Source organism: Triturus cristatus, chromosome 4_1, assembly GCF_964204655.1.
Source record: "Triturus cristatus chromosome 4_1, aTriCri1.1, whole genome shotgun sequence".
NCBI classification, from domain to species: Eukaryota; Metazoa; Chordata; class Amphibia; order Caudata; family Salamandridae; genus Triturus; species Triturus cristatus.
In genome coordinates this window covers 46880013-47168370 of record NC_140585.1, presented here as the reverse complement: position 1 = coordinate 47168370, position 288358 = coordinate 46880013, and the positions used below count along the sequence as shown (strand labels likewise).

The window sequence follows — 288358 nt, the reverse complement described above, 5'->3', positions numbered from 1 at the left end:
AAGGCTGCTCTCCATAGCTACCACTAGGATAGCTTTCAATAAAGGTTGTCTTTAACCAATTCACCATAAGGGGTTGTTTGGACTGATACAAGGTGCCCACTAGAACTAGTGGGCAGCATATATCAGGCCACCTTCTCACATTGGTGTGCAGCGTGTGGGATTCCAGCTTGCTATTGTTTTGCCAGATAATCTCAATTGAATTGATCAACTGAAAACCACTAAAGGTACCTAAGGTGCATATAATATCAAGTTTAGGTACAGTAAGTTGTACTGAACTTAGAGTTGTGTGTTAAGGGATAGCACACAATTTCTACAACTCAAGAGAGTTTAGTAGGCCACACTAGTGTAGTTAGGGCAATACACCACACCACATTAGTAATGTCTAACCAGCCAGGAACCAGTGGGTCCCTAACAGGAACCAGTGATCTCCTTCCCTATAAATATGAGGATCTTTCCTTTGCTCAGCTTAGGGCCTTTTGTTCCATTAGGAAGCTGAAGACAGGCAAAAGCCCATCCACCCAGCATCTCATAAAGATACTGAAGCTGGATGATATCACAGGGCCTCGTGAGCCTGATGGGGTAGACAGTGTGGGTGGGGCAGCAGGTGAAGGTGGCCCTAGGGGTAGCAATTCCCCTGACTCTACCTCTAATGCTGACCAGACTGATGACAATGATCAGGATCTGGTGAACACAGCTCTCCTGGATGAGGATGAGGAGGATGACAACAATGCTCCTGACTTTATTCCTCCAGGTAGAGTTGGAAGTAGGGCTAGAAGGGATAGATCTCTGTCAACGGGATCTGTCCAGACTAACCTCTCTATAGGGACCTCTGTCTCTTCTCATAGAGGGAGGGAAACCTCCCAGGAGAGGAGAGAGAGACTGCTGAAGTATGAGAAAGACAAGTTCAACCTCAGAAAGCGGCAGATGGCCTTAGATAGGGAAGCCCTAGAGCTCTACAGAGCTAGTAAAAAGGAGGGACTAGAGTCCCTTGGTGGCAGCAATTTCCCTAGAGATAGGGAGAGGTCTTATGACCATAGAAACCTAAGTAAGAGTGTCCCTCCCTACCAGAGTGGGGCTGACTTCCACAAATGGATAACTGCCTTGGAGAGGGCCTGTAAAGTACAGAAGGTCCCTCAAGGTCAGTGGGCAGCAATCTTATGGCTCTCCTTTGCAGACAAAGATAAAGACAAGCTCCTCACTGTAAGAGAAGAGGATGCTGATGACTACAAAGTCTTGAAAAGTGCACTGATAGATGGGTTTGGCCTAACCACTGAACAATACAGGTTAAAGTTCAGAGACACCCTTAAAAGCACAAAATCAAGACTGGGTTGACTTTGTTGACTGTGCGGCTAAGGCTCTGGAAGGTTGGCTATTGGGCAGTAAAGTGTGTGACTTCAAAGGATTGTACAATCTGATAATGAGGGGGCAGATTCTTAATAACTGTCAAATTCAGCTGTTGCACCAGTACCTGGTAGACTCTGATCTGACCTCTCCCTAAGAATTGGGAAAGAAGGCAGACAAATGGGTCAGAACCAGGGTGAGGCAGAAAGAACCAAGGTGGTGACCCAAAGAAGCAAGATTCCAAGAACTCTGACAAGGGTGAGGACAAGGGCAAAGACCAGAAGTCTTCTCAAGGGCCCCAAAAATCTTCTTCTAATCGGGAGTCCCAGTCAAGTAAGGGTAAAGGCCAAAATAAACCTTGGTGCAAAATCTGTAAGCAGAAAACTCACTGGACCAGTGACTGCACTAAGGCCAAAGAAAATACTCGAGCCGCCACCAGTGCCCCTAAGGCACCGGCTCCCCCTAGTGCAGTTACAATTGGTGGTGGGAATAAACAGAATAAGGGTGTAGTAGGGTTGACCATGGGTTCTGAGATGGACTCTGGCCTAGTCAGAGTACCAACTCAGGCTGTGCTTGTCAGTGATGGGGGCATGGATATGCCCCCCTTTGTGAGTCCTAATAACTTGGGCAAATACAGACAGCAGCCTTTAATAAATGGAGTAGAAGCTTGGGCATTCAGGGACACAGGAGCAAGTGTCACAATGGTGACAGAAGAATTTGTGGATCCTGGGCAGATTATACTTGGTGAAATGTACCAAGTGACCAATGCTAGCAATGTCAGAACAGACCATTCTCTGGCAGTTGTTAACTTCTCCTGTGGAGGGGTAACTGGCCTTAAGAAGGTTGTGGTAAGTGCAGACCTAACAGTACAGCGCTTACTTGGCAATGATCTAGAGACTTCAGCTTGGGCTGAAGTGGAGCTCAGGACACATGCTGAAATGTTAGGGATCCCTGCACATGTCTTTGCTGTGACTAGGTCACAGGCTAAAATGTCTAACACTGGACAGGCCCTGGATTCTGGAATAATGGACCAGGTGCCTCACAAGAGGAGGAGCAGTAGGGTTAAGGCAGAGCCTTCCCACCTGACTCAGAATGCTGATCAGTCTCCTCAGGGAGATGATCTTGAGCCTGAAGAAGGAACTGTCCCAGAGGATCTTGAACCTGACCAGGTTGAGTTATTGGGGGCAGGGGGCCCTTCCAGGTCTGATCTGAGCCAGGAGCAAAAAACCTGCCCCTCTCTTGAACCCCCCAGAAAGCAAGCTGCTGATGAGGCTGCTGGGAATGCTTGTGGCACCCTTAAAGTTTATTGGGATGATGAACTCCTATACTCAGAGAGTAGAGACCCCAAGCCTGGTGCATCCAGGAGGTTGGTTATACCTCTGAAGTTTAGGGGCTTCCTATTGACACTAGCCCAAGATATTTCCCTAGGAGGACACCTGGGCCAGAACAAGATTTGGGACAGAATTGTTCCTCACTTTCACTGGCCCCACATGTCTGAAGACACAAAGGAGTTTTGTCGCTCCTGTGTAACCTGCCAAGCCAGTGGCAAAGCAGGTGGCACTACAAAGGTCCCCTGATACCACTACCTGTGGTGGGGGTGCCCTTTGAAAGGGTAGGGATTGACATTGTTGGTCCCATGGATCCACAAACAGCATCTGGGCACAGATTTATACTGGTGGTGGTGGATCATGCCACCAGGTACCTAGAGGCAATTCCCCTAAGGACCACTACAGCACCTGTAGTGGCAAGAGCTCTCTTGAGTGTGTTCTCAAGAGTAGGCTTTCCTTAGGAGGTAGTATCTGACAGAGATGCCAACTTCATGTCTAGTTACTTGACTGCTATGTGGAAGGACTGTGGAGTGAACTACAAGTTCACCACACCCTATCACCCACAATGCAATGGTTTAGTTGAGAGATTGATTGAAAGTGGGCTGGCTTTGCAAGTCACTATCAATAATGCAATATTGATTGGGTTGGACTTTAAGTCCCTGCGGGTTCATGCCTTAGGGGTTTGCTTTGATTGTTGGCTCTCACAGGCTTTTCAATCAGTCTGTTGTGTTTTGTCCCTTTGTGGGCTGGCAGCTGAGTGGTCAGTGGTAGCCCCCAAGGTTGCCTGGGAACATGTATGAGCAGGAGATATTTTTGTGATCATATGACCCAGTTGTGGGGGGTCGAGAAATTGTGCGTTCATATAAAATATGGGAAAAGTGGTGTATTCGGGGCACTATTCCTTACATGGGAGTTTGATGTGGTAGTTTCTTGTTGCCTGCCCTATGACTTGAATTGATCCAAGTGTTTTTTGTTAAATGCTTTTGTTGTTTCTTAAGACGTCTCTTCTCTCTCTGTGTCATTGGTGGTAGTGTTTGGGGAGCGCCTTGCGTCCCAGTGACCCCCAAGTGGTTGGCCTCAGGGTCCTCTATTTGATTGCTATGCCCTACAGTTGAAACAGAATGTGGTGGCAGGATTGCGTTGGATTTCGTCTGTGGGGAGGTTTGACTGGTTGAGAGGTCTGCATCCCGGTTTAGTTAGATGGTCTCCTTTGTACCATGGACCGGGGTCTGGAGGCCTGGGCGGGTTTTTATTGCGAGTTTTAACTCTTCCACCAGTGACCTAAGTACCGTTGGAAGTGATGCCAGTTTGTCGATTTCTCCGGGCACAGGCACCCCGGGTGGAGGTCACGCTGCTGCTGACCTCAGCCATCTCATCTACTTTCCTGGCTATGTCAGCCATCGTGAGTTCCATTACTTGAAGAGTTTCCATCGGCATTTCGAGTTTCTCTGATTGCCATGTTAGGGCATTTATGGCTGCCGTTGGGGAGCTACTGACCGACCTTTACAGATTATCTGGCGCATGTGAGAGTTCAAACAGTGACAGCGAGGTTGACCTCTGCAGCGAGAAACTTAGTTCCGGCTCGAAGGGGGGATCTAAGATGACACATGACCCCTCATTGCACCTATATGTGTTTTGAGTCTTGGTTCGGCACTGCTTGCTGCTTTTCTTTGCGTGGCCAAAGTATCGGAGGTGGTTTTTGATATGTCGAGTGGGCTCTTACTGCCTTCCGGTGTCACTTGGGGGATGGCTGAGTCTGGTGGTGCTATAGAAGACTCGATGATTGGGGCACTAAGATCTATCTCCCAAATTAATGCAGGAATGGATCCTGTTCTTTGCCCGGAAGTGGCTCGCTTCCTTAGAATGGCTGGGTGCTGATCGTGTGATGGTTGGGTTGAGTGTTTCTGTTGCCAACAATCCGGGAGCTGGGCCTGTCCCAGATCCTACGCCCGTGCCTGCGCCTCAATGTGGGCTTTTCTGTCTTTAATTTGCAAAGGGCTTTTCCCTGTGCTTTGGAAGCCCTGGTTGTGCTGGCTTGTGTATTCAGGCTCTGCACTGCTCTCAGTAGGGGTGGGCTTCCGGGTCCGTTCCTTACTCCGCAGGTCATACATCATGGGCCTGTTTGTTTGGGTTTCTGCTGTCCCTCATTACATCTGTGTGTACAGGTGTGTCCTCAAGTATGGATTTTGATTTATGCTGTGGCCTTTTCTTCTGCCTGCCATGTTCCTTTCTTTGTCATTGCAGCAGTAGCGCTATTTGCCAAGGGCCTACGTGCGTACAGGCTGTTGAGGGGCTTCTAAGTCCCAAGCAGTGGGCCTTGGCTGTTATGGCAAGTCCGGTTGCAGATTTGATAGTTGTGGCCAATCTTAGTCTCCTTTCTGGTAGGTCCCGGCCTGACGTAGCCTTGGGATGGGCAGGCCAGAGGGACCAGCAGTAGACCATGGGTTGTAGGGTGGAGTGGGGTAGGCATCTGGCGCTGGTGAAAGTATTCTTGCGCTGTTGCTGGTTGGTGTTGTTGATTCTACTATATAATGCCCAAGATGCTGCGAGTGGGATGTAAAGGGGGGCCGCCACGCATGGTGATTATAGCGCACTGCGGCGGCCGCAATGAGGACGCAACACAAGTGATTATGTTGCTTGCGTGGTCCCGACTAACTCTCTTGGGCCACGCCTCTTTATTTTGTACTGGCACATGGCGTCATACGCCAGCGCCGATGCGTAACCTTCCGGTGTGGATAAGCTACACCGCTACCACGCTGGAGGACATTACATTCCTTCCAACCTTTATTAAACATAAACAAAACATCAACATGTTGATCTGTTACCAGTTCTGGTTGTGCCGTCTGCTATCAGCTCCTACACAGTCACAGGTCACAGTCCGCTGTGAGTCTTTGGTTCTTCACACCATGAATCCCGCCAGACGGGAAGAGGGAGCCGGATTGCTCTTCAGGCAGTATCTGGAATGCTCTTCCCATGATGACGATAGGGACGGGGCCACTTCCTGCAAGACTCTGCCATCAGGAGAACTCATTTGGGAGCTGTCCAGTCCTCCGTCCGGAACTCCGAGCGGTGATGATGGTCCTCAGTCCTATCTGTCCGGATCCTCCATGGGGATAGTTCCTGGGCTGTCTTCTTCCTCTTCCGCTACTCTCTGACTGGGGCAAGCCTCCATACTGTCCCATATTGGAAAGGTGGGAGTTCCAGCATGGACCTTTTTGAAGAAATATACATTCTGTGTGAGTTCTTCTGTTCCCCTACTGGCTGTTACCATCGTGCCTGTCCGGCGAGTTACTGTCAATTGACACTGCTCAAACGGGAAACGGAATTTGCTCCCTGGGTGCCTGTCTTTGACATAGACCATGTCCCTCTCTCGGATCGTCGACACCTTCGCTCCTCGGTTGACACTGGCATGGTTGTTGGTACTGTTCCTTTTGGCAAGGACCCTGGTAGTGTCAATCTGGGAAGGGGCCCAATTCGGGGGATGGGGAATAGTGTCTCGCACCACCCGGCCCATGCTTGCTGGTCCCGGTGCCCTTTCGGTCGTGAGATGAGGCGTCAATCTGTATTCCCTCAGGAAGCTATAGATGGCTCTTTCCAGGGGTGCTTCCTTGGCATGCGCGATGCGAATGACTGTTGAGAGTGCGCATGAACCTCTCTAGTTTTCCGTTTGCTTGGGGCCAGCGCAGTGTTACTTTCCGATGGCGGATGCCCCAAGACTTGAGATAGTCGGCAAACTCTTGTCCCTGAAAGGGCGGGCCATTGTGTGTCTTCACCACCTCAAAGATCCCGTGTGTTGCAATGATCTTCTCCACTTTGGTGATCACTTTCGTGGCTGTTTGGCCTCTGACGATTTCTACCTCGGGGTATTTCGTGTAGTCATCGATGACCACGAGGGCATAGCGCCCATCCAGAAGATGCCCAAAGTCTATACTGACGCACTCTCACGGTCGTTTGGGGTTGTCTTCAGTGATTTTTTTTTTTAACACACTTTATTGGTGACCGCTGTATGCCATGTACTTCCAAAATATAAGCATTCCAATACAGTCTTTTGTTTTTCTCCCACCATATACATCCCATGCATTTGTACATAGCAATCTTGTTTCTCACATCCTGCGTTAGAGGGGAGTCTTACAAAGGGCATTTATAGTCTGTTCCCTTTTCCTAACCACTAATGTACAGGCAGTGTTGCATCCATAATTCAAAATAGTGCATTTGTTAAGTTCAACTAATGACAATAGAAAAAAAAAAACTATTCCCCCTCCCGCTCTCCTATCCCACCCTAACCCTCTCCTGGTCAGTCGAACTGCCACTTTGCGTCCTCTATAGGGTACCGTGTACAGGGCAGAATCACAGCATCTCTGTTCCACGGGCCGTACAGGCACGGATGAACAAACACTCTTCGCTTTACAGTGACGTGGTATCTTGTGCATGGGCCAGGTCCAGTGTTTCCAGCGCAAGCTGCGTGGCCTCCCAGTCTAGTGAGATGCGTTGCTTCCTCAGCCCTCTCTCCTCCTCCCTCCGGAGAGCAGCACCCTCCGCCCTTCCCCATTGGAGCACGTCAGCCTGCCACACCGTGACCGCCGGGCATCTGGGGGACTTCCACCTCATAGTAATCACCCTAATTGCTAAGATGAGAGCAAGATCCACAAACCTTAGCCGCACCTTCTGCATTTTGGAGTGCCTGCGAAGGCCCACCAGGCAAGTCAGGGCGTCGTCTGGGACCGGTAGTTGTGTCACTGTGGCTAGGGAGTGTCGCACCCCCTCCCAGTAGCCCTGCAGTCGAGGACAGGACCATAGCATGTGAATGAATCCCGGGTTGTCTTCAGTGATGACAGGGTGAGGACGATCAGGTTCGCCTGACACCTGACACCATTGGCATGTTCTGACTGTCTGCTCGACCATCAGGTACATCCCCGGGAACCACACTTTCGCTCTCAGCTGACCTTTTGTCTTCACCACACCCTGCTGTCCTCGATGTGCAAGATCCACCACCTGTTGAGCACGGCTTGACGGGATCACTAGCCGCGGGGCTCTAAGCAGGCACCCACTGCCGTCGACAGAGAGTTCGTCCTTGATTCTCATGATTGACTAGCGTGCTCTTCACTTGGGCTGTTTGTCGGGTCATCGTGGTCTGAATGGGGCGCCAGTCATTAGTCCGAACTGCGGTGATGGCTAGTTGCAGACACTCATCATTCTGAGTGGCTTCCACTATTGCTTCAAGGCTTATTGGAAGCGGTCGGGACCTTTCCGCTATGAAACGGATGTATTCTTCGGTGTCCTCGGCATCCTCTTCCTCTGCTCTGGTTGTGGCCCTCGGATGCCTCGAGAGATCGTCTGCTGGGTTGAACGAGCCTGGTTTGTACTCTACCCGGTAGTCATATCCTTGTAGTTGAAGGATCAATTTTTCTATCCTCGGGGGGGCTTTGATGTGGATCCTTTAAACAGGGGTATTAGGGGCTTGTGGTCAGTGGAATCTGTAAATTGGTGTCCAAATACGTAAATATGGAAATGCCGACAGGCCCAGTGGATGGCAATTGCCTCCCTCTGTATCTGAGAGTAGCGCTGCTCAGGTTCTGTCAGAGAGCCCATTCCTCATTGCGTTGTTGTTGTGTGAGCACTGCCCCTATCCCATAGGGGCTGGCAACAACAGCAATGTTGGTGGGCCGGGCCGGGTCAAAGTACGACAGCGTGGTGTCTGCCGAGAGGGCTGCTTTAGTGTCTTTGAAAGCCTGTTCTTGGTCGGGGCTCCACTGTCACGTGGTGGTGGACTTCATCAGCTCCCTGAGGTAAATAAATGTAAATGTTGTAGACTTGTAAAGCGCACAGCTGCCCCAGCAACAGGGCGTCCCGGCGCTGTAGACCGCTGGGGAACCCGTCCTGGCTATCCCTGTGAGATGGTCCCTTTCTGGGTATCTCCAAGGTGAAACCAGGCATCCCCGGCGTCTGTGGGGGGCCGTTGTAGAGATGAGGCAAGCTTAATGCCCAGAGTTGCCGAGTGTGTTCCTGGTTAGAGTAGGTACCGAGGCGAGAATTATCAAGTCCGTTTTGACCCTGGTCCACGACCCTGCCGCGTCAGGAATTGAACCCTGGTCCCTGGCCGATTCTCTGCTTACGGGCCTGCCGCCTCTAACTAGTGAGCCACACCTCTCTACTGGTGCTTCGTGATGTTGCTTAGATCAGCGATGAAACGCTGTGAGAAGTTGGCCTGGTATATGCTGTTAAAGTGGACACGTTGCACCAGTCCAATTCGACTCTTATGGTAGATAGGTTTAAGACAAACTTTAAAGAAAGCTATCCTAGTGGATGCTGTGGAGAGCAGCCTTCAGGCTAAGTCTTGGAGGGATGCAAAGCAGCTTGTTTTACCACATAATCTCTTGAATCACCAAATGAAAGGACACCACACAGGTATATATATCAAATATATATGTATTTATTACTAAACATCTCTCTACTAATCTCTTTATGAGATTAGAAGTTAGGAACATATGCACAAATCAATGTTTCACAATAAATTAAGCACAAATATGGCTGGGGCCCAAGGGGCGTACCAGACCATATACTAAAAAAGAGACTTAAGAACAACGACTTGCAAAGGTACAAGGCCTAGGGCCTTTAGAAGTGTTGGGGCCTCACGAAACCACCCAAGGCAGGTAAGTAAAGGACCCACGGGGGACGCGTGCAGTGTGTGAACACAGGCGCGAATCACCGTAGACTTCAATGGGGCAAATCGCGGTTAGAAATTAAGAGTTTAAGGGCACTTCGAGAGAGTCTACAAGCAAGTCACTTACAGGGTAAGTAGTTCTAGGGCCAACACCCACAGGAGCACTGTAGTGCAGGAGTTACCTCACCCAGAGAAGCCGGGTGCATAGGTGGTTTGAGGTGTCGGGTTGCGGTGTCGTTTTCAATGGAGACCAGTAAAGAGTTGCTGCTTGCGAAGAAGGAAGAAGTGTCCAGTGGAATCCAAGCCTGGATTCGGAAGAAGGAAGACCTGAAAACAGAGGGGACAGTGTTCAAAGTCACTTGGCAGTGACCCGGGGCAAGGAAGATGAATGCCCACAGTCGTCGAAAGACTCAGGTAGTTCACGGGTGTCTTGACTCTTCAGCCACGAGGTCCAGGAGGCGTCGACGACGACCAGAAGCTGGATTCAGTGTGTCCCACGAAGTCTGCAGCTTACTGCGGTGTCGGCGACCAGATTGGAGCCAACAAGCCGTGGCAACAGCAAGTCTCGTGGATTAGAGAAAAAGTCAGCGGTGCAGACCAGCGAGGTCTGGGGGACTCACACAGCGAGGGTAGGTCAGGGCAGGCCTGGTTTTGTAGAAAAGTCTTCAGGGGACCCACAAGCCAGCCAGCAAGGGATCGCGAAGACGCCTTGGGAGGATCCACTCAACAGGGGCCCACAATCACTTGGGACAGTGTAGGCCGCTGATCTTCGGAGTGATCTCTGCTAGAGTCTTGGACCACACGTGGCCCAAAGCACAGGTTCGTAGAACGTTGTGAAGGGTTGCACTCGACAATAGTGCACGGTACCAAGGGATTGCGGTTCCTCGTCGCTCGTGGGGTCCACTTGCCTCAGCTTCGCTGGGGACTCACGATGGCCTTGGAGAAGTCAAGAAATCCTCTTCCTGGGCTGCAGGGACTTCGGGCTCCAGCGGGAGCGGTGGAGTTTTTGACCGTTGTTGCAGTTTTTGGTGCCTGCCAAGCAGGGGAGTCACTCCTTGACTCCAAGGGAGATTCTTCAGTCTTCCAGAGGTAGTGGAACGTCGAAGGTCCGGGATTCTTCTTCAGAGCGTCAGCCAGGGATATCTAGTTTGCAATGGCAAGGGTTCCCCAACTTATACTAGAAGGAAGGGAGGGTGGGACTAGCTCTCTGACCCCACCTATGGGAGGGTCAGGTGAGTGGGTGGCTACACCCACTTCCCTTTGTCCAGTTTTTCGCCAGAGCAGGGGCAGGTAGCCCCTGAGCCGGTTTGAACTGGTGTATGTGCTGGAGTGGGTTTTTCCTTAAAAATTATATATCCCCTCCATTCTATAAGTTTTGAATGAAAAAGAATAATGATTAATAATAATAGTATTAATGGTTTGCTGTGTTTGAATAATCAACATTACTAATATGAAAATACACGTGGGAATTGCATTTGCATGGCCTAATTAATACGTAAACTAAATTTCGTACGCACACTAATGATAGACATTTAGAATTTGCATGTTATATGTTGCTTTCGTAATGTATTTTGGTGATTTGTGCTTTTAAATGTGAGTATAAACCGCAATGAGTGTTGCTTTTGCTAAATAAATGCACACACATAAGGGGTTTAGTGAGGGAATAACATTTTAATAGTCATTTCCATGTATTAATTACGTTTTTGTGTTTCTTTGCTTAAGTTGACCTTTCCGGAGTGGCCACAAAATGGCTGCCATCCCTATTTTGACGGACTGATGTAATGCTAAAGTTTCTGGGTGAAGTGCGCCTGCGCTAAAAGATGAGCAACAATAACCTCGTCCGGACCCCAGGCAGACTGTACCCGCGAAGGTCGCGCCGGGATGGGTGCCAATCCTCAGACAATGGACTTCCTTAAACTAAAAACTGTTATAATTGATGACACCATGGACACAAAACCGTATGAGAACCAAAATGCCCTGAATGGACAAGTAACTGTTGCAAATTATTAGTAAAACATGAACTACATCTAAAGAAACATCTAGCGCTTGGGAATCAGGAAAGATGATCCTGGTTCCACCAATCAAATTTGTTTAAAGACATATGTTGTAACATTCTGGTTGTCGATTTTACTATAAAGAAGTAGACTAGAGAGGGTCAATAAACTCCATCATTTGATTGAAGACTCGATTTCCTGACGTTATGCTGACGGAGAGGACGGTGACACTGCTGGACAGCTGCTTACCAGAGACTCTGACGGACTGATCAGATGCCCAATTACTTTACGAACTGATTAATCGCTTTATGGGCATAGAGACAAAAGATCTGAATTTGACATAGAGGACGACATTTTAGCCAGATTAGGTAAATATGCTAACCAAATATTGAATGCTTTATGATTTTCTCATGCTTTATTTTAGATAAATATTTCAATTCATTATAAGAACTGTGTTGGGTTATTATTTTAGTGTATTGATGTATATTATTTAGAGAATTAAGCGTCGCTCTACTCAGCAACTCAGCTGATCCATGGCCTAGCCATGGGAGGAATTATTAGAATTAATGATTAGATCCTGGTGAGGTAGGAAAGAATAGGTGAACTTATTGCTCATTAGGGATTTGTGTATTTCCTCCCATTGCAGCGTATGGAGTAAAAGATCACCTCTCAAGTACCATAGGTCTGTAGTGAATGAATGTTGGTGTTATGGGCCCCACCAGTGAATGAGTGAATGAATGTGGTTGTAGAGATCTGTGGTCTGTGACGTAGAGAGGGATTTGGTATTCCGCGCTGCATCATATGCACAGAGGAGCCTTTCGCTCCCCCAGGTCAGGACTTCAAAGCACTCTAAGAGTGCACCCACCCAGCCCCAATACACTAAATACTGTCTGGGAGGTGGTCACAACTCCCTGTGACAGGATACCTATTGTTGGGCCTCCTCCACTGCGAGTTTCGGTCATCAGCAGGAGGGCAGCCCAGTGTCTGTGACTGGTGACATCCATTTTGTGATGCCCGGGCTCTTTAGGATTCTACCGCGTTTCCACAGTGGGTACATGTCTATCCCTCTAGAAGGGTGGAATCATACCCCCACATCAGTTACTGGTGTGGGTGTATGATTCCAAAGCGTTTGACACCAAACATGACATGTTTTGATGCAGCCATTCCAAAGTTATCATTTACTGCAAGGTTATAATGCCCCAGAGAATGGACTCTGAGAGCTGCAGAGAGGCCCTGCTCAGGCCGAGGCACCCCTCACATGGAAACCAAGCACCCTACCCTCAGGATTGATAGGGCTTGCCTTAGGGGTCACTGATAGGTTTAAATGTGTGTGCGGGAGGGATATAGGGAACCTATAGCTCAGTGAGGAGTGCTAGCACCACTTCACCCAGGCTGCAGTAGCAGGCCTGTGGTGTCAGATTTAGTCTGCTTCCCAGGGGTGGCAAAATACATGCTTCAGCCCCTGGTAGGCCTGTGAAGTACCTATGCCCTTGGTACCTAAGGTACCATATACTAGGGACTCATAAGGCACCACAGTATCCAATCACTAGTGCACCTAATATGCACTCCATGTCGTTTAGAGAGAACAGAGAGGCTGGGGCTCTGATTAGCAGGGTCTCAGCCAGACTAGAGCCAGAAACCAGTGTAAACATCAGAAAAAAAGAGGGGGCAACATAAGAGGCAGATCCTACTCTCCTACAAACGCCCAAAGAAGTTTACCATCCCCAGGAAACTCCGCACTTCTGAGATGTTGGAGGGCGCCGGGGCTTCCTGAATGTCTCGCAGCTTGTTGGGGTCTGGGGCCACTCCTTTGTCCGAGAACGTGTAGCCAAAGAAGCTGATTTTGTTTTTCAAGAACTGGCACTTTTCTTTGTGCAAGGTGAGGCCGGACTCTTTGATCCGCTGGAGAACGCTGCGGAGTCTTCGGTGGTGATCCTCCACTGACGAGGCGTATACCAACAGGTCATCACTCACATTCAAAACACCTGGGAGTCCTCTGATGATGTCTCTAATGGTGTTCTGGAACACCTCCGCGGCACTCGAGATCTGAAAGTTGAGGCGCTTGTATCGCCTGAGGCCGATGTGGGTAGAGAAGGTGGTAATATATCAGGAGTCCGGATGTAGGGGCAGTTGGTGATACCCTGACCACAGGTCCGTCTTTGAAAACCACACTGCGCCGTTTAGTTTGCCCAGAATGTCATCGATGGTGGGGGTTATGTGACGTTCTCTTTTTATGGCTGCATTTGGGAGGCGCATGTCGACACAGATGCGGACCTGCCCTGGCTGTTTTGGTTTATATCGCCACCACGATCGGGGACACCCATGGAGTAGGCCCACTGACCTTCTCTATGATCCCTTGCCGCTCCAGCTCTTCCAGCTCGTCTTCGACATGTTGTCGTAAGTGGAATGCTATGCGCCTGTGCCTCAGCGCCACCGGTTGAACTGACTGGTCAATGTGGAGAGAGACATCTTTCCCTTTAAGGCATCCAATTCCTTTGAAGATGTCATCGAATTCCTCCATGATGGCCGCTCATTCCTCTTCTTGGACAGCGAGAGCAAAAGAGATCAGCCTCAGCTCTTCTGCCGTCTGGATCTTATCAGCATTCCTCTTCCTTCTTTGGTCACATACACTGTGGTGGGGATCTTGAGTTCCTGATGCCTAAGTTCGGTTTTGAAGCATTCCGAGAGTGGGCTAGGTGTCTTCTGTCTGTGGGCAAAAACCCTAATCCTTGCTTCGTGCAAGGGTGGACGTGGACTCAATTGGTTGTATACGTTGGCGGCCATCAGTTCAATTGAGGCCCCTGTGTCTATGGTGGCCTGCATGTCTTGGTGGTGAATCTGGATTCGGCATTTTGGGAGCCGGCGTCTTTTCCATGGCGGTTGATCCACTGCGAACACATAATGGACGGTGTAATCACCAGTAGTGTCGTCCATGTCTTCGCTGTCTTGCGTTTCGGCTACGGTCTGGGCCGTTTCTTTCTGAACCTTCGACCTGCACACCGCCGCGAAATGGTTCATCCATCCACAGGCCATTCACCTCTTCCTTTTCGCTGGGCAGTCCTGCATGCGGTGGGGCATGCCCCCGCAATAGCCGCATTCCTTCTTCTTGTCTTGCGGGCGCCTCCCTGGGTTTTGGCTTTTACCACATTCACCTGCTCCGTCTTGATGGGACGGTGGAGGGCGGCCTCCATGTGGGATGCTCTGGCCTTCGCTAGTTCTTTCGACCTCCCCATGATGAGGATATCCGCCAAGAGGATGTTTTCCCTGAGCTTCGAGGAGTAACAGCCTTGTATTATCTGGGCCCTGATTTCCTCTCGTTCGTCTTGAAAACCGCACGTGCTGGCCAGCTCTTTCAAACGCCCATGGAACGCGTCCAACAACTCTTCCGCTTCTTGTTTGGCCTAGCGAAAGATAAGTCTCTCGTAGTCTCTGTCAGCCATAGGCTCGAAGTGCGCATTTAGAGCGTTTAACAGTGTCACATACGTCTTGGGGGTGACCTCTACCAGCAATTTGTAGATGCGATGTATGTCTTTACCTCGGAGGTGGAGGAGCAGCGCTCTGCGCCTGTCGTGGGCTACTCCTGCCCCTTCAAAATAGAATTGGAGACGTTCAGTCCAGTCCCTCCATTTTGGGGGAAGGGAGGAGGGGGCACCGTCCACCACAAAGGGCTTGATGGCCGGGATCATCGCCATTGTGACGCAACTGTGGGAGCGCCCCACGGCACGTGCACTGCCTCTCTACCTGACTGGCGTGGCTGCCGCCTGGCCGGGGTTGGCTGTGTCGCAGTTGGGCCGTAGCACAGTGTATCGTGGGTGTACTGCCAGCCTCCGTCGTTAGCGTCCACTAGGGGTGCTGGGAGCCTGAAACGTGCTTGCCACCTAGGACGTTGAGGTTAAGCACAGGCCCGAGCACTGGCTCTCACTTGGGCTGCAGGGACTCTCTTGGTGTTAGCAGGCCAGCTTCATCTGGGGCTGCAGGGCCTCTATAACCGGCAGCAGGGTCAGGCCGGCTTCATCTGGGTCTGCAGGGCTTCTATAACTGGCAGCAGGGTAGTACAGGCATGTGGCTTCAGGGCCTACCTGAGTAGCAACAGGCTGTGTGCTTCAGGGACAGCAAGGCCTGCACACGTGATGCCAGCCACTCACTGCGGTGGAGTGCTGGAGATGGGCTGAAAATGGGTCGTGAGCCCGTCACCGCCGTCGTGCCAGTATAAAGTGGGGCCGCATGCTCATGGTGATTATAGTGCACTGCGGCGGCCGCAATGAGGATGCAACACAAGTGATTATGTTGCTCGCGTGGTCCCGACTAACTCTCTCGGGCCACGCCTCTTTATTTTGTACTGACGCATGGCCTCATATGCCAGCGCCGATGCGTAACCTCCGGGCTTTGGGTAAGCTACACCGCTACCCCGCCAGCGGACATTACACGGGACTCACCAGACACCCCCCACAAGGGATCTGGGGTTCGCCACTGTGCACCTGCTCCTGCCCAGGGGCGCTCAGATGCTCAGTCTCCGCTCTGCTCAATCGCCAGAGGACAGCTGAGAGCTGTGTGAGCCACCCTCCGAATGCCTCGTTTTAGCCTACGGGCTGCAATGCCGCAGCCGCCCCGGGCCCTAGTGCTGCACTCGGGATTGCTGGGTGGTTGCTCGGCCGGAGATTCCTAATTCCGGAGGCTCAGCTTGATGCACAACCTCACCCCGCCCCACACAATGCGGCCAGAGGAAGAGCCGGTGGGGCCAGTGGGAGGCAGCACAACAGGGGAGTGCGACCGGTGGAGGCTGCCAGCTCAAGATTAGGGAGGCACAGGTCTTACCAGTCTTGGGGGCCTTGCTGGAGGCGAGGTGGAGTGAGGTGGAGACAAAGCCTCCACTTACTGACGGTCGCTGCCGCCGTCTCAGATATCTTCGCTCCGTGTCCCTCCCATCTCTGTTCACTGTCCTCCACCTCTGCCCTGCCGCAGACTTGGCAACGAGTGGGGCTCGCCAGGCGGGCCGCAGGCTGCACCCTGATCTGGTTAGGCCGCCTCCGCAGAACACCTGAGGCTCACTTTCAGCGGGAGCCGACTACGGCTCCTGCACTCGTAGCTGCGAGGGGAGGCTGGAGGCTGGCGGGAGCTTGATACCTGTGGGGAAGGCTGTCACAACAGAATAGGACCTCAGGAACTTAGCGTGTCCAGCCCCCTTGGCAGCTGGGTCGGTGGATGCGGCGGCTCAGGGCCTCTGCTCTCTCGCCTCTTCCTCCTCTGTCTCGGTGTCGGCTCAGTGTTGACTCAGTCAAAACACTTCTGAAGAAGCGGGCCCACCTGACCTCAAGAACTACCCCATATCTCGCTCCTCCTCTTCCCGGCCAAGGTACTGGAGGAAGCCGTCAACTGCCGTCTCACAGACTACCTGGAATCCAATCACCTGCTTGACCCCTCCCAATCCAATTTCCACTCGAACCACAGTGCCATTATAGCCACCACGGATGACATAAGAGCCATCCTCGACCGTGGTGAGTCAGAAGCCCTGATCTTCCTTGATCTGTCAGCGGCCTTCGACACAGCCTCATCCAAAGACTTCACCACATCGGCATCGACGGCAACGCCCTCAAACTACTAATCTATTTTCTCACCAGATGCACTCAAAGAATACGCCTCCCACCATATATCTCTGACCCCAAGAGCATCATCTTTGGTGTACCCAAGGGCTTCTCACTCAGCCCCAGACAGTTCAATGTGTACATGACTCCACTGGCACCCATCACTTGCAGCCACGGTCTCAACATCATCTCTAGGCTTTCCTGTTTTCAGTTTCTATTTTTGGTAAATTCGGGTGGTGTTTTTTCAGTGGTTTCAAGTGATTTCAATACCTTTAAAAACTGTGGTTTTCAGGGGTTATACATTTGTGCGCCATTAAAAACAACAGAAACAGTGTTTTTCCAGTGTTTATGGAACTTTTTGCTTTTATTATTGCTTGCTTTCTGCACTGACAGTGCATTTTACATAGACCGTGTACGTACACTGCATATGAGTTCCAAATAAATTTTTACAAAATCAACCTTATCGTGGAACACCATACAATACTTCTTCAGTGAGTCTTTGGTCATGCATGCTCGCTCTTTCCTTCCCATGTAAACTTTGATCTGTGAAAAAGCCCTCCGAACATTGGCACTTGAGACAGGCAACGCCAACATAGCCAGTACACAATTTGCTAACGCTGGCTACTGACATAGCTTTCTATGCCAATACTGGTGCACCTGAAGATAGTGATTCTCTGTGACAGGTTCTGCAACATATGCGTTGAACTGGACGCATATGTCCACAGAGTTATTGAAGCGGTCAAAAATGAGACAGCACTTTTGAAATTCCATAGAAAAGTTCCCTTTATGAAAGGTATAAATAACTTGTAGCACAGTGAAGCTTCATTGACTTCAAATGCCATGGTTGGTGGAGGGCTACTTCTCATACATTGTAAAATAAATGTTCTGGAATTGCTCCTCAACATTTCTTTGCTTACCAAGTGGTAAGCACTCTAATATAGAACATGTTGCAGTGCCAAAGTCACTAAAAGTGTCACCCAGCGTACTCCCAAGGATATGTTTCACATCTACACCAGTTATGCTGAACACTTGGTAGAAAAGGATGCTTTCAGACTCTAGTTTTTTTATTAGGTCCACTGCAGCAGTCATGCTTTTCTGTAAAAATCTAAGAATGCAGTAGAGTGTAATTGTTTTCAAATCACTATCAATATGTGACCAAAGATCCTCACATTTCTTGCCTTTGGCATCATCACTCAGCAAAAGTTCTGTAAACGGTTGCCACATGAATAATATACCATTCATGGCCTCTAGGACTGAGAACCACTAGCTAAGTGACACAGTTGGGATGACTCGTTCTTTGATGCCACACAAAGCACAAAATTAGAAATATTTGCGTTTTAGTTTCCGCGCATAACTAAACAGTGCATCAGAATGGACGAAAAAGTCGATAGCATTCTTCATGAACTCTGAAGATTGTAAAGATGTCTTCAGCATACCATCTAACAAGTGACAAGGATCTCTTACAGGGAAGCACTTCAGCTCAGGTATCGATTTTGACAGGTCATCACACAACTTTTTCATATATGTAGCTGAATCACTGCAAATACAAAGAATATCAGTCTAATCAGTTAAACTTGGTAAGAACTTTTTGCAGCAGCATTGCAAGTGACACTGCATTCCATGTTTTCCAAAAGTCTGGTGTCATGTTTTCACCAGTATTCCAGATGCTTTGTAACTGCACTCTTTTCACATATGCCTGTCACTATACCTTGCATTGAATATTTAAAGCCGGGGGTGTTTGGCAAATCACCTACTATCAATACTGACTCACTATAAAAGGGGGCTAATGTATCAAGGTTTTTTATCCATTCTCTGTGGGTAAATGTGATGATACATATTAGAAAGATTCTTATGAAACCTAAATTTTTTTGATCAGTGAAAGACTCAAATGTAGCCCAAAAAATCAAATATGATTTTGAAATTTCCCGATTCTCTACAGTTTATAAAATAAACAACTAAAACGTGCTTCTAACCCCTGTATCTTTAGACCAAAGACCACAAAACTGAAAAAAGGTAGAATAAACGATATTTTAGTGACATCCCTAGACAACAAAACTCAAGCAGAATATTGCGAGCCCAATCTTCCTTACTGTTACCTTATATAAGAAAGTTAGATTGTATTGGCCCCTTCAGGAAGAAAAAAAAATGACTTTTTCACTCTCTTTTTCCTTTCTTTGAATGGCATTTAGTTTGTGGTTGTGCAGGGGTTTTTCCAGTGTTTATATGTTTACACTGGTGAGGGCTATTTCCCTTCCGGTGGGGTTTTATCAGTCATTATAGGTTTAAACCTAAAACCGGACAGCCTAATCATCTCCTATGCTGATGACACCCAACTCATTCACTCCCTCACCGAAGACACAGACACCACTAGAGCAAATTTACAGAACGCCATAACCGATGTCACGGACTGCATTAGAGCCAACTGCCTCAAACTCAACACAGACAAAACCGAAGTTCTCTTCAGAAGACCCCCTCCCTGTGGGGCGACTCCTGGTGGCCTGCCACATTCAGACGAGCTCCCATCTCCACCACCCACGCCTGCAACCTTGGTATCATCCTCGACAGCGAGCTCTCCATGAGATGACAGGTCAACTCGGTTGCTTCCACCTGCTCCAACACCCTCAGAATGCTCTTTAAAGTCGTCAGATGGATACCAACCAACACCAGAAGAACGGTCACACAAGCCCTCATCACAAGTCGTCTTGAGTACGGGAACACCCTGTACGCCAAAACCACCACCCTCCTCCTCAAGCGCCTCCAGAACGCAGCAGCAAGAATCATTCTGGACCTTCCCACATGATCCCCCCACCTCCGTAGCCTGCACTGGCTTCCTATCGAGAAGAGATGCTGCTTCAAGCATGCCTACAAAGCCCTCCACAACACAGAACCTGAATACCTGAACAACCGTCTAACCTTCCACCAGCCCACCACAAACCTGCGGTCGCTGGCCCTCACCACCATCACCCGCATCCATCGTTCTCAAGCCAGAGGATGCTCCTTCTGCCACCTTGCTACGAAGGCCTGAAACTACCTCCCCATCCACCTCTGAAACTCTAACTCCCTCGCCGAATTCAGAAGTGGTGTCAAGACATGGCTGTTTGAGTAGCCCGACCCCACGCAATGCCTGGATACCCCTTGGGGTGATTAGTGCGCTCTACAAATATTGATTGATATTAATTGATTGACTTTTAAAATGAGCAAATTCAGAGTGTCGCTGGTGGTGTAAGGTGCTCTATACAGGAGCAGCTGTCCACCTAAACTTCGGAACTACCCAGAGTTCTCTGCTTCTTTGTTGCATAATTTATGTGGCACTCTTTGCCTTAAAGGAGATATATATATATAATGTGTGTGTGTGTGTGCCAAATCAGCAAAACAGTAGGATGCTAACTCAGGGCAAAACTGCGTTAAAAAAAGTTTCATTGAACAAGCAACTCAGATGCATTTCAGCCGACAAACGGCCGTGATCACATGACCGCACCAGACAACCATTGACATTTTGTAATCCAAAACCATATTAAGTGGACTGGGTGAAAAGCCAGCATCCTAGGAACAGACGCCATTTAAGCCCCAAACAAGGACGATTCGGTTTTCTGGGAAGATTTTAGTAAACAAATTAAAACAAATCCAGACGCTGCCATGCACATACTTGCGGGAGACTTTAATCTTCCCTTGGACCCAGCCTTAGATAGGAAATCAAGCTGTCCCTTTCGTACCAATAAGTCACACAAAGCTCTTAACAATTTATGTAAGTTTTTTAATATGATTGACACTTGGAGATTACAGAATCCCACAGGTAGGGAGTACACCTTTTATTCAACTACCCATAATTCTTATTCACGCATTGATTATCTGCTTACTTCTGGCAGCGCTGTAAACAGAATAGATCAAACTTCCATTGAGCCAAGAGTGATCAAGGACCAGTCTTGTATCAGTTTATCTATTACTGACCCGAAACCTTTTAAAAAACAGGCCCTTTGGAGATTCAACGATGAGGTATTAGATATAGATTCAAACAGGCAAAGCATTGAAAGTGTGGTCCATAACTACCTCATTGTAAATAAAATTGGAGACACCTCGGACCTCACGAGATGGAAAGCACTAACAAGCATCGAAAATGCAATAGATCTCGGCCTCGTTTAAGTTAAAGCAATTCTGTTTGTAATTAGGTGTTTTTTTAGCTTTGCTTTTATTAGTGTTTTTCAAACTTTCATGTACATAACATGCATATGTATGCATTTATGTATTTGTATGCATGCATTTATATTTGTATTTATATTGATATGCAGCTGTATATATATGTTTAACCCCTTCGACGCGCTTGACGGAACGGTTCCGTCATGCACGTCGGTTGGGCTGTGCTTATGACGGAACCGTTCCGTCATGGCCCCGCCCGCGCACGGAATCTTCAGCGTGGCGCGGAAATCCGTGCCGCGCTGAAGGGGTTAAATATGTCCAAACGAAGAGAACGCCTCTGGAGATCGTAGCCCGTTGGGGGGTGGCACGACGCTGGTGGAGTAAACCGGTATATTCTATAAATCACGAAACGGAGTTCCAGTCGTGCACTCGAATCTTCAAAGAAATCACCACAATCCAAGGGTCATTCAAAAGGGGTTTATTTAACTCATAAACCCTAACGTTACGCGTTTCACCCGCAAGGGGCTTGATCACACAACAAGACTTACAATTGTTATGGCTTACATACTCTTCCGGTAATCGGCATTTGAAATGGAAAGAGGACTAATTGTTATGTAAGGCTGCGGGGGGGGGGGGGGGGTTGCGTAGCGGCCCGCGCCTTAGGCACAGGGGTGGGAGACCCCAGCAAATAGCTGCTTCCGGCGAGGGCGGGGAGGAGACAGGGGTACATATACTGTCTCCGCCCCCTCCTCGTCCTCTTGTCCGCTCGTTGTTATTGTCATTGTTATGTTAGTAAGCGCCATTTTACATTGGTTACGGATCACTGACATAATATCGACTACAAAAATATAGACTTACAAAAATATCGATGCCAAAATATAGAATGCCAAAATATCGAAGTCCTATCTCCAAACAGGAAATTACAAAAATATCGAATCCAAAATATCGTTGTAAGTAATATAGTTAGTCAAAATATCGAATTTTTTAAATGTTTTAAAAGTAATGTTAAATAAATGAAATAATACATATAATTAACTGACACATACTTAAAAATACTTAAATAACAGTAAACTTAATGAATAATTAAAGTAAGTTAAAAAAAAAATTAATACATATATCTTAACGTGATATTAATTAAAAATATTCAATATTTTCTGTGTAGGATAGCGGGCGCGTAAAATTTACTATTACCACTCCAGTAAGTGCAATAGTAGGGAAAGCGTTGGATAGCGGGAGGGTAAAAATTACTATTCCCACTCCAAAGAATGCAACAGTAGGGAAAGCGTTGGATAGCGGGAGGGTAACATTTACTATTCCCACTCCAGTGAGTGCAACAGTAGGGAAAGCGTTGGATAGCGGGAGGGTAACATTTACTATTCCCACTCCAGTAAGTGCAACAGTAGGGAAAGCGTTGGATAGCGTAGGGGTAAAAATTACTATTCCCACTCCAGAGAGTGCAACAGTAGGGAAAGCGTTGGATAGCGGGAGGGTAACATTTACTATTCCCACTCCAGTGAGTGCAACAGTAGGGAAAGCGTTGGATAGCGGGAGGGTAACATTTACTATTCCCACTCCAGTGAGTGCAACAGTAGGGAAAGCGTTGGATAGCGTAGGGGTAAAAATTACTATTCCCACTCCAGAGAGTGCAACAGTAGGGAAAGCGTTGGATAGCGGGAGGGTAACATTTACTATTCCCACTCCAGTGAGTGCAACAGTAGGGAAAGCGTTGGATAGCGTAGGGGTTAAAATGACTATTCCCACTCCAGAGAGTGCAACAGTAGGGAAAGCGTTGGATAGCGGGAGGGTAAAAATTACTATTCCCACTCCAGAGAGTGCAATAATAGGGAAAACATTGGATAGCGTAGGGGTAAAAATTACTATTCCCACTCCAGAGAGTGCAACAGTAGGGAAAGCGTTGGATAGCGGGAGGGTAACATTTACTATTCCCACTCCAGTGAGTGCAACAGTAGGGAAAGCGTTGGATAGCGTAGGGGTAAAAATTACTATTCACACTCCAGAGAGTGCAACAGTAGGGAAAACGTTGGATAGCGGGAGGGTAACATTTACTATTCCCACTCCAGTGAGTGCAACAGTAGGGAAAGCGTTGGATAGCGTAGGAGTAAAAATTACTATTCCCACTCCAGAGAGTGCAACAGTAGGGAAAGCGTTGGATAGCGGGAGGGTAAAAATTACTATTCCCACTCCAGTCAGTGCAACAGTAGGGAAAGCGTTGGATAGCGGGAGGGTAAAAATTACTATTCCCACTCCAGTGAGTGCAACAGTAGGGAAAGCGTTGGATAGCGGGAGGGTAAAAATTACTATTCACACTCCAGAGAGTGCAATAATAGGGAAAGCATTGGATAGCGTAGGGGTAAAAATTCCTATTCCCACTCAAGTAACTGCAATAGTAGAGAAAATAATAAATGTATTTTTATTTTTAAATTAATTAATTATTAATACAAAAACAAGTATTACCATTAATTACCAATCACACAAGAATTGATCATTTTTAAATACCAATACATTTTTGTTTAATTAATTAACAATTAATAATTAATTAACAAACAATTGTTTTTCAATAACAAACATTAATAAATGCAAATAATACCAATTAATAATTAATTTATAATATATTAATTAAGGATATACACAAATTATTTAAATAATTTTTTTTCCCAATTATATTACTTCCCACCATATTCCCGTATAAACACAATACCCGCTACAAATATTAATTGAATACAATTAACATAATTATCAATTTACCTATTAATACTAATTAATTACCAATTAATACTAATTATTTACAAATTAATAATTAATCAACAAACAATTAATTTGCAATACCAATTAATAATTAACAGTTAACAATTAAATTACTTCCCACCCTATTCCCCTATAAACCCACAACCCGCTACAGAAGTAAAATGCAAAATTAAATTAAAGATATATTAATTAACAATATACACAAATAAATTACATAATTATTTATTTACAATTATATTACTTGCCACCATATTCCCCTATAAACACACTGCCCGCTACAAATATTAAATGAATACAATTAACATAATTATCAATTAAACAATTAATACAAATTAATTACCAGTTAATACTAATTATTTACCAATTAATAATTAATCAACAACCAATTAATTTGCAATACCAATTAATAATTAACTAATAACAATTTAATTACTTCCCACCCTATTCCCCTATAAACCCACAACCCGTTACAGAAATAAAACGCAAAATTAAATTAAAAATAATTAATAATTCCTATAAATTATTATTTAATAATATATAATTAAATTACTTCCCACCCTATTCCCCTATAAACCCACAACCCGCTACAGAAGTAAAACGCAAAATTAAATTAAAAATAATTAATAATTCCTATAAATTATTATTTAATGTACTATAATTAAATTACTTCCCACCCTACTCCCCTATAAACCCACAACCCGCTACGGAATTAAATTACAAAAAAATAAAAAAACATAAAATTTAATAATTTAAAAATATTCTAACATACATTCCAATATTAATACATACTTTTAACACATATACTAACACTTAAAACACTATAAAAAAATAGATATTTTTAACAACTATATTATTGCAATCGATATTTCTTACCTGTTTTTCGATATTCTTCACCACTATATTTTTGCAAGTCGATATTCTGTCCATTCGATATTAAAAACTCGATATTCTTGCTACTCGATATTTTTTTTTCGATATTATGTCTATTTACCGTTCATGTTGAGTTAATGCACAAACTATGCAACCTGTTATTAAAGTGAGTGATATAATCCCTTCACTGCCGTTAAAACCATGTGGTAATTCAAGGGAGTGGATTTACCTATAGTCAAAATCCAGCGTGCCGTGTGAATCGCGCAATGTGTTCTGGATTATGTAGTATATGTGTACAACTCATCTCTGTTTTTTGTGTAATATCAAATGCATCCCGTTAACACTACATCATTTTTATTTTTATTTGGTTTGCCGGGACATATTTAACTTAAATAGATCAATGTTTTATCTTACGCATTTCGCGCAACAGGCTCTGTGCTCTGCATAGCTCGGGAAGTCTTCCCTCGCTTGTTGCTAGGATCATTTCATACTTGCTAAGTTCTTTACTATCACCATATCAGGTATAGCGAGAGTGAGCTATAGTACACTGTCTATATGATGTATAACGTATACCACATTGCGTCATATTCTGTAATGTGCTTGAGTATCAAGTTGGCATTAAGCATGTTATTGTAAGTAACACACTACGATTAGACTGCTCCAATAGTGAGCTCCTCTACCCTACTTAGTGGGTAGAATGTAACTTCAAATGCCATATTCTATATGTAGTCACATTGTAACCTTGAACCTGTTTCCTCCCTCTGTCATAGACACTCTTATACATTTAGTCTCGTGTAGGCCTGTCGCTTTGAAGTCTGTTATAGTGATTCACCCCTTTACAAAAAAAACTCAAACTAAAGTGCTCAAAATTAACTTTACATCTGATATATTAAATTTGAGTGAAATCTTATCTGTTCCCTGGGATGCAGCTGAAGAAAAGGGTAGGGATCCTTTGTCGCGAGGCCGAGACATGGTCCCTTTCTTTCCTCCTGTGAAAATAAATAAACATTTCAAAATTATGATATGAATCGCACAGACAAAAGTTCTAGTTCAATCACCTAAAACTTAGAGCAATTAGATAAATTATACACATAACATGTTAATCACACAAACATTGATGTCGGGTCTAGCCCCTGCACCTAATACATTAAAAGATTCATGATATTCGTCAACATCTGACACACCTACTCAATATGTATGCATGTAAATATATACACATACATATATATAAATGCATATGCATATATATATACATATATATATGTGCATATGTGTGCGCGTAGAGAGAGGTAGAGAGTGGTAGAGTGGTAGAGAGGTAGAGAGTGGTAGAGAGTAGAGAGTAGTAGAGAGAGAGGTACAGAGAGAGGCAGAGAGAGAGGTAGAGAGAGGTAGAGAGTAGAAGTGAGTAGTAGAGAGTAGAGAGTGAGTAGTAGAGAGTAGTAGAGAGTGAGTAGTAGAGAGTGAGTAGTAGAGAGTGAGTAGTAGAAGGTGAGTAGTAGAGAGTGAGTAGTAGAGAGTAGTAAAGAGTAGAGAATAGTAGAGAGTGAGTGGTAGAGAGTGAGTAGTAGAGAGAGAGTAGTAGAGAGTGAGTAGTAGAGAGTAGTAGAGAGTGAGTAGTAGAGAGCAGTAGAGAGTGAGCAGTAGAGGGTGAGTAGTAGAGAGTGAGTAGTAGAGAGAGTAGTAGAGAGTGAGTAGTAGAGAGTAGAGAGTAGTAGGGAGTAGAGAGTAGTAGAGGGTGAGTAGTAGAGATTAGTAGAGTGAGTAGTAGAACGTGAGTAGTAGAGAGTGAGTAGTAGAGAGTGAGTAGTAGAGAATGAGCAGTAGAGAGTGAGTAGTAGAGAGAGTAGTAGAGAGAGAGTAGTAGCGAGTGAGTAGTAGAGAGAAGTAGAGAGTGAGTAGTAGAGAGTAGTAGAGAGTGAGTAGTAAAAAGAGTAGTAGAGAGTAGTAGAGCGTGAGTAGTAGAGAGTAGTAGAGAGAGAGTAGTAAGGAGTGAGTAGTATAGTGAGTAGTAGAAAGAGTAGTAGAGAGTGAGTAGTAGAGAGTGAGTAGTAGAGAGTAGTAGAGAGTGAGTAGTAGAGAGAGAGTAGTAGAGAGTGAGTAGAGAGTGAGTAGTAGAGAGAGAGTAGTAGAGAGGGAGTAGAGAGTGAGTAGAGAGTTGTAGAGAGTGAGTAGTAGAGAGAGAATAGTAGAGAGTAGTAGAGAGTGAGTAGTAGAGAGTAGTAGATAGTGAGTAGAGAGTGAGTAGTAGAGAGTGAGTTGTAGAGAGTAGTAGAGAGAGAGTAGTAGAGAGTGAGTAGTAGAGAGTGAGTAGTAGAGAGTAGTAGAGAGTAGTAGAGAGTGAGTAGTAGAGAGTAGTAGAGAGTGAGTAGTAGAGAGTGAGTAGTAGAGAGTGAGTAGTAGAGAGTGAGTAGAAATGCTAATTGCGGACTGCTCCGGTTTTATTACTGCAGTTGCAGAGTGAAGTTCAAAGCACCAACGCAATATGGCTTACATACTCTTGGTAGACATTGTGACACCAGCAATGCGGATAAATCGAAAAAGATTGCTTTACATAAAGAACCAACACTAACATAGCTTCCTATGAAGGACACGGGTATAGATAGATGGGGTCCCATTTAAAATGCACATTGCACATAAAAAGAGTAATTTAAAACGTAATATATTTTCCATAATAATTCCGGTCTCAAATTGCGCCAGGGTTCGAAAGCAGAGAGGCATTTCGGTTAAGAAAGACGGTACACTCGTAGTAACGCTGAGGGCAATCCCTACTTCTGTACCTCGCTTGAAACCCTCCTCCGGCAGACCTGCTCACGCGAGTCCGAGGATCCGGAGCTTCGTACAGGCCTCATGTAGGCCGCGTTTCTCAGGCGACGTCGGCGCAGCGTTGACAAAATAGTGACCGTGTGGAGGTCACGGGGATGTCAAAAATACATATTTCCATTTACGGGGGGGTGAGCCTGCTGGTCTACCGACAATAATATTTTTCTACAACTGTAAATGTCTAGTAACCAAAATGGAGACTACAAACACGCTCCTCAAACCGGACAGACCAGATAAAAACTCCGAGAGGCGGAACATTGCCGCCATCGTCAAAAAAGGTTTAAAACGGCATTGAATATCTCATAACGAAACACGTACATGTCCAACTGCCACACGTCTAAGGAGAAGAAAATTAAATCCCACTACGACGGTTCCTTTAAAATCACCACAAAATCAAGTACTACCGTTGAGGGTTTTCTTGATATGGGGAAATGTGTGAGACTGAGGTGTTTACTACTTTACTACTACTAAATTCGGTACTGCCAATCACCAAAGCGCAATATGTCAATTCAAAAAGATTTTTTAAAACGCTCATTTTGAGTGATTTAAGCATAATTAATAACGAGCCTCGGTAACCAACTTCACACGGAAGAGCACTGCGAGGTCGTTTAACATGGTGACAAAAACACACACATGCACGTTATTTTTTGAGGGAGAACTGCCGGGAACACGTCTTGTTCTGGTTTTTAGCCTGCGGAGGGTTAAGAAAACAAGCGGGGGGGGGGGCAGAAACAGCCACACCGGTGCAAATACTTACTCGATAGGGTGCTCCGGGTCATAGTAGTCCCCCATGTTCATCGGCCGCAGGGAGGGCGAGGAGATGCTGCTTCCGGGGGCCTGGACACATCCAGCATGGGAGAGAGGAAGAGGGAGGTATGAAAGCAGAGCAGCTAAACACAGGAGAGGAGCCACTTAACCACACGCACGCGAGGGGGTCACTATTAACGGCTGCGCACACAGTGCCACCACTAAGAGCTGAACACAGGGGGCTGGACTGGTTTTACTTACACCTGAACACAAGAGCTTCCTAACATAAATATTGTTTTTTAATTATTTATTTTAATCCCAACGCGCGTGTTTGGGGCTGCCCTGTTTATTGTGGTCCTGAAAGGCCTGTCAGACTCAGAGATAAAAGGGGGCGGGGAGGTGGGGGCTGCTTCTGTGGATGGAAACAGTGATAACTCACTGAAAGAGGCCAGGGTGGGATTTGCAAAGCAGGCCCCTGTAACAGAATTCTCCATAATCTATTATCGCGACAGGACACCCTGAGACCTATTTCAAGAGATGATGCCTCCTTCTGCTGCCCTTTCGGTTACCCTAATGCGTTATTAACCGAGAAGAAAGTCCAAATGCGCAATCGCAATCTTACACTTCTGGGGCCACGTATTTCTATTTTTTTGTCGCATGCACGTGCTGCTATTTACGTTCTATTTCACCTTAAAGAAAGTACTTTGTGGGGTGCATTCACTGCAGTCAAGAACGTAAACCGAGCACCGACCAGCGACAGACTATATATACCCCAGCGCTGGGAATGAGAGGGAATTTGGGCTCGACCCCAGCACCCCATGGCTATTCCCTCCCATACTTAAAATTATAGTTCCTCGAATCGATTGTTAGCAGCACTTGAGGTGTTCCCTCTGACTCAACGCTGGTCGACTTTTGAAACAGTTTAAAGAGAACAACAGAAGTTTTGCGACGCAGAAACACAGTTTACATAAAATGAAATTAGGGTGATATAATGGGCCGTGGTATCACTCCGCAACAGACTGAGACCGATGATGGCGCCTGTGTAGAATGCCAGATCAGAGGGGGAACGAAACGTCTTCAATTGGAACATGGTAAGGGAGCATTAGCGGTGCGTTACCCGGCGCTGGAGGTAACAATGTGGAAAAAAAAAGACAAATCAACACCCCGAAAGGAGAAATCACCATGAACTAATGAAGGCAGATAGGCAACACAAACACACTGCTGCAACCGGTGACTGAACCCATTTCAGGAAACACCTATATACAAAATATAAAACACACTCCCAGATTACGACGGTCCCTTAAAACCGCACTGGGGCATCACAACAATAATGTTAGAGGCCGAAACAGCAGCAGAGCAGGGCCAACAGTTTACTCCGCCCTCTGAAGATTAGACTTTCAGTTTCGCTGCGGGAGAAAAACGGATTGCGCAAGTGTGTGAGCAAGACACCCTACGAAACACACACCCCCTGAAAGCATCGTGAGTGAAGGAGATAGAACACCAACATAGTACGTAAGGTAGTGAAAAGTCTCTGACAGGAATACACGAAGGACTGGTGCCACCCGAAGGACCCATGGTAGTCTACAAGCCACACGCCCTCGGGACTGGGGAACGGGTTAGTGAGAGGAGCCTCACGGGACTGGGAACTGCTGAGACCTCGGCAGCCGTGCGGCCCCAGGCTGAATGCCGATCAGCGCGGCTCCAGACAGCTTGCATGCCTACTCCAGACCGGGCAAAACAGTGTATTATTAAACAGACAGCCCAATCTGGGCTTAACTCTGATCAGATGCAAGGATCACTCCCAGAGACGCGTGGATTGAAACTGCGCCCCGGAGTGCAGCACAGCGTGCACTTAAAAAGAGCTTAAATATTTTCTACAGCAGAGACCGATAGCCGGGATTGGAAAATCGAACTGGAGGTTGTACTACGTACGAGGACGCCTCGTGTCGAAGGCTCGGCGCACTGCGAAGTTTTCAGATGGAGGAAGCAACGGAGGCACAACTAACTCCACGTTGTAGCCGTGTAGGTTGTGTCTAACAATGTCCCGAAGGTCTTCATGTCGCCCAGTACCTGGAGGGTCGGGAGAGGCACCGGTAGTGGGTTAGTTGCGAGAAGGAAGTAGGGTCTATTGTCGGTCGGCCAAGGTAGCATCCAGGCAACGTCCAAAATTAACCACCGCCTTTCTCCGAGGCGAAGCAGAAATGCCTCCGAGAAAGGCAGCGGCGTTTCCTGATTCGGGGGCTTGTTTTTCTTTTCTCTCCTCTTGCCATTGGCTGGAGGAGATAATCAGAAAAGTTGCAAAAAACACGCCCCCGAATCCGAAAAGGACGGGGCCTGTTCGGAGAGACAAAGCCTCTTCTCCAATGGCTGGCCAGCATTCAAGAGGCCAGCCAATGGAGAAGAGGGGAGAAGAGGGGCGGGTTCAAGCCCCTCTTCTCCAAAACATTAAATCTCCGACTTCCGGTTCTGCCTTCGGCAGACCGGACGGTCCTCGACCTAAAAAGGGGTATCAAAAAGGCCCTCTTCTGGGGTATCCTCAAATATTGTGAAGATTACCCAATCCTTTCCCCGCTTGACAGTAAACTGAATTTTGACCGACATGTAAAGGCCATCATCAACCAATAATGCTCAAATATTAAATAATTCACCCTGTAGACCGATCTAAGAACAGTGGTCGAGCAGTCACTGGTCCTTTAAAGGATCAACTATGAAAATGTGCTCATCTGGTGCACCCCAAATAAATAACTAAATCAGGCAACCATGGTTAAAGATGTTACTGCAGTGCACACTGCTGCTTATCTACACTCCATCCCATGCAGCTATGACCATGCCTACGAGCTCTCAATTAGCTGCCCCTGGAAACCAGGTGCCCGGTAAGACTGCATGTCCATCTCACAACAGAGTGCACAAAGTCACCCTCAAAGTCACCCTACACATTTCTGGAGGTTAACTTTCCTGAGAAGCATGGGATGCCCCTGTGCGTATCCTCCTAAGACTAGGGGTAATCAGGAAATAGCATTAGGACAGAGATGAAGACCCCACTTGGCAGAGGCAAGACGAGATCAACAAAATCTCAAGCTAATAGCTGAAAGCGGGCAACCCAAAACAAACTCGCCATATATAGTCAGCCACAAGTCAGTTTGACAGCTGTCTTGTCATATCGAATCTAAAAAAAGCAAGATCCTAAGTAAGAAACTACTGTTACTGTCTGATGGTGTTAAGTGCGAGTAACTAAGTTCTGAATAAACTATTATAACATCAGATAAAATGCACTTGGATCTACGTGCAATATAAATAACAATGGATTTGATTGAGATTCCAAGGTTAAAACAGTACGAATAGCTGGACTCGGCAACTCAGCACTCTGAAATTGTAACTTTCTAAAAGATCTTTAAACAGATGCATCGGAGTACTGCATAAATAGAACAGACTTAAATAGGAGTGCCGAAAAATAATTAAGCAGTGACAAAGTCATTAGTCCTGGCATTAGCTGCCAGCCTTTTGGCTTTGTCAATACTTGCTTGGTTATATTTTTTACAAAACTTTATTGATCGAGGAGCTACTGAGCTCTCAATCAATCTAAACAATTTTTGGCCTCAAAAACAAACCAGCACCTGCGATTAAGGGTACATTGTATTGTATTGTAATTGCACTTATATAGCGCTTACTACCCCTGACGAGGCGTTGTAGCGCTTTTTCGCCGTGCAGCACGCTAGTCTGGAACCCATAAAGGATTAGTCTAAAGCAAGTTAAGTGCACATTTCATCAAATATGTGATGCGGGTCATTCTTCGCAGGGAGCCCTCGCCCTTGCATCTCACAAGTACCATCCACGCGCCCCATTCCATTATTTAATTAATGATAATCGCGCATTGCGCGCGCTGCAGGTACTTCTCAAGATATAGTCCTTATCGAACAGTGCAATATTAGCACCTGTAACTGTTTTGCGTTATACTCATTTTTATTTCCGTCGAAAGATGAAAGGTGGAGTCTGTCTGCTCCTGGTGCGCGGCATTCTGCAGCAAGCACGCAAATTCTGTGAATGGTGAGTAAATATACAACGCTTTGTGAAAGTGCATGCATGATTTGTAACTATGCACTATATTTTCCATTCGCCGACACTGGATTCATAACGGATAAAAGTGAGAGCCGACGGCCCGACGCCGTTCGCACACTCTTCTCCGGTCCCTTGAACCTGCCGAGTTATTCTGTCAACTATCTCAAATATATATTTTGAACCGTAGATCCGCTAGGACAGGACACAACGACTGCCCGAAATGCGGAACATGCCAGACTGGGTGTCAGTGCAGAGACAATTTAACACCTAACGGCAGTTTTTTTTGGGGTCTGGGTAAAATGAGTTTTAAAAGCCGTGGTGACCTGTTAAAAAGCGGTGAAGTGTTGGCATCAGCCATGAGTCTGCGTTCGTAAGCCTGGTCTCGTAGTGCACAGTGGCGAGGGCAGAGAGGCGCCGGTGTGTGCACACAACGTGTAGGACGACACGTTATTATAAGGCAGCGTGCAGCACCGCAAGTCTTCATTAACCACCCCTTTTCCAGATGCTCGAATAATAATAAAAACAAATCTTTCTCAGACACTTTTCTTTTCACACCACAAGCACAACCAATGAACCCATTCATTGCCGGGGAAGTACACGTTTGCCGTATGCGATCTCTTTGTGTTTTGTGTTTACTTGGCATCTCGTAGTAGCCAAACATTTATTTTATCTGCAGCTTCGAATGGTGATCCCGGACCTACAACTGTGACCTCCTTCGTACCACTCTGCGGTCCCTTCCATTCACGTTCCTGTGACCACAGCATCGCTTCGAAGATTCCGGCTGGGAGTTCAAGCGCTGTAAAGAATGTGAGCCCTAAAAACATTTATACAGTAGAAAGTCACTCTTAAAGTGAGCTCTGTAAGCTCACAGTGTATCCAGAACAGGAGGCGCCCAATCAACTATATAGAAACCAGACGCATTAAGCGGTAGGTACAACAAAGGCTTACAGTGGCATTATGGGCAACCAAATTTAGGTATATTTGAGATATGTAACATTATCACAACAGTAGAACTGATTCAAAGTTTTTGCCATCAATTACCTAGAAAAAATATAATTATTTTTTTTCTTCAGAAACAGATCAAAATGAGGCACCGGAAGACACCACCGCCTTTCTCCGAGGCAAAACAGAAATGCCTCGGAGAAAGGCAGCGTCGTTTTCGGATTCGGGGGCGTGTGTTGCTGTTATCTCCTCCAGCCATTGGCTGGAGGAGATAATTAGACTTTCTACAAAAAACACGCCCCCCTATCCGAAAAGGACGGGGCCTGATCGGAGTGACGGGACCTCTTCTCCAATGGCTGGCCAGCATTGAAGAGGCCAGCCAATGGAGAACAGGGGAGAAGAGGGGCGGGTTCAAACCCCTCTTCTACAAGTCATTAAATCTCCGACTTCCGGTTCTGCCTTCGGCAGACCGGCGGTCCTCGACCTAAAAAACTGTTAGTGAAGAACTGTTGAGATTCCGGAACTGAGGACTGTCAGTCCCTTATGTGCGCAAAACATATAGGGGCAGATTTACAAGCCCCTTGCGCCACTTTTGCGTCACTTTTAACATGGGAAAAGTGATGCAAAAGTGGCGCAAGGGGCTTGTAGATAAGCCCCATAGTGTGTTTTTTGTTGTTTTTTTTGGTTGGAGGAGGGTCGTTTGAGCTGTATAACCAAACCATGGGATCTGTGACACGTTGTTTATTAGCTTGAAGATGCACCCTGCTCTGCGGAGATTACATCCGATTTCACTATAAGGTGCGGGTTTAAGAGTCATGGCGTGTGTCCTCCCACAAATCTGTGCAAGTTCGTAGCCTTCTCTAGGCAGCCGATGATGGTAGGAGCTGAACAGTGCACATATCAGTCGTGCCTCTTCAGACATGCACACTTCATTCCTTCATCTTTGAAATACCACTGGAATTCAATAGCACACAAACATGACTCTGCCGGCCCCCAGCCACCAACCCCCCACCCCCCCACAGTAAATCACAGTGCTTTCAAAATAACGTATCTTGTGATTAAATGAACGCGCTGAGAGCTGCTCTAGAGTTAGTGGGAGTTCACGTCTTAGGCTGGCGCTGATCTGCGCTACCTGTTGCATTGCAAATGCTTGTTTGTTCTTCTTGGTAGTCACAGCTGTGGTCGCAGCTGTTGTCCTTGTCTTGTTGTCAGTTCTTATTGTGTTTGTGTTCTTGCTGTTGTAGGGGCTGCTGTGGTTGCAATGGTGGCACCCCCTGCTGTCCCTGCCTTGCTGGAGCTGCTGTTGGCTTTGCGGTGGTTGCAGCTCTTCCCCCTGCTGTGGTGACTGCACTTGAGGTCTCAGCTGATGCGAAACCCACTGCTGCCGTCACTCTGTGGTGGGAGCAGAATCAGATGTGGTTGTTGCTGTGGGCTGTGCTGTGGTGGCAGCCGATGTTGTGCTGTTGCCCATTGTATGGTGGATACAGGCTGGTGGTGGCACAGAAAAAAGGACGCAGGTGGTGGCATTGGGAGACAGATGCTTCCAGATGTGGCACTGGGACAGAGATGCAGAAGGCTGAGGCACAGGGAGAGATTCAGGCAGCCGATGGCACAGGGAGAGATGGGAGGCTGAGGCAGGTTGTGGCACAGGGAGAGATGCAGGAAGGCTGAGGCACAGGGAGAGATGCAGGCAGCCGATGGCACAGGGAGAGATGCGGGAAGGCTGAGGCACAGGGAGAGATGCAGGCAGCGGATGACACAGGGAGAGATGGAAGGCTGAGGCAGGTTGTGGCACAAGGAGAGATGCAGGAAGGCACAGGGAGAGATGCAGGCAGCCGATGGCACAGGGAGAGATGCGGGAAGGCTGAGGCACAGGGAGAGATGCAGGCAGCCGATGGCAAAGGGAGAGATGGAAGGCTGAGGCAGGTTGTGGCACAAGGAGAGATGCAGGAAGGCACAGGGAGAGATGCAGGCAGCCGATGGCACAGGGAGAGATGCGGGAAGGCTGAGGCACAGGGAGAGATGCAGGCAGCCGATGGCACAGGGAGAGATGCGGGAAGGCTGAGGCACAGGGAGAGATGCAGGCAGCCGATGGCACAGGGAGAGATGCGGGAAGGCTGAGGCACAGGGAGAGATGCAGGCAGCCGATGGCACAGGGAGAGATGCGGGAAGGCTGAGGCACAGGGAGAGATGCAGGCAGCCGATGGCACAGGGAGAGATGGAAGGCTGAGGCAGGTTGTGGCACAGGGAGAGATGCGGGAAGGCTGAGGCAAAGGAAGAGATGCAGGAAGGCTGAGGCACAGCGAGAGGTACAGGAAGGCTGAGGCACAGGGAGAGATGCAGCCAGCCGATGGCACAGGGAGAGATGGAAGGCTGAGGCAGGTTGTGGCACAGGGAGAGATGCGGGAAGGCTGAGGCAAAGGAAGAGATGCGGGAAGGCTGAGGCACAGGGAGAGATGGAAGGCTGAGGCACAGGGAGAGCTACAGGAAGGCTGAGGCACAGGGAGAGATGCAGGTAGCCAATGGCACAGGGAGAGGTGCAAGAAGGCTGAGGCACAGGGAGAAATGCAGGAAGGCTGAAGCACAGGGTGAGATACAAGCAGCCAATGGCACAGGGAGAAATGGAAGGCTGAGGTGCCGTCTTACACGCATACCGTGAGGGGAATGGTAGTAGCAGTAGCAGTCACAGAGTCTCGAGCGCCGTGAGGGGAACGGCTAGAACTACGTTGCCCAGCAGTCCCGGGGCCGGCGCACACCAGCCTCGCCACGCCACGAACGTGCCCGGAGGCGCTTTAAGAGCTTGGAGCGCCTCCCGCACCGCGGGACGCGCGCGGGCAGCGCCGGGCTGAGCCCGGGCAGAGGGCGGGCCGTCTGAGGCCGTCCGAGGACGGCGGAGGCCGGGCTGGACCACGTTATATGGATCCGTTGATCAACGCTACTCATACCCACAGGTGACCGTTACGCATATGGGCGGCTGCAAATCCGGTCATTTGCTGACATTAGGGTGTGTTTAGCATTATATAAGTATGTCTCGACGTAAGGGAACGGTGGGAACACTGGACGCATTTATGATTAGGGCAGAGAGCTTACTCACACACGAGATTGAGCTGACTGAGCGGCGACTGTCCTTAGACTTACTTACGGCCCAAAGACGCTCTTCATTGGAAGCCCTAACCCAGGGGGACATACTATATCCTCGGCTCTCCGCATCACCTACCCTTTCTCCTACGCTTGAGGCACTTATCCCTCAACCCCCCCACCAGCAATCTTGGTCCCTCCGTCCCCTACCATCCCAAATAAACAAAAAGCTCGGACCCGGCCCCGCAATGCCAAAATGTTTATTGAGCCTAAATCCAAGGAACCACCAGCTAAACGCAAAAGGGGCTCCAACCTCACATCCAAATGTATCAACTGCGTTGGAGCTCTTAGCGTTGGCCTTCTACAAACCCCAGCGGCTCCCACCACTGCGTTTGTTGGCACTCAAACCGACGACATAACTTGCCCCCCAAACAAAGATGACATTATGGCAGCCCTGGAGTCGGGCTTGAGAGCACTAGCTAGCCATTCCAAGGCACTATTCGATAAACACTTTCCTCCTTTACAGGAAAGACTTGCACGCATGGAGCAGATGCTAACCCGGGAGCCGGCTTCTGATCTCCCGCCTGTTAACTGCAATCCCCCAATTACAATTACTCATATGCAGGGGGATCTTACAATTCCCGACTTCAGGCCGACTGATGCCAATAACAGGACTCAGCGCCCTCTTAGTAGCTCACTGCAACAGCTCCCCGTGGCTGCTCCCCTTCGATCACCGGTTCATAAAGACAGACAACCCATCACTGGTTCAATGCTGCCAAAGACTTGTCCTAAATCTGATGTTTTGAACCTTCCTCCCGCCTCCTATCCTTATGTGATAGTTTTGGCAGGAGTCCCTTGCTTGTCAGGTTCTGGGAAGGAGTCATGGGTGGAGCTTCGTAATAAATGTGTGGACTGGTTGAGGAAACACAAAGGGTTTGACCCGGCCAGACTGCACGAAATTTTAATGGTGCGAAGAGTGGGCTGGGTGGGTGAATCCGCCAAAAACATCACCGGCGATTGTATTGTTGTTAATTTTTGTAGTCCCCATACTGTCCGATCCCTAATGCAATCCTGTGAGTTATTGCCGGGCCTACAGTCTAATATATGTATGTTTAACTTGGGTTATTTTTATAAACCTACCACCAATGCACACGTGCCCATGTTTAAAACCCCTTCTTTGGCTAATCGCTTCTTTGCCTTGTCAGACTTAGATGTTCCCGACTGACCATTACGAGTGAGCGGCGAATCCCCTACCCTGGCACAGTCTGAGGCTATCTCTGTTTCTCCCCCACCTTTAGTACCCGCTACTCAAACTAGCTCAGATAGCTACTCAGGAAGTGTTGTGTTAAAAGCGGGTACTCTTAATATTTTAAGTTGGAATGTAGCAGGCCTCCAACAGAGGTTATGTGACTCCGGGTGGTTTAGCTTAATCCAAAGTTACGACATAGTTATGTTTCAGGAGACATGGGCTACTTCGAATCTGTACGTTAATGGGTTCCATTGTTATAACATCTTGGCAATTAAACCTAGCATGGGCCGCCCCTCCGGAGGTTTATCTATTTGGGTCAATATCACCATCGGAGGCATCACCAGGGTTATACCTACACATAACCAGAACTTCCAGGCTATATTATTTACTCAGAAAATTAGTTTTTTCTGGTTAATTTTTATAATAATGATTTTAGTTCATCACCGAACTTAAATTTTATAAATCTTTTTAACTTTATTACCACCTTAGAATCCAGGCACGACTTTGATGACACTAGAGGGCTTGTGTTAGGAGGTGATTTTAACGCCAAACTTGTTGCGGTTTGTCCACCCATGTGGGAAGGTAGTCCTGGATCAGGGTGCCAAAGGGGAGCAGAATTAATTTCTTTCCTGAATTCTCATAATTTGGAGAATGTAATGGATATAATGGCCAATGGTCAGGCAACAGTTCCCCCAGTACCTACATTCAGAGGCAGAGGTTGTTTCTCAACCATTGATTACATTTTTATTTCCCCCAGGTTGGCTGACCGCATCAGTGAGGCCATAGTAATCCCCACGTCTCAAGGGGACCACAACCCCATTAAGCTTACCTTAAAATCAATTCACCGCCCGGTGTATAACAAGGAATGCGGAGCAAGGAACCTCTCCATATGTTCAAATAACCTTAGACTAAAGTGGAGAGGCATTGACATCATGGGGACCCTCCAGACACTGGTTGGTGAAAACTTACCCCTTTTCCTCTCATGTTTGTCAGACCTCAATCTGAACCCCGCGGTTGTTGAGGATTTTGTTAAAATATGCTCAGCTTGTCGGGCCCAACTTATGACCCCGCGGCGCATAGTTCCGGCTAGCCCAAGATGGTTTGACCACGAGTGTTCCTTAGCCAACCGTGACTTGCGGCGTGTTTTATCTTCCCGCCCAAGGAATCTGACCGACGTAAAAAATGCCAGGATCCGATATAAATCGGTCACTAGGAGCAGGAAGGAGGAGATCTTAGAAGAACGCTGGGAGGTGCTAGCACGTACTGCCGAGCGGGGAAGGGGGGACATTTTTTGGGCCGCGGTCAAAGACCTGCGCTGTTCAGGCCAGTTTTTGACTCCAATAGACTGCACCATTTCTGGCGCAGCCTGGATGGACCATTTCTCCAAGATTTATGCTGCCCCGCATTCAGTAATAGCTATTCCCGTATTTAGTCACCCCCGTGGGCTGAAATATCATTGTTAGAGGTAGAAGAAGCCATCACTCAGTGTGCAGGGAATAAGGCCCCGGGTCCGGACGGCCTTCCCATTGATATTATTAAATCTCATCCCGACCTGTGGGGCCCCCTCTTGCTGAATGTTTTTAACAATTTAACATTTACTTCACCTCCATCTACTTGGTCATCGAGTATAATAGAGCCAATTTTTAAGAAGGGTGACCGGTCACAACCATCTTGTTATAGGCCAATCTCCCTTATTGATAATACCTTAAAAATACTAGGCAGAGTACTTTACAATAACATTTTGACCTGGACTGAGGACAACCACATTTTAGAGAGTTGCCAACTGGGTTTTCGAAATAGGGTTGGTACGGCAGAACAATGTCTTAACCTCAACCTTATTCTGGGCAAATATACCGTAGCTCGCAAAACCCCCATCTACCTCGCCTTCATGGATTTATCCACCGCCTTCGACCTCGTTAACAGGTCGCTGCTCTGGAAGGCATTATTGCAATATGGCCTGGATGAATCTTTGGTTCATTTCTTGGCCTATTTGCATAGAGACCTGAAGGCCCGTATTAGGATCAGCCAAGGGGGCGAGGTGACTGACATGGTAAGAGTACACAGAGGGGTTAGACAGGGCTGTGTTTTAGCCCCCCTTTTATTTATTATCTATATTAATGGGCTACATAAGTCCCTGGTCTCCCTAACCCGTGACGTCCCTAAAATTAAGGGCAATTATCTTCCTGCTCTGCTATATGCAGACGATGCGGCCCTTATGGGCCGCACCCCTAACGCGTTACGAACTCTAGTGAATGGTTTCGTCGACCATATGGACTCTCTGGATTTAAAGACCAATTTTAAGAAATCTTTCATCATGTCCTGTGGCCCTAAGAAACGACACATTGGAAGTATTGCTGTGGGGAATGAGACTAGGGTCTATTAGTAGCTTCCCGTACTTGGGGGTGGTCTTTGCTGCGAACAACTCCTGGAGTGGGCATATCGCCCACTCAAGGGGTAAGTTCTCAAAGGCCATTAACTCCATTTTAAGTCTCCCCCGCCCCAAAAGGACGGGCGCATTGACCGCTACTTTAAAAATATATAAGGCCCAATGCGTTCCGGTAGCCACATACGGAGCTGAGGTCTGGGGAATATCTAGATGCTCACCCATCCTCGAAGAGGAAAATAGATTTTGCAGGAAGCTCCTTCATGTCCCTGTCTCTTCCCCTCATTATATTTGCCATAAAGAACTGGGGTTGCAATTTATCGAGGACTTTATTCGTGCACGGCCGGCTCTTTTCTGGTTGGCCATTTGGAAAAACCCTGCCGCTAAACTGACCCAGGATATTATAGAGGATTGTCTATGTTGCGACAGAGGCATGTCTATTCCTTGGCTCTCTGGAGTGCAGAGTGTTCTTGGTAGTGCGAACTTTCAAAATGTTTTTTCTGACCCTACCACCACTCAGCTCCCACCCAAGTGTGTACTTAGACAAGCTCTCTATACATTGTTTAGCGACGAAAGGGCTGTGAGAGAGTCTGCGAAATCCAGTGTCACTAGATACCTTGCCCGTAATTTTTTAACACACCCCATGCCCTGTTATTTAACTCTTCCAATGAGTTCTTGGGAGCGAGGCCTTTTATTTCGTCTTAGGGCTGGCACTATTAAATATGCTCTGAGCTTCCCATTATGGAATTTTAACGATCAAATTGCAGTGCCCTGCCCATGTGATTGTAGGAGTGACCAAACCATCTTACACTTCTTATTCTTTTGTAAATTTTATTCCAAATATATTAAATGGTTTTTAATTCTGTATTTTAAAAAATTAAAACTGATTAGCCTGGATCTTTCACTACTTATGATATTAACCCTGTTTGAGCCCGAACTAGTTTTTCGCGTGGGTTCTTTTTTAAAAACTGCGGTTCGTGCCCGTTTGACCATGTCTTAACATTTGAATGAACTGTCGTTTTTCTTTTGTGAATATTTGTTCATCGTACATTTGTTCATGTTATTTGTTCCTTGTGCTTTTATGGATTTTTCTTGTAATCCGAATAAAGTCTTTTTGAACTTGAACTTGGAAGGCTGAGGCAGAGGGAGAGATGGAGCCTGTCTGTGGCACAGGGAGAGATGTATGAAGGCTGAGGCACAGGGAGAGATACAGGCAGCCAATGGCACAGCGAGAGATGGAAGGCTGAAGCAGAGGGAGAGATGGAGGCAGGCTGTGGCACAGGGAGAGATGCAGGAAGGCTGAGGCACAGGGAGAGGTGAAGGAAGGCTGAGGCACAGAGAAAGATGCAGGAAGGCTGTGTCAAGAATTCCTGTCATGCGAGGGGAGGAAAACGGTAACCAGCGAAAACGGACTACATCTCCCAGGATGCTTAGCGGTTGAGAGGTTATGTAAACAGGAGAGCTGTTACATAACTCAAGGAAAACACGCCCTTATGTAAACAGGAGAGCTGTTACATAACTCAAGGAAAACACGCCCTTATGTAAACAGGTGAGCTGTTACATAACTCAAGGAAAACACGCCCTATAAAGGGAGGAACCGGGAGGTACAACGCTGTCGGATATTGTGTTTACACCGACGTACCTGCTTAGTGAAGAGCAGTGTTCCGGAGTGGTGCTCCAGTAAGGCAAGAACGGAGGTAGGTCGAGTCGTTACTCCCTGGGCCGTGTCTTGCCCCATCGTCACCTGTGAAGGACCCGGAAGCTCTACCGGATAACCATTGAGCTTCGCTTTTTGACTCGGCTGAGTCAAAGCGCAGTGGCGCTTTTGCTGGTTGGAGTCGTAACTCCCAGCCCGACCAGAGATACAGGGACTGCCAGCTGTAACGCACACCAGGAGGTGTTTGCCGCGTTACAGACTCGGAAGTCCACAGGATCGATCGAGCGGCTGCTCTCGGTTCAGTCTTCTTTGCTTGTGATTGGGGTATCGGTGACGCATCACCAGGAGGTGACTCCGCGTCCCGGTGCAGTCTGAGGAAGAGGTTGAGCGGCTGCTCCCTTCAGGTAGAGACCCCGGCTGGGTGTTTCCCTGACTCCTCGATTCTTCCCAACACTCTTCGTGCCCCTCACAGCCTACCGATTGGCATTGTCGGCCATTTCATTTCTGCCCTCTGTTGGCATACGCCGGGATCGGCGTATATGCAGAGGACGGCTAGGACCATCCGTGCTGTGGGCTGGTAACGTACTTAGCCTGGAGGATTCCAGTGACTATAACCTTTGTTTATTCCTTGTATTATTTTTGCCTTCATTAAAATAACTAAACCTTCACAAGTGGTTGCGTTCTCATTATCGTGTCTGTTAAACGATCCTGAGACATTCAGGGCGTTACAAAATATCCGACCTTAATAACACTAACTGTCTCCCGGTCGATAACAGACATGGCAACACTTGATGATGTGCTGGCTGCTTTAGCGACCGTGCAAATTGAATTGGCTGCCTCCAGGCAAGAAACAGCCGATGTAAAAGCCAGACTGGATGCTATCCAATTGGACCCGCTCACGCCCAGCACCTCCCTCACGAACCAGACCCCTGCGGTAGTAGTGGAAATGCCGGTAGCCGTCCCCTTGGCAACACCAGAGAGGTACAGTGGGGATCCTAACACAGTGCAGGTATTCCTCACACAAGTGGCGCTACATTTATCGTGCAAACCAAGGGCGTTCCCCACGAGTCAGGCTCGTGTGGCTTTCCTTATATCCTATTTGGCTGGAAACGCGGCACAATGGGCCGTACCTCTGGTGAGCAGGGACGACCCCATCTTATGTGATTGGGGTGCTTTTCGCGAGGAATTCCTGAAAGTCTTCGACAGAAGGGCTGACTCGTACACGGCGGACCGTGAAATGCTTGAGTTGAGACAGGGATCCAACGACCTGGTGCAGTATCTCAACGCGTTCCGAAGGCTGGTTGCGGAAACCAAGTGGCCTGTTGCTAAACAGACGGCGCTCTTCCATCACGGGCTGTGCGATGAGCTCAAGGACGCCGTGGCTCATATTGACCCACAACCCAAGACATGTGAGGGCCTTATCAACCTGGTATTACGGCTGGAACATAGGCTAAGTGAAAGAAAGGGGGATCATGGGAGAAAAGGAAACTCCCTTCCATCCTATGTGACAGTGGGAAGTCCTGAAACTTCCACCGCATCCAAGGGAGAACCCATGGACATCGGCGCAATACGAGCGAGCCTCTTGTGGCAAAAAAGGCCACTACGTACGTGAATGCCCTGCCAAACCGAAGACGTCACGTTATCGGGCCAACCGGTCGGTAACAGCCGTAGTGGACGTACCGGCGGAAAACTAGAGGACTCCCAGACCAAAGAAGGGGCATCTCGGAGTCACTCATCCATCCCTTCACTTTCCAACTCGGTCACTAAGGGACAACGACACCTGTTTCTCACGGTGCACGTGGGAGTGCATGACCAGTGGATACCCGTTGTGGCCATGGTGGATTCAGGGGCCACTGGCATGTTTATGGACCACAACGAGGCATGCAGGCTAGGGCTAGTGCTTCTTCCCAAAGCTGTACCCGAAGACGTCTATGCTGTAGACGGAAGGCGATTGGTGACGGGGCCCATCGGGCAGCACACGGGGGTCCTTCCGATGAGATGTGGGAGGAACCATTTGGAACAAATCGATTTTAACATCATCCGAGCGCCCCAATATGGCGTCATATTGGGATTGCCGTGGCTACAGAAACACAACCCCTCTGTGGATTGGCCAACACATCGCATCGAACTGACGTCACCGTATTGCATCCTGCATTGTGGAATAAGAACGGAATCCCTTGACGCAGATGAGAGCGGGAGTCAGACGGTGGCTACAGCGGCAGAAAAAGATGTGGCTCTCCCCCAGGCTTATCACAGTTTTGAGGATGTATTTGATGAGGTGAAGGCAGAAGTGCTACCACCACATAGACAGTTTGACTGCCAGATCGACCTGGTGCCAGGGGCCAGCGTTCCCAGCGGCAGGCTGTATGCCCTGACGGAGCCTGAAAACGTGCATCTCCGGGGGTACCTGGATAAACTCCTCAAGCTAGGATTCATCCGCCCGTCCAAGTCTCCGGCCGCCTCGCCACTCTTCTTCATCCCGAAGGCTAATGGGGAGCTGAGAGCCTGTGTGGACTTTAGGGCATTGAATGCGATAACCGTAAAGAATCGGTACCCCTTGCCTCTCATCAGTGTACTTCTGGAACAGGTCAAGAAAGCTCGTATCTACACCAAGTTGGATTTTGAAAGGGGCATACCATCTGGTGCGCATGAGGGACAGAGACGAGTGGAAGACCGCCTTTAAGACCAGGTTCGGCCTTTTTGAGTACCTCGTCATGCCGTTCGGTCTGTGCAACGCCCCGGCAGCCTTTCAGTACTTTTTGAATGAGGTGTTCAGAGAGGAGTTGGATATCTACGTGGTCGTATATATCGACGACATCCTCATCTATTCGTCCAGTGTGGAGGAGCACGTACACCACGTCAAAGCTGTGCTCCAAAAGCTGAGGGAAAACATGCTGTTTTGTAAACTCAGCAAGTGTGACTTCCACGTCACATCCGTGGAATTCCTCGGAGTGATGCTGAGTCCAGAGGGACAGGAGATGGCAGAACGAAAGATCAAGGCGGTGAAAGAATGGCCGGTGCCCCAAAGCGTGAAGGACGTCCAAAGTTTCATTGGCTTCGCCAACTTTTACAGGCGGTTTATAGATGGATTTTCAGGATTGGTGGCCCCAATCACACAGCTACTGAGGAAGTCCAAGGAGTTTGTCTGTTCCCCTGAAGCGAACAAAGCCTTTGAGGCCCTGAAAAGCGCCTTTGGTAAGGCGCCGGTGTTGGCTCACCCCGATCCGGATCTCCCCTATGTGGTGGAAGCGGACGCATCGGATGTGGCGCTGGGGGCTATCTTGTCCCAACGCAACCACGACACAGGGGTGCTTCATCCCGTTGCGTACATATCCCGCAAACTCAACGACGCCGAACGCAACTACCATATTGCGGAGAAGGAGCTTCTCGCAATCAAGGACGCCTTCACCGAATGGAGGCATTGGTTGATGGGGGCAAGACATGTGGTATCGGTGTACACGGACCATCGGAACCTACAGTTCATGACGGCCACAAGACACCTTTCTCCCAGACAGCTGCGGTGGATGATCTTCTTTGCGGGGTTCAACTTCCGCATCACATATCGGCCGGGGACGGAAAACCGGAAGGCGGACGCCCTGTCCCGTCAATCTGCAGTTAAGGAACCATTGCCTGCGACCGAGCATTCCATCATTTCCCCGAGGATGGTATTGGGGGTTATCCAACCGGATACTTTCCTGAGGGGAATAAAGAGAGGGATCAGGTCATTCGCATGGCGGAGGTGGCTCCTCAGTCACAGAGAATGGCAGCTGAAGGACGGGATACCCCTGAAGGGTAGGTGCCTATTGATACCCACGCCTAGGCTAAGGAAACAAGCATTCATCTGGTGCCATGACTCTCCATGCGCAGGTCATTTGGGCTTTGAAAAAACGGTGGCTAGCATGGGACGGCATTTCTGGTGGCCAACCATGAGAGTGGATGTCAGGAGGTGGGGACAGGAGTGTCCTACGTGTGCTACCATGAAGGCCGACCATGGCCGAACCCAAGGGCTCTTACATCCACTTCCGACCCCGGATAGACCATGGGATAGCATATCACTGGACTTCGTGGTGGGCCTACCGGTAGACCAGGGGATGACGGCAATACTGGTGGTGGTGGATTACTTGACGAAAATGGGGCACTTCATCCCCTGCAAGAGAGTCCCTACGGCCGGGGAATTGGCGTCACTACTCCTAAAGAATGTGGTACGACTGCATGGATTACCTGGGGTGATCGTGTCGGACCGGGGGTCGCAGTTTACTGCGCAATTCTGGAAGACTTGGTGCACTGCGCTGCATGTTAAGACCGCCCTGTCCACCAGCTACCACCCTCAAACGGACGGCCAAACCGAGCGCCTGAACCAAACGCTCAAACAGTATCTGCGATGTTTTGTGGACCAGGGCAGGGAAGAATGGGTCGACTTGCTATGGGTTGCAGAGATAGCCTATAACAACACCACTCACAGCTCCACGCAGGCATCTCCGTTCTATAGCAACTATGGCCAACATCCCAGGTTCTTGCCATTTCTACATCCGTTCAGAGAGGACAGGATTCCCGCCACAGCGGACAGGGTGGCACACATAAAAGACACGTTGATGCGCTCAAGGGCTGTCCTAATAGAGGCCAAGAGAAGATACAAGGCTGCGGCAGACAGGAAGAGAAGGCCCGGGCCACTGTACCGCACTGGAGACTACGTCTGGATATCCACAAGAAACATGAGGTTTCGAAAGAACAGTGTGTTCCATCCCAAATACATGGGCCCCTATCGAATTACCAAGTGTATGAAGGTGTGCTTGCCCCAGTCATTGCGGATACACCCTGTCTTTCATGTATCATTGCTCAAACCAGCGCCCTCCAAGCCGTCTGGGACACCTAGGCCGGTATGCGTGGAGTCGGAGGTGGAGTATGAAGTGTCGGGCATACGGGCGTCCAAATGGCGCAGGGGGAAGCTGTGGTACCTGGTTGCATGGAAAGGCTATGGCCCGGAGGAGCAGTCATGGGAACCGGCTGAAGGGGTTCATGCTCCGCGCTTGGTCTCCTTGTTCCATCGGCGTTTTCCTGCCAGCGCTGGACCCGTGGGGAGCCGCTGAGAGGGAGGATGTACTGTCAAGAATTCCTGTCATGCGAGGGGAGGAAAACGGTAACCAGCGAAAACGGACTACATCTCCCAGGATGCTTAGCGGTTGAGAGGTTATGTAAACAGGAGAGCTGTTACATAACTCAAGGAAAACACGCCCTTATGTAAACAGGAGAGCTGTTACATAACTCAAGGAAAACACGCCCTTATGTAAACAGGTGAGCTGTTACATAACTCAAGGAAAACACGCCCTATAAAGGGAGGAACCGGGAGGTACAACGCTGTCGGATATTGTGTTTACACCGACGTACCTGCTTAGTGAAGAGCAGTGTTCCGGAGTGGTGCTCCAGTAAGGCAAGAACGGAGGTAGGTCGAGTCGTTACTCCCTGGGCCGTGTCTTGCCCCATCGTCACCTCTGAAGGACCCGGAAGCTCTACCGGATAACCATTGAGCTTCGCTTTTTGACTCGGCTGAGTCAAAGCGCAGTGGCGCTTTTGCTGGTTGGAGTCGTAACTCCCAGCCCGACCAGAGATACAGGGACTGCCAGCTGTAACGCACACCAGGAGGTGTTTGCCGCGTTACAGACTCGGAAGTCCACAGGATCGATCGAGCGGCTGCTCTCGGTTCAGTCTTCTTTGCTTGTGATTGGGGTATCGGTGACGCATCACCAGGAGGTGACTCCGCGTCCCGGTGCAGTCTGAGGAAGAGGTTGAGCGGCTGCTCCCTTCAGGTAGAGACCCCGGCTGGGTGTTTCCCTGACTCCTCGATTCTTCCCAACACTCTTCGTGCCCCTCACAGCCTACCGATTGGCATTGTCGGCCATTTCATTTCTGCCCTCTGTTGGCATACGCCGGGATCGGCGTATATGCAGAGGACGGCTAGGACCATCCGTGCTGTGGGCTGGTAACGTACTTAGCCTGGAGGATTCCAGTGACTATAACCTTTGTTTATTCCTTGTATTATTTTTGCCTTCATTAAAATAACTAAACCTTCACAAGTGGTTGCGTTCTCATTATCGTGTCTGTTAAACGATCCTGAAACGTTCAGGGCGTTACAGGCTGAAGCAGAGGGAGAGATGGAGGCAGGCTGTGGCACAGGGAGAGATGCAGGAAGGTACAGGGAGAGATGCAGGAAGGCTGAGGCACAGAGAGAGATGCAGGAAGGCTGAGGCACAGGAGAGATGCAAGAAGGCTGATGCAAAGTTAGAGATGAAGGAAGGCTGAGGCACAGGGAGAGATGCAGGAAGGCTGAGGCACAGGGAGAGGTGAAGGAAGGCTGAGGCACAGAGAAAGATGCAGGAAGGCTGGGGCACAGAGAGAGATGCAGGAAGGCTGAGGCATAGGGAGTTATGTGGGAATGCTGAGGCACAGAGAGGAAGGCTGAGACACTGGGAGAGATGGGAGGCAGCCAGAGGCACTGAGAGAGACGGAGGCAGGGTGAGGCACAGGGAGAGATGCAAGAAACTGAGGCACAGGGAGAGATGGAGGCAGTCTGAGGCACAGGGAGTGATGCAGGAAGGCTGTGGCACAGGGAAAGATGCAGCAAGGCTGAGGCACAGCGAGAGATGCAGGAAGGCTGAGGCATAGCGAGAGATGCAGGAAGGCTGAGGCATAGCGAGAGATGCGGGAAGGCAGGCAGTGGGACAGGGGAGAGATGCAGGAAGGCTGAGGCACAGGGAGAGATGCAAGAAGGCAGACTGAGGCACAGGAAGAGATGCAGGAAGGCCTAGGCACAGGGAGAGATGCTGGAAGGCTGAGGCACAGGGAGTTATGTGGGAATGCTGAGGCACAGAGAGGAAGGCTGAGACACTGGGAGAGATGGAGGCAGCCAGAGGCACTGGGAGAGACGGAGGCAGGCTGAGGCACAGGGAGAGATGCAGGAAGGATGAGGCACAGGGAGAGGTGAAGGAAGGCTGAGGCACAGAGAGAGATGCAGGAAGGCTGAGGCACAGGGAGTTATGCAGGAAAGCTGAGGCACAGGGAGAGATGGAGGCAGTCTGAGGCACAGAAAAAGATGCAGGAAGGCTGGGGCACAGAGAGAGATGGAGGAATGCAGGCGGTGGCATTATTGAGAGAGAGCAAGAGGAAGGTTTGAGGTAGATGGACTTGCGAAAAGTGGGCAGGGCTACTGGAATTGTGTGGTTCTGCGATTTTGGTATTTCTCACATCATTTTGGATTTCTTGCATTTGCCTCATAATCCATCACTGCTCCATAATTTATTTGCATATTTTAACATAAAAATTGTTCGTAGCTCAAACAGGTCAAAAGTTACTAAAATGCTGTGAAATGTGTCGCTGCACAGTGGAGGGCACTTCACAAATGTCGACTCTTCACCTTTCAGCTCCAAATTTCTGTATTGTTGTTATACAAATACTAATGAGGTGAAACCTTTGTCCAGACAGTGTTGAAATGTGTAAGAATGACAAAAAAACGAATACTATTGCACTTTCTCGCCCTGCTGCATGTGTTCCTCCCTTACTGCATTATTCTGTAGCCTTGAGAATGGCTGCAACTGTGGCACTAGGAAAGGGTTGCAGTCAGTGAGGCACTGGGAGGAGGCTTGCAGGCATCAATGTGGCACCGGGAGAAGGGTTGCAGGCAGTTTCGCACTGCGAGAAGGGTTGCAGGCAGTGTGGCACCGGGAGAAGGGTTGCGGGCCGCAGTGTGGCACTGGGAGAAGGGTTGCAGGCAGTGTGGCACTGGAAGAAGGGTTGCAGTCAGTGTGACACTGGGAGGAGGCTTGCAGGCATCAATGTGGCACCGGGAGAAGGGTTGCAGGCAGTTTTGCACTGCGAGAAGGGTTGCAGGCAGTGTGGCACCGGGAGAAGGGTTGCGGGCAGCAGTGTGGCACTGGGAGAAGGGTTGCAGGCAGTGTGGCACTGGAAGAAGGGTAGCAGGCAGCAGTGTGGCACTGGGAGAAGGGTTGCAGGCAGTTTGGCACTAGGAGAAGGGTTGTAGGCCGTGTGGCACTGGGAGAAGGGTTGCGGGCAGCAGTGTGGCACTGGGAGAAGGGTTGCAGGCAGTGTGACACTGGGAGAAGGGTTGCAGGCAGTGTGGCACTGGAAGAAGGGTAGCAGGCAGCAGTGTGGCACCGGGAGAGGGTTGCAGGCAGTGTGGCACTGGGAGAAGGGTTGCAGGCAGTGTGGCACTGGAAGAAGGGTAGCAGGCAGCAGTGTGGCACTGGGAGAAGGGTTGCAGGCAGTTTGGCACTAGGAGAAGGGTTGCAGGCCGTGTGGCACTGGGAGAAGGGTTGCGGGCAGCAGTGTGGCACTGGGAGAAGGGTTGCAGGCAGTGTGACACTGGGAGAAGGCTTGCAGGCATCAATGTGGCACCGGGAGAAGGGTTGCAGGCAGTTTTGCACTGCGAGAAGGGTTGCAGGCAGTGTGGCACCGGGAGAAGGGTTGCGGGCAGCAGTGTGGCAGTGGGAGAAGGGTTGCAGGTTGTGTGGCACTGGGAGAGGGTTGCAGGCAGTGTGACACCGTGATCGGGGAGCAGGCAGTGTGGCACTGGGAGAAGGGTTGCAGGCAGCAGTGTGGCACTGGGAGAAGGGTTGCAGGCAGTGTGGCACTGGAAGAAGGGTAGCAGGCAGCAGTGTGGCACTGGGAGAAGGGTTGCAGGCAGTTTGGCACTAGGAGAAGGGTTGCAGGCCGTGTGGCACTGGGAGAAGGGTTGCAGGCAGTGTGGCGGTGGGAGAGGGTTGCAGGCAGTGTGGCACTGGGAGAAGGGTTGCAGGCAGTGTGGCACCGGGAGAGAGAGGCAGGCACTAATAAAATGCCATTGTTAGGTGCCATCGATTGCCTTGGGTCTTGTTTTCAAGGTTGCGTTTGACCGCTGCACCATGGCCAATCCCGTGGGAGAGTACCACCACCCAGGATGTTTGGACATCCAGGGCTACTCTTGTTACCAATCCTCACATTTGGAGCTGTTTCTCATGTAAGGTGCTCGTGCTTCGTTACTTCATAGGCTGCTGCGCCAGATTTGTGTTGCATTACGTGCAATTGTTGTGAGCTGTTTGAGAACACAGGGCCATAATCTCGTAGTTTTTTTTGTCCAATGGCTACGACCAGTCCCCGGAGGTGGGCGCCCGTCTCTTTCTTCTGTTGGCGCGACACCTCTGGTGCCTTTCTTTGCTGGTTGTAGTCTGCACAGCTTATACAGTGCGAATGGGTGTATTGCAGTGTTCAGTATGATGGAGCTGTTGGAAGGGAGCTTTGAGCTCAGTGGCTGCTTCCAGTTCTTGATCCGTGCACTTTCAAGGTCCTGTGTTTGAAGTCCTCCAGAATCAGCGTTGGGACTGTGCGAGAGCAGGGTCCACCGGCGGAGCGGGGGTAAGTGGCGCCCCTAATAAATTGTACAAATCATCCACAGCGGGCCAGAAGGCGAGGTTCTTTTTGTGTGAGACATGCAGCAGAGGCCTGGGGGCAGGTCTTTTTAGGTCTCGCGAGCCAAAGGCTCGAAGAGACATTTTATATGTGGGATTTTCAAAGTGCTACCCACCGTTTTGGCTGGCCTAAACCTTGAGTGCACGATCACATGCACGTGCACAGCTACTCCCACTCCCCCTCCCTTCTCAATAGCTTTGGCTCCTTTGTTTTTTATTACACCCTCCCTTCTCTCCCCGCTGTTTTCACACTACCCCCTCCCTTCTAATCAGTTTACTTTCTGCTCCCTTGATCGCGTCTCCGATCACTGAGCCTGTCTCTCTCTTTTTCAGCTGTCGCTATCTGCCTCTCTGTGCTTCAGTCTGCGCCCCTCTTTCCCACTGTCATTCTCCGCTTCTGTCTTCCCCCCTGAATGTCTCTATCTTTTCCATTGTGTCTCCTTGTCTATCTCTCCACAGTCCGCATCTGCCTCGCTCTGTGTATCAGTCTCCCTGTGTCTGTGCATTGCACTGTTTCTGTCACCGCCACTCTATCGTTTCCCCTGTATTTCCCTCCCTCTCTGCTCCGCTATCTGCCTCTGCTGATTCCCTTTCTTTTCCCCTGACTGTCTCTGCTCCTCTTTCTTCCACTGTCTGCCCCAGATAGTCTCTCTGACTGCCTGTCTCTTTCTGTTCCGATGTCTCTCTTTTCTACCTTGCCAGTCTCACTCTTCCACGGTCCATCTCTGCCCCGCCCTCTCTTTTTGACTTGCTCTCTCTGCCTGTTTCATTTTTTTCTTCCGCTGAATGTCTCTTTTTCTTTCTTTGACTGCCTGTCTCTTTCTCTTCCGTTGACTTTCTGTCTGCCTGTCTTTTCTACTTGGCCTCGCTCCTCTCGCTCTCTCTCTCTCTTTATGCTTTTATCTCACCCTGCTGCCTGTCTCTGCCTCTCGAACTAACCACTGCCTGGCTTGCGTCTCTCTGTGACTGCCTCTCTCCCTCTCTTGGACTGTCTCTCTCCTCTACCCCTCCTGTGTGCTCTCTCCCCTCTACCCCTCCCGTGTGCTCTCTCTCTTCCCCCCCCCCGCACGCTTTCTCCCCTCTACAGCCCTCCTCTGCCTCGTGCTCCACGACGCAGTCTCTACCTTTATCTTCAATTTTTGTCCGAGGCGCCGCCAGCCAGAACCAAAACAAACCGCAGAAATATTTCCAAGCAGGCCTCTCTGTGCTTCAGTCTGCGCCCCTCTTTCCCACTGTCATTCTCCGCTTCTGTCTTCCCCCCTGAATGTCTCTATCTTTTCCATTGTGTCTCCTTGTCTATCTCTCCACAGTCCGCATCTGCCTCGCTCTGTGTATCAGTCTCCCTGTGTCTGTGCATTGCACTGTTTCTGTCACCGCCACTCTATCGTTTCCCCTGTATTTCCCTCCCTCTCTGCTCCGCTATCTGCCTCTGCTGATTCCCTTTCTTTTCCCCTGACTGTCTCTGCCCCTCTTTCTTCCACTGTCTGCCCCAGATAGTCTCTCTGACTGCCTGTCTCTTTCTGTTCCGATGTCTCTCTTTTCTACCTTGCCATTCTCACTCTTCCACGGTCCATCTCTGCCCCGCCCTCTCTTTTTGACTTGCTCTCTCTGCCCGTTCCATTTCTTTCTTCTGCTGAATGTCTCTTTTTCTTTCTTTGACTCCAGGGAGCAGGCCCTGGACGTCAGGCCGACGTGTTAAGAGTGGGGAGGGGCACTGAGGCAGACTGGTCATAAAGGTCCCTCTGGTTAGGGGTGAATAAAGGACATTTAAATAGTTCACACCACAAAATGTAGGTCCTTGTTGACAATGCGGATTATTACCTAACTCAGCTCTGAGCGTTGTTTTTCATCGACCTTCAAAGGATTAAGCCCTGTGTCAGCCCCGCAGCACTGCAAACTCTTAGCTGCAAAGTCTGCACATTTCCTAGCCGGGGGCTCTTTAGATGTTTATAAGCGCCATAGTTGGTACTATACCCTATTTAAAGGTACTCAATTTACCAACCTCGGAAGGATGGAGTGCTGAGTTCACCTTGCTCGCATCCAAACTTCAGCATGCATGTCACTTTGGATGGCTGCCACGAGTGTTAACTTATTGAGAAGATCTGGCAATTTGCTTACCCTTGAAAATGCAAATATCTATAGCTGCTTTGTTTATTTGTGTCCTTTTATGTAGCGCAAATGTATCCCCACCCACGGCATCAGAGCGCTTTACAAGGGAACAAGAAGAGCCGTGTGGATAACTCTCAACAGAAACAAGCATTTGCAATGCAATAGGTCTCGCATTTACGTGAGTTTGAGCCTTTGGCATTGTAAATGACAATGCCTTTTATTTATATTTTGGTTTTTAAAACATAAATAAAAGGCATTGTCATTTACAATGCCAATAGCTTAAACGTGCGTAAATGCGAGACCTATTGCATTGCAAATGCTTGTTTCTTTTTCTCTTAGGCATGGTTGCCTGAGGAGGAACCTCCTTTCAGTGGCTAGGGTGGGGCCACAGCACAGGAGGTGTAGCCAAGACTCTCGTTTATGGTCACACAGACGGCATGCCCCTCTTGTATTTTAATTTGCCAAAGCTTGGCTGAAATTAGTATTTGTGTTTTAAAGAACAAGGGTACCCCTTATGCGAACCTGGGGTGATACAATGTGGAAAAGAACAATGGTTCGAGTTGGCCTGAGAAGGTCCGGTGAAATGAAAAAGCCCTTAGGAGGGCGAAATGATTTAGTATAGGTTCAAGGACTCACATTTGGAGAGTGATACTTAATATAGAGGAACAAGGGACAGGGGAGGTCAGTGTATGACACTTATTTATTGAATAAAGATTGAATTCAAAGTGCTCACATATTTAGTGACAAGAAAGCGTGACATGCAGGTGAGGGTGGAGACTTTAAAAGAGAACATCGCATTGGCAACAATTGAGAACCATTTTAAATTAAATTAGTACAAAATAGGTTCGAGTTGCATAGGGTCGACGGCGTTTCGAACTCAGTTATTTGAGTTCATCATCAGGACAAAATGTGAGCATATGAACTCTAAATGTGAGAAAAATACAGAAAAAATAAATCAATAACCAATTACAAAACATAAATTAGTCCCTGAACTTTAACAAGCATCACAAGCAATTAATGAGCGGTACATAGTGTTCTCCAAAAAGTGATGCAATTACACAAAAATGAAAAATCGGTAACTTGGCAGAGTCAGCAAAGTGATGGAACTGAGCAGTCTAGTGCCCTGAAGGAATGCGCAATTACATGAAAAGGATGTAAGGGACTCCGAGCTCATAGTGACGAAGTAACTTATAGCGCTAGGGGCGGAGGTTGGGGCATCATTGCGTGCGCATGAAGAGGAACACTTACTGAGTATATGAGCGGTAAGGTGACCGGATAGTCGTCAGTGAAAAACGTGTTCGTCGCGGGAGTGGACGTCTTGATTTGAAACCATTAGTCTAGAAAAACGGAGTGACTATGGGTTACAACTAGACAAGGCGCGTGGTGATTGAGGCAAGAAGACCGCGTGGTGTCAGGGTAGTGAAGACACTTACTGAAGTAAAAATGGGTCCAGACTTCTCAATAAATGGAAGCGCGGAGTCAGTGCCGAAACATATTCAAGCAGGTATCAGGAGGAAGTTACCTGAAGGAAAAGGGGTTGGGTTGTTAAGGGGGTGTGTACATGTAATTGCGGGCCGGTGTCAAACTGAGAGCGCAGACACTTACTTGAGTTAGGAGTGTAATCATGCCTACTCAGCGAGTTGAGGCGAGTTTGCGGTGCCGAGGAAATTAATCTGTAGAGGAGGATGCGGGAGGTTACCTTCAGGCGGAGAACAGAGCCGCGAGCAAGTGGAGGGAGGGGGTGTAGTTAGAAAAGTACTTACTTAATCCATGCGGCACTCGGTGCAATCAATGGGGGTCACGGGGAGTGGAGCGAATCCTGTGTGCGTGTGGTTACGCGCGGCGACTGGCCGGGTGGTGGGAGGGGGGAGGGTTTTAAGGGGCAGGGTTGCCATTGGTTACTCGAGGCGTCTGCAGCTGCGCCGATCGCAGGGTGTGAAGACCCAACAAGGGTAGTAGGCTCAAGGGGTGCCTGTATGCAAATAAAAACGCTAGCATGAATGGGACTGCTGGAGATACTAGTTAATGTCGTGGAGCATGATTCCATAGCGCTGTGCAGCCAATGTTGAGAAGTCATAAGTCTGGGGTCAATACTAAAGGGCCAAGGGGGGGTGTGTGTTGGGTGGTTCAGTAGCTAAATTGCAGCATTAATATAGTAAAGGCAGCATAGGTGTTCAAATACTTGCCCGCTTAGTCTACATTCAACTATATTCAACTATATACAAATAGTACAATAGGGAACAGAAAGGTTGCTTTACATACAAGAGTACAGAAGTCTCAGGGTTGGCAAGAGGAGACTGGAGTTTACAAGAGTTAAAGGCATGTTTTAACACAGTAGGTGGTTACAGAATGGTTCTGTATTCGTCCAAAGTGTTAAGTCCTTGTTCAATGGAGCGGCATTTAAAAATCCATTTACATTCCATACGGTTAAGGATTTGCTGTTGATTTCCTCCTCTGTGGTTGTGTTGTAAGCTGTCAATCACTTGCCATGTGAAGTCAGATTCAGAGTGTCCTTTGGCCAGAAAATGTTCCACAAGTGGTGCTGTTTGTATTTTGCAGCGGATCCTGCTCCTATGTTGCGAGATCCTGGTCTTGATTTTCTGCGTGGTTTGCCCGATATAGAGTAGTTGGCAGGGACATTTTATACAGTAGATCACATTTTGTGAATTACAATTAGAGAAAAATTGTAAAGTGTGTTTGGTGCCATTATATTCAAAAGACTGGGTGTTACAGGTGGAATCACACGACAGACAGTTGTTACATTTGTAGTGGCCTTGTAGAGGAGGGAGGCCAAGGAAAGAATGAAGTGTATTGTCCTTGTGCACTGGTTTCTGGGCTCTAACTAGGTGGTCCTTAATATTACGTCCTCTCTTGAAGGCAAAAAGTGGAGTGCCTGTATTGAGTTCCAATGGGCCTAGCACTGACCAGTGTTTCTTTATCATTTTGGTTAGTTTATTGCTAACCGGACAGAAGGTAGTGACGCATGTGATTTTGTTGAGGGATGTCTTTTCTTTTGGTTGCAGCAGGAATTCACGATGTGAGTACCATGCTCGTTTCATTGACCTCTTTACTAGACGTCTAGGGTAGCCTCGATCGGTGAGTTTTTTACATAGGATTTCAGCCTCTTGGAAGAAATCCTCTTTGAACCTGCAATTTCTGCGGATGCGGAGGAATTGACCGTAGGGTAGGCCATCTCTCAGAGCCCTGGGATGACAGCTATCGTACTGTAGGAGGGTGTTGCGCTCTGTAGGTTTTCTAAAGAGGGTAGTGTAGAGTTCACCCTCGGACGTTTTGACCGTGACGTCTAGGTAGTCAATTTTGTTTTTATTGAAATTGTAGGTAAATTTTAGGTCCGGCTGGGTGTTATTGAGCCATGTACTAAATAGTTGGAGTTCAGATTCAGTGCCTGACCAAATCATGAAGACGTCATCTATGTACCTTCGCCATATGCGAATTTTGTTAAAGAAGGGGTTGTTGTTGTTGAGGATGAACTTGTTTTCAATATCGTCAACAAAAAGTATGGCAAAATTAGGAGCAAAAATGGCCCCCATTGAAGTGCCTTTACATTGCCTATAATACTGGTCTTCAAACATAAAATAGTTTCTGGTGAGGGCTATTTTCAGAAGTGAGATGATGAATTCTGTTGGGACCCGATGAGGTGCTGGGCGTAGATTGAGATGTTTAGTGATAACTTCTATGCCTTTGTCTTGGGGAATGCTGGTGTATAGTGACTCGATGTCCAGAGTGACCAGGAGTTCAGTTTGGGGGTCAAAAGGCTGGGATTCAATTAGATTGATAAAGTGAGTGGTGTCCTTAACGTAAGTGGCGGTGTCTTGTACCATATTCTTTATAAAAAAGTCAATGTAGCTCCCTAAGGGTTCTAGAATGGAACCGCAGCCAGAGAGGATGGGTCTGCCTGGTGGAGTTTCCAGATTTTTATGGATCTTGGGAAGAGTATACAGGACAGGAGTCCTAGGGTTTTTATTGTTTAGAAAGGAAAATTTGTGTTTGCTGATGTAGCCTTCTTCTAGAGCCATTTTGGTAGTTGTGAGGATGAGGTCACTGATGTCTTGAAGAGGATTGCGCATAAGGCGTTCATAATGTGACGTGTTCCTGAGTTGGCGTTGGATTTCATTGTCGTAGGCGGTTTTGTCCTGTAGGTCCTAAGTAAGTGTCTGCGCTCTCAGTTTGACACCGGCCCGCAATTACATGTACACACCCCCTTAACAACCCAACCCCTTTTCCTTCAGGTAACTTCCTCCTGATACCTGCTTGAATATGTTTCGGCACTGACTCCGCGCTTCCATTTATTGAGAAGTCTGGACCCATTTTTACTTCAGTAAGTGTCTTCACTACCCTGACACCACGCGGTCTTCTTGCCTCAATCACCACGCGCCTTGTCTAGTTGTAACCCATAGTCACTCCGTTTTTCTAGACTAATGGTTTCAAATCAAGACGTCCACTCCCGCGACGAACACGTTTTTCACTGACGACTATCCGGTCACCTTACCGCTCATATACTCAGTAAGTGTTCCTCTTCATGCGCACGCAATGATGCCCCAACCTCCGCCCCTAGCGCTATAAGTTACTTCGTCACTATGAGCTCGGAGTCCCTTACATCCTTTTCATGTAATTGCGCATTCCTTCAGGGCACTAGACTGCTCAGTTCCATCACTTTGCTGACTCTGCCAAGTTACCGATTTTTCATTTTTGTGTAATTGCATCACTTTTTGGAGAACACTATGTACCGCTCATTAATTGCTTGTGATGCTTGTTAAAGTTCAGGGACTAATTTATGTTTTGTAATTGGTTATTGATTTATTTTTTCTGTATTTTTCTCACATTTAGAGTTCATATGCTCACATTTTGTCCTGATGATGAACTCAAATAACTGAGTTCGAAACGCCGTCGACCCTATGCAACTCGAACCTATTTTGTACTAATTTAATTTAAAATGGTTCTCAATTGTTGCCAATGCGATGTTCTCTTTTAAAGTCTCCACCCTCACCTGCATGTCACGCTTTCTTGTCACTAAATATGTGAGCACTTTGAATTCAATCTTTATTCAATAAATAAGTGTCATACACTGACCTCCCCTGTCCCTTGTTCCTCTATATTAAGTATCACTCTCCAAATGTGAGTCCTTGAACCTATACTAAATCATTTCGCCCTCCTAAGGGCTTTTTTATTTCACCGGACCTTCTCAGGCCAACTCGAACCATTGTTCTTTTCCACATGAAATTAGTATTTGGCAATGCCAGCAGTCGCATGTACATGATCTCTTTTCTGTTTTTAGGGTTTAGCGAGGCGGCAAGGTAAGTCTGCGGTTTATTTACTGTGCACGAATCATTCAGCGGCGTAAGGAAGGCTGATGTTTTTAATGATGCCCGGTCTTGCTGGAATGCAGCTAGTTGAACTTGTTTGTTTATTCTAATTATCCACGTGGCGTATGAGATATGAGGGAAGGCGAGTGCTGGTTTGTTTATTTCAGTGGAAGCCAGCGCTCTCATAAGATGCGTATTCCATTGCGAGCCAGGTTTTTCAAATATGTCTCTGAGACGGCTCTCTAAGGTTTCCTCCGGCGTTTTTAAGATTCAAATGTGTTATTTTAAGTAGTTGGCCTCTAGGGTTAATGATGGTTTTACCAGCCCAAGCTCCAACCTGAGTCTCGCCCTGGAAAGGTGTTTAGGGAGTTGAAAGATTTTTTTGTAGGCCATACATTGGGCCCGCTCCAGGGTTTCTGAACAAGCGGCCAGGAAGGCATGGTGCCAATACGCAAGTGCTGGAAGAAACACAGCTTGACTAAGTTTCCTAATACTCTCCGCTGAAGGACTTTTTAGCTTGTTGTTCAGTCTTGTTAAACCATACGTTATAGCCGCCGATTTTTTAGTCAGATCTTTTTTGTGGGCGGTGTGTGTCACAGTTTCTGTGAACCAGCCCCCAGGTACTTGTATTTCTGCACTGAATTTATTTTCTTGGATCCAATGGTGCATGTGATGTGTTTTTGTGTTTTTGCCGACCTATTACTACGATCTTGGTCTTATCCGAGTTGATAATTAGATGGTTCAGTATACTGCACTCGTGTAAGCTGGTCAGGGCACGTTGGAGGCCCACTTTGGTGTGGTCTATCATGACAATATCATCTGTTTACTGCAAAATGTGTAAAGGTCGATTACTTAGTCGGGGTGGGGCCAGGCTGCTGTTGACTAGCGCTTTTCCCAGGTCCGCTGTGCACAGATTGAAAAGGAGAGGAGCAAGCACACAGCCTTGTTTCAAACCTCCAGACGTCCAGATTTGCGCTGACAGGGATGTTGAACCTATTTTTACCCGTACCCAGGTTTCCGAGTAATGTGATGTTATGGCCGTTAAGTGATGGAATGACCATCTTAATACCCAAGATTGTACAGGCAGCCATGAACAGTCCTATGGCGACGCCGAGGCGTAAATGGCATCTGCTAGCTACTAACCCCAATCTGCCCAAAATTGCCCAAGAAAATACGCCAGCACTTACTGGTGATCCAGTAGAGGATTCTCACCGTATCCACACTTGGATGACGGCTATAAGTGAGGGATCAATTCCATCCAAGTACACCACTAGAAGGGGCAAAACAAAATCACGAAGTGACCCATGGTTTACAAAAGATCTAGCGAAGCAGCATCTACACTGCAAACAACTAGAACGTAGATGGAGAAGGGGCTACGAGGTAGCCGATTTGCATATCTTTAAAACACACAGGAAACAATATCATTTAGCTATTAAATTAGCAAAAAAAAGATTATTTTTTCAACGGAATAGCTATGGCCAAGCAAAACCAAAAAGAGATATTCTCAACCCTAAAATCCTTTATTGACCCCAAAGCCTTACACTCAGAAATTCCTCCCTCTCAGACTCTCTGCAATGATATTGCAACATATTTTGAGGATAAGATTAAGAATATCCAAAAGGATTTTGGAACTTTGAGTTCACAAGATCTTGTCAACGAACATGAATTGGTTCATAGGCATAATAGGCCCGCCCTTCACACTTTTCAAATTGTCACTCTTTCGCATACACACTCAGCTATCTTAGCGTGTAAATCAGGTTCGCCACTGGATGCGTGCCCCCCTACGATATTACATCAAATCATGGATATAGTAAATCCCGTGATTAATGATACTGTGAATTCCTCTCTTAGCTCCGACATGCTGCCCGATGAGTGGAAACTTGCCATAGTGAAGCCACTAAAGAAAAAACACCCGTCCAATCTTTCCAATCTCAGGCCTATAGCCCTACTGCACATTTTGGGTAAACTAACTGTAGGAGAGTAGGATCTGCTTCACATGGGTACCCCCACTTTTTGCTGGTGTTTCACTGTTTTTCGACCTTAGTCTGGCTGTGGCCCTGCTAATCAGGACCCCAGCCTAGCTACTTCCTCTCTAAAATGATTTGCATGTACATTAGGTACATATCTCATTGGATTCTGGAGTGCCTTATAAGCCCCTAGTATATGGTATTCTATGTACCTAGGGCATAGGTACCTCAGAGGCCTACCAGAGGCTGAAGCATGTATTATGCCACCCATGGGAGGCACTCCAAAATGGCACCACAGGTCTGCTACTGCAGCCTGGGTAAGGGTGTGCTTGCACCCCTTATCATGGTATAGGCTACCTATATCCACATTTATATACAGACACATATAAACCTATAAGTCACTCCTATGGCAGGCCTTGACAATCCTGATAGCAGAGTGCTTGGTTTTGTGTGAGAGGGTCCCCAAGCATGAGCTGAGCCCCTCTGCAGCTTTTGGAAATCCTTCCTTATAGCTGTTCTGTGATACAGCCATACCATATACTCTTAAGTGCATTATAACCTCGCAGTAAATGCTAACTTTGGAATGGCTGCATCAAAACATGTCGTGTTTGGTGTCAAACGCTTTGGAATACTACCCCCCTGCCAATTCTGGCGGCGGGGGTAGTATTCCACCCTTCTAGAGTGAGAGACATGTTCACACTGGTCTAACCCGGTAGGACTTTCCTGAGCCCTGGCATAACAAAATGGATGCCTCTGCCACAGACACGGGTCTGGCCTCCAGCTGCTGACCGAAACTCTGGCAGGAGAGGCCTGGACAATAGGTTTCCTGTCGAAGGGAGGTGTAACCACCTCCCCAGACAGGCAGGTGTGTATTGGGGCTTGGAGGGAGCACTCTCTGGTGCTTTAAAGTCCTGCACTGGGGGCACACTTGGTGTCCCTGTGCATAGTCCAGTTCAAACCGGTTGCAGGGGCTTCCTGCCCCTGCTCTGGCGCGAAACTGGACAAAGGAAATGGGTGTAACCACCCCTCTTTCCAAACCCTCCCATAGGTGGGTCCCTAGAGTATGTCCAACCCCCAAACTTAGTATAAGTATGGGAACCCAGTCCTTGAGACTTTAGATTACCCTGGATGAAACTCTGCAACATATATCCTGGACCTTCGACTTTCTATCACGACTAGAAGACGGAAGAAATCTCCCTTGGGGTCAAGGAGTGACTTCCCTGCTTGGCAGGCACCAAAGAAGCAACTGACCAGTCTGCATCACTGAAGCTCCCGCCGGACGCCGAAGTCTTTGCATCACCAGACGTGGATTTCCAGACTTCCCCGAGGCTACCCTGAGTCCACAGCAAAGCTGAGGCCCGTGGCTTTTGTGGGTGACGTGGAACCCTGATCCCTGGACACCGTGATTTTTTGCAGCAACAGCATCTTCTTGGGCTTCCTCGAAGTTGTGCTTTGGGCTCCGAGTAGCCCCAGCCTTGAGCACCTCCTGCACCAAAGTTTGCTGGCCTCCACTCCACGAGTAACCCGTGGGCCAGTTTCAAGTGCGACCGCTCAAGGCTCCTTCGTGATCACTAGCCCGTTGGCTAGCAGGTCCCCACAAAGGCAACTCCTTTTCTACTTGGGCTTTCCTGGTTGCTCCAGATGTGCCCTGACTTACCTTCGCTGGGTGAGTCCCTCAGACCTTGCTGGTCTGCACCGCAGTCCTTTCTCTGAATTCCAGTGACTTGCCGTTACCAAGGCTTGTTGGGTCCATTCTGATTGCCGACACCGTAGCACTCGACAGACTTTGTGGGACAGCTCGAATCCGGCTCGTGGACTTCGTCGACGCCTCATGGGCCTCGTGGCTGAAGAGTCAAGACACCCGTCAACTCACCTGAAGCACCCGGCATCTGTGAGCAATGGTCGATCCTGCCCTGGGACACTGGCTAGTGAGCCAGACTCTGTCCCCTCTGCTTTCATGTTCCTTCCATCCTAGATCCAGGCTTGGATCTCTTCGGACACTTCTCCTCTTCACGGCAGCAGCAGTTCTTTGCAGGCTTCCATTGGAATCGGCGATGTGACCCGACACCAAAAGACACCTATGCCCCCGTCTTCCCTGGGTGAGGTAACTCGAGTACTCGGGTGCTCCCGTGGGTGCTAGCCCTAGAACTTCTTAAGTCCAAAAGGGTTTGGGCCAGACTCGATTAGAAGTGTCCCTAATCTTAAAATTTCCAACCGCGACATTGCCCATAGAAGATAACAGGAACCCGCGGTTGTGTTCTCACACTGCATACAGTCCCTGTGGGTCCCCTGTGTCACTACCTTGGGTGGTTCCTTGGGGTCCCAGCGATTCTACAGGCTCTAGGCCTTATGTCTAGTTCAGTTGTGGTTCTTATACCACTTTTTTGGTATATGGTTTGGTACGCCCCTAGGCCCCAAACGTGTATTTGTGCTATTACTGATGATTGCTATCTTGTAACTTAAGTACTTCGAACTCCAGTCTCATGAAGAGACTAGAGGGGTGTGTTTAATCTTAAATACATATATTTTAAATATATACCTGGTGTGGTTGTCTTTTCATTTGATCATTCAAGAGATTATAGACTGGTAAAACAAGCTGCTTTACATTCCTTCAAGACTTAGCCTGAAGGCTGCTCTCCATAGCTACCACTAGGATAGCTTTCAATAAAGGTTGTCTTTATCCTATCACCATAAGGGGTTGTTTGGACTGATACAAGGTGCCCACTAGAACTAGTGGACAGCATATATCAGGCCACCTTCTCACAATAACTGAAAGAATGGTCTATAAGGAGCTTTCTAATTTCCTTGAAACATCTCAGATTTTCCACCCTCGACAATCTTTCGCTCCAAACACTCTACAGAATCTGCACTACTAGAGATATCAGACACTCTGAAATTCATCACAGATAATGGCAGGAAGGCAGTGCTGATCCGTCTTGATTTGTCTGCCTCCTTTGATACCATCTCTCATGACATACTTTTGGCCAGACTAAAATGTTGCGGCATTTCCGACACTGCACTGGCCTGGATCAAGTCCTTCCTGACAAACCGGAGGCAAGCGGTATCTCTTGGCCCCTTTCTTTTTTCAGAATGCACCATTACTGCAGGAGTCCCACAGGGCTCCTCACTTAGTCCACTTTTATTCAATATATACATGGCTCCGCTTATCTCCCTTATTTCATTTGATGGGATTGAGATAACATCTTATGCTGACGATACGCAGCTGATCCTGTCCCTTGATAAAGACTCCACGGATGCAGAAGAAAACTTCAAATCTTGTCTTACGGAGGTCATCAAATGGATGGAAAATAATAACCTCCGATGTAATACGGACAAGACAGAAATCCTGCTGATAGGAAAAGACAATCCCTTTCAACCCAAGGCTTGATGGCCGGAGGATGCAGCAGCCCCCCATCCACTGTGGAGGAGGCCAAAAATCTGGGGGTGTTGTTTGACTCCTCCCTTTCCTTTAAACCCCATGCACTTAAGGTGTCGGGGACCTGCTTTGGCCTAATCAAAACCCAGAAATTTTTTTTTTGATCTGATTCCGCTTTCAGCTAGGAAAACAGTTGCGGTGGCACTGATACTATAGCGCTTAGACTACTGTAACAGCCTCCTGGTAGGGATAGATAAATCAACCCTGAAGAGGCTACAGATAGAGCAGCACGCAGCAGCCAGATTGGTTTTAAAACTTCCCCGTAGGGCTTCAGCCTCAGCGGCTCTGAAATCCCTTCACTGGCTCCCGCTACACAAGAGAATTTTATGCAAACTTCTTGTCACCACCTTTAGAGCTATCCGCCGACTGGGGCCAGTATATCTTTCCACAAAATTCACACCATACACTACAACGAGGACACTCAGATCTTCGTTTGTAAACCTACTCAAACCACCTGGTTTTAAACTTAAAACGCGGGGAGGGAAATCTGCAACTGTGCTAGGTGCAAAGGCTTGGAATCTCATGCCAAACAAATTGAGATCGATAGAACCTGAAATGCAGTTTAGGAAGGCCCTAAAGACCTGGATTTATGGAGCATCAGACGAACTCTGTCAAGCCCTCATCTAGGTCTCATTCTCCATTGCTAAGTTAGTTATCTGTACAGCGCCAGGAGGCTCCTTTCGGAGCGACAGTTTGCGCTTTATAAATATCACATTTCATTTCAATGCCCCAATTTGCGAGTTTCTTCCAGAGCGAAGGTATGTCAACCATATTGAAGGCTGCAGTTATATCCACAAAGCAGCAAAAAAGAGGAGGTTGTAGCAGCTGGGTTGCTTGATGACGGAGGGCCGATACAGCGTTTATATTGTCAGTTGTGGTGGCTCCTCCATGAAAGCCTGTTTGGAAGAAGGGGAGCAACTCATTATCTTCTAACCAGGTTTCCAGCTTCTCCAGGAGGATACATGCGTATGCTTTAGCTTCCAATTCTAAAAGGGTTATTTAGCGATAGTTACTTGGGTTTAGACGGTCTCCCTTTTTGTGAATTGGGCATAATATTGAACCTCTCCAAGAGTTCGGTGTCTTTCCAAGAGTGTAGGTGGTGTCAGAAGCCCTGCCCAGCCCTCTGAGGCAAATTGAAAGATCTCAGCAGGCAGCCCGTTTGGGCCCGGTGCCCCACTGAATTTCATAAATTTTATTAGTCTTATAATTTCCCTTGGTTGGATCGGTGTTCGGAGTTCTTCTGTGTTTGATAAGTCGGTGGCCGTGGAAGCTGTGTGTTGGTGTGCTAGAAACTGGCTTCTCATTTGCTTCTCCCATGCTGCTGCCGGAACTGCGTTTGATCTAGGAGGTCCAACCAGAATCTAGATAGGGATCCTTCTTTTAGTATGAAAAAGATCTTGCTCCATTCCTCCTCTTGTCGCGTACGTTTCAGGGCCCAAACGTTTTTTTTGTGCACATTGCTCACGTCTTTTAGTGCCAGAAGGTTCAGGTTAAAAAGCACGTTTATTTAAACATTTGTCCATAAAACATTCTAAAACAAGGAATTCTTTACAGTTAAAACATTAAAAGGGCCCCCCTCCTAGCTACCCCAACCGCCAACCCCCGACATTTCATAGTTAAAATTCTGTTTGACAGACCGTAAAAACCGAGCAATTCCAACTGCCACACAAGATAACGCATTTTGGACAATAGCCCCACAGCTTTATTCCTATGGAGAGCATCACATTTAAAAAACAAGGGTCTTAAAAACTTAATTTGATTTGCATAATAAAGGATGCAATCTATAGGAGTATGCATAAGGGTACATTTAACTTTCAAGGGGCAGGGCTTATGGTCCCCGAACCAGTCTTGTCCACCTCTGTGCATCCAGGCCTCACTGCTCACCTGCCGACACCGGCGTGTCTCCAAGAGTGCCCACCACGTGCCGGTGCAAGCTCCAAGCCTGAAGCCCGCCACCTTGGCAGCCTCCTCAGACCATCACAGCCTCCCCGAGCAAGGCCCGCAGTACTCCTTTCCCGTTGACGTACTCCACCGGCATACATAGAGAACAAGTAGGTCACACATTTGGAACTGAGTCTTGATTACACAATGGGAGAGTACAGATGTTATGGCTGAGTTTATGTCACTATACTCCCTTCGATGTGATGCCACCAACTCTGTGCATAGCATTCTGACCATACGTGTCTGTGGGCCCTTGCTGACTTTGGCCTACGCTGCGGCCCAGCAGGCCTCACATCAATCCAATCCAGTCAATACCAAGCAGGACATGGCATCGTCACAGGGTGCACACCCGCTCAGCTCTGGTGCCTCCACCTCCATCAACCATGAATCTTCTCCACATGCCATTTCAACGCCGTGTGTTAGAGATCCAGGAGGAGCTGGCTGCACAGCGGTTGACCCGCGCAGACCGCTGCCTCCGGCCTACACTGCGGTCAAGTAGGTCACACATTTTGAACCGAGTCTTGAGTTCGTCATGGCTGAGTTCATATCACAGTATGCAAGGATAGGAGTAAGAGGAAGAAACGGTTCAGTCCGAAGGACAAAAGGATCTCTGTTACAGAGGTGATCGAACACCACCTACAACTGCACTGGTGCCACTGACTCTGTGCATTGCAAGACGACGACATGTGGCTGTAGGCCACTGGTGACCGCTGCCTTCGGCACACACTGTGTCCAAGTAGGACACACAATTGGAACTGAGTCTTAATTTCTTCATGGCAGAGTTCATATCATTGTACAGGCCTCATCGCAGACTGCATCCCCTTCCAGCTCTGGTGCCACTGACTCTGTGCCACAGGAGTCATGGACACTCTCTGGTTGACCTTCGGTGGCGTCTGAGTCTATGGCCTGGGAGTTGTCTCCATCATAATGTAGCTGATACTGACATGGTTTGGAAAAAGAAGACTAGTATTCAACTCCTCCATATTGCCTGTTTCTGCTTTCTTCTGCCCTCTGCATCATGCCCTGGATGGACACCTTCCACTGTCCCCTGTAACACTCCGCGACTTTCTCCTTGGACATCAACGAGGACCCGCTCAGCTCTCGTGGCCCTACCTCAGTGCATCGCAAGTCACCGTCCCGAGGTGGTGTTCCTGGGCTGGCCGCAGTGCATCCTGGGCCACTAACTCTGTGCAGCTCCAGTCATGGACCCTTGCTGTTTGTACTTTGAACTTCGGATTGTCTGATCACTGTTGTAGTTGTTGCCAGCACCAACCAACCCCTGAGGGGTGGCTTACACTACCCAACACCCATCCAGCATAGGCGTCACTGAACATGTGACCCTGGCAATAAAAGGTGTTGGGCGCACGTGCCCGTAGCCAGTTCCACAAATTATCTCAGTGTGTCCGTGTGGTCATTATGTATGCATGAGTGCCCCAGGTCCATGCCACATTACATTGTGCTGTGTACAGCAGGCGCAACCTTGTCACCTCAGGCAGTGGGGTAAGCCTGGGACATGTAGCTGTGTCGAACCCCCCTGTGAGCGTAAGGGAGTGGACCGGCGTACGGCAGTACTGCGTAGGGGTGTGGTCATTCAACACGATGCTCTGGGCATGGTTAAGTTTAGGCCTTGCCAAGGAAGTAACTAATGCGTGTGTCTCTGGTGTAGTGTCGCGGCCACCCATCACGCAATATACAATGTTGCTATGTGGCATGCCCCCGGAGTGCGGGCTCAGCCGAGGGGTAAATGAGGGTGCGCAAGCCCGCTCGGGGTCTGGGATCAGACATGCCAACTATTGTGTGTGTGTCGCTATTTCTGCAGCATAAGCTAAAGGTCTACCCTCAGACGCATGGCGAGTTCAGCCAGGCATGAACTCTACATCTGTGTCCGCCCTGTCCTTACCATAGGCCTACACACACGTGGCTGCCCACCTTCAGCGCACAACATCACTGTGTCGTTGTCAGGTTTGTGGCCAAACGCAGACATTTATGACAATGGTGTGCCGCAGGGGTGCAAGTGATACAACCGCGCTGCGCACACTAGTGAATAGGCTTGGGGGGGAGGAGCAGCAGTGAGGCTACGTAATACACATTGATGCCGCTCATTTGCAACAAGCAGTACATGTCATACAGGAATCACAAAGTCACACATATTACACACTAATGAACCAGTGTGCCTGCCAACACACCATGCAGTACGTAGTCTTGACTCATGTCTCTCTGCACTCACAGGTGATCAACGATATGCACTCTGCACTTGGATGATGACACCCCTCCGAGCCCAGAACACACAGGCCCAGAGACAGTACAATGCGGCCCACAAACGCACACGGGGCATCGTGGAACGCACATTTGGCGTGTTGAAGTCACGTTTCAGGTGCCTAGACGTCACTGGTGGAAAGCTCCCGTACAGCCCAGACATTGTGTGCAAGATGATTGTTGCATGTTGTGTGTTGCACAACATATGTGTACGTAGCAATGCCCCATGGATACGAGTGCCAGATGCACCGGACGATGATGATGAAGATGAGGCAGGTGGCCCACACCTCACTGCAGCCGCAGCAGGAATAGCCGTAGGGACTATATGATTGACAATTTCGTCTCTGGTGGACGTCACATTGTGACGGTCCTTAGCAGTAATGGGACAGTGTGTTGAGTGACCACAGGCACAGCATGTGCTAATAAATGCATCCCAAAACGCATTCCCTGAGTGCATGTCACTCATCTGTGTTAAATGGTAGCGGCAGTTTCAGTCGGTATCCTTTCAAGTATTTGCCCGGCGGTAATCGCCTCTCATACCACTCGATAATTTACCAATAAAAGAGGCAGGCGCCGGAGACTGGAAGGCAGGAAACAAGGTTTTATTCCGTCGGAGCAGAACACATCAGATCAGACAGCAAGGTATCGTCACGAGGTGCTCTAACTGCATCTCTGAGACCTGGTCTCTTATACACTGGTTTATTGCTTTATTACACATAGTACATTCTCGAGATTCCCTTGATGTGCGGGGGAATATCCCCTGAAGCCCCGGTTCAGATCCGTTCCCACACATAGATACAGTAGAAGTTCCCACCCCATCCACAGTAGGAGATGGCTATTGCGCAGCAGGGTATTCCGCCAATTCCTGGGGGTGTGTGCGACCGGTCGGGTCTCAGGGAGTAGGGGCTTTGATCTACTGTAATCCCTTTGATGTCGGGTGTTTCCCTTACAGTAGGGGCAATAAACTGCATCCGCAGGGCTAGGTGATGGCCTGGGACCAGTTCGGACAAGGGGGCGCAGAGGAAGGGGGTTATCAAAGGAGAGGCATGACCATGTATGGGTTGTCGGTCGGAAGTGGTTCCGTAGCAGGGTCGCGCAGAAGGAGAGGGTTTATGGCCTGTATGAGAGAGCGGGGGTGGCCAGCGCGCGGGGGATGCTTGCAGCGCCAAGGGGACCGCGCTGGCGATTGACAATGAGTGGGGTGCCTAAAATGGCGGCCGTGCATTCGCTGTGCGTGGCGCTGGGGAGAGGCAAGATGGCGCAGATAATGTTCAGTTTGCAAGCTAAATTTCCACAGTCCTCCCTTTTAACATATCTCGCCAGCTTGTCCGGCCAATATTCACCTTTGTTAGCCTTTCAGTTACAGTATCGTCAATGTTTGTCACACATTTTAAAGATACAGAGTCGTTAGGGTAGGCAGGAGTAATCTGACACATTTGTACATTGTCTCATACAGTTTGATAAAGTAGGCGAGGAGGAAGTGCATTCAAAGTTGCAGTATAGTCGTGTACATGGCTGGTGTTGTATGAATGTTACTATACAAAGTTACATTTTCTTAACTTCTCAGTGTACAGTCGGAAGTGATTGATGCAACATCATGAAAACTTGATAAGAAGATAGTTAATATAATAAGGTGGTTGGGAGAGGATTTTCAACTTTGACATGGGTCCTTCTTTCCAGTGTCCTTGTTTTATAAAGAGCTATCACTGGTAAGCTCTCATTGTTGTCCTTCTTTCGTTGGCACTGTTGAGCACCGGCGGTGGAGCTAAGGTCCAGCTCAAATCCGATTTCTCACGTGGCAGGGTGTGACCACTCACTGTTCTTTGATCACAGTCCTGTTCCTTAACACAGTTCACCACAGGCACTTTGAGACAGGGTGCCGGCCTTTTGTTCCTCGGTAGTAGGTCAAAGTCATAGTCCAAATGAAAGAGGAAGAGAGAATGGGGTGGCGTGGGATCGGATCAAAAATGCGGACCAAGGAGAGCAGAATCTTTCAGCACTGGGCCCATCAATCGGGCCCGACGGGTTGAGACTTCAGGCACGCTGGTCAGTGAGCAGGGGCCTCGATGTAGCCCTTCGCGCTTATCGTTCTGATAATGGTGTCTCGTTTCACACCCTTTTTGCTTCGTCGCTTCCCCCTTGGTCGATGTCATAGATGCTTTATGATCCGCAGCCAGACTGTGCGTCACGTCCGACCCCTCTCTTCCGATGGCTGCGGGTTATCCTTGAATAGGTTATAAGAAACGAAAGTCTTAGGGATTTTGGCAGGGAAGACATTTACATACTTCATTCTCTCTCCCAACCACTGAGTAGTTGCGGAAATGCTCTTATCTGTTACTATATGATTGGTGTCTATTAACTCTGATGTTAAGGTGCGTGTTACTAATCTATTAATTACTGCTGTGGTGCAGGGCTCTGTGGGTGTCCCTGTCCATCGTCTGGCCTTCTAGGTGTCAGTTTCTGCGCCCTATAATACGAGGTTTGGTAATACCCGTAAGTGCGAGGTGCTATGGTCATGCGTTCACGAGTATCCTTTTCATACAGTAGGTGACCCTTTATCAGTTTAAAACAGGGCCATCAGCTGTTTCGTTCGGGATACTCTGAGACGGCTAGTATAGGGCTGGAGTTATCTTTGGGAGAACAGGGTGCTTTAGACATTCTATTTCGGGCTAATTGGTCAGGGGTAATTCTGGGCGGTGGAGATGGTGTCCCTTAAGAACAAAAACCACTGACATATAGTCCCCGTGTTGAGGGTCAGATTGGGAGACATCAGTCGTCTTACCTGTCCTTTCCTTCTCAGCCGATTAGGCTTAACGTTTGTAAAAAGGAGAGGTAGTAACGTGGTAAAGTATGGTCGTTTTTGTTTCTGTCAATTTGTTCGAACACCACTGTGTTCAGGCCAATTATACACTTACCAAAGAGGTGTATGTCGTTAATTTATTCAAGAAGAAAAGAGGGCAAGAAAGAGCCTTTTGCGAGGGAGGGGGAGAGAGAGTGAGAGAGAGAGAGAGAGAGAGAGAGAGAGAGGGGGAGAGAGAGAGAGAGAGAGAGAGAGAGAGAGAGAGAGAGAGTGAGAGAGAGAGAGAGACGTGTGCATCAAGTAGGCTATTTTGGCATACATACGACACAAAACGAGAGAGAGAGAGATGGGTAAGATAATAGGCCACTTGGTGCACACACAACATGGAGTAGCATGGGTCTGTTCCATGTAAGAAAACACAAGCGGGGAAAAGACATAAATTCGGTGACCACGTACACACAAATGCCGGATAGGGTGTGACAGTACATGCATCAAGACGGAGACTCAGGGCTGCGTCGAGCACGGGGACCTCTCCTTTCCTGTCCTCTATTCCTATGCATGCTGCGTACCTTTAGCATTTTGTAGTTTATCTTATGGGTTGTCTGACCCTTTATTCTCCTCCCTTTGATCGGTGGACGAGCACCTCAATCATACGATGACGCTCTCTTCAAGTGACCCGAACATGAAATGCATACACATTCATATCGTATAATCGTAGTACACACGCACAATCATATCATACAGTTTTTCATGTTCCCAATGGTGGTCTGTAATTTTACGCACTATCTCACAACGTTTGTCTACGTTTTTCCTGATATTGAACTTGGTGCGGTCCATGTCCACTCCACTCTTCAGTCGGAACTTCGTCGTGACCTATAGAGGGGAAAATAAGAGGGGAGGGGAGGGGAGGTGCAGTATTCAAAATACCCCAGCGCGCGCAGACACGAAAAGTTCTACCTACCATGTACCAGGCTAGCCGCAGGGGTGGGTAATACCACGGACCTATTATTCTTTAGTTCGAGGCAAAGATGCTCTAGTTCATTCATCTCCTAAATTCGGGTTCCCTGGTCGTGCATGTATTTCTCAATTGGTCGTGTATTATGGTGCAGGATACCATACCTTGCGTGCGACATATACCTTAAGTTATAGTTCATTATTGATTTGACAATTCTTGGAAAAAGGGGGGCAGGCGTGATGGGTACAAATTCCGTTAAACAAAAATATTTTAGGCAAATTGAGTCCGTATTATCTGTATGCTTTCGCTTAGGAGTGACAATCTTTTATTTAAAAGAGAAACCTTCAACAACCCAGATGATTAGTCATGACACTGATTCCGTAATTCCTTTTTAAGAAGCCCTTTATTTAAAACAATGTCAGTGTAGAAATACGGGCCTACAGCCGCTATAGGCCGGCCACGGTGCGAGAGGCGTCGAGCAACATGAGCAACACTAGATTAACATAAAAATCGGTTCCCCCCCCCCTCTCCCCCACCATCATGTGTGAAAGCATCGCATACATATATTTATATATCTCTTTTTAACACAAATGTCACGTGGCTGGAACGCCACAAGGAGTTGTAGGCCACTCCTACATCAGCGCCATCTTGGGGCGGGGTCGGGCCAGTGCACAGTCTAAGTCTTTCCATGAATTAGCTGTTGAACCAGAATTCCTTTTGGTAGTTCGAGAACTTTCGTTAGCGTCAACTTTGCGTCAGCATGGCGTCACTGCAACCCTGTAGCAATGCCACGGTTTGTTCTTAGGGCGGGGCAGCAGGCGGGTTCTTCCGCCGACGCTTTACTGTCTCACTGCACCAAGCGGAGGCAAGGTGGCTGCCGCCCGGGGGCAAAAAGAGCAATGGTGGTGGTTTTGTCCTTATCGGAAGTCCGCAGGAGTCGAATGTCAAATGACTCCAACCAATTCTGCAAGGCTGAGGGGAGCGTTCTGTCAAGGGTGGGGCCCATGCCCTAGCAAACAAGCTTTCGAGTCCAGAATAGTCTCACGGTGGGACAGGCCTGGAACCGGAGGGGTCAACCGCCGGAGTTCAAGGGCAGCAGTAGCAGCAGCTCTTCGGTACAGTCACCGGAGAGGATCCAGCAGCAGTAACAGCGGCAGTCCGGATGGTACTGCCACCGGGGTGATTCCAGTAGCAGTGACGACAGCAGTTTGGATGGTATCACCACCGGGGTGGGTCCCCGATTACCTTGCTGCGGGGGCCCACTCCTCACGTCGGGTGCTAGCGGCAGTCCTGGTGAACCCGGTGCTTGGGTGGTTGCCTGGCGGCCGCGTGCAGGGGTGCCGGCTCAGCCGAACGGCGAATGAAGTGGCAGGGCGCAACTCAGCTGGCTGACGTGTGAAAGATGCGGTTTGGGGTGCCCTCATCTGCTGGCGAGCCTCCACCTGGGGAGGTGGGGGAGGCCCGTCCGCGTCGCCTCCACCCGCCAGGGCACCCTCCGTTATTGAAGGAAGAAGTGACTGGGAAGATCCGCACAGCGTGCCAGGGTGAAATTCAGCAGGCCGATGAAAAAGATGGCTGGGTGCAGCTTAGCTGGTCGGCGAGTTAAAGACGGTTGGGGTGCCCGGCGAGCCTCCACCTGGGGAGGTGGGGGAGGCCCGTCCGCGTCGCCTCCCCCCGCCAGGGCACCAGCCCTCATTAAAGAAAGAAGAAGAGAAAGCGGAAAGGCCCGCACAGCGTGGCGGGCTCCGCCTTGGTGTTGCCAGAACTTCGGCGCTTCGTATAGCCTCCGGCCTATTCGCACAATCGCCCGCCACTGATGTCAAGGGATTTTTGCATGGCTTTTATAGCCCAAAGTCAACTAAGAGGGACCGCCCAAAACAGGCCAATGTTGCGATTTCGAGGAAGGAGAGGCGAGGACGGTGTCACGTGGACGTTAAGGCTTTGGGATGGAGGTTGCAGCAGACTGTCATGTAAATAGTTGTTTTAAAACGTGTTTTAACCTGTTTACCCTGTTGGTGTGTTTGTTATATCCTATAAGTTATTAAAATGTTATAACTACATTACTTCGTTGGAGTGTTTGTACATATTTGTAGTTTGATGACGAGCACAAGGAGGTTACTGTGCAATCGGAAAAATAACATAGCCCAATTGTGCGCGATCTAGCCCTAGTTTGGTGACGTCGATGGTGGGTGTCAGCAGGCTTCCGTTTGTGCGGGATTTTGTCATGCTTATTGGGCGGGGTGGGCAGTAGGGCAGACATGTTTAGGTAGCGAGAGTAATGGAGTCGGGCTACCTCGCAGTCGTCTCGACCGTGAGCTTGACTCCTTCCCTTGGTTTCATATGTCCCACACAGGGCTAACTCCTAGCGTTATTTTAGTTTTTGTAAGGTCAAAAAGGATCCTACCAGTGCCTTTACTATCTTGTCGATTCCTGTTCGTTCATCCTTAGTTAATCGATTCATTCTGGTGGACTCTTTCTTTCCTATCTCATGGTCGTCTAGCGTTGTAGTCGACGTTGGGTTCGGCACAAGAGGCTCAGCCGGCGCGGAGGCCGTGAGGGCCGAGGCCCCTGTACTGCTTTCGCTCGTGTTCGGGGGTTGTGGGTGTTGCACTATTGATTGGGAGGGTGCATACGGAGGGGGCATGTAAATGATCGGGGGACCTAACAGTAATTCGTCATTCGTTCGCTGCTTGGAGGACAACTCAGGGTAGAGCAGAGAAGGGGTCCTAACAGCGTACTGGCCTGAGGTTTCGGGCTCCTGTCTTAGTTTAGTTTCCCTTCTCTCCTTTATGTCTTCTTCTAACTTTCTAGCGGCAAGGTGAGCTGCCTTTCGTAATTCCTTTTCTGCTTTTACTTCTTCCCTCTTTTTCCGTTGCGTCGCTTCTTTGCGCCACATGCCAATACTGTCAAGCATAGTAGGCGTCGTCTTATTGCTACGCAGAGCTACTTCTAGCGCTTCTATCTTGCGGTCGTCGAAGGATCCCATCAGTGGCCACTGACTTTCGGGGTCCTTCTTGGTATATTTATGCCACAGCTTGCTATAGGCTACGGCGACTAGTCCATATTTAGTGAACATGTCCTTATTAGGGGTGCCTTCCAGTGGAGCCGGATGGTTCACCTCTAATAAGCGGTCCGGGCAGAACCAACTACCAATCAGTGGGGAGAAGATAGGCATGACGGGTTTCAACGGGGACAAAAGTCAGCACTACCTATCTTTTCACTGCTTGCAAAGACTAGACAGAATATCTCTATTCTTCGTTATTTGTAAGCAGAGAATACCTCCAAAGAACCAATATCGAACAACTAGTGTTCGGACAATCAATCAATCAATCAATGGGGAGATAAAGATAGGCACGACGGGTTTCAACGGGGACAAAAGTCTGCGTTACCTACCCTTCACTATTTGCAAAGACTAGACAGAATATTCCTATTCTACGTTATTTGCAAACAGAGAATATCTCAAAAAGCACTATTCTTCAAAACAATCAATGTTCGGACAATCAATCAATGGGGAGATAAAGATAGGCACAACGGGTTTCAACGGGGACAAAAGTCTGCGTTACCTACCCTTCACTATCTGCAAAGGGAGAGAGAGAGAGTATTTCTACTCCTCCCCGTTTGTAGACAGCGAATATCTCAAAAAAGAACAATCAATGAGCAATACTAGAATTTCCAAAGCTTCAAACAATCAATCAATTATTTCTCAATTTGTCGTGTATCACGACCTTACCCGGACCGCGTGGACAGTTTCTCGTCTTCCGCCTCCAGCGCCCGATCGTCCTCTACTCTCCGTATTTGCCGCGGCACTCCTGATGGTTCCCAGTCAGGACCGTAGATCACTCGAGAGAGGTCTGCTCGGAACCAGTGAAGTTCGGATGATCGGCTGCCAGACGAGGGTCTATTGGGCAGGAGCTCTCCCGATCGTTGCAGTCGTTCACTCTGTCGTCGGGACCTCTCCCACTGGATCCACGTGTCGCTGATGGGCCCCACGTTTGGGACGCCAATTGTTAAATGGTAGCGGCAGTTTCAGTCGGTATCCTTTCAAGTATTTGCCCGGCGGTAATCGCCTCTCATACCACTCGATAATTTACCAATAAAAGAGGCAGGCGCCGGAGACTGGAAGGCAGGAAACAAGGTTTTATTCCGTCGGAGCAGAACACATCAGATCAGACAGCAAGGTATCGTCACGAGGTGCTCTAACTGCATCTCTGAGACCTGGTCTCTTATACACTGGTTTATTGCTTTATTACACATAGTACATTCTCGAGATTCCCTTGATGTGCGGGGGAATATCCCCTGAAGCCCCGGTTCAGATCCGTTCCCACACATAGATACAGTAGAAGTTCCCACCCCATCCACAGTAGGAGATGGCTATTGCGCAGCAGGGTATTCCGCCAATTCCTGGGGGTGTGTGCGACCGGTCGGGTCTCAGGGAGTAGGGGCTTTGATCTACTGTAATCCCTTTGATGTGGGGTGTTTCCCTTACAGTAGGGGCAATAAACTGCATCCGCAGGGCTAGGTGATGGCCTGGGACCAGTTCGGACAAGGGGGCGCAGAGGAAGGGGGTTATCAAAGGAGAGGCATGACCATGTATGGGTTGTCGGTCGGAAGTGGTTCCGTAGCAGGGTCGCGCAGAAGGAGAGGGTTTATGGCCTGTATGAGAGAGCAGGGGTGGCCAGCGCGCGGGGGATGCTTGCAGCGCCAAGGGGACCGCGCTGGCGATTGACAATGAGTGGGGTGCCTAAAATGGCGGCCGTGCATTCGCTGTGCAAGATGGCGCAGATAATGTTCAGTTTGCAAGCTAAATTTCCACATCTGTACAGGCACATCACTCAGACAAGTGTGAGTGACATGTATTGCTAACGATTTTATGATTTGTTCATGGATGGTGGGTGTGTCACCTCTGCAGAGAGGCTGTTTAGGGTCTCACGTATTCGAACTGCCAGTTCTGTGTGTCACAGTTAGTAGGGTATCCCACTCTTTGGCGTTTCACATGTGTCCAAATTCATTCCATTTGGGCTGCCATTTGTGTCTTACAGGTGGCAACAGGGCTCCTTTTGGGGTCAGATTTGTACCACCATGATGCAGGGATGCCCCCTGTGACTCTAGTCCCACAACATGGGCAACATGTATGTAAGTGGGAGTCGCTGCCCCTACATTCGTCCATGCTTTCATAATTGATTGATCATGGTCATGACAAGTCTGTGTGCAGGAGGGGTTGATTGTCCCCCTGCAATGTGAAGGGGAGATGCGGTTTTGCAGTGTGTACCATGCATGTTTCAGCATTGGCGCTGTTTACATGCAGACTGCATGTCAATGTACATTGTGACTGTGAGGAGATGCCTATTTGATGCGGGACAATGGTCAGTTGTTCTACGTCACGGATGTGGGGTTGTGCTCGTACATTGTCATCTCACCGTTTTTTTTACTCTGCTTTTATGGTGCATTTTCACGCATGACGCGTGGGAATTGCCGGCCTATCGCTGGTTAGCGATGATTTTTGTATCGCGATTGGCCTCATCGCTACTATTTTCGCGTTTCACTTTTTTTGGCGTCACGTAAATTTTTACACGGTCATTTGACGTGTTATCGTGGGACTATCGCATGGTACCGCCGTGTTGAGAATACCACGTTAACACAGCATTCTTTTCCCGCGATAGACTGCGATGTGAAGAGTTGCGTTAAGCTAATTTTGCGGTAGTATCACACGTTCTTGAGAATATGCCCCTAGGTCGATCAATTCAGACGCCGTAGCAGCAGATTCCCTCAGTGCTCGTTTGCCTGGAAACGGGAGCCAAGATGTGACTGTGCCACTATTTAAATGGAGGTTCCTATGTGCAATTATTCTGGTTCTTACGGCCTTTGCCCACATCCTTCCACTGCTTTGGATCTCTTCCCAACACAATTTTGAGACTTTAACCATCTCACCATCCTCCAACAATGTGTTAAAATATCTTAGAGCCCGAGTAGAGGCCGCCATGTTCCAAGAAACCAGATTGCATTCTCTCCTTATGTCCTGAACCATGGTACCTTGGGGGAGGGATAAAAGTCTTTTAAGTACTACCCCTTCCAATCCATCCCATTCATAGGTTGGATCAAGGGATGGTTTCCAGGTGTTGCGTTAGGTTTGAACTGGTGAGTTTTCTTCCTCAGATTCCTTTGCGTAAGTGTGATGCACCGCTGCCCCAGCAGTTTGTTTGGGAAACTTGTTAGCCGTTGGAATCTCTTTGAGGGGCCACTTTGAACCTGGCAAAGCTGTCTCCCCTCTCTGGTCTTCTGGAAAGAGACTCCCAGCTCTCTGGTCATTTGGCCCCAGTTTGTTAGAAGAAGATTGCTTGGGTGATCCTGAAGACAGGATCTCAAGTCATCGAGCCATTTGGCAACCTGGGATGAATGATAAGGGTGGTACTTGATTCGTTTTACCAGGTTCATTTGTTCTTCTCCCGTTGGATGACCTTGGTCTTGACCTGTGTCAGCTATCGGCTAGTTTAATTTGAAGCTTGCAACCAGAGGATTATGATCACTTTCGGTGTGATTTACGATGTAAAAGCTCTGCAGGTAGTGGATCAAGCCACTTGACAAGAAAATGTAGTCAATAGTCGAGATTTTCTTAAACGTGGGAGAGGCTTGCAGACATATGGGTGAGGCTTGCAGGCAGTGTCGCACTGGGAGAGGGTTGCAGCCAGTGTGGCACTGGGAGAGGATTGCAGGCAGTGTGGCACTGGGAGAGGGTTGCAGGCAGTGTGGCACTGAGAGAGGCTTGCAGGCAGTGTGGCACTAGGAGAGGCTTGCAGGCAGTGTGGCACTGGGAGAGGGTTGCAGGCAGCGTGGCACCGGGAGAAGGGTGGCACCGGGAGAGGCTTGAAGGCAGTGTGCCACTAGGAGAGGCTTGCAGGCAGTGTGGCACTGGGAGAGGGTTGCAGGCAGTGTGGCACTGGGAGAGGATTGCAGGCAGTGTGGCACTGGGAGAGGATTGCAGGCAGTGTGGCACTAGGAGAGGCTTGCAGGCAGTGTGGCACCGGGAGAAGGGTGGCACTGGGAGAGGCTTGAAGGCAGTCAGGCACTGGGAGAGGCTTGCAGGAAGTGTGGCACTGGGAGAAGCGTTGCAGGCAGTGTGGCACTGGGAGAAGGGTTGCAGGCAGTGCGGCACTGGAAAAAGGGTTGCAGGCAGGGTGGCACCGGGAGAAGGGTTGCAGGCAGCAGTGTGGCACCAGGAGAAGGGTTGCAGGCACCAGTGTGGCACCGGGAGAAGGGTTGCAGGCAACAGTGTGGCACTGGGAGAAGGGTTGCAGGCAGTGTGGCACTGGGAGAAGGGTTGCAGACAGTGTGGCACTGGGAGAGGGTTGCAGGCAGTGTGGTACTGGGAGAGGGTTGCAGGCAGTGTAGCACTGGCGGAGGGTTGCAGGCAGTGTGGCACCGGGAGAAGGGTTGCAGGCAGTGTGGCACTGGGAGAAAGGTTTCAGGCAGTGTGGCACCGGGAGAAGGGTTGCAGGCAGTGTGGCACTGGGAGAAAGGTTTCAGGCAGTGTGGAAATGGGAGAAGGATTGCTGGCAGCAGTGTGGCACCTGGAGAAGGGTTGCATGCAGTGTAGTACTGGGAGAGAGTTGCAGGCAGCAGTGTGGCACCGGGAAAAGGGTTGCAGGCAGCAGTGTGGCACCTGGAGAAGGGTTGCAGGAAGTGTGGCACTTGGAGAGGGTTGCAGGCCGTGTGGCACTGGGAGAGGGTTGCAGGCAGTGTAGTACCGGGAGAGGGTTGCAGGCAGTGTGGCACCGGGAGAGGGTTGCAGGCAGTGTGGCACCGGGAGAAGGGTTGCAGGCAGCAGTGTGGCACCGGGAGAAGGGTTGCAGGCAGTGTGGCAAAGGGAGAGGCTTGCAGGCTGTGTGGCACCGGGAGAAGGGTTGCAGGCAGTGTGGAACCGGGAGAAGGTTTGCAGGCAGTGTGGCACCGGGAGAAGGGTTGCAGGCAGTGCGGCACCGGGAGAAGGGTTGCAGGCAGTGCAGCACCAGGAGAAGGCTTGCAGGCAGTGTGGCACCGGGAGTAGGGTTGCAGGCAGCACTGTGGCACCGGGAGAAAGGTTGCAGGCAGCAGTGTGGCACCAGGAGAAGGGTTGCAGGCAGCAGAGTGGCACTGGGAGACGGGTTGCAGGCAGCGTGGCACCGAGAGAAGGGTTGCAGGCAGTGTGGCACCGGGAAAAGGGTTGCAGGCAGTGATGCACTAGGAGAAGGGTTGCAGGCAGCAGTGTGGCACCAGGAGAGGGTTGCAGGCAGTGTGGCACTGGGAGAGGCTTGCAGGCAGTGTGGCACTGGGAGAGGCTTGCAGGCAGTGTGGCACTGGGAGAGGCTTGCAGGCAGTGTGGCACCGGGAGAAGGGTTGCAGGCAGTGCGGCACTGGGAGAGGGTTGCAGGCAGTGTGGCACTGGGAGAGGGTTGCAGGCAGTGTGGCACTGGGAGAGAGGAGCAGGCAGTGTGGCACCGGGAGAAGGGTTGCAGACAGTGTGGCACTGGGAGAAGGGTTGCAGGCAGTGTGGCACCGGGAAAAGGGTTGCAGGTAGTGTGGCACCGGGGGAAGGGTTGCAGGCAGTTTGGCACTGGGAGAAGGGTTGCAGGCAGTGTGGCACCAGGAGAAGGGTTGCAGGCAGAGTGGCGGTAGGAGAGGGTTGCAGGCAGTGTGGCACTGGGAGAAGGGTTGCAGGCAGTGTGGCACTGGGAGAGGGTTGCATGCAGTGTGGCACCGGGAGAAGGGTTGAAGGCAGTGTGGCACCGGGAGAATGGTTGCAGGCAGCTGGGAGAGGGTTGCAGGCACTGAGGCACTAGGAGAGCCTTGCAGGCAGCTCGGCACCGGGAGAAGGGTTGCAGGCAGCTGGGAGAGGGTTGCAGGCACTGAGGCACTAGGAGAGCCTTGCAGGAAGCTCGGCACCGGGAGAAGGGTTGCAGGCAGTGTGGCACCGGGAGAGGCTTGCAGGCAGTGTGGCACCGGGTGAAGGGTTGCAGGCAGTGTGGCGTTAGGAGAGGGTTGTAGGCAGTGTGGCACCGGGAGAACGGTTGCAGGCAGTGTGGCACCGGGAGAAGGGTTGAAGGCAGTGTGGCACCGGGAGAAGGGTTGCAGGCAGTGTGGCGTTAGGAGAGGGTTGTAGGCAGTGTGGCACTGGGAGAGGCTTGCAGGCAGTGTGGCACCGGGAGAAGGGTTGAAGGCAGTGTGGCACCGGGAGAAGGGTTGCAGGCAGCTGGGAGAGGGTTGCAGGCACTGAGGCACTGGGAGAGCCTTGCAGGCAGCTCGGCACCGGGAGAAGGGTTGCAGGCAGTGTGGCACTGGGGGAAGGTTTGCAGGCAGTGTAGCACTGGGAGAGGGTTGCAGGCAGTGTGGCACCGGGAGAAGGGGCACTGGCAGAAGGGTTGCAGGCAGTGTGGCACTGAGAGGTGAGCAGGCAGTGACCCAGTGAGGGAGATAGTGGCAGTGACTAATACATGCTGATACAGCGTCACTACCAGAGTCTGACGCAGGAGGGCGCTAGAGTCTTGATAACAGAAGGCCCCATTCCTCCTCCTCCTTCCCACAGCTCCAGGCAGCCAGACCTCGGCCAATAGCCCAGCTCTACTGGCCCAGTGCCCGGTAGAGGGCGGCCCGCCCGAAGCAGAGGTCACCCGAGGCCGCATCCAGCCCAGCGCTGGCTCTCCCAAACTCCCCTGAGAGAAGTGTGAATAACAGGTTCCCTTCGAGCCGTGCGCCTCATATGTACATTTCTTAGTACTTAAAGTAGTGGCAGCTAGCGCCCTGAAGGGAAGCGTGCGCAGCGCTCGTCTCCAGGAGAGCGCACGTGCAGAAGATCACACGTGTCCAGATCTTGAAAAGGAAGAAAGGCCCGTGATGGTGGAGACTTGAGCCGCTCTACTCACGAGGTATTTGTGAATATTGGAGAATGGTAACATTGCTGCACCTGTGACCGCGCAGGGGCGCCCACCAGGCTGGCATGGGATTCAAGGCGGCCCTGGCATGTGCTTTAGTGCCGTAGACATATAGAAGCCAGCCTGGCCTTCCAGGGAGGGTTTAGGGATTCCCGACTTAAATGCAGTATGTGGGATGACTCCCTAGCCCACCTGTGCCCACCCACCCACAGCTGCCATTCGACCCCGGGGCACCAGGCTTGGCATCGGTCAGTCCAACTTATGGCCACTTATGCTGTGAAGTGTAGGCCTTCTTATAGCGCCTAAAACAACTTTCTGTATAGATCGAGTTGAACGCTTTTCTATGTCCTCGCAGGGCTTTGCAGAGGAGGCCCTGTCCTGGGAGCACGTGCAGCCTCCTACTGCAGGAGACAGTAGTGACACTGCGCGTGCCCTGTCCTGGGAGCACGTGCAGCCAGCCTCCTACTGTAGGAGTGATAGTGCGCGTGCCCCACAGACCGCTGCCTGCAAACCCCTGCACTGCCCCCTAGAGGTCACAGGCGTGTTTGCCTCTTGCTCTCACGTTTGTTAAAGAGTGAGGGCAAGGATTAGAGAATGACCCGCAGGTTTGTTGTCGCTGAACAATTTTACCAGTCTGTTATATAGTGCCTCTGCCTTACATAGAACATTTGGATATACTGTTGTTGTCACCAAAACCAAATTGGTGATCATGTTATCAGTGTTGAAAAGATGAAAGTCTGAGTCAGTCTAGCTGGGATTTGAATGTGCTGATCACAAGCAAACCACAGCAACGTGAAATTAACTCGCTGAGCTACTTGTTATTGTTGCATTTTTATATAGCGAGAACCCGACCAGAAGGCGTCGCAGCGCTTTACTTCAGTGCACGCGGCGAGCAGCAGTCACGTCACGTTACCCAGGGCCACACCTTCGTTTCTTCTAGGAGCACGGGTTGGCCGTCTACTTGGCGCTAGTTGAGGAAGTGGCATTCCAGCTCCGAGTTCGCTGTTGCCACCTGGAAACTCACACTCCTACCTTTGTTGTTTTGGGTGAATGACACTGGATTCTAATGTTTGTGCTTGAATTTCACAAGGCCGTTCAAGTATCTCGCTTAATACCTGTTTTTGTAGAGCAAGGGGTGCTTGTCCAGAAGGCATTTTGGGGCCAGATGTACGACCCTTTTTTGCGGCCGCAAACAGAAGTACCTCCCGTTTGCGGCCGCCCAAAAAAACCAAGCATTGGCATAGCCAATGGGTCTCGCCTTTGGGACCTTATACGTTTTTAGCCATGCAACAGTTGATGTGGTTGCACCAAGGATATTGTGCTGGATAACTAAACACTTATAAGGTTCCAAAGGCGAGACCTATTGGCTATGCCAATGCTTGTTTAAAGGAGGCCTCGAAACGGGTCTCTATCGGGCTCTGTTTTGCGCCCTGGCACAGGCGGTCCGTTTTTTCCAGACTGCAGTGACAGCTGGCACATCGATGTGCACTGGCTCACGTCTTACTAGTGGCAAAGTTACGACATGACGTCATGCCGGTGACCCTTGTAGGGGAAAGAGACTCATTTTCTCTCTGGATTTCCTTCTCTTTTTGAAACTCAGGAAATTGTCGTGGTGTCACCAGGGCTTTAAGTGTAAGCTTTTTCAACATTGTATACAAGCCATAGCTGCTGCTTATTTATCTTATGCAACTAACAACCATTGACAAAGCTCCTAAACCAACTAATAGCTTCCATATACAAAAAAGTATTCCAGATTCCAAGGTCAGCTTCCCCAGCTCAGGTCCGGCTGGAATTCGGTCTCATAAATGAAGTCGTTGGCAGAAGGTATGAGACGGTGAAAACCTGGTACCGCTTTAAGCTAAATGCTGTAAAATCAAAAATCAACAAGGCCATCTGGACTGAACTTAATCAAGATACATCTTCTCCTTTTAATCAATACCTTTGTAAACCCCTTTCGGTCACATGTACGACGGAAATATGGAACAAAAACTTACCATACCAATCGTTCAAACAAGTCGTAAATAAAGCTTCAAAAACTCATTCATTGCTATTGGACAAAAATATTCTAAGATCAAGGTCGCATGCTTGGATGGTGATAAACCACTATAAGTCCCTCGCACCGGCAGCTTATTTATGTGAAACTTACTCAATTAACATAAAAAAACAACTTATGGCACTGCGTTTTGGATCATTACCATCTCAGGCTGAGCAGCCAGCTTGGCGGCACACAGGCCCTATATCGTGCCGGCTGTGCAATCATTATAAAGAAGACTTTATTCATATAATCTGCACATGTAAAAAATTGCGGGTTGAACGTGTAATCTTTCTAAAGACAAGTTTCAATGAAAGAAGAATTAGATCCTGTAGAGCCGCAATAATGGCATGCCTAAGCCCCTCAGACCCTCCATTGCATAGTAGACTGATCAAATTTCTTAAAGCCTTCAAAAAGCATTGCTAAAAAGGGTCAGAAGTTGGACAAATGATGTTTAATTTTCTGCTTGAATTTTTAAAAAATAAAACGATTTTATACTAAATTGCTGTTTTTAACTCTTCAGTGTAATTTTGTGCTTTTGCTACCTGTTTTAGATTATTATGGTTTTAATTAACTAAATAATAAACATTACTTACTTACATTGACAAAGCCAATAGTCCTAACTTGTTGTAGGTATGATGTTACTTGTTTTATCATATATCTGGATGCTATGACAGCAACAGCAAAATACAAGTCGGGCGGCACACTCTGCTAAGCACAGATTTATAGCTTACAAGTTTTTAAGCCACGCCCTTAATTACATCGGCCACGCCCCTTTGAGAGACCCCCCAGTTTTTTCACCCGACTTAAAGCCCAGATGAGCGTGATATATCCCAAGCAGCTTTAACTCTCGGATCCGACTTTCACGGGTCCTAAAGGGGAAAAACTCGTCATCTCCTCATTGCTAGTTGTCTCCTGCAGCGAGCACGTGGACGAGTGGTTATAGCTTAACTGCACCTTCAAGGGGGAAAAGTAGGTTAAAGGTTTAATCTACAAAAGACGAGCTAAAATGTTAATTCCCATTGGAGTTAGTTTAAACAGTTGCATCATTCTTACTGTTGCATGTGCTTTACTTATACATTGTGACTGTCAAGCATTGCTGAAGTGCCACTACTTCTGAGCGCCTCAACTATGCCAGAGAGACCCTCCAAGGTGTGTGTGGTGTTAAATATTGCAGACTGTTTGAAGAGGAGGAAAATCACGCGACGGTGAGAACAGAATAGGGTCACATGTAAAAAACGACGCAAAGCACCCTGGCTCAAAAAATGAGCAAGGCATGTTGGGCGAGTTTATGTATCTGAGTAAGTCTGGCAAAAAAACACATGGTCTATATTGCGCAAAGTGTGTAAGTGCCCATTTTAGGCACGGTATTTGTGTGCGTAATGAGCTCGTCTGTCAGACTAAAGCCGGTGGTAAAGGTGTGCGCTGGTTGTGCTCAGTTATTCACATTGGTAGACTGAAACGGGTACAGATTTCATTGGTCACTGTTTTCACCCTGCCTGCCACCAGGGTCTGTCACTGCAACAACGGTGCCCTTTTGTGTAAAGAGGTGGCCGCATTTAGCATTTTCAACTCCTCTTGCAACTGTGAGAACACGTACACACCACAGCAGCGGGAAGTGAACTATTCTTAGGCACTACACGTTGGATAGAAGGTGAGCTACTCCTAGAGCCAAGTGTGACTATGTGAGCGCTCAAAATAAAAAATAACAAGATCTCTTCAAGGTGCTTTACATTTGAAGAGCGAGTAGTAAAAAAAAAGACAGCAAAAGTGAAAGCAGGGGTGCGCGCGCACCGCTAACACGCGAGTGGTGCACGCACGGCACCGCCAAAAGTGAAAGTAATCACGCTCCAGTGGGCGCCTCGGGCGCTGAAAGCTGGCAGCTGTGCAAGTTCACGCTCGCGTGAACGCAAGCTTTAGGCCAACTTGAGTGCCCCTGCTGGAGGGGGGCCCGCTACGGGACCCCTGTTAGAATCGGGGGTCTCTGGTTGGCGCAGGTATGCACTTGCGACAAGCAAGGACCCTCTCCTCTAAGTCAGGGCAAAGGATTGCTCTCAGCAGACAACCCCTGCTCACCCTCTAGGTAGTGTGGCGCGAGCAGTCAGGCTAATATCTAGAGCACATATGGTTAAGCACTTGCAATGTCCCACAATAATCACCAACCCACCACACAGAGGCACCAGACTGTATTTGTAAAAATAAAGCTCTTTATATGGATTGTTTAATCAGGCTTCAGTTACAGTCTTTAGACTTTAAACACGGTTCCAGTTACTTGTTCTAATGTTCCAATTTGGTCTTAGGAGGCCACAGTTCTTAAAAATTCAAGGCTGGGTGCTGCCTGCACCTCTTTGGGGTCTGTGCGCGTCGTAGCGCTCTTCGTACGCGTCGTACCGCTCTTGGTACGCGTCGTACCGCTCTTCGGGACGATCCCCGCTATAGCTCCCGCTTCCCGCGGGAGCAAGCGTACGGGGCCGACGATCTTAAGGCAGTACGGGCCGTACGGTTGGCCTACGATGGTGCGTACAGTTCTCTGTGATGCAGCCGTACGCTGCCTGTACGCTGGGGGTCAGAACGCGCACAGTTCTCTACGCTGCAGCTGTACGCTGCAGGTATGCTTGGATCTCGGATGCGTACAGTTCGACTACGCTACAGCCGTACGCTACAGGTACGCTGGTGTTTTTGAAAGCGCACAGTACCTTGTTTCTTCTTGGGGGTTCGAGGCGACGCAGCAGTTGTAGAGGGGGGCGTCCCACGTCGCGGTGCGGTCCTGCTTCTCAGAGGGCAGCGATGCGTTGTGGGGCGCCTCTTAACTTTGACGTCCGTCGCGATGCTGAAGAAGGCGGGGGCGGTGGCTTGGGGTGAATCCAGCGGCGAGGCGCTGCCAACAGGGTGTCGTCCAGGAGAGGCGAACTCAGGTGCAGGCGGTCTTTACGGTGGGCTCTACGGCTCGGGGGCCACAGATGCTTGTTGCTTGGACCGGACGGTCCGTTCTTGCGTTGCGAGCTCCGGCTCGAGGGGGGCAGCAGTTTGCGGTGCTCCGGCCAGGCGGGGCAGGCCGTTACGGTGCTAACTGCGGCACGGTCGTCCAGAGGTCACTTTGCTCGGCGGGATGAGGACGCACAGGTTCTCAGAGTGCAGGACAGCGTCCCCGTCGCACTCAGGTCTCCGGAGTCAGCGCTGAAGGAGGGAATTCACCAGCAGCAGTTCCCTTCTTCCAGGGAGGGGTAGCGCCCACTGTTCCTGGGGCGCAGTTCAGGAGGCAAGCTCACAAGCAAGCCCTTGGAGATTGTTTCAGATGCACAAGTGAACGAAAAGTCTTTAAGTCTTTTCTTTCTCTCTCCTTCTTGCAGCAAGGCACCAACCACAGGCCAGTCTCTTAGGCTAGAGACAGTAGTCCTCCATGTAGCTTTCCCAGGTCCTTCTCTTCAGGCAGAGTTTCTTCTTGGCGTCAACAGGAAATTATTTCTTAGGAGCAGGGCTCCTTCTTTTATACTCAGTTTCTTTTGTTCTTTGTGGCCAGGGGGCCTGTGCCTGGCTCAGTCCGGTTTTGGAGCACTTTGTTGTGGTGACTCTGCTCTTTCCTCTCAGTGCACAGGGCAGAGACATCAGACACTCCACAGGGGGTGGAGCCAGCATTGTGGTGGCAGAGCACAGCCCTATTCAGAGTCAAGGTGTACTCCTCCCCAGCCAGTCTCCTGGAATTCCCCAGCCCTGCCTCTCACTGAAACTAGGCAGCACACACACACAGCAGAGGCGGACTGAAATGGTTAGGCAAGTAAATACTAACTTTCTAAAAGTAGTATTTACAAACACAGGATATTAAAATAAACTTTACTAAAAGAAGTATTTTATTATTCTGAGTTCAGGCATACTAAACTTGACTTTCTACCATGCTCTCTGAGTCCGCTGGGATTATAGAGTGTAATAATTCCATCAGCCCATTCTGGCCTATGGAGAGCAGGTATCCTTCCAATAGTGAAAAACGAAAATGGCTGTAATTCACTATTAGGACATGCCACACACATCAGGGCATGTCCTACCTTATGCTTACAATGCACCCTGTCCTTGGGCCTACCATAGGGGTGACTAATATGTAGTTAAGGGAAGGATTAGGGACTGGCAAGTAGGTGCACTTGCGCAGTCAGCATCCCAGTACCAGACCGCGCGCAGGTTCTGCAGTGGCAGACCCTAGACACATTTTACTAGGCCGTTTCTGTGGGTGGCACAACTAGTGCTGCAAGCCCACCAGCAACATTTGGATTTACAAGCCCTGGCACTCCTGGTGCACTTTACTAGGGGCTGATAGTAAACCAAATAAGCCAAACATGGAAACCAATCAATGTATACACTTTATAATAGGGAGAGCACATGCACCTTAGCGCTGGTCAGCAGTGGTAAGGTGCCCAGAGTCATAAAACAGCCAACAACAGGTCAGAAAAAATACAGGAGGAAGGCAAAAAGTTCAGGGATGACCCTGCAGGAAGGGTCAGGTCCAACACAACCCCCTTCCAGCCAAAACGCAGGGTAGACCAATCACTACCTTGATGGGCTTCCCTGCTTCGGGCGATAGAACAAGGACCTGGCCCGCAACTGCAGGGGCAGACTCCAGTCCTACACCAATCTGAACCTATTGAAATCCCTCTGTCCATACCCTCAGGGTCCACCAAGCCAATACATGGGGAACCCCTCTCCTTACCGGTGGACACCACCTGTGCAGCACCTAACCTTAACTGGCTCATAGGTGTGTCCCAACAGACAGATAGCAAAATGCCGCAGTGGCCACTGACAGTAGTCAGGGATGAGACCCAGGCCTTATGCCTCTCAGGACTCTCAAACCTCTGTGGCGCCTGGGAGCGGGGAGCAGTAGCCCCAGGTGCTTGGCAACCTTTGTCCATTCTCCCTCCTGTCAGGTCAGGTATGACATCCTGGCACTGACCCACCAGCCCCAGGCCTGTACCCGGCAGCTGGACCAAAGACTGGGGTGGCCTCTCTCACACCCGGTCCTCCTCCTTGGGGCTCTGTACCCTCCCACCTGGAATGGTACCCCCTTCCCGAATTGCCAGGGCACCTGTGGCAGGTGTCCTACGCAATTCACCCACCAGATCAGGGGTTCTATCCTGCAACTGGGCGTCCAGGTCAGGGGGGGGCACCCTGAACCTGGCCCTCCAACCTAGGGTCTAAACCCTTCAGTTGAGCTGGGGTCAGAGGCGAGGACTCCCTCCCCCTGCACCCCCTTCCAGATGGCTGTACCCTCCCAACTGGAGTGGTACCCCTAGAAGCAACATGGGTCAGGACACAGATTACAGTTGTCCCACCCTCCAGGTCAGATAACCCCTGAACCTGGCTTCCCAACCCTGGGACCAACCCATGCGGTTGAACGCTCGCCTGGCGCACCAGGACTTCCCGGGGAGCACGCATGCCCCCCCTGAGGGTGACACATAACTCATGTGTCGTGTGACAGTCTGCCTGGCGCAGATCTCCCGACCCCTGTCCATCTGACAGTGCACGAAGATCCCCCAGGACAGAAGTGGTGTCACCATGGTCATTCACTGGTGCCGCAGCCCTTCTGGCTGGCCCCTGACCCACTGGTTCTCCCACTGGGGACTCTTTCCCCCTCTCACCCCTCAATCTGGACTTCTGAACCCTCCTAACTGGAGCGGTACTGCCAGACACCAGAACTGAGGGAGGCCTGCTTACAGACACTCCCTGTTCACCAGACACTAGGGGATCCCACACAACGGGCAGCCCCTCAGGACAGACTAGGCTCCCCACCTGGTGTTCCCTTAAAGAACCATCCAAGCTCTGACACTGAGGTTGGGCACTACTGGGACATAACCCATTCTCACTCCTTCCCCTTAAAGACAGGACGTGAGGCCCTACACCCCTCTCACTACTACAGGACCTAGTTGGGCTACTCTGAGCCACTTCCACCACACTGGGTTTGAAGATGCCTGAACCACTCCTCGTGGGATCACTCCCCAATGCCTTTCCAGACCCTCTGGACTCCACCAAAAGGTCGGCCTCCAATGTGACCTCCCTGCGGTCAGAGAACTCACTCTCCCACAGGTGTTGGCATAGCTCTGGAAAACAGGGACTTACAATATGCTCTCCCACAATTGGATCACACAGCCCCCTAGCAGGGTTAACCAAACTATCCTTCACCTCACCATCCAGTGCCTCACACACGTACTCAACACCACTCTCCTGAGACTGGCAAGACAGTATCTGACTGTCTCTGTCACAAAACCCACACTCTTCTGGGCGGTCTTCACATTCACACACCAGGATCTCAACCATGGGGGAATCCCTCTCCCTCCCACCACTAGGACTATGAACCCCTGTGCCAGTTTCCCAATTTACCTCAGGAACACTGCGCACCACTGGAGCTACCTCATATCCTTGAACCTCCTGGTGTAACTTAACCCCCTCCTTCAAGTCAGGTGCCATATCTCTGGGTGTGTGTACTACTCTCTCAGCACTAGAAAATTCAATATTGCTGCCATCATCTGAGCTGGATTCCTTCTTCCCACTCAGCAAATCTCAATTTCTGAGCTACACACATTTCTTGTTGCTGGGCTGAGACACTCATGGCCTCAAGCCTCTCGAGCTCCATATCAAATTTTCTCATTATCAAGTCATGCTCCATTTGCATTTTCTTTTCTTCCAGAGCCAGCTTTTTGCTTTCTAGCTCCAATTGGCCATTTAATTTCAGCTCTGACAACTTCATTTCATGATCCCTGGTGGCTTGTCCTCTGGCGATAGGCCTCTGCCAAAGCTATGAACGCTCTCTGCTGGTTCCACTGGTACAACCTCCTCAGGTGCATCCCTTGATTCAATCCATGCTTTCAGCGCCCTGTAGAGATCTGGTTTGATCCTGCATCCTACATGTGGAACCTTAAACTTCCTGCAGAAGTACTTGAGTTCGGATTTCTTGTAGCTGTTTTGACTCATCCCATTCTAGCTCTCCTACTTCAGAGGTTTCAGATGCTGCTCTCTCTATGCTGTTTGAGCCAGGCATGACTTCAAACACAAGGGATCTTCTTTTTTTGAAAAGCAAAAATTTAAAGTCTGTGGCTCAAGCTACTGGACTGTACTCACTGTGCAATGGTCAATAATCACTGTACAGACACTACAAATGCAAATCCGTGATCCCACCGCTGCCACCAATGTTAGAATCGGGGATCTCTGGTTGGCGCAGGTATGCACTTGCGACAAGCAGGGACCCTCTCCTCTAAGTCAGGGCAAAGGATTGCTCTCAGCAGACAACCCCTGCTCACCCTCTAGGTAGTGTGGCGCGAGCAGTCAGGCTAATCCCTAGAGCACATATGGTTAAGCACTTGCAATGTCCCACAATAATCACCAACCCACCACACAGAGGCACCAGACTATATTTGTAAAAATAAAGCTCTTTATATAGATTCTTTAAGCAGGCTTCAGTTACAGTCTTTAGACTTTAAACACGGTTCCAGTTACTTGTTCTAATGTTCCAATTTGGTCTTAGGAGGCCACAGTTCTTAAAAGACCTCTTTGGGGTCTGTGCGCGTCGTAGCGCTCTTCGTACGCGTCGTACCGCTCTTGGTACGCATCGTACCGCTCTTCAGGACGATCCCCACGATAGCTCACGCTTCCCGCGGGAGCAAGCGTACGGGGCCGACGATCTTAAGGCAGTACGGGCCGTATGGTTGGCCTACGATGGCGCGTACAGTTCTCTGTGATGCAGCCGTACTCTGCCTGTACGCTGGGGGTCAGAACGCGCACAGTTCTCTACGCTGCAGCCGTACGCTGCAGGAATGCTTGGATCTCGGACGCGTACAGTTCGACTACGCTACAGCCGTACGCTACAGGTACGCTGGTGTTTTTGAAAGCGCACAGTACCTTGTTTCTTCTTGGGGGTTCGAGGCGACGCAGCAGTTGAAGAGGAGGGCGTCCCACGTCGCGGTGCGGTCCTGCTTCTCAGAGGGCAGCGATGCGTTGTGGGGCGCCTCTTGACTTTGACGTCCGTCGCGATGCTGAAGAAGGCGGGGGCGGGGGCGGGGGCTTGGGGTGAATCTAGCGGCGAGGCGCTGCCAATAGGGTGTCGTCCAGGAGAGGTGAACTCAGGTGCAGGCGGTCTTTACGGTGGGCTCTACGGCTCGGGGGCCACAGATGCTCGTTGCTTGGAGCGGACGGTCCATTCTTGCGTTGCGAGCTCCGGCTCGAGGGGGTAGCAGTTTGCGGTGCTCCGGCCAGGCGGGGCAGGCCGCTACGGTGCTAACTGCAGCACGGTCGTCCAGAGGTCACTTTGCTCGGCAGGACAAGGACGCACAGGTTCTCAGAGTGCAGGACAGCGTCCCCGTCGCACTCAGGTCTCCGGAGTCAGCGCTGAAGGGGGGAATTCACCAGCAGCAGTTCCCTTCTTCCAAGGAGGGGTAGCGCCCACTGTTCCTGGGGCGCAGTTCAGGAGGCAAGCTCACAAGCAAGCCCTTGGAGATTGTTTCAGATGCACAAGTGAACAAAAAGTATTTCAGTCTTTTCTTCCTCTATCCTTCTTGCAGCAAGGCACCCACCACAGGCCAGTCTCTTAGGCTAGAGACAGTAGTCCTCCATGTATCTTTCCCAGGTCCTTCTCTTCAGGCAGAGTTTCTTCTTGGCGTCAACAGGATCTGATTTCTTAGGAGCAGGGCTCCTTCTTTTATACACAGTTTCTTTTGTTCTTTGTGGCCAGGGGGCCTGTGCCTGGCTCAGTCCGGTTTTGGAGCACTTTGTTGTGGTGACTCTGCTCTTTCCTTTCAGTGCACAGGGCAGAGACATCAGACGCTCCACAGGTGGCGGAGCCAGCATTGTGGTGGCAGAGCACAGCCCTATTCAGAGTCAAGGTGTACTCCTCCCACCCATCCTGGTGTAATCTCTCTACCCACCACCTGGCAGCCAGCCTGTCTCCTGGAATTCCTCAGCCCTGCCCCTCACTGAAACTAGGCAGCACACACACACACAGCAGAGGCGGACTGAAATGGTTAGGCAAGTAAATACTAACTTTCTAAAAGTAGTATTTACAAACACAGGATATTAAAATAAACTTTACTAAAAGAAGTATTTTATTATTCTGAGTTCAGGCATACTAAACTTGACTTTCTACCATGCTCTCTGAGTCCGCTGGGATTATAGAGTGTAATAATTCCAGCAGCCCATTCTGGCCTATGGAGAGCAGGTAGCCTTCCAATAGTGAAAAACGATAATGGCTGTAATTCACCATTAGGACATGCCACACACATCAGGGCATGTCCTACCTTATGCTTACAATGCACCCTGCCCTTGGGCCTACCATAGGGGTGACTAATATGTAGTTATGGGAAGGTTTAGGGACTGGCAAGTAGGTGCACTTGTGCAGTCAGCATGACAGTACCAGACTGCACGCAGGTTCTGCAATGGCAGACCTTAGACACATTTTACTAGGTCGCTTCTGTGGGTGGCACAACCAGTGCTGCAAGCCCACCAGCAGCATGTTTATTTACAAGTCCTGGCACTCCTGGTGCACTTTACATGGAAACTAATCAATGTATACACTTTATAATAGGGAGAGCATATGCTCCTTAGCACTGATCAGCAGTGGTAAGGTGCCCAGAGTCATAAAACAGCCAACAACAGGTCAGAAAAAATACAGGAGGAAGGCAAAAAGTTCAGAGATGACCCTGCAGGAAGGGGATGCCTGAACTTAGCATATGCGCACTGGGGGCGGCATGAAAACGAAAATGAATAAAAGTTGAATTGCATCAATGCTCGCCGTTAGATGTGCTTTGTAATAGCCCTTGAAGAAGAGACCCAGTGTCTTTGGATGGTTGTCGAGTGCCCTCTCGCTGCGCAAAGGCACTTTTGGAATACAAAATTACACGCGGCGGTCTGGCCGCGGAGAGGAGCCCCATCATCAACCGGTGAGGACTTCAAATTACCGGTTGAAGAGGCTGAGGTCCCGAACTGTTTAGGACCGGTAGCACAGCGTCCCTTGCGTATTAAGCCTGCCTTCATGTCCGTCACCTACGAAGGTAGAAGAACAAACATTAAAATGAAAATGCACATTTGAAGTTACCCAAGGATTAGTGTTGTGCGCACTGAAGACTTCATGTTCCACAATGCCTGCACTTAGCTTACGCCCACTGGGGGCGGATTGAAAACGAAAATCAATAAAAGTTGAATTGCATCAATGCTTGCGGTCAGATGTGCTTTGTAATAGCCCTTGAAGAAGAGACCCAGTGTTTTGAAACGCGTTGGCAAAGCAAAAGATGGATGGACATGAAAAGGCAGTCTGCAAATTAAACCAGATGGTGGGATGGTTGTCGAGTGCCCTCTCGCTGCGCAAAGGCACTTTGGAATACTATATATATATATATAAACAGCCACTGTTTCTTAGCGGTCTACTCAGGATAGCTGCTTTCAATATTTTTTAGGAGACGGAGATTACAGTAGAGGAAAAACACCTACTTTAGGAGAGCAGCTCTTGAAGTTTATAAAACTATTCTTATAACAAGCATTTACAATGCATTAGGTCTCGCCATGACATTATCTTGAGCTATTGACATTGTAAATGACTGTTTTTTGTTGTTGTTGTTTTTCTTTTGTAAAACACAAATAAAAGGCATTGTAATTAAATCTTTTTTAGCTATTGGCATTTTAAATTACAATGCCTTTCATTTGTGTTTTACCAAAAAGAAAAACAAACAAAAAAAACAGTGCCATTTACAATGTCAATAGCTCCAAATAATGTCATTGCGAGACCTGTTGCATTGTAAATGCTTGTTGCCTTACCTGGCTCCCAGAGTCCACAAGCACCGTTCGCCATCTGTCGGTCGCTGTGCCTTAAAAATGTTTGCTTGAGAGCTATCACATGAGAGCAATGGGCCATGATATGTGTTGTCCTCTCTGTCGCTTGCTTGTTAACTTGGTGGCTATTATGGTAAGAGGACTCGTTGCTCATAGAGTCATTTAACTTAATGGCATTTGCAGCATCCTTCGCAAAATGACATAACGTAAGATAACAAGCCTGCTCCTCTCTCTTAGCCATTGTGTGTTGTAGGTCCCAAAGAACAGATTGACCAGCACACATGAATACGCCATGACTTGAAAAAACATGTCGGTGTGGAGGAAAGGCATTTGAAGTGGCGAAACTTGGTAGTATCTGTCCATTATGCTGGCCCCCACCATAAATAAACTTCACTTCTAAACTACCAGGGATTCACGCTTGTCTGAAATATGGACACATCCGGCATACAAATGTGTTAGTCTAAGGAGTGCTTCCATTCCAACGCATGGCTGGACAAGCATCCTCTGCTGCTCCCAACACAGCCTACATGCCACACTTTCCACACTAGCTGCTGTACAACCGGGCTTACACTTAAAAAAAAATAACAAAATATGACGCGGCTAGCATTGACCACTTTTTAGGGCTTTTTTTAATCTTCAATCCAATCTGTACAGTTGCTCGCGCTGCTGTGTAACTTGTCTAACAAAATATTGACAAAACCATCTAGCATCATTTTTGAATTTCCGGAATCCAATGCATTTCGGGGTGGTGACTGCTTCGATCGGGAAGTGAACACCGGTTCATACACACGATGAACTTTGACCATCTTAATCTTTAAAGTGATCCCTGACGAAGGGCACCAGCCTGAAATGCATTGAATTCCGGAATTTCAAAAATGATAACTATGATGGTATTATGACTATAATAATGGATTGAATTCAAGTTCATGTAATAGAACCATTTGGATTGCAAAAACTTTGATTACTACTCATTTTATAAAACTCTCACTAAAAAACCCTCTATTGATTGAGAGGCCAAGATTGTGCACCAGGGAATCCAACCCAATGTGGGCTGGACTACAGATTAAAATCTTTACTGTCCCATATAAGTACGGTTGCCCAGCTGAGGAGTGTATGTACTGTCTCGTATAAGTATGATTGCCCTGCTGAGAAGTGTCTGTATCATCCCATTTACATATGGTTGTCATGCTGAGAAGTGTCTGTACCGTCCGATATAAGTATGATTGCCCTGCTGAAGAGTGTCTGTACTGTCCCTTATAAGTATGATTGCCCTGCTGAGGAGTGTCTGTACTGTCCCGTATAAGTATGCTTGCCTTGCTGAGGAGTGTCTGTACTGTCCCATATAAGTATGATTGCCCTGCTTAGGAATGTCTTTAATGTCCTGTATAGGTATGATTGCCCTGCTGAGGAGTGTCTGTACAGTCCCTTATAAGTATGATTGCCCAGTTGAGGAGTGTCTGTACTGTCCTGTATAAGTATGCTTGCCTTGCTGAGGAGTGTCTGTACTGTCCCGTATAAGTATGCTTGCCCTGCTGAGGAGTGTCTGTACTGTCCCGTATAAGTATGCTTGCCTTGCTGAGGAGTGTCTGTACTGTCCCGTATAAGTATGCTTGCCCTGCTGAGGAGTGTCTGTACTGTCCCTTTATAAGTACAATCGCCATGCTTAGGAGCATTTGTACTGTCCCGTATAAGTATGCTTGCCATGCTGAGAAGCATGTGTACTGTCCCGTATGAATATGATTGCCCTGCTGAGAAGTGTTTCTACTGTCCTGTATAAGTATGATTGCCCTGCTGAGGAGTGTCTGTACCGTCCCTATAAATTGGATTGCCCTGCTGAGGACTGTCGGTACCGTCCCATATAAGTATGATTGCCCTGCTGAGGACTGTCTGTACCCTCCCATATAAGTATGATTGTCCTGCTGAGGAGTGCCAGTATTGTCCTGTATAAGTGTGATTGCCATGCTGAGAACTGTCTGTACCATCCCGTATAAGTATGTTTGCCCTGCTGAGAAGTATCTGTACCATCCCGCATAAATATGATTGCCCTGCCGAGGAGTGTCTGTACCGTCCTGTGTAAGTACGATTGCCCTGTTTAGGAGTGTCTGTACCGTCCCATCTAAATATGATTGCCCTGCTGAGGAGTGTCTGTACTGTCCCGTTTACATATGATTGCCCTGCTGAGGAGTGTCTGTACCGTCCCATATAAGTATGATTGCCCTACTGAGAAGTAACAGAGACTACCCCACTCCTGAGGCGAGATAGCCGGGAGAGTAAACTGCTTTTTATGATTTGTATCATCTGATTTTAAAGAATTACTTTTAAAATTTGTATGTTGATAAATTGATGCACGCTGTTTTTTAAAGACTGCACCTGTTTATAATTGCACTTTTGAAAAACGTAGCACGCAATCCCGAGCACTTCCCTCACCTCACCTGTTGTGAACTCCCCACGCTGCCGATTTCAGGGCTGCGGCGGGTCGGAGTTCTTGCCGCCAGAATCGGAGCAAGCACAAGCCACGCCCACTGACACTGGCCACGCCCCCTTGCAAAACCTTAAAAGCGAGCTGAATTCAAGCCGCTAAACAGAGACTACCCCACTCCTGAGGCGAGATAGCCGGGAGAGTAAACTGCTTTTTATGATTTGTATCATCTGATTTTAAAGAATTACTTTTAAAATTTGTATGTTGATAAATTGATGCACGCTGTTTTTTAAAGACTGCACCTGTTTATAATTGCACTTTTGAAAACCGTAGCACGCAATCCCGAGCACTTCCCTCACCTCACCTGTTGTGAACTCCCCGCGCTGCCGATTTCAGGGCTGCAGCGGGTCGGAGTTCTTGCCGCCAGAATCGGAGCGAGCACAAGCCACGCCCACTGACGCTGGCCACGCCCCCCTCCACACCACTAGAAATGTGCCCTCCACAAACGCGCAGCAAGCCCGTCTGCGCCCGTCCGCGCCAAGACCGGGCTCAGGGCCACATCCCCTGCCCAAAGCGACCCCGAGAAAAGACTACGGAAATACTCCAGTCAAGAACTTCAAGAATTGAGACCACGAGTCTCATGTGCCCGATAGAACCACACAAAGAAGGTAAAAAATGTCCAACATGCTCACAAGTCTTTGACTTTTCCCCCATTAAGAACCTGGCTAATACCAGAATACCAAAATATAGAAATTACAATCTGAAAATCGCCTTGCTCAATGTCAGGTCCTTAGTCAAACACAAAATACAAACAGCGGAATTAATAGATAATCATAATATTGATATACTATTTGTTACCGAAACATGGGCAGACGAAGCTTCCGATGCCGACCTGACCCTGGCCATTCCGGAGGGTTACTCCTTCTCAAGAGCTGACAGAAAAATAAAACGTGGGGGAGGATTGGCAATTATAGCAAAAAAAGACTATAAAATGAAAACTTCAGACAAAGGAAGTACCCCAGATTGCGAAACCTTAACTTTCCAAATAAAAATCACAGATAAATATACGTTTAATGGACTACTAATATACAGACCACCTAGTGCAAAAACGCCCTTGATTGAGCTGCTAAGCCCGTTTCTCGAATCCAGTGTGACTAGTCCAGACTACACAGTTTTAGGAGATTTTAACCTACATTTAGAAAAAATCTCCGACCCAAAGGTAGCCCCATTTATTGATGCAATGTCAATTTTTGATCTAAAACAAAAAGTACACATGGATACCCATGATGCTGGCCACACATTGGACGGTATTTTCACTTCATGTGAAAGTCTAACAAAAATAGATACTATCCCTATCCCGTGGTCAGACCATAAACTAATCAGTTTTACTTTAGAAATTAAAGAGGACACTGGGAGACCTATGGAACACATTAAACAAACAACTTACCTTGAATGGTCTAAAATGGATAACCAGGCATTTATTGAAACACTCCAATCATTATACCCTACACTTCACGAAGATTGTAATACAGCTTGCAAACAATTTAATGAGTGGTTGGAGAATGCAGTTAAGCTAACAGTCCCACGAAAGAAAGCCACTCTGAAAAGAAAAACCCCCTCACAACCATGGTTCTCGGAAGCACTAAAAATCCAGAAACAGACGTGTAGAAGAGCGGACAAAAAAGTGGAGAACTAATTATGATACTCACCTCAAACAAGAATACAAAGCTACCTTAGCATACTATAAAAAACTAATAATAACAGAAAAAAGTAAATACTTTATCCATAAAATCAACGAATCTAAAAATTCAAGTAAAACCCTTTTTGACACTGTTAAAAAATTATCAAAATTTGAGAACAACAACCCAGAAGCACTATCATCAGACTTCTGAAACGTGCTAGGTGAATTCTTTGTCAGCAAAGTTTCATCAGTATATGACTCCTTTAAAAACCATAGCACAGAAACAGCTAAAAGGGATAATTTACAGACAACAACCCCAGTGAGTAAACACCCAGATCAAACCACATTGTTCCTCTTCACCCCCCCGACAGCAGAACAGATCCAAAAAGAGATCCACACCATGAACTTAGGTAGCCCAATGGACCCCTGTCCATCCAAAATAATGCACATCTGCTCCGAACAGCTGAGCATAGTATTAGAAAAACTATTTTCCCAAATTATCAAAACCAACATCTTCCCCAATGATTGGAAAATGATATCAATCAGGCCGCTTCTAAAAAAGCCTAACTTAGACTGCGAAAGCCCGAACAACTATAGACCAATAGCCAGGATCCCTTTTGCCGCTAAAGTTTTAGAGAAACTATTAAATAAACAGTTATCTCGATACTTGCTGGATGGCAACTGGTTGGATCACTCACAGTTTGGTTTCCGTGAAGGACATGGAACAGAGACTGCTCTTATCACAGCAGTGGAGGAACTCAGGCAAGCACTGGACAACGGATCGAAGGCCGCCTTGATTCTACTTGATCTATCGGCGGCCTTCGATACAGTCAGCCATGAGATCCTCATAACACGCCTGAAAACAGCACAATTACATGACTTAGCTTGTGCCCTCATTGCTTCCTTTTTAGAGAACAGAACCTTCTCAGTAGAATCGGGAGAGGCAAAATCCAACAAATTCAACCTACCATGTGGAGTCCCGCAGGGCTCCTCGATGAGCCCCACTCTTTTTAATCTGTACGTAACTCCCCTTGCACAAATAATAAGGAACTGTGGCTTCACCCCAATATCCTACGCCGACGATACCCAAATCGTGGTCTCAATAAATAAAGACGTAGAGAACACAGCAGAAAAATTTCAAATCGGCATGGTACAAATCAGCCAATGGATGAGAACAAACTGCCTAAAACTAAACGGGGTTAAAAGTGAGGTCATGATACTAGGAGGGGACACAAAAATATGGTCCCATTCATGGTGGCCAAAAGAACTAGGAGGATGTCCCGAACCATCAGAAAAGGTGAAAAACCTGGGAATCACTCTAGATACCAATCTTTCCTTTGATGCTCAAGCCAGTAAGCTGGCATCATCACTTTGGTACATGCTAAAATTTATCAAGAAAATCCTACCTTACCTACCACATGACTCACGCAAGACAGTGGTGACAGCATTAGCCTTGTCCAGACTGGACTACGGGAACGGCCTATACGCCGGAGCCAGGAAGAAAATCCTACTCAAACTCCAACGCCTGCAGAATGCAGCAGCCAGGCTGATACTAGGGATACCAAAATTTGAAACAATCAGCCACAAACTAAAAAATCTGCACTGGCTGCCAATTGTAAAAAGGATACAATTCAAATCACTATGCCTGGCGTATAAAGCAATTAATGGAACTGGATCACAATTTCTAAAATCCCATTTAAAAATGTATGAGCCAAATAGACTTCTTAGATCCAGCCAAATGAAAATAATCAGGGTCCCAAGATTTAAGAGAGCTAACTGGGGCAGAAGAAGTTTCCTGGTGCACACGGCAAGAATTTGGAACCAACTACCGCTAGACATAAAAAACAGCCCATCTTTGAAATCCTTCAGAAAGGAAGTTAAAACGTGGCTTTTCTCCACATAGCCCTAATCAACATCTTCAAGAGCCAGCGGTATCTCACAGCGCCAAGACGCCCTTGGGCATTCGCGCGCTCTACAAATAGATAAATCAAGTCAAATCAAATCAAATCAAATCAAGTATGTATACCGTCCCTTATAACTATGATTGCCCTTCTGAGAAGTATCTGTACCGTCTCTTGTAAGTATAATTGCCCTGCTGAGGAATGTCTGTATCGTCCCATATAAGTATGATTGCCCTGCTGGGGAGTGTCTGTATCGTCTGGTATAAGTATGATTTCCCTGCTGAGAAGTATCTGTAATGTCCCTTATAAGTATGATTGCCCAGCTGAGGAGTGTCTGTGCTGTCCTGTTTAAGTATGTTTGCCCTGCTGAGGAGTGTCTGTACCGTCCCTATAAGTTTGAATTCCCTGCTGAGGATTGTTAGTACCATCCCTATACGTTTGATTGCCCTGCTGAAGAGTGTCTGTACTGTCCCGTATAAGTACGATTGCCTTGCTGCAGAGTGTTTGTATTGTCCCATATAAGTATGATTTCCCCGCTGAGGAGTGTCTTTACCGTCTCAAATAAGCATGATGTCCCTGCTAAGGAATGTCTGTACTGTCCCGTATAAGTATAATTGCCCTGGTTAGAAATATCTCCTGTCCCGTATAAGTATGATTGCACTGATGAGGAGTGTTTTTACTGCCCCTTATATGTATGATTGCCCTGCTGAGGAGTGTCTGTACTGCCCTGTATAAGTATGATTGCCCCACTGAGGAGTGGCTTTACCGTCCCTTATAAGTATGATTGCCCTGCTGGGTAGTGTATGTACTGCCCTGTATAATTATGATTGCCCTACTGAGAAATGTGTGTACCGTCCCATATAAGTATGATTGCCCTGCTGAGTAATGTCTGTATTGTCCTATATCAGTATGATTGCCCTGCTGAGAAGTATCTGTAATGTCCCTTATAAGTATGATTGCCCAGTTGAGGAGTGTCTGTGCTGTCCCGTTTAAGTATGTTTGCCCTGCTGAGAAGTGTCTGTATCATCCCATTTAAGTATGATTGCCCTGCTGAGGAGTGTCCGTACCGTCCCTTATAAGTATGATTCTCGTGCCGAGAAGTGTCTGTACCGACCCGTATAAGTATGATTGCCCAACTGAGGAGTGTCTGTACCGTCCCTTCATAAGTATGATTGCCCTGCTGAGGAGTGTCCGTACCGTCCTGTATAAGTATGACTGCCCCGCTGAGGAGTTATGTTATGTTAGTAAAACTTATATAGCGCACGGTTACCCTAAGGTGTCCTGGCGCTTGCTACAGTCCTCCTAACTAACGGTTCCGGCCAGGAAAATTTAAAACAGCCATGTTTTGAGCGCTTTCCTAAATGCAAAAAAGTCCTTAGAGTTTCTCAAACTGAAAGGAAGCTCATTCCAGGCCTTGGCTGCCCCAGCGGAAAAGCTTCTGCCTCCCCATCTGGCTCTCCTTATGGTCGGTAATACAGTTAATTTTGCTCCTAATGAGCGTAACGATCTTCCAGGCACATACCACTGAAATTGTTGTTTCAGATGAAGTGGGCCTGTGTCCCGGAGAGCTCGGAAGACTAAGCAAAGGGATTTAAAGAGGATTCAAAGATGATGTCTTTACCGTCCCATATAAGTATGATTGCCCTGCTGAAGAGTGTATACACCATCCTGTATAGTTATGATTGCCCTACTGAGAAGTGTCTATACTGTCCCGTTTAAGTATGATTGCCCTGCTGAGGAGTGTCTATACTGTCCCGTTTAAGTATGATTGCCCTGTTGTTTTCTACTCTTCATAAAATGGAAGGGAACCCTGTTTAGAAGAATTTCTACTGTCAATGAAAAGTGTCACAGTCTTATTGAGAAGTGTTGGTAATGGCCCATGAAGCCATAAAAGGAGGTATTGTTATTGTTCAAATAAACGTGTGGCTGTCTTGCTGAGAAGTGTTGGCACTGTCCTTGAAAAACATAGCAGGCATGTTATATGGTACAGTACATACGTGACACCCTTTTTGAAGGACTAGAACTTATTTTTCATTGTTTACCTAACAGAAGAAATAAAATGGTGAATGGCAGAGGAAGAGAAAGCTAGAAAAAGCACCTAAGGTATCCAGCAGGGTTGAAACAGAAGATGCAGGAGTGAGTTACAGAGACAGCAAGTGTGTATGACTGACGAAAGAGGCATAAGGTGGAATCAAGTCCACACAGCCTTGGTTTGTGGTAACCTAGCATTTAGCAGAAGCAAGCTCTTGAGAGTATCTTTTAGCCTCAGCCCTTATTTATTTATTTTGTAAATTAAGCACTGGGTGTACTGAGTTATTCAACATCTATCAAATCAACGGTATTTGTGAAGTGCTGCTTATCACCTGTGAGGCTATCGAGGCGCTGAAGTGTATGGGGTGCGGGGGGTTCAGCGGCTGTGGGATGTCAGTCAAATAGGCAGGTTTTTAGGTCTTTTCTGAATTCTTGCAGGGTTGGGGCTGTTCGGAGGTGGAGGGTAAGTCTGTTCCAAGACTCAGCGGCCAGGTATGAGAAGCCTTAGCCGCCGCTCCTGCTTCTGTGGATCGGGGTGTGTGGGCTATGGAGAGAGATTCGGAGCACAGTTGTCTCATGGGTTGGTGGAAATTCACCCTGTGGTTGATTTAGGCCGGTCCTTTGTTGTGCAGGGCCTTGTAGGCATGGGTTAGGAGCCTCAACTTGCACCCTTTGCTCATGCGGAGCCAGTATAGTGCTCTGAGGTGAGGGTGATGTGGATCCTCATAGGTAGGTCGAGGACGAGCCAGGCTGCTGCGTTCTGAATGATCTGTAATCTGCTTAGTAGGTGTGTGGTGATCCCCGCATAGAGGTAGTTGCCGTAGTCCAGGTGGCTGGTGATGAGGGCCTGGGTGACTGTGCGTTTGGTGCTGATGGGGAGCCACTTGAAGATTTTCCAAAGCATGCACAGAGTGAGGAGGCAGGAAGATGAGACATCGTTTATCTACTTGTGCGTAGTGAGGTTGCTGTCTAGTATGATGCCACGGTTCCTTCCATGCTCTGTGGGTGTGGGTGAGGGTCCAAGTTCACCAGGAGTGCTATCGTGGGGATGTGTTGCTCCCGAAGATGGGTATCTCATGTTTGTCGGTGTTGAGTTTGAGGCACCTGTTCTGGATCCAGCCGGTGATGCTGGTCATGCACCTGTGGATTTTGGATTTGGTGCTGGCGGGGGCAGAGGATAGGGAGAGGATGAGCTCAGTGTCGTTAGCATAAGGAACTATGCTCATAACATGGGATCGGACCAAGGTGGCCAGCGGGCTCATGTACGTGTTGAACAAGGTTGGGCCCAGTGAGGACTCTCTGGGAATGCCACAGATGATATTCTTTGGCCCGAGGTGCAGGGTGGGAGGCAGATTTAAGGTCATTTAAGTTCTGGGTTGAACCCAGTGTAGTAGTTGGAGTAACTGCTGTTTTGGTGGGTTTGAGGGATGCGGCTATGTTGGCGCAATCAGTGATCCATTTGTTGAAGTTTTCGATGGCCATCTCGAGGTTAGAAATTGTGTCTGGGGGTGCTAAGAGTGATGGTCTAAAGGTCAAAGCTTACTTTGCTCCAGTTCCTGTGGGAAGGTGCTGGACTGGTAGGTGATGTTGCGGGTAAATGTGAGGTAGAAGTGGGCAATTGAGTGGTCAGCGCAGGTGATTTCGGAGAAGTGGCTGTACTTAATTCTGTCGCTGGCTGAAAATATGGGTCCAGTGTGCGTGAGGCAATTTGCATGGGGTTGGTGACTAGTTACGTGGGGCCGAGGGTGCCCATGCTTTCGAGAAAGTTGGTGGTGTTGTAGTTGTTGGTGTCATGGAGGGGCAATGTAGTTGTGGATGGCCTGGTCTGTAGGTGAGAGTGCCTCTGACAGATGTTTTGCCGTCGGAGGTGTTTCATGATGGGGGTGGTACTAAAGGTGATGGCTGTGCAGCTGAGGGATTCTTTGTGGATGATGGCTATTCCACCTCCGTGTTTGTTGATGCGGTTCCAGTAAATTATCTTGTATCCATTTGTAGTGGCGATGTCGATTGCTGATGAAGGGTTAAGACAGATTTCGGGGAGGAAGACGACATCCGGTGTGAGTGATGTGATGACGTCTGAGATCTCGATGGGGTGTTTGTGGAGTGATCAGGGGTCTATCAGCAGGCAGTGGAGTTGTCCTGCAGTGGTGGCAGGGGGTGGGGTTTCTTGAGCGGGGGATTCTATTTTACATTGGAAGAGGCAGTGGTGGCAGGAAAAAGGTCCTGTGGTTGATCGTGGAGAAGTGCGGATACAGTTGTTGTTGCGAGGTCCAGAGTTGAGGGACAGGAGTTTGGTGCTGGTGTACCTGTGGGTTGGCGGGGGGCCACGGACCCTTGTGCTGGAAGTGGTCCAGGCGCCGACGGGTTTTCCTTTGGCGCTCTGGCAGTGCGGCTGCGTTGCGGCCTCTATTAACCAGGTTTCCATGAGAGGCGCTGGGGGGGGGGGGTCACCGGTAGGTGGAAGCAGGAAGGAGAGTGATTTGGCCGGGAAGGGGGCGATGCGAGGAAAAATATTACGAGGGAAAAAGCTGAAAAATGGGAAAACATGTTATGAAAATGGAAAACGAGTTTAGAAATGGAATAACTAGTTAAGAAGTGGAAAATGAGTAAAGGTAGAGGCAAAAAGAATCTGGAAATGAAGGGGCATATTATCAAGCGGCAGCGATAATTATTGCTGGATGCTCTTAGCGAGAACATGTTTATCGCCAGCTATCGCTGGCAATTATCGCCATGCTATTGCTGTATCAACAACGCATAGCGCAATGGCGATAATTTTCCAGTGATATCTGTGTTTTCCATTGCTCTAGCTACAGCGAGCTGGTACAGTTGGTTACATGGGCTGGCCGGGAGGACGTAGTCGAAGCTTTGCTTCTGCATCTTGGACTACCGACCTCTACTAATCAAAAACTTTTGTTGGCCCAGATTGAAAGTGTTTCCATAATTCTGTTTTTCACAAACATTTTCTTGAATGGCTAGCCTTATCGTCTAACTGCAGAATGAGAAACTCCTTCTGATAGTTCCCAAATCTAGGAAGCGGGCGCAACTACTATGTGTTTTTTTCCTCAGAGGTTTATATAGCGCAGACTTGACCTGAAAGTATCGGGTATCAGAGCGCTTTACATGAGCACCAGTTTCGTTACTTAAGGACACATTCATTTTTGTCAGGCACGGGGAGATCAAGTGATTTGCGCAGAATCACAGGATGTTGAGTATCGTTGCAGAGACTCGAACCCAGTTCCCCAGATTCGAGGTCGGCTGCCCTATGTGTTAGGCCTCATCCTCTCCCCTGATGGGGCTCAAAGGGATATTTTATCATCATACCCCAGTCGGTACCGACAGTTATCCACTAGGACACAGGGGAGAGAGGCGAAGAGTAGGATACAGCCGCCCACTTCCATCAAACACTCAACAAAAGGTAGCCTACAAATTGTATCGCCACAGATCGACAAAATGTTCAATAGATGATGAATGCTTGACCCTGGATCGAAACCGCAATCGCTTTTCTCATTGTTTGACCCTCTCCCGCTCTATTAGTGGCACGCTTCATCACCTGGTCTTATTCAGGCCCCTAAAGCCCAGGATGGGCTCTTCCGTGTTCCAGGGAGCTCCCACTAGGGTCTCGAGAACATTAAGAGCACCTCGGAACACCTAGGTACCCCTCTATTGATGGTGTTCCTGGCATGGTTAAAAAGTGCAATCAGGTGGTGTGCGATTGGAATTAGTGGCCTTGCACGCTCTGTAAAGTCAACATGTTTCAGCCCTAACGCATTGGCTCAGAGGTCCCTGGCTTTCATTAGGACTGCGATTTAAAAGTCCCCGAAAATGATATATTTCAAGGTCAGTCAGTTTAGCATAACTAAAGCAGCCAGAACATAGACACACATGTAACAATTAGAACTTGCAAGTACAAAAACCCTGACTCGCCTCATTTCAACGATTGATTTGTCTGGGTTCCTGGAAGGGCTAATACTAGCCGAAGTTGGGATCAAGCAGTCCACGCACACTAGCGCCTTATCACATGCAGCGCTTGTAGTGACCGCACAGCGCCCACTCTCCTGAATGTGGCTGTGCATTCGCCACCGAGATATATGAAAAACAAAAACCGACCACGGTCAGACAAGGGAGTTTCCGAGACATATGGCAAGCCGCTCTGCAAAGAGTGATAAAAACACCGCGAGGTGTCCGGCCCTCACGGGTCAAACGAGGTGGGACCTGCAAGGAAAGTGTGAGAGAGCTCAAGAAAGTGGTAGAAAGTAATTGGCGGAGGTCCACAGTAGATTTAACGCAATGTATCGTCAAGGATTGCTGTAAGTTGGACTATTATAAGAGGACTGGCTGGTTAAATTATGCAGAGGTGCCACTGAATGCATTAGGGCGGCTCGGTGCTCTATGGCAGGGCCCTGAATCTTGTAGAAGGGTTACGAAGAAAGGGATAACAGATTTATTCACACAGAGAGCAAATTATGCTCGGAGGGGAAAAAAACCCTTCAGAATTCTTCCATTGCATATGATCTGGTTCCACCAAGACCAGGGGAAGCCTTGTATTATCTCTCTTGTATTAATAATGCACAGCATAGATGTATTCTATGGCGTTTTCGAATGAACCTGATCCCACTAATGTTAGGGTATCCTTATGAGATACAAACTCCTAGATTTGTCACCTTGCCCATGTAATCAATCAATCAATCAATCATTGGCATTTATAAAGCGCGATACTCACCCGTAAGGGTCTCAAGGCGCTGCCCATGTAATAATCACTCTGTTCAGTCAGACCTTCTGTAAGATCTACACCGATGAAAGAAAAGTATTCATTCTTCCAATTTTCAGGTACTATAAATTCAAGCAATGTAGGGTGACGTTGTATTTTTTAAGGGCCCTCTTGGACCTGTTTGTATGTTTTTCTGTAGCGTCGTTTTTGTGGGCTTGTTTCAGAAAGAGGAAAAACATGGCTCGATGCCTAATTAGTAATAATTAAGATAGATTTGGTTTTACATATGCAATATGGGCCTAACCTGTTATAATGAGATTTATAGTATTTTAACGGATTTTTAAATGTTTTTTTGTGAACTGTTATTATGAACATGGCAAATTTGATATTTCGGTCTTTTTAACCGTTGTATATATGGTTACATAATCCGTCTTGCAATATTTAGGATGAACTTGTGCTTTCATGATCTGTTTTACAAGGAATAGACTAAAGTTGTACGAATGAATGAAAAGAGAAAGAAAAGTAGAAAAGGCCAGAAAGCAGCAAAGAAGGGCGAAGAGGCAGAGAAAGTTGTGAAACCGGAGAGAGGCAAAGCATGAAGCGGAACGGATGTAGCTCGAAAAGCAGAGATACTTCCATAGTCTGAATAATTAGATTTCAGTAGATTCATGTATTGGGTTTATATTCGCATGTACATCAGTAAGTTTTAAAATAATTCATCAGTTGAGTGTACATTTTTTCTTCGAGAATTACCTGAAGTTTCTGCAGCACAGAAGGTTTCTCTGACAGATGTGTGCAGATGCATTGATAGTAACCGCCGCCTGCCCTGCAGGAGGACAGGCCCGCAACGATGAGGGTCCGTGGGCTGGAGCATTGCTGCGTTGGTTAACCTCTAATACTCAAACCAGATTTACCACTAATTCACGCAGCGCTATGCAGGAGTCGCAAATGCTGCGCTGCATGAGGGGAGAGCAGGAGGGCGCCATGTTTACAGAAATATACCACGCTCCTCCCCTCTCTCTAACGCCAGCGCAGTAATGTGCTGCCGTGCATCACAAACACACCTTTGCCACATAGTGTAAGGGGGCCCGATTCACAGAACTAACTTAAGACAAAATCCTAAACTTACCACCATTTTGGTATTCACAGAAGGCACTTACTCATTTTGGTATTCACAGAAGGCACTTACTCATTTTGGTATTCACAGAAGTTAGGAGTCCTAACTTTAGGACTCCTAAATGCCTTCTGTGAAAATCAAAAGTCTTAAAGTTAGGATTTTTCTCAGTTTAGGAGTAGTAAAGTTAGGACTCCTAACTTTAGGACTCCTAAATGACTTCTGTGAATACCGAAATGAGTAAGTGCCTTCTGTGAATACCGAAGTGAGTAAGTGCCTTCTGTGAATACCAAAATGGTAGTAAGTTTAGGATTTTGTCTTAAGTTAGTTCTGTAAATCGGGCCTTTGGTATTCACAGAAGGCATTTAGGAGTCCTAAAGTTAGGAGTCCTAACTTTACTACTTCTAAACTGAGAAAAATCCTAACTTTAAGACTTTCGGTACTCACAGAAGGCATTGGAGCTTAACCTCAAGTCTAAAATAAATTGTCAAAAGCAAAAATATTTTTGGTTTCAAGAAGCACACATTGCCACAGTGGTCCCTGGCACTTAAGGGACCTACTTTGTGTGTGGACCTGCTCCCCGTGAAGGGGCAGAATGACATCACTCAGGTTCAAGGCAGCCAATACATTAAGTTAGCTGAACCACCGACCCCATATTGTATGCTGAGGAGGGTAGAAGAAAAATGTGAATTACATTAGAACAGACCAAAGAAAGAAGAGGCTGGCTCAAAGCTCCTCCCTATATGTAAGGATATATACATATAACATAGTAACAATAAAATGACTTGAATAACACCAGACCCAAAAAAAGAAGTCACTGACCAATGTAATCTGAGTAGGAGAGCATTTCATTGATAATTTACTGACTGCTCTGCCCTGCCACCCCTCCACAGTTACTTTAGATTTCACCTGGTTAAATCCACACCTGGGCCGTCCATGTTCTAGTTGGCAGTCATGTTTTTTAAATGTTTTAATTGGTCGTGGTTCGATCTCTTCACCGTGCCTCTCACCATGGTCTGAGTGCTCACCATCTGCCTTCCAGCTGTCCATTCTTAACCTTGACTGGTCAATGTTCTCCAGGTTTGACTTGTGTTGACCACCATTTGCTCATTTCTTCTTATAGGTGGACGCCATGTCTTCCAGTGTCGTCCGAGTGAATGGGGTCTCGGTGGCCACAGACGCAGCGAAGCCGACAGTACTCAACATCAACGTTAACCGTCCCTCTGGACTCACCGTCCTCCACGAGATTTTCAAGACTCAGTGGAAGGGGTGTACGACTTCCTCAAGGACGTACATAGGGGAGCAGAAGGTGTTGGGGGTATGTATTACAATAAGTGGAATAAAAAAGCATTGTTGTAAAGTTCAGCCACCCAGACTAGGTGGATGAAGGACACGTCTCAGCAGGAAAATTTAATTTGGAATTGTATTTGAAAGTTTTTGTTGTGTGGCACTCATGCGACACTTTGGACCTTCCATTGCGAAATCTATTCTGTGAAAACCTGCTTGATGCTGTGTAACAGGCTACCGGGGAGGTCGGTTTCGTCAGTAAATGAGGTGCACACTTGGTTAATCTTGATTTTGTAGAAATATCAGAGTAACCAATATGACTTCTTCTAAGTAGTAGACTCTTAGCAGTGCTGAAGCCTCTCTGATACACATTCTCCCTGCAGTGCACACGAACTATTGTGTAACATTCACCCTACTTCAGGTGATAAATGAAGTTAGAAGCTGCAGAAAATGCATCCACCTGCTTAAAAAACCATCCAGTCCTGGAAATTTACAGGGCCAAGTGCATTCCCTTAGTAATTTACGGTTGTGGAATATGGGGATATGGACTGGTAGCCCCTCTCGAAGTAGCCGAAAATACATTTTTAAGAGGCCTATTTGGGGACATCAATGTGTTTCCTCCGAAATTGCCTATGAGGAGTTAGTCTTAGGCTTTCTTACTGACCAGCTACGCATCAGCCCCTTAAAGCTCTGGAACTCAATCTAGTTAAAGGAGGAACTTAGTTTTAGCAGGTTAATTCTGCAGGATTGTCTACTATTGGAAAAGTCCTTTTTGGCCCCGTGGCTGGCTTATGTGGCATGTAATTTGCGGGCCGCGGTGTGGTCCGATTTGTATGACAATCCCGCTGTTTTAAGTCGCTCGGTCGGCATCAGAGCGCGAGGACTTTGCACTAACAAATCATATCCTAGGGGAGAGGAGTTGGCCTAACGGTTAGGGCAGTGGACCTCGAATGTGGGGAACTGGGTTCGAGTCTCGGCAATGACGCTGAACATCCTGTGATTCTGGGGACTTCAATTAATCTCCCCTTACCTAACACAAATGAATGTGGCCTCATGTAATGCAACTGGTGCTTTGTAAAGCGCTCTGATACCCGATTCGGGTCAAGATCGCGCTATATATAAAACTCTGTAAAATAAATACCATGCAACATGCAATTTTAGTGCAAACTCTCAGCCATATAAAACCATATTTAACCTGGATTAAGACATCGTCTATTGACCCATTTTAGGCTGAATCTTTTTCCCGCCTCATCCCCTCTAATCACGGTTGTTTCTCAAACTTGGACCTGCCCCTATGCGAATGCGACAATATAACGACTAACAACACTTTACATGTCACCACTATGCGTTGTCCAAAATATAATAATCTGTGGCATAAGTTCCTGTTTCCGAGTTTAAAGCCAATGAATTTGAACCAAGCCAGGCCGGCTCTCTTGTTTTTACAGCTCTTAAACTCTCCCCTGCTATTTGTTTTTACCTTGCACGTTTTCTGATGTGGGTTTTAAAACATGAAGGAGTCGGATCTTTATAACTGTATGTTCATTTTAATGATATCTTATGTCTTTTATGGTTTTATTTGTAAAATCGAATAAAGAAAAAGTTGATTGATTGATTGAAAGCCATGCAGGAAAGCCTTCCACAGCAAGGCTATACAGACACCAGGCAAAATGCACCGGAAACATAACATCAGTCCATCTGTTGAAAGGCAGGCAGGGCATTCGCTTGTTTTTAAAATATTTTATTTGAATTTTCAGGAAGCTCATCTAACACAAGACTTAAGAGCAGCAGTTTCTAGTGCTCTTGCAAATATATTGTTACAGCCCAAAAATACATTATTATTATAATACATTCATTGGTTACATTGAAGAGTAAATGTGTTCTAAAAGAATTCCCGGCGAAATTCACAATTTATGTATCTCAAGGACATTTCAATATTAAATCTATTATCCTGTGATCTTTCGAATTTAACCAACAAAGCCTGAAAAAAAGGAAGAACAGACTTCCTTCCACTTATCTCCTACCAAAAGCACTTCCTAAGGTCACCCCTAGCATTTGTTCTGGTGAATAAACCTCTGGTGAAGGCAAACAGATCTAGTCATAGAGAGGAGGGGATATTAGCCAAGGATACATGGCATAATATATCACTATATGCTGATGACATATTGCTAATGGTTGATCGAAGACCCATCTCAGCTCAGGGTGCCGGAGCCATAACCCGGTGGAAAGCCCTGAAGCTAAGTTCACAAAATGGCCCCTGAAGTCTGCTGCTCCAAGGACAAAGAGCACAAAGAAGCCCAAAGTGGGGAGTGAAATTCACTTAAAGGGGCCCCGGAAGTTGGGGAGGGGCTCAGGGCACCAAGATGGAAGGGCGGTAAAATAGTCATGGCTCACGGATTGGCTAGCTGATGAGATTGGTTCTAACAGACCAATCAGTCAATGGCACGCACCAAAAAAGTATAAAGGGGGTTGGTTGCCTCTGCCGGGAAAGCCAAAATCCTCCACTTCACTGCAACAACATTTTCCAACCACCCGTTCTAGGGCAATGGGTATAAAGGGCATGATCAAAAAGGTAATAAGCCACAGGAGGGCAACAGAAAAGGGCACTCAGACTATTCACAAAAAAGATCCCAACTCAAGAATTGGCCACAGGGAGGGCATCAGATGACATAGAGGCTTGGCATGACAAATGCTATGGCCTGGAAAAGAAAAGGATGGGTGACACCCAGAAGAACACATCTCGCTCGCAGTCCCAGACTGTTTGGCTGCTGGCGAATAGGGGCTACCTGATGGCTAGCGAGTTAAGCCTAGAATCTGCTGGAGGGATAACTAGAAGGAGAATTAAAGGCAAAGATACTCACCGCAAGTGGTTCAAACTGACGGCAATGATTATTGTGAATACATTTTAAATTCTCATTATATTTTCGTAGATATGATTACAAATGTCTAACCGCCTGCGAGTGGTCACCTTTATAGTTTTCTCTAATAAAGCTGCCGCCATTCAGTCCTACAGCTTGTCTCACCAGTTGTTGGTTGGTAAACGGGGCTGTGCATTATTCTGCTATCTATTGGTTGGGTCTGCTATTGTGTCTGTTTTCTAGATCTCTTGTTTTTTGGTTGCCATCTTCAGATTTTTTTTTCTGCCACTTGGTGAATGCAGAGGCGAGAGCTCCTGGACGAGCAGAGGAAAGAAGTCTGTTTTAGGGTCAAAACACCAGATTTCTTCACCACCGAAGAGCAAGTACCAAAGGAGGCTGAGGAAAATTGCTGATTTCCACCAAAAACCTTGGTATTTTTAACCCATAAATCTCAGTGGGATATCCGCCACGTGGAGCTGGGAATGTCGTTGGGGCATGGAGCACACCTCATTCAAGTTCTTCCCTAATTGCCACCACGAATTTGCGCAGAGAAACAGCCACCTGGTGCGTAACCTCTGCCTACCAAAGAGCCATGAAACAGAGGCTGCGGCAGCCGTGCTGAATTCCAGCTGAAAACACTCAAGGCTGTAGAAAAGCCCAGAAGCTCTATGCCATGGCACAGAAGCATACTCCGAGGAAGGAAACTGAGGCTTACAGCAATGACACTGAGATGCCCGGACGCCAACGGACCTGACGCTAGAGCATCACTCAACTCAGCGGCCAGGCTCATCACAGGCTCTAAAAGAAATAGCCACATCTCCCCTGACTTCAAAGCGCTCAATTGGCTACCCTTCTAAGCAAAAATCCAACAACAAATCGGCTGCATGGCGCATAAGGCCATCCATCACGACACACCGAGTTATGTGGCCCAGAAACTAGAGCTTTCGTGAGGAAACAGATCATCCAGGAGCGCCAGTAACCTTCTTCTGAAGCCTCAAAGGTTTGCCAAAAAGAAAACATATAACCGCGCCTTCTCTGGTATTGGTCCAAGGATCTGGAATGCACTACCGCCAGAAATCAGACTCAACCCCTCAACTGTCTATTTAAAAAAAGAAGTCAAATCTCTCCTCATGTCGAAACATACTTAAATATTGATGCGGACTCGTAGAATAACCAGCTGGAACATAAGACTTTATTCCGAAACACTATGTTACCCATATATATTGTCTCCTTTGCTAACTACTTCTCTTGTAAAGCGCTCTGATACCCGCAAGGGTCATGTTCGCGCTATATAAAACCTTCAAATAAATAAATAAATAAATAAATAGAAGGGAGAACATGCTGAGGAGATCGACGGTGCAGGACACTGATGGCCAGAAACACAAGGTAACACCTCAGGGAGCCAGAGGCAGAGTAGAGAGCATCGGACCCCCCCCAGTCCACACCAACACCAAACGCCAAGGTGGTGGAGAGCAAGCACAAGCCCACAGACCCCCTCTGATATAAAACCCAGGGATCCGCAGGTGGTAAACCCTCAGAACCGGCCTCGAGTCTGTATGGCGATCGAGAACATGGGAGGGAGGTGGAATCCATGAAGGTCTGGAGAATTCCCCTCCAGTCCTCAAAGGAGAAACCGATTCAGGAGCTGGAGCTGCCGACAACGCCAGAACCAGCGGAGGACCTGGAAGACGAAGTCTTCAAGTACAAAGAAAACTACAAGGTAACCCCTTTCAGCAAGGAACCTTGGAATCTGACACCTCAGAAGAAGGATGAAGACACCAACCCCTCGCCACTCGATTACGTCGCTGTTTTCTTACACTGTGGTAAAGAGGGCTGCTGATACCTACAGAGTCAAACTCGAGGAGGAGCATACTGAATCCTTTTTCGGGTTCGCCTGCACAGCGATGTGCTTGAGAAATCTATTGTTTTCAATATAAACTTAAAAGGGATTTACATCTCGCCTCCTCTCTTTCCAGGCTTCTTAGTGGTTCCTGAGCGTGCCACTTACCTTTCCTCCATTTCTATAAAAATATTTTCCTGCATTTACCAATGCTTGTTTCACCTCCGCTGCTCCTATCAGTTTCCCACTGCCGAAAGACTGTTAACACAACCTTTTTGGTGGAACTATATTTCCATAAAGTCTTGTCACTTCCTTTGGCAGCATATTTATTTAACAATTTATCACCCGGAGAGATTAAGTGATTTGCACAGAATCACAGACTGTTACATTGCATCACCCTGACTCAAAACGGGATCCCCAGCTCATGAGTCAGCAGCTCTGGCCGCTGCACCACATCCTCTCCACTCCCTTGTTATCTGTCTGGGAGTTCTTTCCTTCTCCTGGAGAATCATTGATGAAAACAGCTCTTTATTAATTACATAGGCGAAGCTGATGATTACCAAAGTTTGTTCTTGTTGGAAACACTGCTGCCTTCTCAGAGAAAGAGCCACTTCCTGCCCATGCTGCCTACTGTAGTGGACTAGGGGTGTGAAGAATTCAGGGAACCGTCCACAGCAAAAGCGGTTACCCCAAAGGTAGAGAACAAATGTAGACCCTCTACTTGGGACTCTGCATACATCAGGGGCCGAGTCAGTGCTGATTCGATTATAGCATCTACAGTACGGAGCAGGGCTAGCACTCCCACAGCGATGGGCCCACTGGGGGCTAGCACTCCCACAGCGATGGGCCCACTGGGGGCTAGCACTCCCACAGCGATGGGCCCACTGGGGGCTAGCACTCCCACAGCGATGGGCCCACTGGGGGCTAGCACTCCCACAGCGATGGGCCCAATGGGGGCTAGCACTCCCACAGCGATGGGCCCACTGGGGGCTAGCACACCCACAGCGATGGGCCCACTGGGGGCTAGCACTCCCACAGCGATAAGCCCACTGAGGGCTAGCACTCCCACAGCGATGGGCCCACTGGGGGCTAACACTCCCACAGCGATGGGCCCACTGAGGGCTAGCACTCCCACAGCGATAAGCCCACTGAGGGCTAGCACTCCCACAGCGATGGGCCCACTGGGGGCTAGCACTCCCACAACGATGGGCCCACTGGGGGCTAGCACTCCCACAGCGATGGGCCCACTGGGGGCTAGCACTCCCACAGCGATGGGCCCACTGGGGGCTAGCACTCCCACAGCGATGGGCCCACTGGGGGCTAGCACTCCCACAGCGATGGGCCCACTGGGGGCTAGAACTCCCACAGCGATGGGCCCACTGGGGGTAGCACTCCCACAGCGATGGGCCCACTGGGGGCTAGCACTCCCACAGCGATGGGCTCACTGGGGGCTAGCACTCCCACAGCGATGGGCCCACTGGGGGCTAGCACTCTCACAGCGATGGGCCCACTGGGGGCTAGCACTCCCACAGCGATGGGCCCACTGGGGGCTAGCACTCCCACAGCGATGGGCCCACTGGGGGTAGCACTCCCACAGCGATGGGCCCACTGGGGGTAGCACTCCCACAGCGATGGGCCCACTGGGGGCTAGCACTCCCACAGCGATGGGCCCACTGGGGGCTAGCACTCCCACAGCGATGGGCCCACTGGGGGCTAGCACTCCCACAGCGATGGGCCCACAGGGGGCTAGCACTCCCACAGAGATGTGCCCACTGGGGGCTAGCACTCTGTTATAATCTAGGAAGTAAATGGTGCATCCTCTCTGTTGCTGTCCTTGCCTTGCTGCTCAGTCTGTGTGATGTCATCGGAATGTTGAGTGTGTTTGAGTGGAAGCAGAGATCAGTTGGTGAGATGGGCTGAGCAGCAGGGAGGCTGCTCCTGGTAGGGTATTGCTGGACACTGATTAAGGCCTAGCATGAACTTGTTGAGAATCCTGCTTGAAGAATAAAGCTGAGATCTTGAACCACATCTCTGGACTACATAGCATTCATTTATTTGTAACACACTCCCACAGCGAAGGGCGCACTGGGGGCTAGTACTCCCACAGCGATGGGCCTACCATCCGACAAAGAGAAGCAGCAGGTGGAAATGGCGGGCAGGAAGAGGAAGCGATCTCTAGCGGTCCAATCGAGAAGAGACTTCTCCAGTGCTCTCCAGAAAAGGTAAGGCCACCAGCAGTGGGAGGAGACGGAGGGCCTCTTACAAATCCTCCTAGAGTAGAAAGAGCAAACAAAATCATCAGGGTGGGGAAGAACCATCAGCAACACATGCATTTAATAGCTCTGGATGGTCCGGACATGGCCAGCAGACCGCTCTGCAACGGGACCATGTGCGAGAAGCTTGCGTGTCTGCGTGTCCAGCTTTAAGCAAAAGGCACAGGGCGCTGTTGTGAACATGCTGTTCAGGGGAGTAAGATCCTGTGGATCATCTGTCAACATCTGCCTTCAAAGGATGTGTAAGGAGAATGACTGAACCAGGTCCACGGGCGCCCTTCAATTCAGGGGACAGTTCAGCAGCAGAGCCGTCCGAAGGTAGACCCTACCTGTAAGAGGAGGCTCACGACCACGTGTGCTTCATTCACACTTGACCCTACAGCCATCAAGACAAGGCGCCACAACCCAACGGCATAGCAGCAATCCGAGGCAGCGCTTTCGAGGGAGGAACAGCACTAAGAGATGCTGCACCCAAGGGATTCTACGGAGAATGGAACAAAACCTCTGAAAGTGGATACTCCGCTTCATGCAGCACTGATCCTGCTTGGAGCTCATAAAACCACCACGGAACAGCAAGGCAAAGCCAAGAAGACACAGCACATTAGATCTGCTGCACCACAGGCTAGAAGGGAAAGATTTGCTGCAGAACAAAGGCTGTAGAAATAGCTCCAAACAGGGGACAGGGACAAGTACTCTACTCCGTCTCCTTCTTGGTCCCACAACAGGACAAGCCTCTCCGACCCATCATAGAGCTCGGGCCCTAAACAGGTTCATCAAGATGCAGATGTTTCAGATGGCAACTCTGCAAGAGGTTATCTACCATCTGGAAAAAGGGGATTATATGGCAACCATAGACCTGAAAGAAGCAATCTTCCATGTGCTGATGAACACCAGAAACAAAAGAATCCTGCGATTCCCCGCAGACAAGGTGCATTACCAGTTCACTATGTTACCTTTTGGTAATCCTCACCCAGGGTGTTCACAAAATGCCTAGCTGCAGTGGTGGAAAGGGGGTGCTTGTTTTGCTGGTAAAGGCAACGTTGTTCAAACAATAAGAACCTTACACAACCTGGGTTTTTTCTTAAACAGGCAAATGTCCACGACAGCGAAAGGGAAAACACATGTCTAGGTGCCAGACAACCCCAAAGTAGTCAAACCATTCCCTTTTAAAAATAGAATCCTGGCACTGACAAAGAAAGTTTGCTTTCACCAGAAGGAGCAACCTCTGACAGCGAGGATGGTGGTAAGCTGATGGGCATGATGGCATCATGCATACCACTCATACCAAATGCCAGTTTACACACGGGACCACTGCAGGTGTGGGTACAGAGGAGAGGGTCACAGGCAACAGGGAGTTGTCACAGACGACTACACAAGGAAATTCAGGGGTGAAATACAAAGAACATCCTAATAACCAGTTCTTTCACACAAGCAACTCCCTCAATGATCATAACAACGGATGCCTCCCTCACAGGGTGGAGGGGCTCACACAGGGAGATTGAACATCAGGGGCTTATGGAGCCCAGAGGAAGCAGTAAAACACATACACTCAAGATTAACTCAGGTGTTGTTCCTATCCCTGCAAGCTTTTCAGTCGCATATCAAGCAGAAGGAAGTGCCGGTTCAGACGGACAATACAACCACCATCATGTTCTGCCTCAACAAACGTGCTGTCTCATGCTATCCACACTAGCGCAGGACAGATGGACATGGGCCAAAGAGAGACATGTAACAGTAGCAATCCTCCTACCAGGAGTCCAAAACGCAGAAGTGAACAGGCTAAGCTGACAGGTTAATGCCTCACATGAGTGAGAAGTAAAACAACAGGTAGTAGATAGGATTCCCACAGGTGGGACACTCCTCTCCCAGACCTATTTGCAACCCGAGAAAATGTACAAAAAACTATGCATCTAGAAAGCCAAGCCATCATCGTTGGGGAATGCGCTGTGAATAGACTGGTCAGGGGTATCTCCATACACTTTCTCTCAAATTCCACTCATCTGGGGGCATATCAACAAGGGCTTTATCTCTGCTTTTTTGGCTTTAAAAGCCAAAAAAGGAGAGATAAAACTAGCGCCCTATCAACAACAGGGTGCTAACGTGCAAATTTGCATGTTAGCACCCTTTAACTCTACGCTTCCCCTTGCATCTCTAATGAGATGCAAAGGGGGCGTTCCAGAGTAAAATAATAGGAGAAATGTCGCTAAGCGACATTTCTCCTATTATCAAGAATGTCGCTAACCCTGTTAGAGACGAAAAAAGCAGCGCTAACCACGGTTAACGCTGCTTTTTTACGTCTGGTATTTTTCTGACTTAGCCATGATATCCTATGGAAGGAGGATATCATGGCTAAGTTTGCCTGTCCCTATCAACAAGGTAACGTGAGATTATCGCTGGGTTTCCAGCGATAATCTCACGTTAGCCTGTTAGCGTGTATATTTTTATCGCTATTGAGATAAGCGTTGCTAATAGCACGCTATCTCAGAGATAAAAATTCACGCTAGCCGGCGATAATTATCCTAGCGCTAAGTGCGCTTAGAGATAATTATCGCCGGTTGTTGTTGATATGCCCCCTAGCTCGTGATAGAGAGGAGCAAACGAGCACCTATGATCTCAATCCTCATTGCACCCCAATAGACTCGGCAAACATGGCTCTCCAGGTAAGTGGATTAGAGTAGAGCCAGGTAAGTAAGTTAGTAGCATTTCTCTAAAGCACGCATATGCCGAGGCGTCTTAGCACTAAGCATTCCTGAAATGAATATACCTATCTACTGGGAGTGAATAGAGAAGGGACAGGTTTTTAACAATTTTCCAAAGTAGGATCTGTTGGGTAGGCAAAGAAGCAAAGAGTTCCACAGCCTACAAGCCTAACAAGGAAAGCTTCGTCCTCCCCATCTTGCTTTCTTTATTTTGGGAACTGCCACTCATTTTGCAGCGCTGGGCCTTAAATTACGTCCTGGCACATGCCAGGAAAGGACTTCCTAAAGTAAGCAGGACCTCCACTATGCAGGGACTTGTGAACACCACAGAGGGCCTGAAATTTGACCCGTTCGGTCTCCAGCAAGCAATGGAGATCACAAATGCCTGCGGTGATGGGATCAAATTTGAGATCCTCAAGAACAAATGGTCAGCCGCATTCGAAGCTTCCGCTGCAATCTTTTGTGGGTGCCCAGATATAGGTCATTGCAGGGCTCCATCCTTGCTAGGAGGAATGCAACAACGACCAACTTCTGCGTTTCCGCAGGAGCGAAAGGAAACCCAGGGCTCGTATTTCTGCCACTGAAGGCGGCATTCCTTGTGGCACCACATCCTTACACAGGGTAAGTGAGCTCCAAGCACCCACAACTCAGGAACCCCAGCTTCAAATCCACAAGGATAGAGTGATGATGAATCCAACCTGAACTTCTTACCCAAGGTGGTCGATCAGAGCAAACATCTGCCAGCACAGGCAGATTGCGCCCTCCACTCACCTGACACCAAGAGGGCGGGGATGTACTGTTTACAGTAAGGGTCTCTGAGCTTTTCTGTAACAAGAGCTACTTATGTTCAATAAAAATCACCCAGAGCTACTGACATTGGAGATGTAATACTGAGCGCCTCATCCAAGATTGTCAGCAGTGAGCACATCCGTGCATCAGACAGGGTAGATAGATAGATAGATAGATACATAGATAGATAGATAGATAGATAGATAGATAGATAGATAGATAGATAGATAGATAGATAGATAGATAGATAGATAGATAGATAGATAGATAGATAGATAGATAGATAGATAGATAGATAGATAGATAGATAGATAGATAGATAGATAGATAGATAGATAGATAGACGGACAGCGGGTGGGCAGGCAGGCAGATAGAGAGATAGATAGATAGATAGATAGATAGATAGATAGATAGATAGATAGATAGATAGATAGATAGATAGATAGATAGATAGATAGATAGATAGACAGACAGACAGACAGGTCCATAGGTGGGCACAGAGGTAGAAAGACAAGTAGGTTGGCAGACAGATCAATAAGTATGTAGGTAGACAGGTAGATGGATAAAAAGATGAGACTGGTAGATAGACAGACGTATAGATAGGTAGACAGACAGATAGGGTTGCAAATAAAGATAGATAGTTGGAATACACAGCACAGCTCCACTTAGAAATGTAATAGTTAAATGTCTGTATTAACTCACCATACAAGAGCACAGAAAGCAATCTAGGAAGCCATACAAGCAGGACATAGAATCTAAACTGATCTACAAGTATAACTGGAAGCCTCAAGCTACATACCAGCGTGACACACAGGAGTGCAGTTATGCATGCAATTCGTTGCATATATGAGAAAAAGAGGGTGACATTATAGAGAACAGTTTTAAATTAACATGATCTGGTATGATGTCAAATAGCAGTAGTCAGTTAAACATAGGACACCCCAAAAGGAATGCTTAATTTGAGCCAGTGGTTTCCGGTGCTTGGTACCCGCACTTACTTGTCAGCCCCGGCACTTATAACAGTCTGCCGCGTGGTATCGCTGCGTGTCTAATTTATTGTTTAGCACAACAGAAGCTGTTTATTAATTTATCCTGCATTTAAAATGACTAATTCCTGCCTCCCATGCTTTCCTTGAAACTTTGGGGCCCTGTAATAGTCTGAAGTGTCACTCTTGTAGGAGTGTGACGGTTAGTAGTCGTGTTGGGGCTGTCATTGGCACTGCTGGCAAGGGCAGTGGGTGTTGCAAGCTGCAGTGGCCTCCTGACAAGGGCCATGGCACTTATCTGTTTACAAATGTAGCACTATAGCAGACAAAAGCTGACAAAGCTGGAATGTGCCCAGTGCCACGTTTGGTAGAAAGAGTCCTGATATCAAATCAGAATCTAATCACAAAGGCAACACGAAGTAATGATAAAGTAAAAATAAAAGCACTGCATTAAAGGCCGCTCCCTTATGTGTTGATGTGCTTTTGTGAAAGAGCAAAATGCACTCACTCAAAGTGAACTTAGCCAGTGGCTGAAGTAGGCTGACCCATTGCCCTCTACTGTGCGCTGTCCGGATGGCTGAAGTAGGCTGGCACGTTGCCCTATACTGTGTGCTGTCGGGGTGGCTGAAGGAGGTTGGCCCGTTGCCCTATACTGTGTGCTGTCCGGGTGGCTGAAGAAGGCTGGCCCGTTGCCCTATACTGTGTGCTGTCTGGGTGGCTGAAGTAGGCTGGCCCGTTGCCCTATAGTGTGCGCTGTCTGGGTGGCTGAAGTAGGCTGGCCCATTGCCCTCTAATGTGTGCTGTCCGGGTGGCTGAAGTAGGCTAGCCCATTGCCCTCTACTGTGTGCTGTCCGGGTGGCTGAAGTAGGCTGGCTCATTGCCCTCTACTGTGTGCTGTCCGGGTGGCTGAAGTAGGCTGGCCCATTGCCCTCTACTGTGCGCTGTCCGGATGGCTGAAGTAGGTTGGCCCATTGCCCTATGACGTTTGCTGTCCGGGTGGCTGAAGGAGGTTGGCCCGTTGCCCTATACTGTGTGCTGTCCGGGTGACTGAAGGAGGCTGGCCCAATGCCCTATACTGTGTGCTGTCCGGGTGGCTGAAGTGGACTGACTCATTGCCCTATACTGTGTGCTGTCCGGGTGGCTGAAGTAGGCTGGCCCATTGCCCTATACTGTGTGCTGTCCGGGGGGCCGAAGTAGGTTAGCCCATTGCCCTATACTGTGTGCTGTCCAGGTGACTGAAGGAGGCTGGCCCATTGCCCTATACTGTGTGCTGTCGGGGTGGCTGAAGTAGGTTGGCCCGTTGCCCTATACTGTGTGCTGTCCGGGTGACTGAAGTAGGCTGGCCCATTGCCCTCTACTGTGTGCTGTCTGGGTGGCTGAAGTGGGATGACCCATTGCCCTATACTGTGTGCTGTCTGGGTGGCTGAAGTAGGTTGGCCCGTTGCCCTATACTGTGTGCTGTCTGGGTGACTGAAGGAGGCTGGCCCATTGCCCTATACTGTGTGCTGTCCGGGGGGCCGAAGTAGGTTAGCCCATTGCCCTATACCGTGTGCTGTCCGGGTGACTGAAGGAGGCTGGCCCATTGCCCTATACTGTGTGCTGTCGAGGTGGCTGAAGTAGGTTGGCCCGTTGCCCTATACTGTGTGCTGTCCGGGTGACTGAAGGAGGCTGGCCCATTGCCCTCTACTGTGTGCTGTCGGGGTGGCTGAAGTAGGCTGGCCCATTGCCCTATACTGTGTGCTGTCCGGGTGGCTGAAGTAGGCTGGCCCATTGCCCTATGCCGTGTGCTGTCCGGGTGGCTGAAGTAGGCTGGCCCATTGCCCTATAGTGTGTGCTGTCCGGGTGGCTGAAGTAGGTTGGCCTATTGCCCTATACTGTGTGCTGTCCTGGTGGTTGAAGGAGGCTGACCCATTGCCCTATACTGTGTGCTGTCCAGGTGGCTGAAGTAGGCTGGCCCATTGCCCTATACTGTGTGCTGTCCGAGTGGCTGAAGTAGGCTGGCCCATTGCCCTATACTGTGTGCTGTCCGGGTGGCTGAAGTAGGCTGGCCCATTGCCCTGTACTGTGTGCTGTCCAATGGTCTGACACTGCAGCCGACCAGTGGACAATGAGACCGCGCTAAAAGCCCCTTTAGTAAGTATATTGTGCATGTAGGACCCACCACTGGATGGCGGAATAATACACAGTATGTGAATCCAGAAAGGCTTTAAGCTGGTAAACCACTCTTACAGGCAAATACCCATGTTGATATTTGAGTAACCAAATGATTAAAGTTCCCAATGGGTAACTTGCTCAAGTGAACTGGTAGTAACTCCCAGAGTACTTTCTATTATGTAACACATGACTTTGCAAATTCCCGAAAATTCTTTCAGAGACTAGACCTATTGATGAGGTGGTTCTATAGGGAGGCAGGTGAAGCCAGAGGTGCCCTGGGACCCCGAAGACTGCCCTGGGACCGGGGGGAATGCAGGCACCGGATGAAAACGACGATACGTCGTCCCCTGGTGAAAAACTGAAGTCGCCACCCTAAAAAGTGAAATGAACCAGAGGGGGGATTTACCACTGCCAGTGACGTACGCCCCTACTCTTCTTCCAAAGAAGCTCGTAAGAGCAATGCCTGTGCAGGTGGGACCCATAGTGGAGATACACAACAGTAGCACACACCTGACACGACTAGCATTGTGACACTGTGCGCCTTTGTGAAGCGTGCTAAGGAGGGGGTGACACTGCAGTGACTGGAGGGCGAGGGCTGGGGATATCAGAGCTCTGCCCTGAGTGGGCAGCAGCAGGGCCAGCTCTGGTGCGAGAAGTGTGACAATCCTGCAAAAGAGATCGAGATACACAAGGTCAACAATTAGTCCTAGGCCTGGGGGGCCTGGGGGCTGTTGGGGGCAAGGTATTATCTAGTTTATATGAGGCAGGATACTGACAGAGTACATGCTTAGACCATATTAAGGCGGAGAAATACTGGCACAGAAGAGTACAACAGATTCGGAATATGCTGAGAAGTCACCAGAAATGCCAGATTTAATGCTATTAGTAATGAATGTGCACCTTATATGTTTATGACACCACCAATCATGCACAAAAGAAACCCTGGCATGAGTGACTGTTGACCAGGGCTTACTTAGTAAAAATAAAATAAAAAAGGAGTTTCAGGGCCCTCGCCAGGAGGCCGCCGCAGGCTGCACCACCCATTGCCGCTGCCAGCGCTGCCAACGACAGCACCAACACACAACTACTCACCTCCACACTCTTACAAGTGTGACAATTCAGACTAGTCCAGGCCCCCCGAAGCTACCAGAAGGGCTTGGGTGGCAGTAGTAGTAATTGTTAATGCATATTGATTTAGTAAAGAACTGTTGCTGTGCTCATCTCTAGATTATACAGACAGCGCCACCATGTGGCAGACTGTCACAAGTGCCGGTGTTGACAATTAAGTGCGGGTGCCAAGCACCAGAAACCACCGGCTCAAATTAAGCTCTGCAGCTGGCTCAAATGAAGAAAAAACACTGGCACAGATAGAAAAACATGATGGCGGTGTGGAAGGATTGGAAACTTCTTCCAGAAGTGACCCAAACTAAGTACACTTACTGGTATTATGAACCAACTATAGGCATATGCCTACTGGAGTTGGTCGAGGATAGCGGAAGTGGGCATAGCGCTAGTTTAAAGAAAAATGGTGAAAAAAGGAGCGTGGGAATGTCGGCTAAGGAAGCAACTGCAGTATTAAAGAGGAGATGCTCACGAAATCCTAATTTGGAAAATGTTCCTGAGTGATATAGAACATTAGAGCGAAACTGACGTTCAAGAGGGCCAGGAAGCAGGCACTGATCCAGAGTGAACCTTCTACCTGAACCCTGGTGCCCGGCGCAGATTATATAACCTGGAATGCTGCAAGTTAAAAGGAGGAGCAGTGGCGGGTGGATTAATGCGCCCACTGTAGGGGCCTGTGTTTGACCTCATGGGCACAGGTCCACTCAGCCTTTCATCCTTCTGAGGTCGATGAAAATGAGTGCCATTGAGTTGGGTAACAATAAACATCTGTTATTCAGCGCCAGGATACCCTGCGCTTTACAAGTAGACGTTATGTTATGATACCACTGGGCAAGAAGCACTTGAATGTGTGTCCGAAGTGGTGGGAACTGATCGAGGGGAGGGAGGGGTTGGGCGACAGAAGTTGTCGATGAGGTTGTGATTGTAACTCATAGAAAACAATCAAATAAACATACATCAAACGAGAACTTGATTGCAGCCAGTGACAGCCATAACAGCAGAACTCGGGGCTGAAAATGAAATCTGATTTTGCCAGAATTTGATGGCCCGATAGAGGACGCTCGTTTGGGCACAAAATCATCCACCCATGGATCAGAGCTAGTCTGGTCTTTATATAATGAAATTAAATGTCACACTTAGTGCAACACCCAACACGACTCATTCACTCCTGTTTCGAACTTTGTTAAGGAAAGGAAGGAACTTAATGGGGTCTTGGCCTCGTCTGGCCTGTAGTCTGGGCAATCTCACAGGACTGGGAAGTTCAATTAGTGGCAGTGGCACTTTTAACTCTTGTTTATAATGGAGAGACAATGTTTTATAAATACCTTTGTGGTAGTGACACGTTTTCATCAAATTTTGATTTTAGTATCTAGAATGAGATGTAACACAAACACATCAGTATTATTTAGAAGTATCTCACCAAGATGTTTCTGGACAGAGAATTTGCCTATAATGTATTCATTTAAATAACGTTATGCTATTTACATGTCATTGGTTTCCATGGTGAATCGGGTCATGTGCTTGTTATTTTTACAATGCGGTGGCACCCCGACAAAGCCAATAGGCCAGTGATAGATATTAATGTGATGACCCTTTGACCAAGCCTATAGTCCTGCCTCATATATAAAATGATAACCCCTTATGTTGTGATGCTGCATCTGGTATAGGTGGGGGAGGGGGCATTGTGATTATGTGTTCAGGACTCACTAGGGGTAAGATGTGTTATAAGGGTGGGTGTCACAAAAAGTATTTTCATCTATCTGAGGTCTATATTTATACATGAATGTATAGTATTTATTAGTGTGTGTATAATAAAGGTACATTTCCTTTTTAAAAGAAAAAGCCCTGAATGGTAGCGATTTATTGAGTGCTATTATTGACTGCCTGCGGATGCAGATTACTAGTCCACACCACCTCTCCGGGGTAGATTACTAGCCCACACCACCTCTCCAGAGTGGATTACTAGCCCACACCACCTCTCCTGAGTAGATTACTAGCCCACACTACCTCACCAGAGCAGATTACTAGCCCACACCACCTCTTCTGAGTAGATTACTAGCCCACAACACCTCTCCAGAGCAGATTACTAGCCCACACCACCTCTCCAGGGTAGATTACTAGCCCACACACCTCTCCAGAGCAGATTACTAGCCCACACCATCTCTCATAAGTAGATTACTAGCCCACAACACCTCTTCTGAGTAGATTACTAGCCCACACCACCTCTCCAGAGCAGATTACTAGCCCACACCACCTCTCCAGGGTAGATTACTAGCCCACACACCTCTCCAGAGCAGATTACTAGCCCACACCATCACTCATGAGTAGATTACTAGCCCACACTACCTCAACAGAGCAGATTACTAGCCCACACCACCTCTCCTGAGTAGATTACTAGCCCACACCACCTCTCCTGAGTAAATTACTAGCCCACACCACCTCTCCAGTGCAGATTACTAGCCCACACCACCTCTCCAGGGTAGATTACTAGCCCACACACCTCACCAGAGCAGATTACTAGCCCACACCACCTCTCCTGAGCAGATTACTAGCCCACACCACCTCTCCTGAGTAGATTACTAGCCCACAACACCTCTCCAGAGCAGATTACTAGCCCACACCACCTCTCCAGGGTAGATTACTAGCCCACACACCTCTCCAGAGCAGATTACTAGCCCACACCATCACTCATGAGTAGATTACTAGCCCACACTACCTCAACAGAGCAGATTACTAGCCCACACCACCTCTCCTGAGTAGATTACTAGCCCACACCACCTCTCCTGAGTAAATTACTAGCCCACACCACCTCTCCAGAGCAGATTATTAACCCACACCACCTCTCCAGAGCAGATTATTAACCCACACCACCTCTCCTGAGTAGATTGCTAGCCCACACAACCTCTCTTGAGTAGATTACTAGCCCACACCACGTCTCCTGTGTAGATTACTAGCCCACACCACCTCTCCAGAGCAGATTACTAGCCCACACCACCTCTCCTGAGTAGATTACTAGCCCACACCACCTCTCCTGAGTAGGCCTGGGACTGCTCTGCTTCGCTACCCTGACAGAGTCAAGCGCTACAATGGAATGCTTGGGTCCCAATAAGGAGACGATTGTGGACCTGTTACTTCTGCAGAACTGACATCCTGCAAAGCTAATCACACAGTTTCTTTCATCTACCTTCACTTGTCTTCCATCCCCACAAAGAGTCCACGCAGAACTCGGATCATGCAGTGTTTGCGCAGTCACTGGACTTGGTGTGGAGTTGGCACGAGTTAACAGTAGAGCAGTAGACCTCCTAAACATGGCTGGATGATGTAGGATTTCTTTTGTTTCGCATGACTCCCTGGGTGTTGTTCATGGCGACCCAGTCTCTGTGCACCCTTACCAGATAGGTTTTTTCTGTTGAACTGAACTCTGGAGGGAGTTTGGCTGCCTTGGACTGAATGGCTTTGGCACTAAAGTTGATGGATAACGGCTACTCCTTTTGGTCCATCCTGGGAAACTTTGCTCCGACAAACTGCCAGAGCCCCTTTGATCCTCCACTCTCAGCATACCCTGGAGCAAGGTACATTGTTCCTGTCCCTTACCATTACTCTGGTGGTGCTTGTCCCTTCTGGAACAGCACGACAAGAGCTATTTTATTTATATTTATAAAGCTTTATATAGTGCGAACAAGATCCCGAAGGATAACAGAGCGCTTTACAATATGAATGGGAGGAATAACATAAAAAAACAGTATCAACATCCGAGCAGGTGAACGTATCCCTCTTAGGGTAAGAACTTGTTCATACGGAATCGTTCAGCTTCCAATTTGAAAGTCTTTGTTGAAGAGATTCTGCGTACTTCCGGTGGAAGAGAGTTCCAAATCTTTGGTGCAGCACCGGAGAAGGCTCGGTGACAAGTTTTTTTTTTGTTCAGGATAAGTGGTTTCAGGAGGAAGGTAGTGGCTCTTCTTGAGGCTCTAGAACCACAGGATAGTTCAAGTTTTTGCGCAAGGTACCTGGGAGTATTGAAGTGAAGGGCTTTGTGAGCCAGAACAGCAATCTTTAACTGAATTTGGCCTTCGTAGGGTAGCCAAAGAAGAGATTTTAGGACTGGGGATATATGATCGTATCTTTTGGTGCCTGTAACCAGTCTAGCCGCTGCGTTCAAAGTTGACCTTAGTGGCACCAGGGCGTATTTGGGAAGGCCACTGAGAGTAGCGCAGCCATAGTCAAGCCTCAGCAAGACAAGCGCTTGGACTACCTGCTTGAAATCCTTTAGTGGTAGGAAAGGTTTGATATTTCTGAGTGACCTCAACAAATAGTTTGCTCCCTTACATACACTGCTGATATGATTTTTCATATTCAGGTGCTTGTCCATGGTGACTCCGAGGGATTTTGCTGAGTCAATGATGAGATGAGTGCAATTGAAAGCAGTGAGGTGACTCAGCCATAGGTCTATCTTGGGGATGTGGTTCGGGGGGGGGGATATGAGCAGGGATTCTGTTTTGGAAGTGTTAAGCAGGAGATGGTTCTCCGTTAACCAGTTTTCAGTAGACTTTAGAGTAGGGTTGAGGGAGATGATGTTATCCAAGGATGAGATTTTCAAATAGAGTTGCGTGTCGTCCACATACATGTGGAAGAGAATGTTCATAGAGTTTAATGAGTTAGCGAGAGGTTCCAGGAAAAGGTTGAATAGGATGGGATATAGGGCGGACCCTTGAGGGACCCCCATGAGTACAGGAGAGGGCTGGGCGAGAGAGTGCTTTGCCTTGACTCTTTGTGATCTGTGATGAAAGAAAGACGAGAACCATTGTAACACCTGATCAGCAAAACCCATTCTATATTGCAGGATGGATGGAAGGTTGTCATGATTAACCGTATGGAAGGCGGAGGAAACGTCAAGGAGAATCAGGAGGCAGGATTCATTTTTGTCAAGCATTTTTAAAATGTCATCCATAACGTGGTTGAGAGCCGATTCAGTGCTGAGTCCCTTCCTGAAACCAGATTGATGTTGTTTTAGAAGTTGATAGTTTTCTATGTGATCACAAAGTTGAAACTGAACACATTTTTCTAGAAGTTTTGCTAGGGTGGGTATGTTGGAAATGGGGGGGAAATTATTGAGATCAGATTTGTCAGCATTCGTTTTTTTTAGAATAGGTGTAACCTGAGCTGCTTTTAGGCAAGTGGGGATCGTGCCTTGTGAGAGAGAAGCGTTTACTATCCTTGTCCAGGTGGGGATGAGTGCCTTCTTGATTTCTTTGAAGATAGCCGGGGGCAACAGGTCACTGAAGTGGTTGGAGGGGTTGATATTCTGAAGAATCTTGTGGATGTAGTTTTCACTAAAAGGGGTAAAGGTGCCCCATGACGCATTGTTCTTAGTGTTCTTGGTGGTCAGTTTGTCCTTATCCAAGGGGTCAAGGGGGGAGGCAGCACCTGAGGGAGGCAGTAGCCTTCTTAGACGCGAAGTCAGCAGAGATGAGTCTTGATTTCTCAGAGAAGAAAGCGGCAAGATCATCGCATGAGGGTGGGCAGCCATCCAGTTCAGAGTGGTTTGGAACAACGACTGATTGCTGTTTGACCAATTCGAACAGTTTCTTGGGGCAGTTTGCTGTTTGATCCAGTTCGTGTCGGAAGTAGTCAGCCTTGGCACTCTTGATTTGTTAATTGTAGAAGCTCCTGACATCTCTAAGGAGTTTTAGTTGGTCCGAGGAAGGATTGGATCGCCAGGACCATTCAACTGCCCTGAGGTTGCGTGGTTCAGTGTTTAAGTTGTCATTATGCCACGGTTTGGATATTTTAGTTGAGGCATTTTTGTGTTGGATTGGAGCAATGTCATCCATGATGTTGGAGATTGTCAAATTCTAGGCGTCGGTGAGTGATTGCACCTCGACCAAATCAGCTTGGGCGGAGAGGGCAGACTTACATTCCACAGCTAGAGCTGGCATTGAACAGCTGCCTGGTACAGGATCACAGTCCTCATCTCAGTGCTTTGGGTTTGGCATGTTTTTTGTCATATCTCACTAGCATTTTTACAAGTATTTATTTTAAAATGCCTTTTGAACATTGTTGTGCAGATAAGTCTTGGCCACCAGTTGCAGTAATTCTAAGTCACCTATGATAGTTACGTGATGAAGTTGCCAAAGACTGGGAGGCTTTGTAAAAATGTAAAGTCTGACTGTTCTATCTGTAAGTTCAGTTAGTGTACTTAATCAAATAATAAATCTCCTTGATAAATGGAGCCCTCTGCACATTTTGTGTGTGTGGTAGGGGTCTGGATGAGCGGAGGTGTCAGGAAGGTTTGTGAAAGCAGATGTGATTGTTGGCATATGCTGGGCCAGTGTTTTGTAGCGCCTTGAAAGTGTGGGTGAGGAGTTTGAATTGTGCTCGTTTGTGAATGGGGAGCTGGCAGAGCTCCCCATTCACAGGAAGCTTGTTTCTGGTCCAAGGAAGGCATGGTTTGGCAGTTCGGGCTGGACTGTTCCCATGAGGCACAGGGTCAGACTGATTTGCATATGGCCATGTCTGAACTGGGGCGGCAGAGTGGGCTAAAGAACGGTGATGGATCAAACCCAGATCTGTTGACTGGGTGTGAGTGTTTGATTGGTTCTGATGCTCCGTCCATCACCACCCCCTTTTGTACCGCTTTGTTCGCCATAAGTTGGCAGGGTATGCTCAGACGTGAGTCCCTTGCTCACTTTGCCACTGGATTCAAGCAAGCCTGGCTGAAGACAGCTGAAATGCCGGAAACCGGTCCTAGGAAGCTTGTTTCCGGTCCAGGGAAGGCATGGCTTGGCAGTTCGGGCTGGACTGTTCCCATGAGGCACAGGGTCAGACTGATTTGCATATGGCCATGTCTGAACTGGGGTGGCAGAGTGGGCTAAAGAACGGTGATGGATCAAACCCAGATCTGTTGACTGGGTGTGAGTGTTTGATTGGTTCTGATGCTCCGTACATCACCACCCCCTTTTGTACCTTCTCGTCAGGAAGAAGCAGATCCATCAGAGCGCGTGTCTTTGGATTTCGAGGTTGTGTAGGCGTTGGATGGGGATAGGGTGGTAGACCATGTCAAACTCTGTGGAGGGGTCCAGGAAGATGACGGCTGCCATATCTCCTTTGTCCAGAGTCATGCAGATATGATCCCTAGAAGCGATGAGGTCAGTTTCCATGCTGTGGCTGTGTCTGAAATCAGACTGGGTGGTGTTGTAATTGGAGCAGGAAACTAAGGTTGAAGGAAACGGGGGGGGGGGTCGAATGCATTGTGGGGCCCATTTTAAAGTTATGTAGCCTGAATGAATCTTTTCTTTTCCCAACAGGCAGTACTGCTCATGATCGGCCTTGTGTGTGTGTCCATCGGTGTGCTCATCTCCTTCTTGCAAATGGGGAGGATGTACTGGAGTGGCTCCTGCTTCTGGACAGGTGTTCCGGTGAGTGTGTTCTGTCATTTCATGCGACAGTTAAGAGCTGTTTATGGAGTCCACTGAAACAACCCTTGTCCAGAGAATCTCTGGGCAGGAACAGCCAGAGCTCTTCTTCCTGCTCAGTAGACACCTTCTGACCCGGTGTGTAGGTGGTAGTGTTGTGACCTGGGTTTGTTTTGGGGAAGAACTGAACCCCAAATCAAGCTCTTGGAGCGCTGCCTCTGTGACTATGATTTGATGGACTAGTTTCCTCCTGTTTCTACTACAGTTGTGGTTCTTGCCATGGATAATGCGTGTTGGTGTTACAACCGTCCACAGATTTAGTTGATTCGTCCCTGCATAGACTGTCCGCTGAGAGCCGGAGCTAACACTTGATTTAGGATCAAGTTTGCATTTCAGCCAAAGAATATTATCTATAATATGGGAATCTAACTGCAGAGGCCAGGCTCACTCAACACTAAAATCGATTTCTTTCAGAGTATTTCTTTTAAATGAACACATCAGTAGTATACATTCATGAAGGGTATTGTTGTAATTCATTCTATAATTCTATACCTTAATGCCTTGGTTGTTCCCTGACCCCTCTGTCCTCCATGACAGTAGTATAGTCCAGTTATAGAACCTTTGTGTTGGACATCCTCTTCCTGTCCGTTGATGTACCTGAGGAGTGTCAATCAATCAATCATGGCTTTTGGAGCACACTACTCACCCGTGAGGGCCTCCAGGCGCCGGGGGAGGGGTTGTGAGCTGCTCCGTTGGGGTCATTCGAAGAGCATCCCGAGAGCAGGAGGACACCGCTGTTGGTTCTTGGTGTTGCGTTGGAATAAACTCCATGAATAACCTTCACGTTGAGTGTCCGTGAGTATGATAGGTCCATTGTTATTTTAAGTGACAATGCTCTCACCAACAGTGGTAGCGATGTTGCATCTTCAACCAACCTGAACTTTCCACACTCGTACTGTGGAAACCTAAAAAATAATGAAGACACTCCGCAGTAAGATTCACAGTGTAACTGTATCTTCGATAGCTGTGAGGAGCTAAGTACCAAATCCGGACTTGCTCCAAATACCGAAGTTAACATGGGCTGTATAGACGAATGTACATATTGCACAAAGATGCACAGCCAATGAGAGCCAGTTGCTCGGTGAAAGAACTGGGGTTTTCCACTCATGTATCCAATCATTAATCAGAATAAACCCTTTGGCTATGCATAGGCATTGATTTATAACGTCAGCCAAAGAAGCGAAGCAGCGGTTTGTCACACACCGACATGCCTGGGGATGTTCTGCGGCTCACTTATTGAGTGTCACATAGTATCGCCATTGGCACCACTCAGTCCCCCCTCCAACAAAATACATTACCCAATAATAACACACACCCAGACTGTTTGATTGGGTACAAATGCTGCAGGTTTATTACATACACCGTTATGTAATAGGTGGGTTATCTTATGGGCGATCCAAGGGCAGGCAACAAACTGGGCCGCCTGCCCGCCTGATGAGCCGGGTAGCACTGGGACGGACTCCGCCTTTGCTGCCGTCCAAGTGATTCTCTTACAGGATCACGTGACCATTGGTAACTTCTACTCACGCCCCTTCCCGGGGCGGAGCACCGCATAGCAAACCCCCGGTTGTTCAGGCCCACAACCGCCCGAAGGACTAGCGGGGTGCCGACACGGCTTCCAGGACCCTCTCATGAGGCTCCTCGGATTTGGCTCTGGCACCCCTATGGTGCCGCGCAGAGGTACCCTTGGTACCGGCATGCTTCCAGATCGCCCTGTAACTCCGCCTGCAACGAAAAAAGGAAACATTACAATATTCTCACCCCACCTGCCATCACCACGCCGGGTAAGCGGTAGAGAGGGATGTGGCATGCGAGGCGAACAAGAGGTCGCCAGCATGGTGGGGGATGGCTATATAGCCTCCCCCTCGCAAAAAGGAGCCCCGAAAGTGACGCCCCTCGTGTCACTTCCGGGCAGGAAAGAGGAGGGGGACACCGGCCGGAGTCCCTGCCCCCAGAAAGGGGAGGCGGGGAGGGTTGACTGGTGCCCAGGCGACACTAGGGTGCCGACCTCTCTAGTGGCCCCCTGTGGGGGCTGCGGTCAGCGGCATAGTATCGCCATTGGCACCCCTCAGTCCCCCCTCCAACAAAATACATTACCCAATAATAACACACACACAGACTGTTTGATTGGGTACAAATGCTGCAGGTATATTACATACACCATTATGTAATAGGTGGGTTATCTTACGGGCGATCCAAGGGTAGGCAACCAACTGGGCCGCCTGCCCGCCTTATGAGCCAGGCCGCACTGGGGCAAACCCCGCCTTTGTTGCCGTCCAAGGGATTCTCTTAGAGGATCACGTGACCGTTGGTAACTTCTACTCATGCCCCTTCCCGGGGCGGAGCGTCGCATAGCAAACCCCCGGTTGTTCAGGCCCACAACCGGCCGAATGACTAGCGGGGCACTGACACGGCTTCCAGGACCCTCCCATGAGGCTCCTCGGATTTGGCTCTGGCACCCCCTATGGTGCCGCGCAGAGGTACCCTTGGTACCGGTCTGCTTCCAGATCGCCCTGTAACTCCGCCACAGCTCTGGAGGCGGCCACCGTCGCCGCCAGAGCCCCCCACCAGAACTGCTAAAGTCGTACCTGCAATCTCTCCTGTCTAGAGCTTCCTGCAATCTAGATGAAAGAGAACCATCCCTGCTGGTTATAGATGGCCCCATCTATATCCCAATGCCCTTGACGCTATCCTGGGTCAGATAGTGTCTGCTGAAACATAAAGCCCGTTAGGCCTGAGAAGTTGTGCCAAGAACCATTCACCCCATGTGGGAAAGTTCCACTGCTTCACTTGCCACAGCCTGAGCCAACTCTGGGCGGGGTGGATGCCGAACACCCAGGCTCACAAAGCTCCATCTATTTGCTGATCTCACCTAGCTGCCGTCCTCCTAGCACCGAGTGTGCCTGAACACCTGCGTGCCCATCTATGGGACAGCAGCCCACTTGCTAGGTGACCAGTGCCCCACCCGCCTGCCTGCTTTGGCTATTATGGCGAGAGGGATTTTACTTAACCTTTGAACAGTCCCTTTGTTTGCTAAATCCTGACGCACAGGAGTGTTCATAACTGAAAGCGTGTGACCATGGGCAAGGGGCCCTCTTGCCCTTGCCATGTATCCCTTATTCCTTGTGGGAATTATGCCCGTTCAGTTCCCTTTGTGGTGAATCCCCCTAGGCATACCAGCTTAGAGAATCTGTCTGATTTAAGCAGTGCGCACCGTCTGCGGTATGGTCCAAGCATTAAGGATTGACTAAGTCCTACTTTACCCCATCCTTGCATGCTCCCAGATAGGAGGGTGGCAGGGGGGTACCCACCGCCAACCCGGAGCATCCCCAGCGGTGACAAATTACCTGCTCCGTTGAAGTTTAGTTTTAGTTACACACTGGGCGTGCCAAATGTTCTATTGACATAGTGTCCCCTTGTGTTTGACACGCTGCTACCCCAGTTATTGGGACGGCAGCACACTATGTTGGCTGACCGCATCCCCACCAAGCGAGGTAAAAGTGTCGGCATCCCAGGTTCCCAGTTTCCTGCTAGCAGCAGTACACGACCAGTGGCTCCGCTGGGAGATACCACAAACCCCAATGGTCATCCGAACATTAAGAAACGCCCCATTCTCACCTGGGCGTACCTCTGAATGATAGTGGTTTCACACAGCTGTAAGGCCAGAGGCACGCCTATTAAACCTATTTACTGGTTTTACTGTTTTGTGCTACTCTGCACCCTTATGGTTACAGCTCTGTGTTTGCGCAGCGCGCGTGCCCCCAGGGCACAATGTTGCTGAAGAGCTGGTGTCTGTTACCCATTCGCTGATACTTATCTATCGCTAACTGCCCGTACTTGGATTGAAGGAATGCTGGATGCTTCCCAAGAACTGTAGAATTCGTGGTCCCACCTAGATTGATCCCATAGCTTGGGGGAAACCCAAGTAGTAGTCAGGACCTTCATGGTACCTCCACCCTAGTGTGGACTATCAACGTATTTGGGACACCAGAGCAGGAGATGCCCCTTCACGTCTCAGGTTCTAACCCATAGAAGGATAACCCGGGGGGCAGACAATTCTGTGGGAACCATACTGGAACCTTCAGTGCAAATACCGGTCCTTTCCTGAATGTTGAGAATGCTGATGGTCAATAATGCCCTGTCGCCATAAGGCTCTAACGTAGTGTTTACCAAGCTTTTTGAACCGCCGCACACTTGTGAGATTACAACTACACCACCCACATACCGCTCTGGCTAAATCGCGGGTGGATAGGTCTTAGCTGAAGCAACCCGAAACCTGCCTTTGGTTGCAGAGGAATGCCCCCCAGTGTAAACTGGACCTGTTTCTATATGGTGCCCGCAGATGTTCCTCATCAGGGCCTAACCACTGGTGCTGCCTGCTGGTATTTTGCTGCTTCTTATATGACCTCCAAATATATACAGGACCACACTACCTTACAACACGCCAGTATCAATGGCTTAACAAAGCTCGTTAGTTGTCGAAGATGACCGAAGCCACAATTCTGGCGTCGCCGCGTAGCATTTCGAATATGCTTCCATTCTGGAATGGTGGGACTGTCACCTATCTGTGTTGCACAAGCATTAAGTGTCTCCCTTCAATGAATAGCAAGCTCGCCCATGGCTCGTGCTGCAGGCACTTCGTCGCCATGCAACTGACGTTATCCTAAATAACGTGGCATGTGGGTGGTGCCACATTACTGACACCCCACAGAGCGCTGTGGGAACAGCATACACCGTACCATGTTGTGCCTTCTAAAATTCCAGGCCGCATCCTAGACCGAGGGTATTCACGCAGTGCCCACTGCTCTTTACCGCGAGACCCCTCCTCGCACGCAGTGAAACTTGAATCCTAGGTTAATCTAGCGTTCGGTCGATTCCACTTACACTAACAAAGTGTGGGAATGGGGGCCCTCATATGATAGCGAGGCCGTAGGCAAATTTTGCCCGCGCAAAACCCGTCTGCCAGGAAACATATTCCCTAGTGATGGAGCGTCGCAGGGAAATCGTAAGGCCAATCGGGTCAGCAAAGCACGGGGAGTGCAGTGCGACCTGCTCCGGCGGTGCGGCCAATTCCACAGAAATGAACGTGGTCAGAGGGGATGGGGCAGCGACTAAGGCACCATCCAAACCACTGAAATAACGTCGGCGAGAATAGTTCCATGAAGAAAAGCATTGAATGAATCGCTCCTCAAAGTCAAAGGACAAATACCCTGTCCGGTTACCACCAAGGCAGACGTTTCGCAATGCCAACTGGAGGCAGGGTAGCACACAATCTCAGACCTAGAGCTAATCACGGCAAAACCCATATAGAGATCCCAAATTGCACAAAATGAGAATCAGCATGCGCGCGCTTCATACCCCAAGGCAGTTCTACAGAACACCTGACAATTGTGCGACTACATGCCAGGACTCATGTCAGGCGGCCACTTCCTTTTGCACCACACCTTGCTCCTGCCGTGCTGCCCCTCATAGTAACACCACAACCAACCCTGATACTCATGCAAGCGTGATATTTCCGCCTATTCCGAGCCCTCCAAAACTGTACGACTGGCTTGGTCAGCTGGCAACAGTGATATTACTGCCAATTGCATTGATCCATGCCTGTTGGATCATCTCTACCATAGACAGACAGCGCCAAGCCGTGGCAGACTGTCCCAAGCGCCAGTGTGCAATTAACTCCCGTGCGGCGCACCAGCAACCACTTGGTCACATTCCACCGGTAAACTTTGTGCCGTAATTTAGACACATGTCTCCTGGCGCACCTGACCAGGATCATGTTTCAGCCTTAAAGTTCATTATGCGAAAAGATTTGACAAACGGCGTCTCCCCCTTCCCCCAATCCAGAAACACACCAAAGAAGGAAGTATGAGCTCGAAGGGGGATGGTTATTTTGACAGCACGTCGAACGCTACCAGGTGTCCCCACCTGTCACTATATAGACAGCCTCTGGCTTGTTATTGCGGTCTGCCGCCTAGGCCTTAATAAGAGGCGTCTAAAAACCTCGGAACAGCGTCATCTGATTCCCTAAATATGAAAACTCTCTCGTATCTGTCTTAAAGCTGCGTGTTCTATCTTTCTTATGTGCCTTGGAGCCTATTGCGTGCATACTGTAATCGTGCAGCTACACTTAGGGGCCTATCAGATCACACATGGCTCTAGTCTTGGAGGCTGCAGTTTTCCCCACTTAGGTTACTGTGGGCTCCAACATGCCAAACTTTCACACCCATAAACCGAATTTAAAGCACAACAGTGGAACAGTGCCACCCGGTGTCCAGAACCCATTACACAAACTGCTGGGCCCCTTGTCTTGAGCCCAAAAAACACCAAGCACGATAAGCCAGTGCCAAGGCCACTCAGCCTCAGTTGCCGATGGGACCACATTGCACTAAACGCCCCAAAACCAACTCAGTCCCCTGCTGCAGCATGAAATACAATCAATCGACCTCCCCCAATGAGGCCCGGTAATACCATGGGTCGGGTCTGCAGATGCACTGGTCCCGCGGGACCCACCATGGCTGCGCAAACACGCCAAGAGCTTCCGTTGTGCCCTCGTAGTCAAGGGGCCCACTTGGTCACCCGAGGCAGCGACCTAATGTCCCGTGGTACTTCAGTGACATGCTTCACCCCTCTCCCCTCCCCAGGGAGACGCGGGCTCCAAGACAACTTCTAAACGGTCCGGAACAAGCACTGCGAGGCCGAGCTAAAAGCATCTCAGAACTTGCCCGAGGAAGGTTCACAAAAGCATGGCAAATTTAAACGGCCACTCAGTAAATTGCCACACGGTAGGCACACTGGCACATTTACGATTACATATACAATCCCGGCTGGCTGGCCCTCGTGGAGAACCATAGGGCCAGCAGTCGCACCGTGGCCGACGGTGCCACACTTCCCTACGACTAGGATCCGGACATTCTGATGCGCCCCACTGTTTCTTCGGCAAACGATGAACTGCAGGCATGCCCTCGCCTAATTACCGCCTGCCCCACTAAGGCATGTGGAGGTCCCCACGATGGTGCATACAATTGTCTCCACACAGCTGCAGCTTCTACACCCTCTCGTTAACATCCCCCTGGTACTAGTTTCCACCGTGTGGAGCACAGAAGCCTATGGGCCTCTAATACGGGAATACTGTATTTACCGATCCGGACCACCTGAAAGTGGTGAAGGAAAGGGGGATTATCTTGACTCCCGGAGAAATCAGCGTGAGGCATAATTGCGCCTGGAAGCCAAAGGGTTTATCAACTAATAGTGCGCAGACCCCCATGCAGCCAGCCACGTGTGAGAAATGCAATCATGGCCCCAAAATTAGCTCTATCATCCACTGCCATACGTTGGACATGCAGCGCAAAGGCCTTGCTGACGTGTAGCCACTGGTCGGTGGGATTAAAGCTGAGCTGGCTGACTCGGCCCCTTAGTAGTAGCCGCAATGTGCACAAGCTGTGGCCATAACCGCAGCAACCCGCTCCTCAAAGTGACCCACTATCCATACCGCAATCCAGCAGAAGGAGAGCAATGGGAACCTTTGGACCTCTTTGTGGAAAGGGACCGTTGCCAATTACGCCCGCAAGGGCTTGTGCCGGGAGAAAGCATGCACCGCGGGTGCGACCGCCATTTTTGCCTCGCCCGGCCAGGAACAGGAGGGCCCCCCCGCTACACTGCCGGAGGCCCTAGGTTACCCTTCAAACAAAGTTAGATCCCCGGCACAAATATCTACCAAACAACTCCTATCGATTAGCCGGTGCATATGGAGAGCAGCTTAAGGACTCAGCCCCCTGCCGCCATGCTGCCCATATAACATACCCCTGCTTACGCGGCCTTAGTACAAAAAATACCTTACCATGAAGCCGTATACACATCGACTTACGTCGCCCTTTACCAACAAGCACTGCCCAAATAAAACAATTGCGCATTGCGGCGAGAAGACCGCCATTGTAGGCAACACAACATATGCTCAGGTAAACAATGTAAAGCGCCTGCTACAGATGCGAGGGTTTTCCGCATAACATTACGCCGCAGCCCAACCTTTGAGCCCCTTCATTATCGTGTGCCAGACGACAAGTGTCGCCACCCCATGGCAGCCACAAAAGCCACGTCCTCCAACATAACACGGCAGCTGTGCAAATCGGGACTGCATTGAGCACCGCGGAATGCCCCGGGCATTCAAATAGATCCCCCTCCCTGAGCCATCCTGCACGTACTGCCCCCAGCATGACTGCAGGCTTCCAAAATGCCACATCCTCTGGCTCCGGGAGCCGATCTGGAGCAAGGCACTATGCCCGAGGCACAGGGCGGAGGGGGGGAATCCTTGCGCCGCACACACAGGTTGGGGCCTCTGTCCAACTTCAATTGGAAAGTTACAGAGGGGGCCACACGACGCGCAGCCACAAGCCACCCGGTGTCATTGCTGAGTTCGCCTGTTGAAAACAGACTCACTAATATAGGGCTTTCTTTTCATTTCATTTCCTTGCACTGGAGCCTCGCCTGCGAGTAGGCGGCTTTCTACACCCTGCCGCGTCTGGCTAGAACAGCAATAAACCATGGGATATGTAAGGCTGCCCGGGGGGGGGGGGGTTGCGCAGCGGCCCGCCCCTTTGAGGGCGGCCGCCTTAGTGCCACAGGAAGGCACAGGGGTGGGAGGTCGTGTCCCTGGGATGGACCAAGGGAGACCCCAGCAGATAGCTGCTTCCGGCGGGGAGGAGCCAGGGGGGTACATATTCTGTCTCCGCCCCCTCCTCGCCCTCTTGTCCGCTCGTTCGCCTTGATGCCGTTTCGTTCCTCCTGGTCTGACGTCGGGTTGTTTTTCGTGGTTCCGGGTACCCCGGTGAGTGCTTTGTGGGATGAGAGCGAGAGTTTGTGGATCGGCGGGGTGATGTGCTCAGGGCGCCTGGTGTTCTTGCTGGCCGGGAGGGCCCTTTGCGGTGCTTTTGGTTCATTACGTCGGGCGTCTCATGGCAAGGAGGTAGCTCAGTGGAGAGCACATGCTTAGCATACAGGAGGCCCCGGGTTCGCTCGCGGGTTTCAGAAGTTGTGTGGTGCTTTGGTATTTAGGCGAGGGGGCATTGGGAGTGCTGAGGCCGAGCCGTGGGCCGCGTGCGTTATGCCCCTGCCTTGCACCCCGGGAGGTACTCCGGTGTACGGCCTCAGTAATGATCGGGGGCATGTGAGGTCGCTTGCGTTGGCCCGCTATTGTACTGAGGGCTCCAGGGTCCGCATCGTTGTAGCAGGGGAGCGCAGGCAGTCTAGGTCGTGTGCTCTTAGCCCGTGCTCCCACCCCCCTTTTTTGAGGTTTCCCATGCCGCGGTCCCAGGTGCAATTGGAGGCATGCGGGACCGCTGGGTTGGTGCACTATTTTTAGCTACTGGCATAGCTCGGGAGGTGGCGGTTGCGGAACTGCTGCCCTTAACTCTGCTTCATGCGGCGAGAGGAGAGGCAGGCTACTTCGGTTTGGTGTTGCAGGGGGCACTTTAAACGCGTACGGTTTTTTCGCAAATAGTTTTATTGTCTTGTGGACTCTGATACGGCGAGCGGAGCATTGGGGTCATTTGAGCAGAGGGAACGGTGATCTCTGAGCATCAGTCGTGTCGCCACTTTAATTTTGGGTAATGACCCTTTGCCTTGTAAATAGGAGGTTTGTCCGCTTGCAGGATGGATGTTCAAAATCATTGTACTGAGAGTATAGAAGGGGCACTACACCGATTGCTTGTCCATGTATTTACCGTGGGTGCAGTAAGGTCTTTATGCCAGGGGGGGCACTGTTCCTCATTTACGGCTCCATACAGGCCAGAGTTTCTGTCGTTAGAATTGTAGGGGTTTCATGCAGTTCAGAGGTGCTGCGTGATCCCAGGCACCTTGACATGTTTCCCTGTGCGCCCATGGGGGACTTCACGTTTTCCAGCTCAATCAAGGCAAGGGCCAAAGTGGAATTTTGTTAGGTTGGAAACCTGCCTCAATTTGGTGCTTGTCAGATCGTTTGTGTTTTAAGAAAAAAAAAAAAAAAAAAAAAAAAATAAAAAAAAAAAATTTAAATGCGCTTGGCTGGCCTTTTAGGCGGACCTCGTGCTCCTCTTTGCCTCTGAACATGGTCATCGCACCCCTGCCGTTTTTGCCAGATTGGTGCAACGCAAATTGCCAGATATAGAAGTGCAGATTGCTGTGCCTCCCAGTTGGGCCATACATTCTGTACACCCTTCGGCTAATAGTGGTGGAGATGCCGGGGATACATCGGAGTATGCAAAGGTAATTTCTCACTAGGGAGGTCGCTGGCTCTCCCTCCTGGCCGTCAGATTCGTTAGGTTAGCGCCGGGTCTGCGGGCCATGGGAGGGCGGTTTCAGCAATGTCTCGCATGAGTCACCGTGGTCTAGGGTGCCAGGTCTTCGACTCTTGTCCCGGAGGTTTGCATTTATTTCCTGGGTCTCTATGGGTGTTTTTGGGGTGGCATTTGCAGTAGTACTGGGCCCGGCCCACTTGCTGGTCATCCGGTCGTTGGTTTACACGCTTCAACACGCGTTACATGCCTCAGCGGGACTCCAGAGGCAGGTCTCGGCCCTATTCATAAGAAGACTTCAGGGTATAAATATATAAATTACCCTTGGGGATCGACAGTGATTCTTTCCGGGGCTCTTTACGCTTATATATACCTATATAACATGATGTAAACAGCAGTGCCGCGGTCATCGAAGGGGTATTTTACTGTGTTGGATGCGGCTGCGGTGGCTCCCGCGGGACTAGTGAATCTGCAGCCCTGACTCATGGTGTTGCCGTGCCTCATTGTAGAGAGGTCGATCGGCGGTATTTGGTGGTGCAGCGGGGGACTGGAGCCGGTTTTGGCGCCTTAGTTTGCAATGTCCCATTGGCTACTGAGGCAGAGTGGCCGTGGCTCGTCCTAATTTGGGTGTTTGGAGCACCAGACATGGCGGCTCGGCATTTGGCGTCACGGGTCTTTTTGAGTGGCGGATTTTACCATGGTTTACTAGCTGGGGTTGCTACCGGTTTCAATGTACAGCAGTTCGTACAGGCAGGCTCCTTGGAGTTCGACCCCCTTGTTGTAAACTGAGAGAACAAGATTTGCGCAAGAAGTAGGCGCTTTAGTATACACAGGTTTTATATCACTCTTCCCTGGTCAGCATTGGCTTGAGTAACTGACTGGTCAAACTACCAACCAATTGGAATAGAGACAGGGGTCGGCAAATCATTGTCGAAGTCAGATGTGAAGCGCCCGAAATACGTAAAAAAAAAAAAAAAAAAAAAAAGTTTCATTTGAGCAGCCGTTTAGGGGGTGGGTACCGCATCACTTGCGGTTCAGCGTGCAACATTTGTCATGTCTTCTGGATATGTGCCCCAGCAAAGCTTGCTCGACATATTAATTATCGTCTTACCAGCCATAATAAATTAACCCATATCCTTGAGTAGCACACCTGTCCTCCGTGCTACTTCCATGCGCTCTACATCGACCCTGGCGCGTGGCTGATAGGTTAACTCGGGCCGGTCTTGCAATAGAGATATCAGGGCCAGAGTGTGTCCATTGTGAATTGCACGAGGTGTTTTCGTTTCCACACAGACGTGGTAGACGGATGCGGACTTCGAACTGCACTAGCAGCTGGCTTGTGGGCCACGTTTTGGGAACAACAAACGATGGTTATTTCTGGGAATGGGATAATAATTTTACAATGCTGCTAGTTTTCTTAGGGTAGGAGTGGTGTGTTCCCGTTATTCCTACCCCCACATTCAACTATACACAAGTCAGGAATGTTCTACATTTAGCTCACATTGTAAGGAATGTTTTAACATACATATGAGAGAAAGGACGTATTGTTATTTAAATTTGGTGTTGTCTTTCCGGGCAGCACTGCTGGACAGGGGAGTGCTGCACAGTGCTGGTCCGGCAGCAACAGCAGCCAACAATTATATCGGGAAGGCGGTGCTCCCCCCCCCCCCCAGTAGCCAAAGGCAAATGCAGCATTGCAGCTTACAATGTAACGGCAAAAAACAATGTTCATGGCAGGTATGAGGTACATGCTGCATCATAAGCAATCTCGTCTGTCAGCGCGCCCAAGTGAAATTTAGAAATATTATTTTCAAGCTCAGTTGCTGTTTACCTTATGCAACTAACAACCATTGACAAAAGCCAACAACCCTGACCGGGGACCACAGGGTTGACCTGGGGTGCAACCACAGGGGGACCCGGGGTGTAAGTACTCAGGGGGTGTCACCAGGGGCAGGTGTACACAAGGTTTTATGGTTGCAGCGACACAAGAGGGACTCCAGGTGCGTCACTCATGGTGGTCACGGTGTGCAAGCACACATGAGGTGTCTCGGCCTGCAAAGCAAGGCATGTTTCCTGGTAAGAGGACCAGCTTTCCTAGGGGAGGCTGGGTGCTTTCGGCACAGTTACCCACTGGGGGAACACTGGTCATCACTGGATGCATTTCTCTCCCCAGCTGTGGTTAACTCGATTATAATTTAGGGAGTTGAGGATATTCCTGTCTTTTGGTTGCCAATCCCAAATTAATGCGATGGGGTGTGTTTACCATATTGGGCAGGGTAGGGTGCCAGTGCTGAGATCGTCAACCGTGTCCTTTGGGCAGCACAGTGGTATTAGACTGGCTGTGCAGTCCTCAGAGATGAGGCGAGAAGTTTAATCTGCTTGGATCAGCACCCGCCTTGGGGGGAATTTTTGACATTAATGTGTCAGCTAAGATTGGACTCGCCGTTCAAAGGGTTTACTGTTCGTAATGAGCTTGGAGCAACGTGTCCGCGCTACGGAAACATTCAGGCATAATCAAGTTGTCGCGTCGCCCAGGTTCCTTTGCCCATTTCCAGCCTCCTCCGGCTGCCTGTCTTAAGATATGGAAGACTGCAGGGGGAGGGGCTGTTAACCGTTCAACCTTGTCAACAAAGCCGCCGTGTTGCGCACTGTCCAGCTGTGCGGTAACGGCCAGCGCCCCAAGACCGTGAAAGTGTAAGGTAGGTCTGTGGTTCAGGGCCTCGTAGGAAATGAGGGGGGCCCTGAGCGGCAGCCGGCTAGAAGGTGGTTGGCTTCACCGCCAGCGCAAGGAGTGTACATCCCAGTCAGGCGTCATATGGCTGTTGCATTCCAGTGGGCCCACGGCACGTGCGACCCTGTTTAATTCCGCTTCTGTTGGTTCAGCTGGTTAGCCAATAGATGGGCTTGTTGTAGGGAGTGCCTTTTTTGTAGTTAATATAGGGATGCATGACATGTGCTCAGTATCGCACGTAACATCATTCCCATTTGTCTATTGAGACGTATTCTCACTGCGCGTGCGAACGCCATGAATAGTGATCAGTCATACCTTTCAGTGCGCGGAACACCTAGTAAAGGTGCGGTGCTGTGCAGCCCTGCAGATTAGTCAACTGTTACACGTTCCTTGAACCCTGCGCAGGGCTCCCTCTGCCCGTTGGTGTCTTTATGTTAGCCGTTCACTTTGGGTGCCTGGTTATTTCATGAGTGAGGCAGTGGAACCTATACCACTAGGGCTAGCATGACGGTCTTTTGTTGGATCCGGTTGAAGGTAGGAGTACCCATTTTCACAGTAACTGTGGGCTCCCCTGTGGTAATTTTAGTTTACATTGGTTGGGTGAACACATCCTTTCACTTGCGGTCGGAGAATGTAGATTATGTGGTAGATTTAGCATTTCATGTCCTGGGACACTGAGCGGTAAGCTTGCTAGCATTAGGACTAATGCTTCGTTAGTAAAGGGAACCCCCTGGTTTAGGTGTGCACGGCTAGGATCTGAGGGTAACCAGCAAAGGCTTACTTCCAAGGTTTGTAAAGTGGATCAGATGGGCCAAGCTGTGCTGCATAGCACCATGCATTTCTATAGGTCGCAGGAATACTAGTTCCTATGCACATTCACTGTTAGGTTCTGATTCCTACACGCCTGCACTCCTTCGCGTAAATTGTACAGGAGCAAGGGATTTGCATTCTGTCCCATCAGGGTACGGGGACCGTCTAGAGCACCAGGTACTGTAATGCTGCCATCTTCACCCTGGGCTGGGGGGGCAATGCCTTCCAACTTTACAGCCAGACTCTGAGCAGGCAAAGGCATACTTGCGATGGTGCAATGGGCACTCAGCAGTCGAGTTAGATGGGTCATCATACCCCGGTATGACGCAGTGATGAAACCTAGGTTGTGGCTACACACGACCAGGCACTCGAGGGCAGCTGTGGCGGGGGTGTGCCAGTGCCAAGAGGGTGCGGGTTGCCTGAGTAGGGCTGCTGGCTTGGAGGGAGCAAAACTCGGATCGCCACAAGGGCACGTTTGTTTCATAGAAGGTTGAATTGTCACTTTTATGGCATGGTGCCAGTTGCTTTAGTTATGCGCATGTTTCCTGGCAGCGTCAGAAACATTCAGAACTCTTTGCTGGTGGTTAGCTTGTTGTCAGGCTGTTCAGAGGTATTTTAGCTCAGGCATGGGCAAGCATGGGTTATAGGCCGGTGGTCTGCCCTGGGATTCGTGTTAACAGGCAGGTGAAGCAGCAGAACTTGGAGGGGCTTGGGTTTGGCCTCGGGGTACTAGGGCGGAGCCTGGTTGCTCACTTAGTAGCACGCCCTTGAGTTAGACGAAACAGGTACCTTTGATGCGAGCATCAGTACCGGGTAAATTCTCCCGACCTCCAGCACTGGCTGGCAGCTATTCAGGTGGCTTTCCAACAGGGCCATGGTCCATATGATTAAGGGAAGCACCGGGGTAACACTTTGGGCTACAAATCTGCAGGAGAACAATTTGGCTTTCCCAGTATTCAAATAGAGAAGCATGTTACACGTTGTTCTCCTCTGTGGTCACTCTGTCCTGTCTCTCCCTGGTATAATAGCAGAATTTTGGGAGGGCAAGGCTTCACATTTGGCGGTGACTGATGGAATACGATGGGCGTACTCCAACGGAGTGAAAGAGGAAGGAAGGCAGGCTGGTCAACCCTCACCTCCTCCCGCATGGGCACTGACAGGCAGGAGTGGGCGGAGCCTTGTTGCTCACTTAGTAGCCCGTCCTTGAGTTCGACGAAACAGGTACCATGGATGCGAGTATCGGTACCGGGTAACGTATCCTGCCCTTCAGCACTGGCTGGCAGCTATGCAGGTTGTGGAAGTGGCCATCCTCGGGGGCGATATGGTCCACATGATTGAGGGAAACCCCGGGGTAATGCTTTTGGGCTACCAATTAGCAGGAGAACAACTGGCTTACCCAGTATCCAAGATAGCGAAGAATTCTACACGTTGGTCCTCCTTTGTGGTCACTCAGTCCTGTCTCTCCCTGGTATACTAGCAAAAGTTTGGGAGGGCAAGGCTTCTCATTTGGTGGTGACTGATGGAATGCGATGGACATACTCCAACTGAGTGAAGGAGGAGGTAAGGCGGGCTTGTCAACTCTTACCCCTCCCGCATTGGCACTGCCAGTCAGGAGTGTCTTGTCAAGGGGATTGTTCTTCAGCCATTCAAAGGCTACATTGGACCAACGCCTAGTTATAGGTTTACGGTCATTTCAGTCAAAATCCACGGGGGAGTTAGAAAGGATGAGGGCACCTGTCCTGAGGGGCATGCCGCCCGCCGGTTCGGTTGGGCGTAGATTGTCTTGGCTGGACCTGGGAGAAGCCCGGTATCAGTTGCTGTAGGTAAAAAGGTCTACCTGGAGCCATGCGCAGTTGCGCAGAGCAAAGAGGTTTGGGCTTCATCAGGCATGGTCTTATACACGCCAAGTCCACAGGGTGCCGGGAGGGAGATGGGGTGCACCTCTCTAGTTTAGGCACGGTTCTTTTCCTACTGGACCTAGGGGAAGCTTTGGCTGCAGCAGGTTGTAAGGAAATAGGTCTACCTTGGTGGGGGGCCCTGGTAGTGACGGTGGCCACTCCCAAGGCTGTGGAGGAGTTACAGGGCGATCCAGGGTCTGCACATACCAAGGGGTATAGCATGCAGCAGCACCGTGTGGTGCTAAGCCAGGATACCCAGGGATGTTTAGCGTGTCCACTGGAAGACCGACGGCGCCCCGCTATCCGACAGGCGGTTGTGGGTCTGAGCAACCGGGGGCTGCCATGTATGCTCCGCCCACCCATCACGGGGGGGCGTGTGTAGCAAGTGGACTGGTGGTCCACAGGTGGGAGGGGGGGACCCTCCCAACATTAGGTATACACCAATTGGCGTTGCCATGGTGACTCTAGGCTTATCAGACGGGCAGGCGGCATAGGGGCTGGCCTGTCCTGGGATCGCCCGTAAGATAAGCCACCATGTTTGCATATTGCTTATGCTAATAAACCTGCAGCAATATTTCTCCACTTACATTCAGTGTCGTGTGTTTTTATTTATGTACTTATGTGTGTTGTGATAACTGTTGCCGATATTGGCACTATGTAAGGCTGCCCGGGGGGGGGTTGCGCAGCGGCCCGCCCCTTTGAGGGCGGCCGCCTTAGTGCCACAGGAAGGCACAGGGGTGGGAGGTCGTGTCCCTGGGATGGACCAAGGGAGACCCCAGCAGATAGCTGCTTCCGGCGGGGAGGAGCCAGGGGGGTACATATTCTGTCTCCGCCCCCTCCTCGCCCTCTTGTCCGCTCGTTCGCCTTGCCCGCCCATCCGCTTACCCGGCGTCCGGAGGGACAATGGGGGGGCCAGGTTTTCTAACAATTCTCACTTTGTGTTGCAGGAGGAGTTACAGGGCGATCCAGGGTCTGCACATACCAAGGGGTATAGCATGCAGCAGCACCGTGTGGTGCTAAGCCAGGATACCCAGGGATGTTTAGCGTGTCCACTGGAAGACCGACGGCGCCCCGCTATCCGACAGGCGGTTGTGGGTCTGAGCAACCGGGGGCTGCCATGTATGCTCCGCCCACCCATCACGGGGGGGCGTGTGTAGCAAGTGGACTGGTGGTCCACAGGTGGGAGGGGGGGACCCTCCCAACATTAGGTATACACCAATTGGCGTTGCCATGGTGACTCTAGGCTTATCAGACGGGCAGGCGGCATAGGGGCTGGCCTGCCCTGGGATCGCCCGTAAGATAACCCACCATGTTTGCATATTGCTTATGCTAATAAACCTGCAGCAATATTTCTCCACTTACATTCAGTGTCGTGTGTTTTTATTTATGTACTTATGTGTGTTGTGATAACTGTTGCCGATATTGGCACTATGCCCAGGATCACAGGGGCCGCATCGAGGCCTGAACCTAAAATGGTACGCCATGACCCAGCCAGCGCAACCTGCGGGCAGCGGGGGCAGCATGCTCGTCCCGCTGCGAGGGAAACGGTAAAACCTAAACAAAGTGCTTCCTCGCTGTTTTTACCGGGGTGGAAAGCATACGAGGTGAGAGAGACCCAACGCGCCTGTTATCCCCGGCAGTCTCCCCATCATTCTTAACCAGGCCTGGGAGTAAAGTCGGGTCAAGACCGTGGCCCTCTCAGAGTAATTCCCAGGAGCCCCGGACATGTGCGGCTGACTGGTCCGCCACACCACCTCGCCATTAACGTGGGCCTCGCCTAAAAACAGATTCCCTGCACTTGTTCCCAGCATCTGCGTTTCCCCAATTGGCGAGCAAACTTATCATCTCCCTACCGGACCAAGCGCGGACCGCCCCCGAGATGCGGCTCCTCATAGGTAGCACCCAGGAGCCCGACACAGCAAGCAGAGCTGCATCCAGGGCTGATGCAAGCATGCCGGGAGGGTACCTACACAGCCCAGCACGGGTCTACACATCCCGCCCCCAAGGGTCTCTCCGGTGAGTCCGGACGCACGACGGTGGAGGGGGGTGGGCGGGACTCTCTAGAGGGCCCAGCAATGTGAAGTAACCCGGAGAGCCACTTCGACTTAGCGGCCGCCTGGTGTGCCCACAGGCCAAACCGGGACCAGGGAAGGCTGCCTCCCCCGCTTTGCAAGTGGCGGAGATTATGTGCCCCGAGTCACAGGATGCTGAGATGACCTGCCAACGGCGCTAGGGATCAACCCGTGAGCTCTGCGCTGCAGAGTCAGCTGCCCTGGCTGCTGCCCACAACCCCCCTCCAGAGGAGCCCGGGATTGGGGGTGGGAGGGATTCACGGAGCCCGGATTGACGATGACCAAACCCTCGATGCACCTACCCCCGACCACGATGCTGCCCATTCGCGCCCGATCACCGCTGACCTAGGGGGGCAGCAATTGTGCAAGTTGGGGGTATTGTCTGTGGGCAAGACACGGGGGCAGCGGCCTCTCAGGGGTGAGACCCTGAGGGGGGGGCACAGGCCAACTCACCGCCAATTGCTGTCGCGACTCCGTACCAGGACTACGACCCCGTACCCAGAAGATGCAACCCGCGATCTCCCACCGACGACCATGCGGCGTGCGAGGCGAACAAGAGGTCGCCAGCATGGTGGGGGATGGCTATATAGCCGCCCCCCTCGCACAAAGGAGCCCCGGAAGTGACGCCCCTCGTGTCACTTCCGGGCAGGAAAGAGGATGGGGACACCGGCCGGAGTCCCTGCCCCCAGGAAGGGGAGGCGGGGAGGGGTGACCGGTGCCCAGGCGACACTAGGGCGCCGACCACTCTAGTGGCGGAAAAATGGAACCTGAATCAAAATGGATTCCACACGTCTCATTCGCTCCGAGGGTCTGTAGCACGCACACCTGTATAACCTGACGAGCTCTCTCCAAATATGACCAGTCTGATGTTGCTCTGTCCATAATAGTGTGACTCTTTAATTGCATCTCTGCCCTGTCCACTACAGAATTATCATTGATTCCATACCGGTTCCATTTGTAGGTTTCTATGTACAGACCCTTCTATTTACAGACCCCTCTTCGGGACTTACTCTTATGCTGCAGTTTCTGTAATATTGGCCTCAGGTTCTCAGTTCTTCAAACAGTAGCTGTACTTTTAAGGAAGAGCATTAAACCAACATCCGGTCCCGACAGTACATTCATCCGCCAGTCTGGCCACACGTTGGCCCTGATAATGGGCCTTGTGTGAGGCGCCAGCTTCCCTCATCATGCCACCAGATCATCTGCTTTGGTTTTGCATCTCAGCTGTGCACTTCTTGGGGTGACCGAGCAATCATATGTGAAGCCCCTTTACTTCTTCACCACTAGTTGTATTTTAATCAATTGAAAAAGAAGTGTCCACTTGTCCTGCTTCCTGGTTCAAAATGGCCCTTAAATCTTTGTGGGTACTGTTTGTCCTCGATGAGCGATGGGATACTACTCCGCCGTCCTCTGGACAAGTCTTGTTAAATCGATGTACAGCAGATGAGCCGCAGAGGAGCAGCCTCGGGGTGTCTGGGTGGCTCCTGTGCCTGCTGTGCAGCAGCTTCAGGTACATCAACACCCCTCCCCACTGCACAGGTGAACTGCTGCTGCACCTTCTCCTTCTTTGAGCTCTTTGTAGTATAACAAGTCTTGCTCTTAATTTTTGTTGTTCTATCCACTTGTGTGTTTTTCTCACATGTAGTCTGTTTCCCCTTCAGTTTATTGTCACCGGAGCAGTAGCTGTACTCAGTGAGAGACATCCCAGCTGCTTATCGGTAAGTGTCTGCCTTCACTGCTTGCTCTTTTCAGCTGCCCCAGGCTTCCTCCCAAGCCCTCCGGTATTTTTCCGGTAATGCAGCCCCCACAAGGCATTCTGGCCTCAAACTGAGTGAGAGGGCAGCTCGAGCCTCGAGGGATGTAGGAACCCACCTCCTGTGTTGCTGAATCCTTCGGAGTCTGTAGGAGCTCGGGATCAGCAGACCGGTCAGCAGTGTTGCGGTGCCTGCGAATGCAGGGGAGTGATCCTTCACTCCAAGAGAGATTATCTTCAGGTGTCTTGGATGCTTCACAGGTCCTACACGGTTCCTGTATGCTGCACAGACACAGACGATGCAGCAGACTGAGAGGGAGATGAAGACAGGGCCAAACAAAGTCCTGCAAAGTCCAGAGTGCCCAGACGGTTGAAGTGCAGTGGTTTCAGTTCTGAATCTAGTCCACGACAAATCTAAGGTCCTACAGCCAGGTAAGTTCTTAAGTACCCACGGGAGAGGGTTGAAAAGATTCAGGGGAATCTCCCAGGAGAGGGGCTGGATAGAGGGGAGGTTACTCCCATGTCGTTTGTCCAGTTTTGCCAACGCCTCCCAGGACTAGTTTGAACTGGACTATGCACAGAGACACCAAATGTGCCCCTCATGCAGACTTTCAGGCACTGACAAGCACACCCACCCAGCCCTAATACACTAAATCCTGTCAGGGAGGTGGTCACACCTCCCTGTGACAGAATGCCTATTGTTCTGCCTTCCCATGCTCGAGCTTGGCTCATCAGCAGGAGGGCAGAAATGTGTCTCTGGTCGGCAGCAACCATTTTGTGCTGTTCGGGACTAGAAGGCTGGTACGGGGACCACCGAGAGCCCACGGAGGTCGCAACCTATGGGTGAAGTCATACCGGTGTGGGGGTATGATTCCAACATGTTTGACACCTAACACAATAGTGTTTGTTTCAGCCGTTTTAGAGTTGGTCATCACGCGGGCGAATAATGCCCCTCTATACTAGTATATGGCTGTTTCACTGACAACCTGGGAGAATGGACTGCGTAGGCTGCAGGGGTGTCCTGCTCATGCAGGGGCACCCTCTCACTTAGAACCAAGCACCCTGCCCTCAGGATTGCAAAGGCCTGCTATAGGGGTGACATAGGTTTTAAGTGCACTGACCCTTAGATATAATAAACCTATATCTTTAGTAAGTGGTGCATGCACCAACTTACACTGGCTGCAATGGCAGGCCTGTAGTTCCATTTTGCCTGGTCTCTCATGGGTGGCATAATACATGCTGCAGCCCATGAGAGACCTCTGGCGTACCTATGCCCTGGGTATATGGGTACCATATATTAGGGACTGACAAGGGTACCCCAGTATCCAATCTGAAGTGTACCTAAGTACATAACATAACAGTTTAGGTAGAAAGCAGATAGACTGGTCAAAAACAGCATCACATCAAGCAAAAAGTGGGGGTAACCATAAGAAGCAGATCCTACTTTCATACGTCAGCCATTTTATTTCCTGATTGTGTCTTTCACTGCCCTCTGGTGTGTTCCTGTGCCACTTTTACCCCCTCGTGTGCTTCTGTGCCACTTTTACCCTCTGGTGTGTTTCTGTGCCACTTTTAACCTCTGGGGTGTTTCTGTGCCACTTTTACCCTCTGGTGTGTTTCTGTGCCACTTTTACACTCTGGTGTGTTTCTGTGCCACTTTCACCCTCTGGTGTGCTTCTGTGCCACTTTTACCCTCTGGTGTGTTTCTGTGCCACTTTTAACCTCTGGGGTGTTTCTGTGCCACTTTTACCCTCTGGTGTGTTTCTGTGCCACTTTTACACTCTGGTGTGTTTCTGTGCCACTTTCACCCTCTGGTGTGTTTCTGTGCCCCCTTTACCCTCTGGGGTGTTTCTGTGCCACTTTTATCCTCTGGTGTGCCGCTGTGCCACTTTTACCCTCTGGTGTGTTTCTGTGCCACTTTCTCCTTGTCTGTGTGTTTCTGTGCCACTTTTACCCTCTGGTATGTTTCTGTGCCACTTTTACCCTCTGGTGTATTTTTCTGCCCCTTCCGCCCTCTGGTGTGTTTCAATGCCACTTTTGCCCTCTGGTGTGTTTCTGTGCCCCTTTCTCCTCATCGGTGTGTTTATGTGCCCCTTTTAGGTCTCGCTGAGCCAGCGCATGCGCTGCTCTGCGAGAAATTTAGTGAGTGGCTTTTGAAAGTGCTACCAGAGGCTTTTGCGGGCCTCAAGCTTGCGTTCACATGCGCGTGTACGCGCGCAGCCGCCATGTGGGTTTCTGTCAAGGCTCATTAAGCCTTGCGTGTCTCTCTCCGCCTTGCTTGGTTGCCACGCAGCCCTCACTACTCCCTCCCACGCAGCCCTCCTCCTCTGTAGCAACCCCCTTCCCTGCCTAGCCTTTCCTCACGACCAACGCATAAACACACAACCCGGCCCTCCTCCGGCACACACACACAACCCGCCCCCCCTTCCCAGCCACTCACTGCCTATCAGCCATGTAGCGCGATCAGTTTTACTTTCACAGCCGCGTTCGCCGTGAAAGTGTTCGTGTTTCACAGAGTCTGCTGACCTTCCAGCCAATTTGGGCGGCCGTGCAGATTGCTGGGGGGCATTTGGTGCCGATGCAGCCCTGAGTAGCCCCTGACCGGTGCAGGCCTGGTTTTACTGCTGGCTGAATGCCACATCAACACCCAGCAGCACCCACGGACAGCGGAACGGCACACGCCATATCGCCCCCTTCTCTTACCAGCACCGCGCAGCCCAGAGCAAGCAGGTGAGTGAAGATGGGGGCATGGATGTGTCCACGGCGGCACGGCTGCCCCGGAGTTTCTTCTTTTTCAGGCTCCTCAAGCCGAGGTCTCCACTCTGGGCCTCCTCCCAACCCAATCGCGCTACGCCTTATCAACAGTACTTTGGGCCACACCAGGGGTGTGCTACGGACTAACAGGCAGCGTACTCTCTATCCGCTCCCACTCACCACGCTGGTGGGCCCTTAGCCTGCTTCACTATCAACGCCATCCTTTTACCTACCCACGTGGGCACTTCATGTACGGGAGAGTCCTCTTGCCTCTTGCAGGAGGGTCAGCAGAGGCTGTAGGACCTTAACTTTCGGGCACCATCAGTCATGCTTCTCCCCCGCCGCACTCTCCTTTCTTTAACCTTCCTAGCCACAACGCATCTGCGCCCGGCCTTTGTGCGTGCTATCTTGCGATCCCTGCTTCCCCGCTTGTAGGCTTCACCAGGGGGCGTGTGATTCTATCACACCGAGCTTTCACTCCGACAGTGCTTCCCCCACACTCAACCAGGCATTGTATTGTGTTTTTGCCCACGCGGGCACTTTAGGTACACGTGTGTCACGCTTCATGCTGTGTGAGTTTCTTTTGTCTGCTACTGCACTCCACCCCCTCACCCCTTTCAAATACCGTCCCGGCTTTGCTCAGTTGGACCCATGGGCTCACCTTATGCCCTAAAATCTGCATGTTATCCTCCATTTTGCAAGGTTAAACTTGTAATAGGCAATCATTATTGCAGACCATATATTCTGATCTCTGGAGTATCGGATTTTATGTGCTGCGATACACCCCTTCCCTCCGCTGCCCTCGAAATCCAGGTCCAAGTGCATGTGTGGCAAAGGAAAGGGCTACTCTCCCCAGCGCCTTACTGTACCCCATATGGTAGGTGCCCTCTCCCATCAACAGTTTAACATCAAAGGTAAAAGCAGGAGGCGCCTCCAAAAAAGTCTTTCAAAATACTATTGGTTTTCAATCCAAATACATAAATGTTTTTAAACCAAAGAGTTCATTTCATTCACAATATACAAAACTCAGTTAGATAATAATTTTATTGAATTATTTTAAAGAGCTCAGTAGATTATTCGTTGTGCAGTTCTTCTAATAATAATATAGCCAACACATGTTGTTGCAAAACTTTGTTATTATATTGTGAATTAAATGAATTCTTTGATTTAAATAAATAAGTATTTTAGACTCGAAGCAGTTGCGGTTTGAAAGATTTTTTGGGGGTGCCTCGTGCATTTACCTTTGATGTCCAAGTGCATGTGTGCTGCTAACCCTATTACACTGTTGGTGGGATATTCTGAGAGCTCTTGTCTGTATTAGTTTTCAGTATATTCTTTGCTCGTATTGATTGAGGTTTCTTTCGGTGGTCATGTGTTCTAATTCTACGGGTGTTCCTCTCCCCTTGAGTAATAAACTGTAGCTGTGGGCTATCATGGCTGTGCTAGTTAATGTAAGTATACAGTGATGTGAGAGGCCTGTTGCACACCTGGTTTGTTGCTGGGTGCTGAGTGTGCATTGTGTTTTCATGTTTTTGAGGGGATTGTTAGTCATGAGTGGTGTTGATGTGCAAATGTTGTGCTTTAGTGTCTGGCATTGAGATGCATCACCTGTAATCCCCAAGGACTGTTCAAGAGATGCTCCTCCTTGCCCCCTGAATGACTCAGTTGTAGGCGTCAAAAGTGCAAGAATGCTATGTAAGCTTCTCCTTAGCACCTGGCATACTATGCAGCATTGTGGTGCATTTGGTGGTACCCTCATAGCTGCCAAGTTTCTCAGTTCCATGCGCGATGTGCTGCACCAGTCCACGTTTTTTGGCTTGGAATTCTGGGACTTGTAGTTCTGTTTTATAATGGAATAAACAATACTACAAGTCCCAGAATTCAAAGCCAAAAGTCAGCACTCATGCATGGACCTGGAAGACTTGGCAGGGGATTTACCCTACAATATTGGATAGAACCATGACTTGTTGAGTGCCACCCCTTGCTCATTTAACAGGCCCTACGGGATCTTTGAGTGCCACCCCTTGCTCATTTAACAGGCCCTATGGGATCTTTGAGTGCCACCCCTTGCTCATTTAACAGGCCCTATGGGATCTTTGAGCGGCACCCCTGCCAAATTTTGCAGCACCTTAGTGCTAGTGTCACCGTGGTGATGAGCACAACCTTGGGGTATTTAGCCACATCCTGGCACAACGCGGCAGCAATAGTTTTATTTTAGGTATTTGCGCAGATCAGACATTGCGCCTAGAAGCAGCCAAGAACTTTAAAGTGTACATTTTTATTGCAGCAGTAACAGCATCTCAGACATGAGGTCTTGTACCAACAACAGTAGCACAATAGATTGTATAAACCAGGATGTGGTGTGAGGGACATTCGGAAGCAGTCAGTGCAGTGCACTACCTAGTGCTGCGACAATTCCGTGTTATGTTAGTTTTTTACCAGGCATAGTTGTACAGTTTTCTTTATTTTGTTTTACTTTTTATGAAATTCCAGACATTAGTCCAACTTGAGGCACAGGAAGATACAGTGAGCTGCCCACAAATACATAGCTGTTGGTTCAGTGGAAAAAGGCAGGATTTGAACCCTCCAGTCAAGGTTCAAGTTAGGCCTGGAAGGAGTTTGCTGAGTCGCACTATGCAGAGCTCTGCGAAGTGTCGAAAAACTCTGTCTCGCTACGCGGAGTTCTGCGAGCAGCGGAGTGTGCTACGTCGCGCTATTTGCGCTGATTTTTGGCACCAGGAGTTTCTCCTGCGTTGTAAAACAGCATGAACAGCATCATGCGGAGCATCAGAGGCTACTGCTTCTATCTGAATCTTGAGTAGATTTTCTACACGAACTACAGCTTCCTCAACACGACCGGCAGCTTTCTCCACGCGAGCGGTAGCAACCTGCCGTGACCGCCCGCGTTTAGAAATCTCTCCGGGAGGTGGTTTAGCATGCAATTTCTGTCTTTTGCGCGAGAAAAAAATGGCAAGACTCCACTTGTGGAACAGAATTGTTTGCCCACTCCTAGTTCAAGTGCAGAATGTTACAGGAATTTCTCCCAGTGGGTGTTCACTTGCTTTGTTTATTCACTACAATATAGCACAGCTCAGAGGTGTGTGGTTGAGATGCAGGGGCCAATTTGGTCTGAGGTTGCAACAGACTAAGATAAGAGCAAGAGAAAGAACAAGCATTGGCATAGCCAATAGGTCTCGCCTTTGGGACATTATAAGTGTTTAGCCATGCAACAGTTAATGTTGTTGCAGTAAGGATATTGTGCTGCATAACTAAATACTTATAAGGTCCCAAAGGCGAGACCTATTGGCTATGCCAATGCTTGTTTTCCTTGTAAGCATTTCTGTGCCTCATTCGCCCCTCTGGCATGTTTCAGTGCCTCTTTCGCCCTCTGGTGTGTGTCTGTGCCACTTTTGCCCTCTGATGTGTTTCTGTGCCATTTCTACCCTCTGGTGTGTTTCTGTGCCAGTTGTACCCTCTGGTGTGTTTCTGTGCACCTTTTGCCCTCTGGTGTGTTTCTGTGCCCCTTCCTCCTCGGAGGTGTGTTTCTGTGCCACCTTTTTCCTAGTAAATGTTTCTGTGCCCCATTCGCCTCCTCTGGCATATTTCTGTACCACTTTTACCCTCTTGTGTGTTTCTGTGCCACTTTCCCCCTTTGGTGTGTTTCTGTGCCCCTTTTGCCCTCTGGTATGTTTCTGTGCCACTTTCTCCTCGTTGGTGTGTTTCTGTGCCACTTTTACCCTCTGGTATGTTTCTGTGCCACGTTTACCCTCTGGTGTGTTTTTCTGCCCCTTGTGCCCTCTGGTGTGTTTCTGTGCCCCTTTCTCCTCATCGGTGTGATTATGTGCCCATTTTTTCCTCGTAAGCGTTTATGTGCCTCATTCGCCCCCGCTGGCATGTTTCTGTGCCTCTTTTGCCCTCTGGTGTGTGTCTGTGTTACGTGCCACTTTTTCCCTCTGGTGTGTTTCTGGGCCCCTTTTTCTCTCGTAAGCATTTCCGTGCCCCATTCGCCCCCTCTCGCATATTTCTGTGCCACTTTTACCCTCTGGTGTGTTTCTGTGCCACTTTTGCCCTCTGGTGAGTTCCTGTGCCATTTTACCCTCTGGTGTGTTTCTGTGCCACTTTCTCCTCGTCGGTGTGTTTCTGTGCCAGTTTTACCCTTTGGTATGTTTCTGTGCCACTTTTACCCTCTGGTGTGTTTTTCTGCTCCTTTCGCCCTCTGGTGTGTTTCGGTGCCAGTTTTGCCCTCTGGTGTGTTTCTGTGCCCCTTTCTCCTCATCGGTGTGTTTGTGTGCCCCTTTTTTCCTCGTAAACGTTGCTGTGCCTCATTCGCCCCCTCTGGCATGTTTCTGTGCCTCTTTTGCTCTCTGGTGTGTGTCTGTGCCACTTTTGCCCTCTGGTCTGTTTCTGTGCCAGTTTTACCCTCTGGTGTGTTTCTGTGCCCCTTTCTCCTCATCAGTGTGTTTATGTGCCCCTTTTTTCCTCGTAAACTTTTCTGTGCCTCATTCGCCCCCTCTGGCATGTTTCTGTGCCTCTTTTGCCCTCTGGTGTGTGTCTGTGCCACTTTTGCCCTCTGGTGTGTTTCTGTGCCCCTTTTGTCCTCTGGTGTGTGTCTGTGCCATTTTTACCCTCTGGTGTGTTTCTGTGCCCCTTTTGTCCTCTGGTGTGTTTCTGTGCCCCCTTTGCCCTTTGGTGTGTTCCTGTGCCCCTTTTCCAGCTGAAGCGTTTCTGTATCCCATTCGCCCCTTCTGGCATGTTTCTGTGCCTCATTTGCCCTCTGATGTCTCTCACCTTATAATCTTACCCTATCAACTCCTCTCTTTTGTCTGCCATGTTTGGATTGGTTTCCCACACAACATCTGGATCTAGTTCAGAAGAAGATAATGAAAAAAATAACATTAAATCACTCTTTGCCTTGCAGAATTGCAGAAACCATAGACAGAGTTGTACATTTTTGCGAATTGCTGTGGTATTAGAAGAAAGCTTTTTCAAAGTTATCATAATGGGAATACATTTCCAAGGAGTAAAACTACTTTGGGACTCTGCACAGACTTGCATTCCAAACATGCAAATAATTTTCCATATCGGTGATCCGGTTTGTGCTTCATTGTTGACCTGTGTTTCCTTCCTTCCCTGTAGTGCGCGGCCGCCTCGCTCAGCCTTGTAGTTGACCTGTGTTTCCTTCCTTCCATGTAGTGCGTGGCCGCCTCGCTCAGCCTCGTTGTTGACCTGTGTTTCCTTCCTTCCCTTTAGTGCACGGCCGTCTCGCTCAGCCTCGTTGTTGACTTGTGTTTCCTTCCTTCCCTGTAGCGCACGGCCACCTCGTGCAGCCTCTTTGGTGCCCTGTGTTTCCTTCCTTCCCTGTAGTGCACGGCCGCCTTGCTCAACCACTTTGTTGACCTGTGTTTCCTTCCTTCCCTGTAGTGCACTGTCGCCTCGCTCAGCCTCATTGGTCATCTGTGTTTCCTGCCTTCCCTCAGGTGCACGGCCGCCTCGCTCAGCCTCGTTGTTGACCTGTGGTTCTTTCATTCCCTGTAGCGCACGGCCATCTCGCTCAGCCTCTTTGGTCACCTGTGTTTCCTTCCTTTCCTGTAGCGCATGACCGCCTCGCTCAGCCTCGTTGTTCACTTGTGTTTCCTTCCTTCTCTGTAGCGGACGGCTGCCTCACTCAGCCTTGTTGTTGACCTGTGTTTCCTTCCTTCCATGTAGTGTACGTCTGCCTCGCTCAGCCTCGTTGCTGACCTGTGTTTCCTTCCTTCCCTGTAGCACACAGCCGCCTCGCTCAGCCTCGGTGGTCAACTGTGATTCATTCCTTTCCTGTAGTGCACGGCTGCCTCGCTCAGCCTCGTTGCTGACCTGTGTTTCCTTCCTTCCCTGTAGCACACCGCCGCCTCGCTCAGCCTCTGTGTTGACCTGTGTTTCCTTCCTTCCCTGTAGCGTGCGGCCGCCTCACTCAGCCTCGTTGTTGACTTATGTTTCCTTCCTTCCGTGCAGCACACGGCCGCCTCGCTCAGCCTCGTTGTTGACCTGTGTTTCCTTCCTTCCCTGTAGCACACGGCTGCCTCGCTCAGCCTCGGTGGTCAACTGTGATTCCTTCCTTTCCTGTAGTGCACGGCTGCCTCGCTCAGCCTCGTTGCTGACCTGTGTTTCCTTCCTTCCCTGTAGCACACGGCCACCTCGCTCAGCCTCGGTGGTCAACTGTGATTCCTTCCTTTCCTGTAGTGCACGGCTGCCTCGCTCAGCCTCGTTGCTGACCTGTGTTTCCTTCCTTCCCTGTAGCACACCGCCGCCTCGCTCAGCCTCTGTGTTGACCTGTGTTTCCTTCCTTCCCTGTAGCGTGCGGCTTCCTCACTCAGCCTCGTTGTTGACCTATGTTTCCTTCCTTCCTTGCAGCACACGGCCGCCTCGCTCAGCTTCGTTGTTGACCTGTGTTTCCTTCCTTCCCTGTAGCACACGTTGCCTCGCTCAGCCTCGGTGGTCAACTGTGATTCCTTCCTTTCCTGTAGTGCACGGCTGCCTCGCTCAGCCTCGTTGCTGACCTGTGTTTCCTTCCTTCCCTGTAGCACACCGCCGCCTCGCTCAGCCTCTGTGTTGACCTGTGTTTCCTTCCTTCCCTGTAGCGTGCGGCCGCCTCGCTCAGCCTCGTTGTTGACCTGTGTTTCCTTCCTTCCCTGTAGCACACGGCCGCCTCGCTCAGCCTCGTTGTTGACCTGTGTTTCCTTCCTTCCCTGTAGCACATGGCCGCCTCGCTCAGCCTCGGTGGTCAACTGTGATTCCTTCCTTTCCTGTAGTGCACGGCCGCCTTGCTCAGCCTCGTTGTTGACCTGTGTTTCCTTCCTTCCCTGTAGTGCACTGCTGCCTTCCTCCTGCATCTCGTCAGCTTTGGGGTGGCCATCGCGGGCCTTGTTTTTGCGTCAAGTGATCTAAGACCAGGCGCGTGGTTCCATAGGTGGCCTTTGGCTCCAGAGTACCTGTGCAAGTCTCAGCTCGACAATTATGAAGGATACCGCGACGCCCCGTACCCAGACGAGTATAGGGTGACCCACTGCAGCAACGAAGTCAAGAGATTCCTGGTAAGCAGGTGATGTGTTCTCTCGAGCAACAGCATTTGTTTTTCTAGACCCCCCCAGCACCAAGGATGTGACGCCCCAAATCTGGAATGTTTGCGTAAGATGTGCTTCTGGTAAAGACAAGGACAATTAGTACAACACCATTTCCTCATTCATAAATTAATACGATACCCAAGGAGCAATAGAAAATAAAATATCTATTTTAAAACGCTAATCTAGTGCATTTAATATGAAATGTAACCACACAAAAGATAAACATGGTAGTGAAAATGTTTACCAATAGTGTGAACTGCAAAAAATAACATTTTAATTATATTTAAAGCACTGCTAGTGTTATTGCTACTTCCAGGCACTATGCTATTCCTAGCAGTCTTGTAAATAAAAAGCCTATTCAGAGTTGAAGGTGATGCACACTTGCAACCCTAATTTAGAACAGCCAGGCCTATAATTCAGTTTAATGCCAGTCCTGCTATTTGCAGCCCACAGGAGCAGCTGTGAGAACAACAGCCAGGAAACACCAAGGGCCTTTCATTAGCCTTTAATTGGAATGGACGCTACAATTGTGTCTGCCTTGCTGTGAGAAACTCCTCTCTGACCTAGAGAACTTGTTGAAAATTGTCAAAGTAAACAGTCAACAGAGTGGAGACATGGCTTTCAGCTATTTTCGTTCTTTTAGACGGTGTTTGTAGGAGGCTGGCTTAGTATATGGGGCTCACTTATGTAAGTGTAGCACCCTGCACTAATCCATTCAACCCTTATGGTGATTTTAGTGGTCTTAGACAAACAAGGGTAGCCTTCAGGCTTAGTCCAGAAGGGGACCCAAATAACCAGCCCAGGTAAGTACCCAGGAACCCCACGGAGCAGTGTGTGAACACAACGTGTGCTCAATACAAGTCAATAGGTAACTCGTGGTTGCAGTTTTAAAGAAGAAGGACCCTTCCCAGAGGACCCTGAAGAAAACCAGTGGAAGATGGAAAGTTGGAGAGTCACCTCACCCATGGATACCCCAGGAACCAGGATACTTACACCAGGGAAGCCGGGTGCATAGATGTGAAGAGAAGTTGGAAACCGCCGGAGACCACAATGGAGGACTTCAGAAGATATGCCGCTGGCGAAGAAGGTGAAAGAGTTTGGTGGAACCCAAAGGTGGATTCAAGATGACAAGTACCTTCAAGCAGACGGGACAGAGTCTATGCCACTCAGGAGTGACCAGGAGGCACGGGAGACAAGTACCCACCAATGTCCATAAATGCAGGATCGTTGACGGTGCCCTTGAAGTTGCAGCTGCGTGGAAAAGGAAATACTGTGGGTAAACAGGAGCCATTTACGAGCTAAACCACGTCAGACGTCAAGAGTGAGGGTGTCGGTGTCTGTCGGGAGCACCAAAATGCCTTGGCAACAGCAACAAATGTAGTATGCAAAAAAGGTGCAGTGTTGGGGCTAGCAAGGTCACAGTGACTCACCACAAGCAGGTAAGTCAGAGAAGGCCCCAAGCAAACAGGGGAGCTCCCTGCAGCCAAAGAAGACCCTTAAGAGGACCCAAAGGCCGGAGGCACAGGAGTCGCCAGAGGACCTCGAGCAGCTCAACAAAGACGAAGGCCCTCGGTCCAGAGGATTCGGTGAGGATGAAGATCTTGGTAGCAGAAGATGCTTGAGGCTGGAGCTTCTTGGAGCCCAAAGATCTCTGGAGGAGAGAGTTAGTACCATAAGGAAAGGGTTGGGATGATTCAGGGGTACCTCCCAGAGGAGGGGTTGGACACTGGAGAGGATACTCCCATGTCCTTTGTCCAGTTTCACACCAGAGCGGGAGCCAACGGCTCCCTGAACTGGTTCCAAATGGAGTATGCAAGGAGGGCACCAAATGTGCCCTTCAAATCAGTCTAGTGGCACTGGCAAGCGCCCCTGCCCTGGCCCAATACACTAAATACTGTCTGGGAGGTGGTCACACCTCCATGTGACAGGAAACCTATTGTCCTGCCTTCCCCTGCTCAAGCTTGGCTCAGCCGCAGGAGGGCAGAATCATGTATCTGGTCGGCAGCAGCCATAGCTTGCTGTCTGGGTCTCGAAGACTGGAACCGGGAGCAGTGAGGGCCTCCTGTAGGAGCTTTATAGTGCATGGAATCATACCCTAACACCGTTTACGGTGTTAGGGAATGATTATCTTGTGTTTTTGATCCCATCTCTCCTTCAGGAGGCAACTCAAGACCTGGCTTTTCGAGCAGTGACGGCCCCCCCTCCCCCTGCGCCTTGAGACCCCCCCGGGTGAGTAGTGCGCTATACAAATGTCATGATTGATTGATTGAAACACAGCAGGGTTCTTTACAGCCAGTTTAGAGATAGCCATTGCGTAATATATCGTAATGGATGATGCACTTACAACCTGGGGGAATGGACTCTGTGGATTGTAGGGGTGTCCTGCTCATGCAGGGGCATGCTTCCACTCATAACCAAGCACTCTGCATCAGGATTTAAAGGCCTACCTTAAGGGTGACTTATAGGTTTTAAGTGCAGTGACCTCAGATATAGGAAAACCTATATTTGTCGTAAGTGGTGCTAGCACCAGCTCACACAGGCTGCAAAGGCAGGCCTGTAGTCACAATTTGAGTGGTCTCCCATGGGTGGCATAATACATGCTTCAGCCCATAGGGGACCCCTTGTGTACCTGGGTACCTTAGTACCATATACTTGTGACTTATAAGGGTGCACCAGTAGCCAATCTGGGGGTACCTAAGTACTCACCATGTCCAATTTGGGGAAGAAGCACAGAGACTGAGTCCTGATTAGCAGGATCCCAGTCAGACCAGTCAGAAAAACATAATGACACCAGCAAAAAGTCGCGGTGACCATGAAAGCAGATCCTACAGTGTTCTTTTGAAAAGACAACAAAATGAAGGACGCAATTATTAGTCTTCTAGAAACTCTACTGTGTCATAATCAAGAACTAAAAATAAAAGTGTCCTCTTCAAGGATTAGAGGCCACCAATATATCCACGAAAGCTGATTCTCATATGCACTAAACAAAATAGATCATGGGAAGAACAAGAGCTTCCTTGTAGCGTACACTTTCTAATTCATTCGTCAGCACATGATATTCACAGGAACAACAATGGAATGTCCTGGGGAGGAGGAAGAAACCATTATATTTCTGAATCTGGGGCACTTTGCCTTTGCCTCGTATGGGAGGCGGTGGGCAGTGGGGTCATCTTATCACATTCATATAATAGTGCCTGGTCTTGGAATGAGGCAGTGTTCTTCCAAACCCTTTTCTCAGTCGTAATGAACCTTTGATTGGCTATGGTAAGGAGTTGAGCCTTGTGCCTTGCAGCCACCTGCGCTGCATCTTAGTATCCTGATTAGCCAATGTCTCATGGTGCCAAGTAAGAGGTGGACAGTGCCATGGAACTCTGAAATGCAACAGTGTGAGGCTGCAGGTCATAGACTAGAGTTTCCCCCCCACCCCTTTATTGATGCAATGAGAGCTGGAAGAAGTGAGAGTATGAGGGAAGAGGGAACTTGGACAGACATGAAGGAGGTCAACTAGGAAATGAGATGAGTGACATCATGATTAGGTTCCAGGGCCTGGTTTAGAATGCATCTCCAATCAGAAAGGATACAACAAGGTGCATTAGAGATCTGGAGAGAGAAGCGTGGACTATGACAGGTTAGAAGTGTCCAACCAGGAAGAATCAGGATGGGTAAGTCATTGAGAGTCGAAGACGTCTTATCAACGGAACATTCTGTAGATAGCAGAGTGGCAGGGACAGAAGAGCATTAGTCCAAGATGAAAGGTGGGGCAGTAACAACTGGAGAGCATAATGTGTGGTGAACAGAAGGACAGTGATAGCAGCGGAGAGAGAAGACAATGCGGCAGGATAATAATGAAAGGGAAGGAGAACGCTAAATCATTGGCGGGAAAGTATGCGCTGTATGAGGGGGAGAGTGAGGAGGGAAGACATATCGTTAAGAAAGAAGCAGAGAGACTGCACATAAACACGTGTCTGAAGAAGTCTGAGACAACATCAAGAGAACAGAGAGGCTGAGAAATGAAGATGGAACAGGAAGAGTTTGAGCAGGCAGAAAGAGTTTGAGCAGGCACATGCTTCGCTAAATTGTTTTAAATGTTCTAAAGTGCTTTACTGTGTGAGATTTCACTCTATGCATGGTCAAAGAAGAGCTGGTACCATCAGCAGTTCTGTTGGGGACTGTCATTTGCCTCATATTTTGGATGTCCACAGGAAGGGCCACTAATGACCCGAGGGTCAACATGCTTTGGTGGGACTGTGCGTGGCAGATCAAGATCACAAGGAGGCAGAGAGCCGTGGAGATGAAAAAGAACCCACATGTGGCTTAAGGGGCTGCAGCAGTGTATGTATAAAAATGAAGAAAGTTGAGCTCTGTAGTTATCCGGGTGCAACTGTCAATGCAATCATAACCTGAAAACCATTCATTTTATTGAGGTGACCTTTGAACACCTGGAAGCCCCTCTTAACTTACAGGGGTTAGACTACACTTACCTGGGCATCGTTCCCTGCTGTCATTTTAAAAGTCAGCTCTGCATTGCAAGCTGCTTTTAAAGTGAAATTTCATGCAAATTCGACTTTGGATTTAAAGGTACTTCCAAGGTATTAAACTATCTTATTTTTACATACAAGTCACCTCTAAAGTCTACCCTAGGTGTCCCCAGGGTCGGGAACCATGTAAAAATAAGCCGGGACTTATAAGATTATTGATGCTGAATCCAACTACTCGCCACTGTTTCATTTATCATACCTGGTACGGAAAGGACGAAAGAGAACTTTCTTTTCTGTGAGCCAAAATCAGCCTTCCAGCAGGTTCCCCTGATTGGCCGGCCTTAACAGGCTTAGCCAAGCTGCTTTGATGAGGTGATAAGTGGCCTGCACAGAGACAGGCGTTATCTGATGGTGGGAGCCCTGCAGCTGCAGAGAACAGGCCAGGTCGGGGGTTGGGCAAATCAACCTGGGCTTCAAAGAAAGCAGGACGATAAGGCATGCCAGCCAGGCCTACCCCCTCTTTCGGTACCCCCAGCATGATGGGAGCCCCATAAATGGAATTTGCAGAAGGTCTGGAAGGGAGAGTATTAAGGAAAATGAGCAGCACCAGTAAGTTGACTTAGCCAGCCCTTACTCTCAAGGAAAGAAATTCTCCATCTCACCTTGAATTTTAAAGTACAGTGCTTTGTGGGACAAGAATATGCTACACCCTGGAGGAAGCTGTCATGCTTTTGGGTGGCACTCTGTATCCCATTGGTCAGGGGTGCCCCCCTACTTGTCGCCCCGGAACATTGGATAAATATGTGAAAGCTGCACAGCAACTCAGAACTGTTGCCTGAAACTAAAAGGAGAAGAAGGACAGCCCTGCTGGAACCCTGGCCTGCACTAAGAGGACTGCACTCTGAGTGACTGCACCTACTGCACACTAAAGAACTACGGGGCATATTAACAATACAATAACGGGGGGAGGAGCCAAGATGGCGACCGGGACGGCAGCGTAGGCTCCCGGCTCCGTGACCCTCCGTATCCCGCACAGATATCCTGCGTGAGATCCTTAGCCTGCGCTATGTGCCCGTGTTGGTGAATGAGAGCGGCAACCGATCGTGTGACTCCGAAGTTTCTGGCGGCGGTATCGCCGGAGAAATATCCATTTGAAGCTTGCGGCCTGTGCAACCCTGGAACCGGGACCTCGAGTGGATAACATGGCCGGGCGGCAGTTCAACAACAGCGGCCTTTGGTGACTGGGTGGAGTCGGACTAACCGGAGCGGTGCGATTATCGGCCTACATTTCGCCGTGGTCGTTCCTACCACTAAACGTAGCGGAACGAGTGCACGCCCGAGGTGGCTAATCCAAGATTCCCCGGTGATTGCCTCAGCCTTCGCCGGTGAGCTGCCCGGCCGCCGCCCGTAACTCGCCCTGATTCTTGCGGACTGCTCCCGGATTTTCGCGGGCGCAGATCCGTGGTGGGGATGACTGTTGCCCGTGATCACACATCGGATATATTTTTTGCCTGCCCCCGAAACCCTGATTCCAGTGACATGGAACCTGAGGCGCTTGTCCCTGAGTCCTGGTCCCAATCTGGGTTGGACCTACCCGGCGGCCATCTTGACAGGACGAAGTCTACCATCCTGTACACTGGGTCGCAGCACGATTGGAAGTGTGCGACTATGAGGAGCGTCGAGAGCTGTGCTGGGGTATGGTGATCTTCTCGAGGCTCTCGGCGCCCTTCACTCCACCTTGGTTCACGGCGCCTGGGTATTGGGGAGTAAGCTTGATGGGGTGGCATCAGCGTCGGAACAGTTGCTGCCTGCCTGTCCCCAGGTACACGGGGACTTCCTACACTGCACACAGGAGGACAGTGTCGTGGCCGCCCCTGTGGATAGTGACCAGCTGGAAACTCCGGACAGTATACTAACGTGTGGGTCTGGTCTGTTCCGGAGGTCTCGGACCTGAGTGGGGGGTGGTGGCCTTGTCCCGTGCGCGGCCTCCGGCGACCCAGGCAATATTCAAGCAACGGTCGCCTGCTCTGGCTGATTTCGCCTTCTTGGACCTTGTGTGCAGTGCAGATCCTGGAGCAGCACTGGGAAAGATGACTCTCCATACTGCTGACTGTGTTGGGATTCAGAGACTTCCACCCTACCTGTGTGTGTCGCTTCATGTTCTTTTTTGGACGCTCCTCTTCTTTGTAACATTGGACATGTCACTGGGTCGATGGGTATGCATGGATAGATTCGCAAAGAGTGGCCAAGGATAAGGCTGATCCTTCAGAGGTGGTCATCTAATAAGCGGGCGGGCTCTGGGGTTGCGTGCTCTCACGGCATAACTGTTAGGGTAATAGGCGCATAATGCTCCCCATTCTTCATTGACATGGTCGATTCGGTGTTGCTTATTGTTTGCTCTGGGGGAAAACATACTGTGCGGGAGGGAGAAGCCGGGGGCATGTTTTGAAGGCCCTCCTCCAGTTTATTAATATTCTCTCTACCCCCCCGTCTGGTGGGGTTTCTTTTCTTACTCCTCTTTCTCTGTTTCTTCTAAATTTCGGGTCTGGTTCCGGGGCGACAGGCACACTGCTGGGGGGGGGGGGGGGGCCGTACTCATCTGCAGAGGTGCAGGGTGGGGGGTTGGGGGAGGGGATTCTTTAGTCTTTAACCCTTTTTTTTCCATGGCCTCCTTTTTCTTCTCTTATTCTTCTTTGTCTTTCTTTTCTGGGATCAGCATGGTAGAACTCCTTCGTTGTTAATCGCTGCGTTTTCATGTGTGCCACAATTTCCGTGGTGTTTTCCGGGTTTTAGGGCAGGGGACTGCAGGCGCAAATGGCCGTGATATCCCTCCACATCCTGAACTTCTTGTTTCAGCGCCATTGACCAGATAAATTGCTGTTTATCGTTGACGTTTATTATTCTGCCTGCCATTTCTTGCTGCTGGGAAACTGTTTGGCACCTGATCCTTCCATCCTCTTTTATTATAAAATGAAAACCTTTTGTATCCTGGTCTCCTACTTGGGCTGGTCAGTGGCCGAGAGTATACTAGCATGGAGATTCTGCTCCCCGATGTGCTGCCTGTGATAAATATTGATATTTGTTACTCTGACTGCTTAGCGGCCGGCCCCGGGGGTTGTAGGCCCATACTTGTTATTGGTTGAAATGTCAATAAAGGTTTTTCAAAAAAAAAAAAAAAAAAAAAAAAAAACAATACAATAACGGCTGAAAAGCGGCGATAATTTTATCTCCCTATCAGCAAAGACACGCTATCGCGTGTTTTGCTGATTTTGCTCCCGTTTTCAGCACGCCTAACTTCACATCGCTAATGAGATGCAAAGTAGGCGTGTCTGTGGAAACAACATGGGTAAATATCGCGAAGGCAGCTTCGCGATATTCACAATGCGGGGAAGCGATTATTTTAATCTCGCTAAGTATGCCTTAACACAGGAAATTAACGTCTGTTAAATTCCTGACTAAGGCATACCTAACATGGGAGGTGAATTCATGTGATACGACCACAGGGTCGTATCATCAAGCATATCGCCGTTTTACATGGAACATCGCTGGAAAACCAGCCATGTTTCATGGAAAAGGGCGCTATCGCTGGAATATACATGGCCATGGCGCTAAGCGTTGTTAATACAATGCTAGCCTGGCGAAATATTCCAGCGATAGAAACGAATGCGGTATACAAGGTCAGCGATAATTATCGCTGCCTGTTGCAAATATGCCCCTACAGCCCTAAGGACTTTGCCTTGTTTCAAAAAGAGAAGGAGTGAACTCCCTTAAAGCAACAAGTTAAAAGAGCTCCACCTGCATCATCTCCAGCAAGAAGAACCCAGCTGACCACCTTCAGCTGGACTTTAAAGGATTTGGCCAGGTACATTGTGGAGACTGTAGTCCCAACTTCCGAGGAGCAACTCAGAGACTCTGGAACCTTGGATTATGTTTGTGGAAACTTTGAACCACCAAAAAGAACTTCCGGAAACACCTCCTGAAGTTTGGAGAATTTTTGTGAAAAAGCTTCATAGTGGACCAACCCGACATTGAGAATCAATGCGACTATGTCTAACCCTGACCAGGCCTGGATTTCAGGTTTGTCCCGCTGAAAGCTCCAGAGCTCAAGACTTCCAGGAGATGACTGGGTCTCCTGCTGAATCCAACCGACAAAGCCGCTGCGAATCTGGCCTGTTGGAGAGGCCCACTTGACATTGAAAGAAAATCCTCCAGAAAGGTTTTAAGCGCAACCAGATGTCCCAATTTGGTGCTATATGTTTTTAAGCACTAGAAAGTGTTTATTCTTTAAAAAGTAATCTCTCCATTTCCCTGCATTGGATGTTTGTCTTTTTGGAGTCATTTTAAGGATAAAAATATTTTCTATTTTTATAAATTGGTTTGGGATATTTATTGTGTGTTGTGTCTTTATTATTCAATGTACTCTTTTTTTAAATACATTACACACCCCTCTCCCAAGTTAAGCCTACCTGCTCATTGCCAACTACCAAGGGTTGAGCAAGCGAATAATTTGTTGAGACCATGGCTGGGCCTTATATTGCATTGGTGGCCTTATTGCTAGTGGTAGGTGCATTGTAGCCCCTACCAATAATCCACCTTCCAACAATAATAGATAAGTAAGCAACCATGAATGTTATGAAAGCAAATAAAATATACATTTCAAACCTATTTTATCATGCATCCCTCATGAGTTAGTCCCTTTTGGACTTGTAGGATTGTATTATAATTCTGTGCATGGCATCTATAGCTTCTATCGTTTACATGAGCATCTAAATCTGGTAACCCCCAGCTATGACGTAGCATCAGTTGTAAACAAAACTTGCTACTCACTGTTGCTACAAGGCTTTCCAGGCCACGCTGAGTGGGTTCTCTGAGAGTGTGTTAGCACAGCGCTGCTTGTCTGCCATGACTCCGAGCGGAAAGCACAGCTGCAGCAGGAGGAAGGAAAGCAGAGAAGGCAGTGGGGTTTGTTAAGGATGGTAGGTTAGGTAGGTTTTTTCACATCTGGATCAGAGAGGAGAGGCCGTGTTATGTATGGCTCACTCTTTACTCCTCATCCCCAGCGTAGCAGTTGAAAGCATGGGCAGATGAATAAAAGGCCCATACGTGACAAATAAAGTGTATTATGTGGATGTTTTTCACCAAGGGGCATTAAGTGACATCAAATAGACAACGAAAGCCAAGCTCACGGTGTCTATGAAATCTCACACCGCACCATAATCACGAGACTCCACGACGCCAGCATCCGCGGCGAGGCCCTGGACTGGATCCACTGCTTCCTCTCTGGCCGAACTCAACGAGTCCCACTAATCCGGTTCCACTCCAAACCTACACAGATCAGCTGCGGAGTGCCCCAGGCTCCTCCTTAAGCCCCATCCTCTTCAAAGTCTACATGGCTCCCTCGCCGCCATCGTAAGAAACCACAGACTTAACATTGACTCACAAGGCTGACAACACCCAGCTGATCCTATCCCTCACCAGCAAACACTTGGCCACCAGAATCAGCTTCCACACCTGGATGAAGGCCGTTGCCTCATGGATTAAGGACAGCTGCCTCAAACTAAACTTGGACAAGACTGAAATACTCATCCTGTGACCCACCCCTTAGCCTGGGACGACTCCTGGTGGCCTGCCGCACTGGGAACCCCACCCCACAGTCCATGTATGCAACATCAGCATCATACTGGACTCTTCACTCACAAGAACCACCAGATCAATGCCATATCCTCCTCATGCTTCCACACACTACGCTTGATTCAAAAGACTTTCAGATGGATCCCCACGGAATCCAGAAATATGGTCACCTACGCGCTCATCACCAGCAAACTTGACTACTGCAACGCACTCTATACCGGTGTCACCCAGAAACAGCTCAGGATACTACAGAACAAAACGCCGCAGCCTGACTGGTTCTTGGCATCCCTCACCGCAGCCACATAACACAACACCTCCGTTAACTTCACTGGCTCCCAGTCAACAAGAGAAACCCCTTCAAGCTCCATTCTCATGCCTACAAGGCTCTCCACGATGCAGGACCAACATATCTGAACCACCGCCTCTCTTCCCACACACCCGCCTGACAACTACACTCCCCCAACTCGTCCTGGCCATTATCCCACGGATTCACAAGACCAGAACTGGGGGAAGATCCTTCTCCTACCTCGCTGCCAAGACCTGGAACACCCTGCCCCTCCACCCCAGGCAAACTCTGTCACTGACCCAATTAAGGGAAGACATCAAGACCTGTCTCTTCGACTGAAACTCCACACCCAGACGGATCAGCAGCCCACCCCTACAGCGCCTTGAGACCCTCACGGGTGAGTAGCCGTGCTATACAAGCTCCCGATTGATTGATTGATTGATACACTCTATTATACTTTACTGCACACTACATTATGCCACTCCACTCGATTACTCCACTATACAAGGCTTTATCTTGTGCTATGCTGCTGTACAACAATCCACCCTGTGCACTTTTAGTGTTTCACACACTGCTGGTCTCTGTGCAACTCTCCCACTCTCTGCTACACTGTATGACTCTCTCGGGCATTTTACTACAGTCTATACCCCCTAACACCACTACATAACACTGTACTATACTGTATGCCACTGTACAACACTCTACTCCACTTTATGCCATTCTACAGTACTCTATTCCACTATACGACACGGTACGTACATTTTTGAATGCCACTGCACCACACTTTATAGTGATGTTGTCCAGTGTAGAGCTTTTCTTGAATATGGGCTATGTTTTGCCCTCCAGAGAACCTGATTGGTCAGCGGATTCCAGCTCAAATTCGCTAATGCAGGCTTCCAGGATGTTTCGACCCCAGTCCTCCGGGCTGGTCTCATGATGACACGTATCTCGAGTGTTGAAGTCTCCCTCCTAAAGTCACTCGTTCCCCGGATGCTCATTAAGGAACTCTTTCATCAGATGAGTGATTTATGTGGCATTTGCTATGTTTACATCCATATGTGGATTTACGTAGAGATTTACCATTATAAGTGAGGTGGAGATTCCATCTTATACTATGCCATTTATGCTGAGCATCTGCACGTCATGTGAGCACCTGCTCCAATCCTTTGCTTGTACCCACAGATCTCGTTTCATGTATACGGAGAGGCCTCCCATTGGTCTTCCAGATAGATTTTTCGTTTGAGCCACACTGTGAATTTCCTTGAAACCGGGAATGGAGCTGGGCGCTGTCTCCTACATTTCCTGCAGGCATAGGATGTCTCCAGTTTGTAGAAATGCCATAGTCGTTATTAGCCAATACAGAGTTAAGGCCTGCCACATTCCAACTTATTATCCTAATTGTGTCTCTTGAGACCTTATATCTGTCACTCTATGATACTTCACTAGACGCCTTGCCACTCCACTGTATTACATTTGATTCCACTGCACGCAACGTCAATCCACTCTACTCCACTCTATTCCACGCTACATCCAACACTACGTTTTGAAGCACATTTTTATTAAAAAATAAAAACCATTGACATGCAATTTAACAAACAAAGGTTAAGGATACTATACAGTTAGAAATCCTTAATTTATTATATCTATATAAACCAAACTTAAAATACACAAACATTAAAAAGGGTAAAGTTACAGTTATAATTTCAATATATAAATTATGCACCACCTTTAAATTACTATAAATCGTGCACCTCCGAACACAGTCTTGTCATCTCACTCGTCAGCCTACATTTACTATAATTCATGCGCTAGCTATACCCTTGCATACCACATCACTTATAGCATGTGAAATCATAGCATTCATAACAAAACTTATACCTTCTCAAATGACATCATTTGTCACAACACAGTGCATGGCAGAGTGGCGAGTTATAGTTGGTGTTGTTTGGGTAGCGAGCTGAAAAGAGTATGTAATGAGGTGTGCTAAATAGAATCATTTGAGGAGTTAGTTTGAAGCCACAGAACTCAATTCTGATTCGACGCCGACCCTCCCCTATGTTACTTTGTCTTTTCCCATACTTAAACGATAGTTATTCCTGTAGATGGCAGTTTGACATTTATTAGAATGCATCAATTACATTTCATATAATGGGGTGCCAGTTAGCAGACTCACCCTTACAAGGAGCTAAACTGCTGAACTATCATCATGACCTGTCACATGTCCTCCTGGTTAGTACTCAGTTTCAATAGGTTTAATTAGTGAATTTATCATTTCTATCAATGCTTCCAAATCTTCTTCCACTTTCCTATCCTTTCCAACTTCATTCTTTGTGCTCCGGCTCCCACCCCAAACAAATATAGAAGCACCATTGCTGACCGCAGGGGCGTAACCCAGGCCTCTTCAGCCCCTGCGAGGTAGGGGGCACCCCAATCCTCCAGGGGCCCCAACCTTTTAGAAAGGCTCAAGCCCAATGTCAATAAATATCTGTGAGATATGGGAGACTCAGGGTCCACTCATCACACTCTGCAAGGAGGGCAAATGTTGTCTTATGCCACTGCCATCCAAGACGATATAACCAATGATATGCACCTTATGAACCGTTCCTGAACACAACCTGCACCCTAAGGAGGAAGGCTAAATCGCAGCATTTTTTCACATGTGAATCATATTCCTCAAAGGTGAAATAAATGATAACTTCCAGTACAAAAATCCTTCCTGCATTTTAAACCAAAAAGTTACTACAAGGGTGGTGAACCCCATTTCTTTTCAGAGTAAAATTCATTTTCTTTTACTTCAAATTATATCTTTTTTCGACGTGGTAGGGGGTACTTTGAAATATTTGACTAGATATGTATATGGAGGTTTTGCCTTAAGTGTGTAAGCCTCTGTTTTGGCAAATTCGCTCCATGAACTGTTAGTGTTGAAGCTAATAATAAAATCCAAATTACGTTTTTTTCTTGCTCTAGTATACACTCAAACCATTCCTTTCCTTTACAAATCAGCGAGACCAATTGTCATTTCCAATGCTTAAAAATACTACCGAAATAATGGATCTGGATAGTGGGAGGGACTGTGTAAAGATCAGTGTTGACTCATAACCGCGCGGCCGAGGAGAATAAGGTTTTATTAAAAACAGAATGTACTGTAGCCCACGCATCACAGTGTGGACCCCCAGAAACAGTCTTCCTGAAAGCAGAAATGGAAAAACCTGTTGATAGCATCTAAGAAAATGAATGGGAGCAGTGCTCATGGAATGGATGAAGTCACTGGGAGGCAGAGCCTGGATCCAAGCCCAGGGTGACTAGGCAGATATCAGTCAATCAGTCAGTATTCGTATGAAAACATGACTACTCACCCGTGAGGGTCCCGAGGCGCTGGTTGCGGGTGGGGGGAGGATGGCGGGTGGTCTGCGGTTCAGGTGAAGAGCCAGGTCTTGAGGTCCATCCTGAATTACAGACCTCAAGACTTGGCTCTTCGACTGATGTCAATGCCTTGGTCCACATAGAGAATGACCCGGCAGGGCTGCCTCATGTCCTGGAATCTCTTCTTACTGGCTTTAGCACCATTAGCGGAATATACGCGAACAGCTTTGTTTTTGATTGGGTTTAGCTGCAGCGGAGGGCTGGAGGAATATGATTCCAATGTCAAGCAGAAGGTATATTTATCTATTCCATTGTAAGTGGTGTGGCCAGGCCTAAGTCCTATGGATATATAGATGGTTTTCAAGGCAACAATGTGGTCTGATGGTTGTATGTGGAAGATCTGTGGTATATTCAGTGACTGGCGACAGAGAGCCCTTCGGTAGCATCATTAGGAGAATTAAAGATTCCTTTAAATTGAAAATTTCCAGAGAAAAGACATTCTCTAAAATATGACTATATAGGGATTTGTGAGGGATCTGATGAACATTATTAACCGGTGTTCTGAATAGAGGATCTTTTTGTAAAATAATTTCCACAAATAAATATTTACTTTTAATGAACAGACCGCATTTTCAGTAAAGTGGGAGCACAGTGGAGGTTTCAGGAATGAAGCTCTGGAGTACAGGCTTCAGATGAGAAGACGGGGAGGTTCTAAGATTGAAAGTTTGGTCCCTGGGAAACAGGGTCATCAGGACACCATTTATGAGAAGAACAACACTCGAGAGTGCTTTCACTGTTGAGGTACCAATAGCACGGCGACGCCATGCGGACAGAATTCAAGGGTGGAACACAACTGGGATTCCAGCTCCCTTTGTAAGAAGAGGATACGGTTAAGGACTTGGACAAACTCCGAGGGCTGAAGGGATGGCACAGAAAGGAAACTTCTTATTGGAAGATATCTGAGCCAGAACTACAACGGAGACTTTCAGCAAACACTTTCGGCAGACGTGGAGGTTTTTGCCATCGGAATCTAGATGTTTAAAATCTTTACAGCTGAATCCTGTTTTGCCCCTGATACAGGAACTAAAATTAGACCTTTCAGGTGAATCCCCAAAGCTGGTGGCCTTGTATGTCAAACAGAGATGGACTCAAATGTGATACGAAGAGCAGTTTCCAAATGTCAGCCACCAGTGGTGTTTCTGGATGGCACCGGTCAAATATCCCAATCTTATGGTTCTCTTATGCCCACTCCTGGAGTTCTGACTGCCCACAAAACGTAATCCTAATATTGTGATATGAAGAGCATATGGAGTCTCTTCAAATGCTCACATGGCCGAACTCGGCTCAAAATAGGATAGGGACATGAGTTCAAGGGGAAACAAATAAATGGACTTTCTAATGGCTGGACACTAGTTCCCTTTAAGGGCTTAGATCAGGTAAACTACATGTTTGCAAGATCCTGCAAGACATTCCAGGAGGTTTGTGGGATCTGGCATCAAACGAGGACAGAAACAACAGGTAGCTGGGCCACAGCTGATACAGACTATACTACCCAAAGCATCACTATTTCATAAGCTACTCGGAGGCAAGCGATGACGGCACTCATACATGGGGCACGTACATGCCAGCCATATCTATTTTTCCATGTATCTCTTTGAGGGAAGGTTTTTTTTTTTTTTTAATACTTGAAGGTTTGAATATTGTTTTATTTTAACAAAATCCTTCCCTGAATAACTTAGCTCGGTCAGGCTTTGAGTAAGCAGTTTAACTTATCGGTGTTGCCATTTGCAGTTGGTTATAACACTAGAATAGCATGCTTGTAAAGTTTATCCTGGGAGAGACAGTCTGAGTCCTCGTAATGCCATCCTTGTATACCGGACCATCTGCACCTGCTCTCACTACAGACCACTGAATGTGTGGAGGGGTGTGCGAAGGGGGCCAAGACAATCACCAGTGCATTCATTTGCTAATAGTATTTAGGAGTGGAGTCCATCAATAGTTAGCTATTATCCCCTAGCCTCCTCAATCACTCATGTGGCTTCGCGTACAAGTCATGCAAGAACCTGTAGCAAGCACCAGCGATCCCTCCTGAGGTCGTTGTTTCTACCTTCATATAGTTTGGTCTTCAGTCCCATAGCCTATCAACCAACTTGGCAGTCTTTATTTCATTCTGAATGATCCTGTACTTTGCTTTGTGCCAATGGAGGCTGGCAGTTTACCTTTTGATTGCACGTGCCGCGCATCAGTGGCGGTGAGACTTTCACAGTTAAGATAGGACACTTACGGAATTCATTTCCACTTTTCAGAAAAGCATCTGATGGCCACCTGGAATTCATTGAAGATATTACTCTTTAGCGTGTACAGCGTCCGAAAGACACTACATGTATGATATTTCTCTTTTGACATAAGACAACAGTAGTACGTGATTATGTTTGATGACATTTTGTCTCAGATGTCCTACGATTGATGCAGGCGTCCTTGACTATCGTAGGATTACTCACTGTGATCTTAGACTCTCCCTTTGATTTATCATAAGTGTGTTGGGATTTCCTGTGATTATCCATGGTTTATTCTCATTATGGCCTTTAAACCCTGACATTAGGTAATGGTGGATTTCAAAATGTTTGTATTGGCTCTGTGTGACCTTCAGAACCATGGATCTGGATGATAGCTATTAGAAACCCTCAGACTTGATCATGGCGCTATTGGACTCTTTCCCTGGATCCTCGTATCCTTGTAGCCATCTTCTTTGACAGCTCATGTAGGCTGGTTTTGTTGCTGTCATTACAAAGAGTGATCGGTGGCTATTCAGAGCAAATATTTACTCTTGATAATGTGTTGCCACAGTTGGACTACATTCGTTTATTTTTGATGTGGGTTTTTTGGGTCACAAGAATAATTATGAGATATGTGATGGGGTAACATACGGGTGCCATTAAAGTGATGCGTTGTATTGTAAACCTCGTATTAGTTTTAGTTCTGATGACGCCTTAATGAATAATGGCAGAGCTCATCGTTGCCATGCCTGTGATCTTGTTTTGAATGGTGGTGGGTGTTCTACTGGGTGATTGGGTTGGGCTTCTACAATACATAAGAGGGTAATATCTATATGAAGTGATCGTGTGCAAATTTGTGAAGTTTGCATATTTATTGCAGAAGATACAAAATAATGCGCAGAGTTCATGAGGTTCTATGGGAGTAGATCTTTTACTTGAAAATGTGTTTTTACCAAGCATTTTGGGCGTGTGTAGAATCAGTCTAAGCAATGTATGTACTCACATACTAAATTTCTGCACGCTACTAGCACTAATTAACTATCTTGTGAGTGCTACAAAATATTAAAAGCTATAAAAACTATTGGTAGACGATTAAGTACACAAGGCCATGCCCGCTTATAACTTTGTGCACTTCTAGCATAAACCCTCATTTTGTAAATATTTTCCCGAACTCTTGACCTGTAGACCACCAAATTTTCAACTACAAGTAAGCTATCAATCACTACTAATAATAAGAAATAGAAATATAGAAGATTACTGCTGTTGTAATTTAATATATGTGATAAAGTACCCCTTGCCGTAGATTATACGGATATTGAAGGCCACCAAGGAATTGCGTGACCATATAGAGGAACGAGGAAGAAGGTGAAGTTACTGTATAAGGCCATCAAACTCAGACACGACTTGTATTAGACTCATAAAGTATGTCGGGGTGTATTTTATTGCTTATAATACATGCCACGCCATAACCATTCCGACACACCTCTTATGCCTTGGTGTAGTGCTCTATTGTATGAAAGAGAGAAGATGTTTGTTTGAAGAATACAATTAGAGTCCCTAGTGAAAATTTGAACACACCAAAAAGCAGTTAAACATTTGTTACAGAAAGATATTACAATGAGTTTAGTACAAGTCAAGTTCTTTTTCTTAAAAAACATGGTAGCTCAAAATGGGTACAAAGATGCAGAAGTAGTCTGTCTTCCCTGTAATTACCTACATTTTGTAAAAAAATCACCATGTTGCCATAAACCTTTCCTTTCTGCTTAACGTTGTTCATCTAGAACAATAGGGCAGAGAAAGGAAAAGCTATGTTTCATTTTAGTGTTTTAAACCTCCACTATTGTTATTCTCTGTGATCTGTCTTTACCCTCTACTGTTGGCTCTGGAACCAGGCATTATGACGTCAGAACTCAACTCTAAAAACTTATCACAACTGAGAAGCTACATAATTTTAAGAGATGTCACAATTCACCTGTAATAAGGAAATTAGGGACAGGGTTTATACATGGATTGCAGGCTCTCATGCATTATGTATGGTATATATTGCCTCCTGGAGTACTTTTTTAGGCTGGTGCAAGATCCACAACCATATAGAGGATCGAGGCTCGAACTTCAATGTAACTTTCAATATCGTTTTAATGTACGCAGAGGGTATTTTATCCCCTATAATACATGGTCATATTACCACTCTTCCCACAAACCGCTTAAATACTTGGTTCCTTGCTCTTTCATGCTCATTTCAGACATGAAGATTGAAATCAAAACATGCACTGTGAAATATAAAACACCAAAAAGAATCTAGTATTTTTTTTACAAAAGTGATTAGGATTAGTTTCATGTAAACCAGATGAAATAAAATGCTGTGTTGAAACAGAGAGATTCTATCACTCCATTAATGACATATAGAATGGAAAAAATAAACATGTCAACATAAATATCTCCTTTCTAGAGAATCATTTTCATTAAAAAAATATATATCAGAAGAAAGAAAAGCAAGTTTGCGTTTTCCTTGTTTAAATTGTGGCTGAAATTGTGCGCGGGGATCTTCCTTTTACCCTGGCTGCTGGCTGTGGTAGCAATAGGCGTTGTGACCTAAGAGCTCAACTGTACTAACTTATTACAGTTGAGTGGTTATGTCATTTCATTAATACAGGTGACAAGAGGTGTCACAACTCATCTGTAGTAAGAAAATTAAAGATGGATTTTTATACAGAGATTACAGTATCCCATGTATGATAAGAAAAAAATCATTTCTGGCCTGTAATACTTTATTACTGGCCACCCATGAGATCAAAGTAGCCCTGAATCTCTACAATTTAGAAACCACACATTGTCAGGAATCAGTAACTGAAAGTGCCCTGCAAAGTTCACGTGTCCACTCTGAGGTTTGTAGCCCGGGATTCAGAGCGTCAGGCCACCAAGATAGACAGTCCAATCTGAGGTTTGTAGCCAGGGCTTCAGAGCGCCAGGGCCGCCAAGATAGACAGTCCAATCTGAGGTTTGTAGCCCGAGCTTCAGAGCGTCAGGGCCACCAAGATAGACAGTCCAATCTGAGGTGTGTGGCCAGGTCTTCAGAAGGTCAGGGCAACCGCTTCACAGGGTCATGGGCACCATTCAAGAGGTTTTAGAGGGTCAGGGATCCAAGGATCCACGCACACTGCAGATAGAAAAGTGGGCCTTGTTTCCTTAGCTGCACCCTCAGGGCTGGATTCTGAATGATGGAATGCATGCAGCTGTTTCTTTCAAACAAAGGTGAAAGTGAAGACTAAACCGCTGAGAAAAGGGTATTTCCCTAAGAAAACGATGCGTACCTCCATAGATGTGGCCATCATTTAGAGGTCCTGATCTTATATATGTTTTCAACCAAACAGAGTGATTTTCTTACTGTGACCTTGCAAACTATCCCGTCTAATGCATTGTTTTTAAAAAATTATTTTTAGTGAAAATTGAAATACAATATCAAAAAATATAACAGCTGTGCAGTAAAGTCATATATGAACAAGTATTCTAATTACAAAATACTAGAATATGGAAAAAAAAATTATATAAAAAGAAAGAGGTGATAGAAGGGATTAAAGAAGAAAAAGAAGTAAAAAGGGGGTGGGAAACAGTGAGAAGCTGAGGAGGGGAGAAGAGAGAAAGGGTCGATTAAGTTACTCATGAGTTTGAGGAAAGGAAGGTAGCGAAAGCTAACCAGTATAAATCAGATTTAATCTTCTGATGTAACATCAATGAAGAAACAGTATAAATTCTATGTTCATCAAATATAACATTCCATGTCAATGTAGATAGTTTAGAAACCTCTTTCCAGCAAGAAAGTATAACTTTAAAAGCAAGTGCAATAAAAAAAGATCAAATAACAAAGGTTTAAAAGATAAATGTTCAATACTAGGTGCTAAGGAACCTAAGAAAACATTTTGGAAAGTTAGTGGTATATTACATTTGAAAATCTTCAAACATTTAGACCAGATAGAGCCCCAAAGTTTATTAACATGAGAACAATAATATAATAAAATGTGTTAAAGAACCATTGCTGATGGAGCATGACCAACATAATGAAGGAGTAGATGGGTCGAATATAGAAATACATTCTGAGGTATTAACAGCCCTATTGTAAATAAAAAATAGCGATTGAGTAATACGAGCAGCTTTAGAGGTATTAAATGTCTTAACCCAAATATTGTCCAAGAATTGTACAGGAAACAATAAGGAGAGATGTGCTTCCCATAATAATTCAAGAGAACTGTTAGTTCTGACAAAAGGAGTTGATAACAATATTTTATATATAAGCAGCTTTGGGAATGGAGTTATGGTGGACCATATCCAGAGGTGTCGAAGGCGTGGGTGTGACTGAGGAAGAAGGGAGTTGGTGTATGAGAAAAAAGGAATGAAGAGCAAAGGAAATTATTTCATACTCCTTTAAAAAGGAGGTAGGTAGGTGATATTGTGTTTCTAAGTGAGAGAAAGGTACAATTGAAATGTCTATTACAAATTGAGGAACAAACATAATACTCTTTTCCTTCCTGTGTTTGGAATAAAAAGACTTGACGAAACTTAAGAAATGTATTATAACAAATTGATGAGGAGAAAAAACATTAGTGAAAATCAAGATAAGTAGAAAATAATGCATGTAATAAATTATGCGAATTTTTCAAAATGGGATTTTTGGGTATAAAAGTACAATTAGACATATGAATGATATCTTCAAATGAGAAACCATTCAGTAATGGGCAGTTAAATCTTGAAAGTCATAAATCAGGGCATAAAATTGTTGAATCAGAAAGAGGGAGTGGAAAAGCTTAAAATCCGCAAACGTACACCACCTTCATTTTTTGGGCACTTAAGTTTGGAAAGGGCAATATAAGGATGTTTATTGTTCCATAAGAATTGTGTACAAATGGAATCAATTTGTGCAAAATAATAATTAGGCATCTTAAAGGGTAGAATGGATATTGTATAAAGAACATGTGGTATAGTCATCATTTTAACGGTATCAAGTCTGCCCCACCGTCATTATAAATACGTAGGAGACCAAGTTGAAGGTAATGATTGTAATGTAGATATTAATAGTGCAAAATTGCGTCTAAGTGTGGTAGATAAGGGAGAGGAAAACCTGACACCAAGATATTTAATTTTGGAGTGCCACCATGTGAAATTAGTATTAGCGAACATATATTGATTACAAGAGGAGCTCAAAGGTGAAATTTCAGTTATGGAAAAATTATGTTTATATCCAGAAATTCTCGAGTATAATGTCATCTCTAGTATGAAAGGTTCCAGGGAAGTCAAGGGGGTTGAATATATAAATTAGCATATCATCTGTGCAGGCAGAAAACTTAACCTCCAACAAATTTTGTGTAAATCCTGAGATTTGTGTATTTCAACATATTTGTTCAAGAAAGAACAAACACTAAAGGGGAAAGGGGATAACCTAGGCTAGTACCTCTATGTGAAGTAAAATAAGGAGAAAAACAACCATTGACGACACTAGCTCGGGTGTCGGAATATAGTAATTTTCTAAATGGGATAATTTTTTTAAGAAAGCCAAACCAGTGAAGAGTGTGGAAACATAAATTGCCAATTTATGCGGCCAAAAGCTCTTTCAGCATCTAGTGACATGCAAAAGGAATGTTGCTTTTTCCAGGCAGCGCACACATGTTAGAGAACATCCTGTCATTGTCTGGAGCAAGCAAAAGACACACAATTGATGGATGGAATGCAGAACAAATCAAAACATTCACCCCAGTCAAGAGATCTGGGTTAAATCCATCATTCTTTTGCTCACCATGCCACCCCAGTTTAGACCTGGCCATATGCAAATCAGTCTTGACCCTGTGCCTCATGGGAACAGTCCAGCCCGAACTGCCAAACCAGGTCCTCGCTGGACCAGAAACAAGCATCCTAGGATCGGTTTCAGGGTTTCACACCTCTTCAGCCAGGATAGCTTGATTCCAGTGGCACAGTGAGCCCAGGATCCACGTCTGGGCATACCTGGCGCACTTAGGGCGAGAAAACAAAAGACACACAATTGATGGACGGAATGCAGAACAAATCAAAACATTCAACCCCAGTCAAGAGATCTGGGTTAAATCCATCATTCTTTTGCTCACCATGCCACCCCTGTTTAGACCTGGCCATATGCAAATCAGTCTTGACCCTGTGCCTCATGGGAACAGTCCAGCCTGAACTGCCAAGCCAGGTCCTCCCTGGACCGTAAACAAGCATCTTAGGACCGGTTTCAGGGTTTCACCCCTCTTCAGCCAGTATAGCTTGATTCCAGTGGCACAGTGAGCCCAGGACCCACGTTTGGGCATACCTGGCACACTTAGGGCGTGAAAGCAAAAGATACGCAATTGATGGACGGATTGCAGGACAAACCAAAACATTCACCCCAAGTTAAGAGATCTTGGTTAAATCCATCATTCTTTTGCTCACCATGCCTCCCCAGTTTAGACCTGGCCATATGCAAATCAGTCTTGACCCTGTGCCTCATGGGAACAGTCCAGCCCGAACTGCAAAGCCAGGTCCTCCCAATGTTCAACACTCTGTCCATCATCCCCTTTGGTTTTGCTTTGTTCACCCTAAGTTGGCAGGGTATGCCCAGACCTGGGTCCCTTGCTCACTTTGCCACTGGATTCAAGATAGCCTGGCTGATGAGGGTTATGAACCCGAAACCGGTCCCAGGATGCTTGTTTCCAGTCCAGGGAAGACATGGCTTGGCAGTTCGGGCTGGACTGTTCCCATGAGGCACAGGGTCAGACTGATTTGCATATGGCCATGTCGGAACTGGGTTGGCGGAGTGAGCTAAAGAATGATGATGGATTAAACCCAGATCAGTTGACTGGGGGTGAGTGCTTGCAATGTTCAGCACTCCAACCATCATCCCCGTTGGTTTTGCTTTGTTTGCCCTAAGTTGGCAGGGTATGTCCAGACGCGGGTCCCTTGCTCACTTTGCCACTGGATTCAAGATAGCCTGGCTGATGAGGGTTATGAACCCGAAACTGGTCCTAGGAAGCTTGTTTCCGGTCCAGGGAATACATGGCTTGGCAGTTCGGGCTGGACTGTTCCCATGAGGCACAGGGTCAGACTGAGTTGCATATTGCCATGTCTGAACTGGGGTGGCGGAGTGAGCTAAAGAATGATGATGATGGATTAAACCAAGATCAGTTGACTGGGGGTGAGTGCTTGCAATGTTCAACACTCCGTCCCTCATCCCCTTTGGTTTTGCTTTGTTCGCCCTAAGTTGGCAGGGTATGCCCAGACGTGGGTCCCTTGCTCACTTTGCCACTGGATTCAAGATAGCCTGGCTGATGAGGGTTATGAACCCGAAACCGGTCCCAGGATGCTTGTTTCCGGTCCAGGGAAGACATGGCTTGGCAGTTCGGGCTGGACTCTTCCCATGAGGTACAGGGTCAGACTGATTTGCATATGACCATGTCTGAACTGGGGTGGCGGAGTGAGCTAAAGAATGATGATGGATTAAACCCAGATCAGTTGACTGGGGGCGAGTGCTTGCAATGTTCAACACTCCGTCCCTCATCCCCTTTGGTTTTTCTTTGTTCGCCCTAAGTTGGCAGGGTATGCCCAGACGTGGCTCCCTTGCTCACTTTGCCACTGAATTCAAGATACCCTGGCTGATGAGGGTTATTAACCAAAAACTGGTCCCAGGATGCTTGTTTCTGGTCCAGGGAAGACATGGCTTGGCAGTTCGGGCTGGACTGTTCCCATGAGGCATAGGGTCACACTGATTTGCATATGGCCCTGTCTGAACTGGGGTGGCGGAGTGAGCTGAAGAATGATGATGGATTAAACCCAGATCAGTTGACTGAGGGTGAGTGCTTGCAATGTTCAACACTCTGTCAATCATCCCCTTTGGTTTTGCATTGTCTGCAGCAAGCCTGCCTGTAAGAAAACTGGATTGATCAGATTGGACAAGAAGTGGTACAACAGTTTGAAGGCGGGATGCTAGGATCTTGGCATACATTTTGCAATCATAATTGATTAAGGAAATGGGTCGATAATCTTTGCAAAGGGTGGGTAATTTATTAGGCTTGGGGATAATAGTAATCAAGGCATCTAAAAAGCTTGTGCCATTAGCTTTCGAGTTCAAAAGAAGTGAATAAAAAATATTCTTATAATTTGGGGGCAAAAAAATGCAGAAAGAAAGAAAATTAGCTCAATGGGGAATCCATCGGGACCAGGTGCCTTAGCTCTTTTCAGGGATTTATTTGCATCCAAAATCTCCCGGAGCATAATGTCAGCCTCTAAGTCCTCAAATAAATGTGAGAAGGAGGGAGGTTTAGGAAGGCCATTAAACAACTGGTGTATATTCGGTTCTGATGAGGTAGTATTGTCTGTTTAAAGTATTTGTTAATAGGAATGGAAGGCATTGGAGTGAAAAATCGAAGTGGTATTGTAGATTAATTTGGAATGGCACCTATATTTTTACATTCTGCCTTTATTTTTAAATAGCTAGCATTATACCATCTTTATTCTGACTGCCATGGAATTTAGATTTAACCTGTATCATTGGTAGCAAGTTTGTTGAGATTAGATTTGCCTTTGATCAAATCATGTAAAGTTGAGGAAGATTTGGAAGTTAAGTAAGTATGTTCAAGCTTTTTAATGTTTTAAAGTAAGGGGAGATATTGAGAGTTCAACTTATTTTCTTCTTAGCAGAATAAGTAATAGCAAAAGCTTGAATTGAGGGTTTGAAAGTGTACCAATTATTACAAATGGATGTATCACTAGATTGAATTGAAAAAACTCTTGAATGAAAGTATTAGCCTCAGTCATAAAATGTGTAGTCAGTATGAGATAAATCCAAGCAGACCATTACTGGTGCATGGTCTGAGATGAAAATGGAACCTATTTCAGATGATTGTATAGAGGGGAGTAAGGATTTAGGGCCAAATCGACAAGAAAGTGACTCAGCGCGGCACCGCAAGCCATTTGGCTGCACCGCACTGAGTTACATTCAAAGCACAGGGATGCGACATATTTACAATATTTACAATAACATGGCGCACATTTGGCTGCCATGCGCCAACGCGGGCACCCTTGCACTATGGTACAAGGGTGTCTGCATTTTGGGGAAGATTGCTTTTGTGCAGGAAGGAACTTCCTGCACAAAAACAATCACAAAAGGTGATTTCCTGTTCTCCTCGTTGTGCCTCCCCTGGAGAGGCGTATCATTCTGATGCATTTCCGGGTTTACAAAAGGTTGTAAATCTGGGAATGCGGCAGTAGCCAGTGGAGATACAAGGGAACACCCACAGCAACACCCATGGCACACGTATTTCACTCAAAGTGATGCATGAAAAGGGGCCGTATTTACAAGGACACGAAAAGCCACGAAGTGTAGCTTTACATATACTTGTGAATATGGGGCAGCAAAAAGTGATGCACCGGCAGCGCAGGGGGCTTGTAAATAAGCCCCTTAGGAACAAAAATATAAACAATTCTAGGCATTGTTTGATGTACATTAGAGAAAAAAGTTAATTCAAACATCAGGATTGCATGTTTTCTAAACATCAAAAATGCTCGAAAGTAATGGCCAACTGGAATGCTTTATGATATTGGTCCGGGTTAAATTTGCGTTTAGACTTCCTATCTGAAAAAGGCTCCAACCATTGGTTAAAGTCAGCCTGCACAATGATATTGGGAGTACCAATTTTAGCGAGTTTAACTTTAAAGTTACACCAAAAATCAGGGTCAGGTTTAAATGGGCCATAAATATTAAACAAGGAGACACGTTTATTATTAATGATGGCATCAACCGATATCCATCGACCAATATTGTCACATTCAGTGGATAAAACTTGGTCTTTCAATGTGTTATGACAGAGAATAGCAATACCACCCTTACGATTATTAGCTGGAGAAAGAAAAATACGGCCAAACCTTTGTGGTTTTAATTGAACACATTCCATATCATTACAGTGAGTTTCCTGTAAAAAAGTAATTTGGGAGTAAGCTTAGACAAATGAGTAGTTACTTTTGTCTTTTAACTGGATGCCCAAGTTCGCAAATGTTCCATGAGACAACATTAAACATATTGGATACTCAGGATAACGGTACAGGAACATGGGGAAGAAACTGCAAACACTGGAAGGGAATAAAATTACACCATGTATTAAAATCAACATAAGTCAAGACTGAAGAGACTGAAACATATACAATGACATAAAAACACGCATAGAAGAGAGATAAAAAGAGGAACAGGACATGAGGGAAAAAGAAGATACAGAAAAGTAGAAGAAGAGCCAGATCATGGATAACAATCCAGATCCTAAAGGAAACATATGAAAGAGTAGCATGTGATGTGTCAACACCATATCAAGCAAACAGCAGAGAAAAGAGAAATACAGTTATGAAAAAATAAGCTATGTTTTTAAGACAGTGTAAAAAAAAAACACGCACAAGCAAACAAATATTCTTAATGTTTCTGAACATTAGTGTCGATAATATGAGAAGCAACAGTTTGAAGAAACGTCTTTAATTTAAGAGGATCATCGAAAGATCGTATGGTGCCTTCATATGTAGTTTTGCAGAAGCAAGGATGGAGGATGCAGTAACGTACATTGGGCAGTCTCATTTGAGGTCTTAAAGCCAGAAAAAAATTTGTCTGACATTTGTCGCATTAAAAATGTCTTCAAAAATGAAGATGTTGTGACCAGACAAGACGATGGTTTTCCTTGGCATCTTTCAAGACGTGTAGAAGATCTGTAAATTCAAGAAATAACATAATGATTCCTCTAGGTTTAGAAGAATGAGGGTGAGGACGGCTAAGACGATAGGCTCGTTGTATGTTGAGAGGAGGCGCAGTAGGAAGTCCAAGAAGATCTGGGAGTAATCTATTCAGGAATGCAAGTAGATCAGGTTATTGTGTCGATTCCTGTTTTCAAGGTCTGCCATATGTAATTTAAGTTTTTGGATTTCATGCTCAAGATAAGGAATTTTAGTAGTCACATGTTAAAGAGAGCTAACAGGTTGCTCTATTTCAACCATTAGATTTTCCATAATGATCCGGCGCTCCTCAATTTGTTGAAGTTTTTCATTAGTGGCACGCATAAAAGATTTTAAGCCCTCACTTCATTAAGGATGGTGTCTAGGACTGGATTATGAGAGGACATAATAGCCAATGGAGGTCGCTGGCCATCTTTGCGTAGTGTGCAGTGCGCTAAGGAATATTTGTAATGAGTTTGGTTCTGCTCATATAACAATTAACGATTTTAAGAACGTAGTTTGGAGGCGGGCAATAGATGCGAGGAACCTTTAAAAGCAGACTGTAGCAATATACAGTAGCAGTCGTACAGCTAAGTTAGTAAAATGCGCAATAAGAAGGCATCACAGCTCCAGGTAATGAGAAGGTACCATAAAATGGTCCAAAAAAATCTCAACAACATCTAAAATGTTTAAAAATAGTCTTGAGGTGAAGAGAGAAACCAGGAGAAAGGAGTGTAATATGCTCATTTAGGTATATAAAAAGTGCAAACATCTTAAAAGAGCAATCATATAGGCCATGGTAACGTATTGTAGTGTTGTGTCATAAGCACAGCCAGCGTGATTGTGGGAAAAGGATTCATTACCACGCTTGGCAATTTGAACACATATATAAACAATTCCAATAACCCATCTACCAAGAGACTTCTACAGAGCTAGAGGCTATGCAACTTATCCAACTCGTTGGCACTTCTACCCATCAGAAAGGGCATATTCTCGAGCCCATCTTTTCCAATGACCCAAAGATTGAGGTGAATACACCAATTGCTGTACCGTGGTCAGACAATTATTTTATCCCTTTCTCATTGATGAAAACACCTATACGAGTGTCATCTAAATCTACCTCGTAACCAGCCTGCAGCTGGCCTAAGCTTACACCTGAGGTGTGGGCCAAGACCCAAGTGGCCTCTACTCATATCTTAGAAGACAATCCAGATGAGGCCTACACTCTTTGGGAACTTTGGATCGACCAATCATTAGACCAATGTTTTCAGAGATCCACACCAAGGTCTCAATTACACACAAAAAGAGCCCGTTGGTGTAACAGCTAGCCTCACTGAAAAAAGACTGTAAGAAACTAGAAAGGAACTGGAGGAAGTCCTATGCCCCTGCCCTTACAAACCCATTACAAGAGTGCCATCAGCCACTATCATAATGAAATCAAACAAGTTCAGGCCAAGCATTATGAGGAGAAGATCAACAGGGCAGCCAACTCCCCGAGAGAACTAATTAAGATTCTAAAATCCCTGACAACTCCCCTCACCAATCCACTAAGGAGAGATGTAACGAGTTGGCTGCACTCTTTAAAAATAAAGTAGATGACATCTATAACTCACTTTAGGGGAATATTCCTAGCAGCTACGAATCGCTGCAGTGTAATTACCCCGGTCCAGACCAGAAACAAGTAGCTGAATGCACAGTGTTGGCAGCTCCATCTGTATTAGATCACATCCCAGCCTTGAATAAGGAAAATACTAGGCTTCTTTTGGGCAAAATCAAATCAGGATCTCCCCGAGACCCAGCACACACTCATATTTTACTTAAGGGCGGGGGCTCTGTTTTGTCCACCACACTAGAGCTCCTCACATTATCCCTCGAAACCGGCAGAGTCCCAGAGATGTGGAAGTGTGAGGCCCTTGCTGAAGAAGCCCCACCTAGATCCAGCAATATTAGGGAACTTTCACCCTTTCTCGCTGCTACCCATCTTGGGAAAATTACTAGAGAAACATGGTAATTATACCCTATCAAATTTTCTGGAAGAGAATAACTATCTGCATAAGACACAGATGTGTTTTTGACCACAACACAGTACAGAATCAACTCCTCTGGTGGTCACTGAGGAGCTCAAACGGATTTTGGATCAAGGGAACTCAGCCGCAACCGTACTTCTCGGTTTAAGTGCGGCTTTTGACACCATGGACCACTCTACCCTAGCACATAGGTTGAGGGAAGTTGGCATCCAGGACAAAGCCCTCCAATGGTTCACCTCCTTTTTGAGCGATAGAACATTTCAGATCATGGAATCCACCTGTCTTTCCAATACAATGGCAGTCTCATGCGGAGTCCCACAGGGCTCGTCGCTCAGCCCCACATTGTTTAACGTATATATGCGCCCATTAGTAAATACATTCAGGAGTTTGGACTGTCGATCGTGTTCTATGCGAATGACTCACAGCTGGTGGTATTGGTAGCGGAGGGGCCGAACTCAAATCACCTCCAATTGGTACCCTGTTTGGAAGAGGTGGCTAATTGGATGGCCAACTGTTGCCTAAAATTAAATGGCGACAAAACTGACCTGATGTTCCTGGGAAATAATCACAGGCCCAGGACTCTGATTAGCTGGCCAGGGATTGGTGAATATCTCCCGCCCCCAAACCCTCAATAAAGAATATGGGTATGTGGCTGGACAACACACTTTCGATGGAAATCCAAGCTAAAAAACTAGCAGCAACCGACTTTGGTATACTCCGAATGATCCGTAAGATCACAGGACTTATCCCAGAATGGGCATGAAGAATGGTGATCCAGGCCCTCGTGGTTTCACATCTTGACTATGGAAACTCCCTGTATCTGGGTTCACCAAAATATGTTATTAACAGACTGCAGGTGGTGCAGAATGCGGCGGCCAAGCTACTCATAAAAGTTCCAAGAGAGGAATCAGTAAAGGCCTGCCTGAAACACCTTCACTGGCTGCCCATTGAAGCCAGGGTTAAATTGAAATCCCTCTGCCTGGCTCACAAAGCAATGAATGGCAGGGCCCAGCCATACTCGGGGAACTCATTTCACCATATGTACCAAAGAGGTACCTCAGGTCATCCCAAAACCGCCTCATAAAGATGCTGAGGATCAAGAGATCAAGATGGGGAGGTAGATCTTTCTCATTCTTAGCTCCAAAGTTGTGAATTCATTTCCAGGGGACCGAGATTGCTGGAAGAAGAACCCAGCTTCAGGAAAAAACTAAAGGTATGGTTGTTCCTATAATGATGGATACTTTATTCCGTGTATGTTTTTGCTGGGATGTATGATCTGAGTGTCAGCTTTTTGACCATCACGTGAGCTAAGGAAGAAAGTGCCTTACATGTGGTTCAGTATTGATGCACATAAAGGTGTTGTAGATGCTGTTGACTTGATATTGGTCATTGTATCTTTTGCAGAGCATCCTCAGTGGCGTCCAGTGGATTGTACTGGTGTCCACCTGCTTGGCTCTGTGCATTTCTCTGTACTCTCTCGTCTCTGGAATCAAGGGCCTCTGCTGCACATGCGTCCATCAGCAGGTAAATATGGGGAAAATAATCTGTTCTCATATCTGTAAAATTCATTGCTCTAGCACAGATGCTGGAAGGCTCAGGAAAAAACAAATGTTTAGTTTGGTAAATCACTGTTGGGCAACTCGGTAGTACTCTGCAAGGAGTGCAAGGTCTGTGCTTCCAGGTTGTACTGTGCTACTTGCTATGCACCTAATGCTGCCACCTCAGTCTATTGACGTCACCATGTTTCCCTTACTCCATCACTTGCCTGTCTGCTTATACCCCCTGCTGCTCTGTGGACTATTACTCCCTGCATTCTGAAAATGTGATGCCGCTACATTTTGCATCTAAGGAGTGAACCTGAGTACAGTTCCATCATGGCTGCCAGAGTTGTGCCCCCCTACAGTATGGTACCACAAGGCAACACCAGACCTTTCTTTGTGTTCCACACCTAAGTTCTCCACTGCACACATTCTATGTTCTAGCTCACTAATTCTTCAAGCACTAAGAACTGATGACATTTCTTCTCAAGATTGTGGCAATTGCTGGTCATCCATTTCTGCAAAAGCCTTTTGCCTTTTTCGCCTGAAAGTGTAAGTAGTGGCAGTTGAGGTACCTTACCCAAGGAATAGAGATAAGTTTACTTTGAACTAATTTTACTTGAAATCCCAAAATATTTTCCATGTGCCCCATCCAAGAAAAGATGATGCTGTGTAAGATATGACAACCATTGGAAAGGCAGGCTGATATCCAAAGTCTCATGTCCTGTGTCTAGACTACCAAAGTTGGGTTGGAATCTGTGCACCTAGTAGTGAAGCACTTATAATGCGGCATATTTTGCGTTGTGTCCCAACGTGCCCCAGCTACAAATATGATCCGAGGGGCATTTACCGAAGGTGAGTAAATGGCGGGAAGGACAGTGAAGTGCTGCAGTTTGTGCAGCTGCTGCTAGACATCTGTCAATATACTCCTGCTCTTGTATGTTCAGGGTGCATGTGATGTATGGAGTATCGAGGAGGTCTGGGCCTCCCCTGGTGGGATCTTCTCTCTTGCTCTCCTCAGTGAGGAGATATAAAGCACAGTTAGTGAAGGTGGATGTGGCGCCATTGAGCTGGGAACTTGGAGGAGATATCCTGATTTCACTCTTCTCCCCCAGTGTGGGGAGCATGGCTACTTTCCACGACCCTCTACCATGCCAAAGGCAGGTCTTGACCAGTTCAGACTACCTATAGTTCCTACTACACAGACCTTATAGATCCAATTCTGCAGAATCTGCATTCAACTCCAGAGCCTTGACTCTGTCGCCAGATTAACAGCCCCTTCGCTCTGGTCTATGATCTAGTCTTTTGATTCCACTAGTGGTTCCTCTTTCAGATCTTGCCTTCTGTCTCTCCTTTGTCTTCACTCCCACCTCCTGCGTGTAACTTCTGATCTAATTTTTACAGGAGGAGGAGGAAACCACCATGGGTCAGGGCAGTGAACAACTGATGGCCACAGAGACTGCACTGAATGAGGAGAAGTGCACAGAGATGTAACCTACTCAGATGCTGTCCATTGTTTAGGTTGTGAGTAAGGCAAGTGGTGACAACAAACCTTCATCAAAGAACAATGCAGAGGACATCGCTCGCTTTCATAGTAGGACCATGCAGTTGACATCGCTCGCTTTCATAGCAGGATCATGCAGAGGACATCGCTCGCTTTCATAGCAGGATCATGCAGAGGACATCGCTCGCTTTCATAGTAGGACCATGCAGAGGACATCCCTCGCTTTCATAGTAGGACCATGCAGAGGACATCCCTCGCTTTCATAGTAGGACCATGCAGAGGACATCGCTTGCTTTCATAGTAGGACCATGCAGAGGACATGTTCTGTATAGTCCAAAAGCCGCCAATGGTTTACACAAGTGTTTATTGATGTCAGAGATACACAGTAGAAAACAAGTACAGAGGGCCCAGGGGATCAGCACCAACTGACTCCATTATAGTTAATATAGGCTCCTAGGTAACTAGGACGCACAAACATTCTATGTACCACTTTATATTATAAGCTACAGTATAAATACTACATAATCACCACAGGACATTGCTCGCTTTGATGTTAAACACTCATTCTTGCTTAGCAAATGGAGATTTAGACTCCATAATTCATGACTGATGTCACATATGTGCTATATATAACCTTGTAATGTTATCGCACAGTAGTTTGTATTTCTTAAACATAAAGGTTTGAATTAAAAAGCGTTGCGGTTTCATATTTAGGCTGACGGAGCTCGTTTATTTTGTGGTTTGCATTTCTCACTTGGAGCAAAAGACCATTGTGTGTGTGTGTGTGCGCGCGCAACATGTGTGTGTGTTGTGCAAATTCTAGTCATTGAAAGCAGTGATTTATATGGGGTGAAATCAGGTGGGGGCTCTAAATGTGAACTGGTGAAGGAATCAGATATGCGTGAACTAAACAAGAGTCAAAACCTCTGTAACTAAGGGTGAGGTCTACTGGCCCGATTCACAGAAGTAACTTAAGACAAAATCCTAAATGTACTACTTTTGATATTCACAGAAGGCATTTAGTAGTAGTAAAGTTAGGATTTTGTCTTAAGCCTGTCTTAAGTCTGTCTTAAGTCTCTCCTAAGTTTGTCTTAAGTCTGAGTGAAGTCTGTCTTAAGTCTGTCCTAAGTTTGTCTTAAGACTGTCTTAAGTCTGTCTTAAGTCTGCCTTGATCCAGAAACAAGCATCCTGGGACCAGTTTCTGGATAACACCCTTCATCAGCCAGGCTAGCTTAAATCCAGTGGCAAAGTGAGCAAGGAACCCACGTCTGGGCATACCCTGCCAACTTAGGGCAAACAAAGCAAACACAAAGAGATGATGGACTTAAAGCATCTGTATTGGCAGGCTGAGCGCCATCAACTGAATGTTCCACACGTGCTGCGGACCCGCTCTCCTAGACGGGCAGAGAGAGACACGTGGCGATCCACCAGGCACGGCATGCCAGACCTCCCCTGGCACCTCGATACTCTACCAACCGCTACCAGCTACAATCCCTCTGGTCATTAAGCCACTTCTGCACACACACACAATGGGTAAAGCAGATGCCAAGCAACCCAAGCTCACATTTGCGGGCCGGGGGACAGGTAGAGGCGGCGAAATGTCCCCCGACGCCCGTGAGCAATCAACACAGAAGCCCCTACCTCACACGGCTGATGACAGCCTCCGTGCCATAATGCTTGAAATCAAATCTAGCCTGAAGTCAGTCGACTCCATGATTGACCACCTATCCTCACACCTCGACCAAGTCAAGCAGTAAGTCGACACGCATGACACCCGCATCACACAACCTGAAGCCAAGGTCTTGGTGGCCTACTACACTGTTGCTGAAAACAAGCAGCATCTCCTCAAGATGGACAAGGTCCTCGAAATCATCCACGCCAAGAATGAAGATCTTGAATGGCGGTCCCGCAGGAACAACATACGCGTTCTTGGCGTCCCGGAGTCTACAGCAATAGGGAAAATGGAGGACTACCTCAAACCCTACTCCGCAATCTCTTCAGTCCAGCTTTGTCCGAGCACTTCATCATTGAACGGGAGCACAGATCCCTTGACCCGCGACCTCCACCTGGGGCTCCTGCAAGACCTATAATAGCCCACCTGTTAAATTACCGTGAACAAGACTCCATCCTCCGTAAGGCCATAGAAATGGGTGAGGTCACGCACCAGGGAAACGTACTGTCATTCTACCCTGACTTCACTCTATCCTTTCAAGCGTCCGCAGGGACTTTCTCCCTACCAAGCGCATACTTCAGCAGCTGCACGTTACATATGCACTAATGTATCCTGCGAAGCTACGCATCGACTCGGGCTATAAGCCTACATTTTTCACTGACCTGAAAGCCGCCCTAACATTCGTCAAGCAACTGCAGGACCCCCCCTCCCGTGGGGCGCCGAGCCATGTCCGAAGAGGGCCTCACCAGCAATAACGACTGACTTTGATAGTTTTGTTCCTGGTTTTCATATGTACCATGTTCTCAATTTGTGACAATTGCTAACTTCATCTCATGCTCTCAACTCTGTTACATTGCTTCCTTATGTATTTATATCATCACTCCCCTCTGTAATCGCTAACGCTCGGCCACCCTGCCTTATAGGTCAGGGGGGTAACTGGCTGAGCCCACGCACCCCAAAGGGATGATTCCCGTGCTTGCTCCAATCTCTCCAAGTTGGGGGACCTTGGGTGGGAGGTGGCTTGAAGCTCAACCTAATTGGGGGGTTGGAGTGGGGGGAACAAGGGTTGCACTATGGGAGGTGTGCACAGGACACCTTGATTCCTGGGTTTTTGTTTACTGGCTATTTTCTCTTCTCTGTAAATAATGCATTGATGGCATTCACTGGACAGCTCACTGCATTTCCGGACATCTTGTTCCTCGACATGACTACTGACGTCAGAAACGACCTTCCTTACTTGGAATATCAGCGGCATGAACGATTATCAAAAAGCGCATCTCGTACACACACACCTTTACAGGCAAAACATAGATGTGTGTTTCCTTCAAGAAACCCACCTCATCTCCAGCAACACAACCAAATTGTGCTCAAGATACTGGGGGGAAACGTACTCCTAATTCTATTCCAACTACGTGCGAGGCGTCATCATTCTCTTTCGGAAAGACTTCCCATGGCGCGTCACACAAACCTTCAACTACACCGAGGGCAGATACGTGATACTGGCCATAACTCTTTATACCCAGACAGTATTTTGGCAGCAGTCTACGGCCCAAACACAGACAATCCAGAAGTTTACACTCACACATGGATGCTAATTTCCTCCATCGGCCCCCTCCCACTGATATGGGGTGGTGATTTCAACATCACTCCCCTGGGAACCTTAGACTGCTCGGTAGGTCGTGTACAGCACCACCAGGCAACTGCTACTCTGGGTGCCATCACAGAAGATAACATGTTATTTGATGCTTGGCGACACACCCACCCAGAAGCATGCGAGGGCACTTGCGTATCTAACACACACGGCTCCTGGTCCTGCATCGACGTATGGCTGATCACTCATGATGTTTCGCCCTGGGCCACGACTGCAGAACACCTGGCCTGTACCCTATCGGATTATGCCCCGGGACGACTGGTCCTGTGATTCCCACTTACCCTTTGTCGCATGTTTGCATGGCGCCTGCCCCCTCACGTGCTCTGCGATGCTGCAGTCCGGGAGGAAGTCCGGGGGGCCCTAACACGCTTTGCAATGCTGCATTCCAGGAGGAAGTCTGGGGAGCCATTGCTGATTTTTTTTTAACTCAATACCGGCTCCGTAGAATCGCCTTCAACCCTTTGGGAGTCCTTTAAGGCTGTGATTTGGGGGGAATGCATCGCCAGGCAATCTGGTTTGCTTAGATCCATCAGAGCAACCTTGGAGCGACTAGAGTCAGACATCAAACTGCTAGACCAGTGCCAGACCCTCGACCCTAACCCAACCATACTCTCAGACATCAGAGCTAAACTATCCGAATATCATCCAGAAGCCGAAAGGGAGGTTGCATTAAGGGAGGTTGCATTTCTAGGTTAAGAGGCCCAAACCCGCAGATACAGGGAAGGCAACCGCCCTGGAAAAACCCTTGCAAACCTATTGAGAAAACCGCATAACTCCTCATACATCACTGAGCTCTGTGATGAGACCACGGGAAGGACCATGCCCCCCAGCGAGATCATCACTAGAGTCTCCACCTTTTATTCTCAGCTGTATCCTGCAGGTGCTGTGACACCCTGCAAACTCATAGACCAATATTTCGACTCGATCGAGTTGCTTTGGCTCGGTGACGGGCACCGCGAGTACTTGGACAAGCCATTTACTCCTGAAGAGATAGGCAATGTTATCACAGGTTTCCCAGGCGATAAAGCACCAAGCTCTGACGGGCTGACACCCGCATTTTACAGAGAATATGTGCCCTTTCTAATCCCCACCTTGCCGAAATGTATAACGAATCATTCACTCTTGGCAGGTTCCCCCCTATGCTCCACGAGGCTATGATCACCCTCCTCTTTAAATCTGACAAAGCACTTGAAAGCTGCGACTCTTACCGCCCCCATCCGTGATAAATACTGACAACAAGAAATATGCCAAATTACTGGCGAACCGGCTCCAACCCATCATGCCTCTGATAGCCCGCCCAGACAAGTCAGGGTTCATACCAGGTCACGCCACATCGCACAACCTGCGCACCATCTTCTCTATAATGCATCAGATCGATCCCATCTTGACTGCAGTGGCAGCCCTACTGGATGCCACCAAAGCATTTGATACACTAGAATGGCCCTTTCTCTTTTCTCTTCTGATCCGCCTGGGCTTCCGTCAGGGCTTCATACAAAAGATTAATATACTCTATACATTACCTTCGGCACGCATTAAGGTTACGGGCAGGTTACAGACCCTATCATCATCACCAGGGGCACCAGGCAGGGCTGCCCGCTAACCCCAATGCTTTTTGCCATTGTCATGGAGCCCCTTTCCTCGCGACTACGTCAACACTACACCCAACAGGCCATCGGCTTCTCAACCCGCAGACTGGTGACCTCCATGTATGTTGATGATGTAACATTGTCTATCCGTGTGCCTCAAGAAAACCTAGACCCAATGGCAAGAGAGGTGATACGTTTTGACTCTGGGGTGCAAATACATTGGGGCAAATCTGTCCTCTTCCCTCCCACGGGCTACCCAATAATTTGGGCCACGGGTCCTACCAAATATCTTGGCATATGGCTAAGCACAGAGACTTGAACTTTGGAAAGCGAACTTCGGCAAAGCTATAGAGTGGCTTGAAACTAAGATACTATCATGGAAAAAGCTCCCACTCTCTCTGGCATTGTGATTGCCAAAATGATCGTGCTGCCCAAATTTCTGTATCTATTTTTAAACATTCCGATCCCACTCACCACACAATTTTTTAAAAGGTTGAGCTTCAACGTGATCGCCCTGATCCAGGCAGGCTGCCAACCCCACATCGCTTATGACATCCTAACGCTACCCCCCTCCTGTGGTGTAATGGGAGACCCAGACTTAAAACTCTACGCACACTGTGCTCAAGCCAGCTTCCTGGCGGTTTAGACAGACCTGGCCTCCCCATGGGCATTGCAAATGGCTTTGATCCTACCGTACAGGGCACCTCGAGTCGAAATTGACACAGTGGAATGTGTGCGCTGGGCATGGGAGGAGATCCATACACATATAGGGGGAAAGGACTTACAAGCGCCAGCAATGCAACTTGCGAACAATCCTTCCTTCCCTCCTTTACAAAGTCCTGGCATGGCGTGCTGAGCCGTGAACCTGGGCATACGTACTAACGCTGATCTCTACCCCAACGGCAGCTTCCGCCCTCTTCGAGAGCAGGCAACACCGCTTGACAATCTACTGTACTATCAAATCAGAGCGTCTTGCAAAACCGCCAGCACCACATTCCCAGGCCCTCCCCAGCCAAACGCCGCACTGGAATTCATACAGTCAGCTACACATTAGCGACTTCCCCTATTAATACTGAGTGCGCCCGATGCGCATTGTCGGCCGACCTGCCTGATGGCCCCTCACCAACACAGTGGCAATACTGCTGTAACCAAACAAAGTGCCCCTCCCAATTACCGGCTGCGACTCATTCATTTCAAATGTTTACATCAGCTTTATTGCACCACAACTGCACTACACAGAATGGGTCTGTCCGACAACACCAGATGTGTGCGCTGCACGACACCGGAAGCAACATTTACACATTTGGCCTGGGCATGCCCCAAAATAGCGGAATACTGGCAGGAGGTATGCACAATCATCAGCGACATCACTTCTGAACCCATTACCCCAGACCCACTCACTTGCTTACTAGGACACGTCAAAGACTTCACCGACACCAGCCGCTGACTGACCGCAATGGTATTAGTTTTCGCAAAGCGCCGGGTAGCGATACACTGGGGTCGCAGACCGGCGCCTCAACCCAAACACTGACTAGCGGATGCAGTATGGTGCCAGACACACTTAAGCGAATACTGGGACTTCATGCCCGTGGCACACAGACCACACAACCTTTGGGCCTCCTTCATCTCTTATCTCCACCAGACTGCTGGCTCCAAGGAGCTTCCCGACCAGCCACCTGCACCCGCGACCCAGGCTGCAAATGATGCCCCAGATAGAGTTAGCCCTGCTGCACACGATTAACCATCACCACACCGTACTCGCTAGTTAGTAACACTCCCTGCCTACAAATGGAATGTGCGCCATGATCATTGTATTGTCTTAGTGCTGCCGAAATGTCATCACTTCATACAACAAGATGCCAAACTGTATAATTAAATGCATAATTGTAACATGCCTTAAGTTCAATAAAGGTTTTGAAAATCAAAAAAAAGAAAAAGAGTATTGTTTCAGTTGAAGTTTGTGTTTTTTTATGTTCATCTTTGATCAATTGGAGCAAGTTAGAGTTATGTTTAAACTTTAGGTAGGCCGCCAGGGAGTCTCCATCTTTATGAAGGTAAAACAGTTTTTGCTTTTTAAGCATGGACCCAAAGATGCGCGGGTTCAATGACTTTGGAGTTGGATTCATATTTAAGCCGCTTTAGGAGTGTCAGGGTAGTTGAGTCATTATTCGTACGATAGCTCAGCTCTTTTGCTCTTTTGCTTTTATTTTTTTAAGACAATTTGTCTAGGGATGACTTAATAAGTTTCTATTTGCTTGACATTCGATGTATGATTTGGCTTCTACAATAGCATTTTAGGGAGTCCCTGAGAGTAACTGGATTGGCCACAGAGTTCTGATTAATTTGAATGAATTGGGTTCGTTTATCATGGGGTGCCCCTGACTGCAGGCGAGTCTTCCAAGATCTCTAGATTCATACGCCAGGCCTTTGACTTCGGTGAGGTAGGGTGTAACTGGAGATGTATCGAAATAGCTACATTGTCCGCCATAATGATTGACTCTAACGATGCGGAGTTGGTGTATGGAAGGAGAGTGGAGTCAACTAGGAGGTATTCGATTCTGGAGAAAGTATTATGTGGGGGTGAAAAAAAACTAAAATCATTACCAGAGGCATTGTGGAGCCTCCAGACATCGGCTAGTTTGTGGGCCGAGCACAAGGCATGAAGAGCTTAATGGGAGCTGAGGATTCTGTACCTGAATGCTGATTACCTGTCTAGAATGGGGTCCATTGGGCAGTTGAAATCACCCCCACGCATGATCCGTGCCTCCGGGCGGAAGAGTGCAAGTTCAGTGGAGAGGACATTCCAAAATTTAGGGTAGTCTGTGGTTTGGGCGTATATATTCACTGCTTAGATATCCAGAGATAGATTTTGTAATCTTGTAATTACCCATCTACAATCCTTATCTGGTTCAGAGGAGATGATGGACAGGCTGTAATTCTTGGAGATCAATTTGAGAACCCCATTTTTTTGGAGCTACCCGGGGAGCAAGCAAGATCAGAGACCCATCCCATACAAAGGGAGAGTGCTTCTTTATGATGGATTTTGGTTTCACACAAAAACACCAGGTCCCCCATTGAAAAGTGGCCGTAGTCAGAGAACTTTGTCTGCTTCACAGGGTGGTTGAGTCCTTTAGTGTCAAGGGAAATGTTATGTTAAAAAGGATTTGTATAGCACACGTACACCAGGATGGTTCCATGGTGCTACTCTGATAGATACCTGTGCCCTAAGAAATTACTCATAAGCCTGTTGAAACAGCCAGGTTTTAAGGAGTCTCCTGAAACCTAGGAGATCCGTGCAAAAACGGATTTCAGAAGAAAGGGAGTTCGAAAGTTTAGGAGCTAGGATAGCAAACCTCGTACCGCCTACACGTTTCAATTTAAATGAGGGAGTGGCCAAGAATTGCTTGAGGACCGAGCTCAGATTGCGTGTAGGAGCATGCGTTTTAATCAGGCTGTTCCGAAATGTAGGACTTCTTCCATTTAGAGATTTAAAAATGAGACAGCAAACCTTGAAGGTGCAACGTTGAGTAATTGGGAGCCAATGTAGTTTCCTCAGGAGCGGAGTGACATGGTGGTTCCTGGGCTGATGGAAAATCTAGCGTGCGGCTTGGTTCTGTACCAGCTGCAGACGTTTTGAGAGGTATAAGTGGATGCCAAAGTACAGTGACTTGGCATAGTCAATATGGGACATAACCATGGCAGGAGTCACCTGAATCAGAGCTTCCTGGGTGAGTAATCTTCGGATCTTTTTTATTTTCCTCAGATGGAAGAAACAGGTGGAAATTACTGACCCGAACTGGGGCTTCATGGTGAGGTCCTGGTTGATTGTTACCCCAAGGCTCTTGGCCGAGCTGAAGGGGGAGGGAGGTCGACCCAATTCCTTGGGCCAGAAATGAGGGCCCCAGGGATTTTTATGAATACCTCCTGTTAGAACCAACTCCGTCTTATCCGGGTTAGGTTTTAGGTGGTTGCTGTCCATCCATTCACTAATGAACAGCATAGTGGACTGAAAAGCATGGACCGAGTCGGGGGAGTTGCTGATGGGAAATATAAGTTGGAAATCATCAGTGTAGTTGAACGTGTAAACTTGTTGTTCCTTCAGAGCCCGGATGAGGGGGAGAAGGTAAAGATTAATCAGCAGGGGAGAAAGTGAGGAGCCTTGTGGGACGTCGCATGAGATCCTGTTGCTGGGAGCGGTAAACTGAGCGGTGCAAACTGCTTGGGAGCGGTTTTCCAGGAAGGAGCTAATCCAACCCAGTGCGGGTCCCTGCATCCCAGCGTCTCTCACACGGTCGACCAGTAAACCGTGGTCGACCGTGTCAAAGGCCGCAGAAAGATCGAGCAGGACAAGAGCCTGGGGGGAGCCGTTGTCTGCATCACTACGAAGAATGTCCAACACTGTTAATATCACTGCCTCAGTAGAATGTGCTGGGCGGAAGCCAGCTTGGTGAGGATCGAGATGTTCAGACTCCTCTAGAAACCCGGAATGGCATCTAGTTACATAGGCCTCCAAGACCTTAGCTGGGTATGAGAGGAGGGAAATAGGGCGATAATTCGTCAGCATCTGGGGGTCTGAACCTAGTTTCTTCAGGAGGGGGACAACAGTTGCCTCCTTGAAGGTTTCCGGGACAATGCCCTGGGACAATGACTCATTCAGAAGATTTAGGGCCGGTCTAGGAAAAGCAGTAAATATTTCTTTTAAAATGCTAGGGTGGCAGCAGTCCCTAGGGGAGCCAGATTTGACTTTAGATAGGAGATCAACAAAAGTCTGGTTACTGATAGTAGGAAATTTCGTGACGGTACAAGGATTTTTAGTTATACTGGAGCTCGTTTCAGAGACTAAACAGGCCGGGATGCTGGCCTTAATTTTTATAATCTTGTCGATAAAAAAAGAGCTCAGAGAGTTGCAAAATGTTTGAGAAGGGGTGGGTTTAATTGCAACTCTTTTAGGATTAGGCAGCTCGTTCGCGATTGAGAAGATCTCCTTTGATCTGTTGGTTGCAGTCAGGATTTTGGAGGAGAAGTATGCCGCTTTGGCAATCAGAATACACTTTTTATATGCTCTCATAGTGTGTAAGTAGATCTTTTTATCTTCAGATCGATAGTTGCGTCTCCACTTTCTTTCAAGATGCCGCAGAGCCAATTTTTGCTTTTTTAAGTCAGTAGAGAACCATTTCTGAGCATCATGGCGTCGGGCAGAGTGTATCTTCCTGAGAGGTGCAAACTTTTCGCTGGCTGTTGTTAGCCAAGTAGTTCAGTGTCCATCAGCCATGTTTATAGAGGGGTTAGGCGGTGGAACGGAATTGGCAAGTGTGTTAAGGAATAGAGGTTTATCAATTTTGTTCCAATTTCTTCTTATTCCCCCTTCAGGAATGGAGATTGTGGTCATGAAACTGTCATTGATAGTGAATTTAATCAAATGATGATCCGACCAAGTACAGGGTAAGATCGACATAGTAGATATGGTGAGGTTAGCTGTCCAAACGTGGTCTAGGGTGTGCCCTTTCATATGTGTAGAAGAGGACACCTGTTGTGTAAGGTTAAGCCCTGTGAGTAGCTCAGAGAGTTTAACTGATTGGGGACCACACGATGTCTCGTTGGCCTAGTAATTAAAGTCACCAATCAGCAGAATTTTTCCATAGTTGGTTACTAAATGAGCTACCTGCTCGCCCAAAGAGTGAGGGCATAGGGCATACTGTGGGGAGGCCTGTAGAGCAGAGCGCAGATTAGGGTGGCGGCATCGGATTCTAATTTAACTACCAGGTTGTCTCATAATCACATTCATTATGGCGGTAATAGGGTCAGCCATTGGGAGATGTTAGAATCAAGTAGGGTACTGTGTCGTAGGTGGCAAAGGATTGGATAGGGTCAGTAAAGGAACATTGATATCACATGACTGAGGGTGGGGGAGAGATGGAGGCGATAGCTGGTGTAGATGATAGGGCAGGGGGTCATAGGTAGAGCAACAATCTGGAATTGGGAAGGAGAGAAGTCTGAAGAGACGAAGTGTAGAGTGCGGGCAGTGGATGTCACTTGCAAGACACAGGCAGTAAAATGTAGACAACGAGGGAGAGAGAGAGAGGAGGGCACGGGCCTGTCATAACACTTACTAATTGACCTGATATAAACAGTAAGGGCCTGGTAAACAGTAAATGCAAATGGACAAAATATAGAGCCCAGTACAAATTCTCATAGTCATTTTGAAGACCAGTAGCAACAATCTAGAACAACGATAATTGCAACAGTGCATTAGACCATATATGCATCATATATATGCATTAGACCATATATGCACCTAAAATATGTATCATATATGCACCAAACTGAGGGTAACTGTGATAGAGCATTGTGAAACATCATAAACAAGATGTTGGGGCGTATGTGGAGGAGCGTATGGAGACATAGCTAGGTGTCACAGGAGTCATAATCGTTATGATGTGGAGTATGACAGTATATGACACGATGGCAGAACAAATACGTGTTGGATAGTATAACCAGGTGTTTGATGGTACAATGAAGTGTATATGTCTGGGCGGTTAATGCAGTGGGATGGGCAAACACTGTGGTCCTAACAATGCACTACATAGGATTGAGTAGTATAGAATAATGCTCTATTACTTACCGGTAATCTTCATTACTCCGGGTCCCGTTGTCCTCGTCCCCTTCATTAACAGATTGGAGATTACTATCTCCCGACAGAAAAAAAGAGCAGAAGGCATGCTGGGACCCTAATACTGCCCCTCCCACCGGGAGTACATAAGCAGTACTTACCCAGCATCCCGTCTGTACAACCAAGCCCAGACAGGAAGGCCGGTCGCCCGGGAGGGAGGGAGGGGCGTATGAAGGAGACGAGGACAACGGGACCCGGAGTAATGAAGATTACCGGTAAGTAATAGAGCATTACCCCCAGGTCCCTTATGTCCTCGTCCCCTTCATTAACAGATTGGAGAATACCAAAGCAGAAAAACCGGCCTTCCAAAACCAAAAGCACACCCAGGAAACCACACCAACGCAGCAACCCAAGGGAGCACCGAGAAGGAGGCAAGGGGAGACCGCAGGAAGCAACCGGCCAGCACCAAACCAGGACCGGAGACAACCCAGAAAACAACACAAGGCCAGGACCACAAAAATGAGGCCACCAACCAGAGAAACAGGAGACAGGACAACCAGGCCAAACGACACGGCCAAGGACGGACAAGCCGGTCCAGCCCAGAACCACCAGGAAGGCACACAGGACCCGGCAGCCGAACAGACACCGAGCAAATCCCGACCCCCCCGGAGAAGGCCAAATAAAGAAGGCCAGCCCAGGCAACGAGGCGCAGCCCCAAGCACCCAGACCAACAAAAAGGAGGAAGGCCCAGGCCAGAAACCGGCCCACCACACCAAACCGAACGACCCGGCCAGACGAAAGCACAGAGAAGAAAGCCAACGAACCCCGCAGAGGAGGCCAGGGCCGGGGATGAACCAAAGCAAGAGCCCGTGAGCAGAACAGGAACCAGACCCCAACCAGACCTAAAAGGACCGGGAAGGAGACAGAAACCCAAAAACCCCAGGAGGACAAAGCCCCCACAGGGAAGAAAAACCGCCAAGCGAACAGGGCGGCCAAAACCCAGAACAGGCGGAGCAGAAGAAGCAATCCGGAAATCGAACCGGAACCCCAAGACAGAGGGCAGAAAAAAAAAACAGCAGCCAAGAAGGAGGATGACCGCACAGGCACCCATCACCCAGGCCAAGCACACAGCAAGGGCCAGAGCCACGGAAAAAAAAGCCCTAGGGCGCTTAGCACCCAGACTGGAAAACCACCAGGTCCGACCCCACATAACACCGAAGAGGAGCCAAGAGACAGCAAAAAATGAGGGTAACAAGGGACAAGGAACCAGGAAGCCAGGACCGAAACCCAGCAACCCGCAAGGGCAGGAGGACCCACAGGCCCAACCAATCCCGGAAGAAGCCCACGTAGAGCCCAGGGCAAAGAAAAGGCAGGGAGGCCGAACGAGACCCCCAGCAACCCAACGCCGGACCAAACAGAAGGCCGGACGAAAGAACAAGCACAGGAAACCACCAAAACGGAAACCCGAGGAAGCAGAGAAGCAGAGGGCCAAGCAGCAGAAGAACCCGGACACCCATGAGTCAGGAGGAAGAGCATGACAAGGAGGCCCAGCCAGAGAACACTCAGAACAAGAAGGAAGCCCGCAGACCAGGAGCAATAGGAGGCAACCCCGGAGGAGCCAACCCAGAAGCCCCGAAAACCCGGACCCACACAGGGCCGGACAAGGGACCCTCAGTCCAGGAAAAAAGAAGAGGGCGGTCAGCCAGACAGGAGCAACGGGGAACCGAAGCTCAACAACACCCAACCCCACCCCAGGAACCAGGCAGAGACACGGACACCCAACAAGAGGTGAACCAAACCCAGGAACAAAGCGCCGGCATGAGCAGGCCCAGAAGGACCCACCAGAACACGACACGCAACCAAGAGAGCACCCCGCCAGGATCCACCGAGAGAGCACAGACAAGGATACCCATCCGAAAAAAGGCGACCACCAGACGCCCAAAACCAGCAGAAACCGGAAACCACTGCATACCAAAAGAGGGGAAACCAGAGCCAAGTCAAGGACACAGCACCAGTGAAAGAGAGCCAGGCCCCAAACAAACCAGACACGAACGCCAGAGAGCCAAAACGCGAACCGCCACTGGAAACACACCCCAGGGGGGACGCAAAAGGAAAGGGAGAGCAGGACCCAACCCAAACCGTCGGAGAAGCCGACCGTCACAGGCACCCCCAGGGAGCCACAAGCAGGAAAAAACCTGTTCCGACCCAGCTGAACCACAGAGACCAGGCGAGATTAGGAGCGCCACAGTCAATAGGAGGGGCGACCAGGACCCACCGAATGAAGCCAAAAATAAGCCCAGAAAACGAGCAGGAGCGCCGCAGCAGCAGAGGAACCCAAGGCCACACCAAGGAACCCCAGAAACCAGGAAACGTCAGTGCCAGAGCCATGAGCAACCAAAGAACAAAAGCAACCAGCACGGAAGAAGCCAGAAACAGATGCAAAAAGGAGGCAGCAACAGCAAAAGAAGCCCCCCAGCATATGGCAACACCGAACCCCAGGGAGGGCAGACCCCCGAAAGGAAGGGGACACCGTACCCCAGCAGACAGAGCGAGCAACCCCGAAGAGATGCAGAAATATCCCACGGCACAGCCAAACACGGCCCACAACCAGCTGAACCGGACGGCAGCAGAGGAACAGAGACAGCCGCACAGGCAAGGACCCCCGGGGAGGGAATCCAACCTAGAAACCCAGCCCAATACAGGCCAGACCACAGCACGGGTCCCAACAACACCCAGCATCAGGACTGCGCAGAAAGCCAAAAAACAGGCAGACCCCGGCATGACCAAGAGAGCAAGAGAGGGCAAGCCCAAGCGGACAAGAGAGGACCACGACCCCAGACACACAACCCAGGGAGGTCACGCCCCACACAGGCAAAGCGGCAGCTAGCAAGAAAGCCCACAGACACCCAGTGGAGCAACACAGAAGCCCCGGAGGGAAAAGTGGCAAGGGGACAAGGCGGCACAGACCCGCTGCAAACGACAGCGGACGCGTAGCGCCAGCCCAGCAGCCAGGGAGCAGGATGCCGCAGAGGCAGAGAGCCAAACCGGCGACCAGGCCCCCGCAAGAGAGACAAGGCCATAAAGACAGCCTACACGGTGAACCAAAACACCGGCATCACCGCACACCCCAGCACACTATCCCAGCCACCCGGAACATCCAGGAAGCCAAGGACGAGGAACAGCCCAACCAGGCAAGAACCCCAGCCCCATAGACCACACACGAGGGCCGAAGTGGGGACGCAGAGCAGCCGCAGAGAGCAAGCAGCACAAGCAGGAGGCCCTAGGTACAAACCCCGGCAACACCAGGAGCCACCGCCACCCAAACAGGCCAAGGGCAACCCGCCAAAAATGGAACAGGAGCGGGAGGACCGGCACCACCATTAAAACATGGAACGCTTCACGAATCTGCGTGTCATCCTCGCGCAGGGGCCATGCTAATCTTCTCTGAGGAAAGGAGCAACCAGCAGCGCGGGATGAGCAGGAAGCGCCCAAAGACAGAGGCGTCCAGCGGCCAACATCCCCCGAAAGAAAGGGCCACACAGCAGTCCTAGTGCACAACCAACAGAACCCACGAGAGCACCACGGGAACGGAACCCCAACACACACCGGGGACAGGACAGAGAGGGGCGGACACGGGGAAAAGAGAAGGAGCACACCAACTCTACGTCGCACCACGCAAACACTCGAAGTGCAGCAGAGAACCGCAAGTCACACAGTCACAGAACGGGAACCCTACGCAAAGGCACCGGAGCGCCCCACAAGAACACTAGGGACGGCACCCAAGGATACCTACAAGCGCGCAAGGCGCAGGGAGACCAGGCGAACAGCCCCTGTCAGGCTCCAACCCGGGACCCCAGCCACAAAAGAGGCAGCCCACGCGGTAAGGCAGCACCCACAACCGGGAGGCAACCAGCACACTCAGAGGCAGCAGCCAGAAGGAGCGTCACACTGCCGCAGGCACAAACTCCGGCAGCAGAAGAACTCGGACACAGGGCAAACGGGCAGAAAGGAGGAGCAAGGAGCCACGCACCCCAACACCCCCAAGCAGTCAAGCGACAGCGACATCAAAGAACCAGGACAGCGCCAGCCTAAAGGGAATCCATGGGCGCGCCGGTCGGGATGTAGCTCAGTGGCAGAGCGCATGCTTCGCAAGCACGAGGTCCCGGGTTCAAACCCCGGCATCCCCAAGAGCCCACGCCATCCATCACGGACCTGAAAGAAAGAAAGAGCACCAACGCACAGCGAAGAACCATAAAACCGCTATGCGGGACTCACCCAGGGCAGGGGCCGGACACCACCAGCAGCAAGGCCCCCACCCAAAGGAAAGGTAAACCATGGGCGCGAGGGTCGGGAAGGAGCTCAGCGGCAGAGCGCATTTACATCGCATGCATGACTTCCTGGGTACAAACCCCGGCATCCTGAGGAAATTAAAATATCATGAGGCCTATGTGTCCCCGTGTGTTCCCCGTCACTCATGTGCACATACATGTAACCTATGTATTTCCCCTCCATGGCCTGTCTATCATGATGCTTATGCTATAACGTGGCCTGTCATCATCCAGTCTCCCATGAGAGAAACGACAAATCTGCTCTGAGGCCTACACGTTTTGCATCATGTTTTCCCGCATTTCCATTATTGTGGCTCAGCCAGAGCCGAAAAGAGGTTTCAGGCCTCAGAACGCTCTGAAAGCTGCAGCTGCGTATCCTTGGCCTTGCACACTTGGGCCTCAGCCAAAGGGGCCCTGACCGAGGTGCCGAGACAGTATTGAGCACGGTTATCTGCTTACTCCTACCAAAACCACATTCCTGCCTGGGGAAGGAGGAATAAACACGACCCATCTGCAAAGGAGAAAGCCTAGCCTTTCTGTCTCTTTTTTCATGTGATTACAAAGCTCACGTCAGTGAAAAGCCCATAGCCCCCATGTAAGACTTTAGCAGTAAATGAAGAAATAGATGCCACATTGGCTCTTGGTGATGGGCAACCTATGTCACAAATCAGTCCCTGCTCCAGACTATAGATATCAGATAATACAAGATGTGCTGGTCGCCCTGACACTGAAGGCCTCACTTCCAGACTCCAGACTCCCCGGTTGCATAGCAACCCTTTCACACGTCAGTTACACGTCATGATCGAGTTGAGCACAAGTAAGGCAAAGTTCCAGTAAAGTTCCAGCTGATCACGCAACCCCCTCCAGGCATCCACCCACCTATGACACTTACCTATTATCATCAAGTGGACGCCCACCTTCACGCCTACTTACACACCCACATGCTCTTATCTCATTCTCTCTTGCTCCGCCTGAAGCACTCCTGCTTACGTATATTATTACAACGTATATATACTGTACTCTGTGAGAATATTTGGAGAATACTCTTAGAATTAGACCCTTCCTGATCCCTTGTGGTGATGGAACTATTCTCCCTATAACTCGAGTTATTTGAATAAAGCCCTTTTGAACCTGATACCACGGACTCAGCCTCTTGCTTCATGCATGATCATATTGATATATAGAAATTCCGAACGCGTAATATTTTATTTACCACATTAATGGCGCCCGAACAGGGACAAATCTCCTTCCCCATGCGCCGGAGATGAAGGTCCAGTTTTGCCCCCTTCCACAGCCGTGACGGACTTCGAGTGTACACGCCGCGGGTTTTCCCGCCAACTCCCTCAGGCCAACGAAGGAGACGGACTGCGACCAGGCATCCATACGAGGCGGTGAGGATTGCGGATCGTCCCGACCCAGAGCCCACCCTGCGAGAGAGCTGTGTCCGAGGTTTCTAGAGATCCACCTAAGATACGCCATTCCCTGCGCAGCGTCAAGTGTCCGAGGCCTTCAAGTTCAAGTTCAAGTTCTGCTTCCCGGTGAGTTTCTCATGGGGGTTGCAATAATGACGGGTTCATTTAATGAACACGGTAAAGACGTGTCTCACTTGTGAGACCGGTATGTTCAAGAGCATGCATTCAAGAATTAATGTTTTCAAGAATTAAAGTCCAAGTTTTCAGGTGCACCGATATATCTGTATGAATGTTATTGTCTTAGTAAGGTTCAGTTAGGTTTGAATGTGTCAGGTTTTTGTGTAAGTTTGTTTCATTGTGATTTTTTGGGTTTTTTTCATTGTGATTTTTGTTTTTGGTTACATTCCAACATGCCGTTATTTTCAAAACTGCATAAGATATGTACCAGAAAAGGTGTACTAGAGGAACCAGTTAACATTCCGCCTAGAGACACACCTGGACATTTTATGTACTGTAAGCATGGTTTAGATGCCGTGTTGTTTTTAGAACTATGGGTGGATTACACGAAGGATTTAGAGACAAAGTATAAATGGCCCATTACGGGAACGTGGGATGCGGAATGCATTATGAAGGTAGAGGAAGAGATATGGAAGAGAAAATCTAGACCTGCTCAGAAGGACGCCATTGAGTTATGGCGCAAGGAGTCACATAGAAGAACAGAGAAAGAGTTCCACAAAGCAGAGAGAAGTAGACAGGAGTCTGAAAAAGCCAAGAAAAGAAATTACAGGAGGAAGGGGAGCGGGTAAAAAGAGAGCAGGCTGAAAGAGAAAGAAATACTGCCGTTGCTGGTATTTACCCCGTCCTTTCAGAGGAACTAGCAAAAGTGGCCCCAGTAGAAAGACCAGTTAGAGTGCCACCGCAAGTACCCCGAAAAATAAAACAAACAGCATCCGAAACGTTCATTAACACCTACCTAGAGGAATCCCCACCAGCATACGTGGACGGATGTTTCCCTGCACCCCGAACGCAAGAACAGCTCCAGGAGCTCGAGGACGGCAGAGAGGGAGGATCCGGGGCAACATCAGGAAGAGGGCCGACAGTAAAAGTAGACATCTCCGAATGTATATATGACCCAGATCCAGGAAAGGGCCGAATGCTCGTGTTTTCACTACGGCTTAGACGAGCAGTCGCAGATTTGGAAAAACTACCAGATATGGATAAACATCTAAAGAAAATGTACACTTTCATAAGAACAGGGGAAGGTTCTGAGTGCATAGCAGAAGCTGTACAAAATAGAAAGGTAATTATTAAGAACTATATCCTTCGCTTCCTAATTAATTGTCTGATCAGGGAAAAAGACGAAGGCGACGGGGACGTAGACCGTTGTTATATTGGTTGGAGTGATCGCATAGATGCCGGTCAGCATGATAATTCAGGCCAGACAGACAACATGTTGACCAAAATTCGAAAGGCAATAATAGCGTCACACGAAGGAGGCCCGAACGAAAAGGCTGAGTTATCATCTGATGACGAAGCAGGGGACAAAGACAGAATAAATTATGTGGGCCATGCCCGGCGATTCGAAAGGCCCAAGGGCCTCAATCACCGTAAACAGGGAACTGCCATAAAAGAAAGATATTCCCTTGAAAGTTTGTTCCAGATCACCGAAAAAGCGGTGAATAAATGGTTAGGTAACGATCAGCCCCTCACCCCGACCGAAAATGAATTAGCACGGTCAGCCACCCTGTGGATATCCCAATATGACATATATAATAATGATATCGTAGCACAAACGTTCTTGAGCCTCCCACCAAACGAACAGCGCATAGCTGGTGTTTACATGGTCCAACATTTGATCACGTTATATGAGAGTCAATATTCTGGTCCTGGTCTATTGTATAAGTTGCTGGACGACATAATACTAGACAGGTGGATGAACATGGGTACTGAACTGATTAATGTCATTCTGGATCAGCGACACAAGTATATAGTATACGTGACTAGGTCCCTGCTTCCCGCTCCACCACAGGTTAAGGGACAGACATATGACAAGCTGAACCCCCTACGAGAGGTTCATCCTGTAAAGGACGCAAATAATGAACTACAACGGGTGTATGTCTACACCCCCTTGTCAAAATTAGAGATACTAGAAATGAAAAAAATGTTACCATCTCATGATAAAGACCCGGGGGGTTTTCACCGAGAACTAAAAGACATTCTTCGCTTAGGAGAATATACATATGCTGACATTCTAAAGTTATTAAAAGTACTATTGCCTGCTGGTATTTACGAGAAGCTGAAAGGACAAGACTGGGAGGTGGGAGAGAAAAGGCTCAGCTGGGATCTGTTGGAAAGAGAGGAAGAGGGAAAAGGCCCGGCGGTTGGTCTGGGTCCCCGAGCTAAAGACCTACCTGAACTCCTTGTACAAGTTTTGCCCAGATTATTAATTACCAAGAAAGAAGACTGGGATGCTATTTCAGCCTGTAAACAGAAACCAGACGAGGACACTAGCGATTTTTACTCTAGGTTTGAGAAGTGTTTCACTATCAACAGTGGTCTTAAACCCGGTAGCGATTCATATCCCCATCTTTTCGTGATCAAACTAGTAGAAAATTCCCTACCAGAGGTAAAGTATAGGGTACTGAAGGTTGAGAGTACTTGGCAAGCAAACAGCCCTTCCCAAATGTTACAGATGTTACAATACCACCAGAACAGAATTAGAGAAGAACACGACCAGGAAGAGAGACGCATGAAAGACACAAAGATGAAGATGCTGGTGGCCCAATCGACACCGGCAAACACAAACACGAACAAGAATAGCACGAAACAAAGTAATGGGACCTGTAATTATTGCAAAAAGCCAGGCCACTTCGTAAATGAATGTGCAGTCCTGAAACACAATATAGCTATAGGTAAAACAAAGCCACGTCCTTATCCTCCCAAAGAAAATAACACACATCAGACATCAGATACGTTTCCACCGCCGCCTGTCCATGCACCTGCACCAGCCCACGCCACAACACAAATGTATGAGCACGCTCAGACTGACTATCCAGAATACCAAGCATATTCATGAAGCAGCCCAGAGAGGGAATTCGACTTGCCCCTTATTCCAGTTCCTGTGGACCAAGCGGGTCCCTATGTGCATGCACGTTTACTAGGACAAAATAAAAAGTTTTTGATTGACACTGGGGCGAGTAGAACTACCATCAGTCATTCCGAGGTTCCAGGGGCACCCCTCTCGGGCTCAAAGAGTATATCCCTGGGCTTTTCAGGAAATCCTATTATCAATGAGGTTTCAGAACCAGTTTCTTTAGGAGTTGGTCCACTAATACATACAACAGACTTACTGCTTACTAAATCATGTCCAGAAAACTTACTTGGCATAAAAACATTAAAGGAACTGGGAGCGATTATCTGTTGCTCGCCAGAAGGAGTGCGACTGTATTTACGTGACTTCAAGGGCCATTTTGTAATGAAAGACATTGACATCAGGCTTCAAAATGTACCACAGCACCTATGGGCACAAGGCCCGACTGACGTAGGTTTCATGAACATTACACCACACCAGGTCACCCTCAAGGAAGGAGTGGTGCTGCCACGGATTAGACAATACAAAATTCCACCTGAAGCTGAAGTAGGGCTGCTGAAAATAATCAATGAACTCATCGCACAAGGGGTGGTGATAGAGACAGATTCAAACATATGCAATTCACCTGTTCTTCCTATTCTTAAAAGAACTGATCCCAATGCATCACCAGTCTATAGATTAGTTGTGGACCTGCGAGAATTAAACAAATGTGTGGTGCCACAGTACCCTGTGGTCCCGGATATTTCTTCATTATTGACTGCCATTGATGCGAAGGCTACGTTCTTTACAGTTATCGATCTGAAGAACGCCTTTTTCAGTATCCCAATACATCCAGATAGCCGATATCTTTTCGGTTTCAGTTTAAAAGGCCGTAGCTTCAGATTCACAAGAGCACCACAGGGCTTCACGGAAAGTCCTAGCATCTACTGTCAGGCACTCAAAAGACAACTAGACGGTATTCACATGCCTACCACTACAGCACTGATACAGTATGTAGATGACATTCTCATCACTGCACGATCAGAAACTGACTGTGAAAATACATCACTCACTGTTTTACACTTCCTAGCTGACAAGGGGCACAAAGTGTCCCCTTCGAAGTTACAATTCTGTGAACAGCAAGTGGCGTACCTTGGGCACTTGCTATCCGAGGAGGGTAGGCGACTGACACCAGAACGTATTCAATTGATTTCTGGCCTTTCACGGCCCAAGACACAAAAGGAGGTACGTGCATTCATTGGCCTCACTTCATATTGCAGGCAGTGGATTCCCCAGTATGCTTACATAGCCAAGCCCCTAATACAGTTGACGACACAGGAGGTAGCTTCTACTAAAGTCCTCCCTTGGACACAAGAACATACTGTGGCATTTGAAGAATTAAAAAGAGCTTTATGTCAAGCACCAGTTTTAGCGATCCCTGATTACAACAAATCTTTTATGCTTTTTGTGACAGAGCGGGATGGAACAGCACTATCTGTTCTCACACAAGATCATGCAGGAAAACACAAGCCCTGTGCTTATTTTTCTAGTACATTGGACCCAGTAGCACAGGCTTTGCCTGCGTGCCTAAAATCTGTTGCAGCAACTGCCTTAGCCATAAGACAAAGTGACTCGATAGTGCTGGGCCACCCCCTGACAGTACAAGTACCACACGCAGTAGAGGTTCTCTTGAACCGAACACAAACACAACACCTGACTGTAGCGAGACTGACAGGTTATGAGCTGACGTTATTTCAACCACACATAGAGATCAGACGATGCAACATACTGAATCCTGCTACTCTTTTGCCCTCCAGTACAGAAAACGTTTCCCCACATGACTGTGTTGAAGTAATACATACCGTGACTAAACCAAGACAAGACTTGACAGATGTTGCACTCCCAGACCCTGACCTAACACTCTATGTTGACGGTTCATGTATGAGGACGGGGGCGGGAGAATTAGTGGCAGCATATGCAGTGACCACTGCTACTGAAATCATAGAGACTAAAAGAATAGACATACTGTCAGCACAAGCAGCAGAGCTCATCGCTCTGACACAAGCGTGCATAAGAGCTAAGCACCTGAGAGTAAACATTTACACCGACTCACAATACGCATATGGGGTAGTTCATGACTTCGGAGTACTATGGAGGGAAAGAGGTTTCTTGACCTCTCACGGGGCCAAGATACAGCATGGCCCCCTTATACAAGCCCTTCTGGAAACTATACATCTACCTACAGCCATAGCTATCCTGAAATGCAAAGCACATACTAAAGCCACAGATACCATTTCCCAAGGCAATGATCTGGCAGACCGAACAGCTAAACAGACAGCTCAGACCCCACTAGACATGACAAAATCACAGGTACCATCAATGACCAAAGCCATGACAGTCAGGGATCCTTCCAAGGATGTACAAGACATACAGACACATGCTACTCTAGACGAATTAAAGAAATGGTCGGAACAAGGAGGGGTACTGACTGATCAGGGTTGGATGACTAAGGGCAAAGAAACATGGTTTCTTCCTGATTCGATGGTACAAGTGATCATAAATACCGCACATAGTCCTGCACACCTAGGAGAGAAAGCAATGCTAGACAGCTTACAGAATATATGGTTCAACAAGCACCTGCGTGCAGCAGCGAAACAAAAGGTCAGAACATGTATGATCTGTTGCCAATTCAATCCAGGTAAAGGCATTCCAATGGAACAAGGTGGATTCCATCCACCTGACCATCCTTTTGAAGTCCTCCAAATGGATTATATCCAAATGGACAGATGTAGAGGTTACAAATATGTCCTGGTAGTAGTATGTTCACTATCAAGATGGACAGAGGCCTATCCAGTCCCTGATTATACTGCTCTAACTACCGCCAAACAATTGGTGCGAGAGTTTTTCCCACGTTATGGATTACCGCGTGTCGTATATTCTGACAACGGTCAGCCTTTTTCCTCTGAACTCATGAAACAGGTGTCCCTTCTGTTAGGGTATACCTGGAAGTTCCATTGTGTACGACATCCTGAGGCAGCAGGCCTTGTAGAAAGACACAACCAGACCTTAAAGATAAAACTAGCAAAGATTTGCGCAGACAAAGGTGTAGATTGGATGGTAGCCCTGCTGGTTGCTCTCTTTTACATGCGAATGGTAGCCCATTCTAGAACAGGCTTGTCTCCCTATGAAGTGGTTTTTGGTAGACCACCGAATATGTGGGGCACTCCAATGCCTAAAAAGATCACTGATGTTGATAGTAACATGCTGACAGATTACCTGGCTTCCTTGATGTCTGCACTACTCTCTTGTCGTTCGCAGGTTGCTGCCGCCTTCCCTGACAACACCCAGGTCAAGGAACATTCCCTCGCTCCTGGGGATTACGTATTAATACGGAACTTTGATAGAACGAGCCCTCTTGAGCCGAGGTGGAAGACGCCCAAGTTGGTATTATTAACCACGAGGACCGCTGTTAAAGTCGAAGGACGGAAAGGATGGGTTCATCTTCATCATTGTAAACGCTACTTTGGAAATAACGATTCGTTTAAAAAGGACACAAACTTTTCAGACTTTGAGCCCCCTTTGCTAGAGAAGACTCCCCAGCAGGAGTACAAAGCTAAACTTAGATCTAAAAAGTCAGAACCCGTTTGATCAATTAAGTCCACTAGGTGGTGAAGCGGTTGAACATGTATTCTGGCTTGCATAAGATCTTGGACACTACTGATGAGAAAAAGAGCAAGATGAAAAGCAAATACTGTAAATTATTACGTGGTAGATGTATAGTGACGTTGATTTTTCTATTTCTTCTGTGCATCACGATGATATGTATCAGCTTAATACTACATGCTATTTTTCCTCCTATTGTCTCACTCTTACACTCTTCCACTAATGATACCATAAAGCACACATTTAGTGATCTGCCATCCCATGAGCTATCATATCGACTTGCCTTATGCAACAACACATTTATTCAGATGCTGCACCATTCACATCAGACTAGCAATGCTACAGACTGCTGGGTCTGTGGCCGACTTCCCCCGTATCAGAAGGTGAAGGGAGTGTTGCCTCTTTTCCCTTTTCCATTCTCCCATAATGGTTCTTGCGGAGCATGGTTTGCCTTAATGACATCCATCAACGGTGATGCCAAAGAATGTCAAGACAAGGAGTGTAGAGGTGACTGGGTATGGGGTAACTTGAATAAAGTCATGAATAAAGCATGTTTCCCAGATAAAGAAGGTCTTCCCCAAAGGAAAGGTACAGATCTAGAAAATGAAGAGTATCTGCAAGGAAATGCGACCCTCGACTTTATAGTGTTGAATGTCAAGCCCATACACAATTTAGGTCCATCCTCAATTACAGTCCTGCCAGTAAAAGGGAACTTGTGTGTCAGAAAAGAAGGCTCTGTACATTTGGGGTACAGCGAGTGTAATACTATACTAGTGTTTAAAGACAAAGGAAAGTCTTATTTCAGAGCATCACGACACACCTATTTTATTTGTGGCCAGACAGCCTATGTGCAACTGCCCCTAGACTGGGGTGGGACGTGCTATATATCATTTCTTCTACCACCAGTTTTCTTGGCCCCATCGAATTATCATCAAAATCTTCAACTAACACTTATCAGACACAGACGAGGGCTCGATGCCTCTGGCATTGACCAGACTGAAACAGCTTGGGAACAATATACAGATTTCAACAAAGGGTTCTTTTTCTTCATAGGTCCCGTCCAGAATAGTAAACTTATCCGCAGGCTAACAAGGATTCTAGAAACAGTTGCTAATGAGACTGCATCAGCCCTGGGGAACTTGACCCAGGAACAGTCTGCTATGAGAATGGTCGTTCTTCAGAATCGTCTTGTTCTTGACGTCATCCTGGCGGATAGGGGCGGGGCCTGTAGGGTCATCGGTTCCAGCTGTTGCGTTTTCATTCCTAATAACGCACCGTCTGTATACAAAGCAATAACAAGACTCCACAAGATTGCCCAAAGCATACACCAAGATCCAGGCACGTGGACTTGGTCCAGTTGGCTCTGGGGAGTAATATCGGCATGGGGATGGAAAGTGTTGACCGTCTGTGGACTAATACTACTGATGATATTCAGTTGTTGCCTATGTCTGCAGTGTGGCCCGGCCATTTGCGGCCTGTGTGCTACTGCATGTGTTCCACATCCCCATTTACAAAGCATTGAAAATGGTAAAATAATGCTGCAAGAACAGATTGACTGTCTCATGAGAATAGATGTGACATGAGGGTCCACTAGGGGACAAGGAGGGAATGAGGAAATTAAAATATCATGAGGCCTATGTGTCCCCGTGTGTTCCGCGTCACTCATGTGCACATACATGTAACCTATGTATTTCCCCTCCATGGCCTGTCTATCATGATGCTTATGCTATAACGTGGCCTGTCATCATCCAGTCTCCCATGAGAGAAACGACAAATCTGCTCTGAGGCCTACACGTTTTGCATCATGTTTTCCCGCATTTCCATTATTGTGGCTCAGCCAGAGCCGAAAAGAGGTTTCAGGCCTCAGAACGCTCTGAAAGCTGCAGCTGCGTATCCTTGGCCTTGCACACTTGGGCCTCAGCCAAAGGGGCCCTGACCGAGGTGCCGAGACAGTATTGAGCACGGTTATCTGCTTACTCCTACCGAAACCACATTCCTGCCTGGGGAAGGAGGAATAAACACGACCCATCTGCAAAGGAGAAAGCCTAGCCTTTCTGTCCCTTTTTTCATGTGATTACAAAGCTCACGTCAGTGAAAAGCCCATAGCCCCCATGTAAGACTTTAGCAGTAAATGAAGAAATAGATGCCACATTGGCTCTTGGTGATGGGCAACCTATGTCACAAATCAGTCCCTGCTCCAGACTTTAGATATCAGATAATACAAGATGTGCTGGTTGCCCTGACACTGAAGGCCTCACTTCCAGACTCCAGACTCCCCGGTTGCATAGCAACCCTTTCACACGTCAGTTACACGTCATGCTCGAGTTGAGCACAAGTAAGGCAAAGTTCCAGTAAAGTTCCAGCTGATCACGCAACCCCCTCCAGGCATCCACCCACCTATGACACTTACCTATTATCATCAAGTGGACGCCCACCTTCACGCCTACTTACACACCCACATGCTCTTATCTCATTCTCTCTTGCTCCACCTGAAGCACTCCTGCTTACGTATATTATTACAACGTATATATACTGTACTCTGTGAGAATATTTGGAGAATACTCTGAGAATTAGACCCTTCCTGCTCCCTTGTGGTGATGGAACTATTCTCCCTATAACTCGAGTTATTTGAATAAAGCCCTTTTGAACCTGATACCATGGACTCAGCCTCTTGCTTCATGCATGATCATATTGATATATAGAAATTCCGAACGCGTAATATTTTATTTACCACAATCCCCAGGAGCCTCCGCCGCCCACCACGGACCTGCAAGAAAGAAAAGAGCACCACATTATAGCGTGAACAAAAAACACCGCAATGCGGGACTCACCCAGGGCAGGGGCCGGACACCACCAGCAGCAAGGCCCCCACCCCAACAGCGGGAAGGTACGGCACAGAGGAAACGCGGCACGCCTCCCAAACGCCCAGCTTCAGGAAGACGTGCACGCGACCCGGAAGTACCCGGGAGCGCACCAGCCGCAAAGGACCCGCAGGATCCAGGCAGCACACCGGCCACCACCGTCACGACCCCCAGCAAGCCCGGCAGGCCAGGGGACGGACCAGGAACGCCCCCCCGCCCGCACAGCCAGGCAGCCGGGCGGGGGGAGGAAGAAAGGAACGCCACACCAGCCCAGCAGGAGTAGCAGAACAGCACACCACGTCCATTCTGTCGACAGACAGAAAAAAAGAACAGACGGGATGCTGGGTAAGTACTGCTTATGTACTCCCGGTGGGAGGGGCAGTATTAGGGTCCCAGCATGCCTTCTGCTCTTTTTTTCTGTCGGGAGATAGTAATCTCCAATCTGTTAATGAAGGGGACGAGGACATAAGGGACCTGGGGGTAATATGGGGCTTTGCACACATCCCAAATATATCAAAATATATTATGGCTAGGGCTACAGTTTCTGTGTAGGGGGCAGTTAATGGAGATGCAGGGTGAGGGGCCTCATGAGAACGTAATACGTTGAGTTTAGCGAGCGGTCAATTGTTAGATGATGCATCAAACGATATGATGAGACAAAGGATGGGCACACCAAAGGAGCTGTATCGATTCATGGAGTGTTGGACATGTTTAGAAGGCATATGTGAGGAGAGAAGAATGGAGGAATGCTGTAGATGTCAGCAGAATTGTGTAAAGCCAGGGGCAGAGTTGTAGTTGATGAGTGGGATAGAATATTTGTATTGCTTAGAGAAACACTTGATCATAGCATAGTGTCCTGGTGTATGCCGCAGCATGATATATGAGATATACGTGAAACTTGTGACGGTCAGCCGCGATGAGTACGTGGTATGTGGAAGGAGATGAGGAATAATAGCCTGCAGGGGGAGACCACAATATTTTACAAATGGAATCAGCAAAACAGTTTCCAAGGCCACAAGTCATATTGTGGATATACATTAGGGAATATTTTAGGCATTACTTAAGTCTGTAAAGCATTATCATGATCTATAAAGGATATTCAGCGAAACAATGGAGCGAGAGGAGAAAGTCTGTTGTCTGGCCCGATGAAGGAGTGTTGGATCGCTCTGTCCAGGAAAGATCATTTGAAGGCTAGGAACCCTCTCCTCCTGAAGACTGTGTCCCTGGAGTAGTCTTGTGAGATGCTGATCTTTGCGTCTTGCCAGAAGAGTTCTGCATGCATAATTAACTATTACTTCCCACCCTATCCCCCTACAGTCCCAACAACCCGCTACAACACTATACATTATTATTAACAAATTAAAAATTCTAAATCATTTAAAATTATAAACTATATTTAAAAAAATGAATAACGATTATACAAACATTACTAACACAAAATTAATATATAAACTAAAAACATTAAATTAATTAAAAAACTATATTCTTAACAACTATATTGTTGAAAACGATATTTACAACAACAGTATTTTTAACCATGATATTTCTTACCTGAAAAAACCATATCCTTGACAACGATATTCCTGCATAACAATATTTTTGCATCACTGTATATATTTTCTCGATATTTCTGTCTCCTGATATTTACAACTCAAAATGTTGTCCAGAGATCACTCCAGAACACCTAGGAGACGAAAAGTAGTGCCAGAATGCAGAAGGTTGAGATACAAACAAAGTGACGGGTTCAAAAAAGAAAAAAGAAAAAGAATAAAGTGGGACAAAGACCCCGCGCCCAACCCTCAACACCACAAATACTGAAGCCTTCAATGGGAGTGGAGAACACAGGGCATGATTCCCGCCCCCTCACACAACCACTCACCACAAATACTGAAGTCTTCAATGGGAGTGGAGAGAACACAGGACATGACTCCCGCCCCTCGCCCAGCCATCAACACCACAAATACTGAAGCCTTCAATGGGACTGGAGAACACAGGACATGACTCCCGCCCCTCGCCCAGCCATCAACACCACAAATACTGAAGCCTTCAATGGGACTGGAGAACACAGGACATGACTCCCGTCCCTCGCCCAGCCATCAACACCACAAATACTGAAGCCTTCAATGGGACTGGAGAACACAGGACATGACTCCCGCCCCTCGCCCAGCCATCAACACCACAAATACTGAAGCCTTCAATGGGACTGGAGAACACAGGGCATGATTCCCGCCCCCTCACACAACCACTCACCACAAATACTGAAGTCTTCAATGGGAGTGGAGAGAACACAGGACATGACTCCCGCCCCTCGCCCAGCCATCAACACCACAAATACTAAAGCCTTCAATGGGAGTGGGGAGAACAGGTTGTGACTTCCATCCCTTGCCCAGCCATCAACACCACAAAAAAACTGAAGTCTTCAATGGGAGTGGAGAGAACAGTTTGTGACTCCCATCCCTTGCCCAGCCATCAACACCACAAATACTGAATTCTTCAATGGGAGTGGAGAGAACACAGGGCATGATTCCCGCCCCCTCGCACAACCACACACTACAAATACTTCAATGGGAGTGGAGAGAACACAGGACCTGACTCCCGCCCCTCGCCCAGCCATCAACACCACAAATACTGAAGCCTTCAGTGAGAGTGGCGAGCACACAGGGCATGACTCCTGCCCCTCGCCCAACCTCCAGCACCACAAATACTGAAGCCTTCAGTGGGAGTGCAGAACACAGGGCGTGACTCCCACCCTTCCCGCCCTCGCCCAACCACCAACACCACATATACTGAAGCCTTCAATGGGAGTGGAGAACACAGGGCGTGACTCTCACCCTTCCCGCCCCACGCCCAACCACCAACACCACATATACTGAAGCCTTCAATGGGAGTGGAGAGAACCCAGGGCCTAACTCCCACCCCTCCCCCAAACGCCAGCCCTAAAACTACGGAAGCCTTCAATGGGAGTGGAGAGAACCCAGGGCCTGACTCCCGCCCCTCACCCAACCGCCAGCACCAAAAAAACTGAATCCTTTAATATCAATAGGAGTGGAGAGAACACAGGCCCTGACTCTCGCCTCTCGCCCAACCGCCAGCACCGCAAATACTGAACCCTTTAATGAGAGCGGAGAGAAGCCAGGTACTGCCTACTGCCCCTCCGCCAACCACCCGCGCCACAAATATGGAAGTCTTCAATGGGAGTGGAGGGAACCCAGGCTCTGACTCCTGCCCCTCCCCCAACCGTCACCACCAGAAAATAAGGAAGCCTTCAATGGGAATGGAGAGAACCTAGAGACTGACTCCTGCCCCTCCCCCAACTGCCAGCAGCACAAATAAGGAAGCCTTCAATGGGAGTGGGGAGAACCCAGGGCCTGACTCCCGCCCCTCCCCCAACCTCCGGCACCACAAATACGGAAGCCTTCAATGGGAGTGGAGAGAACCCAGGGCCTGACTCCCGCCCCTCCCCCAACCTCCGGCACCACAAATACGGAAGCCTTCAATGGGAGTGGAGAGAACCCAGGACCTGACTCCCACACTTCGCCCAACTACAATCACCACAAATACGAAAGCCTTCAATGGGAGTGGGGAGAACATAGGGCATGACTCCTGCCCCTCCCCCAACTTCCAGCACCACAAATACGCAAGCCTTCAATCGGAGTGGGGAGAAGCCAGGGCCTGACTCCTGCCCCTCGCCCAACCTCCAGCACCACAAATATGGAAGCCTTCAATGGGAGTGAAGAGAACATAGGGCATGACTCCCGCCCCTCGCTCTACCACCAACACCGCAAACACTGAAGCCTTCAATGGGAGTAGAGAGAACACAGGGCATGACTCGCCCATGGCCCAACCACCAGCACCGCAAACACTGACGCCTTCAATGCGAGTGGAGAACACAGGGCTTGACTCCCACCCCTCACCCAACCACCAGCACCGCAAATACTCAAGCCGTCAATGGGAGAGAGAACACAGGGCTTGACCCCCGCCCCTCGCCCAACCACTAACACTGTAAATACTGAAGCCTTCAATTGGAGTGGAGAACACAGGGCTTAACTCCTGCCCTTCACCCAACCACCAACCCAGCAAATACTGAATCCTTCAATGGGAGTGGAGAGAACAAACGGCATGACTCCCACCCCTCGCCTAACCACCAGCACCACAAATTCTGAAGTCTTCAATGGGAGTGGAGAACACAGGGCATGATTCCCGCCCCCTCGCACAACCACTCACTATAAATACTGAAGTCTTCAGTGGGAGGGGAGAGAAGACAGAACGTGACCGCTGCCCCTCGCCCAGCCATCAACACCACAAATACTGAAGGCTTCAATGGGAGTGGGGAATACAAGGCATGCTCCCGCCCCTCGCCCAACCTCCAGCACCACAAACCCTGAAGCCATTAATGGCAGTGGAGAACAGAGGGCATGACTCCTGCCCATCGCCCAACCACCAGCACCACAAATACTGAAGCCTTCAATGGGAGTCGAGAACACAGGACATGACTCCCACCCATCTCCCAACCACCATTACCACAAATACTGAAGCCTTCAATGGGATTGGAGAACACAGGGCATGACTTCCGCCCCTCGTCCAACCATCAACACCTCAAATACTGAAGTCTTCAATGGGAGCGGAGAACATAGGGCATGACTCCCGCACCTCACACAACCATCAAGTACTCAAATGAGAAATGTACCACAATTAACTTCTTTAAAGAGAGTATTGACTAACTCAAACCACACACTAATAAGACATTTATTACCGTAGACTAAACAAGTTATGAAGTTAGAGGTGGGGACAAAGAGAAAGAACAGGCACTCGACTCCTTGCTACTGTGGGACTGAAAATTAACAGCAGCGTATAAGGTAACCCCCAGCGATAGAGGCCAAGCTACTTACCACAAACTGTCCAGGTTTGGATAAATGTAATTGGACTACCTAAACATAAAATACAGACACCTTGTGATTGATTCCCACAGCCCCCTTATTCAGCTGATAGCAGCGATAAACTGGTAAAGTTTGACGGGTTTGCTGACCTCTTCAGCAGTGATGCCACCTAAAGATGCCATAAAGTCTTCTATATTTTCAGTTAATCCAATTAACGCTAACAAAGCCAGGAGTAGCTGGATAGTTAGACTGGATAAACACTTTAAACCTTTCTCTGCACTTATAACAAACAAGGAACCTGACCAGATGGCTTGATCCTGCACCTGCTAACATATGTACAACTGTACCACTGACTACACAGCAGACAAAAGAAAAATGCATTATTAATAATTTCCCTCCACACCATCCCACCACTGCAGAGGCCAATAACCCTATCACCCCCACAGCAGAGACCAATATCCCTGTCCATCATCCCACCACAGCATAGACTAATATCCCTGCCCATCATCTCACCACTGCAGGGGCCAATATCCCTCTCCATAAACCTACCACAGCAGAGACCAATATCCCTGTCTATCATCCCATTACACCATGGACCAATATCCCTGTCCATCATCCCACCACAGCAGAGACCTATGTCCCTGTCCATCATCCCACCACAGCAGAGAACAATATCCCTGTCCATCATCTTACCAATGCAGAGGCCAATGTCCTGGTCTATCACCTCCAGAGCAGAGACCAATATCCCTGTCCATCACCCCACCACAGCAGAGACCAATATCCCAGTCCATAAACCTACCACAGCAGAGACCAAAATCCCTCTCCATCATCCCACCACTGCAGAGACCAATATCCCTGTCCATCATCCAACCTCAGCAGAGACCAATATCCCTGTCCATCATCCAACCACAGCAGAGACCAATATCCCTGTCCATCATCTCACAACAGCAGAGACCAATAACCCTGCCCTTCATCATACCACAGCAGAGGCCAATATCCCTGTCCATAAACCTACCACAGCAAAGACCAATATCCCTGTCAATCATCCCACCAGAGCAGAGACCGATATCCCTGTTTATAAACCTAACACAGCAGAGACCAATATCCCTGTCCATCATCCCAACTCGGCAGAGACCAATATCCCTGTCACTTATCCCACTGCAGCTGGGACCAATATCCCTGTCCATCATCCCACCACAGCGGAGAACAATATCCCTGTCCATCATCTCACCACAGCAGAGGCCAATATCCTTGTATATCACCTCCACAGCAGAGACCAATATCCCTAACCACCATCCCGCCACAGCAGAGACCAATAGCCCTGTCCACAATCTCACCACAGCAGAGGCCAATATCCCTGTCTACTACCTCCACAGTAGAGGCCAATATACCTATCACCCCCACAGCAGAGACCACTATCCATGTCCATCATTCCACCACAGCAGAGACCAATATCTCTGTCCATCATCCCACCACAGCAGAGACCAATAGCCCTATCCATCATCCAACCACAGCAGAGACCAATATCCCTATCCATCATCCCACCACAGCAGAGACCAATATCCCTGTCCATCATCCAAACACAGCAGAGACCAATATCCCTGTCCATCATCATACCACAGCAGAGACCAATATCCCTGTCCATCATCTCACCACAGCAGAGGCCAATATCCCTGTCCATCATCCCACGAAAGGAGAGGCCAATATCCCTGTCCATCATGCCACCACAGCAGAGATAAATATGTCTGTCCGTCATCTCACCACATCAGAGGCCAATATCCCTGTCAATAAACCTACCACAGCAGAGACCAATGTCCCTGTCCATCCTCCCACAACAGCAGAGACAGATATCCCTGTTTATAAACCTAACACAGCAGAGACCAATATCCCAGTCCATCATCCCACCTCAGCAGAGACCGATATCCCTGTTCATCATCTCACCACAGCGGAGACCAATATCCCTGTCCATCATCTCACCACAGCAGAGACCAATATCCATGTCCATCATCCCACCACAGCAGAGACCAAAATCCCTGTCCATCATCCCACCACAGCAGAGGCCAATATCCCTGTCCATCATCCCATGAAAGCAGAGGCCAATATCCGTGTCTATCATGCCACCACAGCAGAGATAAATATCTCTGCCCATCATCTCACCACATCAGAGGCCAATATCTCTATCTATCACCCTCACAGAACAGGCCAATACCCTTGTCTATCACCCCCACAGCAGAGACCAATAACCCTGTCCATCATCCCACCACATCAGCGATAAATATCTCTGGCTATCATCCAACCACAGCGGAGACCAATATCACTGTCCATCAGAGAAGCCCAGAAGGTGTACTATCTGGCCATTAGAAAGGCCAAAAGTCTCTATTACGCTGAACGAATTGAGTCCGCTAGTAATAACTCTAGAGAGATATTCTCTATTGTCCAGAGTTTCATGGCCCCCAAGGCTATGACTACTAAATTCCCTGTCTCTGCTGCCTGGTGCGAAAAATTGTCTAACTACTTCATTGATAAGATACGGGCCATTCAGGCGACGTTTGTTGGTCAGAGCCTTCATCTGGTTGTGGCCCCAATAGTGGCCCCTACGCTGCCAGCCTTTGCCTCTGTAGATCTGTCGGAGTCGCTGAAAATTTTGAAATCTATGAAATCAGGATCCCCTACGGACCCGTGTACAGCCAGATTACTGGCCTCTACTGCTGAAGTGGTCAACAATGAGGTTAATACACTTATTAACCTCTCCCTCAAAGAGGCAGTTGTCCCTTTGGAGTGGAAACAGGCAAAAATCCTCCCATTACTAAAAAAGCCATCGCTCGACCCGGGGAACCAAGGGAATTATCGCCCTATTTCTCTGCTCCCCTGTTTTGCAAATATTTGCGAAAAGGCTGTCAACAAACAGCTCACTGACTTTGTGGAGGGGTACAGTCTATTGCATCCAGCCCAATCAGGATTCAGAGCTGCCTACAGCACTGAGTCCGCCCTGCTCGAGGTCTCGGAAGCAATTCGCAACTGTTTGGACTCGGGCGGTAGTTTAGCCCTCATAATGCTGGATCTGTTGGCAGCGTTCGACACTGTCCCTCATGTTCTGCTCCTGGCCCGACTAGCTGACATTGGTATCACTGGACGAGCCTGGAAGTGGTTGGAATCCTTTCTTACGGGACGGTCGCAACAGGTCTGGCTACCGCCTTTCTCGTCTCCCCCGCAGTTGGTCACCACGGGAGTTCCACAGGGGTCCTCTTTGAGCCCCCTGCTGTTTAATATATACGTCACCCCATTGGTCCATCTGGCGGAGGAACGAGGTGCCAAGATCGTTGCTTATGCCGACGACACCCAGCTTTTGTTCACCTGGGGCAAATCGGATTTCTCCACCGTAAGGGTGCAGGAGTGCCTGACAGCCGTTTTTCAATGGCTCTCGGCGGCTCAACTAAAATGCAACGAGGCAAAGACTGAAATCCTCCTCTATGGCAACTTTCCCCCTCGTTTTAGGGAATCACTCTGGCCATCTGACTTTCCCTTGCCTTCGTGTTCAGGCCTCCCAGTCAATAACTTGGGGGTCTGGTTTGATGAGCAGCTGTCCTTCTTAACTCATATTAAAAAACTGGCGGGGAGCTGTTTTGGGATACTAAAGTCTCTCAAGAAATTTCTTCCACTATTGCCAAGATCAGCGAAGGAAACAGTGGTTCTGGCTTTGATCCTCTCTCGGGTCGACTATGCCAATGGGCTGTATCTGGGCCTTCCTGACTATATTTTTAAAAAGCTACAGGTGGTCCAGAATGCGGCAGCCCAGTTGGTGCTGAACATTCCGGCTAGGATGAGGACTGAGCATCAGCTGCGCATGTTACACTGGCTCCCGGTGAGGAAGCGTGTTGAGTTTAAGGCCGTGGTCATAGCTCACCGCGCTCTTTACGCTGGAGGTCCACCTTATCTCAGAAAACGATTTGCTTTCGATTTGCCTACTAGGCATCTGAGATCGTCCTCTCAGCTACTTGCGCAGATTCCTCGGGTGCGCCTCCAAAGAATGGGGGGTAGATCGCTCGCTGTCAGGGCTGCGACAGCCTGGAATTCGCTGCCTGTCTCTCTGCGCGCTATCAAAGAGCTAAGTCAGTTTAAGAAACAACTCAAAACTTTCTTGTTCTAATTGCCTTTTCTCTGGAACCCTACAGGCTCGCGCCGGGACACTCCTAGGAGTAGCTGTGCGCGTTACAAAACTCCATAACATAACATAACATCATCCAACCACAGCAGAAACCAATATCCCTGCCCATCATCCCACCACAGCAGAGACCAATATCCCTGTCCATCATCCCACAGCAGAGACCAATATCCCCGTCCATCATCCCACCACAGAAGAGACCAATATCCCTGTCTATCACCCCCACAGCAGAGGCCAATATCCCTGTCCATCATCCCACCACAGCAGAGGCCAATATCCCCGTCCATCATCCCACCACAGCAGAGGCCAATATCCCCGTCCATCATCCCACCACAGCAGAGACCAATATCCCCGTCCATCATCCCACCACAGCAGAGACCAATATCCCTGTCTATCACCCCCACAGCAGAGGCCAATATCCCCGTCCATCATCCCACCACAGCAGAGACCAATATCCCTGTCTATCACCCCCACAGCAGAGGCCAATATCCCCGTCCATCATCCCACCACAGCAGAGACCAATATCCCTGTCCATCACCCCCACAGCAGAGGCCAATATCCCTGTGCTTCATCCCCAGAGCAGAGGTCAACATCCCTGCCCATCAACCTACCACAGCAGAGGCCTAGATCTCTGTTGATCACCCCCCCACTGCAGAGACCAACATCTCTGACCATCATCCCACTGCAGCGAGGTCATATCCCTGTCCCTCACTCTGCCCCAGCAGAGGCCTCTGCCGCAACATATGTGAAGCCCCTGCCCCTTAAACAACCGCAGTGCAGAAGATGACCCTGGCATAACTTGGGTGGACAGCGAGGCGTATTCTCAGCTTCACAGGTAAGCACAGGCGTAAACAAGGCTGGTGACACTGACCTAAGCTGGTCAAATCGAAAATGAAGCGAACCTTGTGGACATAATTACATGGGAGGATATATCCATGTGCTTCTAGGTTTGGGCAACGAGAGGATCACAAACATTTGTAGACTTTCCACCTTTTAATAAAAGACTACACCAACCATTGGTCAGGTCTGAGGGTCTGAGAAGCTCCCCGTCATATCCTGTGCCTCTCCTGGGCTCACTCATCGCTAGTCACCTTCGACGTCAAAACCTCTGGAGAGTCCTTCGCATCCGAATCCTTAGCTTCAAGCGCTGCAAACGTACAACACGTTCGTTCTGGAAGGTTCTTTGCTTGCCTTGTGTATAACATTATCCCTGTCCATCATGCCACCACAGCAGAGATAAATATGTCTGTCCGTCATCTCACCACATCAGAGGCCAATATCCCTGTCAATAAACCTACCACAGCAGAGACCAATGTCCCTGTCCATCCTCCCACAACAGCGGAGACAGATATCCCTGTTTATAAACCTAACACAGCAAAGACCAATATCCCAGTCAATCATCCCACCTCAGCAGAGACCGATATCCCTGTTCATCATCTCACCACAGCGGAGACCAATATCCCTGTCCATCATCTCACCACAGCAGAGACCAATATCCATGTCCATCATCCCACCACAGCAGAGGCCAATATCCCTGTCTATCACCCCCACAGCAGAGGCCAATATCCCTGTCCATCATCCCACCACAGCAGAGGCCAATATCCCCGTCCATCATCCCACCACAGCAGAGGCCAATATCCCCGTCCATCATCCCACCACAGCAGAGACCAATATCCCTGTCTATCACCCCCACAGCAGAGGCCAATATCCCCGTCCATCATCCCACCACAGCAGAGACCAATATCCCCGTCCATCATCCCACCACAGCAGCGACCAATATCCCTGTCTATCACCCCCACAGCAGAGGCCAATATCCCCGTCCATCATCCCACCACAGCAGAGACCAATATCCCTGTCCATCACCCCCACAGCAGAGGCCAATATCCCTGTGCTTCATCCCCAGAGCAGAGGTCAACATCCCTGCCCATCAACCTACCACAGCAGAGGCCTAGATCTCTGTTGATCACCCCCCCACTGCAGAGACCAACATCTCTGACCATCATCCCACTGCAGCGAGGTCATATCTCTGTCCCTCACTCTGCCCCAGCAGAGGCCTCTGCCGCAACATATGTGAAGCCCCTGTCCCTTAAACTACCGCTGTGCAGAACATGACCCTGGCATAACTTGGGTGGACAGCGAGGCGTATTCTCAGCTTCACAGGTAAGCACAGGCGTAAACAAGGCTGGTGACACTGACCTAAGCTGGTCAAATCGAAAATGAAGCGAACCTTGTGGACATAATTACATGGGAGGATATATCCAGGTGCTTCTAGGTTTGGGCAACGAGAGGATCACAAACATTTGTAGACTTTCCACCTTTTAATAAAAGACTACACCAACCATTGGTCAGGTCTGAGGGTCTGAGAAGCTCCCCGTCATATCCTGTGCCTCTCCTGGGCTCACTCATCGCTAGTCACCTTCGACGTCAAAACCTCTGGAGAGTCCTTCGCATCCGAATCCTTAGCTTCAAGCGCTGCAAACGTACAACACGTTCTGGAAGGTTCTTTGCTTGCCTTGTGTATAACATTATCCCTGTCCATCATGCCACCACAGCAGAGATAAATATGTCTGTCCGTCATCTCACCACATCAGAGGCCAATATCCCTGTCAATATACCTACCACAGCAGAGACCAATGTCCCTGTCCATCCTCCCACAACAGCAGAGACAGATATCCCTGTTTATAAACCTAACACAGCAGAGACCAATATCCCAGTCCATCATCCCACCTCAGCAGAGACCGATATCCCTGTTCATCATCTCACCACAGCGGAGACCAATATCCCTGTCCATCATCTCACCACAGCAGAGACCAATATCCATGTCCATCATCCCACCACAGCAGAGGCCAATATCCCTGTCTATCACCCCCACAGCAGAGGCCAATATCCCTGTCCATCATCCCACCACAGCAGAGGCCAATATCCCCGTCCATCATCCCACCACAGCAGAGGCCAATATCCCCGTCCATCATCCCACCACAGCAGAGACCAATATCCCCGTCCATCATCCCACCACAGCAGAGACCAATATCCCTGTCTATCACCCCCACAGCAGAGGCCAATATCCCCGTCCATCATCCCACCTCAGCAGAGACCAATATCCCCGTCCATCATCCCACCACAGCAGAGACCAATATCCCTGTCTATCACCCCCACAGCAGAGGCCAATATCCCCGTCCATCATCCCACCACAGCAGAGACCAATATCCCTGTCCATCACCCACACAGCAGAGGCCAATATCCCTGTGCTTCATCCCCAGAGCAGAGGTCAACATCCCTGCCCATCAACCTACCACAGCAGAGGCCTAGATCTCTGTTGATCACCCCCCCACTGCAGAGACCAACATCGCTGACCATCATCCCACTGCAGCGAGGTCATATCCCTGTCCCTCACTCTGCCCCAGCAGAGGCCTCTGCCGCAACATATGTGAAGCCCCTGCCCCTTAAACAACCGCAGTGCAGAAGATGACCCTGGCATAACTTGGGTGGACAGCGAGGCGTATTCTCAGCTTCACAGGTAAGCACAGGCGTAAACAAGGCTGGTGACACTGACCTAAGCTGGTCAAATCGAAAATGAAGCGAACCTTGTGGACATAATTACATGGGAGGATATATCCAGGTGTTTCTAGGTTTGGGCAACGAGAGGATCACAAACATTTGTAGACTTTCCACCTTTTAATAAAAGACTACACCAACCATTGGTCAGGTCTGAGGGTCTGAGAAGCTCCCCGTCATATCCTGTGCCTCTCCTGGGCTCACTCATCGCTAGTCACCTTCGACGTCAAAACCTCTGGAGAGTCCTTCGCATCCGAATCCTTAGCTTCAAGCGCTGCAAACGTACAACACGTTCTGGAAGGTTCTTTGCTTGCCTTGTGTATAACATTATCCCTGTCCATCATGCCACCACAGCAGAGATAAATATGTCTGTCCGTCATCTCACCACATCAGAGGCCAATATCCCTGTCAATATACCTACCACAGCAGAGACCAATGTCCCTGTCCATCCTCCCACAACAGCAGAGACAGATATCCCTGTTTATAAACCTAACACAGCAAAGACCAATATCCCAGTCCATCATCCCACCTCAGCAGAGACCGATATCCCTGTTCATCATCTTACCACAGCAGAGACCAATATCCCTGTCCATCATCTCACCACAGCAGAGACCAATATCCATGTCCATCATCCCACCACAGCAGAGGCCAATATCCCTGTCTATCACCCCCACAGCAGAGGCCAATATCCCTGTACATCATCCCACCACAGCAGAGGCCAATATCCCCGTCCATCATCCCACCACAGCAGAGGCCAATATCCCCGTCCATCATCCCACCACAGCAGAGACCAATATCCCCGTCCATCATCCCACCACAGCAGAGACCAATATCCCTATCACCCCCACAGCAGAGGCCAATATCCCCGTCCATCATCCCACCACAGCAGAGACCAATATCCCTGTCCATCATCCCACCACAGCAGAGACCAATATCCCTGTCTATCACCCCCACAGCAGAGGCCAATATCCCCGTCCATCATCCCACCACAGCAGAGACCAATATCCCCGTCCATCATCCCACCACAGCAGAGACCAATATCCCTGTCTATCACCCCCACAGCAGAGGCCAATATCCCCGTCCATCATCCCACCACAGCAGAGACCAATATCCCTGTCCATCACCCCCACAGCAGAGGCCAATATCCCTGTGCTTCATCCCCAGAGCAGAGGTCAACATCCCTGCCCATCAACCTACCACAGCAGAGGCCTAGATCTCTGTTGATCACCCCCCACTGCAGAGACCAACATCGCTGACCATCATCCCACTGCAGCGAGGTCATATCCCTGTCCCTCACTCTGCCCCAGCAGAGGCCTCTGCCGCAACATATGTGAAGCCCCTGCCCCTTAAACAACCGCAGTGCAGAAGATGACCCTGGCATAACTTGGGTGGACAGCGAGGCGTATTCTCAGCTTCACAGGTAAGCACAGGCGTAAACAAGGCTGGTGACACTGACCTAAGCTGGTCAAATCGAAAATGAAGCGAACCTTGTGGACATAATTACATGGGAGGATATATCCAGGTGCTTCTACGTTTGGGCAACGAGAGGATCACAAACATTTGTAGACTTTCCACCTTTTAATAAAAGACTACACCAACCATTGGTCAGGTCTGAGGGTCTGAGAAGCTCCCCGTCATATCCTGTGCCTCTCCTGGGCTCACTCATCGCTAGTCACCTTCGACGTCAAAACCTCTGGAGAGTCCTTCGCATCCGAATCCTTAGCTTCAAGCGCTGCAAACGTACAACACGTTCTGGAAGGTTCTTGGCTTGCCTTGTGTAGAACAATATTTTAGAAACGTGTACAAATATAGCTCTAATTGTCGATTCCCTGCTACATTTCCGTCAAACGTTATAAACACTGATAAAAACAGCCATATGGCCATCCCAATGACCGAAGAACAAGCAAGGGCTGTAGTACCGGTTCTCGGTTACAATGCTTAGAACTTTTTCAGAAAGTTTCTGGAGTTAAACTTTGGGATTATTTACTCGGCTCTGTTGCACCTGGGTCACCAGTGGGTTCTAATTGCACCCTGGTGAATGCTCGTGTGCAGACCCACTCAGCAGGGGAGCACAGAAAGTTTCAGCCACCTGAGGAAACAGATGTGGAGAAGGGGGTGGGATCCGAACTTTGGGAGGAGGAGGGGGGCTATATAGGGAGCCAGTCCGTCACCTCCACCACATCTGAGACCATCGAGGCCAAGTGACGTGCATCGCGGGAACCTATGGACCACGGCTGTATGTATGGAGGTACCGAACATGTGAAGGTTTTGTTTGCTTGCTTGGTGTCCTGGTCAGGACGCGTGTCATCGTTTGCTGGTCATACTTTCAGCAGGGCGGGAATCCGAGGCAAGTCACCTTCCTTCTTCTTGGGAAGCTCTTCCTCTCTGGGGTTTCTTTCAGTTAAAATACAATTTGCCGCCAAAAGCAAATCTTTGAATTCTTAATATCAAAACGACTTGGACTTTCATCGGAAATATATTTATTGCAAATGCTTTGAAGTTTTTTGTGTGGAGAATTGTATGAATCTGTTTAAGGGTATTCATATTTTGTAGCATTTTCGGTCACAGGGAAGAACAATATATACACGATTGCCTGGCTAATAATAAAAAGTTAAATCAAATTAAAAATAAAACATATAGAGAGAGACAAAAGAAAAGAGAAGGACAGGATTAGTGAGTGATAAGGTGAACAAAGAGCCTTATTCTTGAGTTAAAAAATGTCCATTTAATCTTCACAAAACCAACTATAAGTAAAGATAAGGAGGAATATTTTTTGGGGGAGACAGATATAGGGGTCTGTTTCACCTGCTCATTTTATAGACTGAGTGTGACAGGTGCAGCCAGGATTTCTTTTTCTTCCTCTTATCTCTGTGTGCTGCCACTGCCAGCCAGTGCAGGTTCCTCAGAACACTGGTGGCTTCTGCCTGGCTAGTCGCCCCAGCCCCCCTCTTGGCAGCCGGTGGCTCAGTCTTCTGTGTTCTTGCCATACGTTTCTCAGTAACTCGTAAACCGAGCTCATTCCAGTGCTAGCCAGGGCTATGGTGCCAACCAGTGTCAGATCGGGGATGCCTGCAGCCCCTTCAACATGCCTCAGATCACACGAGGCTATGGTGCCAACCAGTGTCAGATCAGAGATGCCTGCAGTCCCTTAAACATGCCTCAGATCACACCAGGCTATGGTGCCAACTAGTGTCAGATCGGGGATGCCTGCAGCCCCTTGAACATGCCTCAGATCACACGAGGCTATGGTGCCAACCAGTGTCAGATCAGAGATGCCTGCAGTCCCTTTAACATGCCTCAGATCACACGAGGATATGGTGCCAACCAGTGTCAGATCAGAGATGCCTGCAGTCCCTTTAACATGCCTCAGATCACACCAGGCTATGGTGCCAACTAGTGTCAGATCGGGGATGCCTGCAGCCCCTTGAACATGCCTCAGATCACACGAGGCTATGGTGCCAACCAGTGTCAGATCAGAGATGCCTGCAGTCCCTTTAACATGCCTCAGATCACACGAGGATATGGTGCCAACCAGTGTCAGATCAGAGATGCCTGCAGTCCCTTTAACATGCCTCAGATCACACGAGGATATGGTGCCAACCAGTGTCAGATCAGAGATGCCTGCAGTAGTCGCTTGAACATGCCTCAGATCACACGAGGCTATGGTGCCAACCAGTGTCAGATCAGAGATGCCTGCAGTCCCTTGAACATGCTTCAGATCACACCAGGCTATGGTGCCAACCAGTGTCAGATCAGAGATGCCTGCAGTCCCTTGAACATGCTTCAGATCACACCAGGCTATGGTGCCAACCAGTGTCAGATCGGGGATGCCTGCAGCCCCTTGAACATGCCTCAGATTACACCAGGCTATGGTGCCAACCAGTGTCAGACCGGGGATGGCTGCAGCCCCTTGAACATTTCTCAGATCACACCTGTGTCAACAAGTCACCTTGTACCCTGTGATTCCAAGCAGAGAGAGTTACATGTCAAAGGGCAGATTTATCGAAGGATTGCGTTGCCCTTATGTCATGCAAGATTTACACAATTCTTAAGTCTCTTCGCGTGGCTCTGCGTGACTGCGTCACTTGGAGCGCAGCTATTTAGCACAGGTCGCTCGCTGCCTTGCGGTACTCTGCCCTGGGAAGGCGTTAAATGGCTGGAGAGTGGGTGTTCCCATGCATCCATCCATGCTTTTTGGCGCATTCCCAGTTTTACCAAGAGTAGTAAACCTGGGAAAGTGTCAAAATTGTATGCCTTCCTGATAGAGGTGCAACAAGGAGAACTATCTTTATTTCCCCTCTTTGTTTCCTCTTTCTAAGTGCGCTGCACTCCGCAGGAGAGTCAGAAAGAGGAAAAAGCCTCCATGGATTATTTTTGTGCAGGAAGGTGTTTTTTCCTCTATTAAAACATTCCTGCCTGCAACATAGACACCCTTGCACCAGGGACAAAGGTGCCTGCGTTGGCGCCAGGCAGCGCAGAGAGCGCCAGCACAGTTACAGAGCAGGAACGCGCCATTTCTTAGTAAATACAGCGCATTCCTGCCCTCTCCATCTGGCGCAGCGCTGCAGGTTGTCTTGCCGCGTTGCACTGCATCAAATAATGATACATCATGGCCCTGAAACACTAACACCCTAGGACTTGCAGCGCGCTGACCACCGCAGCACTTTCAACTGGTAACCGAACAATTCTGTACTCACAACTGCACAGTTTAGTGCTGGAGGCTGACCATTTTGTGCTGGTGACTGGGTTATTTTCATCTGATAAACAAACATTTTGTACTCACTAGTGAGCAATTTTCTACTTGTTGGTGTGCAATGATATACTTTTGACCGAGCAGCCTCTAGTGCAAAATGACATTTGCACAAGACTGTGTTACTTGCACTGACAAGAAATCTCACTTTGCACTGGTCTCTCCGTGCAAAATTGCTTAGCAGCCAGTGCAATATTATTCCGTCCTGGTGCAATGAATGTAACTCACGGTCTGCTGTTCGAATATGTAAAACGGCATGCCAAATAAATGCAACCATTTTTCAGAAAATTGCCAGTGAATTTCTAAGGATTCCAAAATAACATAATTGTGACACGATAGAGGGGCGGGGCGGACCTTCATCAGTGACATTCGAGGGGTGTGAATCTCAAAGGTTCAGCAAAAAAGCAGTGGGGGCAGGGTGAACGCGTGAGATGACAAAGTTCAGAATGGATCAGTGCTGATCTGGTGAGCCTCGATTTAGAAATTGGCGAACAGGTCCAAAGGAGTGCCCCGTCTGTTAAAACCAAGGCCCGCTCCCCCAATTTTGAATCAGGTGGACCACAAGTTTTATGCTGACACTAAAGTTACTGCGTCAGCGTGAAACATCCTCTGACACGGCCCTAAGGTAAGCCCTCGGAGCATTTGCCGAGGTGGACGGACCGAAGGCTTTTATTTGGTGTCCGCCACTGCCGGGTATATCCTGGCAGTGAAAGAGAGTAAAAAAGGAAAAATGAGCCCTACACCATGGAAGAAAACTCCTGCTTTAGGAGATTGTTTCTGCAAGATAAAAAACGTAAGAAACGTTAAACAGGCAGTCGTCATGTTTGATAGAGCCGTCCGTGATGGTACTTCTGGCCAATGCATTGAGATGTCTGCAGAGCTGGCAGACATCTCTACATTTGGAGGTCAGAGTAAAGGCAGGGTGGCAGACGTAAAGTCCTCCGCCACCCTGTCTGCCTTTACTCCCTCAGCCCAACCGTAAATCAACCCCTCTGTCTACCGTGGCACAGTGGGTGAAAAACGCTGGATTGGAATGCAATCCTGAGCGACTGACGTGGTTGGACTATTAGTCATTTGTCCCGTCACCTTTTGGGTGTTTGATTGCCAGTCGTATGCCTGGAAGCCAGAGACCACCGCAGCTTTCCAAGCCTACAGCTGCCAATATTTGTGAATTCTAAATAGAAGCAAAAACATGGCGTCCATTCAATACTTCTGTGTGTGCAAATGTGCAACCTTTTTTGGGTAAATCAGTCTCAATATATAAATATATTTAAGTCCCTCATCCAAAAAAGGAACACGTTAAAACCTCTTAGTGATATCAGGACAATGAAAAAAACACAACACGGACATAGCAGACCCAACTCAGGGGCCCCACACTCCACTACTACTGCTCACCTGTGGCTGGCTGCTGCTACCCTGCTCACACTCAACTACCAAGCCAAGAATGCATTTATTTGGGGGGCGTCACACCCAAAACATCCCCTGAAGCTGCAGTTGTTTTGCCCTTCATGTTCCAGTGTGTGTGCAAACTTGAACAATGGGTGAAAATGTGCCATTGTGTATAGGTATAAACGTGGCTTAGCTGTGCGGTGTCTGGTTTTAAATCTCCCGTAGATGGCAGGTGGGGTGCGCTCTCAGTTGAAGGGGGCTTCGAGGGGTGCCTTTTGTTCCCTTTCATATTACAGCCCCCCAGCCCCAAATGAACACACAGTGTTGATATCAAGGAAGTATCGGCTGCATTTGTGCTGGGTTTAATAGATTTGCAGCCAGCCTACCGTAGAATCATCCTATAAAACAACAAGCATTGGCAAAGTCATTTGCTCTGACACTGGCTAAGAGCTACGACTATTCCCAATGATGATTTACTTTTAAAATCGTTTTCGTAAACCTTTATTATAAAAACATTTAAGGCTCACCCCCCATGCGATGACACACATGCATGCACACACAAGGGTGGGAATCTTGCAGTGTTTTTGGAATAAATGTGCTTTATAATGTGGCCATCAATGCCAAAGGTAAGTCTCCCATCAATCAATGCATTGACCCAAAGGGAAATGGATGGTTAATCCCATGTGCCACAGGATGTGGGGGCAGCAAAGGAGGGGGGCTGTAAAGGAGATGGGGAGGGTCATGCTGGGACCCCCTTAATAAAGTGCAAAGCAGGTTACGTATGGTTGTTACGATTGATGCGTTTTTAGTTAAGTATGGAACTGCAGGTAAGTTAGTAGCTGTGATAGTTTAATTATGATGGGTAGATATGCTACGTAGGTGAGGCAGGCATGGCCAGTTGGTATGGTAGATTAGATGTAGAAGGTAAGTTAGGTTAGGGGGGACATAACATGTTTGCTTGATGTTTATAATTTTTTTCACTAATAAAGCATTTTCTAGACTTCCTGGTTGTAAATGTATAGGCTCGCACTCATCTGTGGAAATGTGGATTTTCCTGATCAGTTATGTCCCCTATCTTGGACCCCAACGGTTCTATATGCATGTTACAAGTACATGTATGTTCCCTCCAGTTCCAGTTTCGAAGACGCAAACATATGTGTGTCTACCGTCGACATGTTCTCTGTCAGATCCGCCATCAATGGGCTGGATATTCGATTCCTAAGCATGAAAGGCCACCGACTTTATATGGCTAAGTTACTCCATTTTTACAGTTCAGGCAAGTAGGCCCGATTCTGTCCTCAAAGCCTTTCCCTGCTCTCTGTCTCTGACAGCTTCAGCTTGAGCTCGCATCTGTATCCATGAACTTTGTCCTACTCCCTGTGCAGCTAACGGTGCCTGCCTCGGCCAGTTTTCGCCTGCCTGCCAAGAAGCTGTATTTCACCTTCGAATTATCTATTTTGCTCTTCAGCCGATGCATTCCTGTCTAGTGATTTAGGTAAACATTTCCTTTAGCTCACAAGCAAAGGACTCAGCCTTTCCGTCCTCCTGCAAGTGATTCATAGCCCTGCTGCCATGGAAAGTTTTCTGCCTCTCGCTTCTCATATAGACACTTAGGCGTTTGTGCACGCACACAGTCAGTATAGACTAGATTCTGTCCGAGAGTCCTTCCTTGTGGATAACATAGTTCTTTAAACATAGGATGTTAGATATGATTTGGGATTAGGTTGACTTGACCCCTCAGACTTCTCGTCTCCACATGTAGAGCTAAATGTCAAGTCCCTTCACCCCCTAGTTGCACGTCAATTACACGTCATGCTGCTGCGCGCGCATCTATGCCAAGTATTATCTTATAGATCCACCTATGTCTGATAATCCTAACCAATCATGTTTCTTTTATTCCTTATTACGCCTAGTTTCGATTACGTACCTGTCATGTCACTTTTCTTATCAAATATTACGCCTTCTACATTCGTTTCATTGTAATGTACTTATTATAAAAATGCATGTCTGTCAATAAAGTATTGTACTTCACTTCCTGAACCCTCGTGGTGACGGAACCTGAAGGCCGCGACTCGAGTCGGCCATTTTGAATGGAATAAAGCCCATTTAGAAACTCTTATACCACGGATTCTGCCTCTTGTTATTTTGAGCTATTTTACTTTATTTTAAGATCCCGTATGAAATTCAGTCCGGTAAAGAAGATTTTATTTACCACATAATGGCGCCCGAACAGGGACACTTTCTCATCTCACGCGCCGGCGGTGCGTTGCAGGCCCGGTCTCCTGCCACAGCTGGACGGACCATAAACGCGTACCAGCAGGATTTCCTGTAAGCTCCCTCCGGTCAAGCGGGGGCGACTGAGGCTGCGATCAACCCAGACGAGGCGGTGAGAAGTGCGAAGTGTCCCGACCAGAGCCTAGCTGAGAGAGCAAGATCCGAGGTACACAGAGGCCCACCAGGTTTCTCGAAATCCCGATGTCCAGAGGGTCCGCTGTCCGCAGTCATCGAGTCCTGTCCATTCTCTGAGGCCTTTCGTTTCAAGGAGCTACTCGGTGAGTACCATCGCCGGGGAGGCGTGTTGACGCGCACATAGGTTGTGCCGGTCAAGACGGATTTGGGTACACAAATCCGGTCTGCACTGTTTAGCAGTGTATATGTACTGTTTAGCAGTATATCAAGTATTCCAAAGTATTCAGTTATTGTCAAGAATTCAGCGTGGTGATTAGTTAGGCAGACTGTCATCATTGTCGGTCGTTGTTAAAATGTTTAATGTTTAATGTTTAAAGTGTTCAAATATTGTGGTATGAATGAGTGTTCATTGTTCACTGTTCATTATTGTGTTTTTCGTATTAAGTGAGTTCAAGAGTAAGTATCAGATCAGTTGTCAATATGCCGCTCTTCTCGAAGTTAAGACAGATTACTACCAGAAAAGGGGTGCTTGAAGAAGCAGTTCCTATTCCTCCTAGGGACACTCCAGGGCATTTTATGTACCATAAGCATGGCTTAGATGCCATATTGTTTCTTGATCTATGGGTAGATTATACCAAGGGATTGCCGGAAAGTCAAAGGTGGCCCGTAGCGGGAACCTGGGATGCAGAATGCATCATGAAAGTGGAGGAAGAGTTATGGAAAAGAAAGGTCAGACAATCACAGAAAGACGCTGTTGAGTTATGGCGTAAGGAATCTCATAGACGAACAGAAAAAGCACGTAGGCAAGAAGAGAGGAGTAAAGAAAGTTCAAATAAAGTTCAAGAAAATCTATTAATTAAGGAAGGTATCCGAGTGAAATCAGAACAAGTAAATAGACAAAGAAATGCTCTTATGAATGGTATGTATCCCCTTCTAGCCGAAGGACTACCTAAGGCTGCTCCAGAGATGCCAAAAGACTTGCCACCCCCATTATTTCCAATTAAGGTACATCCAAAAGGGCATCCCAGGACCGCAGAAGATGTTTTTCTTTCCTCATATCTAGACGACGCAGCTCCCGAGTATGCTAACGCCACACCACATAGACCGTCTGGCGGAGGGGTTCAACGTCAGGATCAGGTATCTGTCCCCGTGCAACAGCAAGTCCCGATACAAGCTTCGGCAAGCACATCTGTTTCCGCATCTGTCTCCGCAGTCGATCCTACAGGGATATCGACACCCATAGTTGCTGTGTCACGTTCAACGAATCCATTCACACCCGACGCCCCAGATGGGGCCACGGGAGGTGCTAGCAGTACCTTTACACCACCCAGAATAAATAAACTTGTTTTTCAAGAGTCAGCGCATTCACGTACACCTAAATTCGTAAGTGAACGTACGCTTAAGGAACTCCTTGTAAATTGTAGATATGACCCAGTGGTTGGTAAAGAGGACGAAATGGTCCTGGCATCATTACGTATCAGGCGAGCCGCAGAGTATTTAGCAAGGTTACCAGGAATGACTACGCATCTAGATAACATATATCATTTTGTTCAAACAGGACGAGATCCAGGATGTATTAACAGAGCTATGGAATTCCAGAAAGTAGAGATACAGGGGGAACTGTTACGTTTCCTCATAAACTGTGTGATCAGAAATCAAGACCGCCCGGGGGTAGACCCGAATGCAATGCTTATTCTTACAAGATGGAGTCAGAATATATCAGAAGGGAGACACGATAAGCAAAATTGTATAATAGCCATGTGCCGAAAAATCCGTAAAGAAATAGAGCGTATTCATGACGAAAGATTGGGAACAGACGAGTTTGAGCAAGATGAAGTGTCCGAATCAGGGAATTCCGCAAGACAGTCAGAGACCATAGCCTATGTAGGCAGAGGAGGATCCTGTGATAATGCTAGATGTTTTTCTGATCCCATACACTCAGTATGCCCAAATAATAGCAGAACGTATCCGACGCCTGTAATGAATCTGAAGTCTCCTGAACATTTGTTTCAAGCCGCAGATAAAATACTACGAGAACGAAGAGGTTACCACCTCCTCGATTCCATGGATGAGCAAGAATTAGCCAGATCAGCCGTTCACTGGATTGACAGTCCTGAAAAATACGGTGATGAGACCGTAGCACACACGTTTTTTAATCTCAGTACAGATGAACAACGTTTAGCTGGAATATATATGATTCAGCAACTCCTCATATTATATAAGAGCCAACATGCTGACCCTGGTCCTTTACCTGATATATTAACGGAACTACTCACGAACAGATGGAGAGGTTCTAGTAACAAGCTAATTAAAGAGATATTAGTGTCACGTAAGCAGTATGTCCTTTTTGTAAGTCCGGATCCTCTCTCGCTGCCCCGCAGAGAAAGAGCGCCGTACTATATGGATAGACAAAATCCCCTACGAGAAGTGCACCCAATAAAAGGCGAAGACAATGAGTTTCACCGTGTATTTGTTTACACACCCATATCAAAAATGGAATTATTAGAAATGAAAAAAGTAGTACCTAGTCATGACAAAGACCCAGCGGGTTTCCACCGAGAAATTAAAGACATGTTACTGATGGGAGAGTACACCTTTCCTGATATTATGACGATATTAAAGGTGCTTTTGCCTGCTGGCATTTATGAAAAACTGAAAGAAAAAGAGTGGGAAGTGGGTGACCAAAAGATAGACTGGACAGCATTAGCAGAGGAAGAAAGGGGCCGAACTGCAGGTTCAGGGCTCGGGGATAAAGTTAAACTGTTACCAGGTTTACTAGTACAGGTACTGCCACGTTTATTAACTACAAAAAAGGAAGATTGGGGTGCAATCACAGCCTGCAAACAAAAGCAAGATGAAGACACAAGCGATTATTATGCTCGATTTGAAAAATGTTTTGGTATAAATAGTGGTATAAAAGCAAGTAGTGACTCATATCCACATTTATTTGTGACAAAATTAGTGGAAAATGCATTGCCTCCAGTAAAGAATAGAATATTGAAATTCGAGAGTACCTGGCAAAGTAACACTCCGTCGCAAATGCTACAAATGTTACAGTATCATCACAATAGAATTAGGGATGAACAAGAACACGAGCATAGACGCATGAAGGATACAAAAATGAAAATGCTAGTTTCTCAGACAGTACCAGCAGATGGTCACAAGAAGGGTGTGACACATTCTGGTGATTCTGCAGTTCCTGTAAAAGGAACCTGCAATTACTGTAAACAACTGGGCCATTATGTACACGATTGTCCAGTCCTGAAACGTAATATAGCTACAGGTATTGCAAAGGAGAGACCACGATTAGTTAGACAAGATCAGAATGAACAAGGAACTATGCAGCATGGACAGTCCATGCCAGTTCAGCAACAGTCCATGCCAGCCTCACAGCAACCCATACAGTTTGTGCCAGCTGCACCACCGTTGCCTGCTACTGCCACACAAACCACGACACGACAAATGTATCAGACTGCACAGTATGAATACCCTGAGTATCAGCGTTACGCATGAACCAGCCTAGAGAGGGAAGTTGACTTACCGCTTATCGAGATTCCTGTAGATCAAGAAGGACCTTATGTACATAGTGAATTATTAGGTCAGGATAGAAAATTCTTACTCGATACAGGGGCAAGTCGAACAACTATAAAACGTAGTGAAGTTCCAGGGGCACCCCTCTCAGGCTCTCAAAATGTTTCCCTTGGTTTTTCAGGAAAACCTATTGTTAATGAAGTATCACAGCCTCTACCACTTACGATAGGACCTTTGACACGAACTACAGATTTATTGCTTACTAAATCATGCCCAGAAAATCTGTTAGGAATTAAAACTCTGAAAGCACTAGGAGCCATAATATGTTGTTCTCCGGAAGGAGTAAGGTTGTTTTTACGTGATTTTAAAGGTCACTATGTGTCTAGAGACATGGATCCCCGACTACAGACTTTACCAGTACATCTATGGGCACAAGGCCCTACGGATGTTGGCTGCATGAACATTACACCCTATCGAGTCACACTGAAAGCAGGAGTGGTACTACCACGAATGCGACAATACAAGTTACCGCATGATGCTGTAGTGGCTTTGCTGAAAATCATTGATGAGCTGATTGCCCAGGGAGTAGTTGTAGAAACAGACTCCAATGTATGTAATTCACCGATAATTCCGATTCTTAAACAAACTGATCCTACTGCCCCACCAGTGTACCGATTGGTTATTGATTTGCGTGAACTAAACAAGTGCATTGTACCACAATTCCCTGTGGTCCCTGATATATCATCATTGTTGACAGCAATTGATTCCGAAGCAACATTCTTTACTGTAATTGATCTCAAGAATGCCTTTTTCAGCGTCCCAATAGATCCGGAAAGCCAATATTTGTTCGGATTCAGTTTAAATGGGCGCAGCTTTAAATTCTCACGCGCTCCCCAAGGATTCACAGAAAGCCCCAGCATCTACAGCCAAGCACTGAAACGAGAACTTGACAGTATCCACATGCCAGTCAATACAGCACTGCTTCAATATGTCGATGATCTGCTGATCACCGCGAGAAGCGAGCCAGAATGTGAAAAAGCTTCTCTGACAGTTTTACATTTTCTAGCCGACAAGGGGCACAAGGTGTCTCCTTCTAAGCTGCAATTCTGTGTCCAGCGAGTTATTTATCTTGGTCACTCGCTGTCCAAGGAGGGAAGGCAGCTTACACCAGATCGCATCCAGTTAATTGCTAACATGTCAATACCCCAGACACAAAAGGAGGTGCGGGCTTTCATAGGCCTCACTTCATATTGTAGGCAGTGGATCCCTCAGTACGCATTTCTAGCAAAACCACTCATTCAGTTAACCACACAGGAGGCAGCCACATCGACTGTTCTCCCTTGGACTCAGGAACATACACAAGCTTTTGAAAACCTAAAGGAAGCTTTATGTCAAGCACCTGTTTTAGCAACACCATGTTATAGCAAACATTTTACACTCTTTGTTACAGAACGCGAAGGTACTGCCTTGTCAGTACTCACTCAGGATCAAGCAGGATCACGCAAGCCATGTGCTTATTTTTCCAGTACATTAGATCCCGTAGCTCAGGCTTTGCCTGCATGCCTGAAATCAGTGGCAGCGACAGCTTTAGCAATCAGACAAAGCGATGCCATAGTATTAGGACACCCATTGACAGTACAAGTACCACATGCAGTAGAGGTTCTTGTGAACCGAACACAAACACAACACTTGACCATAGCAAGACTTACCGGTTATGAACTGACATTGTTTCAACCACACATAGAGATCCGACGGTGTAATACATTGAATCCTGCTACACTATTACCTGTAATTGGAACAGACCCACTAGCTCATGATTGTGTTGAAATCATTGAAATAAAGACGAAACCTAGACAAGACTTGACAGACGTTCCATTGTTAGATCCAGACCTGACGTTGTATGTAGACGGATCGTGCATGAGAACAAGTACAGGAGATTTAGTGGCCGCGTATGCAGTCACAACAGACACTGAAGTTATTGAGACAAATTGTATAGATACTTTGTCAGCCCAAGCAGCAGAACTTATTGCTCTAACACAAGCCTGTATTCAAGCCACAAATAAGAAAGTTAATATATACACTGACTCACGTTATGCATTCGGAGTTGTACACGACTTCGGCGTACTGTGGCGAGAGAGAGGTTATTTAACTTCCCATGGTGCCCACATTCAGCACGGACCCCTCATTCATGCTTTGTTAGATGCAATACATCTACCCACTGCTATATCGATTATGAAATGTAAAGCACACACGAAGGTTACTGATACCATTTCTCAAGGCAATGATTTAGCTGACAGAACAGCTAAACAGACTGCTCAGAATCGCACATTAGACATGACAAAGCCAATAGTTCAGACACCAACACAGTGTATGACAATTAAGGATCCCGCACTTGACGTAATTGACATACAGACACATGCCACAGCAGAAGAAATAAAGAAGTGGACTGAACTAGGAGGGATCCAGACAGATCAAGGATGGATGACGAAGGAGAAATCTGTATGGTTTCTCCCTGATTCCATGGTTCAAGCCATTATAGCTACAGTTCACAGTCCAGCACATTTAGGAGAGAAGGCTATGCTAGACAGCATTCAGCACATTTGGTTCAACAAACATTTACGAGCAGCAGCTAAACAAAAAGTTCGTACCTGTATGATATGTTGTCAGTTTAATCCAGGAAAGAGTGTTCCCGTAGAGCAGGGTGGATTTCAGCCTCCTGACCATCCTTTTGAAGTCCTCCAGATGGATTATATTCAGATGGAACGTTGTCGAGGATTCAAATATGTTCTCGTAGTTGTCTGCGCTCTCTCCCGTTGGACAGAGGCGTATCCCGTATCAGATTACACTGCCCCGACTACTGCCAAGCAGCTAGTTCGAGAATTCTTCCCACGGTACGGTTTACCACGTGTTGTATATTCAGATAACGGCCAGCCTTTCTCATCCGAAGTGATCCTGAGAGGAGAGAAAGAAAGGGTCAGTGACAGGTGGCGGAAGGGTGTGATTGAAGGGGGTGATGTTTGCACTGTGGTTCCTGCTGTGTGCGTGGCATAAACAAAAGAAATGATGCGAGTGATGTACGTGACATGGAATGTACTCTCTGAGTGGCATTAGTCGTGTGAGTGTGTTCATGGTGTGAGTGATTTGAGTGCTGTACGTTCAGTGATTGCTGAAGGATGTGTGTGTTGTATGGGTGATGGAAATAGTCTGACAGTCTATGTCCTCCAAAACAGAGATCTGACAGTCTGCTGACCCCCACTGCAGGGGACTGACAGTCTGTTGACTCCCAGTGCAGGGCTCTGACAGTCTGCTGAACCCTGCTCCAGGGGTCTGACAGTCTGCCGACTCCCACTACAGGGCTCTGACAGTCTGCTGAACCCTGCTCCAGGGGTCTGACAGTCTGTTGACTCCCACTGCAGGGCTCTGACAGTCTGCTGAACCCCCTTCAGGGGTTTAACACTCTGCCAACTCCCACTGCAGGGGTCTGACAGTCTGCTGAACGGTGCTCCAGGGGTCCAATAGTCTGCTGACTCCCACTGCAGGGCTCTGACAGTCTGCTGAATCCTGCTACAGGGGTCTGACAGTCTGCTGACTCCCACTGCAGGGCTCTGACAGTCTGCTGAACCCTGCTCCAGCGGTCTGACAGTCTGTTGACTCCCACTGCAGAGCTCTGACAGTCTGCTGAACCCTGCTCCAGGGGTCTGACAGTCTGTTGACTCCCACTGCAGGGCTCTGACAGTCTGCTGAACCCCCTTCAGGGGTTTAACACTCTGCCAACTCCGACTGCAGGGGTCTGACAGTCTGCTGAACGGTGCTCCAGGGGTCCAATAGTCTGCTGACTCCCACTGCAGGGCTCTGACAGTCTGCTGAATCCTGCTACAGGGGTCTGACAGTCTGCTGACTCCCACTGCAGGGCTCTGACAGTCTGCTGAACGGTGCTCCAGGGGTCCAATAGTTTGCTGACTCCCACTGCAGGGCTCTGACAGTCTGCTGAATCCTGCTACAGGGGTCTGACAGTCTGCTGACTCCCACTGCAGGGCTCTGACAGTCTTCTGAACGGTGTTCCAGGGGTCTGACAGTCTGCTGACTCCCACTGCAGGGCTCTGACGGTCTGCTGAACACAGCTCCAGGGGCCTGACAGTCTGCCGACTCCCACTGCAAGGCTCTGACAGTCTTCTGAACGGTGTTCCAGGGGTCTGACCTTGCTGCCTTGACTCCTGAGCTTTAGTAATTCCCTGTTCCTGAACCAGTGCTGCCTGCAGTGCTACCTTGACTCCTGAAGCTTTAGTAATTCCCGGTTCCTGAACCAGCACTGCCTGCAGTGCTACCTTGACTCCTGAAGCTTTAGTAATTTCCCTGTTCCTGAACTAGCACTGCCTGCTGTGCTACCTTGGCTTCTGAGCTTTAGTAATTCCCTGTTCCTGAACCAGTGCTGCCTGCTGTGCTACCTTGACTCCTGAAGCTTTAGTGATTCCCTGTTCCTGAAGCAGCACTGCCTGCTGTGCTACCTTGACTCCTGAAGCTTTAGTGATTCCCTGTTCCTGAAGAAGCACTGCCTGCAGTGCTACCTTGACTTCTGAGCTTTAGTAATTCCCTGTTCCTGAACCAGCACTGCCTGCAGTGCTACCTTGACTCCTGAAGTTTTAGTAATTCCCTGTTCCTGAACCAGCGCTGCCTGCAGTGCTACCTTCACTCCTGAGCTTTAGTAATTCCCTGTTCCTGAACTAGCACTGCCTGCTGTGCTACCTTGACTCCTGAAGCTTTAGTAATTCCCTGTTCCTGAACCAGCACTGTCTGTAGTGCTACCTTGGCTCCTGAAGCTTTAGTAATTCCCGGTTCCTGAACTAGCACTGCCTGCAGTGCTACCTTGACTCCTGAAGCTTTAGTAATTCCCTGTTCCTGAACCAGCGCTGCCTGCAGTGCTACCTTGACTCCTGAGCTTTAGTAATTCCCTGTTCCTGAACCAGCGCTGCCTGCAGTGCTACCTTGACTCCTGAAGCTTTAGTAATTCCCTGTTCCTGAACCAGCACTGCCTGCAGTGCTACCTTGACTCCTGAAGCTTTAGTAATTCCCTGTTCCTGAACCAGCGCTGCCTGCAGTGCTACCTTCACTCCTGAGCTTTAGTAATTCCCTGTTCCTGAACTAGCACTGCCTGCTGTGCTACCTTGACTCCTGAAGCTTTAGTAATTCCCTGTTCCTGAACCAGCACTGTCTGTAGTGCTACCTTGACTCCTGAAGCTTTAGTAATTCCCTGTTCCTGAACCAGCACTGCCTGCAGTGCTACCTTGACTCCTGAAGCTTTAGTAATTCCCGGTTCCTGAACTAGCACTGCCTGCAGTGCTACCTTGACTCCTGAAGCTTTAGTAATTCCCTGCTCCTGAACCAGCACTGCCTGCAGTGCTACCTTGACTCCTGAAGCTTTAGTAATTCCCGGTTCCTGAACCAGCACTGCCTGCAGTGCTACCTTGGCTCCTGAAGCTTTAGTAATTCCCTGTTCCTGAAGCAGCGCTGCCTGGTGTGCTACCTTGACTCCTGAGCTTTAGTAATTCCCTGTTCCTAAACCAGCACTGCCTGCAGTGCTACCTTGACTCCTGAAGCTTTAGTAATTCCCTGTTCCTGAACCAGCACTGCCTGCTGTGCTACCTTGACTCCTGAAGCTTTAGTAATTCCCGGTTCCTGAACCATCGCTGCCTGCAGCGCTACCTTGACTCATGAAGCTTTAGTAATTCCCTGTTCCTGAAGCAGCGCTGCCTGCTGTGCTACCTTGACTCCTGAAGCTTTAGTAATTCCCTGTTCCTGAACAAGCACTGCCTGCAGTGCTACCTTGACTCCTGAGCTTTAGTAATTCCCTGTTCCTGAACCAGCACTGCCTGCAGTGCTACCTTGACTCCTGAAGCTTTAGTAATTCCCTGTTCCTGAACCAGCACTGCCTGCAGTGCTACCTTGGCTCCTGGGCTTTAGTAATTCCCTGTTCCTGAACCAGCACTGCCTGCTGTGCTACCTTGACTCCTGAGCTTTAGTAATTCCCTGTTCCTGAACCAGCACTGTCTGCAGTGCTACCCTGACTCCTGAAGCTTTAGTAATTCCCGGTTCCTGAACCAGCACTGTCTGCAGTGCTGCCGAGACTCCTGAAGCTTTAGTAATTTCCTGTTCCTGAACCAGCACTGCCTGCTGTGCTACCTTGACTCCTGAGCTTTAGTAATTCCCTGTTCCTGAACCAGCACTGCCTGCAGTGCTACCTTGACTCCTGAGCTTTAGTAATTCCCTGTTCCTGAACTAGCACTGCCTGCTGTGCTACCTTGACTCCTGAAGCTTTAGTAATCCCCTGTTCCTGAACCAGCACTGCCTGCTGCGCTACCTTGACTCCTGAAGCTTTAGTAATTCCCGGTTCCTGAACCAACGCTGCCTGCAGTGCTACCTTGACTCCTGAGCTTTAGTAATCCCCTGTTCCTGAACCAGCACTGCCTGCAGTGCTACCTTGACTCCTGAAGCTTTAGTAATTCCCTGTTCCTGAACCAGCGCTGCCTGCAGTGCTACCATGACTCCTGAAGCTTTAGTAATTCCCGGTTCCTGAACCAGCACTCCCTGCAGTGCTACCTTGACTCCTGAAGCTTTAGTAATTCCCTGTTCCTGAACTAGCACTCCCTGCAGTGCTACCTTGACTCCTGAAGCTTTAGTAATTCCCGGTTCCTGAACCAGCACTGCCTGCAGTGCTACCTTGACTCCTGAAGCTTTAGTAATTCCCTGTTCCTGAACTAGCACTCCCTGCAGTGCTACCTTGACTCCTGAGCTTTAGTAATTCCCTGTTCCTGAACCATCGCTGCCTGCAGTGCTACCTTGACTCCTGAGCTTTTGTAATTCCCTGCTCCTGAACCAGCACTGCCTGCAGTGCTACCTTGACTCCTGAAGCTTTAGTAATTCCCTGTTCCTGAAGCAGCGCTGCCTGCTGTGCTACCTTGACTCCTGAAGCTTTAGTAATTCCCTGTTCCTGAACCAGCACTGCCTGCTGTGCTACCTTGACTCCTGAGATTTAGTAATTCCCTGTTCCTGAACCATCGCTGCCTGCAGTGCTACCTTGACTCCTGAAGCTTTAGTAATTCCCAGTTCCTGAAGCAGCACTGCCTGCTGTGCTACCTTGACTCCTGAGCTTTAGTAATTCCCTGTTCCTGAACTAGCACTCCCTGCAGTGCTACCTTGACTCCTGAGCTTTAGTAATTCCCTGTTCCTGAACTAGCACTCCCTGCAGTGCTACCTTGACTCCTGAAGCTTTAGTAATTCCCTGTTCCTGAACCATCGCTGCCTGCAGTGCTACCTTGACTCCTGAGCTTTAGTAATTCCCTGTTCCTGAAGCAGCACTGCCTGCTGTGCTACCTTGACTCCTGAAGCTTTAGTAATTCCCTGTTCCTGAACCAGCGCTGCCTGCAGTGCTATCTTGACTCCTGAAGCTTTAGTAATTCCCGGTTCCTGAACCAGCGCTGCCTGCAGTGCTATCTTGACTCCTGAAGCTTTAGTAATTCCCGGTTCCTGAACCAGCACTCCCTGCAGTGCTACCTTGACTCCTGAAGCTTTAGTAATTCCCTGTTCCTGAACCAGCACTGCCTGCTGTGCTACCTTGACTCCTGAAGCTTTAGTAATTCCCGGTTCCTGAACCAGCACTGCCTGCAGTGCTACCTTGACTCCTGAAGCTTTAGTAATTCCCTGTTCCTGAAGCAGCGCTGCCTGCAGTGCTACCTTGACTCCTGAGCTTTAGTAATTCCCTGTTCCTGAACCAGCGCTGCCTGCAGTGCTACCTTGACTCCTGAAGCTTTAGTAATTCCCTGTTCCTGAAGCAGCGCTGCCTGCTGTGCTACCTTGACTCCTGAGCTTTAGTAATTCCCTGTTCCTGAACCAGCACTGCCTGCTGTGCTACCTTGACTCCTGAAGCTTTAGTAATTCCCTGTTCCTGAACTAGCACTGCCTGCTGTGCTACCTTGACTCCTGAGCTTTAGTAATTCCCTGTTCCTGAACCAGCACTGCCTGCTGTGCTACCTTGACTCCTGAAGCTTTAGTAATTCCCTGTTCCTGAACCAGCGCTGCCTGCAGTGCTACCTTGACTCCTGAGCTTTAGTAATTCCCTCTTCCTGAACTAGCACTGCCTGCTGTGCTACCTTGACTCCTGAAGCTTTAGTAATCCCCTGTTCCTGAACCAGCACTGCCTGCTGCGCTACCTTGACTCCTGAAGCTTTAGTAATTCCCGGTTCCTGAACCAACGCTGCCTGCAGTGCTACCTTGACTCCTGAGCTTTAGTAATCCCCTGTTCCTGAACCAGCACTGCCTGCTGTGCTACCATGACTCCTGAAGCTTTAGTAATTCCCTGTTCCTGAAGCAGCGCTGCCTGCAGCGCTACCTTGGCTCCTGAAGCTTTAGTACTTCCCTGTTCCTGAAGCAGCGCTGCCTGCAGTGCTACCTTGACTCCTGAGCTTTAGTAATTCCCTGTTCCTGAACCAGCACTCCCTGCAGTGCTACCTTGACTCCTGAAGCTTTAGTAATTCCCTGTTCCTGAAGCAGCGCTGCCTGCAGCGCTACCTTGGCTCCTGAAGCTTTAGTAATCCCCTGTTCCTGAAGCAGCGCTGCCTGCAGTGCTACCTTGACTCCTGAGCTTTAGTAATTCCCTGTTCCTGAACCAGCACTCCCTGCAGTGCTACCTTGACTCCTGAAGCTTTAGTAATTCCCTGTTCCTGAAGCAGCGCTGCCTGCTGTGCTACCTTGACTCCTGAAGCTTTAGTAATTCCCGGTTCCTGAACCAGCACTGCCTGCAGTGCTACCTTGACTCCTGAGCTTTAGTAATTCCCGGTTCCTGAACCAGCACTGTCTGCAGTGCTGCCGAGACTCCTGAAGCTTTAGTAATTCCCTGTTCCTGAACCAGCACTGCCTGCAGTGCTGCCTTGACTCCTGAGCTTTAGTAATTCCCTGTTCCTGAACCATCGCTGCCTGCAGTGCTACCTTGACTCCTGAGCTTTTGTAATTCCCTGCTCCTGAACCAGCACTGCCTGCAGTGCTACCTTGACTCCTGAAGCTTTAGTAATTCCCTGTTCCTGAAGCAGCACTGCCTGCTGTGCTACCTTAACTCCTGAAGCTTTAGTAATTCCCTGTTCCTGAACCAGCACTGCCTGCTGTGCTGCCTTGACTCCTGAAGCTTTAGTAATTCCCTGTTCCTGAACCAGCACTGCCTGCTGTGCTACCTTGACTCCTGAGCTTTAGTAATTCCCTGTTCCTGAACCATCGCTGCCTGCAGTGCTACCTTGACTCCTGAGCTTTAGTAATTCCCTGTTCCTGAACTAGCACTCCCTGCAGTGCTACCTTGACTCCTGAGCTTTAGTAATTCCCGGTTCCTGAACCAGCGCTGCCTGCAGTGCTACCTTGACTCCTGAAGCTTTAGTAATTCCCGGTTCCTGAACCAGCGCTGCCTGCAGTGCTATCTTGACTCCTGAAGCTTTAGTAATTCCCTGTTCCTGAACCAGCACTGCCTGCAGTGCTACCTTGACTCCTGAAGCTTTAGTAATTCCCTGTTCCTGAACCAGCACTGCCTGCAGTGCTACCTTGACTCCTGAAGCTTTAGTAATTCCCGGTTCCTGAACCAGCACTGCCTGCAGTGCTACCTTGACTCCTGAAGCTTTAGTAATTCTCTGTTCCTGAAGCAGCGCTGCCTGCAGTGCTACCTTGACTCCTGAGCTTTAGTAATTCCCTGTTCCTGAACCAGCGCTGCCTGCAGTGCTACCTTGACTCCTGAAGCTTTAGTAATTCCCTGTTCCTGAACCAGCACTGCCTGCAGTGCTACCTTGGCTCCTGAAGCTTTAGTAATTCCCTGTTCCTGAAGCAGCGCTGCCTGCTGTGCTACCTTGACTCCTGAGCTTTAGTAATTCCCTGTTCCTAAACCAGCACTGCCTGCAGTGCTACCTTGACTCCTGAAGCTTTAGTAATTCCCTGTTCCTGAACCAGCACTGCCTGCAGCGCTACCTTGACTCCTGAAGCTTTAGTAATTCCCTGTTCCTGAACCAGCACTGCCTGCAGTGCTACCTTGACTCCTGAAGCTTTAGTAATTCCCTGTTCCTGAACCAGCGCTGCCTGCAGTGCTACCTTGACTCCTGAAGCTTTAGTAATTCCCTGTTCCTGAACCAGCACTGCCTGCAGTGCTACCTTGGCTCCTGAAGCTTTAGTAATTCCCTGTTCCTGAAGCAGCGCTGCCTGCAGTGCTACCTTGGCTCCTGAAGCTTTAGTAATTCCCTGTTCGTGAACCAGCACTGCCTGCAGTGCTACCTTGACTCCTGAAGCTTTAGTAATCCCCTGTTCCTGAACAAGCACTGCCTGCAGTGCTACCTTGACTCCTGAGCTTTAGTAATTCCCTGTTCCTGAACCAGCACTGCCTGCAGTGCTACCTTGACTCCTGAAGCTTTAGTAATCCCCTGTTCCTGAACAAGCACTGCCTGCAGTGCTACCTTTACTCCTGAGCTTTAGTAATTCCCTGTTCCTGAACCAGCACTGCCTGCTGTGCTACCTTGACTCCTGAAGCTTTAGTAATTCCCTGTTCCTGAACCAGCACTGTCTGCAGTGCTACCCTGACTCCTGAAGCTTTAGTAATTCCCGGTTCCTGAACCAGCACTGTCTGCAGTGCTGCCGAGACTCCTGAAGCTTTAGTAATTTCCTGTTCCTGAACCAGCACTGCCTGCTGTGCTACCTTGACTCCTGAGCTTTAGTAATTCCCGGTTCCTGAACCAGCGCTGCCTGCAGTGCTACCTTCACTCCTGAGCTTTAGTAATTCCCTGTTCCTGAACTAGCACTGCCTGCTGTGCTACCTTGACTCCTGAAGCTTTAGTAATTCCCTGTTCCTGAACCAGCACTGTCTGTAGTGCTACCTTGGCTCCTGAAGCTTTAGTAATTCCCGGTTCCTGAACTAGCACTGCCTGCAGTGCTACCTTGACTCCTGAAGCTTTAGTAATTCCCTGTTCCTGAACCAGCGCTGCCTGCAGTGCTACCTTGACTCCTGAGCTTTAGTAATTCCCTGTTCCTGAACCAGCGCTGCCTGCAGTGCTACCTTGACTCCTGAAGCTTTAGTAATTCCCTGTTCCTGAACCAGCACTGCCTGCAGTGCTACCTTGACTCCTGAAGCTTTAGTAATTCCCTGTTCCTGAACCAGCGCTGCCTGCAGTGCTACCTTCACTCCTGAGCTTTAGTAATTCCCTGTTCCTGAACTAGCACTGCCTGCTGTGCTACCTTGACTCCTGAAGCTTTAGTAATTCCCGGTTCCTGAACCAGCGCTGCCTGCAGTGCTACCTTGACTCCTGAAGCTTTAGTAATTCCCGGTTCCTGAACTAGCACTGCCTGCAGTGCTACCTTGACTCCTGAAGCTTTAGTAATTCCCTGCTCCTGAACCAGCACTGCCTGCAGTGCTACCTTGACTCCTGAAGCTTTAGTAATTCCCTGTTCCTGAACCAGCACTGCCTGCAGTGCTACCTTGGCTCCTGAAGCTTTAGTAATTCCCTGTTCCTGAAGCAGCGCTGCCTGGTGTGCTACCTTGACTCCTGAGCTTTAGTAATTCCCTGTTCCTAAACCAGCACTGCCTGCAGTGCTACCTTGACTCCTGAAGCTTTAGTAATTCCCTGTTCCTGAACCAGCACTGCCTGCTGCGCTACCTTGACTCCTGAAGCTTTAGTAATTCCCGGTTCCTGAACCATCGCTGCCTGCAGCGCTACCTTGACTCATGAAGCTTTAGTAATTCCCTGTTCCTGAAGCAGCGCTGCCTGCTGTGCTACCTTGACTCCTGAAGTGTTAGAGTCGGGGATCTCTGGTTGGCGCAAGGTTGCCCTTGAGTCAAGCAGGAACCCTCTCCTCCACGTCAGGGCGCAGGATACCCCCTCGCGAATGACCCTTGCTCACCCTCTAGGTGCGTGGCGTGAGCAGCCAAGGCGATTCCTCAGGCGTTGTTGGTTAAGCACTTACAATCATACACACAGTAAATACATCAATCCCCCCAGAAACGGACACCAGACTTGGATATATATAAAAATACGTTTCTTTATGTAAAAATAAGGTATATATCTCTCAGCAGACTTATCACAAGACCAATAACGTTTTCGCTAGGCCACCAGGTTATACAGCAGGTAAATGTTCTTGGTTCGTAGTTTCAAATGGATAGTTCGTAGTCTCTTTACTTGTAGTTCCAGTACTCACAGAGATCGGTTCCTGCGAACGGGGAAATAAGGCGTTGCGGGCCCCGAGCCCGATACTGGAACTTCTTTCGTGATGTGGAGAGTCGGCACAGGTCGGGGCGACTCTCAGCTTGGGAAGTGTTCTTGGGTCCTCAATCAGCAGGTGTGGGCACGTAGGCAGGCGCGGCCAGCGACCCTTTAGCACGGCGGTGCAGGAGGGTCTCCACAGCGGGGGCGGCGCGGCCTGAGATGTCCGGGGATAGCGAAGCGGGGTCACAGGGCACGGTCAGTGCAGCTGGATGACCCGGCGTGGATCACAGTCGTCGGACGGCTTCCGGCAGGAGGGGTGATAGCGCGTTCAGCGCACTCCAATGGCAGGCGGTGACAGGGGTGCAGGCGGCCTGGCCCGGGGACAGAGAGCGGCTCCGGACGGAGCGGGGCTCTCACGGGATTGCGGCAGGCGAGCTCCTGAGTGTCACGGCCCTAGGAGGGGCGATGAGGGGCGCAGTCTCTTTTCCAGCGGGATGCCCACACGGCTCGAAGTGGAGGATGAGCAAGAAGCACAGAGAACCCACTGTTCCTGGGGTTCAGTTCAGGGGGCAAGCTCAGATCAAGCCCTTGGAGAATGTTCAAGCACAAAGTAGCAAAGTCTTTTCAGTAAGTCTCTTCCTCTCCTTTCTCAGCAAGGCAGGCAGCAGGCCAGCTCCTCCAGCGTCTCCTTCTCCTTCTAGTCGGGCAGAGGTTCTTTGTGGTAAACAGGATTCTGATTTCTTAGGAGCCAGGCTCCTACTTTTATACCATGATTCTTTTGTTCTTTAGCGCCAGGGGGCCTGGGCCTGGCTCAGTCCAGTTCTGGAGCACTTTGTTATGGTGACTCTGCTCTTTCCTTTCAGCAGCAGGGCAGAGACATCAGCCGCCCCACAGGGGGCGGCGCCGGCTTTGTGGTGGCAGAGCACAGGGCTATTCAAGAGTCAAGGTGTACTCCTCCCACCCATCCAGGTGTCACCTCTCTACCCACCACCTGGCAGCCAACCTGTCTCTGGGGATCCCCCCACCCTGCTCCTTACTGTTGCTAGGCAGAACACACACACACAGCAGAGGCGGACTGAGATGGTCAGGTCAGTAAATACTAAAGGGCTCATTTATGAGCCCCTGCGTCACTTTTGCGCCGCCGGTGCGTCACTTTTTGTGACGCACCAGTGGCATAAAACATGCGCCATGTTGCGCCATATTTACAAAGTGACGCATCTAGGTAGATGCGTCACTTTGTAAACCCCTGCGCCACATTATACCTGCGCCAGGTATAATGTATGCAAGGGGGGCGTTTTGACGCAAAAAAGGGTCGTAGAAGTGACGCAGTGAAATCTACGAGATTTCACTGCGCCACTTCTAGTGTGCAAATGCGTCAATTTCTTGCGCCTGCCTCACAGCAGGCATAAGACTGACGCAGGCCCTTTCACATGGGGCTTGCCCCATGTGAAAGGACACATTTCTGGAGTTGCGTCACTTTTGTGACACACTCCAGCGATGCGTCACTTTTGCGCCTACAGATACGTCAGAAATACTGACGTATCTGTGACTCCTTGCGACATGATGCGTCATACTGTAAATATGACGCATCACTGGAGTCGCAGGGAGGGCGCAGTGAAAAGTGGCGCATCACTGTTTTCACGCAGTGATGCGTCACTTTTCATAAATGAGGCGCTAACTTTCTAAAAGTAGCATTTACAAACCCAGGATATTAAAATAAACTTGACTACAAGAAGTATTTTATTATTCTGAGTTCAGGCATTTTAAACTTGACACTTCTACCATGCTCTCTGAGTCCACTGGGGTCACAGCGTTGGCGTGATCCCAGCAGCCCATTCTGGCCTATGGAGAGCAGGTAGCCTTCAATAGTGAAAAACGGAAAGGGCTGTAATTCACTACTAAGACATGCCACACACATCAGGGCATGTCCTACCTTATGCCTACAATGCACCCTGCCCGTGGGCCTACCAGAGGGGTGGCTAATATGTAGATAAGGGAAGGTTTAGGGACCGGCAAGTGGGGGCACTTGCGCAGTCAGCGCGACGGTCCCAGACCGCGCACAGGGTCTGCGGTGGCAGACCCTAGGCACACTTTACAAGGCCGCTTCCGTGGGTGGCGCAACCAGCGCTGCAAGCCCACCAGCAGCATTGGCATTCACAAGCCCTGGCACCCTCGGTGCACTTTACTGGGGACTGACAGTGAATCCAATAAACCAATCATGGACATCAATTACAGGTACATTTTACTTTGGGAGCACTTGCACTGCGGCACGGATTAGCCGTGGCACAGTGCCCTGAGCGGACAACACCAGCAAAACAGTCGAGGCACACCATCAAAAAGTGGAAGGGAAACTCACGCCAAGGTGCCAGGTCTAACACGTGTCCCCTCCAGCTGAAATGTGGGGAGAACTACCCTTGCCCAGGGGGTTCCTCGTCACTAAGGCGGAAATACCTGGACAGACCGTCAGCGTTGGCGTGATCTGTACCAGGACGGTGTTCCACCGTAAAGTCCATACCCTGTAGGGAGATGGACCACCTCAACAGCTTCGGGTTCTCACCCCTCATTTGCATCAACCATCTGAGGGGCCTGTGGTCCGTCTGAACCCGGAAGTGAGACCCAAACAAGTAGGGTCTTAGCTTCTTCAGCGCCCAGACCACAGCAAATGCTTCTCGCTCAATTGCACTCCACCTACTTTCCCGTGGAAGTAACCTCCTACTGATGAAGGCTACGGGTTGGTCCCAGCCCTCCTCAGTCATCTGTGAGAGAACAGCCCCTACACCATGCTCTGAAGCGTCTGTCTGGACTAGGAATTCCCTGGAGAAGTCAGGGGCCAAGAGCACGGGCGCCGTGCACATGGCAGTCTTCAGGGTGTCGAAAGCTTTCTGACAGGTGTCAGTCCAAATCACGTTCCTGGGCTGCTTCTTCGAGGTCAGCTCTGCCAAGGGGGCAACGATCGTTCCATAGCCCTTGACAAACCTCCTGTAGTACCCAGTGAGCCCCAGGAAGGCCCTCACTGCGGTCTGCGTCTTGGGGGGTTCCCAAGCCAGGATGGTTTCAATTTTGGGTTGCAAGGGTGCCACCTTGCCGCTCCCCACTTGGTGTCCCAAGTACACCACGGAACCCTGCCCGATCTGGCACTTGCTTGCCTTGATCGTGAGGCCTGCTCGGCGCAGAGGCATCAACACCTCCCAGAGGTGGCGCAGGTGTTCGGGCCAGGTGGCACTGAACACTGCGATGTCATCCAGGTAGGCGGCACTGAACGCATCCAGCCCAACCAGTACCTGGTTGACCAACCTCTGAAAGGTGGCAGGGGCATTCTTCATTCCAAATGGCATGACTCGGAACTGGAAGTGCCCATCTGGAGTAGAGAATGCTGACCTCTCTTTGGCCCCATCGGTCAAGGCGATCTGCCAGTACCCAGACGTTAAATCAAACGTACTGAGGAACCGGGCAGCCCCCAGCCGATCAATGAGCTCATCAGCTCTGGGGATGGGGTGCGCGTCAGTCTTCGTGACTGAATTGAGTCCTCTGTAGTCCACACAGAACCGGAGTTCAGGTGTGGCTCCCGGCGCAGCAGCCTTTGGGACCAAGACCACGGGGCTGGACCAAGGACTGCTGGAGGACTCAACCACCCCTAGCGCAAGCATTTTGGAGACCTCCTCCTTGATGCAAGCTCTGACCCTGTCAGTTACCCTGTAAGCCTTGTGCTTCACAGGTAAGCTGTCTCCTGTGTCCACATCATGGACGCACCAATCTGTGACACCAGGAACCAGGGAGAATCGGTCGGAAAATTGTCCCAGCAAGTGGCGGCAGTCTTCCTGTTGTTCGGGCGTCAGGGTGGGTGAGAGGTTAACTCCATCCACTGACCCATCTTTCTCAGAGGCCACTAAGAGGTCAGGAAGAGGCTCGGTCTCCTCTTCCATTCCATCATCAGTGGCCAGCAGCATGCCCACTTCGGTCCTCTCTAAGTGGGGCTTAAGGCGGTTAACATGTAGGACCCTCAAAGGGTTCCTGGGAGTCTGCATGTCCACCAAGTAGGTGATAGGACTTTTGCGCTCCACAACCTCAAATGGACCTGTCCACTTATCCTGAAGTGCACACGGCTCCACTGGGGCCAAGACCCACACCTTTTGTCCAGGTTGAAGCTCTACCAGAGTGGCATTCCGGTCGTACCACCGCTTCATCTCTTCCTGGCTGGCTTCCAGATTTGCCTCAGCAAGTTGCCTGAAACGCCGAGTCTGGTTTCGGAAGGCCAGCATGTAACTATATACATTCTGGGGAGGTTTCCTGGGAGATTGCTCCCAGCCTTCCTTTACCAAACTCAGAGGTCCTCTTACCGGGTGACCATACAGAAGCTCAAAGGGGCTGAACCCTAGAGACTTCTGCGGCACCTCTCGGTAAGCGAAGAGCAGGCATGGCAAGAGGACGTCCCACTTACGCCTCATTGGACCGTCCAGGCCCATGATCATGCCTTTGAGGGTTCGGTTGAATCTCTCAACCAACCCATTTCCTTGGGGATGGTAAGGAGTGGTGAACTTGTAAGTTACCCCACACTCCTTCCACAGGGATTTCATATATGTGGATCTGAAATTGGTCCCCCTGTCGCTCACCACCTCTAGAGGGAATCCCACTCGGGAGAAAATTCCCATCAGTGCCCGTCCCACCACGGGGGCCGTCACTGTCCTCAGAGGGATGGCTTCAGGGTACCGGGTGGCATGGTCCACCAAGACCAGGATGAACCTGTTGCCCAGGGCTGTCTTGGGGTCCAGAGGCCCCACAATGTCAATACCCACTCGTTGGAATGGCGTACCGACCACAGGGAAAGGTTGCAGAGGAGCCTTATGCTTCCCTTCGCTCTTACCACTTGCCTGGCAAGTCTGACAGGTTCGGTAGTAGGAATCTGAATTCTTATGCATTTGGGGCCAGTAAAAGTGGGTGACAAGCCTGTCATAGGTCTTGTCCATCCCCAAATGTCCTGCTAAAGGCACATCGTGAGCCAGCCCCAGTAGGAAGGTTCTGAACTTCTGGGGTACCACCAGCACACGGGCTGACCCAGGTTCAGCAGCCTTAGGCTCGGAATACAGGAGGTCACTCTCCCAGTACACGTAGTGTGTTTTGGCCTGAACACCGTTGGCCTGGTCTGTAGCCTGTTGCCGCATACCCACGAGAGAAGGGCATTCTTTCTGCTCCCTGCAGAATTCCTCCCTGGAGGGACCTCCTTCTTGCTGCCAATGGGTCAGCTCAGGCAAGTCTCCCAGTTCGGCAATCTGTTCCCCGGTAGGCTCCAGAGCATCCCCCTCAGGGTCTACTTCCTCCTGGGCCGTGGGAACTTCGGGGGCCGGTTTCCCGCGCCTCCTGCGCCTTCTCCCTAAGGCCGGTTCCTGGACCTCTCCCTCAGGCTCCAGGACCCTCTCAACACCTCTACTGGCTGCCATGGACCGGGTGGTCACGCACGCCCAGTCGGGTAGACCCACCATCCTCAGATGCGTGGTCTTCTCCACCTTTTCCCAAGGGGAACTCTCCAGGTCGTTCCCTAGCAGACAGTCTACAGGCATGTCAGTTCTCACAGCGACTTGTAGAGTACCAGAGACCTCCCCCCACTCAAAGGGAACTTGAGCCATTGGACAACGACTCTCTACGTTGTCAGCATTGACAACCCTACAGTAGGCATTGGGTACAATTTGCTCTTGAGACACCAGGTGTTGCCTCACCGAGGTCACGCTGGCTCCTGTATCTCTAAGAGCCTCAACCTTCTTTCCATTGATGGTCACCACTTGCCCATATTTCTTAGTGTTAGAGGGCAGGTAGGTTACAGGGACCATCTCACTGTCTCCTAGCGAGACTAGGGTCATCTGCCCGGGACCCCCACCCTCCTGGACTGCTACCTCCTCCCCAAAGTTAACACTAGCTACTTGCCGGGGTGGAGCACCAGTGGGTGCGGTCTTACCAAACAGGCGACACTTAGGATCAGAGGCAATGTGACCCGGGTCACCACACCTATAACAATTGAAGGGCCCCTTTGGAACAGGTCTACCTGTCGGGGCCCCGTTCTGCTGTGGGGGTGGGGGAGGCTGAGAACCCTTCTGCTGGTTCCCTTGGGAATTACTTTGGGGGCCTTTTTGGAACCCCTTCTGTTTACCCTTGTCCCCCCCACTCTTCTGCTGGGGACCCTGCCCACCTTTGGCGGAGTCTCCCACTTGACCCTTGTGGACCCTGGTGCTGAGCCAGCGGTCCGCCTCCTCAGCAAGCTTCCTCGGGTTGGACAGCTTGCTATCTATCAGGTGCTGGCGTAGCTCAGGAAAACATTGACTGGACAAGTGCTCCCATGCAATTAAATCAAGCAGCCCTTGATAATCATTCACTTTGCTACCCTTCACCCAACCATCCAGCGCTCTGCAGAAAAAGGTCACATACTCCACATACGTACTCTCAGGGATCTTCTTGGTCTCCCTGAACCTCTGTCTATATAGCTCAGGAGTTAACCCATACCTGGTCATTAAAGCTTCCTTCATATGGGGGTATGAGGTCTGGACTTCTAAGGGCAAATCTAACAGTGTGTCCCGCCCTTCCGCAAGGAACCTTCCCCACAACCCCGCTCCCCAGTCTTTCTCAGGGACCCGGTGTGAGGACATGGCCACCTCGTAGGCTCTAAACCACTGCCCTATGTCATCCTTTCTAAAATACTCCTTTACTACATCTTTGGGGATGTACACCTTGGACTCTACCTGCGCTGGTGGAGTGCTGCCACCAGAAGGAGCGGTGTCCAAACTTTTCGCCTTCAGCTCCAACTCCTTCAATCTTATATCATGATCCATTTGGCGTTGTTGTGCCTCCAGGGCCAACTTCTGCTTTTCCATTTCCATTTGTCCGGCCAACTTTGCCATCTCCATTGCATGCGCCCTGTCGGCTGCCCTGTCTGCCAGCTCCTCTGGCGACCGGACTCTGCTGGGCTCCTGAAGGTTGTCGGGTGGAACGATGTCCCCCGCATTCCGTGGGTCTCTTGACTCATTCCAGGCTCTCAACGCCTTGGTGTACTGGGTCTTCCTCTTGAATCCAGCATGGGGGACTCTGAATTTTACACTGTAGCCTTTCAATTGCTCCATCGTGTAGCCTTCCAGTCTCTCCCAATCCACCTCATCTATTCCAGAAATCACAGAGAGTGCTCTCCCAGCGGAGAGTGAGCTAGGCATGGTTGCAGTAATGGCAGATGTCTCAACAAAGTTCAAAAATTAAAAACCTGTGGCTGCGTTATTTGGTCTGCTCTCACTATCTGGTGATTAATAATTCACTGTATGCAAATTACAAGTGCAAATCCGAAATCCCAACCGCTGCCAACAATGTTAGAGTCGGGGATCTCTGGTTGGCGCAAGGTTGCCCTTGAGTCAAGCAGGAACCCTCTCCTCCACGTCAGGGCGCAGGATACCCCCTCGCGAATGACCCTTGCTCACCCTCTAGGTGCGTGGCGTGAGCAGCCAAGGCGATTCCTCAGGCGTTGTTGGTTAAGCACTTACAATCATACACACAGTAAATACATCAATCCCCCCAGAAACGGACACCAGACTTGGATATATATAAAAATACGTTTCTTTATGTAAAAATAAGGTATATATCTCTCAGCAGACTTATCACAAGACCAATAACGTTTTCGCTAGGCCACCAGGTTATACAGCAGGTAAAGGTTCGTAGTTTCAAATGGATAGTTCGTAGTCTCTTTACTTGTAGTTCCAGTACTCACAGAGATCGGTTCCTGCGAACGGGGAAATAAGGCGTTGCGGGCCCCGAGCCCGATACTGGAACTTCTTTCGTGATGTGGAGAGTCGGCACAGGTCGGGGCGACTCTCAGCTTGGGAAGTGTTCTTGGGTCCTCAATCAGCAGGTGTGGGCACGTAGGCAGGCGCGGCCAGCGACCCTTTAGCACGGCGGTGCAGGAGGGTCTCCACAGCGGGGGTGGCGCGGCCTGAGATGTCCGGGGATAGCGAAGCGGGGTCACAGGGCACGGTCAGTGCAGCTGGATGACCCGGCGTGGATCACAGTCGTCGGACGGCTTCCGGCAGGAGGGGTGATAGCGCGTTCAGCGCACTCCAATGGCAGGCGGTGACAGGGGTGCAGGCGGCCTGGCCCGGGGACAGAGAGCGGCTCCGGACGGAGCGGGGCTCTCACGGGATTGCGGCAGGCGAGCTCCTGAGTGTCACGGCCCTAGGAGGGGCGATGAGGGGCGCAGTCTCTTTTCCAGCGGGATGCCCACACGGCTCGAAGTGGAGGATGAGCAAGAAGCACAGAGAACCCACTGTTCCTGGGGTTCAGTTCAGGGGGCAAGCTCAGATCAAGCCCTTGGAGAATGTTCAAGCACAAAGTAGCAAAGTCTTTTCAGTAAGTCTCTTCCTCTCCTTTCTCAGCAAGGCAGGCAGCAGGCCAGCTCCTCCAGCGTCTCCTTCTCCTTCTAGTCGGGCAGAGGTTCTTTGTGGTAAACAGGATTCTGATTTCTTAGGAGCGAGGCTCCTACTTTTATACCATGATTCTTTTGTTCTTTAGCGCCAGGGGGCCTGGGCCTGGCTCAGTCCAGTTCTGGAGCACTTTGTTATGGTGACTCTGCTCTTTCCTTTCAGCAGCAGGGCAGAGACATCAGCCGCCCCACAGGGGGCGGCGCCGGCTTTGTGGTGGCAGAGCACAGGGCTATTCAAGAGTCAAGGTGTACTCCTCCCACCCATCCAGGTGTCACCTCTCTACCCACCACCTGGCAGCCAACCTGTCTCTGGGGATCCCCCCACCCTGCTCCTTACTGTTGCTAGGCAGAACACACACACACAGCAGAGGCGGACTGAGATGGTCAGGTCAGTAAATACTAACTTTCTAAAAGTAGCATTTACAAACCCAGGATATTAAAATAAACTTGACTACAAGAAGTATTTTATTATTCTGAGTTCAGGCATTTTAAACTTGACACTTCTACCATGCTCTCTGAGTCCACTGGGGTCACAGCGTTGGCGTGATCCCAGCAGCCCATTCTGGCCTATGGAGAGCAGGTAGCCTTCAATAGTGAAAAACGGAAAGGGCTGTAATTCACTACTAAGACATGCCACACACATCAGGGCATGTCCTACCTTATGCCTACAATGCACCCTGCCCGTGGGCCTACCAGAGGGGTGGCTAATATGTAGATAAGGGAAGGTTTAGGGACCGGCAAGTGGGGGCACTTGCGCAGTCAGCGCGACGGTCCCAGACCGCGCACAGGGTCTGCGGTGGCAGACCCTAGGCCCACTTTACAAGGCCGCTTCCGTGGGTGGCGCAACCAGCGCTGCAAGCCCACCAGCAGCATTGGCATTCACAAGCCCTGGCACCCTCGGTGCACTTTACTGGGGACTGACAGTGAATCCAATAAACCAATCATGGACATCAATTACAGGTACATTTTACTTTGGGAGCACTTGCACTGCGGCACGGATTAGCCGTGGCGCAGTGCCCTGAGCGGACAACACCAGCAAAACAGTCGAGGCACACCATCAAAAAGTGGAAGGGAAACTCATGCCAAGGTGCCAGGTCTAACATGAAGCTTTAGTAATTCCCTGTTCCTGAACAAGCACTGCCTGCAGTGCTACCTTGACTCCTGAGCTTTAGTAATTCCCTGTTCCTGAACCAGCACTGCCTGCAGTGCTACCTTGACTCCTGAAGCTTTAGTAATTCCCTGTTCCTGAACCAGCACTGCCTGCAGTGCTACCTTGGCTCCTGGGCTTTAGTAATTCCCTGTTCCTGAACCAGCACTGCCTGCTGTGCTACCTTGACTCCTGAGCTTTAGTAATTCCCTGTTCCTGAACCAGCACTGTCTGCAGTGCTACCCTGACTCCTGAAGCTTTAGTAATTCCCGGTTCCTGAACCAGCACTGTCTGCAGTGCTGCCGAGACTCCTGAAGCTTTAGTAATTTCCTGTTCCTGAACCAGCACTGCCTGCTGTGCTACCTTGACTCCTGAGCTTTAGTAATTCCCTTTTCCTGAACCAGCACTGCCTGCAGTGTTACCTTGACTCCTGAGCTTTAGTAATTCCCTGTTCCTGAACTAGCACTGCCTGCTGTGCTACCTTGACTCCTGAAGCTTTAGTAATCCCCTGTTCCTGAACCAGCACTGCCTGCTGCGCTACCTTGACTCCTGAAGCTTTAGTAATTCCCGGTTCCTGAACCAACGCTGCCTGCAGTGCTACCTTGACTCCTGAGCTTTAGTAATCCCCTGTTCCTGAACCAGCACTGCCTGCAGTGCTACCTTGACTCCTGAAGCTTTAGTAATTCCCTGTTCCTGAACCAGCGCTGCCTGCAGTGCTACCATGACTCCTGAAGCTTTAGTAATTCCCGGTTCCTGAACCAGCACTCCCTGCAGTGCTACCTTGACTCCTGAAGCTTTAGTAATTCCCTGTTCCTGAACTAGCACTCCCTGCAGTGCTACCTTGACTCCTGAAGCTTTAGTAATTCCCGGTTCCTGAACCAGCACTGCCTGCAGTGCTACCTTGACTCCTGAAGCTTTAGTAATTCCCTGTTCCTGAACTAGCACTCCCTGCAGTGCTACCTTGACTCCTGAGCTTTAGTAATTCCCTGTTCCTGAACCATCGCTGCCTGCAGTGCTACCTTGACTCCTGAGCTTTTGTAATTCCCTGCTCCTGAACCAGCACTGCCTGCAGTGCTACCTTGACTCCTGAAGCTTTAGTAATTCCCTGTTCCTGAAGCAGCGCTGCCTGCTGTGCTACCTTGACTCCTGAAGCTTTAGTAATTCCCTGTTCCTGAACCAGCACTGCCTGCTGTGCTACCTTGACTCCTGAGCTTTAGTAATTCCCTGTTCCTGAACCATCGCTGCCTGCAGTGCTACCTTGACTCCTGAAGCTTTAGTAATTCCCAGTTCCTGAAGCAGCACTGCCTGCTGTGCTACCTTGACTCCTGAGCTTTAGTAATTCCCTGTTCCTGAACTAGCACTCCCTGCAGTGCTACCTTGACTCCTGAGCTTTAGTAATTCCCTGTTCCTGAACCATCGCTGCCTGCAGTGCTACCTTGACTCATGAGCTTTAGTAATTCCCTGTTCCTGAAGCAGCACTGCCTGCTGTGCTACCTTGACTCCTGAGCTTTAGTAATTCCCTGTTCCTGAAGCAGCACTGCCTGCAGTGCTACCTTGACTCCTGAGCTTTAGTAATTCCCGGTTCCTGAACCAGCGCTGCCTGCAGTGCTATCTTGACTCCTGAAGCTTTAGTAATTCCCGGTTCCTGAACCAGCGCTGCCTGCAGTGCTATCTTGACTCCTGAAGCTTTAGTAATTCCCGGTTCCTGAACCAGCACTCCCTGCAGTGCTACCTTGACTCCTGAAGCTTTAGTAATTCCCTGTTCCTGAACCAGCACTGCCTGCTGTGCTACCTTGACTCCTGAAGCTTTAGTAATTCCCGGTTCCTGAACCAGCACTGCCTGCAGTGCTACCTTGACTCCTGAAGCTTTAGTAATTCCCTGTTCCTGAAGCAGCGCTGCCTGCAGTGCTACCTTGACTCCTGAGCTTTAGTAATTCCCTGTTCCTGAACCAGCGCTGCCTGCAGTGCTACCTTGACTCCTGAAGCTTTAGTAATTCCCTGTTCCTGAAGCAGCGCTGCCTGCTGTGCTACCTTGACTCCTGAGCTTTAGTAATTCCCTGTTCCTGAACCAGCACTGCCTGCTGTGCTACCTTGACTCCTGAAGCTTTAGTAATTCCCTGTTCCTGAACTAGCACTGCCTGCTGTGCTACCTTGACTCCTGAGCTTTAGTAATTCCCTGTTCCTGAACCAGCACTGCCTGCTGTGCTACCTTGACTCCTGAAGCTTTAGTAATTCCCTGTTCCTGAACCAGTGCTGCCTGCAGTGCTACCTTGACTCCTGAGCTTTAGTAATTCCCTCTTCCTGAACTAGCACTGCCTGCTGTGCTACCTTGACTCCTGAAGCTTTAGTAATCCCCTGTTCCTGAACCAGCACTGCCTGCTGCGCTACCTTGACTCCTGAAGCTTTAGTAATTCCCGGTTCCTGAACCAACGCTGCCTGCAGTGCTACCTTGACTCCTGAGCTTTAGTAATCCCCTGTTCCTGAACCAGCACTGCCTGCTGTGCTACCATGACTCATGAAGCTTTAGTAATTCCCTGTTCCTGAAGCAGCGCTGCCTGCAGCGCTACCTTGGCTCCTGAAGCTTTAGTACTTCCCTGTTCCTGAAGCAGCGCTGCCTGCAGTGCTACCTTGACTCCTGAGCTTTAGTAATTCCCTGTTCCTGAACCAGCACTCCCTGCAGTGCTACCTTGACTCCTGAAGCTTTAGTAATTCCCTGTTCCTGAAGCAGCGCTGCCTGCAGCGCTACCTTGGCTCCTGAAGCTTTAGTAATCCCCTGTTCCTGAAGCAGCGCTGCCTGCAGTGCTACCTTGACTCCTGAGCTTTAGTAATTCCCTGTTCCTGAACCAGCACTCCCTGCAGTGCTACCTTGACTCCTGAAGCTTTAGTAATTCCCTGTTCCTGAAGCAGCGCTGCCTGCTGTGCTACCTTGACTCCTGAAGCTTTAGTAATTCCCGGTTCCTGAACCAGCACTGCCTGCAGTGCTACCTTGACTCCTGAGCTTTAGTAATTCCCGGTTCCTGAACCAGCACTGTCTGCAGTGCTGCCGAGACTCCTGAAGCTTTAGTAATTCCCTGTTCCTGAACCAGCACTGCCTGCAGTGCTGCCTTGACTCCTGAGCTTTAGTAATTCCCTGTTCCTGAACCATCGCTGCCTGCAGTGCTACCTTGACTCCTGAGCTTTTGTAATTCCCTGCTCCTGAACCAGCACTGCCTGCAGTGCTACCTTGACTCCTGAAGCTTTAGTAATTCCCTGTTCCTGAAGCAGCACTGCCTGCTGTGCTACCTTGACTCCTGAAGCTTTAGTAATTCCCTGTTCCTGAACCAGCACTGCCTGCTGTGCTGCCTTGACTCCTGAAGCTTTAGTAATTCCCTGTTCCTGAACCAGCACTGCCTGCTGTGCTACCTTGACTCCTGAGCTTTAGTAATTCCCTGTTCCTGAACCATCGCTGCCTGCAGTGCTACCTTGACTCCTGAGCTTTAGTAATTCCCTGTTCCTGAACTAGCACTCCCTGCAGTGCTACCTTGACTCCTGAGCTTTAGTAATTCCCGGTTCCTGAACCAGCGCTGCCTGCAGTGCTACCTTGACTCCTGAAGCTTTAGTAATTCCCGGTTCCTGAACCAGCGCTGCCTGCAGTGCTATCTTGACTCCTGAAGCTTTAGTAATTCCCTGTTCCTGAACCAGCACTGCCTGCAGTGCTACCTTGACTCCTGAAGCTTTAGTAATTCCCTGTTCCTGAACCAGCACTGCCTGCAGTGCTACCTTGACTCCTGAAGCTTTAGTAATTCCCGGTTCCTGAACCAGCACTGCCTGCAGTGCTACCTTGACTCCTGAAGCTTTAGTAATTCCCTGTTCCTGAAGCAGCGCTGCCTGCAGTGCTACCTTGACTCCTGAGCTTTAGTAATTCCCTGTTCCTGAACCAGCGCTGCCTGCAGTGCTACCTTGACTCCTGAAGCTTTAGTAATTCCCTGTTCCTGAACCAGCACTGCCTGCAGTGCTACCTTGGCTCCTGAAGCTTTAGTAATTCCCTGTTCCTGAAGCAGCGCTGCCTGCTGTGCTACCTTGACTCCTGAGCTTTAGTAATTCCCTGTTCCTAAACCAGCACTGCCTGCAGTGCTACCTTGACTCCTGAAGCTTTAGTAATTCCCTGTTCCTGAACCAGCACTGCCTGCAGCGCTACCTTGACTCCTGAAGCTTTAGTAATTCCCTGTTCCTGAACCAGCACTGCCTGCAGTGCTACCTTGACTCCTGAAGCTTTAGTAATTCCCTGTTCCTGAACCAGCGCTGCCTGCAGTGCTACCCTGACTCCTGAAGCTTTAGTAATTCCCTGTTCCTGAACCAGCACTGCCTGCAGTGCTACCTTGGCTCCTGAAGCTTTAGTAATTCCCTGTTCCTGAAGCAGCGCTGCCTGCAGTGCTACCTTGGCTCCTGAAGCTTTAGTAATTCCCTGTTCGTGAACCAGCACTGCCTGCAGTACTACCTTGACTCCTGAAGCTTTAGTAATCCCCTGTTCCTGAACAAGCACTGCCTGCAGTGCTACCTTGACTCCTGAGCTTTAGTAATTCCCTGTTCCTGAACCAGCACTGCCTGCAGTGCTACCTTGACTCCTGAAGCTTTAGTAATCCCCTGTTCCTGAACAAGCACTGCCTGCAGTGCTACCTTTACTCCTGAGCTTTAGTAATTCCCTGTTCCTGAACCAGCACTGCCTGCTGTGCTACCTTGACTCCTGAAGCTTTAGTAATTCCCTGTTCCTGAACCAGCACTGTCTGCAGTGCTACCCTGACTCCTGAAGCTTTAGTAATTCCCGGTTCCTGAACCAGCACTGTCTGCAGTGCTGCCGAGACTCCTGAAGCTTTAGTAATTTCCTGTTCCTGAACCAGCACTGCCTGCTGTGCTACCTTGACTCCTGAGCTTTAGTAATTCCCTGTTCCTGAACCAGCACTGCCTGCAGTGCTACCTTGACTCCTGAGCTTTAGTAATTCCCTGTTCCTGAACTAGCACTGCCTGCAGTGCTACCTTGACTCCTGAAGCTTTAGTAATCCCCTGTTCCTGAACCAGCACTGCCTGCTGCGCTACCTTGACTCCTGAAGCTTTAGTAATTCCCGGTTCCTGAACCATCGCTGCCTGCAGCGCTACCTTGACTCATGAAGCTTTAGTAATTCCCTGTTCCTGAAGCAGCGCTGCCTGCTGTGCTACCTTGACTCCTGAGCTTTAGTAATTCCCTGTTCCTGAACCAGCACTGCCTGCAGTGCTACCTTGACTCCTGAAGCTTTAGTAATTCCCGGTTCCTGAACCAGCACTGCCTGCAGTGCTACCTTGACTCCTGAAGCTTTAGTAATTCCCGGTTCCTGAACCAGCGCTGCCTGCTGTGCTGCCTTGACTCCTGAAGCTTTAGTAATCCCCTGTTCCTGAACCAGCACTGCCTGCAGTGCTACCTTGACTCCTGAGCTTTAGTAATTCCCGGTTCCTGAACCAGCACTGTCTGCAGTGCTGCCGAGACTCCTGAAGCTTTAGTAATTCCCTGTTCCTGAACCAGCACTGTCTGCAGTGCTACCTTGACTCCTGAGCTTTAGTAATTCCCTGTTCCTGAACCATCGCTGCCTGCAGTGCTACCTTGACTCCTGAGCTTTTGTAATTCCCTGCTCCTGAACCAGCACTGGCTGCAGTGCTACCTTGACTCCTGAAGCTTTAGTAATTCCCTGTTCCTGAAGCAGCGCTGCCTGCTGTGCTACCTTGACTCCTGAAGCTTTAGTAATTCCCTGTTCCTGAACCAGCACTGCCTGCTGTGCTACCTTGACTCCTGAGCTTTAGTAATTCCCTGTTCCTGAACCATCGCTGCCTGCAGTGCTACCTTGACTCCTGAGCTTTAGTAATTCCCTGTTCCTGAAGCAGCACTGCCTGCTGTGCTACCTTGACTCCTGAGCTTTAGTAATTCCCGGTTCCTGAACCAGCGCTGCCTGCAGTGCTACCTTGACTCCTGAAGCTTTAGTAATTCCCGGTTCCTGAACCAGCGCTGCCTGCAGTGCTATCTTGACTCCTGAAGCTTTAGTAATTCCCTGTTCCTGAACCAGCACTGCCTGCAGTGCTACCTTGACTCCTGAAGCTTTAGTAATTCCCTGTTCCTGAACCAGCACTGCCTGCTGTGCTACCTTGACTCCTGAAGCTTTAGTAATTCCCTGTTCCTGAACCATCGCTGCCTGCAGTGCTACCTTGACTCCTGAGCTTTAGTAATTCCCTGTTCCTGAACCAGCACTGCCTGCAGTGCTACCTTGACTCCTGAGCTTTAGTAATTCCCTGTTCCTGAACTAGCACTGCCTGCAGTGCTACCTTGACTCCTGAAGCTTTAGTAATCCCCTGTTCCTGAACCAGCACTGCCTGCTGCGCTACCTTGACTCCTGAAGCTTTAGTAATTCCCGGTTCCTGAACCATCGCTGCCTGCAGCGCTACCTTGACTCATGAAGCTTTAGTAATTCCCTGTTCCTGAAGCAGCGCTGCCTGCTGTGCTACCTTGACTCCTGAGCTTTAGTAATTCCCTGTTCCTGAACCAGCACTGCCTGCAGTGCTACCTTGACTCCTGAAGCTTTAGTAATTCCCGGTTCCTGAACCAGCACTGCCTGCTGTTCTGCCTTGACTCCTGAAGCTTTAGTAATCCCCTGTTCCTGAACCAGCACTGCCTGCAGTGCTACCTTGACTCCTGAAGCTTTAGTAATTCCCTGTTCCTGAACCAGCACTCCCTGCAGTGCTACCTTGACTCCTGAAGCTTTAGTAATTCCCTGTTCCTGAACTAGCACTCCCTGCAGTGCTACCTTGACTCCTGAGCTTTAGTAATTCCCGGTTCCTGAACCAGCACTGTCTGCAGTGCTGCCGAGACTCCTGAAGCTTTAGTAATTCCCTGTTCCTGAACCAGCACTGTCTGCAGTGCTACCTTGACTCCTGAGCTTTAGTAATTCCCTGTTCCTGAACCATCGCTGCCTGCAGTGCTACCTTGACTCCTGAGCTTTTGTAATTCCCTGCTCCTGAACCAGCACTGCCTGCAGTGCTACCTTGACTCCTGAAGCTTTAGTAATTCCCTGTTCCTGAAGCAGCGCTGCCTGCTGTGCTACCTTGACTCCTGAAGCTTTAGTAATTCCCTGTTCCTGAACCAGCACTGCCTGCTGTGCTACCTTGACTCCTGAGCTTTAGTAATTCCCTGTTCCTGAACCATCGCTGCCTGCAGTGCTACCTTGACTCCTGAAGCTTTAGTAATTCCCGGTTCCTGAACCAGCACTCCCTGCAGTGCTACCTTGACTCCTGAAGCTTTAGTAATTCCCTGTTCCTGAACCAGCACTGCCTGCTGTGCTACCTTGACTCCTGAAGCTTTAGTAATTCCCGGTTCCTGAACCAGCACTGCCTGCAGTGCTACCTTGACTCCTGAAGCTTTAGTAATTCCCTGTTTCTGAAGCAGCGCTGCCTGCAGTGCTACCTTGACTCCTGAGCTTTAGTAATTCCCTGTTCCTGAACCAGCGCTGCCTGCAGTGCTACCTTGACTCCTGAAGCTTTAGTAATTCCCTGTTCCTGAAGCAGCGCTGCCTGCTGTGCTACCTTGACTCCTGAGCTTTAGTAATTCCCTGTTCCTGAACCAGCACTGCCTGCTGTGCTACCTTGACTCCTGAAGCTTTAGTAATTCCCTGTTCCTGAACTAGCACTGCCTGCTGTGCTACCTTGACTCCTGAGCTTTAGTAATTCCCTGTTCCTGAACCAGCACTGCCTGCTGTGCTACCTTGACTCCTGAAGCTTTAGTAATTCCCTGTTCCTGAACCAGCGCTGCCTGCAGTGCTACCTTGACTCCTGAGCTTTAGTAATTCCCTCTTCCTGAACTAGCACTGCCTGCTGTGCTACCTTGACTCCTGAAGCTTTAGTAATCCCCTGTTCCTGAACCAGCACTGCCTGCTGCGCTACCTTGACTCCTGAAGCTTTAGTAATTCCCGGTTCCTGAACCAACGCTGCCTGCAGTGCTACCTTGACTCCTGAGCTTTAGTAATCCCCTGTTCCTGAACCAGCACTGCCTGCTGTGCTACCATGACTCCTGAAGCTTTAGTAATTCCCTGTTCCTGAAGCAGCGCTGCCTGCAGCGCTACCTTGGCTCCTGAAGGTTTAGTACTTCCCTGTTCCTGAACCAGCACTGTCTGCAGTGCTACCTTGACTCCTGAGCTTTAGTAATTCCCTGTTCCTGAACCAGCACTGCCTGCAGTGCTACCTTGACTCCTGAAGCGTTAGTAATTCTATGTTCCTGAACTAGCACTCCCTGCAGTGCTACCTTGACTCCTGAAGCTTTAGTAATTCCCGGTTCCTGAACCAGCACTGCCTGCAGTGCTACCTTGACTCCTGAAGCTTTAGTAATTCCCTGTTCCTGAACCAGCACTCCCTGCAGTGCTACCTTGACTCCTGAAGCTTTAGTAATTCCCTGTTCCTGAACTAGCACTCCCTGCAGTGCTACCTTGACTCCTGAGCTTTAGTAATTCCCGGTTCCTGAACCAGCACTGTCTGCAGTGCTGCCGAGACTCCTGAAGCTTTAGTAATTCCCTGTTCCTGAACCAGCACTGTCTGCAGTGCTACCTTGACTCCTGAGCTTTAGTAATTCCCTGTTCCTGAACCATCGCTGCCTGCAGTGCTACCTTGACTCCTGAGCTTTTGTAATTCCCTGCTCCTGAACCAGCACTGCCTGCAGTGCTACCTTGACTCCTGAAGCTTTAGTAATTCCCTGTTCCTGAAGCAGCGCTGCCTGCTGTGCTACCTTGACTCCTGAAGCTTTAGTAATTCCCTGTTCCTGAACCAGCACTGCCTGCTGTGCTACCTTGACTCCTGAGCTTTAGTAATTCCCTGTTCCTGAACCATCGCTGCCTGCAGTGCTACCTTGACTCCTGAAGCTTTAGTAATTCCCGGTTCCTGAACCAGCACTCCCTGCAGTGCTACCTTGACTCCTGAAGCTTTAGTAATTCCCTGTTCCTGAACCAGCACTGCCTGCTGTGCTACCTTGACTCCTGAAGCTTTAGTAATTCCCGGTTCCTGAACCAGCACTGCCTGCAGTGCTACCTTGACTCCTGAAGCTTTAGTAATTCCCTGTTCCTGAAGCAGCGCTGCCTGCAGTGCTACCTTGACTCCTGAGCTTTAGTAATTCCCTGTTCCTGAACCAGCGCTGCCTGCAGTGCTACCTTGACTCCTGAAGCTTTAGTAATTCCCTGTTCCTGAAGCAGCGCTGCCTGCTGTGCTACCTTGACTCCTGAGCTTTAGTAATTCCCTGTTCCTGAACCAGCACTGCCTGCTGTGCTACCTTGACTCCTGAAGCTTTAGTAATTCCCTGTTCCTGAACTAGCACTGCCTGCTGTGCTACCTTGACTCCTGAGCTTTAGTAATTCCCTGTTCCTGAACCAGCACTGCCTGCTGTGCTACCTTGACTCCTGAAGCTTTAGTAATTCCCTGTTCCTGAACCAGCGCTGCCTGCAGTGCTACCTTGACTCCTGAGCTTTAGTAATTCCCTCTTCCTGAACTAGCACTGCCTGCTGTGCTACCTTGACTCCTGAAGCTTTAGTAATCCCCTGTTCCTGAACCAGCACTGCCTGCTGCGCTACCTTGACTCCTGAAGCTTTAGTAATTCCCGGTTCCTGAACCAACGCTGCCTGCAGTGCTACCTTGACTCCTGAGCTTTAGTAATCCCCTGTTCCTGAACCAGCACTGCCTGCTGTGCTACCATGACTCCTGAAGCTTTAGTAATTCCCTGTTCCTGAAGCAGCGCTGCCTGCAGCGCTACCTTGGCTCCTGAAGGTTTAGTACTTCCCTGTTCCTGAACCAGCACTGTCTGCAGTGCTACCTTGACTCCTGAGCTTTAGTAATTCCCTGTTACTGAACCAGCACTGCCTGCAGTGCTACCTTGACTCCTGAAGCGTTAGTAATTCTATGTTCCTGAACTAGCACTCCCTGCAGTGCTACCTTGACTCCTGAAGCTTTAGTAATTCCCGGTTCCTGAACCAGCACTGCCTGCAGTGCTACCTTGACTCCTGAGCTTTAGTAATTCCCGGTTCCTGAACCAGCACTGTCTGCAGTGCTACCTTGACTCCTGAGCTTTAGTAATTCCCTGTTCCTGAACCAGCACTGCCTGCAGTGCTACCTTGACTCCTGAAGGTTTAGTAATTCCCTGTTCCTGAACCAGCACTGCCTGCTGTGCTACCTTGACTCCTGAGCTTTAGTAATTCCCTGTTCCTGAACCAGCACTCCCTGCAGTGCTACCTTGACTCCTGAAGCGTTAGTAATTCTATGTTCCTGAACTAGCACTGCCTGCAGTGCTACCTTGAGTCCTGAAGCTTTAGTAATTCCCGGTTCCTGAACCAGCACTGCCTGCAGTGCTACCTTGACTCCTGAGCTTTAGTAATTCCCGGTTCCTGAACCAGCACTGTCTGCAGTGCTGCCGAGACTCCTGAAGGTTTAGTAATTCCCTGTTCCTGAACCAGCACTGCCTGCTGTGCTACCTTGACTCCTGAAGCTTTAGTAATTCCCGGTTCCTGAACCATCGCTGCCTGCAGTGCTACCTTGACTCCTGAGCTTTTGTAATTCCCTGCTCCTGAACCAGCACTGCCTGCAGTGCTACCTTGACTCCTGAAGCTTTAGTAATTCCCTGTTCCTGAAGCAGCACTGCCTGCTGTGCTACCTTGACTCCTGAAGCTTTAGTAATTCCCTGTTCCTGAACCAGCACTGCCTGCTGTGCTGCCTTGACTCCTGAAGCTTTAGTAATTCCCTGTTCCTGAACCAGCACTGCCTGCTGTGCTACCTTGACTCCTGAGCTTTAGTAATTCCCTGTTCCTGAACCATCGCTGCCTGCAGTGCTACCTTGACTCCTGAGCTTTAGTAATTCCCTGTTCCTGAAGCAGCACTGCCTGCTGTGCTACCTTGACTCCTGAGCTTTAGTAATTCCCTGTTCCTGAACTAGCACTCCCTGCAGTGCTACCTTGACTCCTGAGCTTTAGTAATTCCCGGTTCCTGAACCAGCGCTGCCTGCAGTGCTACCTTGACTCCTGAAGCTTTAGTAATTCCCGGTTCCTGAACCAGCGCTGCCTGCAGTGCTATCTTGACTCCTGAAGCTTTAGTAATTCCCTGTTCCTGAACCAGCACTGCCTGCAGTGCTACCTTGACTCCTGAAGCTTTAGTAATTCCCTGTTCCTGAACCAGCACTGCCTGCAGTGCTACCTTGACTCCTGAAGCTTTAGTAATCCCCTGTTCCTGAACCAGCACTGTCTGCAGTGCTACCTTGACTCCTGAAGCTTTAGTAATTCCCGGTTCCTGAACCAGCACTCCCTGCAGTGCTACCTTGACTCCTGAAGCTTTAGTAATTCCCTGTTCCTGAACCAGCACTGCCTGCTGTGCTACCTTGACTCCTGAAGCTTTAGTAATTCCCGGTTCCTGAACCAGCGCTGCCTGCAGTGCTACCTTGACTCCTGAAGCTTTAGTAATTCCCTGTTCCTGAACCAGCACTGACTGCAGTGCTACCTTGACTCCTGAGCTTTAGTAATTCCCTGTTCCTGAACCAGCGCTGCCTGCAGTGCTACCTTGACTCCTGAAGCTTTAGTAATTCCCTGTTCCTGAAGCAGCGCTGCCTGCTGTGCTACCTTGACTCCTGAGCTTTAGTAATTCCCTGTTCCTGAACCAGCGCTGCCTGCAGTGCTACCTTGACTCCTGAAGCTTTAGTAATTCCCTGTTCCTGAACCAGCGCTGCCTGCAGTGCTACCTTGACTTCTGAGCTTTAGTACTTCTCGGTTCCTGAACCATCGCTGCCTGCAGTGCTACCTTGACTCCTGAGCTTTAGTAATTCCCAGTTCCTGAACCAGCACTGTCTGCAGTGCTACCTTGACTCCTGAAGCTTTAGTAATTCCCTGTTCCTGAACCAGCACTGCCTGCAGTGCTGCCTTGACTCCTGAAGCTTTAGTAATTCCCTCTTCCTGAACTAGCACTGCCGGCAGTGCTACCTTGACTCCTGAAGCTTTAGTAATCCCCTGTTCCTGAAGCAGCGCTGCCTGCAGCGCTACCTTGACTCCTGAGCTTTAGTAATTCCCTGTTCCTGAACCAGCGCTGCCTGCTGTGCTACCTTGACTCCTGAGCTTTAGTAATTCCCTGTTCCTGAACCAGCACTGCCTGCTGTGCTACCTTGACTCCTGTGCTTTAGTAATTCCCTGTTCCTGAACCAGCACTGCCTGCTGTGCTACCTTGACTCCTGAAGCTTTAGTAATTCCCGGTTCCTGAACCAGCACTGCCTGCAGTGCTACCTTGACTCCTGAGCTTCAGTAATTCCCTGTTCCTGAACCAGCACTGCCTGCAGTGCTACCTTGACTCCTGAAGCTTTAGTAATTCCCTGTTCCTGAACCAGCACTGCCTGCAGTGCTACCTTGACTCCTGAAGCTTTAGTAATTCCCTGTTCCTGAACTAGCACTGCCTGCAGTGCTGCCGAGACTCCTGAAGCTTTAGTAATTCCCTCTTCCTGAACTAGCACTGCCTGCTGTGCTACCTTGACTCCTGAGCTTTAGTAATTCCGTGTCCCTGAACTAGCACTGCCTGCAGTGCTGCCTTGACTCCTGAAGCTTTAGTAATTCCCTCTTCCTGAACTAGCACTGCCGGCAGTGCTACCTTGACTCCTGAAGCTTTAGTAATCCCCTGTTCCTGAAGCAGCGCTGCCTGTAGCGCTACCTTGGCTCCTGAAGCTTTAGTAATTCCCTGTTCCTGAACTAGCACTGCCTGCTGTGCTACCTTGACTCCTGAAGCTTTAATAATTCCCTGTTCCTGAACCAGCACTGCCTGCTGTGCTACCTTGACTCCTGAAGCTTTAGTAATCCCCTGTTCCTGAACTAGCACTGCCTGCTGGGCTACCTTGACTCCTGAAGCTTTAGTAATTCCCTGTTCCTGAACCAGCACTGCCTGCTGTGCTACCTTGACTCCTGAATCTTTAGTAACTCCCTGTTCCTGAGCCAGCACTGCCTGCAGTGCTACCTTGACTCCTGAGCTTCAGTAATTCCCTGTTCCTGAAGCAGCACTGCCTGCTGTGCTACCTTGACTCCTGAAGCTTTAGTAATTCCCTGTTCCTGAACCAGCACTGCCTGCAGTGCTACCTTGACTCCTGAAGCTTTAGTAATTCCCTGTTTCTGAAGCAGCGCTGCCTGCTGTCCTACCTTGACTCCTGAGCTTTAGTAATACTCTGCTCCTGAACCAGCACTACCTGCAGTGCTACCTTGACTCCTGAAGTTTTAGTAATTCCCGGTTCCTGAACCAGCACTGCCTGCTGTGCTACCTTGACTCCTGAAGCTTTAGTTATTCCCTGTTCCTGAAGCAGCACTGCCTGCAGTGCTACCTTGACGCCTGAAGGTTTAGTAATTCCCTGGTCCTGAACCAGCACTGCCTGCAGTGCTACTTTGACTCCTTAAGCTTTAGTAATTTCCTGTTCCTGAAGCAGCGCTACCTGGTGTGCTACCTTGACTCCTGAAGCTTTAGTAATTCCCTGTTCCTGAACTAGCACTGCCTGCTGTGCTACCTTGACTCCTGAAGCTTTAGTAATTCCCTGTTCCTGAACCAGCACTGCCTGCAGTGCTACCTTGACTCCTGAAGCTTTAGTAATTCCCTCTTCCTGAACTAGCACTGCTGGCAGTGCTACCTTGACTCCTGAAGCTTTAGTAATCCCCTGTTCCTGAACCAGCACTGCCTGCTGTGCTACCTTGACTCCTGAGCTTTAGTAATTCCCTGTTCCTAAACCAGCACTGCCTGCTGTGCTACCTTGACTCCTGAGCTTTAGTAATTCTCTGCTCTTGAACCAGCACTGCCTGCAGTGCTACCTTGACTCCTGAGCTTTAGTAATTCCCTGTTCCTGAACCAGCGCTACCTGCTGTGCTACCTTGACTCCTGAAGCTTTAGTAATTCCCTGTTCCTGACCCAACACTGCCTGCAGTGCTACCTTGACTCCTGAAGCTTTAGTAATTCCCTCTTCCTGAACTAGCACTGCCTGCTGTGCTACCTTGACTCCTGAAGCTTTAGTAATTCCCTGTTCCTGAACCAGCATTGCCTGCAGTGCTACCTTGACTCCTGAAGCTTTAGTAATTCCCTCTTCCTGAACTAGCACTGCCTGCTGTGCTACCTTGACTCCTGAAGCTTTAGTAATTCCCTCTTCCTGAACTAGCACTGCCTGCAGTGCTACCTTGACTCATGAAGCTTTAGTAATTCCCTGTTACTGAACCAGCACTGCCTGCTGTGCTACCTTGACTCCTTGAAGCTTTAGTAATTCCCTGTTCCTGAAGCAGCACTGCCTGCAGTGCTACCTTGACTCCTGAGCTTTAGTAATCCCCTGTTCCTGAACCATCGCTGCCTGCAGTGCTACCTTGACTCCTGAAGCTTTAGTAATTCCCTGTTCCTGAAGCAGCGCTGCCTGCTGTGCTACCTTGACTCCTGAGCTTTAGTAATTCCCTGTTCCTGAACCAGCGCTGCCTGCAGTGCTACCTTGACTCCTGAAGCTTTAGTAATTCCCTGTTCCTGAAGCAGCACTACCTGCAGTGCTACCTTGACGCCTGAAGGTTTAGTAATTCCCTGGTCCTGAACCAGCACTGCCTGCAGTGCTACCTTGACTCCTGAAGCTTTAGTAATTTCCTGTTCCTGAACCAGCGCTGCCTGCTGTGCTACCTTGACTCCTGAGCTTTAGTAATTCCTTGTTCCTGAACCATCGCTGCCTGCAGTGCTACCTTGACTCCTGAAGCTTTAGTAATTCCCTGTTCCTGAACCAGCGCTGCCTGCTGTGCTACCTTGACTCCTGAAGCTTTAGTAATTCCCTGTTCCTGACCCAACACTGCCTGCAGTGCTACCTTGACTCCTGAAGCTTTAGTAATTCCCTGTTCCTGACCCAACACTGCCTGCAGTGCTACCTTGACTCCTGAAGCTTTAGTAATTCCCTCTTCCTGAACTAGCACTGCCTGCTGTGCTACCTTGACTCCTGAAGCTTTAGTAATTCCCTGTTCCTGAACCAGCACTGCCTGCAGTGCTACCTTGACTCCTGAAGCTTTAGTAATTCCCTCTTCCTGAACTAGCACTGCCTGCTGTGCTACCTTGACTCCTGAAGCTTTAGTAATTCCCTGTTCCTGAACCAGCACTGCCTGCAGTGCTACCTTGACTCATGAAGCTTTAGTAATTCCCTGTTACTGAACCAGCACTGCCTGCTGTGCTACCTTGACTCCTGAAGCTTTAGTAATTCCCTGTTCCTGAAGCAGCACTGCCTGCAGTGCTACCTTGACTCCTGAGCTTTAGTAATTCCCTGTTCCTGAAGCAGCACTGCCTGCAGTGCTACCTTGACTCATGAAGCTTTAGTAATTCCCTGTTACTGAAGCAGCACTGCCTGCAGTGCTACCTTGACTCCTGAGCTTTAGTAATTCCCTGTTCCTGAACCAGCACTGCCTGCAGTGCTACCTTGACTCCTGAAGCTTTAGTAATTCCCTGTTCCTGAACCAGCGCTGCCTGCAGTGCTACCTTGACTCCTGAGCTTTAGTAATTCCCTGTTCTTGAACCAGCACTGCCTGCAGTGCAACCTTGACTCCTGAGCTTTAGTAATTCCCTGTTCTTGAACCAGCGCTGCCTGCAGTGCTACCTTGACTCATGAAGCTTTAGTAATTCCCTGTTACTGAACCAGCACTGCCTGCTGTGCTACCTTGACTCCTGAAGCTTTAGTAATTCCCTGTTCCTGAACTAGCACTCCCTGCAGTGCTACCTTGACTCCTGAAGCTTTAGTAATTCCCTGTTCCTGAACCAGCGCTGCCTGCTGTGCTACCTTGACTCCCGAGCTTTAGTAATTCCCGGTTCCTGAACTAGCACTGCCTGCTGTGCTGCCTTGACTCCTGAAGCTTTAGTAATTCCCTGTTCCTGAACCAGCGCTGCCTGCTGTGCTATCATGACTCCTGAAGCTTTAGTAATTCCCTGTTCCTGAACCAGCACTGCCTGCAGTGCTACCTTGACTCCTGAGCTTTAGTAATTCCCTGTTCCTGAAGCAGCACTGCCTGCTGTGCTACCTTGACTCCTGAGCTTTAGTAATTCCCTGTTCCTGAACCAGCAGTGCCTGTGGTGCTAACTTGACTCCTGAAGCTTTAGTAATTCCCTGTTCCTGAACTAGCACTGCCTGCAGTGCTACCTTGGCTCCTGAAGCTTTAGTAATTTCCTGGTCCTGAAGCAGCGCTGCCTGCTGTGCTACCTTGACTCCTGAAGCTTTAGTAATTCCCTGTTCCTGAAGCAGCGCTGCCTGCTGTGCTACCTTGACTCCTGAAGCTTTAGTAATTCCCTGTTCCTGAACCAGCGCTGCCTGCTGTGCTATCTTGACTCCTGAAGCTTTAGTAATTCCCTGTTCCTGAACCAGCACTGCCTGCAGTGCTACCTTGACTCCTGAGCTTTAGTAATTCCCTGTTCCTGAAGCAGCACTGCCTGCTGTGCTACCTTGACTCCTGAAGCTTTAGTAATTCCCTGTTCCTGAACCAGCACTGCCTGTGGTGCTACCTTGGCTCCTGAAGCTTTAGTAATTCCCTGTTCCTGAACTAGCACTGCCTGCAGTGCTACCTTGGCTCCTGAAGCTTTAGTAATTCCCTGTTCCTGAAGCAGCGCTGCCTGCTGTGCTACCTTGACTCCTGAGCTTTAGTAATTCCCGGTTCCTGAACCATCGCTGCCTGCAGTGCTACCTTGACTCCTGAGCTTCAGTAATTCCCTGTTCCTGAACCAGCACTGACTGCAGTGCTGCCTTGACTCCTGAAGCTTTAGTAATTCCCTGTTCCTGAACCAGCACTGCCCGCAGTGCTACCTTGACTCCTGAAGCTTTAGTAATTCCCTGTTCCTGAACCAGCACTGCCTGCTGTGCTACCGTGACTCCTGAAGCTTTAGTAATGTAACGCCCTGAACGTCTCAGGATCGTTTAACAGACACGACAATGAGGACGCAACCACTTGTGAAGGGTTAGTTCTTTTAATGAAGGCAAATAAAATACAAAGAACAAACAAAAGTTATAGTCACTGGAATCCTCCAGGCTAAGTACGTTACCAGCCCACAGCACGGATGGTCCTAACCGTCCTCTGCATATACGCCGATCCCGGCGTATGCCAACAGAGGGCAGAAATGAAATGGCCGACAATGCCAATCGGTAGGCTGTGAGGGGCACGAAGAGTGTTGGGGAGAATCGAGGAGTCAGGGAAACACCCAGCCGGGGTCTCTACCTGAAGGGAGCAGCCGCTCAACCTCTTCCTCAGACTGCACCGGGACGCGGAGTCACCTCCTGGTGATGCGTCACCGATACCCCAATCACAAGCAAGAAGACTGAATCGAGAGCAGCCGCTCGATCGATCCTGTGGACTTCCGAGTCTGTAACGCGGCAAACACCTCCTGGTGTGCGTTACAGCTGGCAGTCCCTGTGTCTCTGGTCGGGCTGGGAGTTACGACTCCAACCAGCAAAAGCGCCACTGCGCTTGGACTCAGCCGAGTCAAAAAGCGAAGCTCAATGGTTGACCGGTAGAGCTTCCGGGTCCTTCACAGGTGAAGATGGGGCAAGACACGGCCCAGGGAGTAACGACTCGACCTACCTCCGTTCTTGCCTTACTGGAGCACCACTCCGGAACACTGCTCTTCACGAAGCAGGTACGTCGGTGTAAACACAATATCCGACAGCCTTGTACCTCCCGGTTCCTCCCTTTATAGGGCGTGTTTTCCTTGAGTTATGTAACAGCTCTCCTGTTTACATAAGGGCGTGTTTCCCTTGAGTTATGTAACAGCTCTCCTGTTTACATAAGGGCGTGTTTCCCTTGAGTTATGTAACAGCTCTCCTGTTTACATAAGGGCGTGTTTCCCTTGAGTTATGTAACAGCTCTCCTGTTTACATAAGGGCGTGTTTCCCTTGAGTTATGTAACAGCTCTCCTGTTTACATAAGGGCGTGTTTCCCTTGTATGACAGGAATTCTTGACAGTACATCCTCCCTCTCAGCGGCTCCCCACGGGTCCAGCGCTGGCAGGAAAACGCCGATGGAACAAGGAGACCAAGCGCGGAGCATGAACCCCTTCAGCCGGTTCCCATGAATGCTCCTCCGGGCCATAGCCTTTCCACGCAACCAGGTACCACAGCTTCCCCCTGCGCCATTTGGACGCCCGTATGCCCGACACTTCATACTCCTCCGACTCCACGCATACCGGCCTAGGTGTCCCAGACGGCTTGGAGGGTGCTGGTTTGAGCAATGATACATGAAAGACAGGGTGTATCCGCAATGACTGGGGCAAGCACACCTTCACGTTCACGGGACCCATACACTTGGTAATTCGATAGGGGCCCATGAACTTGGGATGGAACACACTGTTCTTTCGAAACCTCATGTTTCTTGTGGATATCCAGACGTAGTCTCCAGTGCGGTACAGTGGCCCGGGCCTTCTCTTCCTATCTGCCGCAGCCTTGTATCTTCTCTTGGCCTCGATTAGGACAGCCCTTGAGCGCATCAACGTGTCTTTTATGTGTGCCACCCTGTCCGCTGTGGCGGGAATCCTGTCCTCTCTGAACGGATGTAGAAATGGCAAGAACCTGGGATGTTGGCCATAGTTGCTATAGAACGGAGATGACTGTGTGGAGCCGTGAGTGGCGTTGTTATAGGCTATCTCTGCAACCCATAGCAAGTCGACCCATTCTTCCCTGCCCTGGTCCACAAAACATCGCAGATACTGTTTGAGCGTTTGGTTCAGGCGCTCGGTTTGGCCGTCCGTTTGAGGGTGGTAGCTGGTGGACAGAGCGGTCTTAACATGCAGCGCAGTGCACCAAGTCTTCCAGAATTGCGCAGTAAACTGCGACCCCCGGTCCGACACGATCACCCCAGGTAATCCATGCAGTCGTACCACATTCTTTAGGAGTAGTGACGCCAATTCCCCGGCCGTAGGGACTCTCTTGCAGGGGATGAAGTGCCCCATTTTCGTCAAGTAATCCACCACCACCAGTATTGCCGTCATCCCCTGGTCTACCGGTAGGCCCACCACGAAGTCCAGTGATATGCTATCCCATGGTCTATCCGGGGTCGGAAGTGGATGTAAGAGCCCTTGGGTTCGGCCATGGTCGGCCTTCATGGTAGCACACGTAGGACACTCCTGTCCCCACCTCCTGACATCCACTCTCATGGTTGGCCACCAGAAATGCCGTCCCATGCTAGCCACCGTTTTTTCAAAGCCCAAATGACCTGCGCATGGAGAGTCATGGCACCAGATGAATGCTTGTTTCCTTAGCCTAGCCGTGGGTATCAATAGGCACCTGCCCTTCAGGGGTATCCCGTCCTTCAGCTGCCATTCTCTGTGACTGAGGAGCCACCTCCGCCATGCGAATGACCTGATCCCTCTCTTTATTCCCCTCAGGAAAGTATCCGGTTGGATAACCCCCAATACCATCCTCGGGGAAATGATGGAACGCTTGGTTGCAGGCAATGGTTCCTTAACTGCAGATTGACGGGACAGGGCGTCCGCCTTCCGGTTTTCCGTCCCCGGCCGATATGTGATGCGGAAGTTGAACCCCGCAAAGAAGATCATCCACCGCAGCTGCCTGGGAGAAAGGTGTCTAGTGGCCGTCATGAACTGTAGGTTCCGATGGTCCGTGTACACCGATACCACATGTCTTGCCCCCATCAACCAATGCCTCCATTCGGTGAAGGCGTCCTTGATTGCGAGAAGCTCCTTCTCCGCAATATGGTAGTTGCGTTCGGCGTCGTTGAGTTTGCGGGACATGTACGCCACGGGATGAAGCACCCCTGTGTCGTGGTTGCGTTGGGACAAGAGAGCCCCCAGCGCCACATCCGACGCGTCCGCTTCCACCACGTAGGGGAGATCCGGATCGGGGTGAGCCAACACCGGCGCCTTACCAAAGGCGCTTTTCAGGGCCTCAAAGGCTTTGTTCGCTTCAGGGGACCAGACAAACTCCTTGGACTTCCTCAGTAGCTGTGTGATTGGGGCCACCACTCCTGAAAATCCATCTATAAACCGCCTGTAAAAGTTGGCGAAGCCAATGAAACTTTGGACGTCCTTCACGCTTTGGGGCACCGGCCATTCTTTCACCGCCTTGATCTTTCGTTCTGCCATCTCCTGTCCCTCTGGACTCAGCATCACTCCGAGGAATTCCACGGATGTGACGTGGAAGTCACACTTGCTGAGTTTACAAAACAGCATGTTTTCCCTCAGCTTTTGGAGCACAGCTTTGACGTGGTGTACGTGCTCCTCCACACTGGACGAATAGATGAGGATGTCGTCGATATATACGACCACGTAGATATCCAACTCCTCTCTGAATACCTCATTCAAAAAGTACTGAAAGGCTGCCGGGGCGTTGCACAGACCGAACGGCATGACGAGGTACTCAAAAAGGCCGAACCTGGTCTTAAAGGCGGTCTTCCACTCGTCTCCGTCCCTCATGCGCACCAGATGGTATGCCCCTTTCAAATCCAACTTGGTGTAGATACGAGCTTTCTTGACCTGTTCCAGAAGTACACTGATGAGAGGCAAGGGGTACCGATTCTTTACGGTTATCGCATTCAATGCCCTAAAGTCCACACAGGCTCTCAGCTCCCCATTAGCCTTCGGGATGAAGAAGAGTGGCGAGGCGGCCGGAGACTTGGACGGGCGGATGAATCCTAGCTTGAGGAGTTTATCCAGGTACCCCCGGAGATGCACGTTTTCAGGCTCCGTCAGGGCATACAGCCTGCCGCTGGGAACGCTGGCCCCTGGCACCAGGTCGATCTGGCAGTCAAACTGTCTATGTGGTGGTAGCACTTCCGCCTTCACCTCATCAAATACATCCTCAAAACTGTGATAAGCCTGGGGGAGAGCCACATCTTTTTCTGCCGCTGTAGCCACCGTCTGACTCCCGCTCTCATCTGCGTCAAGGGATTCCGTTCTTATTCCACAATGCAGGATGCAATACGGTGACGTCATTTCGATGCGATGTGTTGGCCAATCCACAAAGGGGTTGTGTTTCTGTAGCCACGGCAATCCCAATATGACGCCATATTGGGGCGCTCGGATGATGTTAAAATCGATTTGTTCCAAATGGTTCCTCCCATATCTCATCGGAAGGACCCCCGTGTGCTGTCCGATGGGCCCCGTCACCAATCGCCTTCCGTCTACCGCATAGACGTCTTCGGGTACTGCTTTGGGAAGAAGCACTAGCCCTAGCCTGCATGCCTCGTTGTGGTCCATAAACATGCCAGTGGCCCCTGAATCCACCATGGCCACAACGGGTATCCACTGGTCATGCACTCCCACGTGCACCGTGATAAACAGGTGTCGTTGTCCCTTAGTGACCGAGTTGGAAAGTGAAGGGATGGATGAGTGACTCCAAGATGCCCCTTCTCTGGTCTTGGAGTCCTCTAGTTTTCCGCCGGTATGTCCACCACGGCTGTTACCGACCGGTTGGCCCGATAACGTGACGTCTTCGGTTTGGCAGGGCATTCACGTACGTAGTGGCCTTTTTTGCCACAATATAGGCACAATCCTTGTTTACGGCGTGACTCTTTCTCCGTGGCTGTGAGGCTCGCTCGTATTGCGCTGATGTCCATGGGTTCTCCCTTGGATGCGGTGGAAGTTTCAGGACTTCCCACCGTCACATAGGATGAAAGGGATTTTCCTTTTCTCCCATGATCCCCCTTTCTTTCACTTAGCCTATGTTCCAGCCGTAATACCAGGTTGATAAGGCCCTCACATGTCTTGGGTTGAGGGTCAATATGAGCCACGGCGTCCTTGAGCTCATCGCACAGCCCTTGATGGAAGAGCGCCGTCTGTTTAGCAACAGGCCACTTGGATTCCGCAACCAGCCTTCGGAACGCGTTGAGATACTGCACCAGGTCGTTGGATCCCTGTCTCAACTCAAGCATTTCA

The 288358-nt window shown here is 48.9% G+C and overlaps 1 protein-coding gene and 1 pseudogene across 2 annotated transcripts; one reads left to right on the top strand and one right to left on the bottom strand.

The window, feature by feature from the left end:
* Window positions 1-81531: 81531 nt before the first annotated feature.
* On the top strand, window positions 81532-193833 carry LOC146839441 (transmembrane protein 176B-like). 2 transcript variants are annotated; one of them, XM_085651491.1, is made up of 7 exons: window positions 81532-81747; window positions 109557-109751; window positions 131743-131853; window positions 151348-151404; window positions 161039-161263; window positions 191487-191606; window positions 193025-193833. In XM_085651491.1, exons 2-7 carry the CDS (start codon window positions 109566-109568, stop codon window positions 193112-193114), a joined length of 789 nt encoding a protein of 262 aa, XP_085507617.1. In that variant the 5' UTR covers window positions 81532-81747; window positions 109557-109565; the 3' UTR covers window positions 193115-193833. The 2 variants fall into 2 exon arrangements, with proteins under 2 accessions (XP_085507617.1, XP_085507618.1); XM_085651492.1 differs by lacking the exon at window positions 151348-151404 and having other exon boundaries at window positions 81533-81747.
* Window positions 193834-208024: 14191 nt separating this feature from the next.
* LOC146839440 (U6 spliceosomal RNA) lies at window positions 208025-208092 on the bottom strand (annotated as a pseudogene).
* Between the last annotated feature and the right edge of the window lie 80266 nt (window positions 208093-288358).

Bases quoted from the DNA above. Each gene is read 5' to 3' on its own strand.
- LOC146839441 (XM_085651491.1), top strand. From the start codon at position 109,566: ATGTCTTCCAGTGTCGTCCGAGTGAATGGGGTCTCGGTGGCCACAGAC. The intron at 109,752-131,742 runs GTATGTATTACA...TTTTCCCAACAG, and splicing joins GGGAGCAGAAGGTGTTGGGG to GCAGTACTGCTCATGATCGG. The intron at 191,607-193,024 runs GTAAATATGGGG...TAATTTTTACAG, and splicing joins GCACATGCGTCCATCAGCAG to GAGGAGGAGGAAACCACCAT.